The sequence below is a fragment of the Cucumis melo genome, chromosome 8 (genome assembly GCF_025177605.1).
Source record: "Cucumis melo cultivar AY chromosome 8, USDA_Cmelo_AY_1.0, whole genome shotgun sequence".
Lineage (NCBI taxonomy): Eukaryota > Viridiplantae > Streptophyta > Magnoliopsida > Cucurbitales > Cucurbitaceae > Cucumis > Cucumis melo.
In genome coordinates this window covers 1,233,371-1,444,277 of record NC_066864.1, presented here as the reverse complement: position 1 = coordinate 1,444,277, position 210,907 = coordinate 1,233,371, and the positions used below count along the sequence as shown (strand labels likewise).

The 210,907-nt window shown below is 32.8% G+C and overlaps 30 protein-coding genes, 2 long non-coding RNA genes and 1 pseudogene across 58 annotated transcripts; 21 read left to right on the top strand and 12 right to left on the bottom strand.

Annotated features, from left to right (window-relative positions):
- The first annotated feature begins 4,381 nt into the window (after nucleotides 1-4,381).
- On the top strand, nucleotides 4,382-5,382 carry LOC103484437 (uncharacterized). Its single transcript, XM_008441501.2, has 3 exons — nucleotides 4,382-4,677; nucleotides 4,784-4,930; nucleotides 5,028-5,382. Exons 1-3 carry the CDS (start codon nucleotides 4,597-4,599, stop codon nucleotides 5,325-5,327), a joined length of 528 nt encoding a protein of 175 aa, XP_008439723.1. The 5' UTR covers nucleotides 4,382-4,596; the 3' UTR covers nucleotides 5,328-5,382.
- A 1,700-nt stretch (nucleotides 5,383-7,082) lies between these two features.
- On the bottom strand, nucleotides 7,083-10,145 carry LOC103484436 (ras-related protein RABA1c-like). The gene is made up of 2 exons (XM_008441500.3): nucleotides 9,490-10,145; nucleotides 7,083-7,812 (listed from the first exon to the last, which is right to left on the bottom strand). Exons 1-2 carry the CDS (start codon nucleotides 9,708-9,710, stop codon nucleotides 7,377-7,379), a joined length of 657 nt encoding a protein of 218 aa, XP_008439722.1. The 5' UTR covers nucleotides 9,711-10,145; the 3' UTR covers nucleotides 7,083-7,376.
- Nucleotides 10,146-12,359: 2,214 nt separating this feature from the next.
- LOC127150595 (uncharacterized) lies at nucleotides 12,360-13,256 on the top strand. Its single transcript, XR_007823081.1, has 2 exons — nucleotides 12,360-12,803; nucleotides 12,979-13,256. It is a non-coding gene; the product is annotated as an uncharacterized LOC127150595 (long non-coding RNA).
- A 13,127-nt stretch (nucleotides 13,257-26,383) lies between these two features.
- On the top strand, nucleotides 26,384-32,052 carry LOC103484434 (probable alpha,alpha-trehalose-phosphate synthase [UDP-forming] 7). 2 transcript variants are annotated; one of them, XM_008441498.3, is made up of 4 exons: nucleotides 26,384-26,606; nucleotides 27,015-29,006; nucleotides 29,157-29,430; nucleotides 31,064-32,052. In XM_008441498.3, the coding sequence occupies exons 2-4, from the start codon at nucleotides 27,025-27,027 to the stop codon at nucleotides 31,358-31,360; spliced, it is 2,553 nt and encodes an 850-aa protein (XP_008439720.1). In that variant the 5' UTR covers nucleotides 26,384-26,606; nucleotides 27,015-27,024; the 3' UTR covers nucleotides 31,361-32,052. The 2 variants fall into 2 exon arrangements, with proteins under 2 accessions (XP_008439720.1, XP_008439718.1); XM_008441496.3 differs by having other exon boundaries at nucleotides 26,886-29,006.
- Nucleotides 32,053-33,675: 1,623 nt separating this feature from the next.
- On the bottom strand, nucleotides 33,676-36,151 carry LOC103484433 (protein GRAVITROPIC IN THE LIGHT 1). The gene has a single exon (XM_008441495.3). It carries the CDS (start codon nucleotides 35,267-35,269, stop codon nucleotides 33,872-33,874), a length of 1,398 nt encoding a protein of 465 aa, XP_008439717.1. The 5' UTR covers nucleotides 35,270-36,151; the 3' UTR covers nucleotides 33,676-33,871.
- Nucleotides 36,152-38,069: 1,918 nt separating this feature from the next.
- On the bottom strand, nucleotides 38,070-41,685 carry LOC103484431 (ER lumen protein-retaining receptor A). Of its 3 annotated transcripts, none has more exons than XR_536738.3 (7): nucleotides 41,379-41,676; nucleotides 40,579-40,844; nucleotides 39,941-40,056; nucleotides 39,540-39,613; nucleotides 39,392-39,455; nucleotides 39,115-39,299; nucleotides 38,070-38,356 (listed from the first exon to the last, which is right to left on the bottom strand). XR_536738.3 is itself a non-coding variant. In XM_008441494.3 (6 exons), exons 1-6 carry the CDS (start codon nucleotides 41,467-41,469, stop codon nucleotides 39,263-39,265), a joined length of 648 nt encoding a protein of 215 aa, XP_008439716.1. In that variant the 5' UTR covers nucleotides 41,470-41,685; the 3' UTR covers nucleotides 38,848-39,262. The 3 variants fall into 3 exon arrangements, 1 of the variants encoding a protein (XP_008439716.1); XR_536739.3 differs by having other exon boundaries at nucleotides 39,200-39,299; nucleotides 41,379-41,657; XM_008441494.3 differs by lacking the exon at nucleotides 38,070-38,356 and having other exon boundaries at nucleotides 38,848-39,299; nucleotides 41,379-41,685.
- A 7,184-nt stretch (nucleotides 41,686-48,869) lies between these two features.
- LOC103484430 (protein STICHEL-like 3) lies at nucleotides 48,870-56,488 on the top strand. The gene is made up of 7 exons (XM_008441493.3): nucleotides 48,870-49,239; nucleotides 49,384-52,020; nucleotides 52,886-53,105; nucleotides 53,380-53,925; nucleotides 54,084-54,645; nucleotides 55,527-55,590; nucleotides 56,219-56,488. The coding sequence occupies exons 2-7, from the start codon at nucleotides 49,951-49,953 to the stop codon at nucleotides 56,297-56,299; spliced, it is 3,543 nt and encodes a 1,180-aa protein (XP_008439715.3). The 5' UTR covers nucleotides 48,870-49,239; nucleotides 49,384-49,950; the 3' UTR covers nucleotides 56,300-56,488.
- A 2,121-nt stretch (nucleotides 56,489-58,609) lies between these two features.
- On the top strand, nucleotides 58,610-60,016 carry LOC103484429 (transcription repressor OFP5). The gene has a single exon (XM_008441492.3). It carries the CDS (start codon nucleotides 58,610-58,612, stop codon nucleotides 60,014-60,016), a length of 1,407 nt encoding a protein of 468 aa, XP_008439714.1.
- A 1,540-nt stretch (nucleotides 60,017-61,556) lies between these two features.
- On the bottom strand, nucleotides 61,557-65,567 carry LOC103484428 (heat stress transcription factor A-4c-like). 18 transcript variants are annotated; one of them, XR_007823077.1, is made up of 6 exons: nucleotides 65,019-65,463; nucleotides 64,603-64,828; nucleotides 63,447-64,506; nucleotides 62,518-62,925; nucleotides 62,172-62,243; nucleotides 61,557-62,053 (listed from the first exon to the last, which is right to left on the bottom strand). XR_007823077.1 is itself a non-coding variant. In XM_051088566.1 (4 exons), the coding sequence occupies exons 2-4, from the start codon at nucleotides 65,138-65,140 to the stop codon at nucleotides 63,505-63,507; spliced, it is 1,350 nt and encodes a 449-aa protein (XP_050944523.1). In that variant the 5' UTR covers nucleotides 65,141-65,165; nucleotides 65,302-65,567; the 3' UTR covers nucleotides 63,126-63,504. The 18 variants fall into 18 exon arrangements, 2 of the variants coding, with proteins under 2 accessions (XP_050944523.1, XP_050944525.1); XR_007823074.1 differs by having other exon boundaries at nucleotides 61,557-62,243; nucleotides 62,518-62,582; nucleotides 62,853-62,925; XR_536736.3 differs by having other exon boundaries at nucleotides 62,853-62,925.
- Nucleotides 65,568-66,748: 1,181 nt separating this feature from the next.
- Nucleotides 66,749-68,310, bottom strand: LOC103484427 (uncharacterized). The gene has a single exon (XM_008441489.3). It carries the CDS (start codon nucleotides 67,756-67,758, stop codon nucleotides 66,931-66,933), a length of 828 nt encoding a protein of 275 aa, XP_008439711.1. The 5' UTR covers nucleotides 67,759-68,310; the 3' UTR covers nucleotides 66,749-66,930.
- Nucleotides 68,311-68,660: 350 nt separating this feature from the next.
- LOC103484426 (uncharacterized protein At4g14342) lies at nucleotides 68,661-70,574 on the bottom strand. The gene is made up of 4 exons (XM_008441487.3): nucleotides 70,424-70,574; nucleotides 69,697-69,782; nucleotides 69,486-69,609; nucleotides 68,661-68,967 (listed from the first exon to the last, which is right to left on the bottom strand). The coding sequence occupies exons 1-4, from the start codon at nucleotides 70,427-70,429 to the stop codon at nucleotides 68,920-68,922; spliced, it is 264 nt and encodes an 87-aa protein (XP_008439709.1). The 5' UTR covers nucleotides 70,430-70,574; the 3' UTR covers nucleotides 68,661-68,919.
- Nucleotides 69,486-73,902, bottom strand: LOC103484425 (putative pentatricopeptide repeat-containing protein At3g23330). Its single transcript, XM_051088565.1, has 5 exons — nucleotides 71,123-73,902; nucleotides 70,424-70,531; nucleotides 70,221-70,282; nucleotides 69,697-69,782; nucleotides 69,486-69,609 (listed from the first exon to the last, which is right to left on the bottom strand). The coding sequence occupies exon 1, from the start codon at nucleotides 73,573-73,575 to the stop codon at nucleotides 71,254-71,256; it is 2,322 nt and encodes a 773-aa protein (XP_050944522.1). The 5' UTR covers nucleotides 73,576-73,902; the 3' UTR covers nucleotides 69,486-69,609; nucleotides 69,697-69,782; nucleotides 70,221-70,282; nucleotides 70,424-70,531; nucleotides 71,123-71,253.
- A 4,825-nt stretch (nucleotides 73,903-78,727) lies between these two features.
- LOC103484424 (aquaporin NIP1-1) lies at nucleotides 78,728-80,771 on the top strand. The gene is made up of 5 exons (XM_008441485.3): nucleotides 78,728-79,081; nucleotides 79,183-79,407; nucleotides 79,720-79,917; nucleotides 80,013-80,074; nucleotides 80,256-80,771. Exons 1-5 carry the CDS (start codon nucleotides 78,956-78,958, stop codon nucleotides 80,473-80,475), a joined length of 831 nt encoding a protein of 276 aa, XP_008439707.1. The 5' UTR covers nucleotides 78,728-78,955; the 3' UTR covers nucleotides 80,476-80,771.
- A 2,029-nt stretch (nucleotides 80,772-82,800) lies between these two features.
- Nucleotides 82,801-85,421, bottom strand: LOC103484422 (seipin-2). Its single transcript, XM_008441484.3, has 2 exons — nucleotides 84,244-85,421; nucleotides 82,801-83,407 (listed from the first exon to the last, which is right to left on the bottom strand). Exons 1-2 carry the CDS (start codon nucleotides 85,354-85,356, stop codon nucleotides 82,949-82,951), a joined length of 1,572 nt encoding a protein of 523 aa, XP_008439706.1. The 5' UTR covers nucleotides 85,357-85,421; the 3' UTR covers nucleotides 82,801-82,948.
- A 1,507-nt stretch (nucleotides 85,422-86,928) lies between these two features.
- LOC103484421 (MACPF domain-containing protein CAD1) lies at nucleotides 86,929-91,924 on the top strand. Its single transcript, XM_008441483.3, has 6 exons — nucleotides 86,929-87,483; nucleotides 88,397-88,635; nucleotides 89,200-89,395; nucleotides 89,569-89,752; nucleotides 90,483-90,637; nucleotides 91,080-91,924. The coding sequence occupies exons 1-6, from the start codon at nucleotides 87,181-87,183 to the stop codon at nucleotides 91,722-91,724; spliced, it is 1,722 nt and encodes a 573-aa protein (XP_008439705.1). The 5' UTR covers nucleotides 86,929-87,180; the 3' UTR covers nucleotides 91,725-91,924.
- A 1,420-nt stretch (nucleotides 91,925-93,344) lies between these two features.
- On the bottom strand, nucleotides 93,345-94,648 carry LOC107990438 (uncharacterized). Of its 2 annotated transcripts, none has more exons than XR_001761986.2 (2): nucleotides 94,500-94,648; nucleotides 93,345-93,867 (listed from the first exon to the last, which is right to left on the bottom strand). It is a non-coding gene; the product is annotated as an uncharacterized LOC107990438 (long non-coding RNA). The 2 variants fall into 2 exon arrangements; XR_007823069.1 differs by having other exon boundaries at nucleotides 94,489-94,638.
- On the top strand, nucleotides 94,117-96,438 carry LOC103484420 (protein NRT1/ PTR FAMILY 4.6-like; annotated as a pseudogene).
- Nucleotides 96,439-98,134: 1,696 nt separating this feature from the next.
- On the top strand, nucleotides 98,135-99,258 carry LOC103485306 (oil body-associated protein 2C). The gene is made up of 3 exons (XM_008442857.3): nucleotides 98,135-98,499; nucleotides 98,577-98,659; nucleotides 98,734-99,258. Exons 1-3 carry the CDS (start codon nucleotides 98,211-98,213, stop codon nucleotides 99,106-99,108), a joined length of 747 nt encoding a protein of 248 aa, XP_008441079.1. The 5' UTR covers nucleotides 98,135-98,210; the 3' UTR covers nucleotides 99,109-99,258.
- Nucleotides 99,259-101,043: 1,785 nt separating this feature from the next.
- LOC103484419 (cyclic phosphodiesterase) lies at nucleotides 101,044-102,960 on the top strand. Its single transcript, XM_008441481.3, has 3 exons — nucleotides 101,044-101,576; nucleotides 101,691-101,745; nucleotides 102,559-102,960. Exons 1-3 carry the CDS (start codon nucleotides 101,259-101,261, stop codon nucleotides 102,762-102,764), a joined length of 579 nt encoding a protein of 192 aa, XP_008439703.1. The 5' UTR covers nucleotides 101,044-101,258; the 3' UTR covers nucleotides 102,765-102,960.
- Nucleotides 102,961-103,350: 390 nt separating this feature from the next.
- LOC103484418 (integrin-linked protein kinase 1-like) lies at nucleotides 103,351-108,374 on the top strand. Its single transcript, XM_008441480.3, has 12 exons — nucleotides 103,351-104,014; nucleotides 104,373-104,447; nucleotides 104,524-104,619; nucleotides 105,126-105,211; nucleotides 105,295-105,415; nucleotides 105,527-105,606; nucleotides 105,887-105,949; nucleotides 106,131-106,237; nucleotides 106,461-106,546; nucleotides 107,010-107,134; nucleotides 107,617-107,728; nucleotides 107,996-108,374. Exons 1-12 carry the CDS (start codon nucleotides 103,688-103,690, stop codon nucleotides 108,101-108,103), a joined length of 1,386 nt encoding a protein of 461 aa, XP_008439702.1. The 5' UTR covers nucleotides 103,351-103,687; the 3' UTR covers nucleotides 108,104-108,374.
- A 6,012-nt stretch (nucleotides 108,375-114,386) lies between these two features.
- Nucleotides 114,387-121,013, top strand: LOC103484417 (floral homeotic protein AGAMOUS). The gene is made up of 9 exons (XM_008441479.3): nucleotides 114,387-114,555; nucleotides 114,877-115,127; nucleotides 117,380-117,461; nucleotides 119,093-119,154; nucleotides 119,238-119,337; nucleotides 119,463-119,504; nucleotides 120,340-120,381; nucleotides 120,460-120,616; nucleotides 120,700-121,013. The coding sequence occupies exons 2-8, from the start codon at nucleotides 114,898-114,900 to the stop codon at nucleotides 120,613-120,615; spliced, it is 714 nt and encodes a 237-aa protein (XP_008439701.1). The 5' UTR covers nucleotides 114,387-114,555; nucleotides 114,877-114,897; the 3' UTR covers nucleotide 120,616; nucleotides 120,700-121,013.
- Nucleotides 121,014-122,153: 1,140 nt separating this feature from the next.
- On the bottom strand, nucleotides 122,154-124,171 carry LOC103484416 (GDSL esterase/lipase At1g29670-like). Its single transcript, XM_008441476.3, has 5 exons — nucleotides 123,740-124,171; nucleotides 123,469-123,593; nucleotides 123,092-123,337; nucleotides 122,727-122,979; nucleotides 122,154-122,636 (listed from the first exon to the last, which is right to left on the bottom strand). Exons 1-5 carry the CDS (start codon nucleotides 124,017-124,019, stop codon nucleotides 122,413-122,415), a joined length of 1,128 nt encoding a protein of 375 aa, XP_008439698.1. The 5' UTR covers nucleotides 124,020-124,171; the 3' UTR covers nucleotides 122,154-122,412.
- Nucleotides 124,172-128,461: 4,290 nt separating this feature from the next.
- Nucleotides 128,462-138,341, top strand: LOC103484415 (subtilisin-like protease SBT5.6). The gene is made up of 8 exons (XM_008441475.3): nucleotides 128,462-128,630; nucleotides 128,712-128,904; nucleotides 129,012-129,173; nucleotides 129,485-129,596; nucleotides 135,868-136,429; nucleotides 136,568-136,668; nucleotides 136,855-137,215; nucleotides 137,506-138,341. The coding sequence occupies exons 1-8, from the start codon at nucleotides 128,517-128,519 to the stop codon at nucleotides 138,280-138,282; spliced, it is 2,382 nt and encodes a 793-aa protein (XP_008439697.2). The 5' UTR covers nucleotides 128,462-128,516; the 3' UTR covers nucleotides 138,283-138,341.
- A 5,445-nt stretch (nucleotides 138,342-143,786) lies between these two features.
- On the top strand, nucleotides 143,787-144,608 carry LOC103484414 (uncharacterized). The gene has a single exon (XM_008441474.3). It carries the CDS (start codon nucleotides 143,871-143,873, stop codon nucleotides 144,330-144,332), a length of 462 nt encoding a protein of 153 aa, XP_008439696.1. The 5' UTR covers nucleotides 143,787-143,870; the 3' UTR covers nucleotides 144,333-144,608.
- A 4,086-nt stretch (nucleotides 144,609-148,694) lies between these two features.
- LOC103484412 (transcription factor GTE8) lies at nucleotides 148,695-153,557 on the top strand. Of its 4 annotated transcripts, none has more exons than XM_051088561.1 (9): nucleotides 148,695-148,894; nucleotides 149,552-150,505; nucleotides 150,682-150,739; nucleotides 150,816-150,944; nucleotides 151,022-151,102; nucleotides 151,185-151,306; nucleotides 151,387-151,453; nucleotides 152,682-152,803; nucleotides 152,898-153,557. In XM_051088561.1, exons 2-9 carry the CDS (start codon nucleotides 149,708-149,710, stop codon nucleotides 153,138-153,140), a joined length of 1,620 nt encoding a protein of 539 aa, XP_050944518.1. In that variant the 5' UTR covers nucleotides 148,695-148,894; nucleotides 149,552-149,707; the 3' UTR covers nucleotides 153,141-153,557. The 4 variants fall into 4 exon arrangements, with proteins under 4 accessions (XP_050944518.1, XP_050944519.1, XP_008439694.1 ...); XM_051088562.1 differs by having other exon boundaries at nucleotides 148,696-148,894; nucleotides 151,049-151,102; XM_008441472.3 differs by having other exon boundaries at nucleotides 148,697-148,894; nucleotides 150,810-150,944.
- Nucleotides 153,558-157,977: 4,420 nt separating this feature from the next.
- Nucleotides 157,978-160,701, bottom strand: LOC103484411 (codeine O-demethylase-like). Its single transcript, XM_051088370.1, has 5 exons — nucleotides 160,689-160,701; nucleotides 160,380-160,597; nucleotides 160,017-160,261; nucleotides 159,019-159,343; nucleotides 157,978-158,321 (listed from the first exon to the last, which is right to left on the bottom strand). Exons 1-5 carry the CDS (start codon nucleotides 160,699-160,701, stop codon nucleotides 158,049-158,051), a joined length of 1,074 nt encoding a protein of 357 aa, XP_050944327.1. The 3' UTR covers nucleotides 157,978-158,048.
- A 9,408-nt stretch (nucleotides 160,702-170,109) lies between these two features.
- Nucleotides 170,110-172,705, top strand: LOC103484408 (protein SRG1-like). Its single transcript, XM_008441468.2, has 4 exons — nucleotides 170,110-170,524; nucleotides 171,524-171,771; nucleotides 171,843-172,167; nucleotides 172,270-172,705. Exons 1-4 carry the CDS (start codon nucleotides 170,231-170,233, stop codon nucleotides 172,534-172,536), a joined length of 1,134 nt encoding a protein of 377 aa, XP_008439690.1. The 5' UTR covers nucleotides 170,110-170,230; the 3' UTR covers nucleotides 172,537-172,705.
- A 524-nt stretch (nucleotides 172,706-173,229) lies between these two features.
- LOC103484409 (codeine O-demethylase-like) lies at nucleotides 173,230-175,143 on the top strand. The gene is made up of 5 exons (XM_051088560.1): nucleotides 173,230-173,395; nucleotides 173,477-173,735; nucleotides 173,811-174,058; nucleotides 174,165-174,489; nucleotides 174,576-175,143. Exons 1-5 carry the CDS (start codon nucleotides 173,274-173,276, stop codon nucleotides 174,825-174,827), a joined length of 1,206 nt encoding a protein of 401 aa, XP_050944517.1. The 5' UTR covers nucleotides 173,230-173,273; the 3' UTR covers nucleotides 174,828-175,143.
- Nucleotides 175,144-177,706: 2,563 nt separating this feature from the next.
- On the top strand, nucleotides 177,707-184,514 carry LOC103484410 (ABC transporter B family member 9). The gene is made up of 12 exons (XM_008441469.3): nucleotides 177,707-178,069; nucleotides 178,905-178,959; nucleotides 179,463-179,638; nucleotides 179,723-179,944; nucleotides 180,065-180,303; nucleotides 180,388-180,913; nucleotides 181,038-181,311; nucleotides 181,395-182,049; nucleotides 182,122-182,350; nucleotides 182,864-183,130; nucleotides 183,235-183,498; nucleotides 183,795-184,514. The coding sequence occupies exons 1-12, from the start codon at nucleotides 177,827-177,829 to the stop codon at nucleotides 184,446-184,448; spliced, it is 3,804 nt and encodes a 1,267-aa protein (XP_008439691.1). The 5' UTR covers nucleotides 177,707-177,826; the 3' UTR covers nucleotides 184,449-184,514.
- Nucleotides 184,515-187,505: 2,991 nt separating this feature from the next.
- LOC103484406 (uncharacterized) lies at nucleotides 187,506-190,464 on the top strand. Its single transcript, XM_008441464.3, has 6 exons — nucleotides 187,506-187,815; nucleotides 188,556-188,857; nucleotides 188,950-189,217; nucleotides 189,322-189,377; nucleotides 189,476-189,588; nucleotides 190,197-190,464. The coding sequence occupies exons 1-5, from the start codon at nucleotides 187,740-187,742 to the stop codon at nucleotides 189,566-189,568; spliced, it is 795 nt and encodes a 264-aa protein (XP_008439686.2). The 5' UTR covers nucleotides 187,506-187,739; the 3' UTR covers nucleotides 189,569-189,588; nucleotides 190,197-190,464.
- Nucleotides 190,465-190,725: 261 nt separating this feature from the next.
- Nucleotides 190,726-192,154, bottom strand: LOC103484407 (uncharacterized). 2 transcript variants are annotated; one of them, XM_008441467.3, is made up of 5 exons: nucleotides 191,806-192,154; nucleotides 191,511-191,730; nucleotides 191,162-191,207; nucleotides 190,891-191,015; nucleotides 190,726-190,788 (listed from the first exon to the last, which is right to left on the bottom strand). In XM_008441467.3, the coding sequence occupies exons 1-4, from the start codon at nucleotides 191,915-191,917 to the stop codon at nucleotides 190,932-190,934; spliced, it is 462 nt and encodes a 153-aa protein (XP_008439689.2). In that variant the 5' UTR covers nucleotides 191,918-192,154; the 3' UTR covers nucleotides 190,726-190,788; nucleotides 190,891-190,931. The 2 variants fall into 2 exon arrangements, with proteins under 2 accessions (XP_008439689.2, XP_050944516.1); XM_051088559.1 differs by having other exon boundaries at nucleotides 190,726-191,015.
- Nucleotides 192,155-193,238: 1,084 nt separating this feature from the next.
- Nucleotides 193,239-196,963, top strand: LOC103484402 (pentatricopeptide repeat-containing protein At5g46460, mitochondrial). The gene is made up of 2 exons (XM_008441459.3): nucleotides 193,239-195,582; nucleotides 195,893-196,963. Exon 1 carries the CDS (start codon nucleotides 193,239-193,241, stop codon nucleotides 195,378-195,380), a length of 2,142 nt encoding a protein of 713 aa, XP_008439681.1. The 3' UTR covers nucleotides 195,381-195,582; nucleotides 195,893-196,963.
- An 8,253-nt stretch (nucleotides 196,964-205,216) lies between these two features.
- Nucleotides 205,217-207,422, top strand: LOC103484404 (60S ribosomal protein L32-1-like). Of its 2 annotated transcripts, none has more exons than XM_008441462.3 (4): nucleotides 205,217-205,355; nucleotides 205,544-205,653; nucleotides 206,847-207,028; nucleotides 207,152-207,422. In XM_008441462.3, exons 2-4 carry the CDS (start codon nucleotides 205,564-205,566, stop codon nucleotides 207,279-207,281), a joined length of 402 nt encoding a protein of 133 aa, XP_008439684.1. In that variant the 5' UTR covers nucleotides 205,217-205,355; nucleotides 205,544-205,563; the 3' UTR covers nucleotides 207,282-207,422. The 2 variants fall into 2 exon arrangements, with proteins under 2 accessions (XP_008439684.1, XP_008439685.1); XM_008441463.3 differs by having other exon boundaries at nucleotides 205,237-205,355; nucleotides 205,551-205,653.
- Nucleotides 207,423-210,907: the final 3,485 nt, after the last annotated feature.

The window sequence follows — 210,907 nt, the reverse complement described above, 5'->3', positions numbered from 1 at the left end:
AAATCAATCCCAATCCATATATCCATATATCCCTATATCCATATATATATATATATATTCTCTCCTTTTTATACTTTGTTCGGTCTTTGAATTAACATTTCATAAATGCTTGATTTTTGGTCCTCCAATCAAATATTTGACAAAATTTGATTTAAAAATCTGTTGACTTTCCTAATGATAATATCAAACTTTAATTCCTGGCTTAATATAAATCCCAATTTTATACAGGTATGTTTGCATCATAATAACGACATTGGGTGCATTTGTAACAATTATGACATTTCAAATCCTTTTCCATCTCTTTTTGCATATAATTTATTTAATATTCAATTTTACTTTTGAACAATATACTGTAAAGGGTATCAGATCCTAAATCTTTCCAAATCTCAAATTAATAGGACAATCTTGGGAACAACTGAAATATATATTGAATATTATAGTCGATGTTAAAAACAATTACAAGCCTTCTATTTTTATTCTTTTTCCTACCAAAACATAATAAAAATAAAAATATCAATTTGAGATTATTTCTTAAAATTTTCATTGGCATTTGGGCCCGGCCCAATTTTGTTGAGCGGCAGCTGAAAGGCCTGACGCAGTCCAGTAGCCCAATTTGCTGTTATAATAGAAATAAAAGAAAAAAAAAGTAAATCAAGAGATCAGAGAAAATTGCTATACATACAAGTAGTTTAGGTTTAGTTTGATAATCCTTGTTCAGTTGTTGAAAATTAAGTTTCTAACAACTTTGCTTTTACCTCTAAATTTCTATTGCTATATATTGTCCAACCTTTTACTGATGTTCTCCATAATAAACCAAAATTTGAAAACTCAGGAGGTAGAATTAAGGAAGAGATGAAAACAAAAATAGTGTTTGGAATGATTGGAATGAATGGGATATATGGTGGTTTCACCAACTAAAAGGAAAAGAAATTCTCGGAACCTCCAACCAAAGCCAATGAAAAGATTGTAAAATGGGAAGGTAAATTTTCCCCTTTCTTAGGTATTATTAGTATAGCATAATAGCATAGGGTGTGGATATATTCCATGGAAGAAGAGAGATGAAAAGAAAATATGTTAAGAGAAGAAGCCAAAATAAGTAATGAAAAGATGAGCCTTCACCTCAATCATAGTTTTTATAAATACACAAACGTCAAACACAAATGGACAAACCCAAAGCGCGGTTTCATAAAAAGGGTTGAAATTATATATATAATATATATATATATATGATCATAAATAAACAAAAAGTAGACAGAAAAAAAAGTAGTCTTTTTTTTTATAAAAAAAAAAAAGTGTTTTTTCTGTGATGAAAATAATTGTAGTGTAGAAAGAAAAAGTAAGTTTTGGTTTTGGGTTTTGTGGGTGTGTATCAACATCATCATCGACTCCATCCCTTAGCCTTAGCCCTACTACTACCAACAAAAAAGCTGCATACAAATGGCAAACCATTAATTACTAAATTCCACATTTCCTTTTTGCCTGCTTTTTGCCTTTATGTGCTCATCACTCTTTACTTAAAACAACAACAATAATAATAATAATAATATGATTATATATATATATATATAAAGAGAAAAAAAAAAAAAAAAAAGAAGAAAAAGTGGTTCACATGTATGTGTTTCTATATGCCTAACTCAGCCTCTCCCTCCATTATTCCTATACCTCAAAATACAATAATATTCAAAATTTCAATTTCAACCACACCCACTTTGGAATTGGATGTGTAATTAATAAAAACTCAAATATATATATATATATATATATATTGTGTTACATCCAAATTTGATTGGGTGGAAATCATGCAACAATTATAATAGATATATAAGCATATGTTTAATTTGGGGTTAGTTACTATATATAGGGGACACGACATATATAAGAAAACAGGGCTAATAGTGACAAAAATATGTTTTCTAAAAGAAAAACACTACCTAATTACTCTTATCCACCAAATGGTTTTTATTGGAAACAACCAAGGAATTTAAACTAATTGACCTCAATGTTATCCCTTTTTTTTTCCTTCATTTTTTGGGAGGTTAAATCAATTCCTTTCACATGAATTTAAGCATATGTGACAAAAATGTTTTAGAATTCAACTTAACATCATTCTTGCACATATATCAATTTACATTGTTATCCATATTATATTTGACTATTTTGGAGTGTAAATTGTTATTTTCTCAAAAAGGATTAAGTATTGTTTATTTAAACAAAATAATAATAAAAAAAAAAAGCCAAGTACTTACATTTTCCTATGATATTAAACAGTTAATATCGTAGAAATATGAGTTACGATTCCGTGAGAATAGAACCGCATTTTTTAAAAATAATAAACTATTAAAATTATTGACAAATCGTGGCAATCGGTCCAACTCTTCATAGTCAATTTAAAATTTTTACTATATTTTGTTGATAGTTTCTTTCTTTTTTTTTTCTATTCATAAAAATTTTCTAAAAAAGAAAAAAATACTTCTTGTAAATATAAATTTGATAGTCTATGTTTATATTTATTTTGCTAAATTGGAAGCAACAATAAAACAGATTTATATTAGAACATGAATTTAATTTGAACAGAGATGAGAAAGAATGAAACATAGTTTGAAGAGTGGTGTGTGTGTGTGTGTGTGTGTTGATTGGATGAATAAAAAATGGAAAGAAGAATATGAATTGATGAATGAAAATGTTGAGACAGAAATTAGTGAGCGTAGGGGGTGTTGTCTAATGTGTAGCGCAGTCCCTACCACAAAATGAATTGACCTCTCCTTAGGGAGAATGATTTCTTTTCATAACAAAACAAAAACTAAATATCATTTCAGAATAATTGTTTAACACAAATCCTACACATTTATTCCCACAAATTCCACATCAAAATATTTTCCAATTAAAATTTTACTTTTACTGTTTTTCAAAAAAAAAAAAGGTTCACTTGGTTTAAGAAAGAATCTTGTTGTTGATGTACATCTAGTTCCATCTACATCAATATTAAATTAATCTTTCCTTTCCTCTTCAAATCTACTAAATTCTTCTGTTAATTTTAACACAAAATAATAACAACAAAATCTCTCCATAAACTTTCTGATTTAATAAAACTCAAACCTACCCTTTAATAATAGTAGTGAAGACTTCATTATAATTCAATAAAACAAAAAAAAAAAAAAAATGAACTTCTTAGATTGATGGCTTAAACATATAACTAAAAATTCAACACCATGTACCATCTAAAGTTTAGTCGTAGACATTAGTATTCGAAAAGAAGAGAAAAACAGATATTTTCCGAAAAAGTCCATATAGCTAAAGCCAAGAAGTTTAAAATTTGGGGTAGTGACAGAAGTAAAAACAGTAATAAACAGTAGGATATAATAGAGAGGGATTAAATTCCAGAGAGAAAGAGAATAAAGGTATAAAACTATATAATAATGGAGAGATGAAGAAGCAGACAAAAGAATAGCAGTGCATAGGATATGTATTGTATTTGTATATAGAATAATAAAGCCAAACAAAACAGTGATCAGAGCAGGTGGCCTGAATTAATTTGTATATACCATTCATTATATCCAAACACCCGAAGTGGAAAGAACGATAAAGAATAATACACACTCCAAAAATGTTGTGTCAGAACATCACCATGTGACCTATATCTATCTATCTATCTATCTCTAAGCTAACCCATCAAAACATAATACATCTTATACATTTACATATTTACAAAATACAGACACACAAAAGAAGAAAAAAAACCCCTTATTTGGGCAACCCCGTGACTCTCTCCCCTTTGTTCTGCCCTTCCCATGCATGTCTCCATTTTAGTACTTACTGCTCATTCTCATGCATGCCCCTTCTCTTCACTCTTATTGTCTTCTTCCCCATTTCCTCTCCCTAACCTCTGGACTTATGTCTTCAACTTTTTCTACATTTTCCCATTAACTAAACTTGCTTATATACCATCCATCTTTTTTTACTTTTTAAGATATGATACCAGACACGGCACGTCATTAAAGCGCACACACACAAGATTACAAAAAGAGAACCAAAAAGAAAATGGTGATGTGGAAAATAAATGGTGGTAGGCAGAGTAATGTACTTGAGTTGTGCAGACAACATTACACCAGAGGACAACCACTATGCATATAATGTACTATAGTATTGATTGATTGTAATTTTTGCCTTTTCCATCCCTTGAATAAATAAATAAATAAATAATAAATAAAGTTAAAGTTATCCTCTTAAAACATGCAGGGTACAAACTCATAACGAGGTAAAAGGGGAAAAATGAAAAAAGAGAGAGAAAAAGTAACCTCCAATCTAATTTTTAGTCCCCACATACCATATTGTCCTGTATATATATGTGTGTAAGCATAGAAGTATTTACGTACGAATGGAATCATTAAATATTATATAAGTTTACAGAGATGGGGTTCTTCTGGTTTTTTAAATTCACATAAGAGATTGTTTCAATTTCGCCTTTAAAAATACATAGAGAGAGCAAACTTTTTTATGCTATAAATAGCCACACCCTTCATTTCAGGGTCTTATTCTTCACTAACTTTTGTTAATTGGGGAGCAAGTTCAAGCTGAGAGATAAACAGAGAAACAGAGATGGTTTCTACATTACAAAAGAGATTCGACTCACGTAACAAGCTACGCCTTGTTCGATCTCTACCCACTTATGAATCCTCTGTAATTCCTAAACATTCTTCTTCTTTTTTTAATTCTTCATCTTTTTTTTCCTGTCACTTCACTTTGTTTTGGCCATTAATATTAATCAAGTCTTCTGTTTATGTAGGGAAGACAGACGTGTGTGTTTTGGAATGCTGTTCTCTTCATTCATAAGCTTAAACTCAAGCTGGAAGCAATTGAGAGAGAGTACTCAAATCTACTGGACATGAAAAGAGAATATTTGAACTCAATAAAGCAATTTCATTCCTCCAAGGTCCTTTTTCTCACCCTTCTTTCTGTCTCTTTTAACTATTCAAAGATATGATATTTACAAAGGGAGCAAAGTAAATTTAATGTTTTTATAAAAGCAGGAAGTGAAGGTTGAGAAGAATGGAGAAGAGTTTAGGGTGAAAGTGAGATGCGAAAAGGGAGGGGACAGATTGGTTTCGGTATTAGAAGCATTTGAGAAAATGGGTCTTAATGTTGTTGAAGCTAGAGTTTCATGTACCGAATGTTTTTGTATGGAGGCCATTGCTGTAGCTGAAGATCATCATCAATTGCTTAATCTCAGTGATATAACTGACGCTATTAATGTAGCCATTGATCCCAAATTATTAGCTCCAAACCAGCATCATAATGACATTCCTCACAATGATGCTCAACTTTACTAGTCACTTCCTAACCTCTGAATTCAATGAAAATGTTTCTTCCTATTCCAAATTCCAATCTCTCGTGTTTTTTCTTTCTTTCCAAAGAAAAAAGAAAAATATAGATTTGGCAGTTCTTAAGAATGAAACCAAACTTATTTTATTACTGATATAAGTTGTTATGCATATGAGAATTTAAACTCAGACCTGAACTATCACCAACTTACTCCACTTTGTAATTAAACTTGATAGAGACATGTTTATACAAAAAGTAAAATAATGATTAAAAGTTGAAGAGGAGAATTGAATTTACTTAAAAAATAAGTTAAAGATGGGCCGAGGTTTAAGGAAAAGAGAGATATGGAGAGTGAGGTCGGCCCAATATGAGACCCACCAGAGATTCGACCCGTGACACCCACCCCCCCATATCCTTAAGCTTTTCATTTTTCAAGAATGAGTTGAGGATACAAAAAGCAAAAAGCTTAAACCTAAATATTAATAAAATATATTACATAAAAATGATTCCAATTCTTTTACATTATTGGTTTGGTTCCCATTATTCAACTCTTTTTCTTTTTATTTCTTTATGAGATACAAATCTTTGGGAATATACTTTCTTTTGTGATTGAGATAATCCACATAGATTTTTGTATTTCGCTTTTTTTAAAATTAATTATTTATGCTTTTCAATAAAAAAAATTATATTTGTTATTATTTGCTATTCAAATTGATAGTTGATAAGTTTCATCCTTTTATAAATATTTGAAAACTATGATTGAGGCAGAATTTTATATGAACATTGGAACTTTATTTATATAGTTGGAGGTTGTAACACAGACCGCCAAAGTATACTTGGTGTGTGTTTGGTAGTAACACCCAAAATCAATTTTTTTTCACTAATCAAAATCAATTTTACACAAAAATATGTAGTTTGGCAGTGATTTTAGAAAAATAGAAATGACTCAAAATTTATTTAAAATACCATAATTCTAGTGATCGTAAAAAAGTGATTAACCGAGAACGACCACCGTATTTTATATAGTTTTTTAAATACCTTTTTTTTGGTAATTTGATAGTTTTAAAATCATTTTTGGTATCAATCTATATTGATTCAAAATCAATTTTAAGAGTTTGTTACCAAACATAAATTTAATTGTTTAGAAATTGATTTTGTAAAATCAATTGTACCTAAATTTTGTTTTTCTAAAAATCACCATACCATCACTTCCAAACACACTAATCTGTAATTAGTAAAGTTGAATGTTCAATCTCTACCATTTTACTTTCATTTTGATCGGTTAAAACGTTTTTTAAAATTCAAAGGGTAAAATAAAAAAACATTGAAAGCTAAGACCAAATAATTAAAAAGTAAACTCAAACCTTAAAAACTTATAAATTAAAGTTAAAATTTGGGAGCAATAGTGTGGTGATAGTTTGAAACTTTAGGATGAAAATGATATTTCTCTCTCTCTCTTTTTTTTTTTAAATTTCCTTGAAATATATATATAATAATAATAATAAATTCATTGTTCAACAGATAAAAAGGAATAATATTAACAATGATTTGGTTGGCCTCTAATGCTTTGCTCACTCCACTTTTTACATAAAATTACGGCAGATGAACGGCGAAGTTTGACCATAATTTACTCCCTTCAATCTAACAAGGATTGGATTAAAGGAGGAGGAGAATACCACATATCTTACTTATATACATTACTCCCACAAAGAGTTGAAACAAATCTAGAAGCCTTGAAACCAAGAGCCACAACAATTCTGTACTTGGAAACACAAAAACGTCCCTCAAAGTCGATTGAGTATAAAACTGTAATTCCCAAATTCCCAGGTTTAATCAGCTTAAGCTTCAGTATGTTCGGCATCATAAGTCAAAAATATCAGTAACCAAAACAATAAGATACATCAAATCATTCCCCCATCAATCCCCCCTACCTCTATGCATCCCTGGAAAAAATTTCACACAACCACGGTGTACTATATTTAAAACAAAATGTAAAATAGATGTCGAGCGAGGAGACAGTCTGCTGCTTTGCTTCAGCAGCTTCAGAGATTGGTAGTCTAGCTGGAACAGCAACCGCCTTTCTTTACCTCAGAGACGTCCTTACTGATATCAATTTTCTCCCCTTTCGCTATAACGGCTGATGCAGCAGCATCATCATTTGTTTCCATAGCCTTCTTGCTCACTATGTGGTAAATTTGTGTAAGCACTTCAGCAAAGGCGTTGTCGACGTTTGTGGCTTCAAGGGCAGAGGTTTCCATGAAATACAGGGACTCTGTCTCGGCAAATGATTTTGCATCCTCGGTTGACACTGCCACAAGGTGGCGAAGATCTGATTTGTTGCCAACTAGCATTACTACAATGTTGGGATCGGTGTGATCTCTCAACTCCTTCAACCACTTCTCAACATTTTCATATGTGGAGTGTCGTGTGACATCGTACACTAGCAGGGCACCAACTGCTCCTCTATAGTATGCACTTGTAATCGCCCTATAACTGTAAATTTAAGAAAAGATGATAAAGGAGATGTCGAAAAGTAAAGCAAGTAGAGATATTTTAAGACCAAACTAAGTTAAAAGTCTGTCACACAGGTAAATATCCCATCTTCAGTACGGAAAAGGTTTGTTCACTCCAACAATCATACGTGCCGGAGCCATATATACAGGCACTAAAGAAAACTTTTCCAATCGCATCCTAATTTGCTCGCATTAGGGTGCTAAACGTGACAACACAACTACCTAACAGCTATCTCTCCCTTGTTAAAATGAGAATGGAACCACTTTTTCCTGATATACAAGATATTGAAGATAAATCTTATTGCTACAGAAAAAGTGGGTTCTGTTCGGTCAACCCCATAAACTAGTAAAAGAGGCGAAAGAATCTCATATGTTTTATAACTTAAACACTCCCTGCAACCATCTCTACATCAGTAGGAGATATGCATCGAACTTTGAATTAAATCTTCATATAGACGATAGACACGGCCCACAGGCCTCTTAATACCAGTTTAACAAATGATATACTACTAATTGATATTCCCCTCATTTCAATATATATATGTGTGTGTGTATATATATTCCCCTGATCTTTAAACCCCAAACACTAATTGAAGAGGTGAACTTTTCTCCACATTATAAATCAACACTAATAGAGGTGGAATAACCTAACACGGTTGCTAAAAATGGAAAGACAATTATTTGGAAGAGAAAAGTTAAAGAACAGCATGTTTTTCGAAAATGCATGTTGCAGCCGATCAATCATCTAACATACTCAAGATCTTTGGGTGCATCTGCTTGTCCAATTCATACTGGCAACCACGTAATGCCTGAATTACAAATTAAGCGAAGGGACCTTCTGCTTTAAGCCTAAAGACATGTTTATAGCATATGCATGATAACCAAACGAAACTGCATTTGGAGTTTTGCAAAAAGCTTTGCATATTGAAATCTGATTGGAAGGCTTGATTTGCTATCTCACTTGTTCCTTTCTCCATGCTGTTTTACAGGACAAGGTCGCATCTAGCACGATAGCGGTAGGATGATTTCTGTGATCTAGGTAACAAGTACTGATGCAAATTAGACAACAAAACATAACTCAATTTTCTCCTAAAATATCTCTCAACCTCTAGACAGTAAATTTCAATTTTAAAAATTAACAAAGTTTCCACATTAACTTACATTTTTAACTCATATTCATGGCATTGATACAACAGAAAACACAAAAATACCCCTCCCTCACGTGGAAACACTAGAGAGGACAATCGACCTATATAGTGAATTGAGGATTTGATGTGGGGGAAAATGACAAGGGAAGGCAACATCCGGTTATATAATAGTATTCTAAGCTCTAACAAACGTCTTTTAGCTTAGATCCACCAAACCGTCAGGTACCTCATTGCAATCAATAACTAACCTATCGAACCAAATGAACAAGCATAATCTAAACCAAACAAAGACGATAATTAAGACTAATCGAAGCTTGAAAAGCAATTTTATTAGGAGCATGTACATTTGAAAATCAGAAGAAGCAAAAGAAAGAGAAAACAATAACACAAGAGCAGAGCCCCATATGCGACACAATATTTCCACCTAAAAAGACAAGGACCCAGATCACAAAATATGAAATCAGAACCATAGTAAGCACATAAAAGGCGAAAGGAAGAAGAAAAAACACCGTTCTTGGCCAGCAGTGTCCCAAATCTGAGCCTTGATAACCTTGCCATCAAGATTCAAACTACGAGTAGCAAACTCAACGCCAATAGTAGACTTAGATTCGAGGCTGAACTCGTTTTTGGTAAAGCGAGAAAGCAAATTGGACTTGCCAACGCCAGAATCTCCGATTAAAACGACCTTGAAGAGATAGTCATAGTCATCTTCAGCTCTGTAAGCAGACATTTTTCTGAAGCCCTCCCTCCAGCCGCGGAGAATGAGAGAGAGAGAGAGAGAGAGAGAGGATCCTGTTTTCTTTAGATCAAGCGACTTTCTCTCTCACAAACACCGTAAAAATCTCTTCTTTTTTATCGGGGCGGTGCTTTTTTGGTCTTTGAAATTTACCCTTTGTTTGTTTGTTTGTTTGTTTTGTGGGAAAGGCGAAGGAGGTCTGCTCAGGTAGAGGGGGTTGGGTTGGTCTTAGAAGCCGGCAAGAGTAAGAACACTTTAAAAGCGTCACTTCTCAAAAATTGAAACTTGGAGTAGAAAGGACAAGATTATTAACCCCATCAAAACTGTCTTAATGACGTCAGTGCCCTCCGCCCATTCCCTTCCACTGTCAGAATTTCTGAACCATAGTTTTGGTATTTAGTATTTCCTTCGCTTTTGCTTTCAATTTAACTTCAAATTGGTGATTTGATTTTTTAGAAACAAAAAACAAAAAAAGGTATGATTTTTTTGCCTTTTCTGGGAAAAATACTTTAAATTATGTTTTTAATTTAGCAACAATTTTATTTTTTTACCTTACAAAATTTGTTTTTAAGTCACTGTCCTATCAACTTTCCAATCAAAATGAAAAAAAAAATATGCTTTTAAAGTAACTGGTCAACTGTTCTGATTTTTATTTTAGGTTTCAACTTTATTCTTGTATTTCAAAAATATCTTATTCTCCTATATTTTGAATTTTTTTAACTCTAATGGGTTTTTTTTCTTTAAAAAGAACGAAAGAAACACTAAACTAAATTCAAGGGTTCTATGTATAACTGTCCAATAGACTATATGATATATAATTAAATTTACTTTCATCGGTTAGCTTAAATTTTTTTATTAATCGATAATTTAAAATAGTATCTATTTGGTTTAGAAGGTTCCGTATTTAAGTTTTTGCTTGGTTGTTTATTTTTCGATTAATATTTTCAAATTCACAACTGAGTGTAGTATTAGATGATATATGATAAAATTTACGTATCCTATTGGTTATAAAGATCAAATTAAAGTTCATGTATAAAATGTGTGTACAAAGCTGACAAAGATTCCAAAGATGTTGCTCACAATCAATGGGGGAAAATGAAGGTTAAAGCATGAATGTGGAAGGAGAAAACAGACAAATAAAGAAACCAAACAATCTAATTTAGCTCTCAATAAATATCCTACATTTAAGGAAGAAAAGAAAGTTGGTTTGCTTTCAAAGGAAGAAAACAATTGTTCTCTGTTAGTCCATTTTTTTTATTGTTTTTTCTTATTTTCTGGTGACAATCATCAACGGTTGGCGATTTCACTCGTTTATGAATTGTCTTTCATCAATATTTCTTTGTCGTCAATTTTCTCTTGCGAATCTTTTATTTCTTGATTTTAAAATTTATAGAAGAAAAATGGGTGTTTACAACTTTATTCTTTAAATACTAAAACTAATTAAAATGGGAATTTTGATGGATAGCACCTTTACGATAAATTTTATCTACAATCGAAATTTGTTAGCGATATGACTATCGTCAATACTACGAGACTTTATATATCTCAATTTTGCTATATTTGTAAATTATTTTGTAATGTACTATATTTACAAATATTTTGGATTGGGTTGTTATATCGGTAAATGTTACAAACTAAAAATCAAATAATTGCCAAATGGGATGTAAAGGTGTAGACTCATCTAGGAAGACACGGGAAAAACAAGAAGAAAAAGTTAAGGTTTAAAACAAATGGATGAAGAAACCTATCCATTTCTCACACACTCTAACCTTAGAGGGTGTGACCAAATGGTATGTGAGCTGTGAGTGAAAGAGATTGCACAGTGTCAATGTGGAAAGGAAACACTTTGTAAATAATCGCTTACCAAAATTTATGGCTTCCAATTTATAATAAACCAAACTAAAAAAGAAACCACATACATCAAATTCATTCGATCAGAAGAGTGAGGGAGAGATTCCTCCTCCAATAACTAACCAAAGACCCATCACTGCTCACTTATATGATGAAGTCAAAATCAACAAACACTCAGACTATTTCAGGCTGCCATTCTGATCACTTGTTTCTATCCTTTTTTAAACTATCCTTTCCATCATCCCAATACATATATATATATACAATCTAACACCCTTTCTCTCACTTCATCTTTTAATCACTACTTACCTATTTTCAGGGATGCTCCCCCAATTTTCTCCCAATCTTCTTCTTATGGTCCAAACCATACCTAAGGCTCTGATTCCCTTGATGGATTCTTCATATATAAATGCATTTATGCCTCAATCATTCATTACCCTTCTTTCTTCAATCTGACAAGCAACAAGGTAGGGTCAACGAATTCCCCCTTCTAATTTCATAATAATCTCAAGTCTTTTCTCCAATGTGTTCAGTGGTCTCTCTCTCGAAATAACGTTGAATGAAATGTACCCAATCCAACAACTCTATAATTATTATTAATTATGTAACGTTAGTTAGAATGATTGTTAATAATAGACAGTGGCCCCAAATGAAAGCAGCACCCCCAAATTCACCATCATGCTTGTCACGTCTCTTCTCTATCATTTGTATGTATACACAGCCACATACGTCCATTTCAATATTCACATTTATAAAACCCCTCTCAGAAAATTAAAATTTTAAAAACCCACCGTTGTCTTCTTCAAACACTCATCAGTCATCCCCCCCCCCCCCCCCCTTTTTTTATTTATATATATATATATATATAAACATTATCTCTCTCTCTCTCTCTCTCTCTCTCGCTCTCTCTCTGTGTGTGTTCTTTTTCTTGGATTTGAAATTCAATTGGGTTCCAAATTTCCATCAATGTCCATTCCTGAACTGCCATTTTCACCTTCTAATCCAAAGGTTCAGAGAGTGTCAAAATCCACTTCAGACAGGTTGCTTCAGAAATTCTTCGATGCTACTGAATTTGGATTTGATTACGAGAGAAGTGGGCTGTGGTCTCCCCCTCTTCAACGCACTGTTTATTTAACTTCTTCGGGTCAAGTCCTCAATCAAACGGATTTACATACAAAACTTCAGACGGTCTTGAATTCTCGAAGTAGAACACATAAAAGTTGTTTCAAATTCAGAGTAAGCCGCTTCCTTTACCTCTTTTTTTTTTTTTTTTTTCTTTCTTTTGTTTCTCTTTTAATCTTGTTTTCTTTTCACTATTGCCTTTAGATTTTATAAAATCCCAAATAATGTGTTCATACATTGGTTTAATTTCGTGTTTTAGAATTAGATGTTTGCAGTTTATATGTTGTAGGTGTTTTGGTGCTATGTGAAGCAAATCTGAAAGCTGGAATTTTTATTGCTTCTAATGGCTTCAATTTTTTACCGAACGCGATGGATGATAATGGAGTTTCATAGTCCCACTCCCAGCCAAAACAAAAGCAGAAGGGGTCCCCCAAAGAAGGAGAAAAAACCCATCCTATACAGTTCTTATTTTGTTTATTTTGTATAACTTCATTATTGTTGATATAACATATTAATGTAGCTAATCCAAAGTTCAATCATATAACATCAATCAAATTTGAACTCCAACTCTTTCTTTTTCCCATGTGAATGTGACATTATTACAACGACCAAGTTTAACTTTTAGCCCCAATTACTTACTGTGGGGTGTTCGATCAATTATAACTTTGTAGGGTAAAATATGTTTTTTTTTTTTTTTTCAAATAAAAATTACATGGAATATCAATTCCCCATTTTAAGGAGTAGAATATAAAACCAATCAAAAATTGTGGGAAAGAGGAAAGAGGAAAAAACAAAGAGGGGAGAAGAGGATTCGCCTCAAATTTGGAGCCACTGATAGCAACATTATAAACAAACCCCTATCATTGGACTACACTCTATTCTAAAATTATATATATAATGTAATGCTTACCTATTAGCTGTATTGTTTCATTTCTTTTTTTATATCTTTGCTGTTTAATCACAATGTATTGCGTGACAGAAAAAAAGAATCAATGTCTATACAACATAGCTTGGGGTTGAGTAAGTCTCCTAATAGATGTTTACAATGTTGACATTGGCTTAGATTTTAAGATTTCGGTTTTATAGAAATGTGGACAGAAATAGGGTGAAAATTTATAAAAGCAAAAAAAAAAAAATAAATAAAATTAGTCAAATTTAGCTCATTCTCATCTCAACTTAAAGGTAAGACTCTGTGTTTTATGATTTTCGAATAAAGGTTATAGTTGAACTGCCAAGAAATAATAATAAAAACAACAGAGATCCCTGACTGGATAACATGAGTTTCATTTGTCCACTATTGAGGTCTTGGCATGTGGTACTTTTTTAAAAAGAAAAACGAAAAAAAAAAGAACAAACTCCCACTTTTTTCTCTCCCTCTCCTGTCCCAAAGGGAACTTGCTGCTGCTACTGCAGGAAAAAAAAAATATGTTATTCTAACAAAGATATTAGTGGGTGAGCAGTAAGCACACATGAAATTAAATTATTGGGTATGTCAGCTTATAATATGCACTTCCATCAGATCCCTATTCAGGACAACTATAGAATATAATTCAGTTAGTTAAAAGGGATTATAATCAGTTAGACTTAAGTTGGTTTGAATTTATAATGGGAGAAAAATGTGTTTTAAAATAATTCATTTTTATTTAAACTCTTCTAGTAAAAGCTTCAAACTCTTCAATTTTTCTACCTTTGGAGTGATGAACTAAAAAAAAGGTTAGTTTAACTTTTATACTCTTAAAACATAATTTTTGAAACATTAAAAAATACGTAGAGAGTGTCAAATTAAAGGAGAAAAATGTTTCCTGGGCCTGCTTGATGTGCAATGGGCACAGTCGTTGGATAGGACACGATTTCGGCCCAAGAGAGTTCACGGCCCATTTTAATTATATAGTTTTTTTATAAAGGTAAACTACATTTGCATTTCAAAATGACATATATATATATATCTTTGTCTATTATACCAAAATTTTCCATGTTAACAATGCTTTTTAATTTATTATTATTTTTTATTTTTTGAAATTATCTATTGATTATTATTGACATGAATGATAAGAGGGAAACAGCTAATAGAAATATAGGAGAAGAAAGTGAATGGATTTATATCTCATTATAAATGGTCCATTCCAACTGGAAAATAATGGTCCTTTTTTCCCCTAAAAAAACGAATGGTTATATCATCTGAATTTAGTCAAAATTTTCAAACTATGGTTTAATTAATTGTAGCTAGCTATATGTCCTATTGACCTTTTATTTTTGTTACTTTGAAAACTTGTTCTCTCTATTCTTTTCCCCTCGAATTTGGCCAGTTATAAACCATAACAACTATGGTGTGTGGTGGGACGACAGTCTTGCTTGACAGCTTAGCTATATATATATTATTTACAAATAATGACACACTCGTGTGTCATTCATATCTCACAATCCTTATGCCCCTACTACTAATACAAAACCTGTTTTTTCATAACCCAAAGAAAGGGGGGAGAGGGGCCAATTAATCACTCGTGGATTATTGAATCATGCCTTTTAATTTATACCTTTTTTAATATTGTACAATGTTTCAGTGATTAATTAATTATTTAACACAATTATTAATGGAAGAACGACTAATTAAGTAATTGTGTGTGTGTGTGTGTTGGTGAAAATGAGAGTGAAAGGAAAAAAAATTAAAATTGTTGGGATGAGACAAAGAAGAAAACTTTGTGGGCATGGAAATGGATAAATCCTGTCCAAACACAGACCCTTTAGTTGTTGACAATGAGGGGCCTCTTGTAAACATTCTTCCCAGCAAACCCTCCTCCAAAATTTATGCCGACACCCCTTTTTATTTAATTCATTCTCTTGTTATTATTTTCAACCATACTCGTTTTACACCATTTCCCCAACACCCTTCCTTCATTACGTCTATACTCATACTTAAATTTACTATTTTTCAAAGTCAAATCTAAACCTAACAGATCTATATATCTTATATATGCGCCAATGCAACCCACGTTATATTAGGTCCTTCTTCACGCTAGTTGTGGCCTGTGGGACATTATTGCTCTTTTAACAATATATCTCACAATTCATTACATTTTACGTGTATTAATTGTTAATATATATACATATGTTGTTACAAAAATATGGTTTGAAGATCAGTGACAGTCACAATGAATGAGGTCTGCTGCTTTCAGTTTTGATTATGTATGCAAATATATATATATATACATAATAAAATATGTAATTAATGTGGTATGTTGGTATGATGAGGATGGGCCGAGATATCCTCACAAAATTGAAACACGTAGTGGAAATGGTAGAGAGGGTTTATGACAAAAGCCACGAGGAGTTGTCTGAATAGAATAATAATGAATTAAGATTCTTATGTTTAATTAATATTGGATGTTGTATTATATAATTAAAATGAATGAAAAAGAAAATTGGGTGGTTGTGTGTTTGAAGTATGGGCAAAATAGGTATAGGTGTTATGTTGTTGGCTTATTTTTTTTATATCCTTGACTTCTTTGTAGAAAACAGGACCAAATCGAACGTCAAACAAATGGGTAAAATGTGGGGTTTTTTGCCCCCAAAAACGTGTAGCGTCAAGCCAAAGCAAACCAAAGCAAACCAAACCTGATCTTAATTTAATTCGTGGGTTGTTTAGCATCAAATCTCCTTTGCGCTTTGTTGCTTAATCAACTACTTTTTGTATTAAGTACTATTCATTGAAGTTGAACCTTAATTTACTTTTCACCTCTTTCTAACTATTATTTCCTCATTGCTGTTCTTCATTTCTCTAATTAATGTCAACAACTTCAATATTTGAAAAGTATGATCTAAGTTCTGAAAAGAATAATAATATTAAAAAGAAAAAGGTGAGAAAGGAAAGCGTAGAGTTGTGTTGTCCTCGTTTACCCCCGCTTTTAATGGCGGCTTTTTACGAAAGTGCTGGTGGAAAAATGACTTCATTTTTCTTCTTCCCGCCGCCTCGAGAGACGAATCAAAACTTTGTAACCCACCCTTTCTTTTAGGACTTTCCACACTCCAATCTCTCTTTTCTCCTTTCCCAAATTTATAATATAACATTTTTCTGTAAAATAAATCATGGGTTTGAATGGGTGTTAGAGTGGGAGTCAACTTTTGAGCACTAGATTGAAAGTACACCATTTATGTCTATTCATTACTGATTGAAAGTACGTAATTTATGTCATACTCATTACTGATGCTCATATTTACAAAAGTAAATTAATTATAACCTCCAACCACCAATGATAATAGTATATATGTGTGTGTGTGTGTGTGTTAACGTAAATTAAAATATCACAGGCTTCCTTTCCCACGACAATCATGGATTTCCTACCATGTAAAAAAGAAAGAAAAAAAATAATGGGTTTGAATGGTAGGGTGGGACCGTTAGCAGGGGTGTTTGTAAATTGTATGTAATGAACATAGCAACTGAACTTCAACTGCAATTCCACACACCATTATGTTTTAAATGGAAACACAACACAGCTCCCATGAATTCAGCTGAACCAACGTTGGAGTCATAATTCTCTTTTTGCCCACTAATCAAAAGTAACATACTTTATATTCTATACATTATACAATGAAGGGAACCACTAGACATTCAATTTGGCTCTGCTCTGATCTGCCCTTCCAGACAAGGGGGACTATCTCTGCATTTTTCTTAATACTATGGTCGGCGGCCACCAAATTCCACTCCTCAAATTTTTAACCATCTATCGTTCAACTCATCTCTCCACTTTACTTTATCACTTCTCCATTTTCAAATAGTCAAACCCATTTGATGTTGACTCTTTGCTTCTTCCCCACGATGATGCCTTTCTCCACACCTTCCAACTTTATACTATAAATAACACCCTCCTCTCCCTTTCTCCATATACTTCAAACTAAACCAAAATTAATTCACCACAATTTTAACTTCTAAAATCTCTTAATATTATTTTGAATCTCCATGCCTCGCTTCACATTCATCACTTGCTCTCTCATTTTGGCTCTTCTATTCGCATCCTCCGCTCCCACTTCTCGCGCCGCCAGACTCGTACCTACCATGGCGTCTCCGAACACCCTCTTTCTCACCGCCCTTCCCAAGGGCACCATCCCCACTTCCTCTCCCAGCAAGAAAGTTCATTCCATGCTTCTCCACCACAACCTCACTGCTCGCCACCTTGTCCAGTCGGTTCCAAGCCCCGGCGTCGGCCATTAGGGCTCCACAGTCCAAGTGCACAAAGATATACAGATGGATTGCACCCAAGTTTTCCATTTTTTCTCATTATTATTATTTTTTAATACATATATACTACTACTTGTACAGATACGGATTATTCACAGTTATATATCTCGATGTGTGGTTTAGCTTAAAAAAAGCTTTTCTTTCCATGTAATTGTTTGTCTGGATGTGATGTGATCCACAGTTTTTATTTAATAATTATATGTTAAAATGTGAGATGCAATTTTGGAAAGAAATTAAGAAAATGAAGAGAGGATATGCATTGATATATGTCTGTAGGTGTGTGTGATAATTGAAAGTATTAATTAATTATAGCACCACATTAATGAGGCTTTTGTGTGGCCTCGTGCAAAGCCACCCCAAATGCATCCTCAATAATCTAATGTAAATGATAAAAGCGAAGATTGGGTAAATTTGAATTTGGGTAAGCATTTGTTTTGGTGTCTGGGAAGTATTTGTAATTATTGCTTTTTAATATTCCTCAGAAATAATATACATTGAAAATTTCTAAAGCATTATATGTTCATGTTTTTTTTTCTTCTTTGAACTATTGTAATTTCTTACCAAGAAAAAAAAAAGAAGAGACTATTGTGGGCATTGAGGGGTGGTTTTTCGAGTCTAATACATTTTGTATTTCCATATTTTGTACTTCACTCTAATCATATAACATACAAAATTCAAGAAGGTTTAAAAAAAAGTATCATGTGATAAATTAGATGGGATAGCTAGTATTAATAGACTGCAAAAAGGTATATGTGTAGTTGCGAAAGCATCCAATTTTATTTATTTGAATCTCATATATTGGTTGAGTGAATAAGTTTTGGGTTATGACACCCTATTACTCAAATTGATCCTTTTAATTAGCACAATAAACTTGTTGCATGAGAAAAAAAGGGGGAAAGTTACTTTTTTCCTTTTTTGTCTTAACCTTGTTGCGTGTGTCAAAGGAGAAGAAAGAGGAGTGAATTATTATTTTTATACGTGCATTAATTAGAATAACAATTTCTAAAAAAACAATATCTTTCTCTAAAACTATTTTTTCTTATTTTAAATATCATATAATTACTATTGGAAAATCAAACAAAAGTTTACTTTAAGAACTTTTAAAAACTTATAGACTAAAAATGTATGTTTTGAAAATTTGAAGGCCAAATGGATCATTTTTATAAACTTAAAAGATTAAAAATGGACATCTTTTAGAACCAAAAAAATACAAAAGTAAAACATAAATTTTCAAAAGAAACAAAGCAAGTAATGATGCCCTTCTCTACAAAGTCGAATTTGGAATAGAAAGATGAATAGAGCAGCCCCTTCTTTTTATGGAAACATCCATTTTTCAAACTCCAACACATACACATGGATGGATACAACACATCAAACCAAATTAATACAGATAATAACAGGGGAAAAAATAATAATAAAGCCGTCAACTTTGAAAAATAACATCACTCTTTTTTTTTAAAAAAAAAATATTAACTTCCAGCAAACATATATTACTGAATTAATTAAGATTAGTTTAAACAATTACATGGTGTAAAGTTTAGGAAAATCAACGATTATAATGAATCCTGGCAGTTAAAGAAAGCTTCATATGAACTATAAAAACGTAATAGAGGATGGATTGTGATTGTGATTGTAGAAAAATAACATTTGGGTATGTGATTGTGTGGTGGGTTTTTGAATGTCAAACAAAGAATCTTTTATCACTTACAAATGTGGTTGCCTAACTCTAACTCCTCACCTACCTATTAGCTTTTGACTACTGGAGATTGGACTTCTCGTGAGAATTTAGATGTTCTTCCGTTGAATGGAATATTTTCTCTCCTTTTCTTTTTTCCTTTCTTTTTTAGTTTAAGTGTGTAGTTTCTTAAATAACTGTACTTAAATACAACAATATATATATGTATGTATGTATGTATGTATGTATAGTTAATTCAAAGAGGCTGAAAGAATTTTGGGTTGGGGTGTCATTTTCCGAGCAAATTTGTGTCCATTTTTCTACAAATTCGTGACCATAAATGAAGGACAACAAAGAGCATTGGAATTTTGCTGTTTCAAATTTCTCCAAAATATCTCAATATTAGAAATTTAGAACGTCGTAATAAATTTCCTTTTTTTTTTTTTTTTTTTTTTTGTCTTTTCTTCCCGAAACGACGTCGTTGAGGCTGCAAAAGAATTGGGCTTTGAAGGCCCATTTCTGGTGAAAAATTGGGCTTTTGTCTCCTATTGGTCTTGAATATTGTGGGCCAGTCCACGTAGCAATGACCCAAAGCTTCCAGAGATAAGAACTTGATAGAATAATTTTTTCACGAAGATAAGAATTGAAAGAGAAAAAAAAAAAACCATAATTCTATGTGAATTTGTTTCTTCAATATTTTGAGACAAATGTCTTAGCTCTTAAGCGTAGGGTTAACATTGTAATTTAAAACGAAGTGCAATTATGGCTAGTTATTATCCAAAGTAGTTGATAAAGTAAGTTTACTTTAAATTGAACATATTTAAGTAATGTTATTGGTTGAGATTATTTAAAAGATTATAGAGAGAAGATTTTTTTAAAAAAAAAAAAAAAAAAAAATCAATCTCTCTACATTCGGTAGTATGTCAAAAATGGATCTCGAGTCACACCACAATTAACAATGCATAAAAAGAAAACTCCTACTTTAAGCCAAAATTTCAAATGAACTTTAAAATTCCATTTATTTAACAATTAAAAGAAACATAATCCTCTAAAAGACAATAAATAAAAATCACGACACTTTAATTGGGTCATATTTTATTTCTGATTATGACAGATTTTTTTTTTTCTTTTTCCTCCACTTCAAAAGTTCATTCTATTTTTTGTTCAAAGTATAGTGAGAATTTGAATTTTATTTTTGTAGGCACCGGTTTGATCAAATTCAATGTGACATATGACAAAAATAAATAAATAAATACTTTGACTTTGGTTGATTTATAAAATGTTAGAAAGTAAAAACGGTGTAAAGCAAAGCACACAAGGAGAAGAAGACGGCTGCGGAGAAATAGCAATAATGTAAGAATAAAGTGGAATGTTTTCCAATTATTAATTTTATGTATTGAATTCTAAAGTATATGGATCATATACATTTGTTATCTAAAGTATTTGGATTTTTATTTATAATGTATAATGTATTTTATTATTTTAAAATATAATAAAATTGATTCTCCTTTCAGTAATGAATATGTCTAGAACACAAAATTCATGAATTGATTTATCATTGTTTACCTCTCTCTTTACTGCTCGGTTTGTTTCTATAGAGAAGAAGAAAAAAAAAACGTATAATATGATAGCTTAAAATTTGAAGCAAAAATAAGGAACCACAGCATACATACATTTAAATTTTGGAAGCCCAACTTGTGAGATATCATTAATAACAAATAAATGTATCAAATTAAATAATATTTGATAGTCTTGTATTGATTACAACGCAAAGGGTTTATCCAATATTCAATAGGTTGATGATGGTGAGGATCAAAGAAAGCCACTTTAATCAGGATTTCCAACCAAGGAAAGAGAAAGTGAAAGATTTATCTTTTTTTTTTTTTTTTTTTTTTTTTTAAATTTCTAAAACAAGTATTATTTACCCATCAAAAGGGGGAAAAAGAAAAAAACTTTGAAAGTCAAACTTTTTAACAAAGGTTGTAATTAAGATATAGTCTATAACTTTAATCCTTATCCAATTACTGAGTTGATATGCTATTATACCAAAGTCAAACTCACAAATTTAAATTGTGATGAAAGAGCAGGTGGGTGGGAAATGGGAATGGGAATGGCTTTAAAGTTAAAACTCACCTTCCAAAAAGAAAAAGAAAAAGAAAAAAAGCATTGTTTGACTTGTTGCCAAATATATTCTTCAAATTCAAACTACCAAATTCCCCTCCATGTGCTGCTACATTTGGCTAAGTTTTCCAAGCCATGTCATATATTATATTGCTCCTTTAATTAGATATATATATATATATATATATATATATATATATATAATGTATCTGATATTTGCCAATTTTTCTACAACTTTCTTTTTTCTTTCTTTTCCTTTTAATACAACAACACACCACAGAGTATATGAAAATAATAATAATAATAATAATAATAATAATAATAATCCACATGAATAGATTAAAATAAACATGTATAGAAGAGGAAATTGATATTTTGAGTGGGGTGAGTCTATCGGCATTGATTCCTAAGGAGGCAAACTTTTAATTTTTGTCTGTTTGTCTTTTAGACCTGTGTGATTGATGCAGCCGTCTATTGATACTTGATGGTGTATTATAGCAAAGGCCATAATATTGTTGTGAAGAAAGATAAATTTAATTTATTTAAAACTTTTTAAAATTATACGTTACGGACCTTAAATTATATCCATTATTATTTATTAGATATGAATTGATACTTGATGGTGTGGAAACTATTAAATCCAAACTCGTATTCATTGTAATCATCTTCGAGAATAATGTAAAACAAAGGCATATATTATTAAATACAACAAGGCCATATGAAATAGACATCAAAATAGATTTATATATCAAACGAATAACAACCAACGACATTGATATCATGATGTATGAGAATATAATATCTTTTGGCTCGTTTGTTTGTTTTTTTCTTTTTTTTTTTCAATTAAGTCTATAAATCTTACTTCAACCTCATACTTTCTTCATTTGTTGTCTATGTTCTACCAATGGTAAAAACCTAAACTAAACTAAAAATTGAAAACGAAAAAAATAGCCGTCAAAAAGCAATATTTGTTTGTTTTAAAATCAGACTACAAATTCAACGGTTGCATTTAAAAAATGTAAATCATTGCAACACGTATAAAAAGAACAAACTTGATTTAAAAAAAACAAAAATACGAAACAGGCTTCAGTGGTTAGAAGTTAGGTTGATAAGACGTATATATAGTTGTGTTTATAGGTAGAAAGAAAATGAGATTATAAATTCGATTCTCAATACAAAGATAATCCTCAACCACTTATTTTTTTTGAACTATTTAGCAATTCCCTTACACTTGAAAATTACGTGAGAGATATAAGCCTTTTCAGATGTATATGAGAGATTTTTTCAATTTATGCTATAATACATTGTTAACATTACCGATGTTATAATTGTTATTAATACAACTAGAGAATTATAAATTATTTGTCGAATGTATCGCTATTATCCATATATATATATATGAATGGACCCTATAATTGTAATAAAAAAAAAGAACACAATAACATCAATTTGAGTAATTATAATAATACAAATTGATTACCATTACAAACATGTTGATGGATAAGTAAAGACGATCCATAATTAAGAGAAGATTAAGAAACGTTAAGTTTGGGTTTGGACTAATAGTAATTTTAAAAGAGAGAGAGAAAAAAGAAAATAAAAATGGGAAAGAAGGAAAGAAAATGACAGGGAGAAGTGGTAGTTATAAAAGCGTATTTGGATAGGTTCCCTTAAAACCCCTCCAAGTTTTGCCGTACGCGCTTCCTATTTACGACACCAAATAAAATAAATAAATAAATAAAAGGGAAAGTCAAACATACACACCCATGGCCCCACCATACAAAATCTGACTCATCCTGGGCCCCCCACCTTCTTCTTCTTCTTCTTCTTTCTTTTTTTGCCTTTTCCACTATTACGCTTCTACCCCTACTCTCCTCTCCTCTCCTCACCTAACCTATTTCCTTACCCTTTGCTTTTCTTTACCCTTCAAAATTTTACCCAAATAACCCCTAATTTAGATTATTAACCTTTACATTTATTATTATTATCTCTTTGTATTTTTTATTTTTATTATTATTATTATTATTATTATTTTATGCATCTTTGACCTTTTTACATATACTCAATTATGTACATTAATTATTTTTACATGCTTATCTCTCTAAACCTCTTCTTATCACAAACTTTTAAAAGCTTAGAAACTTGTTATGCCCTCTTAATCTCAAACTACTCAATAATCTATCCAATATAAAGTATTTGTTGTTTTTCTTCCTTTCTCCTTTTTCCCTTCGACTCCACTTTATATACGATTTAATTATACTACCTATTTAGTAAATACAATATATTTAACTCTTGTACGATTATAGAGAGAACTTTATTAATTCGTATCACTTAAAAATATTTTTGACTTTTGTTTTAATTTATGATTTATTGATTTATTTATGTTTATTGTTTATTAAAAAAAAAAAAGCAAATACGTTATACTATATTTGATAAATTTTAACGCACACTTTACATACACAGTTATTTCTATTTTTAGAGTCTTATTAATTTAATGACATGTAGGGAATACATGTTCTAACATGTAATTGTTTTAAGTCAATGATAGTAATATATGTATGACTTTTAAGTCAATTGTATAATACTTATTTTTTAATATCAATCGAATTAAATAGATGTCTTATAAAATATTAATTATTTTATAAATACTTCAAACAATATATGTACGATGAATAATATAACGTATTTGCATTATTATGACATGCATATTCCTTTTTTATATTCTTTATTGTTTTTCACTTCAAAATGATCTCCGTAGTTCAATTAACTAAACAAATTGTCCATTATTCATTTGTCATAAACAATAAGTATGACTTAAATAAGCATGGTTTTCAATTAATACAAATGTATGTTAGTAACTATGAACAAAATATATGGTTAAATAAAATGGTTTACTTTTAATTGTACTAAAAATTGTATGCAATTACTACGTGGTTTTTTTGTACTTTGCTGACATTTTCCTTCCATTATTGTGTTTCAAGCATGCATGTGAATAAAAAGATATAACTTATAAGTGATACTCATGATTCAAAATATTATGGTACTACATATTTGATAACTGTTAATTTTTTAAAACTATATTAGTTTTCTTACCAAACTTAATCAACGTGTTTCATGTTTTATTCTTTGATTAAACCCTTTCAAATTAAAAAAAAATGAAGTTTTTAAAAATTGAAATCGTGTTTGATGATTGTTTTTTTTAATATATATATTTTTTCGTAGAGTTTAATTTTTAACCAGACTATATATATATATACATATATATATATATATATATATATATATATATATATATATATATATAAACTGTAAACGTTCCATTTAAAATAATTTATAAAAAAAAAAACAGATACAAAAAACAAGCAAATGGGAGTTGTACGAACTTTTATCTTTAAAAATCGAATTATTAAGGGAGATTGGTGTCTCAAACTTTCCTTTAGCAGATTAATAGTCAGAGTTATTTATTTATTCATTTACTTTTTTGGTTAGTAATTTATTTAATGTGTCCCAACCAACTACACAGTATCTAGAAAACTTTGCTGCCTTGTCTTTTTGGGTTCGATTCTTTAGGTTGGAACTTTCTTTTAAGTTGCAGAATTTGGAAATTTTTAATATACTGAATTGATTGAAGTATTCAATTTGTTGAGTTTTAAATGGGCTATTGTTTTTTAATGTTCAATTAACATTTTTATGGTACAATTTAGCCAAATGGAATACTTTCCAAATGAACTAAGTATGTACGTACATGCATGCTTTCATAAAAAAACATCTCTTTTATTTCAAAATAATAATAAAAAAAAGTATATATTAATATGGATTAAACTTTAAAAAAGTGTCTTAGTGGTAGTTGAAATTTTAAATATTAATACAATTGAAAGGTATAAATCGATATTGAAAAAAAAAAAAAAGAAGAAAAGGAAGGAGAAGAAGAAAATGAGGAAAAGGACATTTGATGTGTGGAAACCTAAGTTAAACCAAGGAGGAGCAAGGGGTATTACCAAAACGGCAAGCCAAACCCTAACCACAAAATACATTCCAATTTTCATTTTTTATTAAACAAAATAATTGTTTTAAATCCACGTGATTTCCACGGCAGCGCTTGTGTTATGACATCACCAGTGACATCTCTCCCACCAAAAAGTCTCAGTTACCCGCTTCGTATTCCTCCTCATCCAAAACTCTCCTATCATAGCTGTCCACGTGGACGAACCTCGTGACCGCAACCGTCCCCACCTGCGGCCACTCAGGTACACCCCCTGGACCACCACACACACACACACACCCCCCCACCCCTTCCCCTTCCTCTCAAAACAAAAACTCACTCACGCGGCGCCCTTATCAAGCACGTGTCCGTATCAAACTCCAAAAACTCCCTTCCAATTTCACTGACTGTGCTCCTCCCCGCAGCCGATTTACCCTCTTTTCTCCCGGCCCCACCTTACTCTATCTGTCTCCAACGTGGCTACTTCATAATAAGACACGTAGCGATTGCTCCAGCAGCGGCAACTGGGAGCGCGTGGGACTCAACCTTAGTCATATCCAGTTGGCATCACTGGGTAGTCCATTGGCCGACCTTATCCTCTTCTCTTCTCTTTCTTTTTTACATTTCATCAATTTTTTTTTTCTTTTAAAATTCGATTATATAAATAATTTTTTTCCAGGGAGGAAAAAGATTGCAATTTAGGAATTGTTTAGAGCAAAGAAAAGGTAGAGGAAAAGGAGAGGCTGTAATGTGACTCTTTGGCTCTGGAGAGAGACCAAAACCAAACCCTAGATTTTTCAGTCCCAAGTAGCAATTTTTTTTCATTTTTATTCACTCAAATTTCAGATCCAACCTCATAATACTTCGTCCCCAACACTCTTTCCTCCCTTCCATCTTTTTCCTCTGGTTAGTATTCATTTTTCTTCTTTCTGCTAATCATTTCTCCATATTCCTATCTAATTTCCTTTTAATTTCTCTTCTTTACTTGTTTCTTCTTCACTTTTATTCGACTCATCGTTTCTTTCCACTATTTGGTATTTCTGAAGGATGTAGTTGGATCATACTCTAATTTTGTGTTTCTTTTTCTTGATGCATATAAGTTCTTGATACTTTGTATGTGCGATTTGGTTGTGAAATTAATACTTTGTCTTTGTTGTGACGCTGTTTGTGTTATACCCGTTGCAGATCTTGCCTAATTATTGACATTCAAGAAGGAGGAAACTCGTTCAGTGATTTGTGAATACTCTCTTGAGATTCTTTGTGAAGCTTTTTTTTTTTTTTTTAAGTTGGATTTTTTTTTTTTTTTTTACTTAGGCTGTTAAAGATGATGTCCAAATCGTATACCAATCTTTTAGATTTAGCTTCTGGGAATTTTCCCATTATGGGTCGCGAGAAGAAGCGACTTCCACGAGTAATGACTGTTGCGGGGGTAATATCAGAGCTTGATGATGATCAGGCAAATAGTGTGACTTCTGAGGGACCTTCGTCAGTTGTGCAAGACCGAATAATTATTGTTGCCAATCAGCTTCCTATTAAAGCTAAGCGTAGACCGGACAATAAAGGCTGGAGTTTTAGTTGGGATGAAGACTCTTTGCTGTGGCAGCTTAAGGATGGTTTACCTGAAGATATGGAGGTTTTGTATGTAGGATCTTTGCGGGTGGATGTTGATTCTTCCGAACAAGAAGATGTATCGCAGCTTTTGTTGGAGAGGTTTAAGTGTGTTCCAGCGTTTTTACCTCATGACATTTTATCTAAATTTTATCATGGTTTTTGTAAGCAGCAATTGTGGCCACTCTTTCATTATATGCTTCCGTTCTCTGCAACTCATGGTGGTCGATTTGATCGCTCTCTGTGGGAGGCATATGTAGCAGCAAATAAAATTTTTTCTCAAAGGGTGATCGAGGTCATAAACCCAGATGACGACTTTGTATGGATTCATGATTATCATCTAATGGTGCTACCCTCCTTCTTGAGGAGAAGGTTTACAAGACTGAGAATGGGCTTTTTTCTTCACAGTCCATTTCCTTCATCAGAAATATATAGGACATTGCCAGTGAGGGAAGAGATTCTTAAGGCACTTTTGAATGCAGACCTTATTGGTTTTCACACTTTTGACTATGCTCGACATTTCCTGTCTTGTTGTAGTCGGATGTTGGGTTTGGAATATCAGTCAAAGAGGGGTTATATTGGCTTGGAATATTTTGGAAGGACCGTGGGGATAAAAATCATGCCTGTTGGAATTCACATGGGCCAGATGGAATCGGTGCTAAGACTTGCTGACAAGGACTGGAGGGTACAGGAGCTCAAGCGACAGTTTGAAGGAAAAGTTGTGTTACTTGGAGTTGATGATATGGATATTTTTAAAGGGGTCAATCTGAAGTTGTTGGCAATGGAACAGATGTTGCGGCAACATCCAAAGTGGCAGGGAAGAGCTGTTTTCATACAGATTGCAAACCCAGCTAGAGGAAGAGGGAAAGATCTCGAGGAAATACAAGATGAAATACAGGAATGCTGCCAGAGGATTAATGAAAATTTTGGACAGCCAAATTATGAGCCAATTGTGTTCATTGATCGGCCTGTTTCTCTCGCTGAAAGAGCGGCATATTATACGATTGCCGAATGTGTTGTAGTCACAGCGGTGAGGGATGGTATGAACCTAACTCCTTATGAGTACGTTGTCTGCAGGCAGGGAACCTCTGGATCAGAATATAGCACAGAAACAAATGGACCACAAAAGAGCATGCTAGTCATATCAGAGTTCATGGGATGTTCCCCTTCTCTTAGTGGGGCAATACGGGTTAACCCATGGAACATTGAAGCCACTGCTGAAGCATTGAATGAGGCAATATCAATGGCTGAAGCTGAAAAGCAACTGCGCCACGAGAAGCATTACAAATATGTGAGTACACATGATGTGGCGTACTGGTCAAGGAGTTTTTTCCAAGACATGGAAAGAACTTGCAAGGATCACTTTAGAAGACGGTGCTGGGGAATTGGGTTGGGCTTTGGTTTCAGGGTTGTAGCACTCGATCCTAACTTTAGAAAGCTATCTATTGATGCCATTGTAGCTGCATATTCGAGGTCTAAAAAGAGGGCTATACTTTTGGATTATGATGGCACTGTCATGCCGCAAACTTCAATTGATAAGACCCCAAGTCGTCAGGTGATTTCAATCATAGATTCACTGTGTGATGATGTTAGGAATACTGTTTTTGTTGTCAGTGGAAGAGGGCGTGAAAGTTTGGGCAATTGGTTCTCTTCTTGCGATAAGCTTGGAATTGCTGCCGAGCATGGCTATTTTATGAGGTATGGTCTTTTTACTTCCTCCCCTTCTAAAATCTGAAAAAAATAATAATAATAATAAAGGAAAAGAAAGAACTGTCCATCCATCTTCCTTCCGGTGCATATTTTTTTTTCATATATATTGCCGATGTCTGAATCTTGTAATTTTATCAGGTGGTCTGCTGATAAGGACTGGGAAAATTGTGGTCAAGGTAGTGATTTTGGCTGGATACAGATTGCAGAGCCAGTCATGAAATTATATACAGAAGCTACTGATGGCTCTTCTATTGAAACCAAAGAAAGTGCCTTGGTGTGGCATCACCAGGATGCAGACCCTGATTTTGGTTGCAGCCAGGCGAAAGAATTATTGGATCACCTTGAAAGTGTGCTGGCAAATGAACCAGTTGCTGTAAAAAGTGGTCAGTTTATTGTAGAAGTGAAGCCACAGGTACATTCTTCTACTTTAAATTTCTGAAATAACATTGATTGGGTTTTTTGTTTCATTTTGCATCTTACATTGTGTTAAACTTTTACCTTACTATGTTACGGGTGTTTTTCTGGTTTGGGTTTAAATCTGGTAGGTGTCCTCTCCTGACTTTATATGCTTTATGCCCAGTTTTAGGATCCTCCACTAAATTGCTTTGGGAAGGTTTTCGAAGTGGGTATTTGGAACAATTTAAATCTATTTCATCCTAGTCTTTTTTTTTTCACGTGCCTTGATTGTAGAGATGGGAAAACTGTATCCCACGCTAGTTTTATGCAATCAGAGTTGGATGGGCAAAAGTGTGTAATAGTTAATAGAGGATAGGAAGACAAGTAACTTGTCGGATAATCTAGCGTAGACGATGGTTTTTTTCTTTTATGCAATCAGGGTTGGATGGGCTGCAATGGAAATGTGTAATAGAAAGATAAACCGTACTTAGTGTCTTAATTTCGTGAACCTATGCATTAGCTCAAGTAAACAGCAAACTTGATGTTGAGAATAGTTTACCAATCAGTAATCAGTATATTTAACTGTTGTAGTATCCCCTCTCCTACGCGTGAAGTTTGTCAAAAATGCAAAAATTCTATTGGGAAGAAGACAATGTGAACATTACATAAAATTTCATCAAGATTCCGATGGCATAAAACTAAACCAAAATACAAAACCCACAAAAGATATACAACTATAAATAATGCCTCGAGTCAAGTGAAGTAGTAATACCTAAAGAAAATTTATTTAGAGAATTCACCGCCAAAGTTGTAAGAGACACAGAACTTTATGAAGGACCGATTTTGACTACTGACTAGGACTCACTTGAAGTTGAAGTGCTTTGAAGATTCTATTGTGATGAAGAATGGAGTAAAAGCATAGCTCAATTACGACGTCTACTTTTCTGTGAAACAAATAGATAAACAAATTTTACTTTAAATCTCAGTGGTATTATAAAGTCATATTTCAGAGCAAAAGACATGTGTAGACCATTATAGAGAGATAGGAATTTACCAACTAAAACGGGAAGAGGGTAGATGGGGGTTAAGAACTTGCATGACGTCCCCCCCCCCCCCCCCCCCCCCCCCCCCCCCCCCCCCCCCCCCCCCCGGGGGGGGTTAAACAGAAGTTTGGGGGAGAAACAATCACTCCTAGTCTCTCGGTCTTATGAAACAGAGATTTTGGATCATTTGATCTAATGTGATGTGAATATTTTTTTCTTTTGGACAATAGCTTTGGTTCAAAGTTCTAATTATGATTTCCATCTTTTTTGCTTCTTTTCTTTCATTCACACACACACACACATATTTATATATATGATATACCTAATGTTTTTTTTACCTTTCTTCAGATTGAAAATGGTCTGTGTTTTTCTGCTTTTGCATGATTATTCGAAGTGTGCTCATGTGTCCATGACAAGGATAAAGTGTCGATAATTTTGAGTTTGCCTATAGTTCATGGTTAAATATGTTGGATTTAATTGTTTTAGTTTGATGTAGACCTGCATGCAATATCAAGTTTTATATTTTATACATTCCCTGAACTTCAAAGCTCTGTTGCCTATCAAGAATCTGTGAAGGCTGATTTCAAATTCTGTTGTAACTTTTAGGGAGTCAGTAAAGGTTTGGTGGCAGAAAAGATCTTCACGTCAATGGCAGAAGCAGGAAGACGGGCTGATTTTGTGCTATGCATTGGTGATGACAGATCTGATGAAGACATGTTTGAGATAATTGGTAATGCAGTGTCAAGTGGCTCCCTCTCTTCCAATACATTAGTTTTTGCCTGCACGGTTGGACAGAAACCAAGCAAGGCCAAGTATTACTTAGATGACACAACCGAGGTCATTAATATGCTTGAAGCCCTTGCAGAAGTTTCGGACATATCTTCTCCTCCTGAATCCCCTTGACAGTTCTTCTGCATGGCAGTGTTATAACATGCTCCTGTCTCTTCTCCGACCTTTTAAGCAAGTGACGCTGGCTGGTGATTAGTATCAAATCACATTCATTTTCTGCTCTTGTTGAAAGTTAATTAATGTGCAGCAAAATGGAAATGGCCTAATTTGAACCGTCAGCGTCTTGGATTTCTTTACGATATATACAAGTGGATGCAAAAGTATGAAATGGGGGAAAAGCATTCATTCATTCTTGGCATTAGGGGACCCGAATGGGGGTGGAATGAAATGGTACTAATATGGACAGACTGACTTGGGGGGATGTCGCGGAAACAACAGAGAGGAAGATGGCCGAATGATTTGTGAATAATCTTTGAGGCCCAGCCATTGGTATTTCCACGCTCGTTTGAAGTTGGTAGTCCCGAGTATCTATTCTTTTGATTCATGAATCTTTTTGGGTGGTGGGATGATCAAAGTCCAACTAGAAAGTTAGAAAAGAAGCCTGAGCTCTCGTCTTGTTTTCAAAACTGTACCAAATGGACAACAGAATGATGTCCTTTGTCTCCTTTTCTTGCTCATTTTCATTTTCTTTTTCTCGTCAAATTCTTGAGTGCATTTGTTTTCTCATTGTTACTTGAACCGTTTTATTTTTGCTCACAAGAAATCTGTAAATTTCCTATATTAAATCTATTTTGTTTAGACTTGCACTTCATTTTTGTTAATAAGAATGTGTTTGGTCATCATGGATGTAAATCCTTGGGTTTGTTCTATATGTATTAATCAATAATGATGTGGAGATGAGTTTGAATGAGACGGCAGCATCCTGTCCTTTCTCAGCTGCTGCTTCCTCGTACTTCATCAACGAAACAATTTTCAACCGGGCGGCATTTTTAATTTATTTGTTTATTGACAGAGACGGGCACTGTTTTCCCCAAAAGAGCTGGCATCATTAATTGCTTGTTTGAATTTTTTTTTCTTTCCCTTTTCTAATAAATAAACTATTTCAGGGATTTAACTTGTTATTTGATTCCTCTGCCTTCGCCATTTAATACAAGAGACACTAGTATATGATTATGGTTTATGTTGTTTATGGTTTGTGTTGCATTTGGTTCGACTAGTGTGTATGTCATTGTGTACATATCACAAACCTAAAACTAGTGTATTTGTTCAATAAGATAGACGATCGGCAATCAATTTGTGCATTTGGTCTGTAAGTCCTCAAGAAGGTCACACTTTGATGTCCGACGTTAAGCATGGACATGTTTTGTGTTTTTAACCAAACCTAAACACTTACATGTAGATCTTATAATAGCTTTAGATTTCCTTTTGCTTCATGTTGCATCAAGCAAGTTTTGTTTAAATTGAAACCCTTGTGTTTCTGTTGCACTATATCTGAAAGTAATATCCAGTCAAAACGTATCTTTTCTTAGGAATTTGATCGTTTGAAAGTGGATGTCTATAAATACTAACTTGGAAATGCATCAAGCAAATCCAACCACACCGAAAATGGCACAACAACCAAATACTGAAAGGGCTGTTTGTTGAATATGATGTCGGACGGTGGGTGCAATGAAGGCTACTTGGTGAGCTGGATTAGAGTTTTAATGTCGGATTTGGAATAATCATATTAGCATCAATTTCAATGCCATTAGGCTCCTCCTTTGTTTATTGTATTTTATTTGCACATCGAAGAAAAAGATGTCTCATTTATTTGAATAGAAAACATTTAATTATCATTTGATTAAACATAAGGTTAGAAGTTAAGACATAATGTATTTATAATTATTTATACTGTGGGGTATAGGTACCTAATTCAGTAATATAAAGTATAAGAAAAGAAAGGAGTGTTGAGATGGGGTCATCATTTTTGCCAACACTTAATTCAAAAGAAAAAAAAGGAAGATGCCATCATAGTGTTCGTTCTAAATTATTTACATTATATTTATATCCATCTATTCAACTTGTCAAGCATTGTCCATTCCTCCTTTACACCACAAATCTTTACGCCCAAGATTCAAATTAAATTATGTTTTTTCCTCCAATTACATCATTATATATGGCCTGTAACCTACATATAAATGTTATAGTTTTTCATATTTATGGTTAGATAAACTTTCAAATTAAAATTTTATAAATCTAATTTCTAGTCATAATCAACGAACCGACCCCTTTTCTACTCAAGATACCATCGAATTTAAAAGTTGATAAATGAATTTCGTTTTTATTTTCTTGCATAAAGTGAAGATTAAATATCAGATAAATATTTTTAAATGAAGGCTTTGGATTTAAGCATATTATTGTTTTAGTTTGAATGATAAGTAGTGATTATATTATGGCATAAGTGTGATTGTATAATACAGATATTTATACAATTCATTGAAAAAATTTAAAAATAGTTTACATTACGCTGACCACTAATCTCTTCCATCAATTTTGATCTAACGGTCACAGAAGCTTAGCATCCAACGGCTGGGATTTGCCGAACAATCCATCTTCTTCGCTTCAAGTTTCGACCGGTAATGGAACTTAGCGACTCGGCGGCGATAAATAAACCCGACTCTGGACCACCGTTTCTCCAATCTTGAAACCGGGAACTACCGTGAAACGTACTCGGGGCTCCGACCCGGATCCTACGGCGGAATCGTTCATATCTGCCGGGGAGAATAAGGTCTCTTCGGTAACGCATTGCATGTAAACTTCAGAGAATCTGCTGTTTTTCCTTACTTGGAAGATGGTAACGTCGTTGTGAAGTGAAAATGCTAAACAACGTAGAAGCCATACGCGCTTCGACATCTCGGCGAAGGCGGCGAAGAATGTAGTGTCGGGGACGCCGCCGGAGTTCAGGATTTTCCGCTGGTTTAAATTTCCGAAGAGAGAGCATTCCATTTTTGCGTGGACGAGTTGGAGGTATTTGGAGCGGGTGAATTTAGCGAATGTGGAGTTAGGGTTTTGAGAAATGAAGATTTTAGGGTTTACTGGTTTGAGCTTCATGAATTTTTCGAACATTTGGTGGTTTAGCTGCTTATCATGAGGAAGGGAATCGTGGTGGAGTATGAAATTGGCGTCGGCTGTAAAACCCTCGAACATGGTTTTGCAGACGAACGATTCGAAAGCGAAGCTCCGATGGGTTGGCTCTGGGAACTTGGTGTCGGAATCGACGATGCATTGGACGGCGGCGTTGAGGTCCCAGCTTGCTGATTCCATTTCGCGAATCATCAATTTCACGAAATTTCTGATGGATCTTAAGGTGTAATGGAGGAATTGGGCAAAATGGGTTGGATTCAGCAGAGGAAATTGAAGATTATCAAACATGGATAAAGAACCGCTTGCATTCAGCTTCTTCTCCAACGACTTGTTGAACGAAATTGATTCGCCTAGCTTTTTCTTCAAAGCGACAATACCGCTATCCTTCTGCTCCGATTCAGCTTGCAATTTCTTAATTGTTATTTCATAGGTTTTCATCAAACTTTGCTGTTCTTGAATCTCTGAAAGCATGAACGTCACTTGGGGTGAGAGATCGAGTTCTTTCTTCAAAAAGCTTCGTTTCAACTCTGAAATAACCTTTAATTCATCTACCACCGCCTGGTCTGCGGCGTGAATTGCCTCGCTATTGTAAGGACTCTGTGCCATTTGAAGCTCAGCGTAAGCTGCTTTGATTGAAGTAACGCTTGCAAAAAGCTTCGCAACCAGAGCTTCCATGACTGCCCTGTTTCGGGCTTTGACATCTTCTTCATTTCTCTCAAAGATTTGGGATTTTCCACCATGAATACTCGAATCCTCCTTGAATTTGTTGTGCGAAACCAAAACGCAGATCCCATTACTGGATGCAATCCGAGTTGCATTCCTGAGATTGATTACCTTCTGAAATGTCTTGGCAAATCTCGTCTTGCTCTTCTTAGATGGTTTGGGTTTGATTGTTTCCATAAGAAAGAAAAGAAAGAAAAGAAAAGAACACACACTCAAAACAGAATTATATTGAACTCAAAAGAGGGAGGTTCCAATAGAAAATGGAAGTGAAAATTTTTGGTGATTGGCGAAGGAAAACAGAGGAAGTAGTAAAAGGGTAAAGGAAGAAAAAGTGATTAAAAGAGTAGAATTTTCTTTGCAAAAAGCAAAAGCAGGAACTTTGACTATATCTTAGATTAAGGCCGGAAATGGAGGTCCAGGTCTAAAAAAAGCAAAGATTTAAAGTGCAGGTGTGGAGAAAAGAAAAAGAAAAGGAAGCCATAGCCATAGCCATAGCCATAGCCATAGCCGTAGCCACTGCCACTGCCATTGCCAAGAAAGAATGTAATGGAGCTACAGAGTACAAGCACAGCTACAAAACCCCATGGACAATGAATTTGAAGAAAGTATGCTCTTCATGCTCAATTTAATAATATGGTTTTAAGAATATATTTAGGTGGCGCCATCAGCCTCAGCCTGGAGGTATGATATTATTATTACAAAATATTTGTGAAGTCTACGTTTGTAAAGTGATTGATTAGGTTTGGGTGTGATCAAATTATGGACCCTACACTAATCATTACAGTTACAGCGTTTTCTCTTTACTAATCTTCTACACTTAGACGTATCTGAGAGGGCTTTAGACTGGGGCTCATCTTCTTGTGTGTGTCTATCTCAATAATTACAAATTCTTTCAATACACTTGACTTGAGAATATGCAGAGCCAAAAAAAGGACGAAGGGCATAGAGCCATACTCAAAAATAGTTATTCATGTCATGTGATGAGTGGGAATGAACCATTGGTGTAGCAAAAAAGAAAAAGATTTCAGAAAAGAAGAGAATGAACCAAAGCTGTGTTCTTGTCACCTATCTTCTTTCGGTTCCCTTTTGTAACGTCTTCATTTGGGTCCCATAAAAATACAAAAAGCAACATTTAATTTGTCTTTAGAAAACGATTAAATAGCTGATTGAATGTTGTTTGATATGTTCTTCTTTTTTATTGGTTACAAGAGTGATACATACAATTTTCCTGGTAAAAATGATGACAAAAATGACTATTTTGGGGCAGAAGATTTGGTTTAAGTAAAAAGAGGTTGTGGAGTGAAGAAGGGGTAATTAATATGCAAAGTTAAAAATAAGGAGTCTTCATTAAGAGAGTTGTCTGTATGGCCAAATGGGTCCTTTCTGCTTCATATTTCCGACACAAATGAGACAAAATTAGTGCAGTAAACTCAGTTAACTTTCAATGGCGGACACCACAATGTTTGCTTCTTCTCTTAACCATCAACCGTACATTCTTCCACAAATTTGCTTCTAATATTTCTATAGTCAAATATATCAATGTTTGATTACTCCTAATCATCAATCTAAATTGGTGCTTCAATTCTCTGCCTAGTAATTTTGATCAAATATTGTATTTTGCTTCTCTTCTTTTCTGGCATGCAATATAGTGTCACTTTTCTTTGGTATATAAAATATGGATCATTTTAATGATTATAATGAAGGCACTAAGCATGCTTCAATCGATTGGTGACATCAATTTACATTCACATGAAGACACAAGAAGCAAAAAGTTTTAATATTGGGTTCATTTTGGCCTTTCCCTGTTTAGCTTTTGTGGTTTTTCTTCTTAAGTCAATGCATCTGACCCCCCATTCCAAAATTGTAGTTGTTAAAAAATGACAATAATAAATGACAGAGAAGACATTGAAATGTTTAAACAAAGAGAAAACGTTGCCGAGATAGAAAACAAAATTCACTATGGTTAAAATTTTGCAAAATTTAATGTAATAATATGAGTTCAAGCGGAGGGGTTATGTCTCATAAACTTTTTAAATTTATGTGAATAAGTTTCAAAACTTCAAATTAATTAATTTTTAGATCCTTTGATTTATTCGATAGATATTTGTTTAATTCGCATATTTAAAAAAGTAAAAGTAAATTTTAGAGTTTCACTAAATACAATTATACATCCAATAGATTTCATTACTTATATAATTGAAAATTTAAAAAATCTATAAAAATTTGAAAGTTTTTAGAGGCTTATTTGACATAATTGAAAGTTTACAAAGTAATTTAACACTTTTGAAGTTTACAAATAAACATACAAAATTCAAAGTCTAACATTTTAGTTTAACCCACCAATACATGAATGTATTTTATATAATAAATTTTGTTCCTCTTATAATATTTTATGATATAGATTTGTAATATATTATCTTAATTTTAACAAAAATAAATGACTTCATTTATAAACCAAAAAGTTCGTAAACATCTATTCTTTTCAAATTCTTTTGGGCAATCCACATTTTGAATTTTTAAATTTAAAATCTAGAATCAACAAAAACATGAAAAAGAAAAAGTATTTTCAGACAAGTGTGTCAAGCGGCAATTCACAAAATCCACAAAATCCAAATCATAGGGTAGATCTTTGAATTGAGATTAAAAACAAAAAAGGGGTCATACATCTATACATATAAATACTATCAAGTGTCCAAAAAGTAGTGGAATAAGACTAAAATGACAGGAGGTGTGGAAGTGGGAGTGGAAGCCAGACGAGGCAAGCCTGAGGTTGAAATTTAGAAAAAGGATTCATACTTGCAATCAAGAACTGTGAAGAATGTTGAAGCTTTTGGGGATTAGCAAAGCACTTTGGTAGGTCTATTTCTATCCCCATGTCCAAGTGCTTTGCTTTAACCAGTGGGTCTTCACAAGCTCACCTCAAAAGACTCAATTCATAGCCTTCACTTCTTTACTCCAACAAAGAAATTCAAAGTCCTTTTCAATATCAATACCACCTTTCATATGCATCACCCAGTAACAATATTTCACTTCAACTAACCTCTTACATTGTTATTTAATACACAACCAACCATTCCAAGATTCAAGGTTATCTTTTACAGAAACTTTCTTTTTAACACAACACGATTCGTTTTTAGATTTGTTCGTTCTTCCTTTGATACACTTGAATCAGCCTTATCTTCAAATCAGACATTGATTCTTCTTTGTCTTTGACAAGCAGTGACCGCAGTTTAAAGTAGAGAGTTGTCTGATGATACTTTAACACTGTGAAGCACAAACAAAGCAGGGGGGAAAACTCAGAAACCATCAATGGTTTTTTTAATGACATTAGTGACAGAGTTGTATAATTTAGAATACATTAGTGACAGTATTGCAACTTAAGGGAAAAACCAAAGTTTCATAACTCTGTATGCTTTAAAAATACATCAATGTGTTTCACTTAGCTTCAGCCAACCCTTATACATTGTGCAACACTACCAAAAAGGAGTCAATAATTAATTTCATATTTGTGCAATGGTCCAAAACGCATCCAATCATTTCCTTCACTCACTGAATTGTGTAATTCTTCTTTAGGATCGCTAACTTCAAATCGTAATATATTTACTGAAAAGAAAACTAGATTGATAATCTAAAATTTATCTGAAAAATTCACAATAAACAAGCAAACGAGTACACAGCTTCTAATTGGATCACAACAAGAACAATGGCGGAGGATACTAAAAGTTCAAGGTTGTACTAGAAGTACTCGGAAACTATAATCAAAACCATATTGCCATTAATATCTATTAGTGGTTGCAGTGAAAATGTACTTCAAATTTGTCCTCTCAGTGACAATGGGAAAGTGGTTTCCTCGACAAGAAACTTAGGAACTACTGCATCAGCTTATATAATCTTGATGTCAGTCCTCTCAAGGATATCTTTACAAGTTAGGAATGAAGAAAAGCAACCTAACCTTGGAAACTATAATTACCTAGGTTAATCAAAAAGTCCCTATGAAATTTCAGTTTCCATCAAGAACCCACCTGAGGTACTCTACCCGGAAATGAAGGAATTTGTGATGATTGAATTTACGTGTTCTATCCCCACACCCAAGCCATATTTACCTACCATGATGTAAAAACATAACTAGATCTCAAGCTCCATAACATCATACGCTGATTCCAGCTTTAATCAAGCTGGCAACTGAAGCTTCGAATTGTTTCTCCAGCTGAAAAAGAAAGATAAAAATAAAACTTATCACTCAATATAACACAGCACAAAACCAAACCAATACCCCGCAAAGGAGTTTGATTTAATCACCTAATGTAGTAGTAGTAAAAGAAATCAGCATATAAAGCTGTCTGAACCAGGCCAGCAATGCAAGCTACAAGAACAAAACACCATGTCAGACATTTAAAGATAATGAGTAACTAAGAGTTTGTGTGAACAAGAGCAACTCTAATCTTACCTATCCACCGATTGAAGTGTATGTCTGTGAAATATCGATAGATCCAGTTGAGAATGTAGAGTGCACGATAAGCTCTGCAGATTGATTTTAGCTCCAGTCAGAACTATTTTTACAAAACAATTTTCAGAGGGTACACCAAGAAGAAGCTTGGATTTTAGTTACTGCAAGAGTTTCTTTCTAAGAAAATCAATATGAAAGATACCTGAGACTACTTCTATACTATTGACCATGTGAAACTAAAAACCTATTTATATATGTCAATTAGAAATTTTATGTTTTTCACATGGGTTATAGCTCTAAAGGAGGCGAATACATCTAACACCAACGGCAGAAATGGAAAAAGAATAAGTGACCATATTCTTCTAAAGATGATGAGGTTACAAAGCAATAAAGGAACTAACCCAAGAAAGAAGACATAATGTCCAGTTAAGTTGTCTACATTTCCACTTCGTTGCAATAAGACTAATTGAGGAAGAATTGCTACCGCTTCCAAGTATATAGAAAACGCCCAAAAGATCTGGAGCAAAAAAAGTTCAGAATTATCATTTTCTATTGAGAAATATCGTTGCTTGTATAGAAAGATCATGGAAAAACACTAAACAGGAATTGGATAAAAGTAACAATGCGGATTCTTTTTTTGAGGTAATAACAAGAAAAATTATTGCATTCCTAACACTAGGGTTAACAATGGTCATTAAAGGAACCATTCACCAGATTATCTAGACAGTAGTCATATTCCCACTAGGGTTAACAATGGTCAAGTAAACTGCTCGAGGTTCTTTGACCTGGAGAGTTTGCACAATGATCAAGTGCTTGTGCAGGCTTGCACGAATCCGAACTTTTACAGTTAAATGAACAAAGTATCACCCTGATTTTAATTTCACATGCAAATTGCCTAATGGGATGAAATCTGAAAAAGATGAACGGATTAGGCTCGTCCTATATACAAACTACAGAATAAATAATTATGTGCATTGACAATGCCTCCCCTCAAACCATAAAATGCGATCTAAAATCATTTATATTAAAAATGTCTCACCTCTTGAAACCCGAACTTCTCATTCACTAAAAGGGCGAGAATCAAACTTCCAGCAACAAGAAAATAATAACGAAAAGTATCGAGATCTTTATCATACGACCGCCTCACGATTGGATGAACCCGCATACACCAAACAATTGCCAGAGAGCTTGCTATAAAAATAATCTTCATCACAGTATTATAGAAAGATATGAAGTCCGTAAATAGATCCAAATACCGGGTCAGAAAAACAAGGGCATACAGCTCCTGAGTCTTGAGTGAAATTCCTTCAAAATATAAATTTTAAAAATCAGCTCCACGTTCATGTTCCAATTAAGCAAAACAAAAGTACTAATGAAGGAAGTTCCTAAACTATCTATATACGGCCCATAAAAATCAACTCGGTAAAGTATCAATCTTTACTCCAGTTGTCTCGAAAACTAAGGAGGGGAAAGAAACCCTAATGCTCCAATCATAAGCACAAAAAGCACTTAAAACCCTAATCCTCCAATTATCAGCACAAAAAGTACCAAACTTTATCCAAAAGTTCAACTAAAATCAAATTGACCAATAGAAACATCATTCTGGAAGCTGAACAGACTAACTCTCAGCTTAAGGAAGTCGATATCCGAATCCCATTTCCAAATCCGCTGCAGTGGGATCCACCATTGAGACACAAAAACTGAAAGAATAAGGAGAGGCCCACACTGTTGTTTCCAATTTCTTTGTATCATTTCCTCTACCTCGAAGCCAGAACCAAACAGAGGAAAAATGGGGGGGGGGGGGGGGGGGGGAAGAAAGAAAGTGGAGATGATAGTTACCCGAGCAGGATTTGGTTGCATAGATTTTGAGGAGAAGAACTAAAATACTGATCAAGTGAGTCATATCGCCGGCGAACCTGAAGATATTCATGGTTTAGAGAGTGAAGAAGACGACGGATACCTAGATTTTGGGGGAAGATTGAAGCGTGGAAGCCGGAAAAACGAAATGAGAGAGGAGATAATGGTGGAAACGAAAAGGAAATAGGCGGAGGGAATTTTGAACGGAAGGAAAACGAGAACAGACGTGGCAATTGGTAACGCCCTCTGCCTCCACGATGTTCTGTGCATTCACCACCAACAAAAATGACACTCGGCGATACACCTCATCACTTTGACCATAATTGTCCACATCATTCTTTTGTCTTTTGACTTTTATGCTGCAAATTATAAATTCGTTAATTTTACATTGAATATCGGTGATTTTTTCATTCTGTATCTTCAAAAATAACAAAATATTAAAATTATTTATTTGTAATGCTACCCCCATATAACAATTATCCTCTCTTTTATCAGGTTACATCAGCAAACATTGTTGGTTTTGATTAGTAATTTAGTATACATGCGAGTGTGTTGGGTATATCTTCCAACTGTGTGAATAATTAGAGGCAAGGCAGAATTTCCGGTTTTGGGTTTTGTATCGAACTCAATACCATGGCCCAGATGAGGCCCAAGTAAAGAGTGAAAATGAGTTGGATTGGGTTGGGTTTGGCCCAACCAACAAGTCCCATGCTCCATTCCATCCAACGTTTGGTTAACATTATATTAACAATACATATTGATATTCATATTAATGATAATAATACAAATTGAAAAGGCGGCCAAAGTATTGGGAAATAAGAAAAGGCGAAGGATAGAAAAGCCATTAAGTTTGACAAAATTGTTAGATTGTCCATCTTTTCAAAGTTAGCAAAACAAGAAAATCATTTCCCCCTAGATTCTCAAACAATTAAAAGAAAAGATATATACAACTTTAATTTTAAAAGATAGCTCCCGCCATTGCTGCAATGAATTGAACCCACCTCCTAAAAGAAAGTGAAAAATATAAAGTTTGAAACAGCCGCAAAGGTCGCCTATTAGCACGTGAAAAAGCCTTCAATTCCAATGTGGCTGCCAAACTCCATTTATTTAATCACTTAATAACACATTACAATGTAAATCAAGTTTAATTTTCTATGCCCATGTCCCTTGGGAACTAGACACCTTTCAACTTTCCCAATCCATTTAAATCATAACCTCCACTCCACCCTGCCATACCATTGCCAATTAATTCCCTATCCTTCCTGACACTTTTGCACTTGTACTCTGCTAAACTCTCATCTGATTAACAAACTCAAACTGGGGTGTTCTCTCCTAATCATTCCCTTTTTGCTCATCATTTGAACAATACTTTGATGGGATTTTGTAACGTTGAAGTTTGCGTTTAGATGTAACAATAGTTGGTTAGGTTAGTCAGAGATTTAAGTTTCTTTCTTTTGCGTGCATTGAACCTAGGATATTAGCGTACAAACAATGTCTTAACCAATAAATTGATTATGAATATACGTAAGTAACAACAAGTAGCTCTATTAATATGAATCTTTTAACAAGGTATTAAAAGCAAAATCATGAGATTATTCATACTCATAAATGGACAATATCGTATCATTGCATATATAGCTAGAAATTTGTTTTCCCTTCAAAATTGATGGAGGGGAGGAATATCGTTAGAAGTATAAACAAACTCCCTCCACAATTACTGAGAAAAAGAATATAAGAACAATTATCTCTACAAGTAAGTTTGGTCATGGAAATTTATATCGAAAATAAACAATATCTTAGGATTATTGTTGAGATATATGAAAGTTTTGTTATTTCATGTATCAATAAATGTGTGTTTTAACTTATAAATCATTCCATCTATGGCCTGAGACAAGAGTAGGCAAATTAAGATTCTCAGTTTGGTCTACAAAGAAAAGAAAAGGGACGAAAAATCATAAATTAAGAGAACCTGTAGATGCAAGTGTGGCATGTGCAATATATAAATATATAACTTAAGGGTTGTTTGTGTGTGTAAGTAAATAAAAGGAAAAGTCCCACAACAATAATAATAATAAGAAGAAGAAAGGGTATGTCTTTGTAGGATAATGCATAAGACAAGAGACATGTGATGGGTCTGAGTTGAGATTTTGATGGGTTACACAGAGAATCCAAGAAGGTACATATGAATTAAAAAATGTACTATTTATTCTAAACAAAAGTATATAATGTGCCATAGCCTAACCCAAATGGAATCCTATTCTACTGTAGCATTGTATTCTAATCCCCCAACCCTTCATTACCTACCTGTTTTACTCTAACCACATCAAACGCCTATTGTTCTTAACTAATTTATATTATATGCATAAAAATGATACATCTTCCATCCTTAGGTTATTTTTAATTCATGTTCTATGAAGTTTGAAGTAAAAAACAGTGTTTACATCTATTGATTTTTAAAAACTATAAACCAATAATCCAACATTTGGAATAACCCTAAAATTTCAAACTACTTGTAGTATATTATATGAACACATATGTGAGAAAAAGAAAAGAAAAAAAACTTCAATTTAGTCTTTCTAACACGTCTTATATATTTATTTAAAATTCTAACAAACATTAAATTGCTTGAGATAGTTAGGAAACAAAACAGCCCTTGATAGATTTCCAAGTCTTTAGTGTTTAGCAAGAAGCAAGTTTTTTTGTGAGGAGTACGTGGCCCTAATCCCTTCAAATATTCATCCATGTTATCTGTGATTTGGACTTTCTAACTTTATGTTTGTGTTTTGAATTTAGTTTCAATTCGTTTACGTTGTTTAATATTTTTTCATTTTTTATTTAGTATTTTTGATTTAGTCAAATCTCACGATAATGATAATGTGTAGTTGTTTTCGTATTATCACTTTTTTGTGGCACTAAGTCAATGTCTTAAATTTTGGTTAACTAATAGTTGACTATAGTATGGTTTAGTGTCTAGGAAAAGAAAAAGATAGAAAGATATATGTGAGCATTACAACTATAAGAAGAAAATTAATGGTTGGTTTAACCAAGACTGCACTAAAAAGTTGAAACTTTTAAAAGCAATAATCTAAACGATCACATAGGGAATTTATAAATTTCTTTTTCCATTTCAATTTTATATGTTACTTTCTATTTTAAAAGCATGAGGCTTTTAATCTCAATTTTGAGGCTTCAAACATCTTTTATCTTAATTAGTTACATCTGATTTGGTTATTAGTTTAATTTTTTTTTTTTTAATTAAAACCATTGTATCTCAAATTTTTATAATAGATTTTTATCTATCTTGAATGATATACCAAAGACTTTTTTAGTGAGTTTGACTCAAGGATAATTGACATGACCTTTAATCCTCAAGATAAAAATTCTAAATCTCCCAACTCTTAATTGTTGTACTAAAAAAATGACATTTTAAGTCATCCATAATAAAAGTTATTATGTCTTTCAAAAGGAGAATATGAGTCGACTAGTTGAACTTTTGAACATTTCTCTACTTCGTATCTTCGAAGGTCACACATACTCTGACAAAGTCTACCTTACGTGTATTTCAAGTAAGAGTGTAGAAACGAGTCTTATAAAAAACCTAACACCTAGGCAGTAAGTAACTCTTACTTGAGCTAAATAATTAATGAGGGCCTAGATACCTAGAAAGTCTAATAAATTAATGTTGTTAAGATTATTGGGTTAGTTACTTATTAATTGACACACACTAACTATGTTATTTAAAGAATTGTGAGAAGCTAATGTGAAGCCGCCCAAAAACTTGATCCAATCTTTTAGTGGTGGGAGCTTTCTTAAAATGATGAAGTATAACATACATCTTACACAAAGATATTAATTAAACACAGCTATATAAATCTATAAGAAAACTAAACAAAGAAGATACCTTAATGATTCATAGACCAGTCCGTAATCTAGCTAAAAAAAGTTTGGCTAGAAATTGAGATCCATTAAATTCCAATTTGAGATGACATTAATTCAAGGTTGCGAAAAATAGGAACTTGAAATAATATCTACTACACTACACACAAGAAAGAAATTTCATGATACATAAACGAAAAAAAGAAATTTAATGATACGTAAACAGTAACAATATTTTAAATTATTCATTATAATTTTCTTGGTTTGAGTTACTTTGGTGTTTAATTTTGTTTTTTTTGAACTATTCTAAGAATTTATACTATAATAATAATAATTCGAAATATTTATAAAAGGGGAAAAAAGTAATTGCAACTTGAAAACAAGCATAATTTTATTAGTTATTTAAGCAAAAAAAGAAGAAGAGATGAAAAGGGAAGGGGAAAGGGGAAAGGTGAATGAATGGGATTGGGGAATAGATGTGGACAGGGTTTGTTTCATGTGTTGGGTTTTGGGGATTCTGAGACACCCTCCTTCCGCATGGCCCACCCTTCCCCTTTTGCCCACTGCTACCCCCCACATGACATGCCCTCTGCTCTCTGCCCTCTTTCTCTACCCCTCCCTTCCTTCAACTCCCATACCCAAACTCTTTCCTCCTACCAACAACTATACACCAACGCAATCCTCCTACAGAGAATAGGGATCAACTAATCCAAGTAAGCAATCAAAATATCATAGCGAGTGAGCCACACAATCACGAGAGAGTGAGCACAATAACCATAAGAAATAACACTTGCATGCCGTCTATACGAACTCAACAACAATTTCAACAAAAATTATTTGTTTTTGAAAAATCTGTTGACTGCATGAATTGTTTCGATCGGATTATATTTAATGTTAGATGATATATAATTAAATTTATCTTTATCTTTTAACTTAAGTTTTTAGATTAATCAGTTGTTTAAGACGATACAAAAAAATATTTGCTTGGGAGAGTTTGAACCATTGACTTAAGTTTTTTGAATCAATCGATGATTTAAAATTTAACAATAAAGGACTACTTTATAAATTTCGACATAAAAATAAAGCAAAACAACTTTGTTCTGAGAGGTTGTTTTAAATTCCTACTTTCAATTATTTACTCTTACATCAATACATTTAACTTGACACTCAAATTTGTTTGCCAACATAAAATTTTAAACAATAGAATAAAATAAAATATCTACTCCACAGAAGCCCGAACACATTAAATTTTAGTTTGGGCATGGTGCTTTGTCACCAACAATTAGACAATTATACAAAAAAAAAAAATATTTCAAAAACATTTACAAAATTAATCCAAACATGTTCGCCAATGACTTTTTCAAGTTGCATCTTTTGTTTAAAGATGTTATTTTGTGATTATAATATAATAAATGCAAACGTGTTACTTTTTTCCTAGATATAAAACTTGGCATACAACTCAAGAAGTATCGACGAATGTCAAATAATTTTATACAAAAACATAATTCAACTAACCTAAGTTTGTATAATCAATTTTTATATAATCTCCATCGTCATTTTGACTATACAAATTTAAAGATTGACAACACAGAAAGGCTTGTACTGTATTAAAAATTTAAAAGCATATTCTCGTCAATATATAAGGTCATATTTTTGTGTGGGAAGGTAAAAAGTAAAATCTCCCCTATTGTCGGGGTTAAAAAACAAATATACGTAGTTATCTTATAGGTACAATTTTGGGACCACGAAATCCCAGTTTACACTACCTGAAAACAAAAACAGTTTCGATAAAAAAAAACACACACACACACACAAAATACAAAATATTTAGATCAACTGAAGTGAAGCATGTCCACGTCACCACACTCACCACTTCCAACTTCAATTCTATCCCCCGCCCGATATACAGAATATAAAGTTTTGAATAATATACGATATGGTTGAACGTTTGCATCACACTTATTACAGATTTAAAAAAAAAAAAAAAAAAAGAAGAAAATTCGGAATATATATTTAGGGAGAAGGCTTTGTATTTAATTTAAAATTTTAAAAATGAGAAGGCAACGGTATAAATTATGGGGTCAGTGCGCATAAATGAGGTAAACGTTCGGGGTCCAATAATTTAGAGGAACAGAAGCATATAATTTAGTAAAAAAGAGTTGTTGTTGTTTTGGATATATAGCCTTTTCCTTTCCCCGTAATTGTACGAAAGCGACGGCGAAAGAAAAGAGGTAACCCCACACCCATAACACTCACACTCGGTCCATAATAAATAATTTTCGATAATCAAACGGGCAAAATTTCATTCGACACACCACCCCCCTCCCTCTATGGACCACATTCCTAAAAACTATCCCTTTTTTTTTTCTTTTCCTTTTTGGAGTGGACTGGCAGTTATGCTTAACAAAAAGTAAAGAAGGACTATTATTCCAAAAGAAGCCAAAAAATGAAAGCCAGAAACATATTATAAAAGGATAAGTTGTTTGGATGAGACACCTACAAGTTGGATGTATATATATAAGAGATCGATGTTAAATTTTGGTAAAGGAAAATATACTTAATATCCACGTAACAACAACGGCAAATTTGTACATTCTTTGCAAAACAAAGAAGGTGTTACACACTTTTGTGATACTTGCAATACATACTTCGATGCTTAATAAAGTTAGTTTTTAGGAAATCTGTGTAACATCTCGAATTTGTTGCATTAATATATGCTTATCTTGCTTCAGACCTCTCCCTCTTATCTATAAAGCTTTTTTTCCTCGTCTCTTTTTTTCTCTAGGTTTCTCAGCCAAAATTTCACTCTCAAATTTTTTCTTTAGGTTGTTCTTCGTGCTCGATTGGGCTGATTATTTGTTTCCTAACTCACATTTGTACGAATTTTTCCTTGAGTGTAGAATATAATTCAAACTATGAAAAATATTTTATATATATATCATACTATGAGCTCAATATACAAATAAAACACTACCAAAACTATAACACAACAAAAATAAAATATAAAACCCACACAGAAGACTCAATAACACATGCTTAAAGAAAACAAATAATAATAAAAAAACAAAGCTTCATAAATTTATTGCGAAGAAACTAATCGTTAAAGAGAGAAACACTTCACTATCTAAGGTAAAGACAAAATCAAAGACGATACAACAAAAGAGAAACAAAAATAACAAACCAATTCAATAGAAAAATTGTAAACACCCACGATTTAAGTGAAAAAATAAAAAAAGAAGATATTATTCTGGTCTCCACGTGAAAAGTTGTAAATCAGTTAAAATAACAAATTACCACCATGAATATGTCATGCGAAACATAAACAATAAATTACTTGGACTGCATATCAAATTCAATTGAACTTTGTATATGAAAGATCTTATAGAAACATACATCTTCCCTGCAGTAGCACATCTCTTAAATATAAGTAGATCAAAAAAAATAAAGGATATTAAGATTGGAGTTCAACATAACACAACAAAATCCCTCATGATATCATAATATTAATTAATTATTAAAGGATTTAAAAAATGTCACAAAATAAATGAAAAAAAGATATTGTCGCCAAAAGAATTGTAGGCTACTACTCGGAATTTTGAGGGGCAAAGGGTGTAGTCCAATAAATTTTGATGAAAAAGGGGTATTTTGGGTTGAGAAACGGACACACCGATTCACTGCTGACGTGTCCTCCGGTGGGGGAGGTGTCTGTGAATCTGCCTGCAACAGATCTCACCCAACCCCTTTTCTTCTTCTTCTTCTCCTCTTCACTTCCCACTTCCCACTCACTATACACTCTCTTCCTCTTACTCGCCATTCCTTTGAAGCGGAGTTTCCTTTGTTTTGGACTGCTCTATCACTTTCCTCTCTAAGTGAACCTCGTGAGCTTCATGGGAAGCTTGCTCAGAGATCTGAGCTTTAATTTTCCAACCGGTATATTTGATTCTGCTTTTCCCCTCTTCTGATTCAGGTGATTCTTCTTCTTTTCTTTTTGCTTTTTTTTTCCATCTTCTTCAACCGTTTCGCTTTACCCTACCCTTTTGTGTTTTCCTTTTCAATATTATCTTATCTTCTTTCACTCTCGTCCTCATCTTGTTCTCTTCTCTGTTCACAGAGACCAACCGCCATTTTTCAAGGGTTTAAGAGGATTGTACGGACGAAGTTTTGATTCTCCATGACTTCCTTTGAGTTTTTCCCTGTTCGGGTTTTTTCTTTTTTCTGCTTGCTGAAGCTGGAGTGAGCTTGTCGCGGGTATGCATTGGAGTTTGCTTGTGTCTGCTCATTAGGTTTCAGTTGGAGTAGTATTCGTATTGCTGCTACTTCCGCTTGATTCTCCGGTGATAAGCTTCATGGTTTACTCGACCCTGGTTTTCTGGGGTGGGTGATTGGGAGTGGTTTGCCGATGGATTTTCTTTGTTTCTCATTTTTGACTTGGCGGAAAGTTGACGAGGTTGGAATATAAATGCTTGACATGGATTCGTTGAAATAGAATCTAACTTTAACTTTCGTTGTTTAGATAGGAGGACCTCTGCTTGCCTAAATTGCGGGATATTTGGAATTCATTTTTGTCATAATTGTGGAGATTTGACCTCGCGTTGTCTGATTTGATAATGCAATATATTTCGATTCGTTTCCTTAATTGTCAAGAAAATTTTCGACCAAATGCATTTATATTCTCATCATGACTAGAGCTGTCCGCGATAGAATTCTCAAGGAGGCAAATGGTGATATCAGCGATCATCTACGTAACCACATTCACTTGACGAACTGTATTCACCTGAAGAATCACATGCACAAGCACAGCCCAATCTTGGCTGACAGGTCTCTTATGAGGGATCTCATTGTCCTTCAGAGGTCGAGATCTCTCAGGGACCCTTCAGCTAGTCCTCCCTCATGGCAATCTCCCTCAATAACGGATCTGCCATCAAGGATGGGCGAAAATAATGCTGTGATTCGTGAAGGAAGAAGGTCGGTTGGAACTGAAAGCCGAAGGGTAGGTAGGACAATTTCCGGAAGTTCTCCACCGTTGGGAAGTTTTGCCACATCAAAAGTTGCTCCGGCTGAGGTGAATGTGGGCACGGATGGGGTGACAGCAGCTAGTGAGCACAGTGTTAAGAGTGAAATCCGAGATGGTAGAAGAATTCGGAGAGAAGAGTCAAGTAGGAGGAGTGATAGAAACAGTGTTTTGGATGGCAATGAAGAATCTTCACCTGTTCATGATGCGCATCTTCTGCATGAGATAATTTCAAGGAAATCGGAATCTAAAGATAGAAAGAGTGAACAGAAGGATAAGCAGGTTAGGAGCATTCCATTTAAGACACTATCGGAGCAACTAAATTCTGCTCCAATAGATAGTGATGACATTGCATCTTCAAGTGCTGTACATGGGAGACGATCTCAGCAGGAGAAAATCACTGATGAACCTGAACCCAGCTTTCGTGGGAACTGCAGTGGATTGAATAGGGTTAAAAGGCGAAAATTTCGAGGTACAAGGAGAAGTCGTATGAATGTAACTTCCAGAGACACTGGAGTTCAAAATGAATTGTCGGTAGCTTCTAATACATTAGCTCATGGTTCGGTTCATTCAAAGCATAAAATGGAAGAAGAAAATGAAAATTATGCCAACAAAAATGTCATTGGTGGACCTAGAAATGGGTGTGGTATGCCTTGGAATTGGTCAAGAATTCATCATAGGGGGAAATCGTTTTTAGACATGGCTGGAAGGAGTTTTTCTTGTGGCATTTCAGACTCGATGTTAAGAAAATGCAGTCCAACTGCACGTGGGAGAGGCATTTCTGGCACACCCATAGCATCTGATCACTCAAGTTCATCTGCTAAATTTGATGCCGAGGCTCTACCTTTACTTGTTGAGGCATCTGGTTCCCAGGAAAGCATTGAAAATGCAGGCTGGCAACGAGATTACTCTGGGGAATTGGGAATATTTGCAGATAACTATATTAAACACGAAGTTGATTCGGACCTTGCTTCAGAAGCAAGGTGTAGTAACCGGAGAAGAACAAGAGGCCATCATCGTTCTAGACATCAAAATCTGACACAAAAATACATGCCACGAACATTCAAAGATTTGGTGGGACAACATTTAGTAGCCCAAGCTCTTTCAAATGCTGTCTTAAAGAAGAAGGTTGGGTTACTATATGTTTTTTATGGTCCTCACGGTACAGGAAAAACATCCTGTGCTCGTATATTTGCTAGAGCATTGAACTGCCAGTCTTTGGAACATTCCAAACCTTGTGGATTATGCAATTCTTGCGTTGGATATGACATGGGAAAGAGCAGGAATATAAGGGAAGTTGTTCCTGTTAGTAATCTCGACTTCGAGAGCATTACCGAACTACTTGACCATATGATAGCTTCTCAGCTCCCATCACAGTATACAGTGTTCATTTTTGATGATTGTGACAGCTTTTCTGCTAATTGCTGGAGTGCCATTACAAAGGTCATTGACCGAGCACCCAGACGTCTAGTTTTTGTCCTTGTGTGTTCAAGTCTAGATGTTTTACCTCATATAATTATATCCAGGTGCCAGAAATTCTTTTTTCCAAAGCTGAAGGATGCTGATGTTATCCATACTTTGCAGTGGATTGCAACCCAAGAAAATTTAGAAATTGATAAAGATGCACTAAAACTTATCACATCGAGATCTGATGGATCATTGAGGGATGCTGAAATGACTCTTGAACAGCTCAGTTTACTGGGCCAGAGAATTTCTGTTCCTCTAATTCAGGAACTGGTGAGTTATATATTTTGAATTTTAAAGAGTGCAAGAGTTGGTGATGAAAGTTTCCATTCACACTTTTCAGAGGCTACTATTTTATGTCTTGATTCTTATGGTTGAAATATTTCTGCCTACCTTGAAGTTTGACGTGAAATTCTTTTGCAGAGCAAAATTGATTTTGCGCTGCAACTCTATAATTGTCTTATCTTATAGTTCTTGACCCTTCTGTTGTCGTGGAAGAGTGAAAACCCAAATGTGTCCTTTCATCGACATATTGTGATCACAAATTTGGTCTACGCTGTTTCATAACTTCAGCTGAAACAAATAATGCTGTCTTTTATCTTGTTAACACGACCATATATTTTCTTGTGGGACAAATCATTCTTTTTTCCTGTTTTAGGTCAAGGAAGTAGCTTTCATGGATCTCTCTCTCCAAAAAAAAAAAAAAAAGAGCTTTTATGCAGTGTTGAGGGGACCTGAGATCCGCCTTGTCTTCTTGAACATCTTGATTTGATTTTCAGAATTTGTGATAGTTTCTGAAATGGTTTTTTCGACTAGTGAAGCATAAACTTGCTTGAGATTGCAACATTTTTATTCTGCAATATTTCAAGCGAAAGACTTCTCGTATTGACAAGCTATTTTAACTGATGGTCTGTTTTTTTTTTTCTGTGCACTTTACGTCTTCCAGCATAAGATAAAATAGAGTAATTTTTGGTGACTAAAATTCTGGCTCTGGTTACAACAGTAAAAGTTATTAAAAAAAAAACTATAAAAATCACAGCACCCTTTGCAATGTAGTTTGATTCATATAGTTTCCACTGCATGTAACTTTCTGATTGTTTCAATTCTCACAATTTCTATGTACCCAATTGGTTTCCAGGTTGGGCTCATATCTGACGAAAAACTGGTGGATCTTCTTGATCTAGCTCTTTCTGCAGACACAGTAAACACTGTAAAACACTTGAGGTTAATAATTGAAAGTGGTGTGGAGCCAATGGCTTTGATGTCACAAATCGCAACTGTGATTACTGATATTCTTGCTGGTAGTTATGATTTCAAAAAAGAAAGACCTCGGAGGAAGTTTTTTCGACGTCAGCCATGTAAGTCAAAAACATTTTATATATGCGATGGACCTTCATTATTCAGTTCATCGTAACTAGATTGTTGGCCTGTAAAGTTTTATAGCCCCTTTTTTTCCTTGGATGTATTAATTAGGCTTTAGTCCATTTTCAGTTTTTTGTTAAAATGTTGCTTATACAGCTTTATGTCCGGAACTTCATCTTTTGCTGCCTTTCGTTGGTTTAATTTGATCAATTAACCAATTTCAAGTTTTAAGCATCTATCAAGCTGATAATTTTTTTTTTGGCATTCTAGTATCCAAGGAAGATATGGAGAAACTACGTCAAGCTCTGAAAACTTTATCCGAAGCTGAGAAGCAATTAAGAATGTCTAATGATAAATTAACTTGGCTTACAGCTGCATTACTTCAACTTGCTCCAGATCAGCAGTATATGTTATCCAGCTCTGCTGAAACAAGCTTTAATCACAGTCCCTTGGCGCTGAATAATGTGAGTGGTAGGGGTGCATCAAGGAACGTTGATCAGCATGGTCAAATATCTGCAGGCGAGAAAGGATTGCCAACAGATGTTAAGTTTGCTGGTCATTCTGACTCGTTTGATAATAGAATTTCTAAAGGCATTAGTTTAGACAGAAAAAGACACTCTGGAGTTTGTGTGTCTCCTCAGCGGACTATTGGAACCGCTACAGATTTAATGAAGTCTAGTGGAAAGCAGGTTTCTGGTACGACTCATAAAGCCATTGAAGAAATTTGGTTGGAGGTGCTAGGAAAAATTCGGATAAATAGTATTAAAGAGTTTTTGATACAAGAGGGGACGCTTGCATCAGTGAGTTTTGGTGCAGGTACATTTTTCTAAATCATGTTCACAGTTTATTTAAAAAAGAACATTTCGTAAGTCTATTTGACTGTCAAAATTTAGAAGCATCTTAAAATTATGTATTGTAATTTAACATCTGATGCAATGAGTTGACTTTTGACAATATACCATATCTTTTGGCAGCACCAACTGTACGTTTGATATTCAATTCACATAATGCAAAATCAAAAGCAGAGAAGTTGAGAGAGCAAATCTTACAAGCGTTTGAATCTGCTCTTGGGTCCTCAGTGATAATTGAAATTAGATGTGAATCAAAAAGGGATACTACAGTGGGGAACCATTCATCAGTTACTTTACCGGTATCCAAGAACGGTCTCTTGCAGATTAGGGATATAAGTGGTAATATGTCTCAAGCTCAGTTGCCGCACTACGGTTCTGGTGAAGTTGGAAGAGGCGAAATTGTTGAAATAGATGCTTCTCCGAGGGAAGCCCATAATCAGAGAGAACCTAATCAAAGGAATTTAGAAGATTCACAAGGAGAAGTATCAGTCTCTCGGAAGAACTCAACCATGTCATCAATTTCAGAAAGAAGAGAAGCTGGAGCTCAAAGTCGGAGTCAAAGTATTGTGAGAAGCAAAGTATCTCTGGCACATGTTATTCAGCAGGCAGAGGGGTGTTCACAGCGAAGTGGATGGTCCAAACGCAAAGCTGTATCTATAGCTGAAAAACTCGAGCAGGAAAACTTGTACGTAATGCTATCTTCAAGATTTCAATTTTTCTTGTTCTTTGATATGTGGTTTCTGGAAGAGCAAAAGCATCTCCTATGCATTAGAGGACTCAAACTGTTTTCTATTTTATAGAACGAAATCTCTTTAAAATGTGTTCAATAACTTCTTTTTAGCCTTCTTCTTCTTCTTCTTCTTCTTCTTCTTCTCCCCCCCTCTCTCTCTTTCTCTCTTCCCTCGTTTTGTTTTGTGCTGCTCATATATTTGAATGTTATACAATCACATCAAATTTTAGAGTCATTTGATCACAACCTTTGAAAACAAATTTGAAAACAAAAACGTATTTCATACAAACACTCTTACTTTTTAAACACAGCATACAGAGAACCTGTTCTTGAAGGTATTATCTTACTGGCTTAATTGTTCAGCTGTAGCTTTCCTTGGTTGGGGTTAGACCCATGAAGCTACATGTACGCTTAGCAACATGAGGTAGATTATAGGCTGTTAGGAAAAAATCTCACGTCAGGAAATAATAAAGTTCCGAAATACATACATAAGGGACTTTTAAAACAGATCAATATCAGCCGCTAGAATTCACAAGCTCCTACAATCCAATACTATGTACAAGAGTGAACTGTTAATTGCTAAGCATATGTGGCTTATTTAGTTTTATTAAGCTACTGTTTATCGTCTTTCACCACTCCCTCACAATTGCAAAGGTTATGACAATTAGTTTCTACTTATGGTAGATTTCTATTAGTGAAACAGTGTCTTTTCTCTTCTTGTTCCTAGTTTATTAATTGGCCATGATGATAAGTTTGTTGCTTCCTTACGTTTCTCGGCCAAAGCACCTGCTTAATCTTATTACTTTTTTTTTTTTTTTTTTTTACAATTTTTGCAGGAGACTTGAGCCTCAATCAAGAAGCTTATTGTGCTGGAAAGCATCTAGAGTAACTCGGCGAAAGGTACTGTAAGAAGGAGATATAAATAACTTACATTTTGCTTGTTTCAGTTTTGTTATGAAGTTATCTCTTTGAAAAAAAGCATTCAAATTTTTGTTATAATTAAAAATGCATATGAACTTTGCAAGGATGGATGCAGTTCATTCATTACCTAATGAAAAATTGTGCCGGTGTTCTCAATAATCAAGTGATTAATGATCATGCGGTTAAACTAGGTCAGATTTGATGATGATGAAGGATGTTGTACCGCTTATGGTGCACTCATAATCAAGTGATTAGTGGTCATGTAGTTAAACTAGGCTACATTTGGTGATAATGAAGCATGTTGTACCACTTATGGTCATTTTACTGTCAAATAGCTTTCACTTGAGAACCCATGGCTAATTTAGAAGATTGAGTCCGTCTTCTTTTCTTTGAAGAGGTTATGATCATCCGTTTAATGGAGTTGTCCTATTTGTTGTTTTTTGCTAAGACATCCTCATGACCTTTTGCCTTTCATGGCCGTTTACTCTAATGTTTTGGTTCTGCCTCCGGATTGCATTACATATATTGTATGGTATTATTAATAATAGAAAATAATGCATCCATTCACTTTGAGTTATAAATTACTTATTGATAATTGCCTATGCAGCTTTCACGGTTGAAAGTTAGAACTCGAAGGCCACAGTCATTGCTGAAACTTGTCTCCTGTGGTAAATGTCTTTCTGCGTAGTTAGCAAGGTAATAATTCAAGCCAGAAAGGAAGAAGAGGGAGAATCGTTTAGGAAATTGATTAGCTTTTTTTTCTCTTTTAGTTGTATTTAGTTTTCTTCTCTCTTTTTCCCCATGCTGATTACTAGGCTCATTTTTATTTATCTGTGAATTCAAATTTATGAAATCAATTAATTTTTCATTCTAAAAATAGGAATGCAATCCTCATGTGCTAGACCTTTGCCCCCTCAAATTCAATTTCCGCCTTGAAATATCAGTTGGAATCTACAATATAATTCTAACTTCACTTGCACAATGATTAGTAAATTAGCATCATGAAAGCATGTAACAAAATAACATCACAATTCGTTGGAATTGTATCTGATGTCTGTATTCAAATGTTTAAGGAGTTCCATTTCTGAATTCTTTGTCAACTTTAATAATTGTTAGAGAGTACATGCATATTCACTTTAAACCCAGACACCTTGTGGAAATTTTTGTCAGCTCGGGAATGAGGTCGAGTCTGGGAATTGTTGAAATCAAATACAAATAATATCTTAGGTTGATGAGCAGCTAGCTTTTCTTTCCCTTGTGCCATGCTTCTCACGGTATAGCTGGAGTCCTCGGCCTGTGTTTACTTTCTAACATAATGAACTTTGAAGATATATATTTTTGTTCCTCCAGGAATCCATGGATATGATGATTCAGAACATTGGGCAATCAGTCTCTGATTCTCCCAGTAGTTCTTACTTGCTTCTATTCATAATACTTTTTTCTTTCCAGGATACACTACGCAATTTTATTCCCACAGAGCACTATGCATGATAGCTACTTTTTCGTTATATAAACAAAGCTTCTCTGCTGCTATATATGCAAGTCACTGACCATTAAAATTCATCCAAGTTGTAGGGTTTGAACATTATGATTTCCAGCTCCCTCTGAGGGGGAAATGCAGTGAACCAGAATAGTTTTTCCAATTTTTCTATTTCATAATGGTAATACAATATATAACATTCACGATAAATTTCTTTATTCTTTTAGCAATTGAAAACCATAAGAATGAAGGGAAGTTCTACCCAAAATTTTATGCTCCCCCGTTGGCAATCATTTTGATATTTTTAAGTCTTTTAACTTGATGAATGCAACGAATTCATGATAAGAACCACTTGGGAAGCATTAAACCTAATATATCAAAAGTTATTTCTCTTTACATGATCTGCCAGAAGAGAAGCTCACGACACTTGAGTGAAGCTGAAAAGACAATGGTCAAATTGTCTACTCGTTTAGACTATTTCAACAACTGCATGCCCATTATTATACTATATAGTCACAACACACTTCCACCAACTTAAAAGATTTGATGAACATAGAGTTATGAACTATAAGTACTGTAAAACTAACCTTCACCAACTACTCATAAATGCTCTACTCTACATAACAATAACATTCTCTACACAATCAACAACTTTTAAGTGTTTGATATGAGAAACCTCACAGTCCAATGAAGCAATCTTCATTTTATATCCAAAAAGAGGATTCATAATCTCCATAGGAGAAATGTACGAGCTCAACCCAGTCAGCTTGCTGGACCACTTGTCTTCGACTTTTGACTAAAGCAAAAAGTCGGAAAATCTAGAAGTGAAGGAAAAAAAAAAAAAAAAGCAATAAAGTAGAAAGGCAAGAAACTCAACCCAATAAAATTCCTTCACTAAAGCTTGACAATGAATTCTCAAAAACAGTTCAACCCAAAACCAGAACTAAGGGCCTCTCTCCATGTTTGATATATGGCGTTACAATGTAAAAAAGAAACCCCATTGTTTCCTCATCTCTGTCTGTCCAACAGGTGTTTGCGACTATGACACATAGCAACTCCCGAATTCTTCTATGTACTGTGAATTAGAGGCTATATGGTCTAGGTTGAAATAAAAAATAAAGAAATGGGTTTCTTTTCTTTTTCTTTTTTCCTTTATGTTTTTTTAGCCTCATGTTTGTTCTTTTGTTTCTGTTTTTCTTATTAATTCCTTATGAGAGATTGAGAACCATCCACAAAAGTGATAAAAAAGTGGGCAAGTGGTCACAGGATTAATGGCGGGTCTTTCTTTTGAAAAAAACAGCAAAAAGACCAATATGAAACCCACGTTCCTACTTAACAGCTTAACTGTCTCAATAACTGCTACTGCTCTCTACCATTATCTTCTATGAATCACTTTCTTCTTTCATGTTCCATTATCCCATATACTTTTCTAACGTAAGAAACTTATTTTTTGTTTTTTTTTTCGGTTCTTTTTGTTTCAATTCAAACTAAATCCCCTTCTTCCTCTCGGCTGAAATTATGAAATGGGGTAGGAGGAAACCGCATAATCCTTCTTCTTCTTCTTCCACTTCTTCTTCTTCTTCCTCTAGGCCATCTTTCATGTCTAATATCTTGCCTGCTTCTTGGCTTTCAAAGCTCAAGCAGAAGAAAAGTAACCATGAAGCTAGACCCAGAAAAGTTAAGGGAACAGAGAAAGGGAATTCTCCTTGCATTCAATCGCCTGATTATGCTAATGTGACTCCCTCCCCTGGTCAAGTGAATGGGAATCGTAATCGTCTATTTACCGGTGATAATGGTGAATTTTGGAAGCTATCCTTTGGAGGAGATGATATTGATGTGAAGAAGAGTAGTGGGATTTTGAGGTCAGTGTGGTACAACTCAGAGGATGAGCATGATCTTCCACGTACAAGTTGTAGAAGTTGCAGAACTAAATGTACAGAATCTGAAGGAAAGGAAGAGATTCAGAATTTGGACGACATGGTTTCGAGGATGACAAGGAGAAGAAGAAGGAGGAGAGAAGCTCCAACCCAAGTGAAGCTTTTGAGAAGAGAGAGTGAAACTGAATCAAGGACTCCAAGGAGGAAATATAGAGAAAATGGGAACTTCGGGTATTTGGGTAAAAAATCGATGGAGAAGAAGGGATTTAAACCAGAGAGGGAAACAGATAAAGGGAAGGAGAGAGCAAGAAGATTAGTGGGGAAGAAAATGCTGGGGGTCGAAGAAGAGTCTGGAGTTAGGAAGAATGAGAGAGATAAAACCAATTTGACAATTAATTCAAGGAAGCATAGGTATGTCCCTTCCACCATGTCTAAAAGTTCCAATTTAGGAACTATAGAAGAAAACTGTGTATTTTCTTCTATGAAGGCAGAGGAAAGCGATGGACATGATACTGTGGGCATTGAAATTGATTCAGACTGGGAAAGAATGAAGGAATTGAAGATCGAAGAATTGAAGTTAAGATATGAAAAGCAAAGACAACCACTCTATATAAGGAAGGACTCAAATGAGAAGAATCCGAAAGGCAGAAGAAAAATCAGAGTCTATTCTCCTAGAACAGCCAATAAAATCGAGATCTGCAAGATTAAAGCATTGGAGGATATGAAGAAAGCTAAGTTAAAGATGAAGAAGAAGGTAAGAGAGAGCATGGTGGACGACGAGACTGACTTGGAGAGCTTTGCGGTCGTGAAATCTTCCTTCGACCCACAACAGGACTTCAGAGACTCAATGGTTGAGATGATCATGGAGAGAAGAATCAGTAAAGCAGAAGAGCTTGAAGAACTATTGGCTTGTTACCTCACATTGAATTCCGATCAATACCATGATCTCATCATCAAAGTATTTAGGCAAGTATGGTTTGATCTGAATCAGGCTGCTTTAGAATCCGAATTACACAAGCAATTCCCTTGTAATGAACAACTTGTTTAGCTAATAATAACGGGCAAATGTAGCAGCAATCTTATCTGTTGAAAAAATCTTAGTTCATAAACAATGCAGGCCTCGTTCCTTCCCATAAACTTCCAGGAAATGTTATATTAAATTATTGTTTTTCTTTTACAACTCTCAATACTCATTTTCTTCATATCCTACCTGATTATATTACCAAGTCCCGAAAGTGTTTCGTTACTCAAGAATTTGGTCCGATTGTGCCATTGAGATCATTGAGATATGAATTATGATGAGTTAAGTGAATAGTCATACTCAGTTAATGCTCTACTATACGAAACTGAATCCTCCAAGGGCAAGAATCCCTAATATCATAGTCAAAACTCTTAAACCCTTTTTCCATTTCCTTGAGAAGCAAGCATCTTGTTGTTGAAATTGAAGAAAAGAAACTAACTAAAAACTTCAAACCCATTATAGAAAATTCCATTTTGGGTTCTAGTGAATAGAGAACCTGTGGGTGAACAGTGTGTCATATTTAAAAACAAGGCAATGGCAGTGATGAATGAAGAAACTGGAAGCCAAGTTGAGGATTTGGGTGGCTGAGTTGCCAAAACGTTAAAAGATTGCTGCTAGAGAGAGTAAAGGACAATAAATTGAAGCAAATGGAAGCATGGTACAAATAATGACCATGAAAGTAGAGTAAAACTTGAACATTGCTCCAATAATTGTCATAAATAAACGACTTTGTTGGGAAAATAAACACAATAATTAATGTATTGCTGCGGCGGATGTGGCTGTTCAGTTGCTTACTGCCTCACTCTCTTCACACAATTATACGAAAAATAAACAAATTTGGTAAAAATAAAACAAAAGAAAGGGGGAAACATATTGTGGACAAAAAATAGGTAACTACAAGAAAGTTGATTAGATGGATTGGATTGGACCAATATTCATCTTATCAGTACAATAATATATATATATATTTTAACGTCGAATAACTTTTTTTTTTATTGAAAGGACAGAATAATTAATGCCAAATTTGGATAGTTTATTTGTTGTGCGTTAGATTAATTATACTAGTCCACACAATTAGGTTTTGGTTACTGCAGAATTGAGTATAGGTTTTCTAATCTTGGTTAGATTAATTATAATCGATTCATACGTTTTTTGTTATGTAATTGTAGAAAAGTTGGAAATGGAAATCTCTAAAAGAGAGGGAGAGAGAATTTCACTTTAGGAAAGTTTGAAATTGAACCAAATTTTTTGTGTGGATTCTTTAGCCTTATTCAATTTAAGTTGTGTACTTTCAAATGCTTTATACATACGTAAAACTCTATTTCCATCATGACTATTAATACAAATTTTACATGTAAACTTCACTTTTCTGTGAAAAAGAAAAATTCACAAGAAGCAAATTTGAAAAATAGTAACATTTCAATTTGGTAAATCATCTTCGACTCCCACATTAAGAGAGCTGAGAGAAGTTTCAATGTAATTTAAGCAGGAGGAGTAATTGAGTTTTCAAAATTTCTAGTATTCAAAATACTTTGAGTTATAGACAAAGAAATATTAAAGTTTAGAATGCCAAGAATAAAGAACCCTAAATTGATCCATCTCATGGAAATGCTGAGTAGTCCTCAAATGTTCACTACAAACAGGACGAGCACTTCTTTTAAACGATACAACTGCAAACTTGCTTTTTCTTAATTATCTCAAAATATGTATGATCAAACTGGCTCCAATGGCGGGCTTAACCTAAAGCAAGGCTGAGATTCATGTTCTGACAGAAAAATGGAAATAACGGATACATAAAAAGAAACAAATTTAAATGGAAAAAAACAGGTTCTATCTCCCATTACCTGTGTTTCACTAGAGAGGTTAAACACTCCAAAATCCAGTATCACTATTTATACAAATGATTCCCTAGCTTTAGGATCATTGACGGTTTCTACCACTTTGATTCTACCCGAAGGTCTTTGTGTTCATGATAGAATAGCAACTTCCCGATGAATGGATCTATCCAAGATTGCAGCTGCAGCTTGTGACACTACTCGAGTTTCACTCCGCATGCAAAATTATCTATAGTCAGGACCATGATTCAGTATGTATAATCATGATATTTCCTTGGCTAAGTCTCAGCCAATTATTTAATTTGCCACAAAGTCAGTGTTTTAGCTTGGGGATTTGAAGACCACACCTGCGATAATCAGGGAAACTAAATCTAATCCTGCATCCTTGTAGTTGAAACCACAATAGATTGCATTCGAATCTGTTACACAGTCTATACAAGTCAAACCACGTCAAAAACATCCATGATGAAAAAATTTGAACTGTAGATACTTATTTGGTAAAATAGAAGGAAAGGGTTCATATAGCATAAGTCAAACTGATGTAAAATAGATAAATCCACAATAAGAACCTCCATACATCATATCCTTTCAGTTTCAGCACCAATTTGGAACAGCATAATGTAGAATGAAAACCAAGTTGTGATGAAAATTAATGTTAGGGGAGATATTGAAATATCGAGTTGCCAGCATTACCTGTCTGGCTGTCAAAGGCAGCAAACAAAACTTTAACACTCCCAAGCATATGGCTATGCATCAAGCTTTACATTGGTTTTCGAAGAAACATAAACAAATTTTAGAACCAGTTAAATAGGAACAAAGATGCAAGCCATTGCCTCTCAATACAACATAAGAGCCTCATGTTTTAGCATGTATGATGCAAAAACCTAGCATTATTAATGCATGTCTAAATTAATCCAACAAGAAATAGCTCGATCATCACTGCATGATGTAGCCAATAAGTAATAACAGATTTCTGAAAAGAACATTGGACTGTAAAAGACAAAAGGCAGCAGCAAGCTAAAACTAACCTTCCTGACCTATGTGAATAATCACACGCGATTAGTGTTTTATGATATTATCCTTCCAAATGCTGACTAGTGTCTGAAAATAGCAACAAATCATCCAAGAATTATTCAATATTCACGGCCACCCTATATCAAATGGTTGAAGCCAACATCCTCATGATAAAAAAAAAACTATCATCTGACTCGTTAGGAACATTTTTACTTCTTATGACCAAATTTTTTCACAAATAAATTATCGTATAATGACAATAAGCTTATTGCAATGAACAAAGAGGAGAAAAAGAAAAACTGCAAGTATATAGTACAAACACTTGAAAGTTGGACAAGGAGCTTCCACATGAACGTTTCTTTCACTTATCTATCTGATGCATCGTGCCTGTTCTATTATAGATATGATATAACCTCACATTCAGGCTATGTAAAAGACAGAATTAGACATAAGCTATTGTATAGTCGGCTAATATTCACAATCAAATGGTGAAAAGAAAGGACCTTTATGAACCAGAAATCTCTACAACCAAGGTTATAGGGAAGTCACAGAAACTGATCTCTTTATAACTGCACAACATATCAACAAACTATTGATTTCATTAGTACCTAAATTTATTGCACACGTGCAACAAAGCATCGTCACTTCAAAAAAGATGAAAGAATTTCATGTTTTCTCAGTTGGAGTAAGGTGTTCCATCTGTTCTGCAAGGTTATTTATCTTGTTCCCAGTCCACCAAAGTTTTCCAAAGCCTCTGGACTTACTCTCATTCTTTCTTCCATTATCGGAATCCTTTCCTTCTGATGCAACTTTTGGAAGATCGGATGAACCAGGATTCTCAGTCAAGAACTGTTCCCAAAACACATCATTTGCCCCATTACGTGCACTTGCAGTAGTTTCATCAGCTTCTTTTCTTGATGCAATGGAATCAGAAGCAATACTTCCAACAGGTTCTGAATTCATGTCAATAACATGGGACTTGGAATGATGACTCCTTTCTAGTTGTAAAGGAGTTGGTGGGCTTTGAATGTCTCTTTTGGTTTGATTGAACTTCATGTTAGATAAAAATATAGCATGATCAACATCGTGAATGGTCCTCTCCCAAAATGATAGGGATGAATCTAACTGGTCAAGCTGCTCCATGTTTAAGTCTGAGGTTAAAGAATAATCTATTTGCTGTTTTGACATTGAATGAGAATGCTCTGCTAGATCATCCTCGGCACTGGATTCATTGTAGTAGTAGCTGACTGTTGTCAACCTCCTCTTTCTATCATGAGAATCTGATTCTGGCACAAAATAAATCGTCAATTCTGGTTTCTGCAAAACACGAGCAACATGAGAAAGCAATATTTGCTGCTGTTGCTGCATATTTTCAAACCGCTCTTTCATTAATCGCATTTGCAACTGAAAATCACGATGCTCTTGTTCATGTCTCTGCGACTCAAGAAGAAGCTTTTCATTAGTTTGGTTAAGCCTCTCAATCTCTTCCTTGAATCTCTTCCTCTCAAGATCCAACAATGGAGTTGGAAATCCTTGTCCTTGAACATTCTGCAATGAATGACTATGAACCGGTTTTCTTCTGTGGATGTTCCGCAAAAGATCTGGCCGACCCTTTTCAAAATCCTCATTGGCAAACTCCCATTTCTCTGGATCCACTTTCCTGAAACCCTATTCAAATCAATAACTAATCAATCAAAGAAATCTGAAACGGATTGCTTCTCAGTAAAATGAACTGCACGCAGCTAGACTTAAGTACTAACTTACATATGTATTAAGCTGTCTGATGAAGCTTGAGAAATTGTTATGCTTGAAGAATCTGGGCAGCAGTTCGCACGAAAACTCCAATGGATTCCACACAATAAAACTCTTATTACCTGAAGTCCAGGATACAATTGGGTCCGTGGAAGGATCATTGACCATCTCGTAAGTCTTTGTCAGGAAAGGAGGCAACGTATTCGAACTGCACTGCGATTCGTCCATCGTCCTAAATCTTAAAACCCCCAATCCCAAACCATAAAGTACAAAATTCAAACCCCCAGAATGAACCCACAAGGGAAAAAAAAGAAAAAAGAACAAAAATTCAGAACCGAAAGCTCAATTCTCGGCCTCAGCTTTCAGAGGGTTGATTGAACGTAAAGAAAACTGTTAACATCCTCCAAGCAAAATAAAAAAAACCTCACAGGGTTTGCCGAATTGGAATGACATCGATGTTTGTCGCAAGTATTGGCGGATAAGAAACCCTAATAAAAACCCTCGAATCTCCCGCAAGGTTTCCAAATTTCAACCAAACAGAAACTTCCATGAAAGTTAAATCTTGGTGCAGTCAACTGTAGAAGAAAATTGAGGGTCCATAAAACGAAATAATTGGAGAACACAAAAATCAAAGGCCCATAGTTGCAGTATTATCAAAGCTGGCGTAGTCGTTATAAAGAGAAGTGGTCAGCGGAAGAAAAAGAGGATTACCAAATGTCGAGGTTCCACTCTCCATAGCCATAATCGGCCAGCTCCTTAAAGAGAAGAAATCATATAAAAAACAATCCTCCGAAAAAAGCCAAATTCCTTTTTCCCGGGGGATAACGCGATTGGTATGACAATCAGTTTTTCTTTTCTTTTCTTTTCTTTTCTTTTCTTTTCTTTTCTTTTTCAGCAAAAAAAGAAAAACCGTTCATTTTTCGCTTTAATAAAAATCACTTTTATATTCAAAACAAATTCCAAAAACCATCCTAAATTGTAGTGATTGTATAAGTTTGGAAATTGGAACTCTAATTTATATCATTCTTATCATGGTTTTTACAATTTGTCTTTGATTTTAATCTTTCATCAGTTTAATGCAAAAACTGTTTGATTTATCAATGTAAAGTGTGCTTATTTATATGCTTATAAAGATTAGGTTGTATATAATTATCTCCCTATTTCATATTTGTTTTAAAATTAATACAACTTCCACGTATAAAAGAGCACTATAATATTTTTAAGGACTAAATAATATATGTAATTACAAGCTATAATTTAGCTTAAAATAAATATAGCAATAGCAATCCAAAAATTTTGTAGTTCAAAATTGTAGTATATGATAACCTTAATTGTTAGTTTCATGAAAAATTTAACTTAATCTATTTCTTAAACTATTTAGTCATAGCAAAAATTGTAGTAATTTGGATTTGGTAAAGAAAGAAAAGGAAAAGAAAGTGGCAGCGGAAGTGGCGAAGAAGTTGAAATTTTAGCGGCCGTTTGATGATTGCATCCTAACTCCCCTTTTTCCTTTCTCGCCGCCAATAAAATCTTGGTATCATCCTTAAATTTGACACCACCCTAAATTTATTCTTATTAACTTCTTCTTTTCTATTTTAAATCTTAAATTGAATTAAGATTTAATATCATAGCATCAAACAATAATAATAATATAATGATGATGATGAAAAATAATATTAGAGTATCAAACAAAATAGCCAACCTAAGGATACATTGATTGATTAAGCCTTTAATTAAAAGACTACAAGCTTTCACACACAAATCCTTCAAGTTTATCCTATAATATAGTTTATAAAGGCTATTTTTAAATATAAAAAAAAAAACTAAAATAAACTTTGTTATATTTTGTAAATATTTTCAACCGTTGTGTTATTTACAGTAATTTTCTAGCTTAAATATTATAATGCTGTTTAATATTTTTATATGAACTAGAGCTCCTATAGATCAAAAGATCCTAAATTTATTGTCTTTACATTTTAACCATTTTCAATTAAGACAAATTTGAAATGTTTGTATGTATTTATCTATTTTATAGCTTTAAAATTGTGTGATGTAAAAAAGTTCGAAATAAAATCAAATCAATGTTGATAAAACTTGCACAAAATGATCATTACATATTCACCATCATCATCATCAAGAAACCCAAAACAACTTCTCATCTGCCAAATCTTATACTGTTAATTGTGTTATTATGGATTGAATTTGAATTACACAAAGAGGGAAAAAAAAAAAGAGTTGCTTTTTTTTCATTTGAAATTGAACACTCACTGTTCAACATTTGATTATAATCATATAATATCATCTCAATGAACAACAAACAAACAAACAAACTCACCGATTTCAAACTTCTTCTCTACTCAGATACTGCTTTACAGCATCTCTCATATCATCGTAACAATCACATACCTCAAAGAACCTTACCAATTTTCGAAGCTCCATGTCCGCCGGATCATCCACGAACGAGGGAATCGGAATCGCATTTTCCGGTTGATAAACGTAAGCATTTGGATTATCATCCACAATCACTACTCTTCTCAAATCCCTCCCGATTTCAGACAAATCCTTCACATATTTCCCATCCACCTCCTTACAAGAATCGCGATACAGTCTGTGTGAAATCACCGATTTCTTGTCCAAATGGTTCAACACAAGCGACGCGTATTCCTTCAATCCCGCTGTGAACACCACGATTTCGAATTTATCCGCTAGGGCTTCAAGAAATTGATCCACACCGGGGCGTTTCAGCACGTAGAAGTTGAGTATTTCGCCGTCGATTCTCGGCCTAACTACGAAATCGAACTTCTTCGGCGGTGGATCGAGTTTGGAATGGACCAGAGTTTCGTCTAGGTCGAGGAGAACGGTCCGTTTGGCCGGGGAAATGAGAGGAGGGAGGAGACGGTTGTCGAAGACTAGGGTTCGGACAATGTCGGATTCAGAGGAGGAAGAGGAGGAAGAAGAGGTTTTTCTCAATGATTTGTAGCCTTTGTGGCGGTTGGGAGTGCTGATACGGGCCAGCTTGGAGAAGATCTTGAGAAGACGGCGGTGGCAGGTGTAGAGAGAGCGGTTGATGGTGGCAACGACGGCGGAGGAGGCATTCTTGATTGGAGACTTGCGGCGGTGGCGGCGGAAGGGGTGTGTGGGGGATCTTTTGATGATCTTGGAGACCATGGTTGAAATGATGAAGAAAGGACCGAAGTTGGAGGAAGAGAATTTGAAGAGGAGGAGGAAGAAGTAGGGTAGGGAAGGAATAGCCTTGGCGTTAGGTTCGGTGTAACGGTCGACTGCTTACACATTTACAATTCTCTCTTTTTTACTTTTTAAAGTTTAAAATTGGTTCTTTTTATTTAAAACCAAAATTATGACCGTTACTATAAAACCAGCTTAGTTACGAATGACAACCAAAGCAACAAAAAGCGTCGCTGCCTCTACTCATTACTTCTTCCTTTTATGCCTTTCTTATCTTTTCTTTCTTCTTTCTTCTTTCTTCTACTTCTTCTTCACATTTATGGTTATGTTTAAGATATTACTTTAGTAATGCTATTTTTAGTCTTAACTTTTTTCAAGTTAACAATATATATCACATTAATTAGATTGTAGCTTTATCACTTTGTTTCTTGTTTATTTAGCTCCGTGATTGGCTTTGTACTTTCAAAGTCTTTCATTAATTTATTTCTTCTATTGTTTGATAATCATTAGAAACTTATTAATAAAAAATGTTAAATACCATGAAGTTTTTTAAGTAGTCACACAAACTTAAAAATTAAATAATTTGTTAGATGTTATTAAGTATTTAACCTTATTTTTATTAAATAATTTTCATTGAACTGCTTAAATTCGAATCTTTATTTCTATTTAAAGGGGAATACAAAAAACTTAAATTCGAAGTAACAAATGAAGGTGGGGAAAGAAGTCTTTCCGGCCATTTCAATTACTCAAAGCTTATTCACTGTTAACGCTTTGATCGGAGGAAAATGATCCCGAAAATCTCTATGGTTTGTGGGAGCACCATTCAATCAAACAAATTAACTAATGGAAACTTCCATTTCTTAATTATTTCAGGCCAACAGCTATTATATGTAATTATAGTTTACAAACAATTTTATAAACTATGAATGAGATGGACCTTGTTCTTATAACAAAAAGGACGAGGTCGAGGAAATAGTACCTGGGAATGCGTAAACCTTACATAACCGGAACATGGAAAAATGAATCGTACACTTCCTACCATACAAACACATCGTTGGTTCATAAAGAAGAAATTCATTAACCCTATAATGTCTAATCATTCGCAATCTTAACTACAACTTAAATTACTTAATGATAACAATCTCAATCATCTTCTCTTTCTGGAGGAAGGCCGCAGGGTAGTAACATTTTCTGCAAAAAGGGAAAGGAAAACAAACCATTTTTATGTATCCCAATAATGTCCAAAATGACATCCAAAGAGGAAATATGATGAAATTTTGCTGGGTTAACCCCACATTTCGAAACTGAAAAGCAATACATACGAACACACTGAATGCACTTAAAATCATTCACGTTGAAAGTTCATAAATGATGGTTTATACATATAGATGGGATGAAAACAAAAGAAAGAAATGTATAAAGGGAACAATTACCACGGAATCATATAAAAATAGGACTTGAAAGTTATGTTCATGGGAGAAAGGCAAGTTAAGGTAGTGCAGCAGATGGTATTGATCATTACATTCAGAGGTACAAGATTAACTACAACTATAGGAAGATAGACGCTAGGAGATACAAAGACAAATCTAAGATAATTTTCTACCGAATGAAGAAGTTTCAAAAGAAAAAAAAATTAAGAATGAGAGAAGCGGGAGCTCGCTAGGAAAATTATGAATAAGAAAACAAAAAGAAAAAAAAAAAATATCAACCTGCATAAAGTTATAGCGTTCCCTCCCAATAGATTCATTTTCTGCTACAGCAAAGTACGCTAGAATGGGGTAATGTCCAACATAAGATGCATAGCTATCACGCTGAATGTTCACTGCCCACTCACTGTACACACAAAGATGTGAATTCAGACATGAAAACTAAAACGAAAACCAATAGAAGATCGAGATTCAGAGGGAGTGGAAAACTAACAATCTGTTTAAGTCGGCATGCCCGGTTCCCACATATTTAGCCTGAAGGTGCTCAAGCTGGGAATTGATGTTAAATCTATCGCTGGCCTGAATCAAATATAAGAAACCAACATTAGCGCGCTGTCAAATGAAAGAAAATTTAAGCAATGACAGGAATCCACCATCAATCTCAAATTTCAAAGATGAATTGCTGATTAAGGGGCTTGACATCCTCATATGAGACTGACCAACTGAATCGTAATTAAGAATTTAACATAATATTGTTATAATTCCTGGTTGCTCGCTTCGTGCAGAGCCCATTGGCAGGCTGCAGGAGAATGATATAACCCGGATTACATAGCAACTGAAAATAAACAAACGCTAAATATACAAGTACATCTTTTATTTCCTCCGTGAGCTAAGTGGTGAGTTATTCCCAGTGATGAAAAATAGAACAATCCTAATCTCCCATAATTTGAGGATTCAGACTATCACAACAGAGGAAGGCCTCCGATCAACCAAACGAAACGGTTGAGTGATACTTACGAACGGGTTACAAGATCAACAAGAAGTGAATTTATAAACTCATCTCCTAAGAGTTGAATCAGCTGAAATCGAAAAGTATGAAATAAATTGGAATCACTTGCAGAGCTGTTTGATTACTGCTCAAGTAAAGTGAAAGACAACCCAAATTGGGAATACAAAAGTATAGGAAACAATGAATAAGAGGTTGTATGTTCAGTTCGTACCTGCATGTTCGCTCGCAAATTGCAATAGGCGCGACGAAGCAGAGAAGGCAGGCGAGCGAAAGGTCCAGCACAGTTCACTCCCTAGGGTTTCAAGAAGAACCCCACCCCCTAACAATTTCTTTTAGTCAAACCCCAAAAGCATAAATGATGAACAAAACTTTGAGAGTCGATATGGTTTTTTTAATAACAATATATTATGATTATTTTATCTACTTTAACAAAAGAAAAGGACAAGATTTATTGATTTATTGATTTATTGATTAGTTTTTAATATAATATAAGATAATTATTAATTATTATTATATTTATTTCTTTATTTTAGAATGATTTTTAAAACAATTTGCAAAAAGAAAGTAAGTTTTGTAGAAATTATTTGTAAAAATAGAGTTGATTTTTTTTTTTTTTTTTTTTTTTTTTGTGTTATACAGCCTTTAAAAAAAACTGAAATATAAAAAACCCCACAGGGGCTATAAAACACAAAAGAAAAATCATTTGAGCACAGCACAAGGGAATTTTAATTTGATTCTTATGGTTTTGTGTATAAATTAGTAAATTCTCACTAATCATTTTTGTACATGATTTTTAAGGTTTTACCCACAAGTGAGACCCATCTTTTTTCTTTTCTTTTCTTTTCTTTTGTGATGTTATGAATGAAATTCCAAGTCTTCTATTAGCAAATAGTTTGATGCTTCCTCCTACCTTCTCTTATCCAACGGTTACTGCACTCATCTTCGAAAACTTTCCAATAGCAAGGCCCAGAAGAACTTTGGACAATGATCCAACTTGCATTAGTTTAAAACTGAACACATGTGAGAAAACTCTCACTATTATCACCAGTAATCTCCACAAGAACACGTTCCATTCTTGAAATGGTGAAATCGACTGTTATCCCTCACAACTATCTCCCTCCCAACTATCTTTGAAATGAACTTTGTTGCGGTGTGACAGTCGGTACACACACGGAGGTTCTTTGTCACACGAATTGTCGTCCCGGCTGGTGTGTTGATAATACCAAACACAATGGCAAGCCGCTCACTATGGCTGCAAACCAAGTATTTCTTTTGCTCTTCTTCCACATCATGATGAACCTCACTTGTATCTGGCACATAACCCTCTTTTTCCATCAGCTCCATCAGGACTTCCATGGCTTCTCTTATTTTCTCATAACAAGGATGAGATTCATCTCCAGCCATGAAAGCATATACCTTGTTTCTAACTTCAATCCAGCTGCAGGCTGGCGTCTTTCTTATGCCTGTGCGCCTCAATGAAGCTCTCCATTTTGCTGCCTCTTTCCATCTCCTTGCAGCAGAATATATGTTTGCTAGTAATATATAAGCTCCTGTATTCTTGGGATCGACTTCAAGAATTCTATTAGCTACCTTTTCGGCCATGTCAACGTTTTTGTGAACTCGACAAGCAGACAGCAATGTGGCCCATACACTCCCAGTTGGTCCTATAGGCATCCCACAGATAAAGTCATAAGCTTCCTCCAACCTCCCAGCTCGTCCAAGGAGATCTGAAACAGCAGCGTAGTGTTCCACTCCTGGAGCAATCCCGAAATCTAGTGTCATGCTATTAAAGTATTTCCAAGCTTCATCAACTAATCCGGCATGGCTACAGGCTGTTAATACAGCCATGAAAGCTACATAATTTGGTTCTATTCCTTCTGTTTTCATTTGTTCAAATAATTCAATAGCATCAAGGGCGTGACCGTGCAAAGCACATCCCATAATCATGGCAGTCCAGGATACCATGTCCCGCAACCTCATCCTATCAAAGATCTGCCTGGCCGTCCTAATGTTTCCGCATTTGGCATACATGTCCACAAGCGAACTTGCTATGAATATGTTTTCATCAAAGCCATTCCTTGTGATGTATCCATGGAGCTGCTTTCCTAGATGCAATGTTGTCAAGTGAGCGCAAGCTGGCATAATACTTGAGAAGGAATAACTCTTGGGCTTGATTTTAGCCATTAACATTTGGCGAAAAAATTTTAGACCTTCATCAAACAGACCATTCTGCACACACCCTGCAATGATAGAATTCCATGAAATCCCATCACGTTCAGTCAAGAGAGTAAATACACGATAGGAATCCACTACTCGTGTGCACTTTGCATACATATCAATTAAGCTGCTTGCAACATATACTTCTGCATCAAGACCCTGTCTTATGGAACATCCATGGATCTCTTTTCCTTTACTAATATCTACATTCTCTGCAATAAGAGGAAGCACACTAGACAAAGTAAAGGAATCAGGCTTCAAATTAGCACCACCCATCTCTCTAACCATCGTTAAAGTTTCTCCATATAAACCATTCCGAGCATTTCCAGCAATTATTGTGTTCCATGAGACAAGATCCTTTTCAGGCATCATCTCAAAGATCTTTCTGACGCTATCCACACTCATGGAATGAGAAATATCTTTGATTTGTTGCCCAAGATTGCAAGCTTCCATTTCCCTATATTCACTTCTCGGTTTGTAGTCTATTTCAAGAACTTGGGCTTCAAATTCCCTGCTTCTGCAAGAAACGTCATAATTAAATGCTTCAATGTCACTTACTTTCCTCCCCTGATTACCAACTAAGACAGAGGCAGTTCTAACACTTCGTGTTCTTTCAGTCATTTCATCGAGCACTTGACTCGCACCAAGTCTCTGCCTTCCACTCTTCTTCAGAAACCGCAGTTTCGAATACATATTCATCAACGCATTACCAGTATACAAATCAAAATCCAAACCTACCCTTATGATGTACCCATGAAGAGACTCCCCCAAATTCAAATCCATAAGCATTGCACAAGCTTTTAGAACAGAAGGGAATACATTGTGATCTGGGTATAGCCCAGAGGCCAACATTCCAATAAAAGAACCCAAGGACTTATGAGGAAGGCCATGAGAAGTGTAGCAACGGATGACAGATTTCCAAGCAAGAGCAGGAGGGAAATGAAGGGTGTTGAAAAGACGAAGTGAATCGTGGAGAAGATTAATGTGAGAGTAGATGGATAGAAGGAGGGAGAGATTGCAAAGAGATGAAGCTTGAAATTTGAGAACCTGGGCGTGGAGTTGTTGAGCTTGTGATCTGGATTTGATGGATAGGGGATTCCTAAGGAGAGAATTTACCAAAGCTTCAGTTGAAGTCGGACTCCTCATAGCGAAGTTGTACAGCAACAAGAGCTTCCTCAGTTGGCATCTATTGCCTTTTCATCCAAAAACAAACACCCTTGTGCGTGTTTGTGTGTTGCAGTATAAGTTTTACTTCGACGTTCGTGAGAATCTGTCTTTCCTTCAAATCTTTTATCACCATTGCTACAACTAATATTGTGGGGTTTTTTTTTTTTCATTCTTTTTTCAGATTTATGATGAGAATAATAAGTTAGTTATAAAAAGCGACATTAAACATTTAATATAAAGTTCTTTAGATCTTAATTATATATAGAAAATTGTATCCTTGGAGAGCTCTCTCAATTAGAGATTCATTTTTTCTCTCATTTGGTCTAATACATTTCCTCTTGCCGCATCATTTTCGCTTTTTTCTTTCTTCATACACCATGCTGAGACTACAACGTTACAAAAGTTATGATGATCACCGCACCAACAACAACAACCATCTCTATGATATCTAGATTTATTTGTTGTGTTAAATTCATACTCAACTTTCAACTGTGTGTCAATGTTCTTCACACACATGTATGTATATCTTTGTATTTAACTATATCTGATTTCTCTTTGAAAATCAAATATATTTCCTCAAAACTTTTTCTATCCAAACTTTTTTATTAAAAATAATTATCCTTTTATTTATCTCTCTCTTTTTCTTAAAGAAAAGGTTTTCCAAAATTTTATTTTGGCTAGAATATCTCTCTCTTTTTTTTTTTTTTTTAGTTTTCTCAATGATATTTGATTTTCTAACATATTTATTACTCAGCCCAGTGTAAAGTTGGCAATACTTATCTTGCGTCCAATACGATTAAAGTAAGAATTTAAAGTCTAAAACAATATCATGTAAAAATTTAGTTTTTCTTAATAAACAGTAAAAAAAAAAAAAGTAATTATAGATTTCTTTTCTTCTTTTCTTAAATACAAAACTTTCTTCGGATAATCATTTCATTTTTCGTTCTTGGTTTTAAGTTTTTGAAATTTATTCTCATTTTCTTAACACGACTTGTAAAATAATTAAACTTTTACGAAATTTAAAAAATAAAAACATCTTGAAAAGTTACTTTTTCTTTTTAGCTTTCAATTTTTTATTTTTTTTAACCATTAATAACAAAAGATAAAAAATAATATCATATGTTGTTTAATTTTTGAAAACAAAATATTGAAACATAATTGAAGAAGCCAAAGTGTTGAAATGATGATCGAATATAAGTCAAACATGAATAAAAGTTTAGCGTATATTATGTGTTGGGAGTTATTGACAGTATTAATTGATTGGTTGAAAGTGTATCCTCACTGCTTAATATTCATTAATTAGCAAACGATTTTATCCATTAGAATGTAAAAACTACATAAATTAATTCTGGTGAATTAACAAAAATAAACTTAAATTCCAAGCAACAACAACTACTTTCTAATTGGAGTATAAATGAACAATGTTGGAACAGAAGTCTTTGCCTGCCATTTATTAATACCCCAATTTTCAATTCTTTATTTATTTTATTTATTAATACTTAAATTAGGAAAAGAAAAGAAAAAAAAAATATATCAAATGATCTCCATGAATCATGGGATCCCCATCAAAGTAAAGCAAACCAAGTCTTCCACTACAAATTTATAATAATAAATTCAATAAAATAAATAAAATTTAAAAAGTCAAATTTTCATCTTTCTTTTTTTTTTTCACAAAATTTCTCTTTTCACACATACATATATAGTAGAGATAAAGCACTTTGGCAAAAATCCATGTGAACGGTGTCATATATAATGAATAAATAGTAGATTCCTCACAACTACTAAAGCAATCACGAGTATCTTGACCAAGTCTAAATATCTTAATAATTAACATGCAAATTTGATCTTAATATCATATGCAAATCAAAATGTACTTTGTCCTATAACTATATAATGTAGCACGTTGAAATGTTATGAAAAGAATATATTATTCTTTTTTAGATATTCAAGAATGTGATGTGCAGAAATTAAGTGTAATAGTAAGATATTATTTTACAATTTTAAGACCAAAAAAGAATAACAGAAAGTCATTACACATCATACAACATATTAAAATTTTTAACAATAATTTGAGTATATATACATATATTTTATTGGTTCTGGGTTTCTTTGCTAAACTAGTTTGCTTAAATTAAATAAACACTATTAATTTAAGTCATTGAGATTGACCCCAACTTAAATAAGTTATTATATAAAAACAAATATAGGATCACCTGGGGTTTAGGGAGATTGAGACATGCATGTCAACTTATTACAAATTTGTTTAACATAATTTTATTAATTAATTTCATCTCCATATTTAGGTAATCTGTATTATATATATATATATATGATTTTGTAATTTCCTTTTCTATTATATTCATCATTCTTTGAAACCCTAAAAAGGAACGTTGCCTCATGAATTGAATATACAAAGATAGAACATTTCTCCACAACTTTTTCCACAGTATTCCTACAAATTAACCTTTTGCTTTTCAAATATAAATATTGTTTTGCTCCAACTTTATTCGATAATAATTTGATTTCTTACCTTTTTTTTTCTGTTTTATTGGAGATTTGTTATGGAATAAATAAATTAAAAAAAAAACAAACATAAACAAATTGAGAATCGAGAAACAAATCACATATTATTACAAATTCAGCGAGACGTCTTCATGCTTAGAGAATTCAATATAACATAGTTTTCTAAAACTTTCAATTAAAATAGTAATGCTATAAATATGAATTCAACTTAGCCATGGAACGTATTGTTTGGTCGACACAAAATTATCATCCAATGTCAGTAATTATTCCAAATAATATGTGTACTGCAAAAAAGGAAAAAGAAAGAAACATTCCAATTTCTTCGATATATTAATTGTGGGGTTGGGATATGTTTGAAGAATAATCAAAATAATGGGAGGTTGGATTTTGCATGCGCATTGAAATTGGTAATTTTTTTAACTCTTTTTTCCTTTTCTGAAGATAACCTCATAATCCTCTTTGGAAAAAAAAATTTAAACAATAACATTCTTTGTAAACAAAAATTAAAAACTTAAATGATCTTTTAAGATAAATTCAAATTTCGAATCATTAAAAAATTTGTTTACATTTTATACTAATTGAATTTGAAACAATTTTTTAGAAGAAACTCATTTATTATAATAAAAAAAAACGTTTTATTGGATAATTATTTGATTAGGTATTATCCCTTGATGAATGAAAAGTCCAAACACACCATAATTACAATCATTAGAGCTCAACTATGTGGGTATTATTATTATTATTATTAATAATAATAATAATAATAAGATATAATTCAATAAAATAAATGATATGGAGACTTAAATTGTCAATAGTGCGCAATAAAAAGAAATGAAGATTAACCTTACATAAAGTAAATAACGTAATGAGTGACAAACTATGAAGTCACATTGAATCTACCCTTTGTTTGTATATAGAAAAATTATAATTTCATAATGTGACCATAAGATTAAAAGCTAATATGTAAACTTTCTCCAATACATTGGTCCCACATGCTATTAAATGTGAGCTTTAGGCCAACCCCAATTGACAGTTGAAAACCCTAAAGGGAATGGGAAAATAAACTCCACAAACACATGGGGGTTGCCCAAGTCTATTCAATAATTTTTCTACACAACTTTTATTACTTTTAGTTGCACCAATTAGTGTTTAAAGAGTTACGTAATTTGAGTAATTTAATGAAGTAGATTATGTTTGAACAATTAAAGTTTAATTGAAGCTAGAATCATGAAATCGATTTAATTAGGTTTAATTGAAGCCATCAAAAAGTTATTATTGATTTTAAATAAGATTTTTTTTATAGGTTTATATATATATACATTTATTTATTTATTTGAATTTTTTTTTATTTGCTTAACCAAGGAGCATATAATTCACATGAATATTGTAAATCTCATTCGGACTACTTTGATAACGTCTTTACATTTTTGTTGCCTTTTTACTCGTATAGAATGGAAAAGAGTGCAAAAAAAAAAAAGTGTGTTTGAAAGGAGATTATATGATAAAGAAATGCGTGTGAAAAAAATCGATAAAGATAAAAGATGAATGCGAGGAAAGAAGGAATTGAAATGAAAAGTTTGTTTTTTCAAAAAAGTTATAATGAAAAGTTCATTTATATGGTATAAGGTGAAATTTATTATAGTAAGAAAGTATTTCAATTCCTTTGTTCACACTATAAATTATGAAGAAAAAGATTAGATTTTCTTGTTTGTCTTCGTTTTTTAAAGAATGTTGGAGGGAATTTATATATATCTAAAAATTCACAAACTTTAAAAGTATAAAAATATTTTTTGAATTTTTAATTTTATATACAATAAATCTCTAATCCGTTTAATTATCTTCTAAATACATACTTGGTATATTTTTATATAAATTTTAACTTTAATTGTTGTGTAGAGTGGATTCCTAATTGAAAAAACAATTGCATAGATTAAGAGACATGTAAAATTAGAAATTCTTATTAAGGCATATCATAAAAAATTTTACGTTTAAAGTGAGATAGAAATAACTTAAAAATGACAAAAAAACAATGTAGAGCAAGAGAAGAAAATGTTACAAATATTTGAAGAGAGAGTTGTATTAAAAGACCACTTTCCTTTTATTCTTCTTTTGACCTGATCAATCCAACTCAAAATTTGTTCATATATATCTTTTTTCAACTTCATGCTACCGAATTGTTTGTTTCTTAGCAAACTCCTATAATTAGTTAAACAAATCCTTAAAATGAAAAAAATATTGAGTTGTTCGAATCGGATACTAAGATAAAATGAAATTTTAGTTTGAACGAAAAGTTGAAATAAAGTTATAATGAAACGGAATAAGATATTAGGCCAACTCAATCTAACAATAAAAGGGAACATATTCCAAAATTTGAGAGGAAAATCTAATCAAATATTAAATTAAAATATACAAATCATCATATAAGAAATTGGTAAAATTTTTATCCAAACAAAAAAGATGCATTCATATCCTTCTCTGTATATCCGGTAGGTAGTTGAAGCAGCCATCAATGAAAGATTTCAATTATCTCTCTTCCTTCCCATCTTCTTCTTATTATTACATCACTATTTTCAACGATATCTCCAATGTCAAAGTGATTACTATTTTATATTAAAGTAACCTTATGAACCATTACAAAACAAATATACATTGGTCAATCCTCTCTTTTTCTCTCTTTTCATGATTTCACCCTTTTTGGGTCTCTATAAATTCCATCTATTCTTCTGGGTTTTGGCACAATTCTGTGAAACAAACACAAATAAGTCTAACCAATCTCAAGAATCCTACACTGTCTTTGCTCAACTCTGTTTGCTTTTTCCTTCACTCAATCATATTCATGGCTGAGATTTCAGGATCAAGCAATGGACATCATTCTGTTTCTTTGAACATCAAAGATGAATCCACCGCCATCACCAGCAGAGAAGTAGCAGCTGAATGGGTTTCTGTATCTTTCATTCAAAAGGTTTTCCCTGATCCATTGCATATTATGCCAAAATCCCATTTCAAGCTTTGTTTATGTGATTGATTGACTGAATTTGTTCTTTGTTTTTGGTGTGGAAATAGTTGATTGCTGAGATTGTGGGGACATATTTCTTGATTTTTGCTGGTGGGGCATCAGTGGTTGTGAATTTGAGCAAAGACAAAGTCATCACTTTCCCAGGGATTTCAATTGTTTGGGGTTTGGTTGTAATGGTGATGGTTTATTCTGTTGGTCATATATCTGGTGCTCATTTCAACCCTGCTGTTACCATAGCCTTTGCCACTACCAAGAGATTTCCATGGAAACAGGTAAACCAAACCAACTACTCTGCTAATATCCATTTTTTTCTTGCTTCAAAAGGGTCTAGTCTTCTTTGGTTTAGTAAAATTCTTGAACCCCAAGATTCAATTAACCTCTAAAACAAGAAAAACCAAGTTTTTTTTTCTTTCCATTTTTGGTGGGAATCCACTGTTGTGCTTGTTAGAGTCCCTCTAATTTTTTTTTTTCACCAAACTCGATTGTTTTCATTAATTAACGATTCCTAATCAGATAAGACAAAGTGAGGTGTACTGATAACTGATTTGATTCTGATTCAAAAACAATTCAAATTTTTGTTACAGGTGCCAGCTTATGTGATGTCTCAAGTTCTTGGATCAACATTGGCAGCTGGGACACTTAGGCTAATATTTAATGGACACGAAGATCACTTTTCAGGGACACTCCCAAGTGATTCATATTTGCAAACCTTTGTGATTGAATTCATCATCACATTTTATCTCATGTTTGTAGTGTCTGGTGTTGCCACTGACAACAGAGCTGTTAGTTCATCCTCTCTTTATGATTTAACTCTAAATTTCACTAGAATCTTACTTATACTAATAATCAATTTATGTTCATTGATCTTTATGTATAGATTGGTGAACTTGCTGGACTTGCTGTTGGTGCTACTGTTCTTCTCAACGTTATGTTTGCAGGGTATTATTAAATTTGAATATTATTTTCAAAGTAGAAGAAAACTATTTTGGCGATATTATCGAGGGATATTGTTTTATAATAAAAGTAGTTGAACTTCGTCAATGAAAATTCAATCCAATCTCTTTAGCTTGAAACAGAAGGAGTCTAAGATGAAAATTAATGAAAGATCCTGTTTTTTCAGGCCAATTACAGGAGCATCCATGAATCCAGCCAGAAGTTTGGGACCTGCTATAGTATCAAGGCAATTCAAAGGGTTATGGATATACATTGTAGCTCCCATTTTTGGTGCAATTACAGGTGCTTTGGTTTACAATACAATCAGGTTCACTGACAAGCCTCTACGAGAGATCACTAAAAGTGCTTCTTTTCTCAAAGGACAAAGTCGCAGAGGTTCATCTTGAGGAGCTTTTGTCTTTCTCACTTTCTAATTCATAAAGATGAAATTTTTCTAAGTGGGGTTATAGCAAATTAAGAGCATTTTTCTTTTTGTTTTGTATTGCATAGTTAAAGAAGATGGCATTACTCAAATTGTTATAGTTTTAGTCTTAGTTTATCCAAAAAACATGGACACGAACAACGTCCTTACTTCACATGAAACTAGGTTAATGTCGGGAATCACGAGTAAAACTAAGAATAAACTACATATGGATAAGGATAAGTCCAAACTTCTTGATGGCTGCCTGCTAGTTCACATGAATCCTGTTCGTTAATGGATGCATAATTTACTTTTCTTCTGTTTACTTAAAAGATGAATAAGCCAAACAAACCATGACTCGAGAAAGACAAGTAATTTCTTTTTTTAAAAAAACCTGACAGAAAAAGAAACTCGATTTAATGACTCCTTGATTTTTAGTTTGTTTTTGAAAATTGTGTTTTTCTTGGCTATGACTTTCGTCGTTTTTAAGTAAATATTTGAATTTTTAGTCAAATATCAACTTCCGAAAAAAATGCGTAAAGTGATATATATTTTCCACCTCATACAGAAAATACAATCTGGTTACCAAGTAAACTGCCACCTCATTTTTATCAAAATACCAACGGATATTTATTCTCATGAACTATCTTAAAAATGCAACATACAATCAAGTTGATGTTTCGATTGGCTGAAATTGAAAGCATAATATACAAAAAAGGGTTGTATGGTTTAATTTTATCCAGTTTTAAAACATACTCTAATGAAACGACATTCTTGAAGGCCATGAATCCGATTTGGCAGCTTTAAAACTTCAAAAATAATAAAAATGAAAACCGATAACAAACAAGAAGTTCCAGTAGATACTAAATTCAAGTGAAAATTAAGTCCAAACGTACCTGGAATGCCAAGATTGTAAAGGGAAGATCAACCATAAACAATTTTAGGAATCTGCTACTGGCTTAGGCTTGGATCTTTTTCTTCCATTTTTCATCTCATTCTATTTCATCCATATCCATGGCTGAAAGTTTTTAAAGATGACGCTGCAGCCGATTGTGTCTCTGTACTTTACATTCAAAAGGTGGTTTTGTCTGAAAATATTGAAAGCAAACCAAGGGCTATAATTATAATAATAACTATAACCCAATTCCGAATTTACTTGGGATTTCGAGATCGAATGATTGAAATAGTTGATTTGCAGAGGTGATGGGTGAGTTTGAGCAAAGATGGAGTCATCATACTCGTATAAACATTAAGCTCTTTCACTGCTATAATTCTTGAACCACACAAGATGTAAGACACAAGGTGCTAGAGACAGCAATAATAGATTATTCAAATCAAAGGGTATGGTTATTTAATTCTGATGGTAAGACAATCAATCCATGTGATAGGTGCCAAATCTCACTTTATCTCATCGTTTCCCCCACAGTTTAATCCAATTCCAGGTTCACACTCCAATTGGAATTTGGTTCGATCAAACTTTCCATGTCGAAATGAAAGGAGGGGCTTTCTTGATTTGAGAGAATTAACCAATTTACATTCCTTTATCTTACAGATTAGTGAAATTGCTACTCTTGCCGTGATGATTGTTGGATATTAAATTTTAACATCTTCTGAGAACTTCAGAAATAGAACTAAACTATAAGAGAACTATTTAGCAGTTAAGATGAACAAGCACTACATTCCATCCGCATAATCAGTTGGCCTATCTTCTAACCAACTACAGGCGCATCCACGAACCCAGTCTTAAAATGTTTTTATGGCACACTCTGTAAAGCTTTTGTCTTCTCTCTACCATGAGAAGGAAATTTCGTTGGGCCACCAACCAAAAGGGCCTTCAAAATTTACAGTAGACGTGTCTCCAGTTACCAAATTGTTCTACTTCTGTGTTATCAAAAGATATGAAAATGAACAAGGATTTTATTTCACTAGATTGGTGTTGGGACGCATGAGCAAAACTAAGAATGCCACATCAGGAATGCACAGTTATTTCAAGTTTTCTTGCAAGAAAATAATAATAATAATAAACGAACAATAATCTGATGATAACAAATAAAAATGATATGTTGGGAATGAGGGGAGTGTTTTTACAATCACATAAGTGAAAAGCCCTGATAAAATTACACATACACAGTGAAAAGTCCGGTTAACAGTTGACATAAATTCATTCTAATACAGGTTACCACAAGACATTACCATTCAAATTGTTCGTGCTGAGTTAAACTGTACAAACACAAATATGATCCGCTCTCTTCTCCTCACCCCCATTCGCTTCAAACCAAGAACATATGAATCAACCCAAAAAAAAAAAAAATAATAAACAAATAAAAGAATGGCCATACTAAATATGTAGCATATGGTCTTAGAGCAACCAACAATGTTGGTGTTGGTTTTATACATCAGCAAAAAAATTCTTATTGATTGAACATTTCGATAGATGTCCGGAGGGACCTTGTTCTGATCTAATCTTCCGCATTAGCAGATCCATCTCTTCTCCTTATTCTAGGAAGGATTAATGGTCTACAACAGACGAGTGTAAAAAGCAACTGCATCATAAATGATGTCATGCTAATCCATACATAGATAGTCTTCCTCCAGTACCATATAATCCTTTTAAACAGAGGAAGTTCGGACTCGAGAATTAAAGATGCATTGTATATTTCAGGAATACCAGCACCAGGATTGAACTCTGCTCGCTGTTCAATTGTAACTCGCAGACAGGCCGTTGGTATATTTCCTTCAGTGAAACCTTTAAGCTTAATACTCAGAGTCTGGGACTCTGATATATAGCCAGTAACAAGAGGTGCAAGCTTCAGAAGAGTCAGTAAAAGGCGAATGGGCTCACTTTTAAACTGTAACATGCATGGATGGCTTGAGCTTGCAAGAATGTCACCGCTAACAGAAAGAAAATCTACTCTTACCTGCAAAATAACCATCAAATATCTCACAAGGATTCGCATGATACACATTACCCAGACATACTTAAGCAAGAGTATCTACATCCATTGATGGTACAAATGATTAAAAGAGAAATTTCAGACAAATTAATAAATTAAACACTAACTAAATTTAACAATGTATAGACGTTCATGTACAGCTTTTAGATCCTAGCAAGATCCTGTAAGCCCTCACCAACCCAGCCTCGTCATTCTTTAATACTTGATAATTAGCAAATTCTTTAGATGAGCTTTTCTTTAATGTCCGTAGTCTCATATTAGGTTTAACATGTAGAGGGGGATCCTCTGTTTTGAACTTATTTTTAGTGTGGCCTTCTCTTCTTCACTTCCATTCATAAATCATTACTCGTGGAGCAAGGATGCAGAAAATAAGGATTGAACAACATAGCTGTGTACAACAAGTTCTTGGAAGCTCCTATTTCATTAAATATTAGGCTACTATTCCTATATCAACCTCTATCCAATCAAAATTAATCGTTGAAGCTTTAGACAAAATCATTGACCCTCATCGCAGAAGCATAATTTCTTAGTAGTTTCTTCAACTAAAAACTTAAAACTCCATCGTCCACGATGCTCAAGTGATAATACAGGGCAGGCAAAAAAGGAATTGTGTTATCAATTCTAATCTTATCCGTTCGAGTAATTTTGTGATTATATCAAGTTCACTTCTTGATCCTGAGAAAATAACATCATTCAACTTCCACGAAGGTCAATGCTGAACATAACAACAATAAGAAAGTTATTATATATACTTGCCATAACTAAAATCGCATACTCCAACCAAAGAAATAAAGTCATACCTGAAAGACCCCAAGATTTCTGTTATATTCAGACTCTGGCAATGTTAGTGAGACAATGGCCTGCAATTGATGATGAGGAGGAATAACCCGATACTGGGTCTTCCCACTTAAGACATTATCTTTACAATTATGTCCATAAAGATCATTTGAGTTAGGCAAGATTGGCATCAAAGCCTCAGGGCTGGGTTTGGTGTAGTCAAAATTTAACACTTCTTTCATCTTCATAGGCTCCTGAACTAAGAACCTCATTAAAAACGCACTAAAGATAAGCGCCGAAATCAAAAGACCAAACAAAATGATACAAACATAAGACGACCATAACAAACCCCACACACAGCGGACTCCATACTTCCAAAGAGACTTGCGTTCCTTGAGCCGCTCAGATACCAAGGGACCAACCAGAGCAACAACAAGTTCCCAAACCCCAAGTAACTTTCCTCTCACATACGCTCTCCCGAGCTTAATTGTTTGAAAAGGATGGAAAATAAACGTATAAGAAAGGTATAAGAACCACAGGGGAAAGCAGATACTGTAAACGAAGAAGCTAAGTTGAACCCCAATTGCTTTGATAAGCAATCCTGCAATCAACACAAGAATGCTTGAAGAAGAATCCCTGGATTCCACCTCCGAAGCGCCCAATTCGACCTCCGAGTTAATCTCCGCTGTAGTCACCGTCGATGCCTCAGTATCCTTTTCATTTACGCTACTCGAACCTGCCCACGAGTTAACTTGAACGGATAAAGATTCGGGTCCCTCGAGTTTATTTCCATCGTCGTTAAAATCCCAGTGAATTTCTGGGCTTTTCCTTTCGGGGTTCTTCACCGAATCGTCGATTGTAGTCGTTAGAGAACTGATAGAGGAATCTGAAGTGGGAGTCTCGCCTGCGATTCTGCGGCGAACAGAGGGGCGACGGCGTAATGAATTGACAGGGGCAGGGACATTTTCCGATGAGATTTCGGGCAATGGCGAAGAGTCGGAGGAGGGGGAAGTGGAAGTGGAAAGTTGAGGTTGATCCGCGAGGGAACAATTCTCCGATGGGAAATCGTGGAAGGAGTCGAAGAGGTCATCGTCGTCTTCATTATCTTTGGTGTCGTGGGATTCCATCTCTCCCATGATGCATCGAACTGCGCAATCTAAAACCAAGACATCGCCTTTCTTACAATATTCAAACTCATCCTTTTCTCAATCTATAATACATATATTTATTTACTCCAAATTTCATTATTTAATAATAATAATTAATTAGTTAAATAATAATAAGAGTAATAATAAATAATAATAATAATAATAATTAATTACGTGGGGTGAGAGGAAAATTCCAACTAATCTCGGTTAAAACATTTTTATAATTGAGTTAGTTTAACAAATAATAATTTACAATTATTTATGTATTTGAGGTAGAGGATCACACTATGATATAATTGCATCGTTAATTTACTAAATTGCAAAAAGATACCTTTCTTTGCCTTGAATTTTGAAAAATGTATATTCAATATATTGTGTTCAAATGGACAATTTTGATCCCAAATATTTTATAATACATTCAAAAGTTCCTTCCCTAATAAAATTTGGATGAAGAGGGAGAAGAAAGAACAAAATATGAGAGGAAAAAGAAGAAAAAAAATATATATTTTTTCCACGTCATTTTGCACATCAACATCTATACATGTTTTTAGCTTAAGTTTAAAAATTTTAGAGAGGGATATGTTGAAAACTAACAAACAAAACGACACATCGTTAATTAAATGCATAATATAGACTAAAAAAGTAATTCTTTCTTCTTCTTTTTTTTTTTTTCCATTATTAAATGCAGCGATTCTTGTGGGCCATTATTTTGTGGTCCATCACTGCAAGAAAGTTGAAATGGGCCCATAGATTAAAAGCCCACTAACCCAACCTCAACTATTTCCATGAGTTCTTTTTTTTTTTTTTTTTTAATTATAAAAATATAAAAGAAGACACATTTTACAAACTATTTAGAATCTCAGCCTAAGACTACTAAATGTTTTTAAACTATTTTTTATTATCTATTTACTATCCAGAACACAAACATGCTGCCAATAAATTGAAACACTCTTTAAAAATATACTTCACATTTTCAATTTTCTTTCGTTACGATCCCTCTTGGTTGACTCGATTATGATATGCTTTGTTCTATCCAATCATAATTAATAAGATATTTTGGTAAAAACAATTTCTTCAAACAATTTGAAACGAGGAAAATTTTCTCATTTTGCTATCTCTTTCTAACGTTTAAACAAACATAAATGAACGAAGAAGTTGAAATTTTGAGATGTGTGTGTGAACACTAAAGATATATTTTTTTTTAATTTTATATTTGAAATATTAACTAAACAAAAAAGGGCAACATAATTATTAATAATAAGTAATAAATGAATATGATGATTATGTGACAATATGATTTTGATGGAATGTTATAGAGGCAAAAAGATTTTACAAAATTAATATCACGTGATATATTGAAACCAAAATAAATTAGATAATGAAAGGGGAAAAAAGAAAAAGAAAAAAGACGTAGAGGAAGGAAGAGAGTCAACCCAGAATCCTCCATATTCAATTCTGCTCTAATTGGCACAACACACAAAAACGCGTTGATGTTTTTTTCTTTTTGAAATAATTAAGAGTCAAAATTGTGCCTTTAGTTGGAACAAGAACAAGAACAACCCAAACTCAATCACATCAACCATGACAAAGTCCAACCTGTCCCACCACTATCATATAATTTAATCTTTTTTTTTTTTTTACAAAATTGGGTTAAATAAACAAACCCAAATCAAATTCCAACCTTTTTCTTTTCTCATCTTTTTCTGAAACTCCCAAGGGTGTAATGAAATTTTCCATTGAAAGCCAGCTTACTTTTTTCTGTTCTTCTTCTTCTTCTTCTTCTCTTTCGCATCTTATTCTTCTCCTTCAGGAATGAAAGATCCTCGCGCTACTTATCAAACCGCCGCCGCCACAGCTACTTCAAACATGGATGCTTTGACCACTACACTTTGTAATTCCATCGGAGCTTTAGGGCGTGGTTTTGATGTTACTGCTGATATTCGTCTTCTTTACTGCAAAGGAACACCTGGGTCGAGGCTGGTTCAGCTCGATGATGCTCATACCAGGGATCTTGTTTTGTCTGATGGAGTTGTGGTTCCCAATGTGCCTGATGATGTTCAGTGTTCTTCAGATACCAGGGCAACCGAAAACGTCCCTGTTTGTAGCTTCCACAAGGTGAATTTTGAGCTATTCTTTCAATTGGGTTTGTTTCTTTTTGCTTATGGTTAACCCTTTTTTGTTCCTTGTTGTATTTGCCTTCCAGAATGCTTATTGATTTAATTTTGTTCTCTCTGTCTCTCCTGCGTCCTTACATCTGATACTTGAATCATTACTAACTCCCTGCACGTGTATGTTTTATAAATCTTTATGCCGTGGTCTGATTTCTGGTGTTCTTATGTGTGTCTAAGTTCTTAGATTTCTATTCTGTCTAATTAATATTTTGACATTTCCTTTCTCGAGCTTGTTGTCTGCCCTTATAGAGCTTAGTGAAGGAAAAAGTTAGTTAGAACTATTGCATTACAGGATGAAAATTATTTTTGAAATAGCTGTAAGTATGCAACTTGATCAATTGTGAATACAGTAAAAGAGAACAAATAAGGTCTCAGACTAGCTGGAAATGGAGTTAAAAGTAACAATTAAAATCTGTAAAAAAAACAGACACCGAGTTACGTGTAACCCGTGTACTTGGAGAAAAACCACAATTTGACTTTCTTATTAATTTCTCATATTAACAAAAGATACAAAGGGAAAATAAATAGACAACATGCTTATGATAAAAAAAGGAAAGGACGTTAGGTTAAATACTTCCTTGGACCAAGCCCACTAATTCTAACGGTAACCTTAAGTCAAGCAGCTGTGTGAATAATGTAGGGGCACTTTCCAACTCGATGTTGCTATTGAGTGGCAAAAGTTATGCCTACATGTCATTGATTTATTTTTCGGCGAGCTTTCTGGTTTACATTTGATTTTTCATTTCAACTAGTTAATTAGAATCAATGAGGTCCATTTGAAACTCTATTTAAATTGAGGCCCTTTTGTCAGTTTAGTTTAAAGGCTAAATATGTACAATTGATTCTTGGTATTTCAGATGGCAGAGTACTTCAATCAGAAATCCGGTATATCAGGAAATATCCCACTTGGGAGCTTTAATGCCATGTTCAATTTCAGTGGTTCTTGGCAACTTGACGCTGCAGCTACAAAATCACTTGCTATGATTGGATACTATATTCCACATTTTAAGGTTGCACTGAAAAGCTCAAACTTAGTCTTACGTGAGGATATCAAGCGCGCCGTGCCTTACACATGGGATCCTGTGTCCTTGGCTAGGTAAGCTACCTATAGTTGTCTGTGGTTAGATGTACTTTGCTCAAAGTTCATTTCATGGTAGGAATCAAATTTAAAGTACATCACTTCGTCTTCTAGATAAATATATAGTCTACATAGCTCCTTAATATTTTGAGCCACGAGATAATGCATCATGCCTGATATAAATAATATGCATTAAAACTCTCCTCTGAGTAGGGCTGCCTTGCCTATGGAAAAATGATCTTATAACTGGAATTTTCATGGTTTGAAATCAGATGATCACTGTTCCTGAAGCATATGGTCTTGTGGCCAATGAAGCATGTTTTGAAGCAACTCTTATATTGATTAGTGGGTAGTCCAATATTTTGAAGTGATTACAGTGATGTTTCTTTTTCCCCTTTATTATAAAGGCAACTCTCATGTAGTCAAATTGGTCAGTTACATTGTGCGTTAGACAATTACTCTGTAAGTTCTAGAGGTGTGAGAATAAGGCAAGTTGGTCACTGTCCTGCATCTGTGCTTGCAAGTTTCATGAATAGTGATGAGTTGATAATAATTTAACTGGGACTTTTTTTGCTTCATCAGTTTTATTGAAAATTTTGGGACGCATATCATTACATCAGCAACTATTGGTGGAAGAGATGTGGTATATATCAGGCAGCACCAGTCATCTCCCTTGTCAGAGTTTGAGATTGAGCACTATGTGAAAGAGGTTGGAGAACAGCGATTTCTTGACTCAAAAAGTCAGTCAGCTGCTGCTCCCTTGAGCTACAAGGATAAGGTGAGTAGACAGCAAGCAAGTTCACTGTTCAGTTGGACTGTATGTCTTGAGGCTCTCAAGTAGTTGTCATCGCAAACCGTTCGTCATTTTTCACCTGTTTTAGCATATGGGATACTATGCTTCTATTAGTTTGAGTCTCTGAACATTTTACTCACGATCCCAGTTTCTTGCAGGATGTTACTGTAATTTTTAGAAGAAGAGGTGGTGATGATCTTGTTCAGAGTCATGCCCAGTGGGCAAAGACCGTAAAGTCAGCTCCAGATGTGATCAACATGACCTTTACCCCTATAGTTTCCATGCTTGAAGGAGTGCCCGGTGTGAAGCATTTAGCCCGTGCTATTGACTTATATTTGGAATGTAAGTACATTTCTATTTTTTATTTTTATTTTTTTTTGAACTGAACATTTCTATTACTCTTAACATATAAAGAAGTAACTATGGACTAAAATGTGTTGTAATAGTGACAAACTAATTTGTATCTTTCTCCTCTCTTGTTGGGTGATGACTTGTCCTGCTCATGAGCTATACCCTAATCACATTGCGTTCTTGTAATTAAATTTGAAAACTAATTTGCATTGTTATTAATCTGCTATAAGTTGTGTAGTAGTCATTAATCACCTTCTTAACTTAAAAATGTAGAAATTTCAAGCGAGTTTTAGGTGCTAAAAAAGGGTCAAACTTATCAATTCCCCCACTCTCTTTTACATTTATAGAAAGAGAAGTCATGGTGGCAAAATAATAATTTTTCTAATGCAGTTCATTCCATCAATCTAAAACACTGCAAAGAGTACGATCTTTGCTTGTGCATCTTGTAGGCATTTTTTCTGAATTTTGAACACAATTAGTCAGCAATGAGAGTCTCCTCTTGAATTTTATGTTCCTTTAGAGGTTTGCCTAAAGAGTTCACAGATCACTTAGAACCATGACTTCGAACTTGGTTTCTGTACTTCCTGCTTCTGAAGGTTATAAAGTTTTCATTCAACAAAGTGCATTTTGTAGGCTTTAGTTAATGTTGCTCAATATGAAGACGTTGGTTCTTTTTTTCCTAAAATTTAGTTAAATTGCTGAGTCATTGTTTTTCTCACAGACAAGCCCCCCATTGAGGATCTGCAGTATTTTTTGGATTTTCAAATTGGTAGAGCATGGGCTCCTGAACAAACTAACCTGCAAAGGAAAGAGCCCTTGTGTCCATCACTTCAGTTCAGTTTGATGGGTCCAAAGCTTTATATTAGCCCTGATCAGGTATTCTTCATCTCCATGAGTCTACTAGTCTCAAACTGAGTTTGGCCTTGTTAAATATGATGGTTCTGCTGATGAAGTTAGATGTACGATAGTTGCACTATTCGAGTTTAAGCTGCTTCCATCCATGGTTAAAGAGAATGGTTTATCGAAATCAAAACTTACAGAAGTGTCCTGCATATGGTTGTATTTCGTAATTTTGTTATTGAGTCTTGAAAACGGGTCCTTGAAGGAGTCCACTGAACTAACTGAATTATGTGTCATCTGTCTTAGTCTTGAGGAATACTTGTTTGGTTTGGTTCCCCTTTTTGTATTAAACTCTTGTGTTGCTGACAATAATAGAAATAAATCTGGCAAAAGGTGTATCTTATCAATCGAGTTTGTGATATCAAGAACAGAACGAACTCTATGTCACTCTCTCATCCATCATGTCATGTTATTGCAGATTACAGTTGGCCGTAAACCTGTAACTGGTCTTAGGCTCAACCTTGAAGGCTGTAAACAGAACCGACTCGCTATCCATCTCCAACATCTGGTGTCTCTGCCAAAAATTCTCCAACCTCATTGGGACTCGCATGTTGCCATAGGTGCCCCAAAATGGCATGGCCCTGAGGAGCAGGACAGCAGGTGGTTTGAACCCATCAAGTGGAAGAACTTCTCACATGTAAGCACCGCGCCCATAGAGTACACAGAAGCCAACATTGGAGACTTGTCTGGTGTTCACATCGTGACTGGAGCGCAGCTCGGTGTTTGGGACTTCGGTGCCAAAAACGTACTATATTTAAAACTTCTATTCTCAAAGGTACCTGGCTGCACAATTCGAAGATCAGTCTGGGACCACAGCCCCTCCACTCCTGCTACTCCATTGAGATCTGATGGTGCCTCATCATCTTCCAGAACAAGAACTTCTGAAGATAAAAAGGAAGACAGTTCAACCAATGCTGGAAAACTTGCAAAAATAGTAGACTTGACAGAAATGTCCAAGGGACCCCAGGATATTCCAGGTCATTGGTTGGTTACGGGGGCAAAGCTCGGTGTCGACAAGGGAAAAATAGTATTGCGCATCAAATACTCGTTGCTGAACTACTGATCCGTCCTTGGTCGGGTTTCCCTTTACAAACTATAAACAGAAAGTGGAGCATTTTTTGCACAGAATTCATGTGTTCTTTTTTCTTCTCGTCCTACATTTGTACATCTTATTAGTTTAGTTTGTAGCCATTTTTTTCTTATGTTGATTGTCACAATCATTTAATTATATTTATAGTCATGTTCTTGTTGTATTCATCAAAATTTTCGTTCCTATTAGATGGCAGACTTTGCTGCAAAATGATAATTACAAATAGGAATAGAATCACTCTTTTCAACTTCTGGTCGAACATAGATTTTGCTGTTATAACTTGGAAGGGAAGCAGCAACCTCCTCTAAGATAATCTGCCCCTACTCATTAATCTCTATGGATGAAGGATATTGTCATGACATAGAATACTCTTCTTAAAAATTACATTCAATAGTAATTTCTTTTTGTCAAAATGATTATAATTGAACTGATATAAAACTTGAATTACTCATCTCTAAATAAAAAGTTATATTCCTCCACATGCTTGGAAGAGTTCTTCAATTGTCAAAAATAAACTAGAAAAGGAATTACGAAGGGGAAGGAGAAGAGTATCTGTAAGAGGTCAACAATCTGTTTTTTTAATTTTTAAATTTTAAGATCTGTGCTTATTATTACTTTTTTGTTTTGGCATTTGAATTTTTAGTCAAAAAAATAAGAAGAAGAAAAGAGTTGAACATTATTTGATTTCAAAAACAATTTGTTTTTCAAAAAAGAAAACTGTTATCATATATAATTTCTTTTGAAAAATAATTGCCAAATGAATTTTAAAATGTTATAAGCTCATTGACTTTTTGCTTCATTGGCCCTGTAACCAATTTAAAGGTTGCGTGTGTTCCTTTTTTGTTTAAATTGATAACTAATGATAGAGACTAAAATGAATTAATCTTGAAATCAGAGGGGTTATTGTACTTAAGAATTTTATTCTATTTTCATATTTTTTAGAATGACGATGAATTTCATGTACGTTCCTTATTTTGTGAAGCTTTATAAAAGTATTTGATTTTTTTCGTAAAGATATTGGATTAAAACATAAGACAAAAAATTAAATTTCTAACTTTAAAGTTAACCGTATTTCTCATACTTGAATAAATTTAAAAACTATTTATTTACTATTAGAATTTTAGTATGAGAATCTAAGACGTTGATACTTGCTAGCACAAAAAACATTTAGAAGGAAGGAAACTTTTGTGGTGTTGATGTGGAGAAGAATATAGAGAAAACGGACATTTTTTTAGGATACATTATTAAAACTTAAAAGTATATAGGCTGTGTGACATCATGGTATTGAAGGTCCCAACTACTCAAGATGCGCCTTCCACTAAATTATAAAACCTAAAATAAGTTCAACTCAATTGGTATAGTCTCAAAATTAGAGGTACCAATCTCTCATTTGGTATCCTACCTATTGATATTATATATGTATATATATATATATATATATTATATATAAAATCTTACGTTTTCTGCTGCTCAATCTATTCTAAAAATAAATAAACTAAATTAAATTTATGTAACAATTGCATCCCGATTCATTTTTAGATTGATTCCCATTCTAAATTCCCTGTTGGTTAGTAAACATGCATACAATGAAAATTTATCTGCAATCTCATCACTCATCAAAATGATATTTATTCTTATATATACTATATAAACATACACGAATAGTTTTTTTTTTTTTTTTTTTTTTTGAAAAGGACAATCAAACTACTTTTGAATTGAAAAATGGAACATAATTGATGCTGTATACAGTATATATAGCATACTAAGGTCAAACTAGATGGCCTGCTTGAAAGCTAAAGCATATATTTAATAATTAAAACACTCCAATCATTTAGGCAAACAATCTGAGATCATCATGATTATTGGTTCTCTTCTCCTTTCCAAACACTATCAAATATTCCCTTCTTTAATGACATATTGCACAAACCATCGCATTCTGAGTCGAATATGGATCTTTCGTCCGGCTAAATAGTTATAATACATCGAACAACTTGGGCTCTCTCCAAAGAGAAGGTCTTAGACTTGGTCAAAACCAAAAGCTCATGATGGGAACTTTTTGGAACATTAAGAGATTTATTCTGCTTGTAATTTTGCATTTGTTACTTTGTTTTTATACCTACAAGCAAAACCATGCAACATGCTCTTAGTTTAAAGGTTTGATGTCAACATAAACTTGATGGTGGGATTGGTTGTAATTATCGATTTGGTTTTATGTATCCATGTTGTCATCAACTGAACTATCAGATGTGACACTCTTCTTTTCCATGCAACAAGAAACCCTTATATATACACATAATGCTCAATCCTACCTTTCCAATTATTATCAATTATACTTTTTCCCACGATATTGGAAGATCTCCCTAGCCAGTTCCTATATATGGTATGTTTGGCTGTGTGAGTTGAATCTAACATTTTGGGTCTTTTAATTTCGCTGATCCTCGGTTAGTTGAAAGGTTTAGCTGTTAATTTAGTTGTCTTTTCTATATGCAGGAGAAGCTTGAGGTCGTTGAAGGAAAAGTGGACTGGAAAGGAAGATTGGCTTACAAACACAAGCATGGAGGAACTAGATCTTCTTTGCTCATACTAGGTACTCAAAATTATTTGCCCATATTCTAAGTATATGACAACAATATGAGTCCTAGAAAAGAAAAAGAAAGATGACAGAGCAAAAACGCTTTCTACACAACCATGTTACAGACACCACTATATTCCATTTAATCAAAACACAGTTGATTACCTTTTGATTACCTTTTGGATTTCTGTTGCAGTTGCATTTGGTTTCGAGAGCATGGCGAACTTTGCGCTTGCAGTAAACTTGATTACGTATTTCAATTCTGTGATGCACTTTGAACTAGCCGATGCTGCCAATCAGTTGACGAATTACATGGGTACCGGTTATATTCTCTCTATTTTGATGGCCATTCTCGCAGACACATACTTCGGCAGAGTCAAAACCGTCATAATTTCTAGCTGCTTCGAGTTTCTGGTTCGTCTAAATTCACTGGCTTTACTTTGCCACCCATACCATTAGTCCTACTATGCTATCATATTCTAAACTATAACTGATATGACAGGCGCTAATCTTGCTCATGATACAAGCTCACTACCCGAATCTCAAACCACCACCTTGCAATATGTTTGATAAACAATCCCATTGTGAGACAGTCGAAGGAAAAAGTGCTGCCATGCTCTATGTTGCTCTCTACATATTGGCCATTGGTAATGCAGGCATTAAGGCTGCATTACCATCGCATGGTGCTGATCAATTCGATGAAAAAGACCCCAAGGAGGCGATGCAAATGTCCAGCTTCTTCAACAAACTCTTGCTAGGACTGTGCCTCGGCGGTGCTGTTAGTTTAACTCTAATTGTTTGGATCCAGGACTACAAAGGTTGGGACTGGGGTTTAGGGGTATCTTCTGCAGCCATGTTCTTTAGTGTTGTCATCTTTGTTGCTGGATTGCCACTGTACCGAATGCATATTGTTTCTGGATCTAGTACAATCCTCCAAATTCTACAAGTATGTACATACTAACAAGCAAAATCCAGAGTCTTTTGAGGCAAATATATCATTACACATGTCCAAATGAATGCTTTTTTCAGGTATATGTTGCAGCTATCCGTAATAGAAAACTTATTCTCCCTGAAGACTCTACACAACTTTATGAAATAGAAAGGGACAAGGAGGTTGCTGCGGAAGACGACTTTCTGCCACATAGAAACATTTACAGGTTTCTTACATGAAACCTTCATTAAATTTTCTGCTTTCGCAGTCCAATAATAGTGTTAAAATATGTATTCAGGTTTTTAGACAAGGCGGCAATTCAAGAAACACCTTCTAGGCAAGTTGAAAACCCCGAAGCTTCAAGTGCATGGAAACTATGCACAGTTACCCAAGTAGAGAATGCAAAAATAGTTCTCAGCATGGTACCGATTTTCTGTTGCACAATCATAATGACCCTTTGCTTGGCTCAGCTCCAAACCTTCTCCATCCAACAGGGCCTCACCATGGATACCAAACTAACCAACTCTTTCAGCATCCCTCCGGCTTCACTCCCCATCATCCCAGTCTCCTTCATCATCCTCATAGTCCCAATCTACGACAAGATTTTGGTTCCCTTCGCTCGAAAACTCACTGGGATCCCCACAGGAATCACCCACTTGCAACGAGTAGGTGTTGGATTGGTCCTATCCAGCATTTCCATGGCCGTCGCGGCATTAGTGGAAGTGAAGCGCAAAGGCGTAGCGAGAGACCACAATATGCTGGACGCAACCCCTGTTTCGCAGCCATTGCCAATCAGCACATTCTGGCTATCTTTTCAATTCTTCATATTCGGAATCGCTGATTTGTTTACATATGTAGGGCTTCTCGAGTTCTTCTACTCTGAGGCGCCGAAAGCCTTGAAATCTGTCTCTACATGCTTCCTTTGGAGTTCGATGGCGTTGGGATACTTTTTGAGCACCATAGTTGTGAAGATTGTGAACAGAGCTACGGAAGGAATTACGAGAAGTGGAGGTTGGTTGATAGGAAACAACATAAATCGGAATCATTTGAACCTCTTCTACTGGATGCTTTCAATCTTGAGCTTGATCAACTTTTTTATCTATATATTTGTTGCAAAGAAATACAAGTACAGAAACCATAAACCCGGCATCTCCAAAGCCGTTAATGACAGTAGGACGCCATAAGAGAAGAAGAAGAAGATTGTATTGTTTGGTCATTGGTGTATTATGTTATGCGGTAGGGTTGGAAACTATGAATTATGGATAATTGACATTAATTGGTCTTCTTTCTTCTTTTTTTCTCAACCAACATAATTGGTTTAGAAAATTACGTAGTAGATGGATGCAAAAATATCAATGCTACATATATTATTATTTGACAGCCATTAAATAATTTATTATATTTGTTATGTGGTGCACACAAATTTTAAATACTGCTTTGGGTCACTAATAATAATTTATTAAATGAAGGTAATATATATTACACTTTTTTATATTACTATAATATGATATTTGACAATTCTTTTTTTTTAAAAAAAATATTTTAGTTATTGCTGAGAAGGAAAAACCTAAAAATCTGTGTACCCAAATATTACTCATTAGTTTATTAGCTATCGGAGTTTTTTCTTCAAAGGGAAAAAAAACAATATCCCTCTCGAATAAAAATAAAATTGAAAAACTATTTATATTTAACAAAATCATTAAAAATATAATTTATTATACCTAACTTCCCTAAAAAATAAAATATTTTAATTTTGATAATCTTTTTTATTATGCTCTATGTTCATCAAAGTTAAATAAACAAAATTGTTAAAAATAGTAAAATAGATCAACTATTTATACTTTATGATAAAATAAAGTATAATATATGTTTGTTCTTTTGAGTGAATTTTGGTTTGTTAATATTTTATTATTGAATTTATATTATATCAATAATAATATTAATGTTTAAACTTACATTAATGAACACAAATAATGAGACACCCATATTTACACCACCTATTTGAATATATGACGCATTAAAGTTTCTCCATAAAAAACTTTAAGGAGTGATGGTCTAAGTTTCTCCTTCAATCCATCAACATACTAAAATTTTCTTTTCTTAAAAGTATATTTTACGATATCAGAAGGAAACATTTTTATTAATAATAAAATAAATTAAAACAAAATTTTTTAATTCTATAAAAAATAGAAATCAATAAATTTTTATTATTATCTATTAATGATACTGTTTATCAAATATTTGTTATTGATAAAATATGAAATTTTACAATAGTTTATAAATATTTTGTCAAATTTACAATTTTTGACTGTTTTATAGTCTAAATGCGTGAGAGAGATGCAATCTATTTAAAAAAAAATGTATGGAAAAGTACTGTATTCCTTATATTTACGCTATAAATTTGTCTCCCATACATATGAGTATATCTTACATCAATGTTTATGAATTTCAAACCATTCTTAAAACCATATTGACGTCAAATATGATAATAAATATTAGGGTATAAAAAAATTTCCATACTCCCAAGTCCCAAGGCATAACAGAACTTGAAAAGTAATTCGGTCGTTTCAAACATTACCCATTTTCGTGCCTTCACCCTACTTTAGAAAATATTTTAATTTTTTTTTCTTATGTAATTACATACCATCACTCCTACAATTTTTCAAAATCTACTCCAATATTACACGTATATTAGTCGGTGGTTAGGCTGAAATAACTTGACATAAAAGGTGGCCATGTTGCATGAAACTCAAATCTCCAATTGCACTACACTTGGCTATCAAAACATCACCAATATCACCCACGTGGATGCAAACGTGGTTCGTTTTCTCCTCCCGGTGTTCATACACAACAATACAACAATATTACAATCCAATCCATCCATTCATCTCCCTCGTTTATCATCCCTTCAACACAACCAGAGACCCAGAAAGTGAAAGAGGTACAGAATCAAAATATGGCGTCGAGCGACAAGCCAGCAGGTCCTTTGAAACAGAGTGAGCTAGAACCACCACAGCCTCCGGGCGGGAGCGTTAGTGTGGGGCAAGAGATGTTGAGCAAAGGGTCTAGCATGTTGCAGTCACTCAATCCTCTTAAGCAAATCTCCCACCATGCTTGTACCTTTGCCCTTTACGCTCACGACCTCTCTCGACAGATCGAAACCCACCATTACGTCTCTAGACTCAACCAAGACTTCCTCCAATGCGCCGTTTACGATTCCGACACCAACAATGCCCATCTCATTGGTTCCATTCCCTTCTTTTAATTAATTTCATTTTTCTTCTTATATAGAGCTCCTCTGTTTTAATTTCGACTTTTTCAGGTATTGAGTATATTGTGTCGGATCGAATCTTCGAGACTCTGTCCCCCGATGAACAAAAGCTTTGGCATTCCCACGCATACGAAGTCCTTATCTTTCCCTTATTAACAACGTTTATTTGGAATATTATGTTCCCTTTTAATTAAAGCTGAACGCGCAGGTGAAATCAGGGCTGATGGTACATCCACGAATCCCGGAGATGGTAGCCAAACCAGAATTGGAAAATATAGCCAAAACCTACGGAAAATTCTGGTGCACGTGGCAGGTGGATAGAGGGGACAAACTGCCGATGGGAGCGCCGGCGCTGATGATGTCCCCGCAAGCGACGGGGGTGGGAATGGTGAGGGAGGAACTGCTGCAGAAGAGGGATGAGTACTATAACATTTGCACACATGCAATTAAGGGGTCGAGAGTTGAGATAGAGGAACCGGAGTGGATCAATCCGCAGGCTGATTATTGGAAACAGCACGACGGTAAGGGCTTTGCCATCGACATTGTGCCTACGGACATGAAGTTAAGGGCACCGTTTCCTTAAGATATTGACACAGTACAATATAACGTTGTTTGCTTCAGTTTGGTGGGCTAATGGTGTCAAAACTTTGGCATCCTTTAAACTAATGTGTGTTTGAATCAATGTTGTAAGAAATAATAAATGAAGTCTCAGCCAAGTGGCATATTATTTTTATTTGTACATGTAGATATAGACAAGCTTATACTTTGATAGTTATTTTGCTCGATCAAAATCACAAAGCTTAGATAATATATATATATATATATATATATATATATATATATATATATATATATATATATTGGATATCGGTAAATCATCGTATTTAAGAAAATTTTAGCCTAATTGCCTAATCTACCATTAATACTTCATATATATGAGAAATGTTTTCATATATTTACTTGCATTTTTTTATCCTTTTGATCCCTTCTCTCTTAGAGCTCGAAAATATGTTAGGGTTGGGATGAAAAGAAAGTATATATATAAAACAGTGAAGGTCATATTCTAATATTAAATGGTTCTAGAGATTTTTGCCAGTGTTCGTTTCTACGTTAGTTGGTGTCTAATGTTTAGTTAGACATGATTGGAGATTCCTCCAAATGATAGGTTTGCGAGATCGTCATTCTATACAATTGGGAAAGGTTAGTTTGCATGTGGAGCATTCTCTGACCTTCAAATTCAGATAATGAGAGGTTGGGTGGGTTGAGACCTGGGGCTTCTCGAGTTGTTGGTTGCCATGATCGGTGCCCGGAGTTTTGGTCGTTTTGTTGTTTTACCTCATTCTTGAAATGAATTTACAAGCTATTTGGATGGATTGAGTGTGATTCACAAACAATTATCAAAAGTCTGCAAGATGACAACTTAAAAGATCTCCTTCATTAAAACAATGTCCAAACAAGGTCTTCAAAAGTTATGTGGGCTTCGACCGATGATAATAATGGCGGATGGAGGTTGTCCCAACCTGGTTTGGACATTTATAAACCAAAAGCGTCGAGATTTCATCATGCCCTTAATGTTGAAAATAATGACACAATTACAAAGAATTAACATTAAGCGGTGTAGGAACCCATTTTTTAATAATTAAGAATTTAATATTCAAGTGTGCTTTTCGAGAACCAAAGGGGAAATATGAAATATGATATTTAGAAGTTTATTGATTTAATTTTAGATATGTAGCGAACAAGTAAAAAGGTATAATGATATTTATACACATGTGAATCATTCAGTTCCACGAGGATATTCATGAGATATTAAGTTTGAAGATAATTTGCTACTTCTTGATTTCCTCTACAACGACAGTTTATTCAGTTTTAATTTGCTACTTCTTGATTTCCTCCACAACGACAGTTTTCACAGGTGCAAAGAGGTCTGTATGGGTTTAATTCATCAATCAAGGTTTTAAACTTGGCTCTGATACCATATTGGAAAAGTAAAAAGGCAGAAATGACTTTCTCATTTTATTTATGGTGCATTCAATGGTATTTATACATATATGAGAAAGAGAGATAATTAGTTGCAATAGAGTCGGTTATCAAAATTGATTAACAAAATAAAACAAAATGTAACTGTTTAATAAATATTATATTTTAGGTCTATCTCGATTGTGTTAATAACGCAATAACGTTATATTAGGTCTATCTCGATTGTGTTAATAACACACTTAATTCTAATTAGGTTTATCTTGATTGATTCAAAAGAGTATCTACTACATTTTTAACACGTTTAATTCAAAAGAGTAATCACCACGACATTTTAAACACGTAAAGAGTCAAATATTCGAATTCAAATACCAAATATCTAAACCTAAAATCTAAAACCAAAAAGTGCACATTTTTTCTGAAAATATTCGAGACAAAAAATACTTTTTCGAAAAGAGAATAAGAAACCTAAATAGTGAGAATGAAACAACGGCATATTCCTTTAATAAACTTTGATACCCACATCCGTATGCCCTGGGCATGCCGGTGGAATAGGATCAATAAATAATTCTGTCCTAGTGAGCACACATGGCACTCACCATTCACATGTCGGACAAAGTACCTTCCGTCGTTACTTTCTTTCTCAATTTTACTCTGATCAATTAACCGTAACTACATTCCTCCGCCCAACACAATCCTCATCAAAATCCGATTTCTGAACCGTTTTATTTCAAATTTCTTCCATTCTCAGCTCCGATGGTGAACCCAGAATCGGCATCTATCCAATCCTCTGAAGAGGAAACCAACGTGTATTCTGTGTGGGCTCTTCCTCCGGAAGATGTGTCCGCCAGAATTGAGAACCTCATGAACAGCCTCAGATCCGAGTTCGGCGGGCCCCAATTCGAGCCACATATCACCGTTGTTGGAGCAATCCGTCTCACCGCTGAAGATGCCCTTAACAAATTCCTCACGGCTTGTCAGGGGATTAAGGCTTATCAAGCCACCGTCGATCATGTATCCACCGGAACTTTCTTCTACCAGTGTGTTTTTCTCCTTATTCATCCTACCACTGAGGTGCTTCCCTCTCATCCTTCTGCTCTTCCTTTGCGTCTTTTAGGTTTCTTTGTTTTTCCTCTTTTCGTCTGTTTGATTCTTCTCTCGCTTCCTCTCATTTTTTTTTCTTTTCAGGTGGTGGAGACCAGTTCACATTTTTGTAAACATTTTGGTTTCAAAAACTCTACCCGTAAGTTCTTATTCTCCTGCTGAATTTTTAATTTCCCAAAAAAAAAAAAAAGTTATATTCACATTCAATGCAGTATTTTCTTAAGGATATAGATTTTGACTTGAAGTAGCAGTTTTGTTTTTTGATTTGCTAGATTCAATCATTTACATTCAGAATGATGAATTGCTTCTACTTTCTCCCTATAAAATCAAATTGATATATGATTCAACCAGGATGAGAGTTTCTGCGGTCCAGCTTATGTAATTTTAGACTAAGATTACCGGATGAACATTTGGATTTTACATATTTTGTATTAAGAGAACCCTTAATACTTGGTTAATTAATGGGTCAAAGCTAGTCCGTAGGAAAGAAGATTCGTTAGACTTGTTGCTATTATCCATCTTGATGGTGATACTAATGGCAACTATCTGCAAAATGATATACTCATATACGTGAGCAGGCTAAGAAGTTGAGCTAAATTTCTTCTTCATTATCAAATGATAATTTAATCGGATTAGTTATATGAAGGTAAATAAATGCAAGCGTGTTGTCTATTCAGTTGGTGAAGTTTAGCATCTTTTGCCCTTCTTTGTTTCGAATTTCTTTACATAGAGATGAACAGAGAATCCCTTGTATGAGATATAGGCTGCTCCTGCTGTATTGCAACTTTCTTTAAATTGGGGAGGTTTGAGTTTTAAAATAGTTCAAGTTCTCTGAAATGTTCGGCAGGAGTAGAATAGATCAAAAAAGTACGCTTGTTTAGCTACAAGGTAATGGGGATGCTTCTCGAATCTCAAGTCTCAACTACTAACATGAATGACATTTCTGTATCAGCTTACATGCCGCATATGAGCCTACTGTATGCCCACATATCAGATGAAAAAAAGAAGCAGGCAAAGGAAATAGCAGACAAGCTCGATGAAGCCGTGAACGGCCTAAAATTTCCCATTACTCGACTTGCACTGTGGAAAACAGACACTTCGGATGAAACTCTGAAGTCCTGGGAGAAAATTGTAGAACACGATCTTTCTTCAAGTTAGCTTCAGTTTTTTATCCCCTTGAAGATCTAAACTATGTTAGTTTACCATGTTTGTTTCAACAATGTCAGAAGATCTAGACTCTGTTCTGTTACACAGTTTACGGTATTTTTGTTTCAACAATGTCTGTACTCCTCTAGACTTCTTAATTGGAAAAAAAATAAATAAATGTCAGCCGAAGGCCTTGTTTGGCAGCTTACCAAGCTTTGTGATTAGATTATTTTGAACCTTTTTTGTTATTTAGAAAACAAGTTCATTTGAAACCAAAGAATTACCACTAAAATTTCTCTATTTTCTATTTTACTCTTTGTAGAGAAGAGAATTGTATCTCTTTTTTCTTTTATTTTTATACAGAAGAATTAAGCATTTCTCCAGTTGCATCTAAAAATGGGAACGTTGACAATTTTCTAGTCAAACAAGTGGACAAAGTTTGTTTATTTATTTATTATAAAAAATAAGTTATACAACAAGTGGAGTTTATTGTATTTTTGCTAAAATCGAGTAGATGAGTTGGAAATATCAGCTTCAATGGCGTTTTTTAAGTCAATTGCCGAAAATTTAAACCAATCGCCATATCTCAAAACTGAAAGAAACGAGAACTGTTGTACAGCGACATTCCATTCTATCTACGCGCGAATACGTCGTCCTCATCATCATCCCTAGGCCCACCTTCCCAATCCACTGTTCCTAAAAATCTTCTTGCTTTTTCTCATTAATTGTTGCGTCTCTATCTCTCTCTTTCGCTCTCTTTCTCTCTTCAACAAACATATGCAAATTGCCTTCTGGATCAACTATCAAAGTTTAGAGTGAAGCTTTTTCCAGATCCCACAAACCAACCAACTGGTTTTTAATACTTTTGCCTTCTAGAAAGGTTTGCTCCGATTCCCAGATATACTTGTTCTTTCATTCTTCTTGTTTCTGAGGCAATGAAGAATCCAGTGAAGTTTAAGTTGGGGAAACAGTCGTCTCTAGCGCCGGATGGAGATGGCCATCTCGAAGATTTGGAGGAGCTGGTCAAGCAGCACCAGACTGAGGAGGGGATAGATTCGAGGGTGAGGTTGATGTATTTGGCCAATGAAGGTGATTTGGAAGGGATTAATGAACTCTTGGATTCGGGAGTCGATGTTAATTTCCGTGATATCGACAACCGGACGGCTTTGCATATTGCTGCTTGCCAGGGATTTGCCGACGTTGTCGCTTTGTTGCTCGAACGTGGCGCTGAAGTTGACTCCAAAGATCGCTGGGGGAGCACGGTAATGATCACATTGCTCTCTCCTCTTTTTTCATTACTAATATAATCGACAATTTCATCTTCTCTCTCTCCTTTTCTAAATTTGGTAACTGGAAAAATAAAATAAAAAGAAGTTTCATTCCAGTCCAATTCTAATTTCATTCCCCCTGTTCGGCCCATTATGCGATCATGTTGATTGGAGTTCACAATGGGCTGCCTATAATCCGTTGCTGGGAACTTGGGGCATGAGATGATAGAAGATGATCTCTGTTATATGATTTTAGTTGCATTGTTCCTCTTTTATACAATGCAGCGTGAAAATTTATGAATATTTGTGCAGCATGCGTACAGTGTTGAATTGTCTAATGTTTCCTTAACAGCCTCTTAGAGATGCTATCCATTACAAAAACCACGATGTGATCAAACTTCTGGAGAAGCATGGCGCAAAGCCTCCGGTATGGTCGCAATTTCTTAACCGGTATGAACCTTCTGGTGAATTCTGATTCATGGGAAAGATATTGTTGAATACAGGTGGCCCCCATGCTCGTCAAGAATGCCCGTGAAGTGCCAGATTATGAAATTGATCCTAAGGAACTTGATTTTACTAACAGCGTGAACATTACCAAGGTAAAAAATTGGATCTGTTTGTCTTCAATGAAAAGGAAAGAAAATAAAACAATGATGAAAGTTTGTTTATTTTATCTTATTTTTGGACTTTATGTTTCGTCTTTCCACTTGTCAAATTATCCCCTTGAGATGTTATCTGGGTTTACCCCTTTTCATTGATGAATGAAATGTTTTGTTAATTATATATGATATTGACAAGTGATAGTTTCTTGTGGGTTAGTGACATTTAACTCTCCGTACCTCGCTCAGATTTGTATGGAGTCTGTCTGTTTGTTCTGAAATGACAGGATATTCAATTCGTGGTGAAGTGTGAGTTTTCGTGATTGATTTGTCCTTTTCTTCTTCTTCTTCCAATTTTTTTTTTTTTTAAATTGGTTCGATAGAGTAGCTTGACACTTTGAGTTATCTTTGACTGTTGCAAGAACCGTGTTCTATTATTTCCATCTGCTGCCTCAAATTTTTAGTCGTCTAAGGATAAGGATATTTTGTGTTGGAAACACTTCAAGGGAACATTCCGCAGAGCATCTTGGCGTGGAACTGAGGTTGCTGTGAAAGAGCTTGGAGAAGATCTATTCACTGATGAGGATAAAGTGTGGGTTTTTTTATCTTCTATTTAAATAGACTCATAATAGTTTTTTATGTCCATTAGACCTCTTAGCCCTTGTTCTTATACAGGAGGGCTTTCAGAGATGAGCTTGCATTGCTTCAGAAAATACGGCACCCCAACGTTGTCCAGTTTCTAGGTGCTGTTACTCAAAGTTGGCCGATGATGATTGTTACTGAATATTTGCCAAAGGTTTTTCCAATCACTTAATGATGAAAAATAGAGACATGCTTCAATTTGAAGCTTGGTTATATTTCAATTGGAACCGGGATTGAATTTTGTTTTGTGCTGTTTCTGATACAGGGAGATCTTGGAATATTATTGAGTAGAAAAAGAGAAATAAGAACACTGACTGTTGTGAGACTTGCCCTTGATATTGCAAGGTCTATCTCTCAATTTAACAATTTGATATATACTATTGTAGCACTTAGTAAATCATGTGAAACCAAGCTGTGAATTATGTTACAGAAAAGAAAGACGGTTATCTAATTTATGATGTTCCCGTTAATAGTTAATAGTGATTGGTGAATGGATTCACTATTAATACATTCCACAATTCCCATGTTTAACTTTCTTGCAGTTTTATTTGAGAAAGTGTGTTCCCTGTATTAGTCTTCTTCTGGTTTTAAATTCACTTTTCCACCTGTCTTGAAAAAAAATCAGGGGGATGAACTACTTGCATGAGAACAAGCCAGCACCCATTATTCATCGTAATCTTGAGCCTTCGTAAGCTTTTCTGTGCCATAACTCATATATTCTAAGGATATTTTTTTTTTGTTTCTAATTTTTAAAAGTGCTGATTATACATAGTTTTTTAATATTTTTTGTTGAACTTAAGAATATGATATTGTCATCAAATTTCTGTAACCGATGACAGTTTTTAATATTGCTTTGATCAAGATTTCAGAAATATTCTGAGGGATGATTCTGGCCACCTGAAAGTAGCAGACTTTGGAGTTAGCAAGTTATTGACGGTTAAAGAAGATAAACTTTCGACTTGTTCAGAGACTTCACGTGAGTCTCTTCTGTCTTGAATTCTGATCTAGAAATTTTTTGTAATGGTTCATACCTAAGAAAACTATCGTTTTAGTATTCTTTGGAAATAGAAGGTACGGTTCCTCGATGCAGTAACACTTCCTATGATGAACTCTGCATCAACCCTTAATTGTCGCTTAAGTCAAATGACACTTGAGATCAATTACTTTAAAACTCAGGTGTTCCTTTCCTCCATTTATAGGAAGATACCAAGCTCCAGAGGTTTTCAAAAATGAAGAATATGACACAAAGGTGGACGTGTTTTCATTTGCTTTGATTTTACAAGAGGTATACACTCCTGTCTTTAATTTGTTTTATTCTATGTAGTATCAAGCAAATAACTTCCTAAGATTCTTCATATAATGATTGCTCCTGTTTGTAACCCACATTCATTAAATTAGAGGATGGTTGCTCTTTGTTGATGCAGCATTGTATGATTTAGAAAGCCGTTGAAATGGGTAAAGGCTTTCTTGTTTATAAAATGCGTAGTATTCCACACTGACCTCATGAGGTTGGTTTCGTGGCTCCAGTGTGTTCTTATGCAATGATCAATTAATTTTCTAAGAGATTCTTTACCACTCAAATGTTGTAAGGTCGGGTTGGTCGTCCCGTGAGATTTCCCATCTTCTAGGTATTTTAGGGGGGACGATGTGCTTGAGCATATAAGTCGTTTAATTCATAGACAATTTTCTAATTAAAGCTTTCTGTTCGTCAGTTTGAATACTGATATTACCAACTTGCTATAATCCAGATGCTTGAAGGCTGTCCTCCATTTCCTGACAACGCAGATAGTGAAGTTCCTAAATTGTACGCAGCTGGAGAACGTCCCCCATTTATAGCACTACTTAATAAACGTTACGCAAATGGACTAAAAGAGTGAGTTCTATCAACCCAAGCTATTTGGTTTTAATTTATTATGAGTACTGGTAAATTTCAATTTGTTTCATAATTTTGTTCTAAAATTTAAAATTTAGGGTTGAAAAGTTCGTGGGTTTTAGTGTATCATTTCTGTAAATGTAGTTTTTTCTTACCAGTTATGTTTTTTCGTACCTTCTGAATCTTCATCATCGAAAGTCTCATTTGTTATAAAAGAGGAAGATTACTTCTCTGTACTCCTAGAGGTTACAACGGTCTGCATAATTCAGGATTTAAACTTTCATTTTGTTGGGTTTAAATTTTGGAAGTTATGTTTTAGAAAGTGGTAATATGCACATCGTGAGTTCAAAATGCTGGTTCTCTTGGCTATAATGCACTCAATTATTCTTTGACACCTTACTTGCAAGTTGCCATCAGAGCCAAATCAATTACCCAGCAATTCACATATTCAATTTGTCCTTGTGAAAATAATTTGTTTGCAGGCTAATTGAAGAATGTTGGAACGAGAAGCCAAATAAGAGACCAACTTTTAGGCAGATAATAACCCAGCTGGAATTCATTTACAACAGATTCTGTCATAAGAGGCGCTGGAAGGTAGCCCATGGCCTCTGCTTTTTGTTGTCTCCCTATCCCTAGAATTGTTTTAGTGCATAAGCTTTTTGAAGATGATGCAGACATCCATAAGGAAGATAATCCATATACCTGTTCACGTGGCTCTACACTATTGTTGATTTTCTGATTAAAGTTTTATTAGATATCCTATCCTACTTGCTCAATTGACAGTTCTTTTTAATTTTTTTAATTATTAGATTAAAAATTGATTTGTATGAAAGTTTCCTTTTTCCTTCAACATACATACAGGTCAGGCCATTGAAATGCTTTCAGAATATTGAGGCAATGCTGAAGAAAGATCGTCTCCGTCGAAGCAGTTTCAATCTATCGTCACATTCTTCTGCCAGCAGTATTTGATTAGTCAGATTGCGGTCCAATACTATGTTTACCTTTTCAGTGTGTGATGAAGCTTGTTTCACGGAAGTAACTTTCTGACAGTTCTAATTCTACAATTGTGTCATGACACTGATTTTAGAATTTGCGAGTTTCTCCCATAAGAAACACCTACACCATTTTGATTAAAATTCCACCTTTGAGTCTGTAACAAATTCAAAATTGAATCTTCGATGTTACTTTGAAATGCAAGATCATGGTTGGTTGAATGAATCACCTTAACTATATTTCAACATTTGACCTGTTGGACCTTTTTTTTTCATGTCCTGGTGTGGCTTCCTTCTTTCTAAATTCTATTATTTTCCAGAAACGTGTGGATGTTAAGAAAATGACACAGATAGGAATTCCATTTTGTTGACTGTTTGTGGTTGATTTTTTTTCCCTTGATGTTTTCATCCAGGAGATATCAGCACCAAGTGTAGCAGCTAGTAGCTACCAACTTTTGCCAATGTGAACCATCAAATTGGAAAAGTTTGACAAACAGGTATGCTTGTTATATGTGGCATGAAAGTAGTACCAAACTGTAAGTATCTGTTTCAAATTTGATCCTGTTGGTAAAAGAACCAACTTGCTGACATAAGAAGCAAATATTTGTTTGGGTTGGTTGTAAAGCTTCCAATCATAGATATTTGGGGATTGGATTTGAAGTTGGAGAGTTGGTCAATAGCTCATTTTGGCAAATTAGAAAACCCCAATTCTATGAGATTGAAAGGACTGGTTGTTGTATCTTAAGAACATCCATTCCTTAAAATCTCCATTTCCAGGTCAATCAACAGTATCAAATCCACATGGGAAATCGGATTTTCTGCTATGTTTGTTCATCACATGGCCTTCAGAATAATTCGAATCATTTACTCCTCACGATTATGGATCTATTAGTATCATTCTTTCTATGCCACTGTTTTGATCAACATTGTGAATAGGATTGTATACAGTCCGAGTTGGGGACTTTTCTTAAAATTTGGACTGCCTCACACTCAAACCCTATCGGTTCCAATTTGTGTACATAATAGCATCTAACAAAGAGATAATTTCTACAATTCTAATAGTATCATTTTATTATTATTATTTTTAATTCTACTTTTTTTTAACAATCAAACTGAACACACAAAATGAAAAAAGAGAAGAGTCGAACATAAATATGATAATCAAATTCAAAGTATTAGTAGATATAAAATAATATAAAAGAATTTTCAAATAGAGTAAAATTTAAATCTAGCTCTTACTACATATCAGTGACATATTCTATTTGCTAATTATGGGAGTTTTATCTACAACGGAATTTATTATTGAATTATTATCCCTAAAAGTGTCACCGGAATGAGAAAAATAATGGTCAATTTTTAGACCCACATTCAACATTGTGAAAATTACCCATCTCTTTGTTAAAAATCACAAAAATATGAAGAAAATTAAATACTAGCTAGCCTCAACAGGGCAAGAAACCTTCACTAGAATCTACTGTTTGCTACAAATTGGTCTGAGTTTCCTACGGTTCAAAAATCACAATGGTATGCCACAAGCTTAAGGTTCAACAGACGACACCAACATTCCCCTGCGGTTCGTTACTTTCTATGATCCCTCTTATTAGTATAGGATAATAACTACAACCATACTTTTACATTTTTTTAGGCTCTTAAAGTGGTCACGGTTCATTCATGTACTTCTCCCGTACACAAGCGAAGCCTTTAGGAAGAAGGTGTGCAGTGTTTATGTGGGTTGAAAGACAACCTCTCTTATGAGAGGTTCACCCCATGCTTTCTTTGAAAACATATTCTCGTTAAAGTATAAAAAACACTGCAATTTTATGTTCCTTTTGCAAAGGAGATGTGAAACTTATTCAGGTATAGAGCTCAGGCATGGTGGAAAGGAAAAAGTATGTCAGTAAAGCAGAGTTTCTTTCTGCACCAAAACTGCTACTCAAGAGCTTTAGCAACTCAGGCCATTGCTTATCTGCAACAAGTTTGTTCAATTTTCCTTTTACTCTCTCTAAATTAATGCTTTCTTTACACTTCCTCTATCCCCCCTCTCCCACTCTATTTCTATTAATGGAGTTTCCATTGAAGTTGCAAATAAAATGAGGAAGAAAAGAAACCCAAGTTGATAAGTTGAATCTCAATTGCCATTGTTGGTAACTGGTGTGTAGTGAAATGTTGGTTTCATACTTTATAATTCACAAAAAACTTGGACTTTTTTTCCTTTTTTCTTTTGGAGATCTATCTTGTGTCTAGTAGTGGCATGTTGATAGACCATGAATATATAGATAAAGAGTCAAATCTAGACTCATCACAACACCTATGCCACAACATGTTGAACTATACAACCATTTTAGTGACAAAAGTAGACCCACCTATATCTATAACATATAACACTAGTTTTAGTTAAGAATACGCAAGAAAAACACCTCAAATAGAGATTTATCGTAAGAGTAGAGTATGTAGGACCGTTTACGAGTTTGAATCGAGTATGGTGTTATTTATTGATTTGCACAAATAAACCCAAGAGAAAGGAGCTAAGTTGAGTTAGCTGAAGAATTTAAGATGTTTGATATGCAGAGATTAGAAAAATTTAAGAGGGGAAGATTGAAATTCATAGGTATGGCATATGGCATTTATGGGGTTTAGGTTTGATTGCATTGAAGCCCTTCACACTCACCCTCTTTTGAGATATTAAGTGCACTTCTGCTTTTTGTGGTCCCTTTCAAGAGAATATATATATAAAACTCTCACACACCTTTTTTTCTTTTCTTTTCTTTTTTCATTCTACTTTATTTGAATATCCCAATTTATTAATTTTTATGAGATTATCCCAATTATTGTTCCAACATTATCTGAAATAAGGGAAAATAATATATCAATGGCAAATTTCATTCAATTTCATCCCAACCTTTACCTTCTAGACTTTCATTTGAAAATTTGTTAATGAAAAATGAAAATATTATTCTCATGTGTGCATGCATGTATTGAATATTTTTTCTTATGGATGAAAATTGATAGAGCATAGTGTAAATAAAATGATGAATGGAAATGTTAGGATTTGAGTGTCAGCTAAAATTTAGGTGGTTTTGATCTTTTACCTGAGCAAATGAATAATAGATAGTGTTGCTGTCTCCTTATCTTTTCCTCTGTGGATTTGGAAACAATGAATTTTGTGAAATAATCCTTTTTTATTAAAATTGATTTTTTTTTTCCTTTTTACATTACCTTCTTTCTTTCTTTATCAAATAAAATAAAGTTGAAACTATGGTGTCCTTCAGAGAAATTATAAATCACAAAATTGCTAAATATTTACAAAATATAACATTAATCAATAGATAAAAGTCTATCAATCTGTATTAGTATCTATCATTAATAAAATTTAATATTTTGTTATATTTTTTTATTTTGTTATATTTGAAAATACTCTTTTACTCGACCTTTCAACTTCTCACGACTTTATTTTCGTTAAATTACGAGATTAGTTTGAAAAATTCTCGAAAATATTTAATATATTTCATAATTTTTCAAATCTTTTAAATGTTAAAAATTGTTTAATATGAAATCTTGGACTTATGAGCTTGTCTACAATAGATCTTAAATACCATTCGATGACAAGTACGTGTCTTTAAATTTTCATTTCAAAATAAACTTCTTCTTTTTTTTTTTTTTTCTCAAGAAATTAAACTTGGTTTTCTCGTAGGAACTAGAAAACATATAACAAAATTTAAAAAAAAAAAATTGTATGTGAAAGTATAATTTAGAAGTTTAATTTTAAAAAATCAAATGGTTACTCTAACCTAATTTTTATAATTTATTTTCACATTTTTTTTAAATTTGTGCAGGCACTAAACTTAAAATTAAAATCCTAGTGTTCCATTAAATACATATATGTATATAAGAAGAAGAAGAAAAAAAAAGGGAAGGAAATATAAGTAAAGACACAAAACCTAAAAAATAGAAAATTTAAAAACTTACTAAATAAAAAATTGAAAGTTGAATAATTTATTATCCAAATTCTAAAAAGTATTTTTGAAAAATGAATAGGAACAAAATATTACTTAAAACTTTATAGTAAAACATTGAGTCTCATTTTATTAGCTAGAAACCAATGCAAGCCCATTACTAATCAATCCCATCCATATTTTTGTGCTCAATAAGAAAAGACATCTCTATGTTATCCTATTTGATCAAATTAATTTTTAGCTTCAAATTATTAGATTTAATAAAGGATTATTGTTTCCAATTTCCATATGAAAGCAACAAAACCTTTTTAGTTTTTGATGTATTTGATAGCTTATTTATTTTCTGTATATGATTCAAGTAGACTAATTAAGTGCTGTAATTATAAACCAATTAAGATTCATTTGGATAGTTTGGCCATAACTTTCGTACAATCGTCTATGTAACTTGGACGACATAATTTTATCGTTCAATGATATAATATGATATGATATGTGTCTAATGTTTAAGTATCAAAGAATGTTTCTTAGATTTACCTTTGAGTTCTTGAATTTCTTGTTTTTTTTACTCTATACTTCTATGATCTTACTAAAGAAATATTTGAATTTCCAAAAGTGGAATTCTAAGGGAAAAAAAGGTTTTTGAAATGCCATTTTTTAAATTCTTAAAATTTGACTTAATTTTTAAAATAATAATAAAAATAGATATAATCTGATTAATGAAAGAAAATGATATATATATATAATCTGATTTTTTCTTAGTTTCCATAAAAATTAGTACAATAGTTGAAATGTTAGAAAAAAGAAAAAAAAGAAAAAGAAAAAGAAAACTATTTTTTTAGTTTTCAAATTGAGTTTAGTTTTTTAAACTATTCATAAAAATTAGATAACAAATAAAGAAATTTGGAGGGGAAGTAATATCAATATAATTAAAATTACCATGAAATGACTCTATAAAGTGATTCTCAGTATACATTTCTCTCTATATTATAAATACCAGATCAGTAGCATATTGTGGATGATGAGACTGTAGTGAGATTGGTAAAAATTAAGACTTCTCATACAGTAACCTTCATTTATGCTTCAGTATCGTCTTCATAGAAAATAAGAAACATAAACAAAATTATGCTTCAATAACTATTAAATAAACCAAATAATTATTTTTCTTAAAGAAAAAGGATGTCAAGTTTTGCAGAAACACTAATGTTTATATGAATGTTGAGCCACAAATTGGCCACATGACACAGGAAGAAACTTTTCGTGTCAGATTGGCCAATTGGGCATATTATTATTTTGAGTGTCCAAAAACCTTTTTATTTAATTGCTTCCATGAATCCACATTTCCTCTTCTATTCTTCTTATTACTTTTTTCTTCCCTCTTTTCTTTTGGAACAATCTTGCCCAATCTCTAACCATATAATATTCAAACTTGAATCTCCTTCCATCAATCAAAATGACTTGTCATCTTACAACTTTGACATATCCAATCAATATCATTAAATCAGACCATACGATAAAATGAAAATGGCCCTCTTCATTCAACAAAATGGAAATTTATTTATGTTTGAGATGGGGCTGCTCAATCCCTTCTATTATTGCCTTTGCTAAGTTAAAATAGATATATAGAAAGCCCCTTGAGGTTACTTTGTCATATCATATCTCATTCACTCTTTCTTTTTTACCTTTACCAAACCACAAAAAGAAAAAAAAAAACTCAATAACTTCAAACAATAAACACTAATTAATTAATCACCAATTTTATTGTGATCTATGAACTCTAAATAAGGTGCTTAGAGAGAGTATTAGTTTGGCAGATCATACAGAATGTTTTTTTTTTCATATAACAGCTATATGTCATTATCTTTTGATTTTGTTAGGGCTCTTTTTATTCTCTAATTTGTGTAAAGATTTTTAACATCAAGCTCAATAATGCAACTTATTCCAACATCCCTGTCAACCCATTAATAATCACTTCACAAGTCCTTTTCCTTTCTTTCTCTTTCTCTCTTTTCATCTCTCTCTCTCTCTCAAGAAAAAGAGTTCAAGAGAATTTGAGATGCCATTGTAATGTCCAAGCATTATCAATCACCACTCACAAGAATGATTAAGGAAGAAGGAAAGGTATTTTGATTATATAATGGGACTGTTACATCTTTAACCTTCTCTTTTGTTTCATTACTTTGATTACTTTACTCTTAACAAAAAATGAAGAAAAGAAAAACTTACAGCTAATAGAAAAAAGTTGCAAGTAGAATGATTTGGTAAATAAACATCTGTATAGCTGATAAAGGGTCATTTTCTTTACTTTATAAATACACACACTTCTTTGGCTACCTTACTTCCATTTCCCTCTTCTCTTCTTCTAATCTTTCTGAATACAAGCTGTGTGTGTAGAGAGATTTCATAAAGACAGCAAACATCCCTTCTTTTTGTTCTGTTTTAAAAGTTCCCTTCTTCAACCAGCTCTTTTCCTCATCAGGTTAGTGATCAAAATACTACAACAAATAACTTAATATATACTTGAACAACATTTCATTGTTGTCCCCAAATCTCTCTGTCTCTTAAACCAATTGAAAAAAGAAGCTTAGATTCAGCTTCTGATTCTCTCCTGCTCATTCCACTTGTAAATCCATAAGAATGAGACTGAAAGAGCATTGTTTTTTACCCCAAAAATTGTATCTCATAACATATTTAGTCTCTTTTCTTATGGGATCAACAATAATAGTCAGCAAAATGGAAACAAAAATATTTGAAGATTTGGGGTTTGATTGATGATTGATCTGTTTGGAATTTGATTTAGGGTAAGTTGCAAATAAAGGGGATGTTCCAGAATCAAGAAGAGAAGATGTCAGACTCGCCTCAGAGGAAGATGGGAAGAGGAAAGATTGAGATTAAGAGGATTGAAAATACAACAAATCGTCAAGTCACTTTCTGTAAGAGAAGGAATGGGTTGCTTAAAAAAGCTTATGAACTTTCTGTTCTTTGTGATGCTGAAGTTGCTCTCATCGTTTTCTCAAGCCGTGGCCGCCTCTATGAATATGCTAACAACAGGTAAAACAGAAACGTTTTTATTAAATCTCTACTGATTTTTACATTAATATTTTGTTCAAATCTTCCTTTTTCCCCCAAAGTTCTAGATTTGGGTCATGGAAGTTATAAGGAAGGGCAAGATTTTGGGAATCTGGGTTGTATTGAGAATATTGTCATTTATTTTTTTGGGGAAGATTTGAGTGGTGTGAAATCAAAATTTACCCAATTTCTTTTTTTCCTTTTGCTTCTTCCATGAGTTGTTTTTGAGTTTGTGGGGATTTTTCTGATGTTTTTGCTATAATTGTATCAGTTTGCTGGTTCTCAGTTTGGTGTATACATAGATCTGGTGTAACAGATGGAAAGATAGGGCATAATATGGAATGGTTAATGGAAGGTTGAAAGGAGTAAGGGTTTTGGTAAACTTATGGTGGTCTCTGAGATCACCTTCTTTACCTTACCTTCCTCCATTGTTTAAAGTTTTTCTGTTTCTTTCCTTTTTACTTCCTTTGTTTCTTTTTTTTTTTTTTCTCTCTCTCTCTCTATCTATATGTCATCTCATTAGTCCAATTCTCTTCATATCTTCTTGATATTTCCTTCGTAGAAACGTCAGTTGGATATTAAGATAAAGAAAGTACAGTTTCAAAACTTTGTCAAAAGACCATATACAAATTAGCTTATTAGGGTTTCAAACCAAAGAAAAATGATAAAAGAAAAGAAAAACTTGTAGGTTTCCTTGAAACATGTTAAAACACCCTTTTTCCAACCAATCACTTCCAAGTCAAGATTGAACTGCCTAATTGGTTTCCATTCAAACCCTCAAATAATAATCTCATTAGCTCATCTTTGTTTTTGCCAAATATATAAATTAATCAATCAAGCTTTGTCTAGATCATTAATGGGTAAAACCTCTGATTAAACATGTTTAAAAGAAAATTAAATAAAAACCCTAAGACAAATTTAGGGAAAATGTATATTTCAAAAAAAAATTGGAGAGGAAAAAGTGTAGCTTTTCTACCACAAACAAATGGAGCCAATAGCAAGTCAGAAACTTTACACAAGTTTTATGTTTGTCTCCATTGTTTGGGAAAAGGGGCGTCTGGTTTTAGGGTTTTGGTTCTGATTTTTGGTCTAGGGCTTCAAGAATCTTTGGTCACGTCACTCAATATTTTTCAGTTTTCAGCCTCTCTGACAAACAAAAGGGTTTCTGTCACAATTTCTAAAATGGGTTTCATTTTATTTTCCTACTTCAGATTCAATTCAATTTTAAGTCCTTCCCAGCAATTTTTATTCAAAACCTTGCACATTTCTCTTAAAACCCATTTCCCCCAAAATTTCTCTCACTCTCACTCTCATTCTCTCTCTCTCTCTCTCTCTCATACCCATGCCCCAAAATCTCTCCTTTTCTCCTTCGAAGTCCAAACCACAAGAACAAACCAGAGAAGGATGATTGGATTGAAGAAGAAACTAAACTGGGTTTCCTCAATTTACCAAAAAGTTTGAATCTTTATACAAAAAAACATATATTTTTTGAGAGAGAGAGAGAGAGATTAGGGTACGGAAACTAGTAGAGCCAAGCCAATGGGACAGCTTGAGCATTTATCTTAATAGGACAGCTACGGCAGCCACTGATCGAAACGGACGGCTATGATGTACACAGAGTTTGAGACACAAGGATTTTTACCGTCAATTTATTTTTCCAAGGTTTTAAGGTTGTATCGAAGTGGATAAGAGGATGTAATTAAGCTGATTGTCCGTTGAACAATTGTAACTATTGACAGTTGGCAAATTCTTGACCCTTGATTTGATTAAGCCAATCATAATGCTTGATCTCTGCCAGCATGTCTCAGACAGCCAATCACAACCTCGACGAAATTAAGGTATCAGTGCATCGGTAAAGGAAATAATGGATATATGCTTCAAAAAATGATATTTAAATGTGGGAACTTTTTTCTTTTTACCTTAAACTTTACGTTCTGTCACATCTAATGAGAGGCAATTGACTCTTTGAAGTGATTTCTATCATTAATTTTGCTTTTTGTGGGGGTTTTCGTGACGAATTCAGTTAACTGAGAGAATTGGGTTAATGTGACAGTTTAGAAAGATGTTCTTTTTAATTTAAGGATATGAAACAATGTTTAATGCTTTGATTGTTTTTATTGTATTTTTTATATTTCTTTTAATCATAATTTTACTTTAATCGACGTTACATGATTACGGAGTCTTAATCAACGTGAAAATGGTGTTGATTTGGGTTATACCTTGGTTAATTGTAGTGTGAAGGCAACAATTGATAGATATAAGAAGGCATCCTCAGATTCCTCCAACACTGGATCTACTTCTGAAGCTAACACTCAGGTACTATCCTACTTTTTAATTTCACCAAATTTAGAGAGGAATGACTGTTCATCTGAGTGTTAAGCATGGAACCTAAACACATCAAAGAATTGAGTCCAAACCAAAATTTGGTGAATAGTTTAATGAGTAGAAACTGATAATAGGTTAACTACAATATATATAAATATATAGACATATAAAGTTCAAGCATAGAAGTTAGGGATTTCGACTGTTGACCTAAAAGAAGGTAAATGATGTGGATTTAATTTTAAGCTAATTGCTCAGGTGAACAATCGATTAACTAATTATGGAGAATAGAGTTATCAAAATGTTAAGCTTCATAATTATAAGCAAACTTTGAACCTTTCTGAGCTCACTGAATTTGTAACTATGAGAAATAATGTATTAAAGAAATTAACAATATTTGTAAAAAGAAGTAATAATAATAAAGTGAGTATAACTAAGTGGTGAAAAGACATTTCTATTGTCTTAGAAAGATGATAGGTTTGAGTGTTGGCTGATATTCTTAGAAAAAGAGACGTTTTATTTCTATAAGTTTGGATTCAATCTTCTGAGGGAGCATTAATATACTAATGGGATTCTATATTCGAATATTTTCTTTTGACAGGTTCGTCACATTTGTTTAGGACTGTTTCTTATCCACACACATACACACACTACACCAATATGTTCTAAAGAGTTTGGGAAGTCTTGGAGATTGTTCTTCACAAAACTATGAGATTTTGTATAACAAACATTAATTTGTTAAAATGCCAAGCGCAGGAAACTGATCTAAGAGTTCGTTTTGTATCAGTTTTTATAATGCGAATGAGTGATTTTGAAATTTCTAAAAAAAATTTGTTAGAAGACTAGAAAAAAGTTACCCAAAACATGCTGAAATTTTATAGGAATTCTACACCTTCAAAACTTCTCTACGGGTTTTTATTTTTAAAAAAATAATTAAAAGAGATAAAAAATGAGTAGTGCACCTAGATATCATTAATTAGGTTAATATGTCTTTTAACCTTCATTATCATACCCCAAGCCTCAATTGCAAAAATCTAGTGCCACAAGAGATAATACAAATGAGTTCATTAGACAAGCTTTCAAAGAAAAAAAAAACCATGCACTTGTGTTTTATTTTATTTTTGAAGAATAGTATTATGTGATGTTTTGGATTGATTTCAAATTTGTTAAAACCTTGTTGTCCTTTGAAATCCTTTAGTTGTCGGTAGAATTATTTCCAACGCCTTTTTGTATATATCCCGATGACCTCCTCAATTTCTTGTAGTGTGGTAGGCATCATTCTACGAAAATAAAAATGTTAGGGCTCCCATTCTTCTTCAAATTTTTGGATAACTGCCCTTTTGATCTGAAGGTTTCAGTTTTCACTGACATGAATTAGACATGCAGGCTTAAAAATGATAATCATTATTCTACTAAAATAATCTCCATTTCAATCCTCGCAAAATTTAATAGTTAATTTCACTATGATGGTATGAAATGGGGGTGGAGGGGGAAATAGAAGCTCATCCCAGTCCAGCTTTGCCCCGTATACACCTCTAACCCTAAATATTTATCCGGCCATGAACCTTTTTACGTTGGCAATCCAACCCTATGAATACAAATCTCACTATTGAATCACGAACCAGTTTTATCAACAAGAAGCTGCCAAACTCCGAGTTCAGATTGGTAACTTACAGAACTCAAACAGGTATTTTGAAGGAAAGTTATTCGATAACATTTCCATTAATTAAAAGTTTCAAATTTTCATCTTCTGAAATGTTCTTTTTCCAGGAATATGCTAGGCGAGTCTCTAAGTTCTCTGACTGCCAAAGATCTGAAAGGCCTGGAGACCAAACTTGAGAAAGGAATTAGCAGAATTAGGTCCAAAAAGGTTGGTTTTCATCATTGTTTCTTAAGTGTATATTTATATATATCTTTGAGAAAAAAATTAGTTAACAACTTTTCATTTCTTGCTCTCTCTCTCTCTCTCTCTCTCTCTCTCTCTCTCTCTTCCAGAATGAACTCCTGTTTGCTGAAATCGAGTATATGCGGAGAAGGGTAAACTTTCATATCCCAATTTGACCATACTTATGCTTTTGATAACTACATATCTTCTTCTAGTTTATAATGTGCTCTATACATGTGAATACAAAACAAGGAAAGTGAAAAGAGTTCTGAAATTTTGTTGTTGAAAGTAGAGGGTCTGAGTTGGAAAGTCGTTAGATTGGCTTATCAAAATGGAAAGTTAATTCCATGGAGAGAGGAAACCGATGATAATCTATTGAAAGTCTACAAATAATGAAACCTAATTTTCTAGGAACTTGATGATCAATTTCAAGCAAAATATGGAAAAATTGTGAGTGAAAATTTTTGTGTGACAATCAAGAATATGCTGTTAATGTGAATATGAAGAAAAAACGGGTACCAAGAACAATGGATCAAAAACAACTTTTCCTTTTCAACCACTACGTACGTCTGGATCGTTAGCGTTAAACCCAAGTAATTGTTTGGTGAAAAAGGAAACAACTTTCCAAATGGGTTTGTTGAAAGTTTAATTTTCAAATCGGGGTTTCATTGATTTTCTTCTAAATCAAAGATAAGTATAGATGTTTTTAACAAGACATAAAGGGATACATGCTGAGGAGATGCACAAGATTATCTCAACTAGGTTAATACTTTTTAGCTCCATTATAACCTAGTGTACTTTTGTTAGAATACCTTGAATTTGGACACTCTAAAACCTAAATTATACATATTATCAACCCTCCAATCCGATTGACTCATCTACATCTGATATTTCACTCGGATAATAAATCTGCCCTCTCCTCTCGTTGATGTTAGACTTGGCTGGTAGATTTGGTTTCTGTCATAATAAAGTGATTGCTGTTTACAGGAAATTGATTTGCACAACAACAATCAGATGCTTCGAGCAAAGGTTTCTTTAATTAATCTCTTCAACCTCTGAATGTTATGAGCATTTAAAATTGAAAATTAAAGAGAATAACGGTTGCAGATAGCTGAGAGTGAAAGAAATGTGAACATGATGGGAGGAGAATTTGAGCTGATGCAATCTCATCCGTACGATCCAAGAGACTTCTTCCAAGTGAACGGCTTACAACATAATCATCAATATCCACGCCAAGACAACATGGCTCTTCAATTAGTATAAGGTTTTTGTTTGTTTTTATAGTTAAGATAAACCAAATCTCCCTCTTTATATATCTAACCAATACGACCAAACATTTGGTTGCAGTTTAATAACAAAATGGTTTGAAGCACTCTGATTGTGGTGGATTTGGATTATATATAAGGGAGTGCAGGCCATTTGCCAATTATTGAAAGGTACTCAGACAGGAAGTTGAAGAAGTTCATCATCTCTCATCTATATGCCTTAACAAAAGTCTTAGCTTATGGACTCTAAAAAAAAAGACTTAATTTAATATATAAATATAATTGTGTAATGTTGTTTGTATTGTATGGTATGTATCCAAAAACATTAATAACCTATCTTTTTCTTAAATTTATGTCTCCTTTGATACAAACTACGTACTGACATATTTTCTCATACTTACTGTCTTTGTTACTGTTTTTCACTGTCGTCTCAACTTTCTCAGCTGATTCCTATTTGGATTACAAGTCTTTTGTTTCTAATTATGGTATAATTATTGGCTGATTAATTATAGAGATCATGGGAGTGAGAGTTAAAAATATGGAGACTTTTTAATTAATTTGCTTCATGTTGAGTTGGGAAGAGAATAGAAACAGAAAGAACACAATGAGATCCTAATGGCGGTGAAATAAGAACGAAATGTTGGAGATGGTGTTGTTACATGAAACTTTAATAATTATTTAAAGAGAAAAAAGAATAAATGTATTTTAAAAGGACAAATGATTAGGTGGAAAAATTGATACTAAGTTCAAATTAGGAGCAAAGAAAAAAGATCTAACTTGCATGAGTTAAAAAAGGTTAAGTTTAAGAATTCTAACAAATAAAATATAACCAAAATCAAACTTTACTTAATTATTTATAGATTATTTATTCTCTAACAACTTTTAAAAGTGTTTGGAGGGTAATTTTTTAAAATTATCGATGTTGATTCAATATTTGAGAAGCAGATAAAATTCAATTTTGTAGTATTAACTTAAGTTTATGAGTTTGTTAAACAAAATTTTAAGTAGATGAGTGCTATAATTTAAATCAACTCTCAAACATATGGAAAGGGTAAAGTATAAGTATAGGAGAGAAAACTAAATTGGTTAGAGTGGACCCAAAAAACTAAGCCAACCCAACAACATATAGGTTTCTATGTCAACACAATATTTGACTATTTAGCTTCTTCCTTTGGCATTCCTTTCCAAGGACTTCAAATAAAGAGTCTCATTCTTTATATATACATATGTAATGAGTACATACGTATTTGCTCTTCACCCAATTATATTTCATAACTTGATTGATTGTTAAGGGAGGATAATTTAAATCTTTAACCTCCTAATCAAGACTTAAGAAATTGGTCGACCTGCTCATAATTAAAAATCTTTTTTTCATTTAAGCCCATCATCTTTTTTTTCTTCTTTTGTTCATTCTTTACTCTTTGTGAAGAACAATATAAAAATTTGTACTAAATACAAGATTGGTCGTTGATGGTCTCCAACCATGTAATGTGTGTATATATAGATATACATATATATAAAAATCACAATACATTCTTTTGGGTAAGATAATATTTATATATAACATATTTCATTCTCATTAATTGATTTTCCTTGGGACATATCATGAAAGATATAGATAAAATCTCAAACACCTAAAATACAAACACAAGCCATAAATTGAGTAGCACACATCCACATGTTCTTTTCTCAAGAATGGCACATATCATCAAATTAAACATAAGCAATTAAAGGGAAATTAATTAAAACTCTTCCAACAAACTTATATATAACTTCCTATAAGTTGGATTTACGCCTAGAGTTGAGCGAGGCGACGAATGTCGATCGGGTAGGCATCGGAGGGACGTTGAGCGCTGTAGGCTCTTCTTCCAACAATGGTGTTTCCAGCCTCAGTTGGATGGAAGGCATCCCAAAAGAGATACTCTCTTCTGTTGGAACAAGGAGTTTGAAAAGGCAAACATGTTATTTGGCCATTGTTCCTCCCAATCCCACAGCATCCAGCATTTGTGACTCTAAAACCTGCACCACACCCAACAGTTAATTATTGAATCTTCATAACAATATTATAAATTTAGTTAAATTGGGAAAGAAGAGTGAGTTTTAATATACCAAAAGATGAAGGGCTGTTAATGATATCTTGGAAAATGCCATAAGAGTCGATGTAAATGAATCTAGCATCAGGCTGATCTCTGTTGAGTTGATCCACAAGGCTTTTCAATCTGTTGTTGAACATTTGGTTTGCAAAGTTGTATCTTTGATTACAACTTCTCCCATCTGGGCTACTTGCCAATGCATTTGGGCTGCACCCAATTTGGCCCACTCCAAACAACGCAAACTTCCTTGCTCCATTGTCGTACAGTATCTACAAAACCAAAAACAAAACAAAAAAAATGTTTGCTTTTATTTTTTAAATTCATTATAATTAATAATGTGACATATCAAAGTCTCACGTACTTAAGCAGTTAAGTACTAACCGATAATTGCTGTGTGTATTGTTGAATGAGAATTTGAGCGTATTGATCAGGCGAGTATTGACGACTTGACGAATAGATTAGAGGCATGAAATAGTTGTTAAGGTAGTCGTTGCTACCCAATCCAACAGAATATATACACTTGTTCAAGTAATCAGCAGCTGCATTTTGATCACCAAGAATATTTACGATTTGTCTAACTATGTTTTGGTGATTTCTTACTTGCCCACTGAAGCTAATTCTCCCTCCCTGCAACACACACACGTATATACGTTAAAGACAATATAATGTTAAAATTTTAATAGCAATGTTTTGAAGTCAAAAATACAAAAAGACATTGCGATAACAATGATTTAGCATATAGAGAAATTAATAATTACCAATTGTTGGCCAGTTTCTTCTCTGATTCCTGCTGCTGCAGACGCGTAGTTCACACCTCGAAGTATGTCTCGGCCTCTCGTGTTGGAATAAGGAGGGATGTAGCCATTAAACCCCAACAACTCCGCTATAAGACAAAAAGGATTAATTATAGACGTACACACATTATCTTTTGTAGTAAAAATTAGAATGGTTTGATGTGGTGAACGGGTTATTATAGTTAAGTGTGATGATGAAGATAATAAATGACAAGTGAAGTAAGTATGTATTTACCAATGACATCAACGGTGGTTTTGCCGTTGGAGAATCTTCCAGTTGGGCCACGAGGAAAGTCGATACCGTAAGGGAGGTAATCAGCACGAGCCAAAGAAGAAAGACGATTGTTGTTACCATTGTCAACTAAAGAGTCACCAAAAATGAAATAGCAAGGAACTTGGGGTTGTTGCTGAGCATTGGAAGAAGAAGAGAAAGCGGTGACAAGAAGCAGAGCAAGAAACAAAGGGCATAGACGACGTTGATTAGTTTGAAGCACCCCACCGGCGGCCATACCCATAATTCAAAGACAAAATTGGAAGATCTCAGTTATAAAGTGGATCGATAGCTAGTTTTGTTAAACTTGTGAAGATTTTGAAGTGGAAAATAGAGTATAAATAGAAAGAGGTATTGATTAAACTATCAAAGGGAATAAGCTTTTACGGTTGAGAAAACGAAGACCAAGTCTTTTGGCATTTAATAGTTAACGCGTACATATATATATATATATATATATATATATGTATGTATGTATGCTATGATATATGAAAGTATGCACAGTATGAAATTAAGGGATGAAAGGTGGCGAGCTGATAGAAATTGATCATCAAAGTCAAAATATTTGTATATTGATAAATAATAATGTGAAGTTTATTTGTGCAACTCGGCCAGTTGGGTTTTGGTGAAAAAAGAAATATATGTATACACTTCTAATTAAATCAATACAGTGAGTGAGATGAGAGTCGTTTGTCGGTGGTTGCAGCTTCTTCGATCATCATTTAAAGCTTTTTGACTATTAAAATTAATATCTCATCTTCACCCTTCACGTTAATTCCTCAAATCACAATTTTTTCTTAGATAAATTAATCGAATATACTAAAATAATCAAATCGATAAGATTTCAATGTCTTAAATGTATTTATCATTATCTATGCAAGAAGTAAGAAAGGAGTAAAAATTTAAAATTGAAAATAGTTTTTATAAGTATAATTTTGAGTAAGATTGAATAAAGGAGTAATAAATATGGAATAAAGATGGTTATAGAAAATATAAAGTGAAAGTTTCCCACGTATCCAACTGAATATTTATGTTGAAAAGGGGAAGTGGGTGACAAAATTTAATGCTTGGGGGTTGAAGTCCATTCTCACTAACATGCCTAATCAATTGCCAACCCTTTGACCTTCTACACCTTTCTAATTTGATCCACTTCTCCACACTTACATTTACAAATAACACAATCCTTTTTCAAACAGTTTCTTTTAAATTTTGCTATAGTTTACAAATACCCTTTAATATTTATTAAGCTTAAATATAAATTAGTATATGAGAGATCATTTTCTTTAATTAATCAAGGTAGCTAAACGTTATTCTTCTTCTATAGCTCATAGTTTTAATTCACTCCTTTTTTAAAAAAAAAAAAAAGAGGTTAAATTAAGTTTTGATTTAAACTTAAAGGATGAAGTTTTAGTTGAATAACTTATTCATTTTTTTATAATTATCAATAAAATTGTTTTTTTTTTTAAATTCAATCCTATGTGTTTGATTTTTCTTCCCTTACAAACATATTTTAATGTTTAGGTCGGTATATTACATGAAAAATAATTTTAAACATGTTAATTTATTGTAAAGCAATTCGTTCGACAATCCATTTATTATAGTGTATAGTGGTGGAACCAAAATTTTAAATAAGAGGTCATAAGTATTTATGAATTTAACGGTTGATATATCCAAAATTCCAAAACTAAAATTAAAATAACAAAGATAGGAACATAGTAGAAATAAATGGTTGTGTTGTGAAGTTTAGTTTGGAAAATAAGGATTAAAATCATTAAATTAAAAAATAAAACATTTAGATATAATGACTTCAATTTAAAGAGTTTCAAACTAGAATAAAGATGATTAATTAATAACAAAAACGCATTAATCCTCGTTTGTTTTTGTAAAATGTAACTAAACCCAATTCAAATATTACAATATGAAAAAAGTAAGATTAAGTATTAACAAAAAAATCGAAACCTACCAGATTTGAAAGTGGGCCGGTGAGATGGGCGGGCTTCATGGACTGCAAAAGTGGGCTGCGTCCACTAAGAAGCCCATCTGGATTAGAGTTGACCCGAGGGATATGAATTTTCTTTCTTCTTTTCTTTTTTTTTTTTTTTCAAATTAATTGTTTTGACCGTTTGTTTATTTTCTTATAATTTTCTCTAATAAAAATAAAACCATTTTCTCATACTTTCAATAATATGTTTGTTTTTGTTACTTTTCTTCTTTGGATTTGTAATTTGCGTTTACAATATTGAATCATTGATATTATTTTGTTATTAATATTTTAAAAAGTTAAATAAAGATATAATTTCATAATCAATGTATATATTAGATTTTTAAAAAATTCCTTCTAAAATTAGTTTGGTATAAATGTTTTAAAATATAGTACAATTAATCCATTTGTATATAAATATAGCAAAATTTTTACTTTTTATCTGTGATAGATTTTATTTAGATCTATTACTAATAAAAAAAATTGTCAAAATAAATTTTTGATAATATGGAAATATAATTGTGGGCAGCCCTCTCCATATTCTGTATACCAAATCCTTATCCCCTCTTCAAATTTGATTTTCTTTTTACTATATATACATAATATATATGTCTTTCTCGTTTCTAAAATTTTAATTTAAGCTATAGTTTTAGATGTGGAAAGAGGCTTTAATTCATATATGTTAAGCTTAAACATATGATGAGTATAATATATCAAATAGTGATATATGTGTTAAAAGATATAATATTAAATTTATCTTTGTTCATTCGTTTAAATTAGACAAAATTTAGGGATATAATTTAATTTTGATTTATTCATATAGGGAAAAGGAGATGGGTACCAAGGCAACTCTTTTTCCTTATAGGTGTACTGTATGGTGTCAAGTCTGACATCTGAAACCCTGTAGCTTTGTTTTATTTGTTTGTTAATTTGTATTTTGGATCTTTCATTTGACCTAATATTTTTCTTCTTCTTCTTCTTCTTTTTTTTTTTTTTTCTGTATAGTTGTATTTTAGTGTATGGTGTTTGTGAATCTAGGGGAACTAAAAATTGCGAGTGGATAAGAAGAAAATTATAAACGCATAATTCCGATAGTTTGTTACGATAATTTTTGAAGTCTAGTAAGTAGAAAATGAAAAATGTAAAGCTTTACCTTGCCGGGATAAGTAATTGATTTCCCTTTTTGGCCAACTTTCTTACTCCAAATTCAGGAAGGTTTGCTTTTTATGAAATTGTAATTAGTATCAATGCTCTTAATGACATGCTTTGCTAAACCTATATATATCCGATTGTTGAACTACTATTGGATCTACATGAGGAAGTAGAAAAATCGAACTTCTAATATCGAAATTGATAGTATAGAGTACTCTAGCAAGATATACCAAACCCAAACAAGGGAAATTAGATTTTGGGGGAATAAATAGGAAAAGATGAGATTACATAAAAATGAAAATGAAGACAAAGGGTTTAGACAAAATGTGTCCATTCCAGTGTTAGGGTTAGGATGTAGATATAGTTAATGGATTTGATTGGCTGCGCATGGGAAATGAGTGGTCCTTTGTAAGCCAAAAAAATGGACTAAGAGAGAAATAAAGCCGAAGCCGAAGTCCAAGCCCATATCTCTTTCGCCTTTCCAAATCAACCCATCTCTCTACACATCACATTACCCCTAACCCTATTGCTCTGCCTCTCATGGAGTTTCTTCATAAATGGCCCAAAATAACACTCCATTTTTACAAATATTACATTTTTTTTTTATATAATATGCTCATTATTTTAGTACCCTTCTAATCTTTTCAATATTTATTTTTTTTTAAGTGAAAATGTATACGATAATGGAGGATTGAAGATTGAACCAAGAGCTTATATATACCCTTAAACAAAATATACACCGACTATTACTTTAACTATGGAGGGGGTGTGGATTAAATTATTGCTTAGATTAAAAGTGAATGTATATTTGTTATTTAGGAAGAAGAAACAAGTATTATATGAAAGAAAAGAAACAAAAGATCTAAATTTTACTCCACCAAGAACAACCTAAGTTTTAATATGAGAAAAGTCGAAATGAAATTTAGGTGAAAAAAAAAATAATTGGGCCCAAAATCGAAATAGAAAATGGCATTGATCCAATCCAATAAAGAACGAAACAATTGAGTATCACCTCTACCTGTAGCATGAATAATAAGATTGAATCTCAAACTTGTGAGATTGATAGTATGATAGGTTTAGGTGATTTAAATTAATTTATTTTGTTTGATTTCAAATAGGAGGTGATTAATTTGGTGCTCGGAAAGTGTTACCCTTCCAAACGAAACTGTTACTCTAAGCCCTCTGAATAAAGAAATAAAGACATTCCTTATATAATGGCAAAAAAATTAATCGAAATTTAGAAACCTTTCAAATGATCACTCAAAGTTTCCACAACTTTCAAGAATTTCACATTGTAATATACTTTAAAGGGAAAAAAGATATGAGATCCAATGGTTGAGAAGTGGAAAAAGAAAATTAAAAAGGGGAAATTGCATTAGAGAGTTTTGAGGTAAGATTGATGGTGAGGTTTTTAAAAGAGAGAATTATGAATGTAGCGTTTACCAAGTGATTGAAACAATCACAAACCATCCCGTCCCTATCGTCTTTCTACTACAGAAACAAAAAAGAATATTATTATTTATTTGTTTGTTTATTTTTTGTTGGCATATATAAAATCCCCATATTCAACAACAAAACTAAGAAGAAAAACAGTTTCAAAATTCAGAAATGGAGAAATCAAGTTTCTTATGCCATTGCCATGTCCTCCTCCTCCTCCTCCTCCTTCTCCTTATCGGCCCTTTCATTCAACAAGCAGCCTCTTCTTCCAACAATCAAAAAAAGGTCCAATTTCTTATTTCTCTCTCTCTCTCTCTAACTATATTAATAATATCTATATAATTAATTAATATGTATTAATTATAGGCTTACATTGTTTACTTTGGGGAGCACCATGGAGAAAAGAGTGTAGAAGAGATAAAAGAAAGACACCATTCATATTTGATGTATGTAAAAGAGAGTGAAGAAGATGCAAAATCATGTCTTCTTTACAATTACAAACATTCCATCAATGCCTTTGCTGCAATTCTTACTCCTCAACAAGCCTCCAAACTTTCAGGTTTTTCTTTTATTTCTTTTTTAAAATAATAATAATAATAATAATAATAATAATAATAATAATAATAATATGTAATTAATTAAGTTTGAATTTAATTAATTACGCAGAATTGGATGAAGTGGTGAGTGTGATAGAGAGTAAAAAGTATAGGATGGAGACAACAAGGTCATGGGAGTTTTCAGGGGTTGAAGAAGACAAACCCACCATTAATGACTTGGTTTCTAGAGCTAACTATGGAAAAGATGTTGTCATCGGAATGCTTGACAGTGGTAAGTAAATTCCTTTTTTTTTTTCTTTCTTTCTATTTATTTCCTTTATCCTAATTAATTATAATTATAATTCAAATTATCATTCACTATTTCACATGTGATTTTCCCTTTTTCTAGAATGTTTTTGTAAATTAGACAGTCATACATACATACATACATACCTATATATATATATATATATATATATATATATTATTATCATTATTGAATTGAATTGAAGTGCATGTGAAGAGAGAGATATATATACATATATGGTGAGGTTGGATTTTGAATATTTGTTTCTCTCTTGATATTTGATTTGATTATATGAGGTGTGTGGCCAAATTCCAAAAGCTTCAGTGATAAAGGGATGGGACCCCTTCCAAAATCATGGAAGGGAATCTGCCAAACAGGACCTGCTTTCCAATCTGCTCATTGTAATAGGTTCATTTCTCTCTTACCCTATTTCTAAATTAAATACCACTTTTCTTTCTAATTAGTTTTAAGATTTTAACTTAGTTTTTTAAAATGTTCATAAATAAATAAAAGTGATAACAAAAGGACCTTTTAAGTTCCTGAAATTCTTAGAGTCTTTGTGGTTAATTTAATTTTACGTTTTTCTCTTTTAAAGTTTTTTAATTCTTTTAAATAATGACAAAAACAACCTACATGAAATTTAGAGTCAGAAGAAGTACATCTTGTGAGTTTAATATTTAAAAACAAAACAACTAATAACCTGAAGGAAATCTAAATGATTGCTAAATAGAAAATAAAACAGAAAGGGAGGATATAGATGTTAAACTTCAGTTAGGCTTTGTATTGAATATATATATTATCAGTTAATGTTAAACAGCAATCCGAAATGAAAAACACATATGGAGGATGAAATAAACTTCACCACACCACTTGCTTGGCATTACGTACACACACTTGCAGGCCCCAGCAGCCAATTGGTTGCCACCACCGAAGGCTGTTGGTAGCCAGCCTGCAGCAGCTGCTACAAGAGTATTGGATTATTATCCCAACTTTTTATCAAAATTTTGTGGTTAATTTTGTGTGTGTGTGTTCTATGATCAGTTATATTGCCCTTTACCTTCAGTCACTCTCAATATCAAACAAATTTTAGTGTGTTTTTTCTCTCTCTTTCTCTTTCCTTCCTTTCTCACATCATTTTGGAAATCTCATCAAACCCATGGCCATGCATCTTCTGAATCTCTCTCTCTCTTCTCTCCCACTAACTTTTTCCTACTATATTGGAATTGACTGCCACTTTCTTTTCCTCCTTTCCAACACACTTTTTAAGATTTCCCATTTGATATTTAAATTCTTTGATGTGATCATCAAAATAAAAACAATAGAGATGGTCTAGAAAGTAATAATTCAATGCATGTCATGGCCAAACAAACGAACGCACGATGCAGTAATTTTTGTTGGAAACGTAATAGACCCTTACAATACAAATCAAGAAACAAGAGAAGAAGATTGTTCTCTTATTCACACAATTGAGAAGAAAGAACTTGAATAATATTTCTTAAACTTGAATTTCTTACTTTCTTTCTTATTTACAAATGAGAAACCTTACACATATTTATACTAGTAGAAAAGTATATTAACAATAAATATCAATACATGTGACTATTCATATATCAATGTATTTAGTGATTATTAACTATTCCATGTATCTCACATATTCATGCATATTTAATAATGCAAATTCATGTATTAAGTTTAGATTAATTTAACTTCAACATCCTCCCTTAATCTAAACTTGAGCAACTCCAAGTTTTCCTCTGAATTTAACAAATAAGTCAAACTTGAGCGCCTTTGTAAAAATATCAGCCACTTGATCTTGAGTCTTGCAATATTTTACTATCACTTCTCCATCTTTAACCAAGTCTCTGATAAAATGATATTTGATTCTAATATGCTTGCTTCTTCCATGGAAAACTGGATTCTTTGATAATGCTATGGCAGATCCATTATCACAAAATAAAACAGTTTCACATTTTTGAATACACTTCAATTCTTTTAACATCCACCGAAGCCATAAAGCTTGACATCCAGCTGCAGCTAACGAGATATATTCTGCTTCGGTTGTAGAAAGGGCAACAACAGATTGTTTCTTTGAAGTCCATGAAAAAACACCTGAACCCATACTAAAAACATAACCAGATGTACTTTTATGATCATCCACATTACCACCCCAGTCACTATCACAAAAACCAAACATCACTGATTCTGAAACTTTCTTGTAATAAATTCCAAAATTAATGGTGCCAAGAATATAACGAAGAACTCTTTTTCCTGCTTCCCAATGACTTCTTTTCGGGTTTGTCATAAATCTGCTTAACATACTTACGGCAAATAAAATATCAGGTATTGTTGCTGTCAAATACATTAAGCTTCCAACTAAGCTTCGATATAAACTTGGATCGACTGCTTCTCCAATATCATCCTTGCACAATTTCAAATTTGCATCCATGGGAGTGTTGCAAGGTGAAGCATTTTCCATCCGAAATTTTTTTAGTAAATCATGAGCATACTTTTGCTGTGAAATGACAATTTCTCCTTCATTTTGATTAACTTCAATTCCGAGAAAGTAATGGATGAGACCCATATCACTCATCTCGAATTCATTTTTCATGGAATTCTTAAAATCATCACACAAAAATTTATCATTTCCAGTAAAAAGTAAATCATCAACGTAAAGAGAAACGATGAGAAATTTGCCATACTTGTCTTCTTTGACGTAGAGTGCATGCTCATATGGACACCTTCGAAATCCTGTCTTTAGAAAAAAACTGTCAATACGACTGTACCAAGCTCGCGGAGCTTGCTTCAATCCATACAAAGCTTTTTTCAACTTGTACACTTTTTCTTCTTCTCCCCTTTGCACATAGCCCAAAGGTTGTGCAATAAATATCTCTTCCTTCAAGTGTCCATTCAAAAAAGCGGATTTTACATCCATTTGATAAACTTTCCATCCATTTTGAGCAGCTAATGACAAAATCAATCGAATGGTCTCAATTCTTGTCACAGGGGCAAATATTTCTTCATAATCCACACCATATTCCTGCTTGTAGCCTTTTACAACAAGTCTTGCCTTGTATTTTTCAACATTACCATCTGACTTCAACTTTGTTCTGTACACCCATTTTACTCCAAGAGCTTGTTTGTTTGTCGGAAGCTCCATCAACTCCCATGTTTCATTTCTTCTTATCGCATCAATCTCTTGATCCATTGCAATCTTCCATTTCTCATCTTGGATGGCTTCATCAAAAGTTACAGGATCAACACCAGCAAATAATGCAAAATTAGCAAAATGATCATCATTAATCCTGTTAGTGGTATTATAAATTTCTTGAATACTCCTCATTCTCCTTGGTGAGATTTCATCATTACTTGTGGAAGATGACGTTGAGGACGAAGATGACTCCATCGCTTGAATTTCTGCTTGCTCTAATTCTTGAGCAACTTCATTTTCATCAATATTAACATGAAATGGACTTTTAGCTTCATCAACGTCGTCATTCCAGTTCCATGATTCATCTTCACTGAAAATCACATCTCTGCTGATAATAATTTTTCTTGACACAGGATTATACAATCGATAAGCTTTAGAATTTTCACTATAACCTACCATAATGCATTTTTCAGATTTATCATCAAGCTTGCCTCTTAGCTGATTTGGAATATGAGAATAAGCTATACTCCCAAACACTCTCAAATGACTAACAGATGGTTTCTCACCACACCATGCTTCATAAGGAGTCATACCTGGAACACTCTTTGTTGGAGCTCGATTTAGAATGTAAACAGTACATGCAACAGCATCTCCCCAAAATTCGTTTGGCAGATTTTTTGCTTTTAGCATACTTCTCGCCATTTCCATGATTGTTCTATTTTTTCTCTCTGCAACTCCATTTTGCTGTGGAGTCATTCGAGCTGTCATTTGATGATGAATTCCTTGCTCCTTGAAAAAATTACCAAAAGCTATATATTCTCCACCACGGTCAGATCTCAAAGTTTTTATCTTGTAACCACTTTGATTTTCAGTAAAAGCTTTGAAGGATTTAAAACATACAAGTGCTTCACTCTTTTCTTTCAAAAAATAAATCCACAACTTTCTACTGAAATCATCGATGAAGGTTATGAAATATCGATTACCTCCATTTGTTGTTGTTCGCATAGGACCACACAAATCTGTATGAATCAACTCGAGAGGTTTAGAGGCTCTCCAAGCTTTCCCAGTTGGAAATGAATCTCGATGATGTTTTGCAAGAATACACACTTCACAAATATTTGTCTCATGGTTGATATTTTGTATACCTCTCACCATATGATTTTTGCACAAATAAGATAGTGATTTGAAGTTTAAGTGACCATATCTAAAATGCCAAAGCCAGGATGGATCCTTCAATATGCTGCTGAAGCAAGATATTTGACCATATGTAAAGTTAAGAGGAAACATCTTATTAGCAGTCATTTTTACCTTGGCAATAAGAACACCGGCCTGATCTTTGATTGCACATATGTCACCTTCAAATGAAACTTTTAAACCTCGTTGAAGCAGTTGGCCAATACTCAAAAGATTATGCTTTAGACCTGGAACATAGAACACATTTGTAACTCGTTTTGTCCCTTTCTTTGTCTTCACAAGAATATCACCTTGGCCTTTGACTTGTAGTCTGGTATTATCACCAGTCTTCACTTCACTTTGGAAAGATTCATCCAAAGTAACAAATATACTTCTATTTCCTGTCATGTGGTTGCTACAACCACTATCAAGATACCATGTAGGCTCTACAACATTGTCTTGAACACTACATGCGAGGAATAGAATGCCTTCATCAATTTTCTTTTGTTCTTTATGCATATTCATGGTGGTATTTCCAACTCCATTTTTTAGTGCCCAACAATTTGCTTGAAAATGACCATACTTTCCGCAATTAAAGCATTGAATTTGAGAGAAATTACCACGACCACCTCCTTGGTTTCTGCCAAAGCCTCTTCCTCTTCCGCTTCCTCTTCCTCGAGATAAAGAAGAGCTTTCTTGTGAATTTTCAGAATTTGCACCGCTTCTATTATCATAGTTTCTTCCACCTTCTCGTCTTCCATGACCACCACGTCTTCCACGTGAACCGCCTCTAAATGAAGTTTGCATTTGAAAAGCTTCCTCGGGGTTATCATCAAATTGTTTTAATCTTAGCTCATGGGATTGAAGAGAACCCATCAAGCTATTTATAGACAACGTAGATAAGTCTTTCGATTCTTCAATTGCAACGACGATATGCTCAAATTTTCTTGGCATACTTCTAAGAATCTTTTCAACAACTCTTTGATCGCCTACTTCTTCACCATTTGATCTTAAACTATTGACAATTACAAGAATACGATTGAAAAATTCTTCAATAGTTTCAGTTTCTTTCATTTTAATGCAATCAAATTCGGATCTGAGAGCTTGTAACCTTATCATCTTTACCTTATCTTCTCCTTGATAGGTAGATCTTAGAATATCCCAAGCCGCCTTTGCAGAAGTAGCTGTTGAAATTCTCTCGAAAATAAATTCATCAACAGCTTGATAAATGAAGAATAAAGCCTTTTTGTCTTTCTTACGATTTTCTCTTAACTCAACAAGTTGTTGATTTGTGAGCTCACTCTGATTCTCAACTTCAGTGTATCCTCTTTCAACAATATCCCACAATTCTTGAGAGCCATATAACACTTTCATTTGAATACTCCATTGATTAAAATTCTTTCCGCTGAACCTTGGAAGTTGGGGTTGCAACATGTTACCATTCGAAGCCATATCTAACCGGAGCTCTGATACCACTTGTTGGAAACGTAATAGACCCTTACAATACAAATCAAGAAACAAGAGAAGAAGATTGTTCTCTTATTCACACAATTGAGAAGAAAGAACTTGAATAATATTTCTTAAACTTGAATTTCTTACTTTCTTTCTTATTTACAAATGAGAAACCTTACACATATTTATACTAGTAGAAAAGTATATTAACAATAAATATCAATACATGTGACTATTCATATATCAATGTATTTAGTGATTATTAACTATTCCATGTATCTCACATATTCATGCATATTTAATAATGCAAATTCATGTATTAAGTTTAGATTAATTTAACTTCAACAATTTTTTCTTAATTTTCATAATTATACTTATCATGTTTTTCTTTTTTGTCGTTTTTCCCTTTTAAGATTCGATAAAATATTGCTCTTTCAAGTAAAATTGAACTTGTGTAGATAAATTTTTGAGTTAAAAGACTCTTTTTTTATATACAGGTTGAGTGTTCATACTGATATATCTCAGTATACAGATGTAAAATTTGTTGCAAATTAAATTAGGGTCTAACATTTTTAATATAACACATCTTGCCAGATTGACCATTTAGGGATAGGGGGACAAAAGCCAATGATAGGTTACCCTTCTCATCTTTTGTCTTCCCTCTCAATTTTACTCTAAAATAATAGAATAGTTACAAAGTTCCTATTAGATTTAATCGAATGATTCTTTGCCTCTTCAACCCGTCATATATAACGAAACACTCGATATCATTTTTAAGTTGGATGAAATGTTCAAATCACCAACTTTTATGTGTCACAACATTTTTTAACCATAACAAAAATAACTGCATGAATATAATTAAGATTGAATTATTAACAATTTAATTGTGTGATGGTGAATTTTCAGGAAGATAATTGGAGCTCGATATTACCTAAAGGGATACGAACATCACTTTGGCCGTTTAAATGAAACGGCGGACTACCGATCACCCTGCGACAAGGACGGCCATGGATCTCACACAGCCTCCATCGCCGGCGGCCGGAGGGTATACAACGTGTCGGCCTTTGGTGGCGTCGCTTGGGGAACGGCCTCCGGTGGCGCCCCGTGGGCCCGCCTTGCAATTTACAAAGTTTGTTGGGCCATTCCCAACCAAATGAAAGCTTTGGGAAACGTTTGTTTCGACACCGACATGTTGGCTGCCATGGACGACGCCATTGCCGATGGTGTCGATGTTCTCAGCTTGTCTATTGGAAAATCGGAACCGTATAATTACACGGATGACGGAATCGCTATCGGAGCTCTACACGCCGTTAAAAAAGATATTGTTGTGTCTTGTAGCGCTGGGAATTATGGACCTACGCCGTCGGCGTTGTCTAATGTTGCGCCGTGGATTATCACCGTTGGAGCGAGCACTGTGGATCGGGAATTTTATTCTCCGGTCATTCTCGGTAATGGGTTGAAGATTAAGGTAATCCTCAGTTATGTTCTTAATTCTTTTTTTCTTAAATCACGAATCTTATCCTTTAATTGTGTATTAGTAGTTTAATAATAATTTGGTGAATCACAAAGAAAAAAGAATTAATATTGGTGTGGGTGTAATTAACAGGGATTGTCAGTGGCTCCATCGAAGTTGGAGAGGAAGAAGATGTATCCATTAGTGTATGCTGGAGATATAATGAACCCTCATGCACCTCGAAACCAATCTGGGTACCTATTTTATTTTCTATATTAATTTCACTAATATTTACATCCTTTTTCTCTTTTCTTTTTAAATTTACTACCAAATTGATTAATTCGTTTTTTTTTTTTTTTTTACTTCAAATCTTTATAGGTAGAATTATATATGTTTGAAAGGTAATACAAAATTAATGAGAGGAATGTGTTTTGTGGCAGGCTATGTGTGGCAGGCTCGCTTTCACATGAGAAAGCCAAAGGAAAAATAGTTTTGTGCTTTAGAGGAGAAGGAATCAGCCGATTCGCCGGCAGCCTCGAAGTTCAGAGATCGGGCGGCGCCGGAATGATACTCGGAAACGTGCCGGCCGTAGGACGAAGGCCCCACGCCGATCCCCATTTTGTTCCGGCCACCGCCGTGTCTTACGAAGATGCGAATGTAATCCTCAAATATATAAAATCTCGCACAAATCCAACTGCAACTATTGTTCCACCTGTCACTATCTACGGCTCCAGGCCCGCGCCGGCCATGGCCAACTTCTCAAGTCGAGGTCCAAACCCCATCGACCCTCATTTTCTTAAGGTATTTTTTTGTTCTATATTATTAATCCTTCTATTTATTTATTTAATATTTAAATGAAATGGAGTTGGGGTATATTGGGATGCTACCAAGTACCAAGGACGTACGCATCTAAGTTGGAATGTTCTAGTATACCCAACCGAAGTGATCGTATCTTTCTCGAAATAAATTTAATGTTTAGTATTAGACAATCAGGAATGATTATCTAGTTTTGTGCACACAATTTAAAGATGAATGTAGAGAGACAAAATGAAAGAAAATGCTGAGATATGTTGAATTAATGGATATTGCAGCCGGACATAACAGCTCCGGGAGTGGACATATTAGCAGCATGGTCCGAACAAGATTCCCCAACTAAACTATCTAAATACTTAGACCCTCGTATTGTCCAATACAATCTCTACTCCGGCACTTCCATGTCTTGTCCCCACGTCTCCGCCGCCGCCGCCCTCCTCCGTGCCATCCACCCTACATGGTCCCAAGCCGCCATCCGCTCCGCCCTCATGACCACCTCCACCACCAACAATAAATCCGGCCAACCCATCACCGACGACTCCACCCCCGACAACTCCCCCGCCACCCCTTTCTCCTTCGGCTCCGGCCACTTCCGTCCCTCCAAGGCGGCCGACCCCGGCCTCGTCTACGACTCCAATTACACCGATTACCTCCATTACCTGTGCGGCCTCAAAATGAACTCCATTGACCCTTCCTTCACGTGCCCTCCACGTCCTCTCCATCCCCATGACCTGAATTACCCTTCCATTGCTGTCCCTCAACTCAGAGACGTCGTGAGGATCAAAAGGACGGTTACTAATGTGGGCGGCGGAGGTAAAAGTGTATACTTTTTTAAGAGCGAAGCGCCGCCGGGGGTGGCGGTGAGTGCTTCTCCGAATATATTGTATTTCAATAGAGTTGGGGAGAGGAAGAAATTTACAATTACAATTAGTAGAAAAGTAAATAGTAGTAGTAGTAGTAGAAGAAGTAAAAAAGGGGAAGAATACTCTTTTGGTTGGTTTGCTTGGAGTGATGAGATTCACTATGTTCGTAGCCCAATTGCAGTTTCTACTTAATTTTTTCCCCATATTATGTATAATAAACAATTTAGTCAAATTTATAGTATGTTCTATTATATCCTCTGTGTTTTTTTTTCCAATCTACTTTTAATTGCAAATAGTATATATATAGGGTAGAGATTCACGTCGTGCATTGACAATTTTATATGTTGTTTGTATTTGTTGCTAGACTACAACTTTCTACAAAAACAAAAATTGACCAACACATACATGAAATAGGATTTCTTAATAGTCTCCAAGTGATGAAATTAATAAGAAATTGATTCAAACTCGTGTGAAAATGGTGGCTTTTTCTTCAAATTCGTATTTGTTCGCCTTAATTAGGTTTTTAGTATTGTCCACTAGGAATGCAACAAATAAAATGGTAAAACACCAAATTAATTCAACTGGTTTGGTTTTTTTTTTTTTAGTATAAAATTGGAATTTATATTTGGAGATCAAAAATCAAATTGAATCAAGAGCATATACATAATCTTAGGAATGAACTCTAATTAACTTTATGTACCTTTTAATATTTTAATCATTATTATAATTTATATGCACGTATATTTGTTGTTTTCGAAAAAATTATCAACTACTACAAAAGATGATCTTTGCTTTCATATATATTATATATATCATATTTACTGCTACTATTGTTTTGGGCAATATTTACTCTTTTTAAATTAAAATTTGGTGTCTATAAATAGATATGGAAACTTTAAAAAATCAATCTATTGTTTTTGTTATTTACAGTAGATCGACTTTTGATCCTTTTTTAATACATAGAAACATATTAGTTTGCTATGGTTTTTGGTTGATTCTAAAATCATCAAAATGGAACCAACTATTTCAATTCTACCAATTTATATGAATTTTATGACATCTTGCACCAATTGATGAAATTGAGTTTTGACTATTAATCCAAAATAATAACCTTTCCCTTAAAATTAAAAAAAAAAAAAAAAAAAAAAAAAAAAAAGAATTAAATTGTATGGTTACTAAAGTTTAAAAAGAGATTAATGAGTTTATGATTGAATGAATTAAATTGTATGTGTACTTAACACTCTTTATCTTTTACCACTAACTTACCTTCCCACTCTACTTTTTCCAAAAATAATAATAAAGCTACAAACAATTGAATTATGGTTGTTCTTCAAACATGTATATACAAAAAAGAAAAGTTATAAAAAAGTGCCTAAAGAAATTAAAATAATATATACCCATTGTTTTAGAGGGGAATAATAATCTATCAAACATACTAATTTTGATCACAAACATAGTAGGTTTTGTCAATTAATTTGTCTCTTGAACTTTCAATTTCATCAAAATTTTAATCTTCAAGTTATGGAAAATAAGCCCCCAACTCTAATATAAAATAGTTTTTAATATATATCTACAGCAGTTGTTGATTTCTATAGAGTAAACTTTTGTTAAATAATTGCTAACAATCAAGCTATCTCTAATGCAATTTATTCTCTAAAATTCAATTGATTTACATCAATTAATTAAATATGCATAAGAAACAAAAAAATAAAAACGAGGTATGTAGAACTTAGGTGCAGCCTCAACAGAAAATGGCAAATCCAATATTGACTTTGCCACATTAATGTGGATAGCATATGGGGTCCAAGAGTACAATAGCCAAACCTCTAACATATCGATCTTTTTCATAAAAACCTGTGTGTTTTATTATGGTTTTTAATTAGCTTCAACTAATTTGATTTCTTATTCACTTAAAAATGGCCCATACAACTACAGGTTGAATCTACAACATATTTGGTACAATGCTACAAATATATGCCTAATTATATGTTTACCCAAAAATGTTTGAAAGCTCTACATAATAATGCAATTCATGGGACCATGTGCTTTAAGAAAACTGCACAAAACTGACTTAGGTATATATAGATATTATATTATACATCATCAATAAAAAAATAAGACTTAACTTCCACATATAGACACAAACAAAACCAATATTCACACCCACAAAATTAATTAAATAATTATTGTATTTCATTTTTGAATTGTCTTTTTCAAAATCTAAAGACATTGTTTGGTACATATAAACTACTACTCATGTCATTGATTTCTAATTATATACCTAAAATCTGTTCTGCATGTAAAATTATATATTTTGATATTTTTAGGAGTTGTAATAAATAGAACTAAAACTAAAGTTAATATCAATCCCAACCCAACCTAATTTAATTAGATCCAACATTAATATAAACTTTTATCATTTATTTTAAATAAAATGTTCTTTTAAAGTTTCAATATTAATTTGTTTATTAGATATGTAGGTTTCAAAAGTCGTTTATAAGGTTTGCGGAATATTGCATTTTTGTTTTGGAAGTTAAAGGTTTCGTTACTCAACTTAATTAATTTTATTATAAAAATAAATAAATAGTTAAATGTGGAAAATTTCAAAATAATAATTTAAAATATATCTTTAAGTAAATTATTGGATACAATGATTCATTTAAATTATCCAATAAATGTGTTAATTTATAATTGTTGAATGATTTAGGGTAAAGTTGTTAATTTAAAAATTAGGGTTGAATATTATGGCATAGTTTTCATTCTTTATTTTCTTTAGAGGAAGAGAATGAGATTAAGTGTCAATCTAATAACCATTTGACATAATAAAAGAGTTGTTTGAATATATTTATGAGAGAATGGGTTAATTGTGAGATCTCCCAGATAAATATATAAATTTATCTCTTAAGAAAGCAAACTCTGATCTCCAGACTCACTAGGTAGGCAAAAGGCATCTATCTACCTTCATTTCATTTCTTTTTTTTTTAATATATAGTCATTGACAAAACATATTCTTAAAATATTTATATTAAAAAGAGATAAATATATTTAAATAAAAAAAAAAAGACAAAGATGATTGGGAGGGAGGATTTATCGTTTAAGCGAGGTATGGGGTGACGTGTGGGGTAATGAGTGGCTTGTCGTATTAGAAAACTACTTTTTTCCACTTGCGGGAAACGGTAAACTTTATTCTCCAAAAAGAAAAAATATATTCTAATAAACATAACATAACATAACATAATTATCATTAATATTAATATTCTGGGGCCCACTCTATGATATCTTCGACGCGGCGCATGAGCCGACGGATGCGGCTAAATCTTACCTTTACGAATACGCTTACGAGTCACCACTTTTCGAGATTCCCAATCTTCCGGCTCCACTCGGCTTCACTTCGGCTTCATTTTATTTGCTTCCTATTATTATTATTATTATTATTATTATTATTATTATTATTATTATTATTATTATTATTATTTATATTTTATAAAAAGGAAATAATTAGTATTCTGTTTCCTCACGTAATTCCAGCTTATTATCGGCAAATAAATAAAATTAAAATCTGTATGGATCAATATAGACTTTGGTAAAATTATATTGTTAATTATTTGCTTTTCATTTTAATTTACGTAATCAATGAGTATGAGGGCGTGCTGGAACCCTGGAATTGTCTCTCTCTTTGTTTCTTATATTTTATAATCATATACTTCAATACACTTTTGATTATTCCACTTTCTACGCCCACTAATTTGTCATTTATAATTAAATTATATATTGCATATTCAAGTCTATGTTGTTTTCTATATTTTCATACATTATTGTTTCTCACAGCAATTAAAAAAAAAATGTACTCGTTACAAATTTAAAATAAGATTGGCTTATATACTTGTCAGTCAAGTCACACGTCATTGATTTTTTTACAATTAATTTGTTTTGATTTGAATATTATCTCATTTTACATATCTATATTAACTTCTCTTATGGCTACAACTTCTCTTCACACACACTTATATTTCAAATGGCTTTGACGGTTTTTATTTATATTGATCATCATGAGAAATTTTAATACTTTAGGTTTAGTTGATGATCACTTCATGTCACTTTAAGTATTTTGAATTAATTTAAAATGATTTATTTTTTTATAGTTTATTCAAATGCAACCACTAAAAATAGGACTTTGACATTATTTTATAATTGAAACAAAACACTTAATTAGTTTATATTCAATAAAGGCATAACCAAGGAAATTACACAGCTAGTTGATAGACTTTCTCGTGAGTCATTAACGAGAATTTATTCTACAAATTAAATCCTAAATGAAAACGAAAGAAGATTTAGTTCGTTGGAATTAAAAAATTGGAAGGTAATCCACTAATCACAACATTAAATAATTTGGTCATAGACAAAGGAGTTAAAGAATGATCAGGAGATTTCGAAGAAAATACTATTAAGTTGAAAACTTAAAATGAGTATGTGTATGGATGATGATTATTATTATTATTATTTTATCTCAAGAGAAAGTGATTAAGCTTATCTGATGTATACATTGAATGACAATAATAATCAAAGATGTTAAATATTAACAAAAAAAAATTAAATAATAATGCACCCTTAAAGGAAACAGAAATTAAATTATAAATTAAAAACAGATTGGTTTAGCCATTTTAATTAGCCAAAGTCAACGTTAATTAAATCTCCCCATTCTTACGCAACCAAGCTGTCTTCCGCAGCCGACTCATCCTAAAATCAAAATCCCAATGTCACACATTAATTAATTAATAAATAAATAAATAAATATATATATATATATATATATATATATACCCATACGGTAACATTACGAGATGGTATGATATTGTCTACATTTGTCTTGAATCGTTTTAACTTTTTTCTTTCTTTTACTCAGAAAAGTCTCGTACCGTTTAAAATTTCATTATCATCTTTTAAGGTTCTATCGACTACCTTCGTTAATTTGAAGATATGTGGAGTATTGATTACATTATCCAAATTAAACAACTAATTCACTTAGAATTTTAAGAGTTTTGACATGCAATTGGAGTAAAAAGTACTTCTTTAATAATTGTAATAATTAATTTGACAAAACTTGTGCTAATACCAATGCTAGGGTGTTGTTGCATCTTGCAAGAACTCAATATCTTAATATATAACTTCAGTGTATGTCAAGAGTTTAAGTTACCTATCAAACAAACTTGATATTAAATTACCAATCAAATCAAGAGTTTAAGTTAAATGAGGTATGATTTATGAAATTTAACCATATATTCACACTCCTTTCATGCATGGGTAGAAAACCTAGCAAATATAAAAACCCAATATTAACTAACTAGAAAGTGAGTGAAGATTGCATAACACTTCGAACTCATGAATGATCTTCACTGAGACTAATTTAATTCAATACTATGTCAATCTCATATATATTTTCTAATTTAGATTTTGATCTATATATCAACCAAACATTTGGTTGATAACCAAGAGGGAAAGAAAGTTAGGGAAAGAAGAAAAAATAAATAAAAGGACATGATGTCATAATCTTTGCCTTTTCAATGACGCTATTTCATTGACACATTTCCATCCAAACTCTCCCATCTCCACCATTTTCTAAAGATTCTCCCTTTTTTTTTTTAATTATATTTTCTCTCATCCTACAAAATTCCTATAAAATCCCATTCCATTTCTCATTCCCTTTCCAATTCTTTCACACGCCAAACCCACTCTTTCAATTCCCTCTCAAATTTACTCATTTCCAATATCTTCCCTAAGCTATGGCCGAAGAATTCCACGAATCCGACATCATATTCGCCGACCACCACCGCCGCCGCCGTCGCCGACGCTTTTTCCACCCCTCACTCGACTTCGCCCAAATTCTCCTCACAACTACTAATCATCGGAACCCCAGAAACAACACCAACGATGACAACGACAGCGACAGCGACCACAACGACCACCATCACCACAACAACAACAACAAAGATTTCGCTGCCTCTCTCCCCGTTAAAATCCCAGAAACCGTTTTCCGTTACAGTTCCGATATGGAGGAGCTGGATGAGGAATGGAACAGTGAAGACAACAACAATATAGTACCGCCCCACGTCATCATAGGGCGGCGCGTCGCTGGAAAAATGGCGTTCTCCGTACGATCCGGCAATGGTAGGACGCTTAAAGGAAGAGATTTAAGTGAAGTTCGAAATTCTATTCTGAGAATGACAGGATTCCTTGAAACCTGACCAAAAAGAAAAAAACAAATCCAATTCAATATTGTGAAAAAACAAACGATTAGATTTATTATTCAAAATGAAACCCATTTTTCTTCATTTTGTATTATCCCTCTTTCTTCCAGATTGGTAATTGGGATTAGGATTCAAATGTAACAGAGGGGGAAAATTTGTGATTATTTTAATGTTTTTCCTTCTTTTTCTTCCCCTTTTGTTTTTGTTATACAAAATAATGGATCAATCAAATACTTTTTCTAAAAAATTAAACATCAATCAAATCTCCATTAATGTGTTTATATTATTTACTTTATTATCGGGATTGTGTTTTTCTTTTGAGCTAAATTATATGCGTTTAACCTTCATTTTTCTAAATACTCTATATTTCTAAAAATTGCATATAAACATTTCAACCAATTTAGAAGACTGTATGGTGATAAAAAAAATTATTTTTTAAAAAGATTAATTAAGAGTAAATTTTGTAAGCAAATGACAAAGTTGATGATTTTTTTTTTTTTTTTTTATGATTTAAGAAATGTATTTTCTTTTTCACGGGAAGAAGGGGACTAAATTAATTAGAAGGAGTGCATGTTTAGAGATTGGGTGGAGGTTCTGATTTATGTAGATATATATATATATATATATATTAAGTAAGTAAGTATCAATAATGTAATACTAAAAAATAGTAAGTGGGGTTTTGGACAGTCCCAACATCACCAGCTAGGATTTCACGAGAACATACAACAATGTTTCATTATTACTTCCTCTTTTTCACTCAATATTTTATTTTTTCTTCCTTTTTTTTTTTAATCCTATTCTCATCTCTCTCTCACTGAATATAAATATATTAATATATAGAGAGAAATAAATAGTAATTTGATCCCATTTTAACGATGCAAAGGTCAATATGAAAGAAAAAATAACAGTTAATTTGCTGTTTTAATTTATGGATAATAAGAACCAAAGGATAATCTTGTTATTTATACTAACATTATAAACTAATTGGTTCGTCCAAAATTCGACAGCAACACATGTACTTGAATTCAATTATTTGTAGATAACATAACATTTCTTTATTGGTATGAATCACTAGATTCATGTTCTTTCACATTAAAGAATAGAGCGTTGAGAGAAAAGAGAAAAGCAATAATATATGTATTAAAAAATAATAATTTGAAAATCAATAAATAAATAACTATGATAGGGTCTTATAAAAGTATTAATTAAATAATCATCATAATCATATTAGTACAACAAAAGTAGATTTACGAAGATTTGAATGTTTGTTACTGATTTAAAACCTACATAATTGTCTTCCTGTTACTGACAAAAACTAAGGTAATAAAACATATAATTTGACCAAAATGTATTAAATAAGATAAAACTTTTTTGAGTTCAACAAAATTAATTTTGTTGATTTGGTTGCTAAATTATTCACAATCGAAAAACAAAGGAAAAGAATGTGAGTTGTTGTTTATCTTTAATATCTCATTGTAAGAAAATAAAAGAAAAGAGAGGGAAAGTGCTGAGAAAAACAATGTTATCTGACAACCAAGCCACGTGTACGATAAACCAATCAGTTTAATGCACGTGTAAATGAAACAGTTGGGATAGAAGCAGACATTTGAATCAGTGACGTGGCTCGTTGCACGGCGACCGATTGTATGAACTCTACACAAGTTCAGTATACGAAGGAGATAGAGATATGTTTCCCTTATACGACGCCGTATGGATTTCTTTCCTCGATTTATTATTTTTTTCGCTTCGGGGTTTGATTTCAAAATTGTGAAAAGAATTTCCAGAATAATTGAAAAGGAAACAATAGATTTCATTTTCAGTTTTATATCAATTAAAGTTTTACATTACTAATTATGTTAATTTAAATTATAGATCACTTTTATATTGAAACTACAACAGGTGTTAGATTTAAATGCAGTTTAAATTTAACCTAATTATTTAAATTATAAACCTTTAAACTCAAATAATTATTATTAAATAATGAACAAATTAACCAAAACCAGCTGTGAATGTTTTAGAACTGGGTTGGTTCAAGTTGATTTGAATTTTGATTAAAACTTTGTTTTAAGAGAAGAAATGAAATGTTAATATATACAATGGTAGGATAACTTTTATTTGTTATATGAGATAATATGATATAAATTATGAAGTTAATTAGTTGGTTATCTTGAGTTAATTAAGAGTTGTTATTATAAAAATTCATTTATTGTGTTTCTAAAAAAAATTATTAGTTTTTATATCAATTAATTATCGTTTAATTAAACTTTCTTTAAAAACTAATTATCACTCCGAACGAGAAAATGATATTTTTAAGATTTTAAAAAGTTGGTAATTTTTTTTGGTAATAATCTTGTTTTTGTTTTTCTATGTAACAGCTCATTCCTTTGTCATATATTTCCTAAAACAAAAATAAAGCTATAAATACATAGTTTATAACCTTACAGTTATGATACTTCCTATTTTGGTTGTGTTTGTAACCTTTTATAGCTTTTCTAAATTAAAGCACATTTGCCATACAAATTCTATAAATTCTTTCAAACAATCGATGAATTATAACAATCAGTGAAAAATGAATGTTTTGTTCATCAAGTATTGTTGTCTGGTTCCATATGTTGTGGTTGTAATTGCAATGATGGGTGAGTCATGTTTGGGAGGCTCCAAAACTATGCCCCCATTTAGCTCGTGGAAGGTGGTGGTCTTTAACCAATTGAGTCCTGGCCAGAGTTTAACCGTTCATTGTAAATCAAAAGACAACGATTTGGGCGAACATTCGTTACGAGTGAGTGAGAAGTTTTCATGGAAATTCAAAGAGAACTTGTTTTCTACTACACGTTTTTGGTGTGGTTTAACGAGTTCGTCGAAGAAAACAGTAACGATGGATGTGTTTTGGCCAGAGAGACATGATTGGCTTGCTTATAGATGCAATTACGCAACTTGTATTTGGGTTGCTCAAGATGATGGTATTTATATAGTGAATGTCTCTACGAATTTAAGGGAATTTGTGCGTAAATGGGACAATTAATTTATTAGTTGGCTCTAAATATTAACAGCTTCGACCCAATAATTTTAAAATATAACTTTTATAAATATATAATGTAATTCCATGTCAATCTCCATCTTATTATAATTAATAAATAAATTAACATACTATTTCTCTTGGGCTTGTTTCAGGATGATTTCTCTGAGTCATTTAAAATATTATATATATGTATAGACAACGTATAAATTAAATTTGGATGCTATAAATCTTACCAGAACTCCATGTTAAAAGTTTAATGAAAAATGTTTAAATGAAGTACGTAGTTAGAGATACATTGAAAGCTTAATTTTCAATCCTTTTGTATGAGCAATAGTTCTTATCATCGCCATAAAATAAAATTTTGAATATTTTGATTCTTTTCAAGTCTAAATAGTTATTTTTGATCAATTTGAAAATGGTTCATAAATGCACGATGTTCTTATCGTTGTAAACAAAATTAAGATATTGTCAAATAATTGATAAAATGGACAAAGTATTTAATTAGATTACGGTCAAATAAACGATAAAATGGATAAAATATTTAGATTTCGTGATAAAATCAAAAGTAGTAAAATTGATATAAACCACTGTGTGTGTATTGATGCACCTTCAAAACTCATCCATTAAATTATCATATTGACTTTCAAGTATTTTAGAGAGAAAAGGGGGAATGACTTAATTCAAGGTACAATTTCAAGTATTGCTTTTGGATCGATCGTACTTTTTCGATTTATTTTCAAAACATTTTTGTTTATTTTTCAAAGGAAATATAAAAAGACAAGCCATACAAATATATGATCCAATTAAAGAAAAAATATAAACTATTGGGCAGCAAAGGAAATGATATTTAGAAACAGACAAAAAAAAGAAAAAACATAAAATAAAAAAGAACAAAAAGAAAAAGAAAAAGAAAAAAAAAGTTAAAAAAGGTAAAACTTTATTTTTGTGTAGAAAAAATATCTATATTTGTTTGTAAAAGGTTTATAGTATGATATTTTATTTTTGGAGATAGTTTGATGGTGTGAGAGTGGTCTGAATTAATTAAGGGATGGTACTAAGATAAGGTAATTAAGAATGAATACAAATTTGAGTTGGTGGACGTCACACTTTTGTTATTAATTAAATCATAATTTTGATAATAATGAAACCTGACAAATTTAATCATAGGATAAGAAAAGGAATATACCAAAGAGAATAGAAAGAAAAAGGAAAAAACTATATCATATTACCTAAATTAATAATAATAATATCAATATTAGAGAGACGGTAAGAATGAATGCGTAAAAATCATACAGCTGTAAATCACTCCATAGTCAACACCAATAGCTATTCATGAATTCCAAACACACCTAACTCCTCCATAAACCCTAGACTGACTTATCATCCATCGCCCTCTTCCTTCTCCTCCTTCGCGCGCTTGTTCTCTTCGAGGGGGGCTCTTCGCCCTCTCTTCGAATTCATCTGCCCCTCGGCCCTCCGTCTCTTCAATCTTCATACTTCCCCTGCTGCTGCTGCTGCTGCTGCTCTCCTCTCCATTTTGGTAACTTCCTCTTTCTCCCTACTAACTCTTCTCTCCCGCCGGCGTTGGCGGGTTGGGGTTTTCTTCAACTTCCTTACCTCTCTAGGCTTTTATGCTCTTTTCTCGAACTTGTTATCTATTGATTTTCAATTTGATCGATTTTAGTAAATTTGTGGAGCTCCTCTGTTCTTCGTTTGATTTTCACTCCTCTGTTTTATTGTTTCTTATCGCTTCGAGATTTCGAGATCACGAAACTAGGGTTTGCTTATACTTCAGTAAATTTTGCTTGTGTTTGTTTAATTCTTCTTGATCTTTCATCTTTTGTTATTTTCTTTTCGTGATCTTTCAACTTTCATGTTGGCGGTAGTTCCGAGATACGTCCTTTGGATTCTGACTTTTGCTTTATGTTTGTAGTTTGAGCTAGTTTCGTTCCCAATAGAAGCTCTTTCTTGTTCTCGCTACGAAATTTCAAGTGCTTATGTTTCGAGAGCGCGATTTTTTTTATGAGGACATGTTTTGTTATTATTTGTTGATAGCACCACGAGGGCCGTTTTGTTTGGTCCCATGTTAGTGGAATTATGAGATGCTTAATCTCACGTCGTTGGTTTTTTTTTTTTTTTTTAACACATTTAGTGGGTTACGGGTCTATATTAAGACTGAATTTTATTTTCCATACAGGCTTGCTGCAGGATATTTTCGAGATGAGTAGTTCTTACATCCTTCCTTATCTGGTTGAGGAATGCCAATTTTCTGAAGGCCTTGGTCGATTTTGAAGAATTAATTATCTATCTCTCTTCGAGTCTTGAATTTTGGAATTAATTATTTTGGGTCAAAATGATTGCCACTGAAACCATTGTACCGAGCAAAAAGCTGAAAATTAAATTTGGTGGTAAACGAGTAGAAGATCATCCGGGTTCACAATCTTGTGAATTTGGAAAGCTTGTAGGCCAGAAATTGTCTTTTATGGGTAGGAACGGGTTGAAGGTGGATGGCAGTGGCAGATTCAAATACTCGTTGAATGCTTTCAGTAATGGTAAGACCCTTACTGCTGCCTGTTGCAAGTCTAAATCTTCTATCACAATCACTGATAAGCGCAGAGCAACTGACGATATAGAATCTCCAAGAGAGAAGAAGCAGAAGTTGGACCGGGGTACTACACAACAATGCTCTTCAATTTTGAAAACGCTTATGACCCATCGATTTGGTTGGGTTTTTAACCAGCCCGTGGACCCTGTGGCATTGAAAATTCCTGACTACTTCTCAATCATCACTGATCCTATGGATTTGGGAACTGTTAAATCCAAACTGGAGAGAAATTTGTATCAGGAAAGTGAAGAATTTGCAGCTGATATTAGACTGACATTTTCTAATGCCATGTTTTACAATCCTCCTGGTAACGATGTTCATAAGATGGCAAAGGAGCTTCTCGAAAATTTTGAGAAGAAGTGGAGATTGCCAAAGGAAAAATGGGTTAGTGGAAAATCAAACTTTCAGCGAGAAAAACTTTCCAATGGACCACCAGGAGAGAAGATCTCCCGAACTCCATCATCTCACAGTTCTTTATTGAATAAGAAGTCAACAGGATCTGAAGAGAATGTTAATAAGGTGCCTTCAAATGTAAATGGTGCTGAGGCAAGTAATATCCATGCATTTTATTTAAGGTTCCAAACGCTTATTTTCAAGGAGTATTGCTGGCAATACAGTAGAATCTGCATAATGCAATTTGTCTCATTCGGTTTGCCTGGTTATATAACACCCTTGGTGAATTAGGCAGCATTCTTATCTTGCATGATGGATTAATTTTTTAGGTTGATCGTGCTATTCCAACTTGTGCACCCAAGCCTCCCAGGAAGAACTTCCATACAGGTATGAAGTGGCAGATTACGATTCTGCTTTATGGCCCTGTAAAGGAGCTAATTTGCCATGTATCTGATAGGCACAGAAACTGGCAGTAACGATGCTTCTAGCTCCTTTGATAAACAAACACCGAGACATAAGTGTTCGGGATGTGGTACCATCATGCCATGTCACTGCATTTCTTCTTCCAATTTAGACCCTGTATCCTCTGGTGGTTAGTTGATTTTTCTACTACTTTCTTGATTTCATTCTACTTATTGCCTAAAAAACTAGTTTCTTCTTAATATTTAGATCAATCTGATGAGAGACTATCAACAGGAGAACCTTCCTCTGATCAATCTTTGGCTTGCGGGGCAAATTCTATTCCCGAAGGTGGTTTTTTCTGTTAATGCGGTAGGTAGTGTTATTTTATCAAATACATCAGACTAACTTCATCTCCTCTAACTTGTTGCAGTGTGCTCTACCCCAGTTTTTGATGTACAACTTTCACCAAAAAAGGCTCTTCGTGCTGCAATGCTGAAAAGTCGCTTTGCTGAAACTATTTTGAAAGCACAACAGAAGACACTTCTTGATCTTGTAAGTTCATTAATTCACTATAAAATTGTCTCTGTTAGTCTATTGTGGGTCTACAGTAATAGTTTCCTCATTCTTGGTAGGGCGATAAAGTTGATCAACTGAAGATTCAACAAGAAAAGGAGAGATTAGAAAGGAGGCAACGTGAAGGTAAACAGCAACCTCATGTGCAATTTTGCTGTGAATGCTATTTTGTTGTTTATTTGTCTGCAAACACAGTCTATTGGATAAAAGAACTACCTTGTTGGATGATAAATGGATTTTATTGATAGTCAAATGCTCTGTTATGGGCAACCTCCCACGTAAATTTCTTTGAAGGGTAAATTGAAGCAAAGCCTTTCCTGGTTTCCCCTCCTAATTTTACCGAACCTGACACACTCTCACCTTTTAGTTCGGTCAGAAGTTTGAGCTTGGCTTGAATTATGGTTGCTCTAGTATGCTAATAATCTTTTTTATTTTAAAGTAAATAGATTCACATAAGGAATGTTGGTTGAATACAAATTTGATTTGTATGGTTTGAGCTTAGTTTCTATTCATTTATCTTCAATTCCGAAAGTTACTATTTCTGTCTTCATTGTTTGATTTTAATTTCAATTTGGTTCTTATGTTTACAAAAGTTTCAATTTGGTTTGAATGTATTGTACATTGTGAATTAGGCGTAAATCATATTTTACCTCTGTTTACCTATTATAGTCAACTGAACAATCATGGGTTGATCTAGAGGTCAAAAAGTAGACATAGTCTCAATAACTAACTATAAGAGGTCATGGTTTCATGGTAGGTGGTTCAATCCATGATGGCCACCTGCCATGAAATTAATTTCCTAGAGTTTTATTGACACCAAAATGGTGCAGAATCGGATGTGCTGTTTTGTGAGATCAGTTGATGGTCTAGAAACTCGGATGTACAAAAAATGCCTATTAAACTCAACTGATATACCAGAATGTGTTGAACAATATTGTTCAGTGTAATTCAAGAAGAATGTCACATTGTCATCTTTTTACATCGATAAGGAGATTTTTAAGGTTTGGCTGAATTATAGGTGTGTTAAATTAATTTTTTTTAAAAATGAAAACCATAACTGACCAAATCAAAACCAAGTCTAAATGAAAAGCACTTCCGTTTGTAAAAAAAAAAAAAAACGAAGTCGAAATGATAGGATTGGAGAAGCACTTATCCCTAACAAAAATAAAATCAAGTAAAACGAGTCCCCAAGCTCATTTTACTTCCATCTTTTCAATGTTGAAAATTTTGATAACTAATAATAGAGATTATGTACTGGGGGACCAAATTCATAAATTTAAACCCCAAAAAGTTCTCATGCATTTCCAAGTGCCTATACTAAGTGATTATGCATTTCCTTTTCTGAATTATACAGAGAGAGAACGTATAGAAGCACAAATAAAGGCTGCTGACATGGCCTTGCGATTGAAAGCAGAGGCTGAGAAGAAACAGCAGCGAGAAAGAGACAGAGAAGCTGCCCGCATTGCTCTTCAGAAGGTTATTCATCGACTCTTTTACCACTTTTATTATGGTATATACTATGTTATGTAGCCATAGCAAGTTTCCTTTACCAATCCCTTCTGTCTTTTAGATCGAAAGAACCGTTGATCTGGACCAAAATCTTGAGATTCTAAAGGAGCTGGAAAGGCTCTGTGGAGGATTCTTATTCATCCAACATCACCGTGCAATGGTGACGAGGTCATTAGACGACTGCCAGTTGGAAAATCCATTAGAACGACTTGGCTTGTTTATCAAAGATGAATTCCTGGATGATGATGAAGAAACCATCTACAGTGTAAACGGGAAAGAGGGGGAAATTTTTTCCAGAAGTTGAGTGAGAGGGGATTCCGCATATTTGTTTTGTTTTATTGAGCTCCGAGTATTTAGACTGCTTGGCCCAACTGGGTGGGAAAGCAGTATATTTGTAAATGGTATTCATATTTGATTGGGTTTAGGATTTAGGACTTTCGGATACTATATAGCTGTTTAGGGTAGAGGTAATGTATAGCCCAAAGTTCTATGGATGGGAAACAGAAAAAGGAAAAAAAATGAATAAAAAAATGAAAGTTGCAACTTGTAGTCGGATGGGATTTGACATTTTATAGGACACGCTAATTTTGGTCTGCCTTTGTGGTGGTTGTATTGTGCTTGGTCTTTTTTTATTCAATGCATAGTCATATAATTTACCATTCAGAGTGTAGACAAACAAGGATTACAACACAGTTATAACAATAGAAGGAACATTGGAACATTATTGTTGGTTGATGCTGTGCTATTGAAACATTATGGTTTATGGGTTTGGTAGGATGTTAAATCAGCTGTATGTAAGGGAGGAGTTTTCCCCTTTGCCATGTCTGGGCGTGGACTTGGCGGATAGTAACTCATTCCGGCAGACACCAACCCATTCTCGTAAAGGTTCTTCTTTCATCTTCTTCACCTCAATCTCGAAGGCAACTGCTGTCAATTTCATCAGGTCCTTCACTACTTTACTCAGCTCCCTATCCATTACTTTCGAATATCATCTATTAACTTTACTTTTTAATATTATCTATTAACTTTCCGGAGTATTCTTATTTTTTATTTTTGAAGACATCTTTTGTCTCTTAATTTTCGTTAAGTCTTTAAAATTTGATGCAGTATAACGACCTTATCATTTCAAATTATTATTATTTAATCTCTACCATGCAAGTTTAATCCAAATTTAAATGTTCAACTTTATTTAGAGACGATTCAGTTTTATAAATACATTGCAAAAATGTTCTACGGAACTTCATGGCTTTGTCTCTCCTTGTATTGTATAATCGATATCGTTGATATATATGTGTTTGTTGTACGTATGTTTATCATTTCTTCATCTTCTTAAGATTGATTGAACACCTTGGACAGTGAAAGTAAAAATGTTAGAAAAAAGAGGGAAAAATATTACTTCAAAGGATGGCGGCAGAAAGAAAATTAAAGAATTTACTTTTATTGACCATGACCTTCAACTTCCCCCCATACTTTTATTCCGAAGTGTGCTTCACTGTCTCATCAAATGTAATCTCAAAAATCTCTTCAATCTCATTCCTATCTTCAGCCACCAGAGAACTGGCAACTCCAAGGGTCACCACCACAGAATCACAAACATAGATATGACTGTGTGTCGAAATTAATCGAAGGAGTTTCGATATCGATTTTTTTTGTTCATGTTTTCAAAACCAGGGTCAAAATTTAAAAACTATAATAACAAACTTACTGTTTCAAAAATACTGTTAATTATTTACTTTACTAACAATATAGTAATTATTGTGAAGAGATGATTTTAAGAGATAGAAGGATGAGGCAAACTCTCACGTAGAGACTTTTTGATAACATAAAAAGTATTTTATCATTGGAGCTGTCGTAATGGATGAAAATTTTGTTTTTGTTTTCGTACTTTTTATATCACTAAACAAATGTGTCAAATCACTTTTATTAACTCTCCTCTTTATCGTATTATTAAATTTTAATTATCATATAATTAAATTATAAGTTTTGTTTACTTATTCATATAAATTAGAGTTCAGTTTCTATGGTTTGATAAAACATTCATAAATAGTCATTACTATTTATAAGATTTTATCAAATCATAAAGACTAAATTTTAAAGATTATAAAGAAGTAATCTATATCAAGTTATCTTGATATAAAGATTATTTACAAGGATTTATCTTCGTAGATAAAAATATCCTTTCTTAAAGAACAATTCTTTCTTTTCTTTAGAATAATATGATGGCCACGTAGAAAGGTGATATGAGAACGCATACACATACACCAATGTTATTAAACATGTGATTTTTTTTTCATTTATTCAATATTTATGTTACATCAATGTTGAATGGACTCCTTCAAAGAATTTGTGGAAGAGAAATTTTGGTCCACTTATGTCTAACACATCATCTTTTTCACTTCTCTTATTCGATTTTACCAATCAGGTAAATATGGATTCCATCTTCTCGAATCTTCAACATTACTTTCGAATTTTTTTTGTAAAATCCAAATCCAATTTTCTTTTTATCGAAAATTCGTTTGATTTCAATATCATATTAAACAAATATAAGATATATATCCCAAAATTGTTTTGTAAGAAGAAGCATAATACATTTATCTTATAAAAATGATGAAGTCTTAAACCCTCATTTATTTACATCTTTAATTTCAAATATGGAAAACATCCCATAAAACATTAGCTTGAAGCTCTACCAACCAATGTTTATCCAAACCATTCATTCAATCAAGTCTGTAGACAAAAAGGGAACTTGAAAATAAAAATATACAATGATTACTTGATCTCAATGATATTTTAAGACACGTCTTTTCTTACATAAAGTTATATTAAATTTGCATATTGGTCTTCAATCACAATTATTGCTAACTTGAAAACTAAGCCTTACGCTCATAACTAATAAACATTTTCATGAGCTTCGGGAAGTGCTTTTGAAATTGTTTAAAAAACACAATCTTATTTCATCTTTATATATAATAACTCTCTTCTATTTCTGTAATTTCTGTATTTATTTTTTAAAAAGTGGTTTGCTTTAATCCTTTGCCTTTTTAATTTGTTACATACATTACCTGATCTTTGAAAACCACTTTAAATATTTAGCTGTTTATATAAAAAATAAAAAAAACACACATTTTGGAATTTTTATTTGAAATATGTGATATAAAACCTGATATTTCTAAAAAAAAAATTATTATTAATGATGCAATATCAAAAAATATTTACAAAATAACAGCAGCCTTTAGATTTTATTAAATATAAAATATTATAGTTTAAATGTAATATATGTTTAGGGTTTAATTTACACCTAATTCATATTATTTTTCTTTCCTAATTATTCAATTTAATTAACTTTTTTTTTTTAATTTCTTTGTTTTCTACGTTAGGTTATATATATATATATAGTCTCAATTGACTCAGTCTCTCAAACTGACCCATTAGTCTGTGTCTATGCCAAAATGCTCAAAACTCTATGAACATATAAATAATAATAAACCACAAAAATTTCAACCAATATTATATTATTGGGTACAAGAATATATATAATATACTGAATTTGGACTTAAAAGTAGCATTAGAAAGGTTTGCTTAATATTCATATAATACTACTTTTCTCAAATTTTTCTCATATGTTTTCATCAATTTCATCAAGCGTCGCATAAGAGAAATTTTAATTTTTTATTCAATGAATTTTGGAACACTTTTTAAGCTATTAGGACTAAGATTTCAATAATATAATCATATAAGTTTGAGGTGCAATTAATGCAATGAAGTTGAAAGTTTCTTTTTCTTTTTGACATACATCAAAATTATACTATCCTTATTAAAAAGTTCAGAATCAGAACTGATATTTTCTGTAAAAAAAACTGTAGATTATATTAGTCGATCTCATTGTGGATTTGGCTTGCGGATAAAGCTTTCTTTAGGTTTGTGAGTGCTTCTAGACCGACCTTGATGAGTATATGCTCATAGGTGTGGTACCCTAGATCCATGTGGAACACTTTTTAATGCCTAACTTAATTAGTACACCAGAAGTTAGCTCGGCTAATTACTCAGATTATTGCTTACCCATTTAGGTGGTGGAAAGAGATTGTTTTATAAAGTTTGTCAACATGCATATCATATCGTCCATGTCATCCCAAATGTATAGTCTTAAGGTCGTAGGGTTTCACTAAGCTCAACTAGAACATTTTATCCTTTTGACAATGGGAACTCAGTTCAGACCCTATCTTCGAAGCTTTGACAACTTATATTTGAAAATGCATGGAATTTTATGATCCATACCTCGAAAGTGCTACATGCTTGACCCTTGCATGAAAGTAATAGTTGCGAGAGATATATTTGATCGAAAAAATTGTTCTAAACTTCACTTTTTGTTTATAAAAAGAAAAATCGATGAACTCTCCAACTAAAATGTAACAATTTTATATATTATTAATAAACTCTTAATTCTCAAACCATTGCAACTTTTGGGAATTCAATTACATGAGACCCTCAAACATTCTCTCTGTATACTCCATCATCTATAAAGAATTGTTCTCTGTTAAATTTCTTTTGGAATAATATATTTTTGATTTGACACCTCATCAAGTTGTCACTTTGAAATTTCAAAATATCTTATACTTTATTTTTATGATTTGATTTATTGGTATCCAAAAAGATTGGCATTCATGAATAATTAAAATGTATTACCACGTGAAGCAATTCCAATACATAATTGTTTCTTTTCTCTTTTTTCTTTTTTTAAAAGATAACATCACCACTAAACAATCCTTATAAATTATGTCATGGATATGTTCATTCTTAAGTTACACTTGAAAGTTTAATTACAATATGGACTATATTTTAATTCTAATTTTATTCCACCACTGTTCTATTAATTAACTATTTTTTCTTTTTAGATTTTTCTGATAGTAACCTGTGTTTGCCTCTAAATTTATTTTCATATCTATGTTGCTTGCTTTCTTGGTTAGATATACAAATTTTTATTATTAAAAACCAGAAGCTTGTTACAAAATAAATATATTAATCAAACGATACGATTTAATACATCATACACACATAAAAAATTATATTTTTTACCTTTTTAGTACCCTTATTTATATTTGCAAAAAAGTAATAATAAGTAATGAAAATAAACTCGATACAAGTAAAAATAAAAGCCAAGGTTTTAATAAGATTGTATTATTATTACAGAGAGAGAATGGATGAGATAATGAGATTAATAAGTAGGAGATGGATTGGGCTGTTGAGTTGTAGGGATTTTCATTCTGTCCAAATGAGATTTTCCATTGAAAGATTGTGTGAAAAAGTCCTTAAAATAATCCTCCATGATAATGTTTTTAAACAAAGGTGGGTTTAATTGAGAGGCAGTGAATGGCGCAATCTCACCATCAAATCTTGGATTGTAAAACACTGCAATTGACATTCTTTCCTTTTCTGAGTTCACCGTTGCTCTGTGTTCAATGCTGTTGTAAAGCCCATTGCTTATAATCTGAAAAACCCAAACAAACATTTTCTAAACTTCTAACCCCATCGATCCCTATTCAAATACACATATTGCAAAAAACATTTAACCATTTTTCTAGTATAACAATTGTGGAGATGATCAAAGGTATGGATCCTTCAACTTTTAAGAAAGAAAGTCATATGACAATGTGAAATCAAACTAGAGGAATTCTAAAAAATGATGAAGTACTCAAAATATTTATACTTCATCATATAACAATTGGACAAATTAAAATTGAAGAGATTATAGACAGACGTGTACAATAGAAACCTTCCAGAAAGTTTTTGTTACAAAATTCAAATGGAATAAACATTGTATGTTACACATACTATATGGGACCATGAAGTTTTAAAAGCTTTAGCTTTCTTTTTCATTTTTTAAATGGTGTTACTGCAAAACTTTCAACAAGCAATCAATTACACTTCCACCCCCACCACCCCAATAAAAGACGTGCATCAATTTATTCCTTTATGTCTTTACAAAAAATATCCGACATTCATTTTCATCCACATCTTTATACGACTTTCGAGTGTTTAATCATAAGTTATCATATATTGAAATTTTGCTTTTGTAAGTAAAGTTATGTTTCATAACCACTAAAAAAATAGATTTTAAAGTTGTACTATCTAAACATTTTCTTTTTGGATCAAACAAAAGAGATAGTGTGAGAATAAATGTGTACCTCAATAATATCTCCAACGTTGACGATGAAGGCATCTGGGATGAAACTCACTGGGAACCAAATGCCATCTTTCTTAACTTGGAGTCCTTCCACTCCGTTCAGTTGGTTCAAGATTGTGAGCCCTGACGCATCCGAGTGCGGCCTTAGACCGACCACCAACTCCGGTGTGGGGCATGGCGGATAATATGACATCCTTATGGCTTCCATTCCATCTTCAAACAACTCCTCCAACTTCCTCACCTCTATGTTCAAGTTTCCCGCTATCATCCCAAACAATGTCATTGCTATCTTTCTCGTCTCTTTCAAGTACGATTCCAACGCATTTCTATAACCACAGATTATAAGTCCAAAACCTTTCAAATTAGGTTTTTACATAAGTTTTTTCTTTTTTGATAATTATTAGGTCTCTTATTTAGTAAAGGTTACATAAATTTTATTATTATTTTTAATTCATGCTGGTTTTTGTTTCAACTTTTCAAAAAAATTTATTATTTCTTTTAGATTTTTTAAATTATCAGAAGAAAGTGGATAGTGAAACAAAGACACTTGTGGACAACAGCCCAACTAGTTATATCAATGAGTCTTTTTTCTTTTATTATTATTTTAAAAAATTTAATCATACTTATTTTGACACCCTTTTGTTTCAAACAAGTTTATCTTTTCCAAACAAACATTTGAATTCTCAAATGAATTCTAAAAACCCCAGATTAGTATTTAATTAAGCTTTACTTACAAAAAAATTCAAAAGTAGAAAAAGTCAAATATTTACGTTCTATATGAAAGATTCCGCTAAAATACAAAATCTATTATCGTTAATAATTTGATTTCTTTTTTCTATCCATAAAATCTTTATTTTCAAAATTAAACCTAGTTTGATTTTGAAAAAAACAAAGCATGGGAACTTATATGCTTATGGATTTGATTTTCAAAAATCAAGCAATATTGATTGAACAGAGCAGGAGCAGATGAATACGATAAATAATAGGTAAAAGGAGGACCTCAAGTATAAAGGGAGGCTGGGAAGAAGATGGGGTTTCCTTCTTGAAAGAGGATTAGTAATGATGTAAACTCTATCTCCCCAATCAAGTTTCTGTTCCATACTTCTAACCACTGTTCCATAACCCTCAACTTCTCCACTCCTCATACCATATTTCATCTTCTCCTCTAATGGAAGCTCAAAAAATCCTTCAATCTCATGCTTTAGCCCTCCCAACAATGAAAGACTAACCCCATGGTTCACCAACTTAAAAAGTAAAATTACATAAGTCAGTTCAATTCAGATCACTATATCATATCACTATATATATAGAGATTATATATATATATATATATATATATATATATTAGTTACGTCTCGTTACCTGAAACAATCCCCATTGTATGCAAGCGGAGTGAAGGTTGAGAAGCTCCGAGCGAGAATGTTGAGGTGAGAGCAATCTACTCATATCAATGATTGGAGGAGTGGGGAAGGTGGAAGGATCAGAGGTAGAAGAAGCCTCTTGATCCAAACGAAGGAAATTTTGTGGGATTGTGAGTTTTGAACTCTTTTCTACAAGTTCTTTTACGCTAATCTTCTTTTCTTTTTTAAAATCTCTTTAATTATAATAAAAGTTGCCTTTTGGGTTTGAGTTCCAAGCTCTCTGCTTCTTAGTTGTGGCATTATCACAAACCATACACCCCCATCTATTTATACACACTAAAACAAGACGATCCAAATGTAACGTTGTTCTCATCTTTTTGCAACCTACACAACTACTTAACTTACATTAGAGAAAAAAAAAAAAAAAAGATCTAATAGTCTTTATGAAAATTAAAAAGAGAATAGTATGCAAATTGTGATTTGCCAATAAGTGGACTGTAAAAAGATTGGTGTAGCATAAGATTAACCTAAAGTTTTATTTTTCTTTGAAATAATTAATAATTATGGCAGTAGAATTAGATCAATGAGTATTTATTATCTTCCTACGTTCAACTTCGTCAATCACATAACAAATAAATAAATGTTTGTCACATGGACAAATTGTCATTATTGATTGAGTTGTACAAAGACTAGGGTGTATATAAATGGGTTTGGAGAATTTTCTGGACCACCAATACAAAATACCTTACATAGAGCTAGGGTCAACCTACTCAACTCATCATCGAGGGTCACATTATTGAGTTATTATTATTTTATCGACATGAAATACTTAAATTTATCTACTAACACATTACTTAAATAACATAAATTCCATAAAATTCAAATCTTAAATACCAATTAATTACAAACTTTGAATTAAAGACACATGTAATAACAATCTTAAAAGAAAAAATAAATTAAAGACATTAAAAGTTAGACCTAAAGCCAAACCCTATCAATTACATATGTATTTCGAGAGTTGTATGCGTCTGATATGAAAAACAAAGTATCTTCTTTCTGTTAATAAAATTTTATTTATATTGTTCTTACTTTTTCACATATAATAATATAATATGGATATGTATACGTATATATTAGTTTCATTGAATTTGTAGCCTTTTAGTCTCTTACTTATTCCCTAATATCGAGATATTGGCAAGTAGGTAATGAAACACACCTATCATCTTTTTATAAGATTGACGGTACATAAATGTTCATTTTTGCATTTGTTGAACACCAAACAAATTATATAGTATCTTATATCATTTATTTTCTTTTTGGCAAATAGTAATTATTCCACTTACTTCTAAACCTAATTAACATATGAGGCATAAATTTCAGTTTTTTTCTTTCAATAAAAAAGCTGAAGGACTATAATATAATATCGAAAAGATTTAGAACCTAAACAAAAATCGATGGTGAAAGTTTGCGGGAATAATTACTTTTTTTTAAAAAAAAAAAAATCGAATTGTTTGGAAAATTATTGTTATTATTATATATAGTTTTTAATTAAAACTGTTTATGAAGACTATATAAAGAGAATGTTGGTTCTATACTACGATCTATACACATTGAAATCATTGTGTTTATAAAGTTCTGGTCTAGAGACTTTATTTGTATACTGGACTAGTTGATAAGTAAATACATCGAGGATTCGTTGTTGTTGTGATCAACCAAGGTCTAAAATTTCAACGTTGGATGATATATTGAGGTATTAGTTCTATTGTGATGTATTTGGTTGGAAATTGAGAAAACAAATATTTAAATTCATTATTCAAACGTGGAAACCACTAATGTGATGGTGGCAAGAAGCTAGGGTTGATTAGGTTAAATATGTGTCAATTTTTACGAACACGTTTTGTATAGATATTATAAACAATATTTTGATTTGTAAAACACTGTATTAAATTCAATAAATGTGATGCAATAAACTTTTTCTGTCGGAAGTTGACAGACGTTAATTTTAGTTCTTAATTAATTTTGTCTAAAGAAGAAAAATAATTCAATAATAATTACAAATTTTAGTCTTTGGGGTGTTAGTGTGTGGTTTGATTTTAACTTAACTTTAGATGGCGACTTTGGGAAAATTTTAGTTCCACTTTACTTGGTAGAAAGACTTTTTATCAATACCTAATTTTTTTTATCTCTCCTTGTTTCCTATGTGAAATTAGCATTTATGATATATAAATTTTATTCATGTGCCAATTCCTGGATGAGATCTGTAATATAAATATAACAAATTGTTGAGTTTCTTTGATGTACATGTCATGCATTGAAAAAGATGTTGCATAGGATAGCTATCCAAAGAGAAAATTAGAAAGTGATACCAATTCAAACTAGCCACGATTACTAACAAATTAAACTTGAATATTACTGTTTAGTTGAATTATATATGTTTACGTTGGTGTCATGGTCTTACTTCAATAAAAAAATTTAAAACCATGTTAAACTCAAGCCATGTAACTAAATTTGTTATGATAACAACCCAATGATTTGATAATTTTTTTTATAAGTTTGTTCTTTTATTTCTAAGCATTTGATAACTTTTTTTCTTACATCATTTTTCAAAATCAAGTTTTTTTTTTTTTTTAAAAAAAGAATTACAAATAGAAGTATTGTTTTATCATTTTTCAACCTATAAAATGCCTATAAATATCTTCGAAAATAAATATAACATAAAAGTTTAGATGTTTAACTTTGAAAATAATTTGCTAACTTGAATAAAATGAAATAATAAACATGTGTTTATTTCATTAAAGAGCAGTAATCAAAAGAAAAGACAAGAAATTAAATATGGGGTGAACATATTCTTTTATCGGTGTACATCGAACATGCAAACAATATATCTTTAATTTCGATTTGACATTATTGGCTGCATTGCAAGTATAATTATGAATAGTATTTTAAATAATAACAAAATATAATATTGTATTCTGATTATATTCCTCACTTTAATAAAAACAAACATTAACACGTACGAATTCAATTTTTGTGGTAGAGATACTTCACTTTCGTAAACATCAAGAACTAAATTAGATAAATGATGCTTAAAAATATGATATCTGAAAATAAAAAATGATCGTTTTAATTGTGTATGAGAAATGTTATGAAAAAAATTATATATATGTTTGTATTTAACTTATGGAATTAATTAAAACGATGTTATATAATTGAACCATATAACAATAAATAAAGAAAAATGGGAATTAATAGACACGTCGTAAATTTTTTTTTTAGTAAATCTGATTCTCAAATCTGTTGATATATAATTTTATTTGTAATTTTGTAAACGTGATGCTTAGTGTCATTTTCTTTTAAGTGATTACACATTCAAATACGAATGGTTCTAACTTCATTTTCACACATCAAAAACATTTCCACGACTCTCATTGTTTAAATGAAATGTCAAATAAATAAATTAAAATAGGATGTGTGCGTATGTTTATAAACATAAATATTATATTATAAAGTCTGTCTTGAATAAATACATGTGTGTATCTCCCAAGGTCACAGAATAAGAAGACTATACACACTATCTCCTTTTCACTTTCAATCCATCAACAAGCAAACAATTCTAGGATACAAAATGAAACCCAAATTAATATTTGGTAGGGTTACATATATTTAGAGTAAAAATTCATAGATTTGTTAAATTTTAAAAAATAAAAGATTACTTTTATTTTATAAACTTTTATAAATTTAAAAATTTAGTATTTCAACTTTGATTTGTAACGAATTTTGTCTATAACCTAGCTTCTTAATTTTGTAACAATTTAGTCAAGGAACATTTTATATGTAAAAATTTAGTCTTTAGTCTTTTTAATGATTTAACATTGATATACCGTAAAAATTAGTGCAAAAATCTAGTAAGATTTATTGCATGAATAAATCAATAAACTAATTACAAAATTAATAATTTTTATAAATACAAAATTGATACTTTTTTTAACGTTAAAAAATAAATTATTACAAAATTTGAAAGAATTAAGAACTAATTTGTTACATATAAAAGTTCAAGAATTAAATTGACACAAGACTAAAATGGTTACTAAACTGTTACCTTCATAAAAGGTTAGGGATCAAAAATATTTTTTAACCAATTATGAAACAAATATAAATCTAGTCTTTTATAATTTAAACTAGCAATATTTGTGATGATAGGATAGATACCTTTGAGAATGATTTACTCATGTGTTAAGTGATCATTGAAAGTAGAGAATTAATAATCAAAATATATAGTATTTACTTACTTTTAATTTCAAATTATTTGGAATGATAATACCAATATAATTTAGGTTATATAATAATAATAATTCAAAACAATAACAATGATGGTTAGGACTTGAAATAAATTGTTTATAAAAATTAAAAAAAATATAGATGTTCATGTGTTAGAATGTATAGGGGTCTCCACTCCATGATATATATTAAAATGGTGGTTGGAAAAGTTTTGATGGTGTGTTCGTTGTATTCGACATTAATCTTCATCCATCTTTTCCTATTTCTACCTTTGTCTTCCACTATCCCTCTAATCATTTTTGTAATTAACTTCATCTTCATCTTCATCTTAATCTTAAGCTTCAACTTTATAATTTAATCTTTTCACTTATATATTTATGATGAACTCCTAATCTAATCAACATGGGAGGACTTGATCTCCTAAAGAATGATCAACATGGGAGCATTCCCAGTTATACTCTCTCCTCAGACAAAGAATTACCAGTATTCTCCTAAAGAATGATCTATTTGTCAAAATCTTTTATTTAGGGTTAACTCCTCTCTTCAACACATTGCCTATTTGACATAAAATTCAACGATGATCACACCATAGCTACTTATGAGGTCTTCAATACATCTTTGTTTGTTAAGTATGCATGACTTAGATATCAAAGACATAGACTCTTATTATATGTAGTAGTCGAAACCCACCATTTTTTTTTTTGATGTTTTTAAATGTGTGAGACAACTACATTTTTAATATTTTACCAGGATTCATTAATATGAAAATTTGAATCACGAAGATATATTTAATAGAAGTAAATTTTATTCGAATAATCCTCAAACTAATATAATGATAATGATTAATTTGAGAAAAAAAAAATTGAAGTGATGGCATTAAAAAGCAAAAAGGAAAAATATGAAAGTTGTAATTAAGTTGCTTTAACATTTCCTTGTCTCTAGGTTGGGATGCTCTCAAATCACATCTCCCCCATACCAAAAACGTGCACCTTCCAAAGAAAACAACCATTTTAAAATATAACAAAATAAACAAATATGTCTGCATATATATATATATATATATATAACAAAATTTTAGATTTATTATTGATAAACGCAAAAAGAAGTTCCTTCGTTCATACATGTATCTATCGCTAATATGATATTTTATTATATTTTATAAATGTATTCTAATTATTTTATTCTTTATAATTATTTAAAAAAAAAACCATAGCCTAAGACACAAATCACTTGCTCACTTACTTCAAGTTGAAAGTTTGAAAATGGTGAAAACTTGAATTCATGAGTCATTGCTTACGACACACCACGAAATCAAGTCAATAAAATCCAATGGATTGCAATCCTCTCTGTTGTGTTGTGACCACCTGGTTATGGTTCTGTTGGCCGGTTTGACATTTTACCTTTCTTTTTCCTCTGGACGCATTTTCACAAACACCTTCTTTGTGTTTTGTGTGGGTGTGGAGAGTCATGAACCCCACATATTTTGTTCTTTGTCAATGTCTTCCTATTTTCTTGGACTTCATGTCGACAACAACAAATCCAAGTCGACCATATAACTCAAATTGTTTGAACTCAATTATCTATCTTGGACCTTGTTCCTACTTTCAAAAAAACACATTTATTTTGTAGAGAAAGATACTTTGTTATGGTTAAAAGGAACAACCATAACGATATTTCATTAACAACAACAGAAGTTACAAAAGGTTGGAGGATAGTCTGACAACAAGTTTAGTTAGAGAAGACATTGAGGTTGAGAGCTATAGTACTTTGAGTGTAGTTTTTGAAAAAAGGGCTTCTGGATGACCATATGCCAATCAGGTTGGAGATATTCTCCCAATTATTCCAGAATGTAGAGGACTTTCCTTTAAAATAAAAACACATTTATTATACGCTACATAATTTATATTTTATAATTTTAATTATTTATAATTAGTTTTACTTTTTTTGTCTTTGAATATTAGTAGGAACGGTATCTTTATGAGTTTATTAAGTTCTTAACCAATTGAATAATTATGCGTTTCATGGCTTATATGTTATTTCATTTAGCTTGTATTATTCACATTATTTGACTCTAGCTATATGTCTACTATTCAATGTCGTCTTAAGTAAGTTAAAACTAATTCAACATAAATCAATCATCTATTCCATTATCTTGATAAGTAATTAATGATTATTTAAAATCACAATCAAAGTGATAGAAAATTCTAAGAGTTGAAACGATCGAAAATACGACTAAAAATCTTACCTTAATCAAGAAAGGGAGAAGATCTTGATACCTTTGAGGACAACTATATCTCTATTGATTAAGACATCATGTTTTAAGTGAAAACAAAAGTAAAATAACGATGAACGTTTAGACAAAGCAATCTAAATTAAAAATAACTATATCTGTGTAGTACAAAATTGAAAAATATCAAATAAGTTAAACTTGTATATAAAGTAGATAATTTTGTCAAAACGAATACAACCTAAACCGACGGATAAAGTCGAAACTTTATGAATAACCTACATTTTGAAATTCAAATCTTTCTTATGATTTTTTAACCTAAGATAATTAAAACACAAGAGATTAAGAAATTGACGAAACTCCAACGTGACCCGTTCGTTTTTTCTTTGACGAAATCAATTTAATTCATGAAGTATAAAGACTAAACAGATGATTTAACAACACTTTAACGACAAAGCCCAACAGGTTATGACATTGGACAAAAATTGTAACAAAAATTGAAGACAACAAGTTGATGTTTTCCAACCAACATTTTAAATTTTGTTGGGAATTGCTCCTTTGAAATGAAAACTCCACATTTTGGCTCATCCAAATCATTTAAAATACCACAAAATAATTTCATTCTCACATATTAAATCCTCATATCTACAAAATACTTGAAAGAATACAACACCTCTCTATTTTATTTTAAATATAATTTTTTTCCTCAATTTTCTTAACCTATTTTATTCATCAAGCAATATTTATTCAATTCATCTATTCGATAAACAATTTGGGTTTTTTTTTTTTTTTTTTTTTTTTATTATTTCTTCCGAATTTTCTTACTACATTTAAATTATTAGTAGATTTTTTAAAACAAAAACGAATTATTAAAACTTGTTTATTTTCTAAAGAAAATGATAGGAAAATGTGTAGAATATAATATAGAGTTTTGAAAAGAGAAAAAATTTGAAATGATAAAGTTAAGAATAAGGAATTATTTGTAGAAAGAAATGGTTGAGTGGGCAGTGGGAAAAGACATAGAAGTAGAGGGCACCAACTCCATTTGTGGTGTCCTTTGTTTCTTGTCTTAAATGAAATTTATGTTTTGGCACGTTTTATTTTATCAAAAATGTCACATCTACCTTAATAATGATAAATATTAATGATATAATTTTCCTTTTTCTTTTTTTCTTTTTGGGTGAACTTTCATACTCATTGTCTATTTTGGCTCTATAATCTAAAAAGTTGTTTCTTATATGTATTCTTAATTTTTTTTTCTTTTTTTAGAAAAAAAATAATGTGTGTTTTTTTGAATTAGATTTATTTCTTCCAACGATTATCTTCCTTTAAAAAAATTACAATTACGTGATAAAGTCTAGGATCTTAATTCAACTTGATGCTTATATGTACTTAAGAGTAAGAGATCCTAAATTCAAATCATCTCAATTCAATTTGTACTAAGAAAAATTATTGTTAGTTAAATTTTATTGACTATATATCAACAAATTATTGTTATCTATATACATATATATAATTTATTACTATATTTGAATGTGTGTGTGGACATTTTGCTATGAAAAAGAAAAGAATTTTGTTAATTTGTGGGTCAAATTCGTGTACCAATTACGTCATTTTTGAGTGGCATTAGTTGATTGGAAGAATAGTGACATATCTTATATTTAGACTTTCGATCTAGTTAGTCTTGATCTTTATTTTCTACTTCTCTAAGACAACGTTTTTAGTACAAAATATGGATTAAACTTTCAATATTTTGAGAGGAAGATCATATCAATTATCGTTGAGTTAAGTTAATTAATTAAATTTTCATCGTATATTAACCGTATTTTTTCAATTTATACTATTGTTTGATGGATATAAATATCTTGGAGTTAAAACGAAAAAGAACAATAAATTGTTAGAAAATTGTTTAATTCAATCATTAGCTCAATAAGTTACACATACATTATCATCTTGGTCATCACTATTCAAAACCAACTCTAATTAATGGTTGAACCAAAATAAAATTTCGAAAATTTAGGGCAAAAATATATGAGAATATATTTTTTTCTCTTTCGAATAGAATATTTTGTTGATGAAATCAAATTTTATATAATCAACAGGTTAGTATAGAAAACAGTGGATATTAATTGAAGACTAATCGAATCTGATCTTAATTAATCATTGAAATAAATTTGGTAGGAGAGAAGTGAGTTGATGGACTTTATAATTACATTTATTTATTACATCATAATAATATTAATGCAGTTTTTTTTTTTTATAGTAATCAAGAGGTTTAATTAGGTTATGATAGAAGAAAAAGTCAAAACACACGACAATGTTGACGAACTAATCTTCAAGTAGAGTTTATTTAATAGAGTTATAAGCTTACACGGAAAACATAGTAATCGAATAAAGATTAACCTCTCCCTAATTATTAACTATTTCCTAATACCAAATTTAGCTTTACTCCACTATTTTAGCAATAATAAAAGTCTTTGAAGGGGAAGTTGTCAAAGTCATGTGCCTTTGAAAAAAAATATTACATGAAATCTAATTTAAGCACATGGGGATATTGATAATAAAACTATAGACCTCAAATCATAGTACTACACACTTATATATATATAATTTAAACATAACTAAAAGTCATTACCAAATAAATAAAATAAATCCGAAATTATTCACTATAATTGATTATTATAATTAATTAAGTTTTAAAAGAAAATTTAAAAAGTAAACAACCATGTCCCCTCGTTGAATTTTAAATGGAGGCCTATTGGGCTTTTAAAATTGGGCCTGCAAGAAGCTTGAGGCAAGCCCGATCATTGTATAACAACATTTTTAACCAAAGATATACGTCCAACCTAGTTAGTAACCCAATCACGTAACATTTTAAATTGGGTAATTACGATATATAGCATTTTTTAGAATAATTATTAAATATGTAACGATATTTTAAAAAATTATTAATATAGGGATAAACTTCTAGCATTGATAGACTCTTGTGATTTATCGGTAATAAACCAACATTTATTACATAGTTGATTAATGATAGACTCCTATCATTCATAAATTTTGATATATTTTATTATATTTATAATTTTATTAAAATATTTCTATATACTTAATTATTTTAAATATAATTACTATATTTACGACAATTCTTTAAATATAATTACTATGTTTGAAACGATCTCTTCAAATATTGACATCAAATGTTCTTAGTAATTTTCAACATGTTAACGATTCAAAGTGAAGTCCGTTTGCAAAACCGAACCAATATTTTCACGGTTGACTGGTCAATCAAATTGTCAACGCGGTGAAGTGTAAACCCAACCGCCACCTCAAATAATGTTTGAAATTTAATGGTCGGACAACCACGCAGTCACCGCTTTGGGAAATCCATGGAATCGAATACTCAAATGGTTGATTTCGGAACATCCATCATAGTCCCCAGTGTTCTTGAGCTGACGAAACGGGCAATCCCCAAAATCCCCCTTCGCTATGAACGTCTCGATCAGGACCCTCCCATCGATCCCGGCCGAGAATCCGGACCGTCGGTACCGGTCGTTGATATTCACGGACTGGCCGTTGGAGGTTCCGCTTCTCCAGAAATAGACAAGTTGCATTCTGCGTGTAAGGAATGGGGATTCTTCCAGGTATGTAAATTTAATGTAAACCTTCTGCTAACTGTGCCCTAATTTTGTAAGTATGGAACGCTGACTGTGAGTCGTGAGTGAAGGATGGTACGTCAATGACTTTGAAGTTGAACTGGGGATTCCCCTTCAAAAATTCTGAAAGTGCTATTGTTCTAGTTCCTTGATACGTAATAAATAACTCGAAACCTCAATAATCCAACCATGTTTTTTTATTTGAGCTGAACAAATCTACTGCAAAACATTCAGAATCTTTCCAATCCAACTCAAAAATAACCATTACCATAGACATCTTGAATGAAGGACTTCGAAAAGCATAAAAGATAAAGAATTGAAAAAGGGTCAGGAGTAAGAGAAAGGTTATAGTATGATAGGAGTACCAATTAGGAATTATTATGGTATTAAGGGTAGGTTCCTAATTGATTAGAGACGTTGTTATGGTGATTTGTTATAAATAGAGGGAGCTAGTAAGGAGAACGTGAGGTAGTTATTTAGTGGTTTGGGCTCGAATGACATCTCAAGAAAGGAAAGGTTCCTAGTACTTTCTAGTCTTAGGAGATTATATTTTAATTTTGTTATCTTTTATATTTCAATGCATCTAGGATTCAATCATTATGAAGAAGAAACTCTGGATAAAAGTAATGCTAGGACTTGGGAGTTTAGCAGATCCAGAAATTTGGTTGACCTGGAGGTGGAAGTCTTTATTGTTCATTAAAAGTAATTTGGAAAAAATTCTAAGAGATGAAGCTTGAAGTTAGGTCTAGAGGGAACTGGAAGACAATTTTATCACCGAGCTAACTATTGGTATTGATTTTATTTCAGTTATACACACACACATATATTATATAAAGAGCATAAAGTTGAGAGGGGCTCAAGCCTTTCTTGGTCTAAACTAAACCCGCTAGTTACTATTACTAATACAGTTTCTTCTTTATTTTGTGAAATCTGGCACCTACTGGCCTGTGGTTGGTTCAAAAAGACTGAAATAATTGTTGTTGCCAGATTATAAACCATGGGGTTTCGACTACATTGCTGGAGGAATTCAGAATGGAAGTTGAAAGTTTCTTCAATCTTCCCTACGATGAAAAGAAGCTGCTTTGGCAAGACTCAAAGAATCAAGAAGGATTTGGGCAGCTTTTTGTGGTATCAGAGGAGCAGAAGCTTGATTGGTCAGACATGTTCTACATAACCACTCTCCCTCTTAATCTAAGGAAGCCTCATCTTTTTCAAAGGCTTCCACCAAAACTCAGGTCTTTAGCCAATTCTTGAAGCTTCAATTGAATGGTATGTTTACGATTTCTAATTCACTTCCATGTTGCAGAGAGACTTTGGAAGCTTACTCAACTGAAGTTAAGAAGTTAGCAATGGTTATCCTAGACCATTTGGCTGGAGCTCTGAAGATGGATGTTGAGGAAATGAGAGAGCTATTTGGAGATGGCGTTCAGTCAGTGAGGATGAATTACTATCCTCCATGCCCTGTTCCCGATAAGGCCATTGGGTTCTCAGCTCATTCAGATGCTGATGCTCTGACAATTCTCTATCAGCTCAATGAAGTCGAAGGATTGCAAATTCGAAAAGATGGGAGGTGGATTGCTGTTAAACCACTTCCAAATGCGTTTGTAGTCAACATTGGGGACATCATGGAGGTGCTTAAGCTTAATGATTACTGTGCATGGAACTTCTAATTCTTGTCGATAACTTTGTTAGCAACTTACTATCTTTGGCCTGTCTCTCTACCTCTACTGCAGATTGTAAGCAATGGTGTATACAAGAGCATCGAGCATAGAGTTTCATCAAATTTTTCCAAGGAAAGGCTTTCGGTTGCAACTTTCTATAGTTTAAATCTAAACTCGGAGGTGGGTCCAGCCAAAAGTCTTATAGGACCACATAACCCAGCAGTTTTTCAAAGAGTTATGTTGGAGAAGTATTTCAGAGACTTCTTTGCTCGAAAACTAGAAGGAAAATCATACCTTGAGCATATGAGAATAGAGAGTGAGGGCGACCACTCATGTTAAAATGCAACTGAAAGGAAAGGGAAGGAAAACCAGACGTATGCTTGTTTAGCATGTGCAAATGGGAATGTAATGTGGAATAAAATGTTACATTAGAACAAAGCGAATTTCTCATCATAATTATGTATTCTTTTCATTATCATGGTTTGAATGTTGGAGCTAAATTTTTGCATCCTTGTGTTTGCTTCATCATTGGACATAGGCATTTTGGACTGCCCTGATCTAGCAGTGCAGGGAAAGCAAAAGATAGAATTAACGAATGGTAAAGATATATAGGTTAGGGTAAATTTCACCACTTAATATATCTTCAATTTTTGGGAAGTTGAAATAAAACTATTTTGTGCCTCGTTGATCCTACCAAGTAACAAAATCTCATTGGATCAGTAAAATAAAAAAATCCTGATGGAAAGTTATCAAGAATTTTCTGTGAGGTGGTTTGAAATAAAGGTATTGTGTGCGTCATTGGTTCCACAAAGAAACAAAATGTCTAATTAGTTTAATTCTTTTTAAAAAAATCCAACTTGCTGTAAAAGTTTTATTTTATCTAAACTTTGAGCTTATCCAAGGATAGTTTCCAAACTTGAAATTGAACTGTGTTTTGTGCTTCATGGGGTCCCAGAAGGCAGGAAGAAAGAAAATGACTCATTGAGACAGTATAAAAAATTCAACACGAAGTTGAAGTTGAAGTTGCAATATAATTTTTTTAATTTAGACTTAGAGCTTATCCATCTCCAATAGCTATGCTAATAAATTCAAGATTGGCGGAAAGATCGAAGGTGAAGCCGCCTTGGTTGCCAATTACATTGCCACTGAACTCCGTCTTTGTCTTGACGTTTGTCTTAACTGTTCCTTGGCAATTCGGGTTTGTTAACTAAGCATATTAGATACAACATTTACTTGCAATTATAAGTGTGTTTAGAGGAAGCTACTGCGAACTTTGTAGGGAGATGGAGACACTGGCATCAAAACTGCAGCTGAGAGACTCTCTTCCAGTGCCTTGTGTTCAAGAGTTGGCCAAAAGCTCATTGTCGACGGTTCCCCTTCGATATGTTCGCCCTGATCAAGATCCTCCTTTCGAATTCACTGACGCTTCAGCTGAAGTCCCTGTTATTGACATGCACAAGTTGTTGTTCTCCAACAATTTTGATGATTCTGAACTTGATAAGCTTCATCATGCTTGCAAAGATTGGGGTTTCTTCCAGGTAATACTTACAGTTCCATCTGTTATTGAAGCTTTCATTAATAGAATTCTGTTGATTCCTTTTCTTTCTGATCAGGTGATAAATCATGGAGTGAGCGATGTACTGGTAGAGAATGTGAAATCAGGGATTCAAGCTCTTTTTAACCTTCCTATGGTAGAGAAGAGGAAGTTGTGGCAAAGACCAGGAGATGTTGAAGGCTTTGGACAGAGCTTTGTTGTCTCTGAGGAGCAGAAGCTTAATTGGGGAGATCTCTTTGGCATGTTTATCCTCCCCACTTATTTGAGGAAACCTCACTTGTTCCCCAACCTCCCTCTTCCATTCAGGTAGTACAATTTCCTATATTTTTCAGGAATATGCATTTGTAATCAAATTCTAGTATAAAACATTATGAAAATGGATAAAAGATTCTTCTCTTTCTGGTCCTTTTAGAGATGATTTGGATGCCTATGCATTGGAGATGAAAAATCTTGGCATGAAACTGTTCGACTTAATGGCGAAAGCTCTGGAAATGGACAGTAGCGAAATGAGAGAGCTGTATGAGGAAGGAATGCTGTCAACAAGAATGAATTACTATCCTCCATGTCCTCAACCAGAACTTGTCATGGGACTCAATAACCATTCTGATGCTTCAGCCATTACCATTCTTCTTCAAGTCAATGAAATGGAAGGCCTCCAGATAAGGAAGGATGGGAGATGGACTCCTGTTAAGCCTCTCCCAAATGCTTTTGTTGTCAATATTGGAGATGTTTTGGAGGTAAAAAGTTCTAATTTTCCCCTCTACATATTTTGAATCAACCCCATCAAACTGATTGTGTTTCGATATTGAATATGAACTTTCAGATCGTCACAAATGGAATATATCGCAGCATCGAGCATCGGGCGACAGTGAACTCAACGAAGGAGAGGCTTTCAGTGGCCATGTTTTTCAGTCCAAGGTTGGATGGGGAGATAGGTCCTGCCCCAAGCTTGGTCACTTCAGAAAGACCTGCTTTGTTTAAAAGAATTGGAGTCGCAGATTTCCTCAATGAATTCTTCAAAAGAGAACTGAATGGAAGGTCATATCTTGATGTTATGAGGATCCAAGAGGAATAAGACTAAAAACAGGCGTTATTCATGAGTATATCTCAACTAGGTTGACACATCCTACATCCTAGCACTCTCATTATACTATGTTGACATTTTATTGCTTAAATGCCCCACCACTTACCTTCTTCCAGAAGTTCTTTTGTTGATAAAAGCTGTTAGAAGCAAATTTGAGTTGGTAAAAGCTTTTGAAAAGTTGGATCTTTTGTTCAGATTTTGAAGCAAATTTTGAGTGGGTTAGTGGCTTTCTTTTTGCTGTTTTGATTAATGGCCAATTCAAATTTTAAAGTAAATGCAAGATGAGGAGTGGGGTTTCCCTTTTTCTTTTCCAGTTTTAATCAAAACTATTTCTAAATTTGAAGAAAATTCAAGTGGGTGAATGTGGGTTTTCAACTGTTTTGATCAAATGCAAACCCCAATACGAATTAGGGGAAGAGATTCAAGTGTGTGAGTTGGTATTTTCCTATTTTGATCAAATCCCCAGTTCAGTTTTTGAAGATCAATTACTGTTATATATGGTCCATACCCCCTCTTAGAAAATTTGAAAACAACAACTTTGGATCGAAATATGGACGATTGAATAGAAATATATAATTCTTTTTTGTCCTTGCCAATATTGGTATTAGAGTAGTTGTGGTCTAAACCAAGTAATGTATCAGAAGAGCAAGTTATCAAGTTCTCATCATTAGGAGGGGGATGAATTTTAATAATGTCGTAGTTGCCTTATCTGGCAAAAGGAGATAGTTGAAAAGTACTTTTACACAGTTATTTCTTCATATGGTTCTATTACTCTAAGTTTCCAAGTGACGTCTTCATCTTGCAACGATCAAATGAAGTTGTTTGAAATAACTGATAAAAAGAAAAGCCTATACAAAATCATTTAATAATTTAATGTGTGTTGGGACATACATTTGAGTGCTTTGTAATGCCTATAATCACTTCTGTTTTAGTAATAATATTTTTAAGCGATGACATTGTATGGATACATTTAATTTTAAGTGATTTTTGGCCAAGGTGATTTCCATGTGATTTTGGTTGATTGGGTGGACTTTTAAAAAAATGGTAGACCACATCTAAGAGATAAGTAATTACAAAATAAATAACATACAATAACGTCAACTTTAATAATAATAAAAAATAACACTCAATATTTTCTTATATCACCTAGTCAAATGCTACATATGTAACATGTGATACATGTTTAACTAACTATTACATAATGTCAATGAGTTTACGAAATAAATTGGCTAATAAAACACATTATGCATTAATATGTGTTCTATAAAAACTAGCGTTTATTAAAACGTGGATAAATTAGTGCGTCGATATATACCAATAATTATGTCAATTTTATATAAATTAGGAGTTATGCAATAAATAACTTCACACACACATAATTGAGATGGGGTTAGGTATTTGTTATCTTTTAGTATTTGTAATGTAGGTTCTTAAAACATATCTACATACATTTATTTTCTTCTGTTAAAATTAAAATTATTATTTAATAAAAATTTGGAAGAACTAGAATCTTATAATTCAAAGTACAAAAACTAAGATTGAATCAACAAATTCGTTCTAAAATGGTATTTTTCAAAAAAAAAATTACAAATTATTGATACGTAACTTGATTTGAACGAATAATGTTGATGGAAGAAATTAAGGAAAGAAAAAAGAAAAATAGAATAAATAATAAAATCAGCCAAAGCCCTTAACACTTCACAGTGTACCATTAATTTGTTTCCAACTTTTTTATAAATAAAACTTCTTTTTTTCCTCTTAAAAAAATATGTATTAAAGTAATTAAATTACAAATTGATTGTAATTAATGGATCTACAATTATCAAGATTCTTTTATATTGACAATTTCTGAATTTTATCACATTAAGCAAATTTGAATCCAAAATTAGGCACTTTTAACAATTCAATTTGTGTAATTTTAATTTTAGGGAAATTGTTTCTCTTCTAAAAACAATAACAATATTCTTCTAAAAATAGCAATAATATTATATTATTTTAATAAATAATCAAATATCAACACTAATAATATTCTTTCATTTGGTTGGTTCGTAGTTTTTAAAAACACTCCTTCTGCTTTTAAGTCTCTTGGCTTTTTATGTCCTTTCTCCAGCAAAATGTTTTTGTAAAAAGTCAATCTAATTAAATTTTGAAAACTAAATTAAAGATTAGATTAGATTAGATTCCGTTTTATTTTTATTTTTTAAAATTTAACCCACAATTACTTAGAAAGAATAAATTTAATTTTAAAAAGCTAGAAAGTAAGATCTTTCACCCATGATTTAAAAATCAAATCAAATGTTTTTTAAAATTTGACATTATAGATAAAAGAGATTCAAATTGTTATAAAAATAGAAAAAAAAAATAAGTTTAATTTTCAAAGAATTAAAACAAAAATATGAAAATTTAGAAAAGGATAGTTTAAGAAACTTGTTTTGTTCTCGAATTTAACTATAAATTCAATTCTTCTTTAATTAATAAATTTTCAAATCAATTTTAAAAAAGTGAAAAAAAAAATAGATTTGATTTTTTTGAATCAGCAACATAATCTACATGATGACGTACGTCCAAACCAAGGTATGAAGTTAATAAATACAAATTACAAAGGAAAAACAATAATTAGTTTTGATTAGAATTATTAATTAATATATATGTATGAGAAAAAGAAGGAAGAAACAGAGTGTGATTGTATTTACCAAATATAAAGTTTCTAGAAGAGGAAGGCTACGTGTGTTAATCATGTTTTTTCTCTTCAATATGAAAATTATAATTATTATTATTCCCCCAAGCATTCCTCCCTTCTAAATAAATCCCCCCGTTTCCCTCCCTTTTTCTCGTTCACATTAAATCTCTCTCTCTCTCTACCCTTTAATTCCTTTTCTTTTCGTTCTTTCTTGATCAGCAATCAACAACTCTCACGCGCCATAATCCTCTTTCACGTTACGTTTCAATATTCTCACTCCCTTTTTCTTCACTTTTAATATCTCACCGCCATGCCCGGCGACGGCGATGGCGATGGCACACCTTCTCCGGCCAATGGACGGAGCGATCAGAAAGTTCCTTTTTATAAACTATTCACATTCGCCGATCGCTTCGACAATATATTGATGGCCGTTGGGTCCGTCTGCGCTGTTGCTAACGGCCTCTCTCAGCCAATCATGACGCTTATTTTCGGCAAGATGATCGATTCCTTTGGCTCTTCCGATCAGTCTAATGTCGTTACTCAAGTTTCCAAGGTTTGCATTTTCCTTTTTCAATAATGCAAATTCATTTTTTCTTTAATTTATTATTAGTTTTGAAAATATTACTTTCCAATCTTATATTTTTGTCACAAAATTAGTATTTATGTTATTTTTTTGCATGAAGAAAAAAAAATTTAATTGTAGTTTGTATGAGGTTAGATTATTATAATAATCTTGTCATTGTTTGTGAGAACAGATGTTTAATCTTATACAAGAATTGTTCATTATTAAGTTTAACTTCTTATGATCACAACAAGAGAAAAAAAAATTAACAAAAAGAAAAGAAGATTTTATTTCTTTTGGTTTAACTATAAACTCGTGTCTCGTGATTCTTTTTTCTCAAAGTCAAAAAAGTACTTTGACTCCATTGGATAATCATATCTTTGATTTTTGTTTTTTTTTATTTTTATATCGTAATACATCTAACTCATAATTTTTTAATTCAATTTCTATTTAAGACAAAGTTCTCTCTCTCTTTTTTTTTTTTTTTTGGAATTGAAGTTGAATATTAATGGAGTGTTTGGAGCTAGTAAACTCTAAGCAGTTGTAAACTAGCCCCGGTGTAAAGAATTAGTGAGATATAAAAGATGTTCTCTCAGTAATAAACGAGTATAGTTCGATATTTCACTTATCACTCAACCCCTACTTACCAATTCCTAGGGCCTAACATGACGAGGATGTTATTTTTAATTGGAATGAAACAAACACGAATTTCAAATTTTGATGAAGTGATTTAATTAATGTATGTTGTCTTGAAGCTGATTCTATATTGTATATTTATATTATTGTATGTACACTTTTTTAATTAAGCTGTTTGTTTGGGTTTCAGATTTCCATAGACTTTGTGTACCTAGGCATTGGTACTGGAATTGCTTCATTCCTGCGTAAGTGTTCCAACTAATATTTACTCATTGATTCTCAGTAATTTCCTCTTTTAATATAAGGTATCAATGTTATATTAAATTAGTTAAAATGCCACCTTAATCTCAAATCTTTACCATGTTACTGTTATTTGGTAATATTATTTTTGTTTCCAAATGCAAACCGTTGTTGCAGTTATGTATCACCTTTCAATATCAATAACAGACCCCGGCTTTTGACTTGCTGACATATGTCGGCTTTATAGGACCAAACTTTTTACCACCAGTGTATATTCAAACTTTATTTTGTCTGGAGATAAGAATATTACTTTGAGGAGTGTTTGAGGTGTTGAGTCAGAAATTAATATGTTGTTGTTACGAAGTATGTGTTTGAATGAAAACCGGTTTAGTTTCCTGTGTAAATTTTTTTAAAATACTCATTTATTCATGTAGTTTAAGTTTAATTTATTTTTTAGGAGTTTAAAAACATATACTAAACTAAGCTTTTTTTGAATAATCCATGGCAGAGGTTGCTTGTTGGATGGTAACAGGAGAAAGACAGGCTGCACGTATTAGAGCATTGTATTTGAAAACAATACTAAGACAGGACATTACATATTTTGACACTGAAACTACAACTGGAGAAGTTATTGGTCGGATGTCTGGTGATACCATTCTTATACAAGATGCCATGGGAGAAAAGGTATATATATATATAGATGCTTTTATCTTTTCATTTGCTAGTTGAATATCTCAAATAGTTTGTTTGATGGTTTGATTGATCCAGGTGGGAAAGTTCATACAGTTGATATCAACTTTCTTTGGTGGTTTTGTGGTTGCCTTTGTGAGGGGATGGCTTCTTGCTGTGGTTTTACTCTCTTGCATTCCTGCAATTGTTATTGCTGGTGGCACCACTTCACTCATCATGTCTAAAATGTCAAGCCGTGGACAGATTGCTTATGCAGAAGCAGGGAATGTGGTTGAACAAACCGTAGGAGCGATTAGAACGGTAAGGATTGGATTGAATTGAACTCGTTCTATAAGAGGTTTTTTTTTTTATCTTTGTGATATGTGATTCTCAACAAAACTTATCATTTTGTAGTTGACTTGTTCTTTTGAATGATTCAAGGTAGCATCATTCACAGGGGAGAAACAAGCTATCGAGAAGTACAACGAGAAGCTGAAAATAGCTTACAAGTCTACTGTTCAACAAGGACTTGCCTCAGGTTTAGGACTTGGCCTAATCTTGTTAATTGTCTTTGGAACTTATGGGCTGGCAGTATGGTATGGATCTAAGCTTATCATTCAGAAGGGGTACAATGGTGGACAAGTTATCAATGTTATATTTGCGATTATGACTGGGGGAATGTAAGTTTAAATTTTCATTTTTCATGTTACATGATCCAAGTTTTCTATGGGAAATTCACTAAGATTTTGATTTATGTTCGATAGGTCACTGGGCCAGACATCACCTGTGGTGAATGCATTTGCTTCAGGGCAGGCTGCCGCTTACAAAATGTTTGAGACGATCAAACGAAAACCAAAAATCGATTCGTATGATGCCAGTGGTATAGCACCAGAAGACATACAAGGTGATATTGAACTTAAAGATGTCCACTTCAGATATCCTGCTCGGCCAGATGTGCAGATATTTTCAGGATTCTCGTTGTTTGTTCCCAGTGGAACAACTGCTGCACTCGTTGGACATAGTGGAAGTGGGAAGTCGACTGTTATCAGTTTGCTAGAAAGATTCTATGATCCTGATTCTGGTGAAGTACTTATAGATGGAGTGAATTTGAAGCACTACAAACTTAGATGGATTAGAGAAAAAATTGGTCTTGTTAGTCAAGAACCTATACTCTTTACAACTACTATAAGGGAGAATATATTGTATGGAAAAGAAAATGCAACAGAAGAAGAGCTAAGAGCAGCAACTGAGCTTGCAAATGCTGCAAAGTTCATTGACAAGCTGCCTAAGGTAAACTTAAAACTCTAGTCTCTTACCACTTTATTATTTATGCAATAGTGTTTGAGATTACAAGTTAAAGCAACAATCTCAAAGTTCTGTTACTAAAGTTTCAAGTCTGCATTTTATTTTAAAGGGGCTTGATACAATGGTAGGCGAGCACGGGACTCAGCTATCAGGTGGACAGAAGCAAAGAATTGCCATTTCAAGAGCCATTTTGAAAAATCCCAGAATTCTACTCCTTGATGAAGCAACTAGTGCTTTAGATTCAGAATCCGAGCGTATTGTTCAAGAAGCACTTGTAAGAGTGATGGCGAACCGGACGACCGTGGTTGTTGCTCATCGCTTGACAACTATAAGGAATTCTGACACTATAGCAGTGGTACATCAAGGGAAACTGCTAGAGCAAGGTTTGTTGTAGAATCAAGTCATTTGAGATTTCCCTTTCGAAACTTTGTACCAATCTAGTTAGCTAACAAAATTTGAAATTTAGGAACGCATGTTGAGCTGATCAAAAATCCTGATGGAGCTTACTCTCAACTAGTCCGTCTGCAAGAAGGAATAACAACAGGAACCGAAACAGAAACTAAACCGATCAATGATGCCATTGATCTAGACAAAACAATGGGAAGTTCTGCCAGCAAGAGAACATCAGTGATAAGATCTATAAGCAGGGGATCATCAGGTAGTCGACGTTCATTCACGATCAACTTTGCCATTCCAGGTTCAGTTCATATCCATGATGAAGAAATTGATGATGATGGACCAAAAAGAAATGACATGGATAAGGAAAAACCTAAACAGGTTTCAGTGAAACGATTGGCAACTTTGAATAAGCCTGAGGTGCCAGTGTTGCTCCTTGGATGCATTGCAGCAGTTATGAGTGGCATGGTCTTTCCTATATTTGGCCTCTTACTCTCAAGTGCCATTGGAATGTTTTATAAGCCTGCAAGCCAGCTTGAGAAAGAATCCAAATTTTGGGCGCTTATTTATCTCGGTCTAGGATGTCTCACATTCTTTGCTTCGCCTACGCAGAATTACTTTTTCGGGATTGCAGGTGGAAAGTTAATCGAACGGATACGGTCTTTGACATTTAAAAAGATTGTCCACCAACAGATTAGTTATTTTGATGATCCTGCAAACACAAGGTTAGTTTAAACATTTGAATTTATTGCATTAACATCTTTAATTAGAAACTAAAACTCCTTCCTATATTTCAGCGGTGCAATTGGAGCAAGGTTGTCAACTGATGCTGCCACAGTTAGAGGGCTTGTAGGGGATGCATTGGCTTTAGTAGTCCAAAACATTGCAACCATCACAGCTGGGCTAGTCATAGCATTCACAGCTAACTGGATATTAGCTTTAGTCATTCTAGGAGTGTCTCCTTTGCTACTTGTACAAGGTTACCTCCAGACCAAGTTCACAAAGGGGTTCAGTGCTGATGCCAAGGTTTGTCTACTCCACCGATTCTTTATCCATTTAATTAATGCAGTTTCTTCTTAAGCTAATGCAATTAATGCAGTTTCTTCTTAAGCTAATGCAAAGTGATATGAAAACTCCAGCCATTTGTAAATCCGAAACCCTTTTAGGTGGACCCTTAACAGCAAATTCTAAAACCCTCAAATCAATTCAAGGGAAATGACACTCTAAGTTCAAATACTTCACAAATAATGCAAGTTGATTGGATTGTTTTTGGCCTGCAATTTGGACTTGAAAATTGCAAAGTGGTGGATTTCAGTGAGAAAAAAAAGACCCTAGAAACTAAAAACTACACAAACCCCAATGGTTACGCTTTACTTAGCTTCCCAAAACGTTGCTACGTCATAGATCTAAGTAAAATAACTAATTATATTCATATTTAAAATAGATAAAATTAGAAACAATAAAAGTACACTTAAATTATTAAAGAAAATACAGATGATAATTTTGAGCTCTTGGCGATTCACACCACAAACTCTCCAGGTCATGTATGAAGAAGCGAGTCAGGTCGCGAACGACGCGGTCGGCAGCATCAGAACGGTTGCATCATTTTGCTCTGAAAAGAAGGTGATGGATTTATATGAAAAGAAATGCGAGGACCCTGTCAAAAATGGAGTTCGCCTAGGACTCGTCAGTGGTGCCGGATTCGGCTTTTCTTTCTTTGCTCTCTTCTGCACAAATGCCTTTTGCTTCTACATTGGATCCATTCTTGTGAATCATGGCATGGCAACATTTCCTGAAGTCTTCAAGGTTAAGATTCTAATTCTTGTGAAACAACATGGGTTCTGCTTTTAGCTAATGATTTCTTAATATGAATGAATAATTTTATGTTCTCTATTTATTGCTGCCAACAGGTCTTTTTTGCTCTTACAATTTCTGCAATGGGTGTTTCCCAAACCAGCGCCTTGGCTCCTGATAGCAGCAAAGCCAAGGATTCCGCAGCCTCTATATTTGAAATACTCGACAGCAAGCCTAAGATTGATTCAAGTAGCAGTGAAGGTGTGACACTCACCTCTGTAATCGGCAATATTGAGTTTGATCATGTTAGTTTCAAGTATCCAACAAGACCAGATATTCAAATTTTCCGAGATTTATGCTTAAGAATCCCGTCTGGAAAGGTAAATTTGTCTCTTTGACAATCCCCTTTAACTTTCATATAAGTAATTTAACAATTTATTTTGTAGGCCCTACATTTTACAATTTACAATTTGATTCAGTCTTCCACTAAACCATACTAAATTCTTTTACGATAGAGAGATTAAATTATTGCAAATTCAAGTACACTCAATTGTTACACGTTAAAGTTCAAAAACTAAATTTTCATGAAAGTTGAAAAAACTGAAAAGTATTATTTTTCAACTTACAATCCTGAAATGTTGTTTCTCTAAGATCGAGAATGTATTGTCCTCTGCAGACAGTGGCATTGGTTGGAGAGAGTGGCAGCGGAAAATCAACAGTAATAAGTCTGATAGAAAGATTTTACGACCCAGATTCGGGACGAACTCTTCTGGACGGAGTAGAAATCCACAAATTCAAACTGAGTTGGCTAAGGCAACAAATGGGGTTGGTGAGTCAAGAACCAATATTATTCAATGAAACAATTCGATCCAACATAGCTTATGGAAAACCAGAAAATGCAGCAAGTGAAGAAGAGATAATAGGAGCAGCAAAAGCGGCAAATGCCCACAATTTCATATCTTCATTACCTGAAGGCTACGAAACCACAGTAGGAGAAAGAGGAGTTCAATTATCAGGAGGCCAAAAACAGAGGATAGCCATTGCTAGAGCCATTCTAAAGAACCCAAAAATCCTTTTGTTGGATGAAGCAACGAGCGCATTGGACGCCGAATCAGAGCGAGTTGTACAAGATGCGTTAGATAGAGTGATGGTTAATAGAACGACAGTCGTTGTTGCTCATCGGCTTACCACTATTAGAGGGGCTGACATTATTGCTGTGGTGAAAAATGGTGTGATTGCTGAGAAAGGAAGCCATGAGGAGCTGATGAAGATCAGTGATGGAGCTTATGCATCGTTAGTGGCACTTCATTCAACTTCTTCAAGTGTTTAGCAAAGGATAATCATTTTTTTGGACCCATTTAGTAATAGTATAGAATCCAAAATTATGTTTTCTTTCTTTCTTTCTTTCTTTCTTTCTTTCTTTCTTTCTTTCTTTTTTCCTTTTCCCTTTTTTGTTTAGATTAACAACATTACCTAATATGCTGTTATACAAAAAAATAATTACAAAAGAGATGTCTTTGTAAGTTTAGGATAGAACATAGAAAAGTGTAAAATATAATATTTCAAAAATAGTATAAATATAATGACAGTTACAAATACAACCAAACTTAATCTAGCTTTCATAGTTTATGCTAATTGAATAATTATAGAAATGCTTTGATGAGTGCATGTATTCCTAATAATTTTAGAAGAAAAAAAGAAAGTTAGAATTCAAATTATTATTATTATTATTATTATTATTATTATTATTATTATTATTATTGTCAAATATGAGAGACTTTTACTTCAAAAATTTGCTTAGGTGTAGTTTGTTTGTTGTTTAATTATTTTGCAACTTATTTATGTCTATAGCATTTAGCCGTTATTTGAATAATGCATGACACTGACAGATGTCGGTAAAGTAAAGTTTCATAATTTAGTAATCCATATAAAAATTTAATAATTATTATATCGATGTTCCTTCTAAAATTCAAACTCCCCTTAGTTGGATTTTTGTACTTTTCTTTTCTTTCCATCTTTCTTTCTTTTTATTTTTCTGTTATGAGAAATGGATTTCTAAGTGTACTTCGTACTTATAAGGCTCAAAAAGTTCATATTCGAAGCATTATAATGATTCTTTTTTTAATTTCTATAATTTGATTATTCCATGTTGTATTGTATATTACAAAAGTAACCGTTGATTTGTTTGGAATGATTTATTATCTCAACAACTTTTTATTAAAAGGTTTCTTCTTTTAATTCAAATATATATATAATACATTTAAATCCAATTATCCTCCAAACTTTAAAATAATTTAAGCTGAATAACATTTTTAGTTTAATTTTGATAAATTGTGGTATTTTGTTTTCTTATTTTATTTTATTTTTATTAAGTCTTTCGAATCCAATTCAATTTTAAAACTAACAAAAGTGTAGTTTTGTATTTACAATATAAAAAATAACGTGAAAACTAGAATTAGAAAATTTGAACAAAACAAACATAAATTAGAAAATGAAAAAGTAAAACCGAAATCATTAAGCTGGGAGCCTTTACTTTTATGATTGTGTCTAATGTATTTTAAATTTTAAAAGTTTCTTATTCATGATAAATTGCATAATAGATTTCTTTAACTTTAAACTATTTTTAAATATATATATATATATATATATATAGATAGATCAAGTATAACATTGAAAAACCTATGGTAGTTTTAGAATTTAGAGACAAAAAATTGAAAAAAAAAAATTGAAGAATGTATTAGTTACAAGATTAAAAATTAAAAAATTTGAAAAAATTGTCAAAAATATAAAGATTGAAAAAATATTTTCTCCTAAATTAAAAATCGAATGTAACAAAAAAATTTCTTTAAGTGGTTTTCTTTATAAAGTCTAAATAGTTAGATTTTTTATTAAAAAAACTCAAAAAATAGTTTTTTCAATAATAATAAAAAAAATAAAAACTATTTACACGCAAAAAATCACTATAAAGGAAAAACCCATTATTTGTTTTGTTAAATAGTTTGTTTATTAGGCCAATTTTGACAATTCTTTTTTTTTCTTAACTATTTCTTTAAAAAAGTAATTCTGCCATTAGAAGTTTTTTATACATCTAATAACCTCAAAATTCATTAACAAAAGCAGTTGAAACATTATTTTGGAATTTCATTTTTCCAAAGATTTAAAATTAAAAAAAAAAAAAAAAGGTGTGAATGGGGATTGTATATAATGACAAAAACAGTGACAGTAGAACATGGCAAATTCCCAATCACTCAACATCCCTTCCCTTTTTCCTTTGAATTTTTCTTTCAATAAAATTTGGGACCAATTTCTCTTTTTTCATTTTTCACTCTTTTTTTGTAAAAAACTAAATTCAGAATATAATGTTTTCTCATTTCTTAAAATGTCCCACACAGATTCTTCTAACTTCCCCACATCCACATTCTTCTTCCTATAAATCATATTAACCTTAATTTCCTTTTCTACTTTGGCTTTTAAAACGTCCGATTTAAGTTTGAATCGTTAATTACGGTGAGATAATTCAAAATTTTAATTTTTTTATTCAAAACATATATCTTAATTTAATCATTTGATTTGAGTTGTCCAATTTAAATTAGACAAAACGATGAGATTTGACATTGAGCGTACCTAAACAAACTAATACAATCCCAACTCAATTTGTCTAAGATTTTACAATCGACCATAAAGTTAAAAGGTTTTTTCATTCTTCATACATTATCTAAACTCACCATTTTGTCCCATAGTTTTTTTAAAAAAATTGCATTCCCAATCACTTTTTTTTTTCTTTTCTAATACAGGCTAGCTCACCCTTTGCTTAAACCATGGAAAAAACTAATACTCTTTGACATCTCAATCATGTTCCAAAAATCTCCCTATAAAGCAATCTAAATAAGTTCTGAATTTTAGTAGAGAATATATCAAATGTTAGTATGATAATTGAAACCTAAGATAAAGTAAAGTGGGTCTTTTTTCGAGTTAAAAATACTTTAAAGGTTAATCTAGATTGAAATTTACGAATAAAAATTAAGGCGAAGAATTTGAAACCCTAACTTTTTAAACTCGTTTGGATTGATTTTTCTAATAAAAATACTTTTAAACCCAATCAAACAACCAATGAATCAAAGTCATACATCTTATTTTGACTAACTAACTTATATATCTAATCATAGATTAGAAATGAGAAATTTTTCTTTTATAAAAATAAATTAATGGAAGGGAATGAATGAAAATGTATACAAAGTTTTCATTTTGGTTATTTTTATTTGATTTAAATGATGTAAAGCTCACCTACCCAACCAAAGCATGGGGGTAAAGATCGAATCTTTTTTCTGTTTTGTGATATTTAATATTGGAAGAAATAAGATGAGAAAGGGCATAATATAATACTGATAGCCATAGGGATTGGGAATCTCAATTGGCGCCTCAGCAAATTTAGTGAGTGAGTGAACCTCCAGATCGTCATCCCCACCTGTCCTTTCCTCTGCCATATCCTTTTTCTTTTTCCTTTTTTTTCCTTCTTATTCTTATAACGCACCACCTCACAAATTTTTTTCTCTCATTCAAATTCATTCTGAGGCTGCGGAGCCTCCAAGTTTCTGTTCCCTTCCATTCCTTTTTGTTCATCATGCCCTCAGGCGCTAAGAAGCGTAAAGCTGCCAAGAAAAAGAAGGAATTGGAAGCTCATATCAACCCTGCTCAAGGTACAATTCTCGTATTCATGCCCCTTTTTCAAATTTTTAACACTATCTTTTCATTTTTTCATATGGGTCCCTTCTTCTGCTCCTGATTCAATCCCTCCTTCAGTTGCTGCGTATGTAAATGTAATGTAATTTCTCAAGTGGGTTTTGCCACTTACGTCTTCTTCTTGCTTTTGAGATCTGATTATGTTATATTTGATTTGGTTTTGTTTTGAACCCTTGTGGTTAGAATCTGTGCACCTATTATTTATAGTTTGTTATTGTGTTAACCAAATTAGCTTTGTCGGTAGATTCAAATTTCAGCTGTTCTATTTTGTGACCCTGTTTTTTAATTTTAATTTTTCCCCCTTGGGACGCTTCAGTCCAAAGTAAGAGTCTTTTTTAATTGTTTAATTGAATTAATCTCGCTTCTCTGTTGATCAATCGCAATTATCAATTTTTTTCCCTCTGTTTTGGCTCCTGGTTGAAATTGGTGGGTCAAGTCTCACCCTACTCATCCACCTTCATCAGCTTTCTTTTACTTTTGGGTTTGAGTTTCTGTTACTGATTCGTATAGCAAGCTGATTCTTGGGGTATTTTTAACTTCAGTTCTTTGATTGTTTTGGAGAGAGTGATTTGACTTGAGATAGATTGCATGAGTTGTTTCATTACAATTTAGAAATAACTTTACCCTTTTTCCATCTGGGGAGTGGGATTTACATATTTCTCTTTTGAGTTCTTCTGATTATAATTCTCCATGACAGGAAATGAGAATGCTAAGAACCAAGATGATAAGGGAAGCGACAGTGGTGAGATCGATTCCCCAGCTTCTCAGAATCACCCAAGCCACAGCAATCCATTTGGTGAGGGGAATAAAGAAATACAAGAGAGCAGCTCTTCGGACGCTGGGGTCCCGAGCAATGTAGGGACTGATCAGAAAGTTAAACTTTCTTCTGAGAGAAAAAATGGAAATGTTGAGAATGAGTCTGTGAAAGGATCACGTGATGATGACCATAGCAGTAGTAGTTCAGATGATGAGTCTGTAGATACAACAAAGAAACCTGAGGTATGTCATCCAGTTTCTAAAGTGAAATTGCGACATCTTTTTGTCAGCAAGATTAATTTGCAACTCTGAAAATTTACAAGGTGGATGGATAGGTACTGGATGGGAAGACCGATGATTTGGTTGTGCCAACTGCTGCCTCTATTCTTAACTCGATTACACCAGAGCTCTCGGCATCTGAGGAAACTATCAGCATTGCTGAAAGTGCATCTGTTGAAAATACTGCCATACCTGATATGATTGTTTCGAAAAAGTTAGAGACAACCCCCTTCCAATCAGCAGATGGAGTTACAAATGTGTCAATGGCAGCTCCAAGGGATCTATCATCAAAACCAAATGAGGATAGAAATTTACGTGTATCAGGTGAGTCTGTTGAATAAGGGCTCTTCTTCTTCTGATATCTTTGAATTTGCATGTGGAAAATATTACTGCCAATGTTGGTATGACTGGAACTAATAATTTTGCAGCACATGTAGCAAATTCTGAAAGTGCAGAAAACTCCAAAACTGAATCTGAAGATCAGGTTTTTTTCGAATCTCTTGTTATTGCTGAACATAGTTGCATATCATATGTTTATTCTTCCTTGAGAAACGAGGCTTTTGTTTTCCAATTTCTGTGCAGCCGTTGATTGGGTCAAGACCACCAGTGCCACAAAGGTCCTCATGGTTAAGTTGCTGTGGATTATGTGATGTATTTACCAGCTCGGACCGATAGCTACAGTTTCTATATATAGGGTTAGAACCTAACCTTTCTGTTTATCTACCTTGTCCAATACTTGGTGCTGCTCATATCATGAAGTTGCTTGCAGATGAAAATTTAATTGTTATGAAAGAAGAAAAAAGTTTTAATGTGTATAGCTTGTCGAAGCCCATAATCTACAAAATATTCCCATTTACTAATATGTGTATGTGTATAAGGGGTCGTGTGAGATTCATCTTTATATATCTGAATGGAGATTCGGTATGCATATTTCATATTCCATCCTTGATGAACAATTATTCCTCTTTCATGAGATATGGTTTGTGTTTTTGATAAGAAAAGTATTGTAAAGATCAACTATTCTTAAACTTCATTCATCCCAAGTCTCCGATCATACTTTTTTCCTTTACCCCCTAAAAGAGGTATTGAACTTTACAGCCCTGCCTTTTACTTCTTTGTGGTTCCTTTATGACAAATGCTTTGTAGTTGATATTGGAATCGACTTTGTATGCCTACATTGTCAAATTTGCATTTGAACTTATATACACACTTTCTTAATGGCTTCTTTTCTAGAACAATATAATCCAAAATCTAGTTGGCAGTTGGCACTGGCACTGAGATCATGTGTTTTATGTTGAGGCAGGAATGAAAATTCTTCACAGGAGGGGTGAAGGTTTAAACAGCCAGGGTCTTTACGAGCACATGATAGCATAGTCATCGAACTTGATGAGCCCAGCCTAAGGTAGATCATATTCTTGGATTTAGAAGCTAGCAAACTTGAAGATATTCCCTTACTACATGTCTTTTGTCCTACAGTGAGTTTTTGTTCTTTGGAGCATGATCTTCTCGATTTTGTATTAGTCTGACATTTTGCAATTATATTATCATAAATATTTTGATTGTGTCGATAATCAGTTATCACTTTTACTTTCATATTCATATGATGACATCTGCTATTGCTTGGCTGAATGAGTTCTCTGACTCAACTTATGCAATGCTTTCCCATCCCTCATACATGTTTTATTCGGTGAAAACCTTGCACATAAACTTCGTTTTCTACTGATACTAACATTTTTTTTTTACCATTTTCTGTTGGTTTACGCGGTACTTCGTCTTGAAAATTTTATGTGCATGCTGTTGAAACTGTTATGGAAGAAATGAAGTCATCGAAGTCACTGAAATATTATTCTTCTTTTTTTTGCACACCAATTCTCATATTATCTTCTGTACTTCATCTGCCAATACATTGCAAGTTTCTCCCATTTTACATTGATTTCGACCAAGATTTTGATTTAAGAAAAACAAATAATAGAAAAAAGTAAAAATTGAAAACAAACCCACAAACAAAGCATTCGGTGAACGCTATTTCTAGAATCTACTAGCTGGTTGAGGTCCACACAATGATTGCGGTATAAACAAACTGCGTAACTGAAAGGACAATCATGAGAGCCTCCAATGCAATCTGCATTTAAAAAAAAGCACAAAAAGACTCAAACTTCGGTTTTGTAGTTTACATTACTCTGTGAAGCACTATTGAAGAACTGAAACAAAATTTGCTAGAAGGGAAAAATAAGAGAGAGAAACAACAGAATCCTTTAGGTTCCTCACCAAGTGGCCACTAGTGACTGTCATGGCAATCTCTTTCCAAGCAAACCTGCATCAGTAACATTTTTTCTAGTTATAATCCATTTTGAAAAGATTCCAACTTTTAGATAGGTTTACATTTCCCAGATGTTTGGATCATGGTTCTTTTGACCCAACTATATTTCAACTGTCCTAACATTGAATGCTTATGTGGGTAATGGTAAGTGAGATTCTAATGGTTTTATTGTAGCATGAATTTCAGAATGTTACATTTGCATGGGTTTAGATTTGTTAAATGATTCATGAATGATTGGGGAATACCAACTAAATAGCTGAAGATTCTATAGCCAAAACAAGATTTAAACTTGCATACCCCATAGCAAGAAAAGTTAGGAAGCAGGCGACGAGTGCTGTTGAAGCGGCGGGGGGCAGGTTGGCAGCGTCCGAAAACCGAAAATAAAAGTTTCCGGATATGGCAGATGCAACAACAGCAACAGCAGCAATCAAAGCAAAAATAATAAAGAACCCAGTGGCAGAGTTCCCAATTTGGAAGAAAATTGGAGAAAAATAGTTGGGAACATCAAATCCAGCTCCTGAAAATGAAAAATATTGCACAACATTACATTCCCATTAACATAAAGACGAGGAAGCAGAGTTATGATTCAAACCAATAACAAATCCATTATCTATGGTGTGATTCATCACCCAGCCACCGATTCCGAAAATGACGATGCATATGCAGAAATTAAAGAACAAAATCGGTGCTGCAATCGCCTTCATGTCTTCCAGTAGCCTATATGGAAGAAAGAAGGTTTCTGAGATGAAGATGAAGTAGGGAGGAGAATGAGTTAAAGTTGAATGTTCATTGTGTGGAGAGTTTGGATATTGTTGAAAGCATTTTAATGGAGAATGTCAGGTTCTTTGCTTGCCAAAAGGGGTCAGAATTGGTTGGAAAGGGGAAGTGAATTATTCTTGCTTGGCTCAGCTTTCAGAGGAAATTTTGTGCTTCTTTTTCCAATATAAAAGTTATTACTATTTTTTCTGCTGAAGAGAGTAATATTCTTTGCCAATTTCATTGATCCCAATATATTAATCTATCAATTTTCAAATAATTTTCTAAGAAGCTATTCTACTTAATGAAATAAAACAAAACTAATTGGGCCTGAAGCCCAGTGGGTTGGGGCGGGTGCTTCATGATCACCTTGGTCATGTTGGCTCAGTTTTATCTTAAGATAACGGTGTTATTAGTGGCAATCAACAAAGTATTCTTCCCCTCAATATTTATCAAATCAGGATTGAATATATTACTACCTAGAGATAGTTAACTTGCTTAATGGTACTTCGGTGGATCTTACTTGAGTTTTATTTATGAGGAAGACGAGCATATGAGTTTGATAATGTCTCCTTTGCTCATGTTCAACAAGGTCAAATTGAGTGGCTGAACTAAAAATTCATATTAGAGGATACAATTTCATACAAGATTAGGAATTTAACCTATGAATTTTTTAACGTAAAAATTGATTAAATGTCTTATTTCTTAAACTTAGAATTAAAATTAATTAAATATCAATTACTTCCTAAATTTAAAATTGAGTCTAGATACAAAATTAAGTTTTATGTCCGATAAAATAATTTATTTTAATTTTTAGCATGTTTGAAACTCAATGTATACAAAATGAAAACATCAATAACAAAATTATAAAAGATTGAAATATATAAGTAAATAATGATTTTGAGGTGAGTTGTTTGACTTGGTAGAATATTGTATATTTTAACGCCACGATTATTATATTAAAAAATAAAAATAATAAGGAAAGTATTTATTGAAGGTTAATTTTTTTTTTATATAGACTTATATGTTTATTTATAATTGAGAATAATTAAAATTAAATCTATTTTATAAATACTAAGTTTATTTAAATATTTTTTAAAAGATACAATATGAATATTTGAGTTAAAGAATGGAAGGTTAAGAAAATAAGGGGAAAAAAAAACAAAGCAAAAAGGTCAAGAGATGGTGCGCTTTTCATGCGCTTGCTTTCTCGTCCCTCTCAAATGCAAAGCGAAGCCATTGATTTGAACTCTCACTGACCATTGACCAATGGCAACGCCACTAGTTCGCGCCAAATTACCAACTTCCAAAATTTTGCCGTTCTCATTCCAACTCTCGCTCGCCATTATACCTACAACCAGTTCTTTGATTTCCTATATTTGTTTGTTTGGAACAAAAAGAAATTCTTTTTCGACCACTCCTACTTCCAATTCTTTGCTCTCTTTCCATCTAAGAAATGGAAGAATCAATGAAGCTCGATCATTATTTAATAAGATATCGTCCCCTGGTGTTAAGTTATACACTATGATGATTGAGGGTTATGCAGAAAACGGTAGGCTTGAGGATGCCCTGAAACTGTTCTATGAAATGCCTGTGAAGGATCTGATTTCGTGGAATTCTATGCTCAAAGGGTGTCTCAAATGCGGGGATTTAAGTATGGCTTGTAACATGTTCGACAAGATGTCTGAAAGGAATGTTGTTTCTTGGACGACGATTATTAATGGGTTGCTGGAGTTTGGGAGAGTTGAGATTGCTGAGTGCTTGTTCAGGGTGATGCCCACTAAGGATGTAGCTGCCTGGAATTCAATGGTTCATGGATTTTTTAGTAATGGTAGAATTGAAGATGCTATAGAGTTGTTTGAGAAAATGCCTTATAGGAATGTGATTACATGGACTTCGGTCATTGGTGGGCTTGACCATAATGGAAGGAGTTTTGAAGCTCTAGTTGTTTTCCAGAAAATGTTGGCTTCCTATTTCAAACCCTCTTCAAGCACATTGGCCTGTGCATTGACAGCTTGTGCAAACATATGTGCTCCCTTCATAGGTGTACAGATTCATGGTCTAATTTTTAAGACTGGTTATTGCTTTGATGAGTATGTATCTGCTTCCCTTATATCATTTTATGCCAACTGCAAGCTTATAGAGAATGCTTCTAGCATTTTCAATGATAACGTGCGTAGAAATGTTGTGGTCTGGACAGCTCTTTTGACAGGATATGGATTGAACTGTAAGCACACAGATGCCTTGCAGGTTTTCAAGGGCATGATGAGGATGAGTGTACTTCCCAATCAGTCTTCTTTTACTAGTGCTCTCAATTCATGTTGTGGTTTAGAGGCTGTTGATAGAGGCCGGGAAGTTCATGCTGTAGCCCATAAGCTAGGTTTGGAAAATGATATCTTTGTCAGTAACTCTCTTGTTGTCATGTATACCAAATGTGGACACATTAATGATGGGATTGCTGTCTTCACAAGAATGTCTAGAAAGAATGTTGTGTCATGGAATTCGATTATTGTTGGATGTGCACAACATGGTTTTGGGAGGTGGGCTTTGACTCTATTTGCTCAAATGATTCGTACGAGGGTGGATCCAGACGAGATTACGCTTGCAGGACTACTTTCTGCCTGTAGCCATTCTGGGATGTTAACAAAAGGTAGATGCTTTTTCAAACATTTTGGCAAAAACTTTTGTATTGAGATGACAAGTGAGCACTACTCTTCTATGGTCGACCTCTTAGGTCGATGTGGCCAATTGGAAGAAGCGGAAGCGTTAATTCATATCATGCCTGGTAAAGCAAACTACATGGTGTGGCTCGCATTGCTTAGCAGTTCCATCAACCATTCAAATGTGCATACAGCTGAAAGAGCAGCAAAACATGTGTTGGATCTACAACCAAACTGTAGTGCTGCTTATACATTACTCTCAAATTTGTATGCTTCTACTGGAAAATGGACTGAAGTCTTCAAAATAAGGAAAAAGATGAAAGATGAAGGGATTTTAAAACAACCTGGAAGTAGCTGGATTACAATCAAAGGAATCAAGCACAATTTCATTTCGGGAGATCAGTCGCATCCATTGAGCAGAAAGATATACCAAAAGCTGGAATGGCTTGGTGGAAAGTTGAAGGAACTGGGTTATGTGGCTGATCCTAAATTCTCATTGCACGACGTCGAGATGGAGCAAAAGGAAGAGATGCTGTCTTATCATAGTGAGAGACTTGCTATTGGGTTTGGATTAATCAGTACAGTTGATGGTAGTACAATTACAGTAATGAAAAACCTCCGTATCTGTGGCGATTGCCATAATGCTGTCAAGCTTACATCAAAAGTCGTTGGTCGCGAGATCGTCGTAAGAGACACGAGCCGCTTTCATCACTTTCGTAATGGAACCTGCTCTTGTGGAGATTACTGGTAGCAACTGCGGTGGTTCAAAACATGTTTAGATAATGAATTCCATAATTCTGAAAAGATCATGGTCACATGAAGAGGAAGAAAACAACATAATCAATTATACCAACCACTTTGAGAGTATATCCTCATGAAGCAGAACGAGAAACTAGAACCTTCAAGCACTTAAAAAAGGAGAGTTTTTTGGACTTTCGAAGGGATGGATACAGGTAGTTATTGTTTATTGTTCGTATGGGTGACTATTGAACTTCTTGTTTTTTAAAATCAAGTCTACTTCCTCCTAAATCCTTAAAATGATTTGCATATTTTCTGTTTTAGAAATTTATGTAAGATTTCAAATCAAATGGTAATCAATTATGCTTAATATTTAAAAGCGAAAAACTAAATGGGGCTCATATGTGTTTTTTTATATATGTATAAAAAATTATTCATTTCTATTATAAGAATAATAATAAATAAATGATAAATGATAATTTGAATTTTAGATAAAGTTTTTTAAAAGCCGTTTCTGTTTTGTAGGTTATAAAGCTATATATCAACAGATGAATCTCGAAGAAAAACAGTGTAAAAGAATCCAGTGAACTGAACGATCCTAAATCAGATTTCACTTTGAATTAAACCCTAGAAATTCGCAAGATGACGGTTACAGAGAGAGAAGAAGAAGGTAATTCATCCAACACGAATATCGTAGAAATCAAGAAGGAACCAGTAGAATTTGATCAAGAAGAACAAGACGGTATCGACGCTCTGTTGAACTTAGCGTTGAAGGATGGCTGTTTCTCTGATGATCAACTTCAAATAGATAATGAGGAGGAAGATACCGAAGAATCGGAGAGGTCAACGAAACGAACAAGAACCGCTGAATCGGACGAAGCAGAATCATTAGCGATAAAGAATACAGGGAATTTTGAGGCAAATCAACCTGAATTGGGAATGGATCCTCTTGAAGTAATGGAGGAAATCGTATTGAAATATCACGACTTTATTAACGAAATCTACCAAATGTTGAAAGATGATCAGAAAGATGAACAGAAAGATGAACAGAAAGATGAACATAAGAAAGTAAAAATCCAATGGCAGAAATGGCGAGGTATTCTTGACAGAGGAAATCTGTTGGTTGAGGTTCTGAATCGAAGTTTGAAAACAGTGGAAATAGAAATGGAATGGATGAAATCCATAGAAGGATTACATAGAGAATATTCTATAAGAAGAACCCATGTTCCTGATCTATTAGCTTTACTTCGAGACATAAATGAGCGTATAGAATTATCACCTCATTTCAAGGCAGTTTCAGACATGAAGAAAAGGGATGAAGTGTTACCAATGTGTTTAGATGAACTTGAGACATCCAAGGAAGAATTGACTGAAATGGTTGAAGTAATCCAAGAACTGAAGGTATTAGATTTAGATAAGGATGAAGCTGTAGAAGATGGAGAACGGGAAGAAATAGGAATTGATGAGATAGAAAAAGTTAATGCAGAATTTGATGAAGTGCTAAAAGAAATAGGTATAGAACTTGATATGGAACAGAACGGTTAGTAATGGTAGTACAAAAATTTTGCAACTTTTCTACAATTTGATCTTTCAAAATTGTTTTAGTTTGTTGATAGGTGAAATCTCTGTACAATCCTTTTTTCTTTTCTTTTTCTTTTCCTCGGATTTCATTAGAAATTTTTACTTTCTTTCCATCAGAAAACCCTAATTCCTGGAAATTTGTAGTCTCTGTCCATTTTTAGTTGTAGTTTTTCAGGATATTGATGTTTGTTTACACTGTCTAAACACAATTAGTGAGTGTTTTAATCATGTCACTCCAACTTTATTGACATTGGCATGTAAATATCTTTACATTTTTTTCAAGCGCTGGAGGATTTCTACAAGTCTTTTAGTTTAATATAAAGTAGAAGATTTGAACTTCGGATCTCATGTACAAAATTGAGTTCATCTTGTACTGGCTTTTGAAAGTTTTAATTTAGGGTATGTTTTGTGGATTGTTCGGAGAAAAATTTTATTTTATAATTTATTGGAAAACTTTATCCAAAAAAGTGAGTTTAAAGTGAAAAAGAATGTTGTAAGAAAATAAAATATTTTTGTAATTAGTATAAAGAGAAGCTGGCCATGACTATAGTTTCTAAAGTAATTTTACTTTAAGAAAAACAAAACAAAACATCTATATTTGATAATTTTAAAAAATAAAAATAATCTTTAAATCGATGGAACTAATTTTAAAATATATTTTTGAAGCTTTCAATTTTGTGATTAATAAACCTCTAACAATTTTTTTTAAAAAAACAATCTATCAATTAGACATAACACTGACTATTTGTATGTAATGTAATATTAAACTTCAAATTTGTAACTAACGAGTTAATGGATTTTAGAATATGACTTAAACTCTATGAAAGCTTCAAAGACTTATCTACCATAAACCTAAAAATGTTGACCGGATGAGAATACAAATATATCAATCAATGGAATATATTTGGAAAAGCTAAAATAAAATAATTTATTTAAATTAGTAGATCAAATTTTCTTAGTAGAGTAACTAAATAAAAATATAAACAACCTTTATGAATTTTGCAATATTTAGTTTGTAAAAATAACTATAATTTATAAATTGCAAAAATAGCAAATAGATAGCTCAATTTGATATATCTAATTATTTATCATATTTGTCGTAAAAAAAAAAAGCTAGGGTCTATTTTTTTTTTCAAAAAATTTGTTGGGATGCAATTTTTCTTTAATATTTTACTATTTTTAAAAATATCTCAATAAATAAATTATTAAATAAGGTAACAAATTTATTATTCATTAGTGACATTGAGTTTATTTTGATTTTTCTACTGTACAATAGAATGTCTATTCAAGCCTCTCAAAACCTATCCAAAAGGTGAGAATATCTATTGAAATATCAAGATACCCTAAAAAATTTAATAGAGATTATACTTTCGATTTGTGTGTTAATGTGAGGTTAGTAAAATAATTGCCATGCATGCATTTCTTTTAAATATTGGATTCTCATTCTTAATTACCACAACGTTAGTACTAAAAGATTAGTATAAAATAATTAAATTTGTATCAAAGGGTAGCAAATTTAATTGAAATTTTTTGAAATTCATCAATTTACTAAACACATAATATTTAAAAGTATATCTAATAGATGAATATAACTTAACTTGAAAGAAGGTTAATTAAGGAGGTAATTAGTTAAGTTTAGGGTTTATGAGGGTTGTTTTATTAAAAATAAAAAATAAATTAAAAAAAAATTTGATTGGTCGATATTGATTTATTTTCATAATTCTTGAAAAGTCTTGGAAATCAGTTAGTTCCAAATTTTCTCTTTAAATTGAGACGAAAACTACTGCATATGATGAAATCGGAAAAACAACCAATATGATTAACGCCTTCGAATTCGGTCGTTACAATCACAAAAAGAAGGCCAAGGATGATGATCATTTTCCGATGAATTTAGATACGAAATCCAAGATCAAACCAGATGATGATGATGATGATCATAAGCAGCCAAACGATCGGAGATGGGAACAGATACTTCAAGAACTTTATGATGATCGACCAGAGAATTTGAAAACAAAAAAGGAAGTTGATCAAGATCTGCTTCCACCGCATCCGCCTCTATTATCTTTGAAAATGGCGAATATGGAAGGAAGAGAAAGGAAGGATCGTGAAGCGGAATCATGGAAACGAATGAGAATGAAAGAATCGTCAGATCCATCTTCGGAGTCTCTGAAATTAATCGAGGAAATCGTGAAAATGTACGGTAAACACGTGGATCATCTGATTCGAGAGGTGAAATATGGAGTGAAAGATGAAATGGTATGGAGTTTTAATCTACATAACTACGGGGTGATTGATGAAACGTTTGAGGAGAAAGTGAGGCGATTGGGATGTGAATTAGAACGAATGAAGCATGATGAGAAACAATACAGGGATTATATATACATAGAACCGCGTATTACACAAATAATGACAATCATGTTAAAGGTTCATGAAATGTTTGATCCATATTCAAAAAGTTGCGAGAAAGAAAAACAGAAATGCTATGAAATGTGTAGTTTGGAGGGATACAGGAGAGAGGTTAAAGGAATGAAACGGAGAGTTAAGATGCTGAAAGACCTCAAAACTTACCGGGAGGAGGAGGAGGAAATCCGAAGCTTTTTCAAATTCTGAAACCACACATCAATTTCTTCTTCCTACGTACTTTCCTCTAAACCTTTCTCCTTCTTAATTTTCTTTTTAGGTTTTCTTTTACGAACAATCTCAATTCTCAATGCTTCTTCTTCACAATATGTTTTGTAATAGATAAATAAATGAAGAATTTTAGTATAAAACTTCTGTTTCCTTTCTGATTCTTTTGAGTAAATTCATTGTTTTCTTTGCCAATTGCTTACATTTATTAATTTTAGTTCATTAATGAAATTAAACGATCAAGAAGAAGCAATGCCAAAACTCTTGATTTCACTTTAACGATAATTATTTGGTTATTTTTGTTTAATATTAACTAAATTCGTAGAATTAAAAACTAATTTGAAAATTTTACTTTTCTAAATGTTTTATTGGCAAATCAAAGTGTACAATTTTTGTAGTTTAACAATTAAAACAAAAATCATAAATCTTTCTCAATGCTAAAATTGCAGTATATTTTTAGATTTTTTAACATCAAATTATTATTATTATTCTTTTCTTTTTGTTAAAATCTTCTCTCTTCTATTAACGTGAATCCTACATAATTTAATAAATATGATTTTTTTTTTCTTTTATTCAATGTGAATTGTGATTTTTGTTATAAAATTTAATTTTTTTAATAGAAGTTTTTCCCCTTTTTAATAGAAAAATTAAGTACAGGTGGTTACACCAAACTCCATTAAAAAAAAAAATTAAGTTATTATTTTATCCTCAATATGATGGACGATATTCGATAAGATAAAAATAATAATAATATTTGAGTCAAATTAAAGTTTGTGAGCAGTTTTAGATTTTCTTTTTCCAGTTTAGTAGAGGTATGAAAAGAGGAATTAGAATAATTAGAATCTCCACGAATGTATGTGTGTGTTGTGTGTGTGTGTGTATATATATATATATATATATATAGTGACTTCTCCAATGGCAACATCATCACTCCATCCACAAAATTTGAGATTAATGATTCGAAGAATTAAAAACTAATTTGAAATTTTCACTTTCCTAAATATTTCGTTGCAAAATCAAAAATGTAAAATCTTTGTAACTTAAAAATTAAAACAGATCTCATAAAATTGTGATATGATATGATATGATATGGAAAGAAAAAAGAAAGAACATTATCGTTTATCTAAGTGGCTTCCTTCTTGATAGTTGTTCTTTAATTAGCCTTGAATTGTCCCAATTGAAAACATTGCAAATTTTGAAAAATATAATTGTAAAACCCACAAATTTATGTTCGTAGTTAAAAAAGGCAATGATGTTGGCATTGCCTTGTACAATGGTCACGAACTTTGTATTCAATCATACCTGCTAATTTCTGCATAACCTAAAAATAATAGGATCTTAATATACTTAAGATGGAAAAGATTTGTTTCTACAGAAAAGAAGAAGAAGAAGAAGAAGAAGATGGTGGTAGATTTGTGGGATTTATTGATTATTAGATTAATTGACACTAATGTATGAAATTTGTAGCTAAACTTTGTGAGTCAAAAAGTCAGCAATGCTTCAAAAGTTTCCTATACATTTAATTTCACTGTTGAAGTAAAACATTAAAATTATAAATCGTCTATACACATACTAATTCTAGTTATCCTTCTTCATTCTGATTCCCTTTTATCTTTAGCCTTTTTGTTTGTTGTATTAGAAAAAATGTTTCTCTTCAAATATATTATAATTAAAATGTTTGACTCCTACCCTCCATTGATAGCATACACTTATTTCAATGAAATCCAACCTATTGTCCCATAAAATATTATCTTAAAGTAAAAATTGAATTGGGTTAGTTTATTTTGGGTTAATGTTGGATTGAATATTTTGTTTCTTCTCCTCGAGTTGAGTTGGGTTTCGTTTTAAAAATTAGATTTGACTAAATCCAACAATAACACAAAATAAATAATATAATGGATTGAATCGTAAAATGTTGAACCACCATAATTTCAATATTATTAAAACTAATTGTATATTATAATGTATATAAATTAACCTTTTTCAGAAATAATTTAAGCTTTAACAAATTTTAAACTCACAAATAATAACAACAATAAATAAATAAAAGAGGGGTAGAGAGGGGTTTTATCAAAGTTAGTAAGCCGTTTTGAGATTTGTAGGCTATAAAAGGGGAAGAGAAAGAAAAGGAATTAGAATAATTTGAATGAGCAAACGGCCGAACAGATTTCGCATCTGAACGACTTCTCGAACTTCAATTCATCGCCATCTTCGGACCATTTAACTACAGACGCCTTCCTTATTTCAGGCTGTGAGAGAGACACGATCCACACAGACTTGTTTGAGATTGATTAATAATTCAAACATGATTGTTCATGAATTCAGTGACGAAGAAGACAATGATATTCTCCTTCCCTATGATCAATTCAATGACCACCATGATCAATTAATCAGTGAACTTCTTCGAAATTTTCAACAAAACAAAGATGTTCTCCGACGCGGTCAAAATCAGGAAGATATTATAATGAGAGAGTGTGGGGAGTCGGATCCTGAATTGGAGGCACAACAGGATGATCTGCCCCGAGGTTTGGATGCAATGGAACAAATCCACCGCGGATTCAAGCATATGCAGCTCCTTGAAAAAGGAAATCAGAAATGTTGGTTTCAAGATCCATTTTATAATCTTCAATATGATATCGAGGAAGAGGAAGATATCCTCCGTCGGTTGGAATTAGATAGTGAATTCAAGACAGAACCAGAACAGTACGATAACGAGGAAGATGAAGACATCCTTCGCCGGTTGGAATTAGACAATGAAATGGGGAAGACAGAACAAAATGATAACATGAAAGAGGAAGAAGAAATTCGCATCCGATTGGGGGAATCATTCATTGAGTCGGCGCTCCGTCGATTCAAAAAACAACCAGAACCGCATATTTGTTCGACTTGTCTCCAAAGGCTTCCAGACAGAGAAAGCGATATCAAAATCAAGCAAAGAATGGACGAATCAATTGAGAAAGAAGCATCCCAGCCAGATAATATCAAGGAAGACGAACATCCACTCATTCTGTTCATGAAGTCAGTTCCTGAAGCCATGAACGCTGCAGAGAATAACGAACAAAAAGATCTGCGCGTAATTCTAAATTACGAATTGAAGCGGAAAACAACGTTGAAAATGCTTCTAGATTTGGAGGAAATCGGGTGGGAATTCTATATATTCATCGAACATATAATCCCAATGTTGAATTTGAATGATAAAGAGAAAGTTAGATCGTCCAAACTTGAGGATAAGTTGAAATATGTTGAAAAGGTGAAGGATCTGCTTCAAACTTCATCTAAAACTGTGAACAAAGTGATAAATGAACTGGAACGCACGAAGAAGAAGGATGAAGGAAAAACAGAAAACATACCTGAAATTTTAGCTCAATTCATGGAGTTCAATGCATATTTGGTAGAACGTTCGTTCCTCCACGGCATTGAATTTGTGTTTGATACAAATTCTACAAAAACTCAATTATGTGTGCAAGAGCTTAATCGATGGAGGGAAAAGTTGGAGATTATCCTGAGGGGATTGGGGAGAATGATAAAACGAGAGATGGATCGGTATAAGAGATAAATGAGGTTAGTTGTTCTTATATTATTGCTTATAGGACTTTTTTTTTTAATCTAAATTTCAAAGTTTATTTATAGTTTTGGTCAGTAAACTTTTATGGTTTTTCTTAATCCAATAAAGTTGAGAAAATGGAAGTGAAACCTATTTTTGAACTCTTCTAATTCATTTGCTTTATTTATTATTTGAGCTTTTATCTATTTACTTGAGGATGTGTTTAATAAAGTGATTTGGTGAAACAATAACATATGGAATGAACGAATCATAAACTTCTAAAGAAATAACAATATAGAAAATAAGGGAAAATAAACAATTTCCATATATATATATATATAAGAAAATGGTCTTAGTTATTTACAAAATTACAAAATTTTATTTTCTAAGTTACCTCAATTTTATTTATGAATTTAGCATGTAGTGAATATTTTAAAATTCAAAATCACTTTAAATTAATTTAATAATTTATTTTACTTTTGTTTTTATATTATTAAAGTTAGTTTTTAAGTTACTTTAATCATTTTAGAATCATCGTTTATTCACATTTCTATGAATTATAGATACTCGAACATTTAAGAATTTATTAAAACATACATGATTTGAGAATACAAGTTACAATGTATAGCCGGTCATCAAATATGTTATCTAATATAATGTCTTAATTTAATAGTTTAAATTAAATACTAATTCTACTTTTGAGTTGTTCCGTTTTGTATTTTTTTCCGAAATAAGTGAGTTATTACCATAATGATTCGAGGACAATAATTAATCTATTAAAATAAACTATATCAAAAACAGTGTCTTTCATTTAATTGAAAGATTATATTGATTTTTATTTTCTTAAAAAAAATGCTAATTGATATAAACTAAAATTTTTGGGAGCACGACTTTATAACTTAATTTAAATTTAAAAAAAGCCATATTTTTTAGTTTTCAACTAAGTGCCCCTAAATCAAGTCATTGCTAAATCATACTTGATAATTATTTACTTTCTTAAAATTAAAATAATTGCTTCTGTTTTTCTAAATTCAAATCAACTTCGACATATTATCTCTGTAATTTATAAATTTTAAAATTTATTTTTATTTAGAATTTTTGGTTTATGAATCATATATTTTATTGAGTAAAATAAGGAACAAGTGACATAACAAGCACAAAAGCTATAAATTTGAAACTATGTGTTAATACCTTTGGATGCATCTCATCGATTATTTTCTAAAGAAAAAACTGGATCTATCAATCAATGAAATAGCATCATTTTAATTTTTCTAACCCTTTAAATTCGATGGACCAATTTTAAACCACAAATTCTCTATCATTTTCTCTAATTAAAATGATTTAATATTTAATTGTATATTTTTAGATTCATTTTTCATATCATTAGCATTAACCTTTTAATATGTAATAATTAACTCAAACTTCCCATGTATTCCTTTGGCATGTAACAATAATATGTAATAGTTTCTCATTTGAAAGAATAAGGAATTTCGAACTCAAATCAGTGGAAAATAATACTAAGATATAATAAATTAATTAAAAATCAAGTTCAATGATAAATTATAAAAACTGATGATCATTTTTCACACCATTGAAATGTTTTAAAGCATAGAAATTATATTGGAACATGTTTAAATTATTTAGAATACAAAACTGAACGCTAGATTGATTATTTCTACAAAAGTATAATTTTAATTTGGTGAATACACTTTCCATGATTTTAAAACAAACGTATTATTTATATTGCATCTACATTAGCCATATTTTTTACTTTATGTTTTATGTTTAGTGGTGTTTTCCATGATATAACTATATAATTTCCTTTATAATTTCAGTATTTCAATAGATCAATTGTGCTTTTGTTTTTTCTAATGGTATATTGTTTTATATTTAGGATTACAATTTAGAGAGTAAAAGTTCAAAAAGCAGAATAAGACTTTATGTACATTAGTAATTTAACTTTAATTAAACAATATAATAAAATATATAAGAAGTAATTAAACTTAATTTACTAATTAAATTATATTTAATATCTTATTAACAAATTAATTAATAATTTAGATTTTTTAAAAAAAAAAGGTGAAAAAAGAAAATAAAAAAACCGGAAAACTTTGACCCGCAAAAACCCTAATGCCGCAATCCCTCCACCGTACTTCTTACGTGAATATAAACCAAAAGTGTTGAGGTTCGAGAGAACGGCGGGTCTGCGGAAGCAAGCTCGGAATCCTATTGCCGGTATTGTTATCTCCCTCTCTATCTATTAATGAGCTTTCGATTTTTAGCGTCTATTCTCAGTAGTTTGGTCAAGTCGAGTGCGACTTTAGGCTGTAGGCGACTCATTGGCTCTGTAGTTTTTATTATTGTCGAATCAATATTTTTTGCATTCAGTCATCCGGGAACCGAGAAATCTGTTTGGTTTAAGGTTTACAGGAACTAAGAAGATATGGCGGTGCCGTTGCTGACGAAGAAGATTGTTAAGAAGAGGGTTAAGCAGTTCAAGAGACCCCAGAGCGACCGCAAGATCTCTGTCAAAGTACGTATTTGAACCTTTGTTAGTTTACCTCTATGTAATTATAATCAGTCTTTCTGCCTGTTAGTGATTTTGTATTCAACTACGTGTATATGCATATGAGAATTATGCTTTGCTTTGATTCTCAACGAGTTTGTAGATCTTTTTCCATCTCGATCTATGAGTGGATCTGTTGATTTTTCGGTGTTACGGTGCATTCATCTCGTAAGGAAATGTCATGAAGGGATTTTGTCCCTCCAGTCTTATTTGCATTACTCGTTCAATTGGTGTTTGTCATATTATATCGTTTAACTTCATAAGTTGCATTAATGTAAGTTGTGTCAATTTGTTCAATGTCATGATAATTTTCTCCCTCGTTTTTTCGTTATAAAGTATTTTTCAATTTCACAACTCTTCTTTATTATAAGAAGAATATGCAACAGCAAGTTGGGTTTTGGGTTTTAAATGATAAATCATTCACCAAGGTCGGTATTTTGATTATATGTTGGCTTGCAGTAGCAATCTCCTACTTCAGATGTTGCTCCAACCAATCAACGATAATGTTCATTCTAGGCATTCGAAGGGGTCAATAAACAAAAGAAATTAGTGTATTTTCACTTTTAGGACTTATTATTGGTATCTTTTGCTTCCTTTCACGTTTCACGTTGATGTAAACTTGTGATACTAAATACATTGGTTTTGTTCAATTTTGATTATTATTTGCAAATTGCATAAGCAAAAGCTATATCATTTACCACTTTTATGCCAAGTTACAATCACGCATGGATATTTTTAATTTTCTATCATGGATTTCACTACCTATATTGGCAGTGTTCTGCTTCTTCATTTCCGTATCCATTATTTAGTCTGAAGAGCTTCATTATTTTCTTCTTCTGAATGTTCCTAAATTCCTTGCATTGTTCTCTGATGGGCTTTGTATCCTGTGACCTTGCCGATATTTCTACTGCTCTAACTTGATTTGATTGAACTGTAAGTAGTAAGTTGGCTGTTGATTTACTGTGTTTTGTGGACCCAGATGGTAAACTGGGCTAATTATCTTTGATACTTAGTTTGTGTTCAGCCAATCCTGTATTGTATCTCAATTCTCACATGTTTAATGCATCTGAAGAACATGCTTTATGTTCAGTCAAATGCATACATAATAAAGTTGACCACCTGTAAATTTACCAAGCCATTGCTTATATGTTTGCCGACAGACAAACTGGCGTAGACCAAAGGGTATTGATTCTCGTGTTCGAAGGAAGTTCAAAGGATGCACTTTGATGCCAAACATTGGTTATGGTACCGACAAGAAAACCCGTCACTATCTTCCAAATGGATTCAAGAAGTTCGTTGTGCACAATGTCAAGGAGCTTGAACTGTTGATGATGCACAATAGGCAAGCACTGATCATGATCTCTTCACATTTTATTTAAAGAAGTTATCACTTCTTACCTGATGATTAACTGTAAATAAATAATAGTATTATATGACTTAATTATTTTCAACTCTGTTATTTTAGGACTTACTGTGCTGAGATCGCACACAATGTGTCCACGAGAAAAAGGAAGGAGATTGTGGAGAGAGCTGCCCAGCTCGATGTAGTTGTCACCAACAAGCTTGCTAGGTTGCGCAGCCAGGAGGATGAATGAGCCTAGGCCCTCTTTTTGTTTTATTAGTGATGTTTTTTTATTACATCTCTTGCGAACTAGCAACATTGACTTTTGCGGTATTTCTATTCTACCTGATGTCTTTTACTTAACGATTTCTAATTCCATTGTCATTTTTGGTTAGCCCAACAGGCGGATCCGCCTGATTGCTCTTATTTTGGCAGTTGCATTTTATGATTGCCTTTTATAGTTTGAGATTCGTTAGTCTTTTGAGAGCTTTTTAGACTCAGTTGTAGTGTCCTGCTGATCCCTTTTCTCTCTTCCTCTAATGGACAAACTTTTTAAATTTTGACAGAAAACGAAAATTGGTGGAATCGTAATGATAGATCAATCGTAATATATTGCAATTATAAGTAGCATATAATCTTTGTTTAATTTGTAATGTTGTTATAGTTTAAGTGATGGTTAACCATATGAACTTCTCTGATCTATGATGTGCTAAAAGATAAAATCTGATAAAGTTTGTTTTTATTTATTAAGGAAATAACCCTTGTTACACTTCCACATCAAATTTCGCTATAATATTAAATTCATTTTTCTTTGCTTTAAATGCCTATTGTTGTTACAAAACAAAAAGTATATTTTCGAAGATCAGGGAGGAAGGTGCATTGTGGGTTGATGTATTGACTTGTCAGATATATTGGGTCATAGCACAAATCACAACGGTGTTGATTGCTATCCACTCTTCAATTGAATCATTCTTTTAAGAGTATTTTTAGTAATCAATCCACAACTAATTAGATTCAAAACAAATTATTTAAATCATTTCAAAACCAATCCGGTTTGTGTTTTAATTTTAAATTATTTGAAGTTTTAGCTTTTTAGCTTTGGGCTAAAACTATTGATGTATATATACTGATGTAATTAAAGAGTAATAACATCAACCAAACAGTGGTTAGCTCATGTAAATCAGAAGAGTTGAACAGTGTGGTTAGCTCATGTGAATCAGAAGAGTTGGGGTTAAATTATATTTATATATGAACAACGTAACCTTAAAAGATGAACATAGAATTAGCAATAATAATGGGGCGGAAAAATTTAAATTTCAACCTTATTATTGGATAAAATTAAACCATAGAGAAACTATAAAAAACATATTCTAATTAAAACCAGAAAAGAGTATTCATTATAAACTAATATTCTAATTTAATTATGTTTTTCTTTCCGGTAATTTCTCTCTTAAATATATCCCTGATTTTGATCTTCTTCGCATTTCTCTTCGCGAGAATAAGTCTCATGATTCTCCAATGGATAACCATCAAGTTTTCCCTCGATCCATTAAGCCTTGATAATGATAACTCAGTGCTTTGTTCTTTAAACAGACACCCAATGCCTGATCGTTCTACAAATTCTGCACCAAACTCCATCAATTGAACACAAATTTCAATTTCAGGAATGTGTTTTGATTTTGGTCACCGAATTTTCCACCATTATTCTTGTGGATGAGTTCCAGTAACTTGCCCACAATTTTAGAGGAATTTAGCAGCAAATCATTTACCTTCCGAAGAAATTTCAACTTATCCTCCACTTTTTCGAATCTCGCCACCGTTTCGTATTATTATGGTAATTAAATATCGGGCCGATCATATCATCGATGAAATTATTGAATTTCCACACCACAGTTTGAAGGGAGATCAAATCGAACTCATCCAATCCCTTTTTCCTTTGTTTTTGTTGCTCATTTTGTACTGGGTTGTTTGCCGTAATAAATTCAAAGCATTCCGAAATATACGATCCTCGTCTTCGTGATCGTGATGAAGTTTAAACATGTTTGATTCTTTTGAACTATTAATATAATCTCAAATTTTGTGGATGGAGTGATGTTGCCTTTGGAGAAGTCACTATACATGTATACACATACATTCGTGGAGATTTTGATTATTCTAATTCCTCTTTTATAGCTCTACAAAACTGAAAAAGAAAAATCTAAAACTGCTTACAAACTTTAATTTGAATCAAATATTATTTAATCGAAAGCTGCTTCACGATCCTTCCTTTTCCTTCCTTCCAGGTTCGCCCTTTTCGAAGATAGAGGCGGATGCGATGGATGCAGATATTGTTCGACTTTCTGATTATTAATCAATTTCCGATCATTTGGCTGGTTATCATCTTGAAGGAGATTTTCGTGATTTTCTTCTTCGATATTACGGTGGCCGGGTCCGCAATGGCTTTCAATGACGTCTGACTGGACGAACAATTCCGCGTTGTAATCTTTGATTTCATGTTGTAATTTGCCTTCCCATCGTACCATATCATCAAGCAACTTATTCAAATCCTTTGCACATTCTTGGAAGCCATGTTTGCAAACCTCGAAGTCAGATGTCGTAAGGTCACTTTCTGTAACTTGACAGTCATCCAAGATTTCATTAATCTTCTCCAATCTAGACATTTTTTCATACACTTGTGTGTAGTTTTCCGGGTCTTCCTCCTTCATCCATGACACGTCCTTTATCAATAACTTCTTCAGATTTGTATTTATTAACCGAAACACTTCGATTCCAGCTTTAAAATAGTCGAGCCAACCATTTTCCGTTTTCTGAGTATTTGTAATTGTCGTCATATCTTTCATATTATCTACATAATCCACGAACCTCGCTATGAGATCATTTAATATTGCCAAAGGGTAATCCGAAATTAGTTTTTCTTTTCCTTTTTTTCTTGAAGACGTAGTCCCTTCATCCTTGATCACTAGGCGTCTGTCTCTCATTTTCTTTTGCTTTTCCTCGTTCCGATTCCATAGAGTGAACAACTCCGACGTCAATCTTCTCTCAACCTGGAATGTTTCCATTCTTTCTTTTCTCAATGACGTGAGTAGTTTCTCAATCAGTTCATCTTTCTTGTGTTCATCGGTCAATTCTTGATTTGATAACTCCATTGGGGAGATGTTGATCTTGAGTTCTTCGTCAATATATCAACCTTCTAATTCGTGTCTCTCATCACTCTAATGCTACCAATTTTCAGAGTTCTTGAGGTTCAAGGATTGCGATTCTGCTTCCCTTGCTTAACTAAATAGTAATTTAGGCTCTTTTTTTTCCTTAATTAAAAATCACTTTATCAAAGTAACTTTGTTTAAGAAATTAATTAATCAATTAAATGTTTTTATTGTTGTAAAAAAAATAATTATAATATTTTTAATTGGGAAATTGTAAAAAATAGAAATGAAAATTCAAGTTAATAAAAAAAAATTGTTTTTATTATTATTATTATTTTTTTGACAAAAACCTCTTTTTAATTTATCAGTTAAATCCCAATAATTTCAATTTCCAATGCAATGCATTACCATTTATGGATCAAGTAATAGTTGCAAATACAATAATTAGATTCAAAACAAATATATATATACATAGAAGTTATAAACTTTGCTATATTTGTATTTTTTTCAAATATTATTATATGTTTACTTATTATTTTGATCCAATGTTCAACCTATCTTTCAAACAAACGAGATATTAACAAATATAACAATTAGATTAAAAAAATTAACATGAAATGAATAATAGAAGTCTAACAACATTTAAAAGAAAATAATAATAATAATTCATTATAAGTATCAGTTTTATCACGGATGAACTTTACTATATTTGTAAATTTTTAAAAATGTTATTATA

What these genes read in the sequence shown, in the direction of transcription:
- LOC103484427 (XM_008441489.3), bottom strand. Translation starts at nt 67,758, where the DNA reads ATGGTCTCCAAGATCATCAAAAGATCCCCCACACACCCCTTCCGCCGC.
- LOC103484429 (XM_008441492.3), top strand. Translation starts at nt 58,610, where the DNA reads ATGAAATGGGGTAGGAGGAAACCGCATAATCCTTCTTCTTCTTCTTCC.
- LOC103484416 (XM_008441476.3), bottom strand. Translation starts at nt 124,019, where the DNA reads ATGGGTATGGCCGCCGGTGGGGTGCTTCAAACTAATCAACGTCGTCTA. An exon ending in AACCACCGTTGATGTCATTG is followed by an intron (nt 123,594 to 123,739) that starts GTAAATACATAC and finishes TTTGTCTTATAG; the next exon opens with CGGAGTTGTTGGGGTTTAAT. An exon ending in TAACAGCCCTTCATCTTTTG is followed by an intron (nt 122,637 to 122,726) that starts GTATATTAAAAC and finishes GGTGTGGTGCAG; the next exon opens with GTTTTAGAGTCACAAATGCT.
- LOC103484433 (XM_008441495.3), bottom strand. Translation starts at nt 35,269, where the DNA reads ATGGAAACAATCAAACCCAAACCATCTAAGAAGAGCAAGACGAGATTT.
- LOC103484408 (XM_008441468.2), top strand. Translation starts at nt 170,231, where the DNA reads ATGGTCGGACAACCACGCAGTCACCGCTTTGGGAAATCCATGGAATCG. An exon ending in AGGCTTCCACCAAAACTCAG is followed by an intron (nt 171,772 to 171,842) that starts GTCTTTAGCCAA and finishes TCCATGTTGCAG; the next exon opens with AGAGACTTTGGAAGCTTACT. An exon ending in ACATTGGGGACATCATGGAG is followed by an intron (nt 172,168 to 172,269) that starts GTGCTTAAGCTT and finishes CCTCTACTGCAG; the next exon opens with ATTGTAAGCAATGGTGTATA.
- LOC103484418 (XM_008441480.3), top strand. Translation starts at nt 103,688, where the DNA reads ATGAAGAATCCAGTGAAGTTTAAGTTGGGGAAACAGTCGTCTCTAGCG. An exon ending in ACAGCGTGAACATTACCAAG is followed by an intron (nt 104,620 to 105,125) that starts GTAAAAAATTGG and finishes AAACACTTCAAG; the next exon opens with GGAACATTCCGCAGAGCATC. An exon ending in GACTTGTTCAGAGACTTCAC is followed by an intron (nt 106,238 to 106,460) that starts GTGAGTCTCTTC and finishes CTCCATTTATAG; the next exon opens with GAAGATACCAAGCTCCAGAG.
- LOC103484410 (XM_008441469.3), top strand. Translation starts at nt 177,827, where the DNA reads ATGCCCGGCGACGGCGATGGCGATGGCACACCTTCTCCGGCCAATGGA. An exon ending in GGTTCAGTGCTGATGCCAAG is followed by an intron (nt 182,351 to 182,863) that starts GTTTGTCTACTC and finishes CAAACTCTCCAG; the next exon opens with GTCATGTATGAAGAAGCGAG. An exon ending in TAAGAATCCCGTCTGGAAAG is followed by an intron (nt 183,499 to 183,794) that starts GTAAATTTGTCT and finishes TGTCCTCTGCAG; the next exon opens with ACAGTGGCATTGGTTGGAGA.
- LOC103484411 (XM_051088370.1), bottom strand. An exon ending in TACAATGGGGATTGTTTCAG is followed by an intron (nt 160,262 to 160,379) that starts GTAACGAGACGT and finishes TTACTTTTTAAG; the next exon opens with TTGGTGAACCATGGGGTTAG. An exon ending in ACGTTGGAGATATTATTGAG is followed by an intron (nt 158,322 to 159,018) that starts GTACACATTTAT and finishes TGGGTTTTTCAG; the next exon opens with ATTATAAGCAATGGGCTTTA.
- LOC103484428 (XM_051088566.1), bottom strand. Translation starts at nt 65,140, where the DNA reads ATGGAAGTTTCTGTTTGGTTGAAATTTGGAAACCTTGCGGGAGATTCG. An exon ending in ATTCCAATTCGGCAAACCCT is followed by an intron (nt 64,829 to 65,018) that starts GTGAGGTTTTTT and finishes GGGGGTTTTAAG; the next exon opens with ATTTAGGACGATGGACGAAT. An exon ending in TCAGACAGCTTAATACATAT is followed by an intron (nt 64,507 to 64,602) that starts GTAAGTTAGTAC and finishes TGATTTGAATAG; the next exon opens with GGTTTCAGGAAAGTGGATCC.
- LOC103484406 (XM_008441464.3), top strand. Translation starts at nt 187,740, where the DNA reads ATGCCCTCAGGCGCTAAGAAGCGTAAAGCTGCCAAGAAAAAGAAGGAA. An exon ending in TCATATCAACCCTGCTCAAG is followed by an intron (nt 187,816 to 188,555) that starts GTACAATTCTCG and finishes TCTCCATGACAG; the next exon opens with GAAATGAGAATGCTAAGAAC. An exon ending in AAACTGAATCTGAAGATCAG is followed by an intron (nt 189,378 to 189,475) that starts GTTTTTTTCGAA and finishes ATTTCTGTGCAG; the next exon opens with CCGTTGATTGGGTCAAGACC.
- LOC103485306 (XM_008442857.3), top strand. Translation starts at nt 98,211, where the DNA reads ATGGCGTCGAGCGACAAGCCAGCAGGTCCTTTGAAACAGAGTGAGCTA. An exon ending in CAACAATGCCCATCTCATTG is followed by an intron (nt 98,500 to 98,576) that starts GTTCCATTCCCT and finishes CGACTTTTTCAG; the next exon opens with GTATTGAGTATATTGTGTCG. An exon ending in GGCATTCCCACGCATACGAA is followed by an intron (nt 98,660 to 98,733) that starts GTCCTTATCTTT and finishes CTGAACGCGCAG; the next exon opens with GTGAAATCAGGGCTGATGGT.
- LOC103484434 (XM_008441498.3), top strand. Translation starts at nt 27,025, where the DNA reads ATGATGTCCAAATCGTATACCAATCTTTTAGATTTAGCTTCTGGGAAT. An exon ending in GAGCATGGCTATTTTATGAG is followed by an intron (nt 29,007 to 29,156) that starts GTATGGTCTTTT and finishes TAATTTTATCAG; the next exon opens with GTGGTCTGCTGATAAGGACT. An exon ending in TTGTAGAAGTGAAGCCACAG is followed by an intron (nt 29,431 to 31,063) that starts GTACATTCTTCT and finishes TGTAACTTTTAG; the next exon opens with GGAGTCAGTAAAGGTTTGGT.
- LOC103484431 (XM_008441494.3), bottom strand. Translation starts at nt 41,469, where the DNA reads ATGAATATCTTCAGGTTCGCCGGCGATATGACTCACTTGATCAGTATT. An exon ending in ACACTTCAATCGGTGGATAG is followed by an intron (nt 39,456 to 39,539) that starts GTAAGATTAGAG and finishes TTGTTCTTGTAG; the next exon opens with CTTGCATTGCTGGCCTGGTT. An exon ending in TTTTACTACTACTACATTAG is followed by an intron (nt 39,300 to 39,391) that starts GTGATTAAATCA and finishes TTTCTTTTTCAG; the next exon opens with CTGGAGAAACAATTCGAAGC.
- LOC103484412 (XM_008441472.3), top strand. Translation starts at nt 149,708, where the DNA reads ATGATTGCCACTGAAACCATTGTACCGAGCAAAAAGCTGAAAATTAAA. An exon ending in GGCAAATTCTATTCCCGAAG is followed by an intron (nt 151,103 to 151,184) that starts GTGGTTTTTTCT and finishes AACTTGTTGCAG; the next exon opens with TGTGCTCTACCCCAGTTTTT. An exon ending in AGAAAGGAGGCAACGTGAAG is followed by an intron (nt 151,454 to 152,681) that starts GTAAACAGCAAC and finishes TGAATTATACAG; the next exon opens with AGAGAGAACGTATAGAAGCA.
- LOC103484436 (XM_008441500.3), bottom strand. Translation starts at nt 9,710, where the DNA reads ATGTCTGCTTACAGAGCTGAAGATGACTATGACTATCTCTTCAAGGTC. An exon ending in GACACTGCTGGCCAAGAACG is followed by an intron (nt 7,813 to 9,489) that starts GTGTTTTTTCTT and finishes TTAAATTTACAG; the next exon opens with TTATAGGGCGATTACAAGTG.
- LOC103484424 (XM_008441485.3), top strand. Translation starts at nt 78,956, where the DNA reads ATGGCTGAGATTTCAGGATCAAGCAATGGACATCATTCTGTTTCTTTG. An exon ending in CTGTATCTTTCATTCAAAAG is followed by an intron (nt 79,082 to 79,182) that starts GTTTTCCCTGAT and finishes GTGTGGAAATAG; the next exon opens with TTGATTGCTGAGATTGTGGG. An exon ending in CTCAACGTTATGTTTGCAGG is followed by an intron (nt 80,075 to 80,255) that starts GTATTATTAAAT and finishes CTGTTTTTTCAG; the next exon opens with GCCAATTACAGGAGCATCCA.
- LOC103484414 (XM_008441474.3), top strand. Translation starts at nt 143,871, where the DNA reads ATGGCCGAAGAATTCCACGAATCCGACATCATATTCGCCGACCACCAC.
- LOC103484402 (XM_008441459.3), top strand. Translation starts at nt 193,239, where the DNA reads ATGGCAACGCCACTAGTTCGCGCCAAATTACCAACTTCCAAAATTTTG.
- LOC103484426 (XM_008441487.3), bottom strand. An exon ending in CATGCCGACTTAAACAGATT is followed by an intron (nt 69,610 to 69,696) that starts GTTAGTTTTCCA and finishes TTGTGTGTACAG; the next exon opens with TGAGTGGGCAGTGAACATTC. An exon ending in AACGCTATAACTTTATGCAG is followed by an intron (nt 68,968 to 69,485) that starts GTTGATATTTTT and finishes CCCTTTTTGCAG; the next exon opens with AAAATGTTACTACCCTGCGG.
- LOC103484407 (XM_051088559.1), bottom strand. Translation starts at nt 191,917, where the DNA reads ATGAAGGCGATTGCAGCACCGATTTTGTTCTTTAATTTCTGCATATGC. An exon ending in AGATAATGGATTTGTTATTG is followed by an intron (nt 191,731 to 191,805) that starts GTTTGAATCATA and finishes TTTCATTTTCAG; the next exon opens with GAGCTGGATTTGATGTTCCC. An exon ending in CTAACTTTTCTTGCTATGGG is followed by an intron (nt 191,208 to 191,510) that starts GTATGCAAGTTT and finishes TTACTGATGCAG; the next exon opens with GTTTGCTTGGAAAGAGATTG.
- LOC103484415 (XM_008441475.3), top strand. Translation starts at nt 128,517, where the DNA reads ATGGAGAAATCAAGTTTCTTATGCCATTGCCATGTCCTCCTCCTCCTC. An exon ending in CTTCCAACAATCAAAAAAAG is followed by an intron (nt 128,631 to 128,711) that starts GTCCAATTTCTT and finishes TATTAATTATAG; the next exon opens with GCTTACATTGTTTACTTTGG. An exon ending in ACAAGCCTCCAAACTTTCAG is followed by an intron (nt 128,905 to 129,011) that starts GTTTTTCTTTTA and finishes TTAATTACGCAG; the next exon opens with AATTGGATGAAGTGGTGAGT.
- LOC103484409 (XM_051088560.1), top strand. Translation starts at nt 173,274, where the DNA reads ATGCTAATAAATTCAAGATTGGCGGAAAGATCGAAGGTGAAGCCGCCT. An exon ending in AAGATTGGGGTTTCTTCCAG is followed by an intron (nt 173,736 to 173,810) that starts GTAATACTTACA and finishes CTTTCTGATCAG; the next exon opens with GTGATAAATCATGGAGTGAG. An exon ending in ATATTGGAGATGTTTTGGAG is followed by an intron (nt 174,490 to 174,575) that starts GTAAAAAGTTCT and finishes ATGAACTTTCAG; the next exon opens with ATCGTCACAAATGGAATATA.
- LOC103484404 (XM_008441462.3), top strand. Translation starts at nt 205,564, where the DNA reads ATGGCGGTGCCGTTGCTGACGAAGAAGATTGTTAAGAAGAGGGTTAAG. An exon ending in ACCGCAAGATCTCTGTCAAA is followed by an intron (nt 205,654 to 206,846) that starts GTACGTATTTGA and finishes GTTTGCCGACAG; the next exon opens with ACAAACTGGCGTAGACCAAA. An exon ending in CTGTTGATGATGCACAATAG is followed by an intron (nt 207,029 to 207,151) that starts GCAAGCACTGAT and finishes CTGTTATTTTAG; the next exon opens with GACTTACTGTGCTGAGATCG.
- LOC103484417 (XM_008441479.3), top strand. Translation starts at nt 114,898, where the DNA reads ATGTTCCAGAATCAAGAAGAGAAGATGTCAGACTCGCCTCAGAGGAAG. An exon ending in CTTCTGAAGCTAACACTCAG is followed by an intron (nt 117,462 to 119,092) that starts GTACTATCCTAC and finishes ATCACGAACCAG; the next exon opens with TTTTATCAACAAGAAGCTGC. An exon ending in ATCAGATGCTTCGAGCAAAG is followed by an intron (nt 120,382 to 120,459) that starts GTTTCTTTAATT and finishes TAACGGTTGCAG; the next exon opens with ATAGCTGAGAGTGAAAGAAA.
- LOC103484422 (XM_008441484.3), bottom strand. Translation starts at nt 85,356, where the DNA reads ATGGGAGAGATGGAATCCCACGACACCAAAGATAATGAAGACGACGAT. An exon ending in GAAATCTTGGGGTCTTTCAG is followed by an intron (nt 83,408 to 84,243) that starts GTATGACTTTAT and finishes GTTATTTTGCAG; the next exon opens with GTAAGAGTAGATTTTCTTTC.
- LOC103484437 (XM_008441501.2), top strand. Translation starts at nt 4,597, where the DNA reads ATGGTTTCTACATTACAAAAGAGATTCGACTCACGTAACAAGCTACGC. An exon ending in TACCCACTTATGAATCCTCT is followed by an intron (nt 4,678 to 4,783) that starts GTAATTCCTAAA and finishes CTGTTTATGTAG; the next exon opens with GGAAGACAGACGTGTGTGTT. An exon ending in AGCAATTTCATTCCTCCAAG is followed by an intron (nt 4,931 to 5,027) that starts GTCCTTTTTCTC and finishes TTATAAAAGCAG; the next exon opens with GAAGTGAAGGTTGAGAAGAA.
- LOC103484421 (XM_008441483.3), top strand. Translation starts at nt 87,181, where the DNA reads ATGAAAGATCCTCGCGCTACTTATCAAACCGCCGCCGCCACAGCTACT. An exon ending in CTGTTTGTAGCTTCCACAAG is followed by an intron (nt 87,484 to 88,396) that starts GTGAATTTTGAG and finishes TTGGTATTTCAG; the next exon opens with ATGGCAGAGTACTTCAATCA. An exon ending in TTTATATTAGCCCTGATCAG is followed by an intron (nt 90,638 to 91,079) that starts GTATTCTTCATC and finishes ATGTTATTGCAG; the next exon opens with ATTACAGTTGGCCGTAAACC.
- LOC103484419 (XM_008441481.3), top strand. Translation starts at nt 101,259, where the DNA reads ATGGTGAACCCAGAATCGGCATCTATCCAATCCTCTGAAGAGGAAACC. An exon ending in TTATTCATCCTACCACTGAG is followed by an intron (nt 101,577 to 101,690) that starts GTGCTTCCCTCT and finishes TTTTCTTTTCAG; the next exon opens with GTGGTGGAGACCAGTTCACA. An exon ending in TGGTTTCAAAAACTCTACCC is followed by an intron (nt 101,746 to 102,558) that starts GTAAGTTCTTAT and finishes TTTCTGTATCAG; the next exon opens with CTTACATGCCGCATATGAGC.
- LOC103484430 (XM_008441493.3), top strand. Translation starts at nt 49,951, where the DNA reads ATGACTAGAGCTGTCCGCGATAGAATTCTCAAGGAGGCAAATGGTGAT. An exon ending in TTCCTCTAATTCAGGAACTG is followed by an intron (nt 52,021 to 52,885) that starts GTGAGTTATATA and finishes ATTGGTTTCCAG; the next exon opens with GTTGGGCTCATATCTGACGA. An exon ending in ATCAGTGAGTTTTGGTGCAG is followed by an intron (nt 53,926 to 54,083) that starts GTACATTTTTCT and finishes ATCTTTTGGCAG; the next exon opens with CACCAACTGTACGTTTGATA.
- LOC103484425 (XM_051088565.1), bottom strand. Translation starts at nt 73,575, where the DNA reads ATGAGGAGTCCGACTTCAACTGAAGCTTTGGTAAATTCTCTCCTTAGG.